Source organism: Denticeps clupeoides, chromosome 6 (genome assembly GCF_900700375.1).
Source record: "Denticeps clupeoides chromosome 6, fDenClu1.1, whole genome shotgun sequence".
Lineage (NCBI taxonomy): Eukaryota > Metazoa > Chordata > Actinopteri > Clupeiformes > Denticipitidae > Denticeps > Denticeps clupeoides.
In genome coordinates, this window is record NC_041712.1 from 18,941,900 (window position 1) to 19,226,015 (window position 284,116).

The window sequence follows — 284,116 nt, forward strand, 5'->3', positions numbered from 1 at the left end:
TTCATCTGTTCATCAGTTCGTTCAGGCCAAGTCCTTTATTTTGTTCTACTCTGTCTTCCACAGGAATGCCGGTTTTGCTTGTGACAATGAGTCTGCTGCCTCTGCTTTCTGTTGTGTTGGTGTTTTGGTATTTTCATAAGAAAAAGAAAAAATCTACAGAATCCACAGAAAATTCAGTTAAGAGTCAGTATCATTCGATGTGTTACAAATACCAGAAAATGTCTTACAGTGGTGTGGGCAATGCACACAATCAATGAACATGACCAGTTCATTGAAAAAATACTGAAGAGCTAGAAACGTTCAACAAAGTACATGAAATACGCATATTTTTTTCCCTTTTCAGGCAACTCCGAGGATTGCCCAGTATACAGAGATGTGATCTTCAATCCCGGCAAGAAACCCGTGAAGCATGAGGAAGACGTGAGATTTGTTGAGTACAGCACACTCCAAGCCTGTGAAGAAGAAGAGAACAGACCCTACTGAAGGGCAGTAGAAGAAGCCAGACCCTATTGAAGGGCCATTAGTGCAGATGTAGCTTGATCTTTTTTCTCTTTTCAGGCACCCAATTTACACCAATGTAACACAGGATCAGCGTTAGTCCTGCCCACTAGACTTACGAATAGAAAGAATTCATGACTTGCCCAATAAAATAAATTATAAATTATGTTTCAATATGACACATTTAATTAATTAAAAATATAACCTGCAGCCCTCATATTTAACACTCAGAGCAACCTGGGCTATCATCCATCTCAAGGCTACAAAACTAGTTTACATCCTGAGAGCAGTGCTCAGTTGTTATTATTCCACAGCTCAACTTAACCTCATATGCTCGAAAAGTGAAAAGTACGGCAGCTGTTGAATGTGAATGTTTCCTTTTAAACGTTTTCTGGAAACAGACTTCTCAGACATCTGACCTCCGTAATTGCTTTCACTTCCTAACTGCTATAAAAGTCTGTCACCTTCTGCCTGACTAAATAAAATGGCCCAGAAAACCACCAGCTGTGTCTCTCTCTCATTCTAGAGCTCCTTGTTTCCCTGTCCTGAACGGTCTAGCACTGTAACTGATAAACGGCAATGACAAGAGGTCATTCATTGATTAATGTTCTGCTTGTTGACATCTTTTCACAGTTGAAAGAAGACATACAAGTAGGACTTTGAGGTTTATGGTTAGATTCTTCACGCTGATGCTTTCAGTTGATCTGTGGTGAGAGTATCTTTGAGTATCTTCTGAAAGCAGGGGTCCCTTCTCCATCCTAATGGGTGACATTGTTTCAGAATCACTGCACACTACACAACAATGTTAATTTGTGCATTTTGTGCACACCTGCATCCGCTCTGACCATTTGTCATGATAAAGATCCTGAAGAAACACCCAATCAATCAATGAAAATTTGCTGACCAAACTTTCACTAATCAGCTAGAGGTTCCAGGCCTTCGCTGGGCCATTGTGTCCAGCATTCATCTTAAAAGCCATAAATGTAATGCATTTAATTTGTATGTTACTCAACGCATTTACATTTGTTTATTTTCTATTTACTTTATATCTTGGGGACCTTTGTTATTTTTTTATGGACATATCAGTCTTTTTTTTCCCTTGCGGATATGCCAAGTGGACATTTTTGAGACAAAGAAATTTAAGATTATTTTATTCAATAGAAAAGTATGAGCGTGGTGTGACTCTATAACTGGAGTAATCTCCAGATAAGCAGTGGTGGCCTAGTGGGTAAGGAAGTGGACTCATAACCAGAAGGCAACTGATGTCCCCTTGACCTTCCATAGCTGCTTACAAAATGGTGATAGGTTACATGCAGACGACACATTTGATTGTGTTTACCATGTGCTGTGCTGTGTGTATCACAATGACAAAACCAATCACTTTCACATTTCACCTTATTAATGGGTTCTGATCCCTCCCAGCTGACTCCAATGAGGCACAAGGACCCATTAAAAGATTGCATGAAGTTACCAGGAGTTGCTGCAGCATTGATGTGGACAACGGGGACACAATGACCCGGAAGAGGAAATGGAAGCAGGTGGCGGCGAGTATAAAAGTGAGGTGACCCACTCGCCCCCTCTTTGAATGAAATTCATCACCAGAAACCTGCCATCTTCCGGTTCTCCTTGGCACACACCGAAATGTTTTATGTTCACCATGCCTGGTTTATTTTGTGTTTAAATAAATACCGCATCTGCTTCTGCGCATCCTTCCACTTCACACCCAGAAGTGTGACACAATTCTTTACATCCTCCACCCCTACAGAGCGATATATGAAATGATTTGGTTTTCCTAAACTGCATAACTGAAGAGGACAAAGGGATTACCATTTACACATACGTTGGCTGAATTTTGGTCTAGTGGGTAACACATAAATCAGAAGACCACAAAGTCAAAGGTTCAAACCCCACTTACTAACATTGTGTACTTGAGCAAGACACTTAATCCTGAGTGTCTCCAGGGGGACTGTCCCTGTTACTATTGATTGTAAACCGCTCAGAACATGTACCCCATATTATTCACCCTGCTGATGGCAACCTGCACGTTAAAAGGTATATTTATACAGTAAAGTTACCGTTACTTTCTTATTAAGGCTTTTGCTATTATTAACATCCCTGCAATGCAGACTGCGGACCCTGGAAATTTTGCAGAAGTAAAATTTATGGAAATCTGGGAAAACCAATTTTTTTAAATCTAACAACAATAGCTGGGAAAGAGTTGACACTGACAAAGGACGACATGGCTGTTTTAAACCTTGTAAATGGAGACGTGAGGGCATTTCTACCTGAACAGAAATGGGAATATCAAAATGGATATTTGCGGCTTGACATTAAAGGCAAAAATGATTCAGGAAAATACACAGTTCAGATATTTGAGGAAGGAGGAAGGGCAAAATGCACAGTCACATTTCATCTGGAAATTCAAGGTAACATTCACCAATTTATGGAATGCATGAAACCACCCATTCTTAGTAAAAATAATAAATAATAATGTCTTTCCATTTGTCCATCACATTAAAATGTAGAATATTGTCCTGCACTGTAATGCATGTGTTGTTCTGTTTTTTTAAACAATTGCCTTTAAGTCTCATTAATAATAATTTCTGTTTCTATTTCTACACTGGCTTCAGTGTCCCGACCACATCTGTCCTACTCATGTCAGTCCAAGCACAGGTTCACATGCCTTTCAGATGAGTGGGTACTTGGCCACCACTGCCCTGTACTTGCTTTCTGTGCATCATAATGACAATAAGTTCTCTTTCACTTTCATTGTGATATGAACCAGCTTCCGTTATTGCCTAACCACTGTAGGTTTATGTTGAGGATATACAAAAAGTGCAGACTTGGGGGATTCAGATGGAAGTGTCCACAATAACACCGTCTTTTCATTCTTTTATCAGTAGACAAAACCCTTTTGCCCCTGTACACTGGCACATATGTGCTTTTTGTGTTAATGTTTTTATTATGGAGTCTCTTCAATGCAGTTCAAGGTGAGTAAAGCTGTATATCAAATAAAAATGAGTGCTTTGCATGTCATGGTCTTGGCCTTCTTCAGATGACATCATTGTGAATTGAATATTTTAGTTTAACCATAAACAAAGAAAATCTACAGGATTTATTAATTCCTGTAGCCTAGCATTTTGCCATAGCGTGAGATTTTGCTAATGTGTCTGAGGAAACATATCTGTGTCTTTTTTTTCTCAGGTGACTCTAGTGAGACGTCTGTTTTTTATGCCAAATTGAAGTTCAAACCCAGATACAAGGCCTCAGAGAAAAAGGACTACATACTCGTCAATTACCACCACTCCTAAATGTTCTGTTCATCATCATCTTCATCTTTACTTCAGCATAAATAAGCATAAAAATGTACAATGTTCACTAAAACTTATCCTGGAGCCAAGAACAATTACGTGTCTTTATTCAGCATCTATTTTTTTAATCAGACTTTAACAGTAAATAAAATTTTGTGATGCGGTACTGAGTGCATTTACAATCTTCCATCTGGTTGTGTCGAAAAGAAAAACATGAAACACCATGAACACACAGCAAGTTTTTTTGGTTGTGGCATACCTGTCATACATCAGACCCCTTACAGGAAGTAAACCAAAAGCAGCTGTGGTCGTTGCGTTCATTTATTTTTCAGAGCAATTAATTGCAGCAATTGAGAACTGTCAATAAAATGGCCAGGTTGTACAAATAAAATACGTAGAATGAAACCACAATGCAATCTGACAGAAACTTTCAATGGATAATGCACTGGCCAAAATGTGATTTGAAGTGGAAGAATTATACAGTCAGCTTCAGAGATTGATGCGGGTGGTAGTGGCCTATTGGATAACACACTCGCCTATGAACCGGAAGAGCCAGGTTCAAATGCCGCTTACTCCATCGTGTCCCTGAGCAAGACACTTAACCCTAAGTTGCTCCAGGGGGGGACTGTCCCTGTAACTACTGATTGTAAGTCGCTCTGGATAAGGGCGTCTGATAAATGCTGTAAATGTAAATGTAAATGATGCATCCTAAAAAATTGGTTCATAGTGATGCAGGAATTTTCCACTTTGTCTTACTGAATGGTGACAGCTACAAGCAAATAAAAATATTTTCTTATGTATGAATACAAATATTTAGGTGCAGTCAATATAGTTAGGCCTATTTTTAAAAAGTTCTTATTCCAATTGTTTCTTTGTCATTTAAAATAACATTGAATTGTTCAGAAATCCTGTTCAGGCTTTTTCGTGTTGTTAATGACTGCCAGCTCAAAATGATAGTAATGATTGTAATGAATCTAATATCTGCATAAATATGCAATAGAATGCTGTGCTGACTAATGCAGAGCTCTCTGTTTAAGAGATTCATTTATTATTAGTAAACGCTTTACAATTATTTTATACAGTTTAAAACAGTTGCACTAATTAAAGAACCAATAAAATGGCAACATGCCGACTACCCGAGTATGTGCTCTACAACATGCTCATAACGTGCACAGCATATCTCATATGAACAATGAAAAGAATGTCAGCTGTCTTTGTGTGAAAGGATTATGATTTAAAAAATATATTTTTCCTTTTACGCCTTGTCTAAAGACAGACACTGACCTCTGTTATTGGTTTCACTTCCTAACTTCTGTCTCTGGTTTTCTTGGTTGTTCTCTCGACCTTCCGTCTGACCAAACAAAATGTTCCAGGAAGTCATCAGCCGTCATCTCACTCTTGTTTAACAGCTACTACCTGCCATGCTCTAAATGATCTGGCACCTTCTCACTTCACCATTTCGCCCAGGGTTGTGTGTAAAGCTAAATAAAAAATAAATAAGCTGAATTGGATAAAAAAAAAAAACTCAACTTGACTCAACCATCACAGTACCTTCTAGGTGCTGACTGTTGAAGGAAGAAATGCAAGTACTACTTTGAGGTGTGTGATTAGTTGTTCACACTCATTCTTGACGATTTCCGTTTTACCACAAAAGTACTACCCTCCACACTAGACAGCAAAGTTCATTTTGCACCAAATGTCGGCGGATGACTGATGCATAGCTGCGTTTTCACTCTAAATGCACTATTTATCCAACTGCCTTGATGGTTAAATGCATCCTAGGGAGTTGGCGTGGGTGTCCTCCAGATTCTCCAAAGGCATGTGCACTAGGTGAATTGCCCGCTCTGATTTGTCCATAGGTGTGAGTGATGTGCCTCTGTTCTGGCAACCTGTTCTGTGTGGCAACCTGTTCTGTGTGACAGAACTAATTACATACCAGGAAAAAGGCTAGTTTCTAGGGACAGATAAGTAGTAAGTTGTTCTTTCTTGCTTGGCCTATTTCAGTAAACTCTGAGGAAGTCATTGACCTTACACTAACAAACAGGCCCTCACCTTGCATGTAGCATTGTACTTAGACTCAGTTTGAAAATAGTTCTCGACCCACCAGCTCATTCTGTCTCTTTATGATGAGGGTCCAGTGGAGACAACCCAAGCAATAAAAAGGTTATAAGTAATTCGGCACTCAGATTGTTGGGTCTACTTAATTCAATAAGCACAGAAATCCTCCAAATGCTACAAAAGACCACACCCTCACCTCAACCAGTACATACTCAGTCATTTCGCTTATCCTGAAAACCTCCTTATCCTGTTCAGAGAAGATGTGTAAACATCCTTTGATGATTTTACGTTATATGAGAATGTATGTCACAAAACAGATATGAAAAATCTAAATCTTTCAGCATCTGCTTAATGATGTGTTCTACTGTAAGACTTGCTCTGATAAACACAACGATAGTTCTAATTGAACTGTGTGTTGCGTGTCTCAAAGAATCATGAAGAAATTGTACGATGCCACGTATCGGAAATGCAGAGGCGTTTGAAGCTCAGGCGGTGTGCAGTTGTCCAGTCCTTGAAGGTGAACAAGAAGGTATAACATTGGGTAAGTAGTTTTATTATTTATTTATTTATATTTCGTATATAATATTAACAACACATAGCAGTAAATTATTGATTAATATGAAACTATAATCAGTCAGCCAGTGTATGCAAAAACACGTATGCATAAAAAAAAGTAAAGATAAAGCTTTAAAGTTTTTAGGAGCTAGCACATGTGGCAACAGTAATTATGTCATATAATTACACTATAATTACAAATGATAACAGACCTGCACATAGTAAGTCTTTTATTTGTGCAACTGCAACATATTATAGCTCATTTCTTCACTTCATAGATCCAAACCCTTTTCTGACACTTAATTGTTCACACTTGTAAATGTGTGTATCTTATCTTATCTTATTTTATACAGACTTCAGCGGAAGGTTGCCGGTACTGGTATAGAATAATTATTGCAATTATTTTTCTGCCTTTTTGAGTTTGAATTGAACAGAAACCAGAAGCATGTATGCCATGTTATTGACTTTGCTGATGGCAACATACACATTAAAAAGTATGTCTTTTACTGGGTTATAGTATTTCATTATTTAAGATTTTGGAATGATATGCTTATAAATCAACACCCCTTCGATTCTCAGGCAGCACAGCAGATTGTGGACCCTGGAAAGTTAATGGAAGCAAAATATATGGAAAGTTGGGAAAACCAATTTTTTTCAGTCTTACAACCATTATAAGAGGGAAAGAGTTGAGACTGACAAAGAATGACACGGCTGTTTTAAACCTTGCAAATGGAGACGTGAGGGCCTTTCTACCGGAACAGGAATGGGAATATGAAAATGGATCTTTATGGCTCTACATTAAAAACAGAAATGATTCTGGATACTACAACGTTCAGTTATTTGAGGAAGGAGTTAGAAAATGCACAGCCACATTTTACCTGGAGATTCAAGGTAACATTTATCAATTTATAGAATGTGTGAGACCAACCATTCTTTGTAAAATGGCCAATGTGTGTCTTGACTATACATTTGACTTCATTTTTGCAAGTATTTAGTAGTTTAGAAGTTAAGTAAGTAATTTGTAGTAATTATTGTTTCCATTTCTACACCAGCTTCAGTGTCCCAACCAAATCTGTCCTACTCATGTCAGTCCAAGCACAGGCCCACCTGCCTCTCAGACGAGGGGAATGTAACCTACAGCTGGTATCTGAATGGCCAGCCTATAGACGAGTACGTGTCCTCTCTGTCTGACCAGACAAACGCAATCCTGCTGCTGCAGGGACATTTGACTGGTAATCTGTCCTGCTGCATCTCCAATGAAGTGAGCAGCAGTTGTGCCACTTCCCAGATCCCCGACTGCTCAGGTGAGGACAAGGACGTTTACGCATCCAGGCAGGGGAAGGAAGCACACCTGTAATCAGAAGGCTGGCAGTTTCAACCGCCAAGGTGCCACTGAGGTGCCACTGAGTAAAGCACCGTCCCCACACACTGGTCCCCCGGAGCCTGCCATGGATGCCCACTGCTCACCAAGGGTGATGGTTAAAAAAAGAGGACACATTTCGTTGTGTCACCATGTAAGTGAGAGTGAAGTGATTGTCATTATGATAAACCGCAGCACAGCACACGGTGCACACAACGAAATGTGTCCTCTGCTTTTAACCATCACCCTTAGTAAGCAGTGTGTGGGGACGGTGCTTTGCTCAGTGGCACCTCAGTGGCACCATGGTGGCTCGTTTGTACTTGCTTGCTGTGCATCATAATGACAATGAATCCTTTCACTTTCATTGTTTCATTGAGTGATATGTTAAACCAGCTTCCGTTATTGCCTAACCACTGTAGGTTTATGTTGAGAATATACAAAAAGTGCAGCCTTGGGGGATTCAGATGGAAGTGTCCACAATAACACTGTCTTTTCATTCTTTTATCAATAGACAAAACCCTTTTGCCCCTGTACACTGGCACATATGTGCTTTTTGTGTTAATGTTTTTATTATGGAGTCTCTTCAATGCAGTTCAAGGTGAGTAAAGCTGTATATCAAATAAAAATGAGTGCTTTGCATGTCATGGTCTTGGCCTTCTTCAGATGACATCATTGTGAATTGAATGTTTTAGTTTAACCATAAACAAAGAAAATCTACAGGATTTATTAATTCCTGTAGCCTAGCATTTTGCCATAGCGTGAGACTTTGCTAATGTGTCTGAGGAAACATATCTGTGTCTTTTTTTTCTCAGGTGACTCTAGTGAGACGTCTGTTTTTTATGCCAAATTGAAGTTCAAACCCAGATACAAGGCCTCAGAGAAAAAGGACTACATACTCGTCAATTACCACCACTCCTAAATGTTCTGTTCATCATCATCTTCATCTTTACTTCAGCATAAATAAGCATAAAAATGTACAATGTTCACTAAAACTTATCCTGAAGCCAAGAACAATTACGTGTCTTTATTCAGCATCTATTTTTTTAATCAGACTTTAACAGTAAATAAAATTTTGTAATGCGGTACTGAGTGCATTTTAATTCTTCCGTCTGGTTGTGTCGGAAAGAAAACCTTTTTTTTTTTGGTTGTGGCATCCCTGTCATACATCAGACCCCGTACAGGAAGTAAACCAAAAGCAGCTGTGGTCGTTGTGTTCATTTATTTTTCAGAGCAATTAATTGCAGCAATTGAGAACTGTCAATAAAATGGCCAGGTTGTACAAATAAAATACGTAGAATGAAACCACAATGCAATCTGACAGAAACTTTCAATGGATAATGCACTGGCCAAAATGTGATTTGAAGTGGAAGAATGATACATTCAGCTTCAGAGATTGATGCGGGTGGTAGTGGCCTAGTAGATAACACACTCGCCTATGAACCAGAAAACCCAGGTTCAAATCCCACTTACTACCATTGTGTCCCTGAGCAAGACACTTAACCCTAAGTGTCTCCAGGGGGGGACTGTCCCTGTAACTACTGATTGTAAGTCGCTCTGGATAAGGGCGTCTGATAAATGCTGTAAATGTAAATGAATCATCCTAAAAATTTGTTCATAGTGATGCAGGAATTTTCCACTTTGTCTTACTGAATGGTGACAGCTACAAGCAAATAAAAATATTTTCTTATGTAAGAATACAAATGTTTAGGTGCAGTCAATATAGTTAAACAAATTTTATTCCTATTGTTTCTTTGTCATTTAAAACAACATTGAATTGGTCAGAAATCCTGTTCAGGCTTTTTCATGTTATTAATGACTGCCAGCTCAAAATGATAGTAATGATTGTAATGAATCTAATATCTGCATAAATATGCTGATTAGTGATGCTGTGCTCACTAATGCAGGGCTGTCTGTTTAAGAGATTCCTTCATTATTAGTAAACGCTTTACAATTATTTTATTCAGTTTTAAACAGTTGCACTAATTAAAGAACCAATAAAACTGGCCACATGCCGACTACTCAAGTATGTGCTGTGCAACATGCTCATAACGTGCACAGCATATCCTCATATGAACAATGAAAAGAATGTCAGCTGTCTTTGTGTGAAAGGATTATGATTTAAAAAATATATTTTTCCTTTTACGCCTTGTCTAAAGACAGACACTGACCTCTGTTATTGGTTTCACTTCCTAACTTCTGTCTCTGGTTTTCTTGGTTGTTCTCTCGAGTTCTATCACCTTCCGTCTGACCAAACAAAATGTTCCAGGAAGTCATCAGCTGTCATCTCACTCTTGTTTAACAGCTACTACCTGCCATGCTCTAAATGATCTGGCACCTTCTCACTTCACCATTTCGCCCAGGGTTGTGTGTAAAGCTAAATAAAGATAAATAAGCTGAATTGGATAAAAAAAAAAAACTCAACTTGACTCAACCATCACAGTACCTTCTAGGTGCTGACTGTTGAAGGAAGAAATGCAAGTACTACTTTGAGGTGTGTGATTAGTTGCTCATGCTTGACGATGGCCGTTTTCCCACAAAAGTACTACCCTCCACACTTTCTTGCTTGGCCTATTTCAGTAAACTCTGAGGAAGTCATTGACCTTACACTAACAAACAGGCCCTCGCCTTGCATGTAGCATTGTACTTAGACTCAGTTTGAAAATAGTTCTCGAACCACCAGCTCATTCTGTCTCTTTATGATGAGGGTCCAGTGGAGACAACCCAAGCAAAAAAAAGTAATTTGGCACTCAGATTGTTGGGTCTACTTAATTCAATAAGCACAGAAATCCTCCAAATGCTACAAAAGACCACACCCTCACCTCAACCAGTACATACTAAGTCATTCGTTTATCCTGAAAACCTCCTTATCCTGTTCAGATAAGATGTGTAAACATCCTTTAAATGATTTTACGTTTTTGCCACAAAACAGATATGAACAATTAAAATCTATCAGCATCTGCTTAATAATGTAAGACTTGCTCTGATAAACATGATAGTCCTAACTGAACTGTGTGTTGCATGTGTCAAAGGATCAAGAAGAAACTGTACGATGCCACGTATCGGAAATGCAGAAGCGTTTGAAGTTCAGGCGGTGTGCAGTTGTCCAGTCCTTGAAGGTGAACAAGAAGGTATAGGAACATTAACATTGAGTAAGTAGTTTTATTATTTATTTATTTATTTATTTATATTTCGTATATAATATTAACAAAGCAGTAAATTATTGATGAATAAGAAATTATAATCAGTCAGCCAGTGTATGCAAAAACATGTATACATAAAAAGAAAAGTAAAGATAAAGATTTAAAGTTTTTAGGAGCTAGCACATGTGACAACAGTAATTATATTATATAATTACACTATAATTACGAATGATAACAGACCTGCAAATAGTAAGTCTTTATTTGTGCAACTGCAACATGTTATAGCTCATTTCTTCACTTCATACAGCCAAACCGTTTGCTGACACTTAATTGTTCACACTTGTAAATGTGTGTATCTTATCTTATCTCATTTTATTCAGACTTCAGCGGAAGGTTGCCGGTACTGGTAAAGAATAATTATTGCAATTATTTTTCTGCCTTTTTGAGTTTGAATTGAACAGAAACCAGAAGCATGTATGCCGTGTTATTGACTTTGCTGATGGCAACATACACATTAAAAAGTATGTCTTTTACTGGGTTATAGTATTTCATTATTTAAGATTTTGGAATGATATGCTTATAAATCAACACCTCTTCAATTCTCAGGCAGCACTGCAGACTGTGGACCCTGGAAAGTTAATGGAAGCAAAATATATGGAAAGTTGGGAAAAACTATTCTTTTCAATCTAACAACCATTATAAGAGGGAAAGAGTTGAGACTGACAAAGAATGACACGGCTGTTTTAAACCTTGCAAATGGAGACGTGAGGGCCTTTCTACCGGAACAGGAATGGGAATATGAAAATGGATCTTTATGGCTCTACATTAAAAACAGAAATGATTCTGGATACTACAACGTTCAGTTGTTTGAGGAAGGAGTTAGAAAATGCACAGCCACATTTTACCTGGAGATTCAAGGTAACATTTATCAATTTATAGAATGTGTGAGACCAACCATTCTTTGTAAAATGGCCAATGTGTGTCTTGACTATACATTTGACTTCATTTTTGCAAGTAATTAGTAGTTTAGAAGTTAAGTAAGTAATTTGTAGTAATTATTGTTTCCATTTCTACACCAGCTTCAGTGTCCCAACCAAATCTGACCTACTCATGTCAGTCCAAGCACAGGCCCACCTGCCTCTCAGACGAGGGGAATGTAACCTACAGCTGGTATCTGAATGGCCAGCCTATAGACGAGGACGTGTCCTCTCTGTCTGACCAGAGAAACGCTGTCCTGCTGCTGCAGGGACATTTGACTGGTAATCTGTCCTGCTGCATCTCCAATGAAGTGAGCAGCAGTTGTGCCACTTCCCAGATCCCCGACTGCTCAGGTGAGGACAAGTGACGTGAGTTGACTCTGGGGAGTATATACAGTATAAGCCGTTTTCACATATAGTCTGCAGTGGCTGCAGGTTTGTTTTATACTTTTATATGTGTATATGATCAATATTGATGTAAAAGTACAGGCTTGGAGGATTCAGACTGAGGTGTGCACAGTAAAGTCTTTTTCATTCAAGGTTTTATTCTTTCTTTTTCCAGTGGGCACAACCCCTTTGGCCCTGACCATTGGACTCTTTGTGCTTTTTGTCCTGTTTTTTGTATTATGCAGCCTCTTTAGCAAAAGCAGAATTAAAAAGCGTAACATGGCAGCTCAAGGTGAGTAAAGCTGCATTGTGAAAGGTGTCATGATGGTGATCATGTTCAGCATCTGAATGTCTTGGTTTTTAACCGTAAAATGTATATTTTTTTTAACTCACATTTATTTATCATTTTACAGGTGATTCTGTATTTTATGCTGATTTGAATATCAAACCCCGAAACAAAAACGTTAATAGAAAGGATTACATTGTTGATTACAGTCAAGTCAAAGAGGCTACGAACGACACTGCAAAAGGGCCTACGGGTCAGTAAATGAAAGACATTTTCATCATCTTCATGAGCAGTTTTACTTAGATTTTTTGTCTTCTTTTTCAGATGTGGTGAGTGAGCCTGTTGTTTATGCCAATGTGAACATTAAGGCCAGAAAGAAAATGAAACTGCTGGAGAAAATGAATAACATGTCAGAGTCCAACAAAAAAATATCCTCCTCTAATGACATGAGTGTTGAAGAGACAGAAGTAGACAGCATGGAGAATGAATGAAAGGATGAATGTGGAAGCATTTGCAATTTTAAAATTTATGTAAGGAAATCCTATTGATGCTTTCAATTTTTTTTGACAATACATATTTTCTGGTAATATACAATATACATGCAGTTTTTATCAGCTGTATGGCTGAAAGTACTGACACTTCTATATTTTCTTTGAATCATAGTTTATCATGAGTCAAGACTCTGGAAGGAGCAGCAAGTCATTAAAATATGGGCTCATTTGTCAATAATTATTGTTTGACATTATTGCAGAAATCTATGCAACTGTCTTTCCTGTTTTGCTTTTTAAATGTTTATTTTACCATTACAAAATTGTGCACTTCTCTTTCAAAGTCAAAGTCCACTTTATTGTCATCTCACTATATACAAATACACAGAGAGACAAGATTGCGAAGCATTGGAGATTCACAGTGTGCCAAAAGATATAGTGCAAATGGAACAACACACAATGGACATTGTGCGCTGACCCATAAAATAGTGCAGGTGGAGACAAAGTAGGCAGACAAGTAGCAGCAATGAGTGTATGTGGTATACTAACCCTATGACAATAATGGTAGTGGTAGTGATACGAAATTATATAACATAGCAGCATAGTGTGAGGTAGTGAGAGAGTAAAGTAAATAGAAATCTCAAGAATGAATCTAGAGAAATGGAAATAGAAATGTTTTGCACATGACCTGAAACAGTGAGAGTTTATCAGAAGAAGTTTTATTCATTCTCTGTTGAATTCCCTGGTGAATTCATGAATTCCAGCTTCAGTTGATGTCTTACTGCACGTTCCTAAATGGTTGTACATTCCCTTCTGGTCCCTCTGAGAATATGAGGAATTGCTCAGGTTATGTTTACATCTGTTTGATGAATAAAACTCGACTTAACTCTATGGTGTGTGGGTGAAATCTGTTCAGGTTCCAGAAGACATGCAAACATTGCTTTGAGGTGTGTGGTTAGTTGTTCACACTGGTGCTTGCAGTCAATCTGTTGTAGGTCTGTTGAGTGTGGTGAGAGTGTCTTCTAGCACCTAGAGAAGATCAGCATTGTCATCGGTGCCCTTTACGCCACCTAACAAATTTAATATGTGCACCGAATCAAGAGGGCAACTCTTATTTAGCATAAAAAAAATACATGGCTGCTTGTTTGCTTGTGTAACATCAAAGGTGCCTTCAGGATTTACTTACAGTACAGCCCAAAAGTTTGGAGACACCTTCTCATTCAATGTGTTTTCTATATTTTCATGACCATTTACGTCGGTAGATTCTCACTGAAGGCATCAAAACTATGAATTAACACACGTGGAGTTATGGACTTAACAAAAAAAAAGTGTTTTATATTCTAGTTTCTTCAAAATATCCACCCTTTGCTCTGATTTCTGCTTTGCACACTCTTGGCATTCTCTCGATGAGCTTCAACAGGCCGTCACCTGAAATGCTTTTCCAACAGTCTTGAAGGATCCCAGAGGTGTTTAGCACTTGTTGGCCCCTTTGCCTTCACTCTGTGGTCCAGCTCACCCCAAACCATCTCGGCTGGGTTCAGGTCCGGTGACTGTGGAGGCCAGGTCTTTTTGTTAAATACATAACTCCACATGTTCATTCATAGTTTTGATGCCTTCAGTGAGAATCTACCAATGTAAATGGTCATGAAAATAAAGAAAACAGATTGAATGAGAAGGTGTGTCCAGACATTTGGCCTGTACTGTATATACACACAACAGGAAAGGAACACCATTTTTAATGATTTCTGCACCTTTGACGTGTTGATGGGCAGTGGGTTGACATCATCCAGGATAAGAAAGTAGTGGCGTCAATGAAAAAAAAAATCGCTAAAAGATCGTTTTCCAAGTTACAGAAATAATTACACACAGACAAAAACAGTAATTCCCTTTTTTTGTCTGGTGCAAAGAACGAATGTTGCAAGACTGGTAAACCCAATCGCAGAGAGCCACAATGAGGCATGTAAAGCTTGCCTTTTGTTCTGTGAACATGAGAAGAAACTTGAGCGGATGAGCTGCGAAGTTGACGAGCTGTATGGGAACTCAATGACCCAGCACTGAAACCGCTTCACTTTCATCTTTTATTGTACTGGTAACCACCTACATCCATGTACTGGTGCTGGCCACTTTGACTTTGGTGAACAAGTCCAGTTTGAAAACAGTGCCCTATCCTTTGCAACCCAAAACTCCAGTGGAGACAACCCAAGAAACAATAAGGTGAACAATTTGGCTCACATGTTGTTGGGTCTACTTGACTGAATAAGAAGGAATATCCTCCAAATGCTGCAAAAGATGCTCACCATTGTTGCTCCGACCAGAGCAAACTGTCACGATGACACTTCAAGCCATTTCACTGCACACACTTACTATTCCTGGCCACATAGTTACTGTCACAACAGCTATAACAAAGATAGATGTTCATCTGAATTAATGCAGTCTTGCCCGGAAGTGGAATGAATGAGTGGACAGGAGAGTAAGAGAAGCTAAAGCTACAAGAGAAAGATGAATCTTGGGGCAACAAAGTACACACAACCGCCATGAGATGCAAGCTCCAGAATATTGTGTCAGCATCTGATCGCTCACCATAAAATCTTTGCAGCGATGTGATGTGGCACCCTATATACTGGAAGGAGCAAGTTTGGCTTGTCCCCACATCTCTTGTGGGAGGAACAGAGACCGTGAGCCTTCATGCCAACCTGAATAAAACCCACTTACCCGTGCACCTTCTCATCCTTCTCGCTGCTCCAGGAGATCCAGGACGTAATCTGTGGGAGGGAATAACGGACAAAGAAAAGAACAACCTTGCTGGTCTAGTCTCTAGCTGCCTTTAGCTCGGACATGACACCCGCTGGTCAACACGAGCGAGTTATATAGAGGCACAGAGGCATTTGAAGCTCAGGTGGTGTGCAGTTGTCCAGTCCTTGAGGGCGAAGAAGAAGGTTTAAGAAGCTGCTGAATTAGGTCAGTTATTTGAAATGTGATTTATTCAAAATCTTAAATTTCTCATAATGAGCACTACTGTTATACTTTATTCAGCGATTTAGAATAGGCAAAAAAAGCTCAAATTGTAGACTATGTAGCAGTCAAAAGTTGATTAATGAGGAATGGCAGTCGACTGTCATACACAAAAAGAAACTATCAAATAACATACACAAATAATGAACAATACATTCAAATGGTGTCTGAGAAGATGTTTACCGACACGTAACTGTGGTGACAGTTCACACTTTGCAGCTTTGTATATGAAGTGAATGTGTTGCAGATGCTTGATTTTCACGTCTGACATCTTCCTGTTATTTTTTTGTATTTGTTTCAGCTTCAGTTCAATAGATTCCAGAAACATGTATGCAACATTATTCGCTCTGCTGATAGCAACTTGCACTTTAAAAGGTCAGTTCTCTTACAGTACTTTATTGTTTAAGAATTTTGAAATATATTCTTATGAACTCCTACTTGTGTGATTCTCAGGCAGCGCTGCAGACTGCGGACCATGGAAAGTTAATGGAAGCAAAATATATGGAATTTTGGGAAAACTACTTCTTGTAAACCTAACAACAATAATTGGGAAAGATTTGTATTTGGCAAAGAATGACACTCCTATTTTTAAACTTAAAAATGGAAAAGGAAAGATTTATCAATCTGAATGGGAATATAAAAATGGATCTTTGCAACTTGACATTAAAAACAGCAATGATTCTGGACACTACAAAGTTCAGATATTTGAGGAAGGAGTTAGAAAATGCACAGTCACATTTTACCTGGAGATTCAAGGTAAAATTTAGCAATTTATGGAATTTCGAGAAACACAGACAAACAAGTTATTTGTCTCATGGCATCATATCAAAAGTTAGAATTTAGCACGTGTGCTCTTATGAATATGGATTTCTTTTGTTTCCATTTCTACACCAGTGTCCCGACCACATCTGTCCTACTCGTGTCAGTCCAAGCACAGGCTCACCTGCCTCTCAGACGAGGGGAACGTAACCTACAGCTGGTATCTGAATGGCCAGCCTATAGACGAGGACGTGTTCTCTCTGTCTGACCAGAGAAGCGCCGTCCTGCTGCTGCAGGGACATTTGACTGGTAATCTGTCCTGCTGTATCTCCAATCAAGTGAGCAGCAGTTGTACCACTTCTCAGCTCCCCGACTGCTCAGGTGAGGACAAGGAAGTTTCCGCACGTAAGTTGACTCTGGGCTTGTTGACTATACAGCGTAGGCCGCTGCAGTGGCTCCAGGTTTGTTTTACATTTACAGCATTTATCAGACACCCTTATCCAGAGTGACTTTGGCAGACGTTCTGCCAGACGTTCCTCTAGGACAAGGGCTGGGAAACACTACACTAGGCTACCACCATCACTAAACTTAGTGTATATGATCAATACAGGCTTGGAGGATTCAGACGAAGGTGTGCACAGTAACATTTTATTCTTTCTTTTTCCAGGGCACACGAGCCCTTTGGCCCTGATCATTGGACTCTCTGTGCTTTTTGTCCTGTTTTTTGTATTATACAACCTCTACAGCAAAAACAAAACCAAAAAGCGTAACATGGCAGCTCAAGGTGAGTAAAGCTACATTGTCAATGAAAGTGGTTTAAACTGTAAAATGACTTTTTGATTTGTTTGTCTTTGGTCAGGTGATTCGTGTGAGGCGTCTGTTTTTTATGCCACTTTACAGATCAAACCCAGAAATAAAGGCCTTACTGAAGAGCTGGATTACACTGTTGATTACAGTCAAGTCAAAGAGGCTATGGACTGCACTGCAGAGGGGCCTACAGGTCAGTAAAATTAAGACATCTTCATCATTTTCATCCACAGCTTGGCTTAGCTTTTGTTTTTTTTTCAGATGTGGTTTGTGACGAGTCTGTTACTTATGCCGATGTGAACATTAAGACTAGAAAGAAAATGAAGCCGCGGGAAAAAAATGTATCAAACGTACGGTCAAATAAAAAAACATTGCTCTAATACCGTGACTGTTGAAGGGACAGCAGGTCAGTAAGAAATTAATATTTTTTTTTTATGCGAAGCACAATCCACATTTATGTGACTTTTCAATTCTAGAGCCAACCTACAGCTCTTTACAAGAATTCAGAGTTAAGCTCACTAAAATTCTGTGTCACCTAGGACAATAATTTAGAAGTAGAAAGCTCAAGCATTATGGGGTTTTAATGTTTTATTATACACTTACCTGCCTAGCACTCTGATTAGGAATGTGGTGAGTAGGATTGTGGCTGATTTACCATGAAGGCCTGTACCATCGTATTCCTGTTTATCTGCTCTGAAAATAATGTCAAAAATGCTAGACTTTGCCTTATGGTAATATGTTCACTTACCATTAGAGCATTTAACATGCTTAAGAAACTGCAACAAAGCCAAACAAATTTAATAAAATTCAACATTTGCATATTTATCCCATGGAACAAGAGATATTGTCAAGGTTCTATACATTGTTTGACTTGTAGGTTACCATTTACATAAAAATGCTGCAATGTTTTTGTTTTTCTCTTAGGTGAGTCTTGTGGTGAGCATATTTATGCTGAAGTTCAAATGCAAAAAGAATCCAGTGGAGAAGACAGAAGATGGCTTTGATGAGAGCAGTCCCATCAAAAGGTTTTTCAGCAAGGACAAGAGTCTGGAATGAGCAGCAAGTCAGTGACATAAGGGCATATTTGTCAAGAATTGGTTTTGGACATTATCACCTATGAAATGTATTTACATTTTACATTTTGTTACAAAATGACATTTTAAATTGCTCAAGGTTGAGAATTGTAAATAAAAATGCTTGCACATAACCTGCAACAGTGGCTGAATTTCACACTGCACAACAGACAAAATGGAAACAGACGTTTTTTTCCCCCTGTGATGTCTCATGCCAGCCATGGTGAATTAGCTCTCTCTGCCTGCCAACCTTAAAGCAAACACCCAGATCTTGAGAGTAATCCTGAGCAATCTCACTCATTTGTTTTCTATGTCCGCTTTATTGTATGTTGAAAAAACAGCAGTTAAAAACACCTAAGATTAAGTTGCTAAGATTATGTGTGCTGTTTGGTCTAATATACATAATTAGGCATTTTGCATTTCAGAGAATGAAAAATAGAAGCGAGTTCATGTCTCTGTGCTGGGGCTTTCCGTAAAGTCGGTCTTTGCACTTTGTGGCAAACCACAGGCTATACACAGAAATAAACTGCGTTAGTGCATGAGTAGAATACAAATGTTTCCACTGGTGCCACTCAAGCAAGTATCGGTGTGAGAGAAGTAGGCTTTTGGATTTTACAACTTAAGGATTATATTTGTAAAGAGCACAAGATGCATTTGTTGCACGTGTTTTTTCTTTAAATAAACAAATCTTGTACGTACAAATGACATTTCTCATAAAAATCTATTGTTAAATGTAATATATAGAAAAAAAATAAAAGTAATAATAACTAATAAACTAAAGAAGATGTGTGTCAGTAAAACTGTCATAAGCAGACAAATGTGGTGGACAGTTTGACATGTCAAGACCACAGTTCCTCTGTGGAAATGAAACACTCTCAGCAAGGCCTGTCTTGGTCAAAAGGTTTCACTGAAACCACGGGGACCACTGAAATAGATGCTGTACACCTTGTGCAACATTTAGATATTTTCGTTATGCGGTGCTTTTAATAAAAACATTAAATTCATACGCAATGGCATTTGTTGATGAGGCATGTCTTGAATCCTCCAGTTCAGAGTCCACAGCATACTGTTTATGAGGACTTCAAGGGACAGTTACACCTTGATTTCATGACTAAAATGCCCAATATGTTGTCAACCAATGGAATTCTGTTTGCTGTCAAACCCTCAGCTTCTCTCTGAGCCATACGTGATCACACGTGGTTTTTGATGTTGGTCAGACCCATTATCCTAATGCCTGTTAGAGGAAATGCAACCTTCAGCTTAAAGTGGCCTGTCACAGCATAGCGTGACACTCAGTGATGCCTTCTCTAAGAACTCTGGGGGTTTTTAAATGTTGGGAATGGCCTCAGACATGGATACTGTGTTCGCTTTTGTGCATGTGTCATGGTATGTGTCTTTTGTTATTCCTTTTTAATGGTTATGCAGATGCAGAAGCTTATCAGTGGCTTTCATATCGTTTTAACTGTTGCAGTCATTGCGGTGAGCATACACTGTAAACCTGGAGACACAGTAGTGCTCAGATCTCAGAAGAACATCACTGTCAGTGAGAAGGATGATGTGCGGTGGATATTTAAGTCAAATAGAAATAATGAGAGCCTGCCACGTAAAGGTCTGTCTAACGGTAGTCTGAAAATACCACCTTTGAGAAATGAAGATATCTCTGGGATCTACGAATTGGAAATATTCTATATGACCGGACAGAGCAAAACAAAGGAGAATTTCTCACTTACAGTAGCTGGTATGTTCCATTTTTTCAAGATCTACTAAAATCAACTAAAAAATGTATGTACCTAAAATTGGATTGAATCCATCAAAAGACCAGATATTTCCATTCAGAGTTATACATGCTGATAATATTGCTTTGTTGATAGATAACAGTGAAAGGAGCCTTGAATGTAAAGAGGAGACCGAATGTCTCCAGTCAAACATCTGCTCATGCTGCATACCTCCAAACCAAAACAGAGGTAACTGCAACAGATTAAAACATTTCAACAGTCTTCAGCACATTTCCATTAAAATTCTGTATTTGTTGCAGGTTACGTCATAACCCTAGTGGCAGTTGCAGCTTTTGTGACATTATCCCTTGTGACTTTCTTTGTTATGGTGGCCAGGCAAAGACAGAAGAAGCCGAATGCAGAGAAAAACGGTGAGAAAAGGGCTTGGCCAAGTGGAAATTTCAGCCCTTGTCTCATAGGATCTCTCTTACAAACATACTTTAGTGATTAACAGATACAGAGATATCAGAGAACCCCTACATGGAAATGCGTGGAGGTCAACTGAAGCAGAATTCTCTAAAGAAGTCCCTGAGCCAAGATTTCAACTCAACTTATGGTAAAAAGTGGCTTCAGTTATCAGTTTATATTTTATAATATTTACAAACTGTAAACAGATTATTATTATTCTTGTGTTCCCCACCCTGTGCAACAAACGATAAACAGTGACTGACATTGTGCTGAAATCCTATTTACTTTTTTCCAACTAGAAATCTTCCAACCTTTGGATGTCCCTAACAAAGTGAAAACTGGAACTATGACAGAACCAGAAGACATATATGTTTGATTTTTTAGATGATTCCCAAAAATGAGACATTCAGAAAATTGAAGAAAATGCTGAACAAATAGTGAATATCCTACACCAATCATGTCAACATGTTAATGTTGATGTTTTACTGTGCATTTCTGAATACTAACAAAGAAGACTGACATATTACTTAGAAGTAAGAAGTATTAGTAGCCTGATGGGTACACATTTGCCCATGAACCAGAAGACTACAAAGTCACAATTTACACTTAATTCTGCAACGACACAGAGTCACAGGTTCTCTCAAGCCACAAAAGGGTGGGACACAGGTGCAGATTAGCTCCACAATGTTTATTGAACGATTCAAAAGGATCAGTAAATGGGGGATTTTGGATACAGGAAGAAGAAAGGTCAGACACACTTTCATAGTGAACATCAAACTTGCAGTGGCACGATGCCAAGGACCTGAGGACAAAACACAACACACACACAACAATAAAAAGTAAACCAGAGTGTTGTCACTCCGACTTGACTATGACTAGGGAATGCAATTCACAGTGCAACACCAGAACCCGGCAACCATAAAAAGTGAGGGGATCTGTTTTTAGGCATTCATTGAATTCATGTCATGTCTGAAGGAGCCAGGAGGGTCTCTGTGATATTGTGACTTCCATTGTGTCCCTGAGCAATGCACTTAAATCTGTGTATTTTAAGTAGTGGTGGGCCGTTATCGGCGTTAACGTGCTGCGTTAACGCGAGACTCTTAACGCGTGATTAAAACGTGCTGCGTTAACGTGAGACTTTTATCGGGAGCTAAAAAAAATATCGCCGTTAATCTATTCACAAAGTTGGGTTGCGAGCTGGGTCTATACTACGCAAGCTATTGTGCCGGAGTTAAATGGTTACACTAGATTTCTAAGTATATTTCTTCTTTCTTGTGTCTTTTAGTTTCTTATTTCCTAAAGACTTTTATTTTGTTTTTGAGAACCGGTTCAGGTCTCTTGGACACATGGCATAAGCTGTGAGAGGTGCGTGGGGTTTGTGTGCAAAAAGTTATTTCTTTCATTTTAATTTATGTACATATTAGGAATATTTTGTATGTGTGTTATTTTGTGAATTTTTTTTATGTTCTTTTAATACTGTATATTGTAGAGAGAGGTGCAGAAAGACGCGATGTGTGATGCGATGTTCTGACGCGACCTTGCTTTTTGTACAGAATACACTTTGCACAGAAAATCTCTTGGGTGTCAGCTCATCATTTGTGGTTCAAGAAACGAAATTAAAAAGTTCCACAACGCAGAAGAAGAACCGCTACACTATGATGACTTGCACATTGATATTTTAGCGCGGATGTATATCTAGCCGAATTGCACTGTAGGGGGCGAGAACGAGTCTTCGAACTGAGAAATTGCAGCTATTTAACTGAATAAACAGTTGGTAAACACAAGTACATCTTATTGAACATAATTTATTTTCATCACCAATTATCATAGTAGAACAGCTATCTCAAGCAGTTTGTGATGCATTTTGGAAACAGGAGATGAGCCCCTGGTCTAATGCGCCACCTGGCTTGAGAAACCCGTTCTCAAAAGACTTACTTTTAGTCATTATTTGGGTAGCACACATATTCTGAATGCCTTCGGCAGAATTCAAACTTGAAACTTGAAAACCAAGAGCTAAATAATGTCGACAGGAACGAACAGATAAAACAACTATTGTCCAGATTTTGTTGTGAGACTGTACAGTATTTAAGTTTTAGTTTTAGTTAGTAGAGTTTAGTTTAGAGTGTATAAACATATACATATGGGGGGGGGGGGGGGGGGGGGGTCTAAGTGAAACATGATTTCAATACTTTTGTGCTGACAATAAACGATTCTTGAATCTTGTGTGTTGTGCAAGCAATACAGATGAATCAGCCAATGTAAGAGCGTCACGACCTTGATGTATGACATAATGGGACATTATATACATAAATGCTAATCTGTTTTAAGATAAATGTCACAATATACAGTACCTGCCAAAGGTTTGGGCACACCTTCTCATTCAATGTGTTTTCTTTATTTTCATGACCATTTACATTGGTAGATTCTCACTGAAGGCATCAAAACTATGAATGAACACATGTGGAGTTATGTACTTAAAATAACTGAAAACATGTTTTATATTCTAGTTTCTTCAAAATATCCACCCTTTGCTCTGATTACTGCTTTGCACACTCTTGGCATTCTCTCGATGAGCTTCAATAGGTCGTCACCTGAAATGGTTTTCACTTCACAGTTTATGAATGGGGTTTGGAACATCAGTTGTGTTGTGCAGAGGTCAGGTTACTAGACAGCCGAAAGCCCTATTGGACAACTGTTAAAATTCATATTATGGCAAGAACCAATCAGCTAACTAAAGAAAAATGAGTGCCCATCATTAATTTAAGAAATGAAGGTCAATCAGTCCGGAAAATTGCAAAAACTTTAATTGTGTCCCCAAGTGGAGTCGCAAAAAAATCAAGCAGTACAATGAAACTGGCACATGAGGACCGACTCAGGAAAGGAATACCAAGAGTAACCTTGCTTCTGAAAACAAGTTAATCCAAGTCACCAGCTTCAGAAATCGCAAGTTATCAGCAGCTCAGATCAGAGACCAGATAAATGGCACACAGATTTCTAGCAGCAGACCCATCTCTAGAACAACTGTTAAGAGGAGACTATGCAAATCAGGCCTTCATGGTCAACCACTGCTAAGGAGAGGCAACAAGCAGAAGAGATTTGTTTGGGCCAAGAGACTCAAAGAATGGACATTAGACCAGTGGAAATCTGTGCTTTGGTCTGATGAGTCCAAATTTGAGATCTTTGGTTCCAATTTCAGTGTCTCTGTGAGATGCAGAAAAGGTGAACGGGTGGATTCTATGTGCCTGGTTCCCACTGTGAAGCATGGAGGAGCAGGTGTGATGGTGTGGGGGGGGGGTTTGCTGGTGACACTGTTGGGGATTTATTCAAAATTGAAGGCACACTGAACCAGATTGGCTACCACAGCATCCTGCAGCGACATGCCATCCTATCTGGTTTGCGTTTAGATCATTTATTTTTCAGCAGGACAATGACCCTAAACACATCTCCAGGCTGTGTAAGGGCTATTTGACCAAGAAGGAAAGTGATGGAGTGCTGTGGCAGATGACCTGGAGTCCACAGTCACCGGACCTGAACCCAATCGAGATGGTTTGGGGTCAGCTGGACCGCAGAGTGAAGGCAAAGGGGTCAACAAGTGCTAAACACCTCTGGGAACTCCTTCAAGACTGTTGGAAAACCATTTCAGGTGACGACCTCTTGAAGCTCATTGAGAGAATGCCAGGAGTGTGCAAAGCAGTAACCAGGGTGGCTATTTTGAAGAAACTAGAATATAAAACATGTTTTCAGTTATTTCACCTTTTTTTAATTATTTCACCTGTATGTAATAAGTTGTATGTGACAGTTACATAAAAATTTCAATACACCGTACAAATGTTAATTAAAACATATAATGAATGTTATACTTCAATAGATCTTCTTTTCACACTAAGAAAATATTTGAACATATTCAAACCTTGTCTGACTAATTCTTTCATGAACATTTCATGTTCTATCTGTATTGTTCTGTCTATATTCCCATTCAGTTTATTTTCAAATGCTCTTTTGCATTTCTCAACTATACCTGGATAGATCACCTTGGTGCAGTGGGTGCCTAGCGGTTAAGGAAGCAGCCTCGTAATCAGAAGGTTGCTGCAAATCCCAGTCTGCCAATGTGCCCCTGAGCAAAGCACAGTCCCCACACACTGCTCCACGGGTGCCTGTCATGGCTGCCGAGGACACATTGTGTTGTGTCACCGTGTGCTGTGCTGTGTATCACAATGACAATCACTTCACTTTCACTTCACTTAAAGCATATGAACCTACAGTGGAGCATCAAGCAGGGAGGAAATCTTACAAACCATCTTGTTGTAAAGCAGCCCCCCCCATAACAGCACCACGCTTCAAGTCAGTGAGTCCTTTCCTATGTGTTTGCATACAGTGACTGCTTGGCTAAGTGCTTACCCCACCTGAATACAGATGGTAAAATGTACCATGACCAGGTGTGACCTACCACTTATTCCCCCTAAAAAAACAGACACTAGGCAAGAAATGCAAAGAGAATATTAATTATATGTTAATTTCATAAAGGAAACAATACAATTCCCCTTCACTTTATTCCTTGCGAACCCAGACCAAGTCGACTACCCTTAACCTTCTGAGAGGGAGCAAGAGGTCGCACACAAAGGGCTTTGAACCACCCCAACAAAGTTACTTATGTAAAAAAAAAAAATCTCAAATAACACTGTCCCTCCCAATACATCTCAAAACCTGGGCTAGACAGACAAAGATTACATAAACCTCCTAACCAGCCAATGTTCCCCCAAGCACATGCGTGGCCACCTCTCCCTATCAGGGGAAAACCCACGGCTGTATTCGGACCGGGGCCATCTAGTGGCCAGTTGGTCCATACCCAACTGCCACAAAAAGATGCCATGTAGTGAATATTGGTTTCTAATATTAACTTGCTATATTATACTGTTTAAATTTAAATATGACAAATAAAAACACATATCGACACAATTGTAGTCAGTGGGGTTTGAAACTGTGACCTTGTTTTCTTCTGGTTCATAAAAAAACTTTTGAAGACGTTTAGCAATCTAATCCTTATATTTTGACATTATTGGTAATAAGTAGTAATAACACCGCATTGATATTAAAATAATCAATATAGTCACAAAACAATGAATGTTACTGAGTTCATCTGTTACTGTGCTTTGTTGCTTGTAACCTCTCGCCTCGCTCTGACCTGAGCGCTGTGTCTGATTCCGAAACCGATTACATTCAGCTTCTCACGCCAGATTATTTGATTGAGGTTTTTCGATCGGAATCTAATCTGAGTTGGGGAAGTGTAAGATAAGGTTTTAACAGTGTTCACTGTAAAGTTCCCTGTCACTGCGCAGAGTGACCCCGCCAGCGATGGCTGCCGTGGAGCGCTGCACCAGGCCTCAGCTGCGGACACCGCGCTCAGTTCGGCACGCCCGTCGCGGTGCGTGCCATTCTTCGTCCTTCAAACAGACTATAAAGCCAGTCACTCTGGTGCTGATCTTATGTGCACATTCGGCCGTGGCGACCGCTGCAGACGACGTCCGCTGTAAAATCCGAGACAGGGTCCAATTCAGAATTCCAATCAGGGTCACCAAGCAGGACGACGTGCGGTGGAACTTGGAAGGGTACGTTGCGATCAGCAACCGAAAAGTGGTGACCGAGGGGCATGAACTCCTCCCTGACGGCAGTCTGGTAATAATGTCCGCGTTAAAAAATGACTCGGGGAACTACACCGTGGACATATTCAACCAAACCGGGTTTTGGAAGAGGACGGAACAATTTCACCTGGAAATAGACGGTAGGTCCGGTTTTAAATCCCCTTACTGCCGACCAGCCGTAGGCCAGTGAGGACTGCAGCTTGTCCTTTTCTCCCCTTTTCAAAAGACGATTTGGTGAGGAAAGGGAACTGCCAGCCTGCAGCCGAAGGAAACCGGTCTGCAGAGCAGTTTGTTCCTCGCGCGAAGGACGGTATATCGAACAGAAGTAGGAAACTTGCTTCAACATTTGGAGTCACGTCGCTCATTAAAAAAAGCTTTCGATAAACGCTTGTCCTGGTTGCAGGTTGTAACATCATCTGTTACGTTGGCATCTCCACCCCCATCATTTTAGTTTTGGTTTTCATGGTCCTGCTTGTGGTGATGGTTAAAAGAAGAGCACGGGAAGTGCAGAAAAATGGTGAGTTTCTAGATGTACTTTTGGGATCATCTGAGCTCCTAAAAAATATTCCTCTTTCAACAGTCACGGGCAACAACACCTACATGGAAATGCACGGCAATCTGCTGAAGAAGTCCCCCAGAAAGTCCTCAACTGTGCATCAAGAGGAATCGTTTTATGGTAAACAGAACTATACAAAAAAATCTGCTGCATTAAAGTGCACAATGGACGTGAGATCAAACCTAAAAACGGTGACTTAGAACTCTAAACTCTGGCACTTAATACTCCTCTCTGGTCATTTGCAGTGTCAGGCATAGAAAATGGTTCCGTTTCGTACAGTTTTTTATTTTGTGAAGAAATTGCCGTACAGCGACTGAGTGCACTCACATCCTGTTCTCTACGTGCATTCTGGGTGTTGACCACAGCTCCAGGGGGCCACTTTCACACACTCGCTCGCTCACTCGCTCTGTTTTTTTTTTTTTTTGGGTAAATTTAATTGAACCTGGTTTTCTCATTAGTTAGCTAAATGAAACATGAGTAAAATATAAATGCAATTAAAATCCATCTGTCGAGCACATTGATGAATGAAACACCTTCTTATGTCTTGTCACTATAGTGGTCTGTTCCCCACCACAGAAGAAAGACCAGGACAACAGAAAAGATGAAAGTGGGAGAGAGATGGAGGATGCTGGTTGAGATGTGTGAGAAGGGCCAACCATACAAGCAAAGACCATATGAGCAGAACAAACAAAAAATAGATCAAGTCATTGAATTGATTTAGAACTGTGTATGGGGGACGCCTTGGGTGCACAGATGGTCCAAGAGTTGGTGACAATTTTCAGTTCAGAGTGACAAATATCTGATATCGTGATTTTATTAATACAAAACTGCTCTGTATTTGTGTGAGCATTTTTTCACTTTCTTTAAGTTCTTCATGTCCCATGCCATTTTGATTAACATAATAGAAGCACTTTTGTACTATATTTCTATCCACAATATACAAAAGGAAGTGTAGTTGCCAAACTGGGCTCCACCCCCTCACCCTTCCTTTTCAAATTAATAAAAGTCCTGAGTTATATAATATACGCAATTAATGCAATTTATGCTATTTTTTATAGAAAACACTTTTTATGACACATTTTATATTTTGTCAAATGCTCAGGAGTACAATCGATAGCAGGTAGATGAAATCATGCATGTAGTAAAGCCATCTCAATCTCGTTTTTGCATATTAATAACACAGTTATTGGAACTGGATTCTTTTGGCCGTGTATTATGATTTTTTCTCTCTCATGTGTACGATGGTGATGTGCATGTTCTGATATTTGCTTCAGTGCACAATGCAGTGGCAGCGCACACAGCCACTAGGTGGCAGAGTTTCCTATAAAACCAACTAAGATTATGAAGACGCAGTGACGTCACAACACCGCAACGAATAGAATCGTCTGCACTGGACACGTTCAACAGATAAAAATATAAAGAATAAAGAAGCGACCAAAACGAACATAGGATATATATATATACATTATTTATACATAAATTCATTTTTATATATTTTTAAAACTTTTTGAGAATGCAATTACATCTGTAGACCTGTTTCAAAATTAATGTTAGAGGGTTAAATAATTTGACAATTATGTCATACTTTTTAACGAAAATAAAAACTAAAAATCTACAAAAAACCTTAATCGTATGAATCGTTATTTAACCATATCATACAAATCTAACAATTTCTGCTGCATTAACAATTTCAGTGCGATTACCAGAAAACCCCGGGCATACATTTATTCGTTTTAAAATGTACGAAATATTACAATTCAACATTAAAAAATATCTGATTATTTTTTTTAATTAACAGACTACAGATCCGCCAGTCCGACTGTGGGATTATTTCATCGGGAGGAAGATGCGAGGGGATCGACTCAGTCTGCTCATTTCTACTGTAACAGCTCTGTCCCTGAAACGACGTTCATACGCAAGCCTGCTCTTCGCGATATTTTATCATAGCGTCTTAATATTTGTAGATTTGTAAATTGCTTTTTATATATTGACAATAAATGAATCTGTGCTTAAGTTTAACCATAATTTTAATTAAATAGTTTAATAATAAAGTACACGCGCATAGGTTTTTAATAGCTCACTGAACGTTATTTGTTCCCCAAATTTCATATTTAATGTGGCCCACTGACATTTACTTTTTTGCTGCTATTTAAAGACTGTTCCTATTTTGTTTAAAGACTGTTCCTACAGTTTTTCAATTTATAGAATAATATTTTGCAATTAAACAAAACTACATAATTTCTTCCCCATAGAGAATATAATATTATGCATAACATACAAATATAATGAACTGTACAGAACCTTTAGGACACATCATCTGAGGTCAGAGGTGAGCTCAGGATCACATGCAAATTGTGTCAAGGTAAGACCATGCAAAGGGCTCCAGGTGCAATAAAAAGGTCCAATCTTTATGACCCACCATGATCAAACTTTCCATAATCTACAGCTTTACGGCCCTGTCTTCGTTAATGATTCATTAGACAGGTGACAAAGATCCACAGAAAGTGCCTGGATGAAGTCTTGTTTTCATCTTTCCAGTGTTCTAACCCGGATCTCACTGGGACCTGTGACTGTTTGATACTGGGATTCATTACAGGGATCTTATGTAGTTTTTTTCCCCAAAATCTCCAAATCCAACACCCATGTTAGCAGGATTTCCATCACTGAGACTTACACGCTGATGCATTTCCTGCTTGGCATTTATTTTTTTTAATATACACTTTTATTTGATACAGGATGCAGCAAAGAATATTCACATTAATTTGTATTATTGTTGTTTGAAACTTTTATAATGAGAAGAATAATTATTTGAATATTCAAATTAATGTGAATATTCTTTGCTGCATCCTGTATCAAATAAAAGTGTATATTAAAAAAAATAAAGGCCAAGCAGGAAATGCATCAGCGTGTAAGTCTCAGTGAAGTCTCAATGAAACCCTCTAGAAACAACTATAGATTTTATATGTATACCTTATTGACTTGTAATACTTAGGCTAATATAATCTGTGCTGCTATTACTGTCAAATTTGAATTGATTGATTATTTGAATATATATATATATATATATAATGTCAGGAACAAGAGATTTTTTTAAAAAGTGTGTGTGTGTGTGTGTGTGTGTGCAGAAGAACTCTGTAATTACATGTGCTGTACTGAGAATTTTTTAATTAATATAGTCTGCAAGGTTTATACAAAAGCACAAACACGGCAAATGGGTTGTTCATTTCGGTTCTAATTGTTTGAATTCAGTTAACATAATCACATTTTGGATTTTGGGGAGATGTCTGCATGTGTGTCTGTTTCATGACCTAGGGGTGGCACTAGAGGGTGTGAGCACCTGTCGTCAGAAGCCCCCCCAAACTGCCCCAAAGAAAGCAGTAGCGGTAAAAAGTACTCTCAGAAAGTCATTTTATTTATTTCTTCATTTACCGTAACTTGATTTCAACAAATGTCTCAAACATGCAGTCTGTAGAACTTATCGGAAATCTGGTTGGTTGGAACAAATGTCAGGACCTTACAGGACAGTGAACTCGAATCTGTGTTTATTTTTTTTTCCATTAATTGTGACATAAAACCAACAGCACTATAGTATTATGTCTTATGTATAGTATTATGGGCAGTGGAGGCCTAGCGGTCCCCATAATCAGAAGGGTGCAGTTTCGAATCCTGATCCGCCAAGGTGCCACTGAGGTGCCACTGAGCAAAGCACCGTCCTAGACACACTGCTCCCTGGGCGCCTGTCATGGCTGCCCACTGCTCACCATGGGTGATGGTTAAAAGTAGAGGACATATTTCATTGTGTCACCGTGTGCTGTGCTGCAATGTTTCTACAATGACAATCACTTCACCTTGACTTTCATGTCTTTGGCATGTACCTGAAAATCAACTAGTGACTAATTACCCTCGGGATTAATTAAGGTTGGTGATGTGGCGATCACAACTGGCCAATGAAAGGGGCGATGAGTTGTGTTCCAGGGCGGTGTTCATTTATTACACTTGATCTGATGCTTCACCAGCCTTCAGGCCACTGCAGCCCCATCTGTGTGGGGAGAACAGGAGGGCGGGGCCCAACTGACGGGGGGGTGGGTGGTTCGTCCTGCTATTGAGGACCAGGAAGCACTTTGATCTCTGCATTTGAAGAGCCACCGAAGCGTTGAGGAAGTAACACAGACACACAAAGGGCTGCGGCCTACGGCGGCGACGGAAATCTGTCCTTCTAGTGTACTTTCTACTGTCGCTGGGGTGGCCGCCTCTGCCTGCTTCTCTGCTTTCATTTCAATTGACAGAAAACTAGTTTTTCTTCATGAACGACCTCATCTAATACTCTTTGCTCAATTGCAACAGGGATGTAGTCATTAACATAACAATCAGCTTCTGACCTTTGTGGTGGTCGATTTACTGGATACTCAGCAATACTAATGATGAGTTTTGAATTTTGGTGGCTGCATTGACGTCCACCCAGCAGCCCCGAAACTGTCATGAGTGAGCGCGTTAAAAAGGATTCCCTCCGCAAAAAAACCCTTTACGCCTCCCACTTCAAGCCGATCAAAGTCAACGTGAAAAATTCTCTCGCGCCTGCCATCCACATGCAGTAAAAATTATTAACTTTTATTGCCCTGCGCCCCCACAGGTATGATTCTTTCACCCCGTCATAAAGCAATCTCTTGATTTGCACCTGACTTTCACATTCATGGAGACCTCCTGCTGCCAGGACTGTAAAAAAACCTGAAAGAGGGCCCTTTAAAATGTGTTTATGGGTGGCCTGTACAAAATACCTCACACTGATATAGACACACACGTAAAAAATCACAAACAAAAAGCACCCGCCAACAGCAACAGAACAATCTATGCATATTTTTACAAGCTTACGCACATATTTTGCATTTCTCGAAGCTTCCATAATCCGTTGGACCAATTGGGTTGCTTTTGCCTGGATGTTGCATACTGATCAATGTCATTTTTTTTTGGTGTTGCGGGTTGGTAAACAGACAGCTGTCAAATGGCCGAACTGGAACTGGCTGTCCATATGATGTCATTCATGCTGCACATTCATTCATTCATGAAATCGTATGAAAATACCTTATTTTTTAAATGGAAAAAAATGTTGTCGCTTCCCAATTTCAGAGGAAACTACCAAAACGCCTCATCTACCAGACTTCAGATCTACAAATTTCTCTGCATTGGACAACCCAATCCCATGAATATTATACACTTCCCCCCGAAATGCACAGATATCCCAGATCAACTGGGATCTGCAGCCCACAGATGTCACTTCCTCTGGGTCAGCCCACTGAGCAGTTTATCCAATTTGCATAGATTTTGACAGTTTGATGGACACGCTCTCACACGTTTACCAGAAGGTCCACAGAATCTTTAGACTTCTGTATCTGCAGCAGGCCACGTCAGCCTTTTTTATGTATGGCACTGATCTCTTTTATGCTGATGATGATGATGGTGATTGTGTTGGCCAGTGATGAAGAAGGGTGGTTCAACCATTCTACGCGGCGGAACTGTCAGGTCCTCCTAACTAGCGTTAGAGGAGCTGGTGATTGGTTTGTAAATGATTAGCACGCCGCAGTTCCTGTTGGTGACGCGGGGAGAGGCTTGAGCTCATGCATGGATTAGCTGCACACTCAGTAACGGAGGCTGGGCCAGGGCCAACAATTAAAGCTGTGTTAATGTGGTTAATTAGCGGACTGCAGGCCATAAAATGCAGCCGACCAAGGGAGCCTCCGCCACCACATCTGCTCAGGTCGGTCCAGCTGCCACCAGGTCGGCAGGTGGGGAAAATGCATGGTGAGCCTGCAAATTTCAGTCAACATTTAGATTAGATTAGGGATTGAGGCAACTGCGCTAAAAACGAAATGACTGTAAATACGTAAAAAATAAATAAATAATTAAATAAAATTACGTACATTTTTTCTTTGACATGAAATGACAAATGCTCTACTTCAAACCCCGAAGCACGGTACAATTATTTACAAAAGCAGATATGACATGTCACATCGATTATGAAAATTGCTCATGCATTTTACGACTGTGTGCTCTGCTTTCTATTTAACTACAACAAAGGTACAACGACTGGCAGGGCCTTGACCTCCAGCTTGTTGGATAGTTTGCTGTAAGGCTCCTTTTTAGTGAAATCAAGAGTGCCATAAACTTGGCAATAAAGTACTTCGGCCTTAAAAGTGACTTATCTTGCGGCTTGTGCTCTGACTAAATACTGCAAATGGCATCAAAAGCAGTTTTTTTTGCCAAATGTGCGGCAGAAGTCATGAGCCTTTCTGGAATAAACATGCTCGGTCCTGGGCATAATATAAAATGAGGCATGTATTTATTTATTATTCAAGCAGTTATCAATCTGAATATGTCACCATGGCATATTACGCAATGGTGGTTATCACAAATGTAAGTGAGGGATGGGCGAGATTTTGCTAATGCCTCTAGCATTTGGCACAGATGGCTTATTTGACGGTTAAATTGTGTTTTTCATCGACACGAGTTTTTAAACCCTATTTCCGAGTTTGCCGTACAGACGGCATGATTTGCTGCGATCTAAGTGATCGGTGATCGGGTAAGGCATGCAGGATATAACAGCGGAGGGTGTTGCTTATGCAGCCTGAAACTGCCATGTTGTGATAGCGGCACACTGGAGGAGCCGATCAACCATCAACCCTCATGTTAGTCAGTATGCGCAGGGTCCCGGGAAAGAGGAAAAGCCCACGGAGGCTCAGCTATGCTAATGCTTCTCCATTCTATTCAAGTCCATTCGCGGGTCCATTCGCAGCTCAGTTCCCTTCCATTGTCTGCTGCGCTGCACCTGTATCCTCCTTCCCGGCAGCCTGGGAAAGGTGCTCTCCTCATCAATGCGGCGTGAAGTTTGACACAAGGCCAGCGGAGGTGTGAGGCTTCGGCAAGAAGGGCCGGAGTAGACGTAACAATGCCGAACGGTGCCGAATCCAACGACGTGAGAGTAACACATCTGTGAAAAATAGCACCGCTGGCGAAATAATGTCCGTACCGCAAGCTCAATTATGTTCAGCGCAAACTATTTCGTAGCTATGTGTTGGCCTCGATGCGCTTTAAGCTAAGCTGTGTCAGGCAGCAGACACTGTCTACCGGACCCCCAATTATCTGTCCAAGCTTCAGCGATGAGCTGAGGGAGCTATCTTTACGGCCCTGCCCCAGGCTTCGCTCAGCAGACCAGAGGTTCCAGCTGTGATGAAAAGAGAAGAAGGGAAATCCTGTGTCTCAGGATCCACTCTTACGTCTTTTGTTATCTGTGATTTATGGTGGGAGGACACTGTAAACGTGTCTCTTCTGATGTCCTCCATGAGGGCCTTCACTAAGGGCATCTACTGTATCTACATCCTCCTCTGTCTCTGTGTCCTTTCACGGTATCTTCGCCTTAGCTCAGCTTATCAAGATCGGGAGCCTTTAATGCTTGTAAACCGCCTGTTTTGGGGGTTTTCTCTAACTGCAAGATGAATATATTACAGCGCCTCAGGTTGCACTACGATGGCGAGGAACAGTCTACAGACCCATCTGAAATGGGTGTCAGACTACACAAGGATTTAAACAATTGCTGGAACTTTAAGCATGATTTCTCAGTGTTTGTATATTAGTTGTGGGTACCAGACTTGCTCCACATGCCATAGAATCAGAAATAAATATTTTTTGGATATAATAATTACAGCCTCACAGACAAGAAGGAGTACAACATACAAAAAGCAACGTTTTAAAAGCTTAAAATTCTAATATATCAACTATTTTATGAGCTAAATGAAACACTAACCACAGGATATAGTAAATCGAATTTAAGTAAATAAAAACAAGTAATGATAGGCTGAGGTATGCTGTACATCCAGTGCGACCGGTTTCAGCTGAATTAACTGCTCAAGAAACCAGCTCTGGAGACCTATGAGGATCACAGGGCTAATTTCAGCTTGGCTCACCTGATCAGGTCGAAAAAGGTATCCAGACTTCTGGTACTGATGTGTGCACATGTGACTTGGGACAATGTGGTGCAGGGAAAGCATGAATTATAGAGTCTGATGGTCATGGGATGAAAAATCTTTCCCCTATATACATCCCCTATACTGTGTAATGAACATTTTGCCATCAGCTACAGTTTCTCTCTTAACAGCTTGAGTCTTTTGGTGACAGCTAAGCTTGGAACAGGTCAAAACAGACCCATGGAACATCCACAACATGACCCCCACAGACCCTAAATGACTGACAGGTTTACATGGCATGTTTGTCCCGTCTTATTGGCTGCAGCCTTATGTATTGTTTCCCTGAGCAAGACACCTAATGCTGAGTTGCTCCTTGGCAATTGTCCCTACAATTAATCATTGTAACTAGTCCCAGGCAACATTTATAGCTCAAATGAAATCCAAGTAATGGGTTGTTATCAGCACGTTGACCTTTCTCAGAGACAGGGGTTTAATTAAAGGAGTGATTGGCCAGTTGTGATGGGAGAAGACTTTCATAAGTCTGATCATTTGCTGTGATTTTCTGATTAAAAGTTAAACAAAAGTGAATGGCATCAAATCAAACCAAGAGTACTGCATTGCACATCAGAAGTTCAAAATGACACATATTGTGTTACAATGTTCATGATTTAAAAAAAAGTGTTTACAATGAAAAATGTTAATATATATTTAATTATGTGCTGCCAATGTATGGAGACCTGGTTGTGGTTCCTGTCGCTGCTGTCTGTCACACTTTTAGAAATAACAATTATGACAATTCATTTAAGTGCAATTAAGCTAGGCATTCCTTTCCCCAAATGTTAGCAATCTCCCAGCATAGGCATAGAATGAAATGATTCATAAGATGCCTCACTGGTTAAACATTTACTGATTTTCTTCCCTGAAGTGAGAGGTAAGACGCCCGTGGGCCTTGGTATCTCTTGTGAGATAGCCAAACATGAACTTGGTTTGTGTTCTGCAATGTCATGTCGAAATGCTCTAAATTATCAACAAGGCAAAGGTTAATGACGGAGGCAAAAGGTAAACCGTTTTCTCGGTCATGTCAGAAAAGGACCACTGAGAAACCAATACACTGGCATTCGTGCTGCGTGGAGCAAGTTCTGCCATCTGTATGCAGCCTTTATGATTTTGTGTGGTCATTGAATTTAGAGATGTTCACAATTTTTTCAAATCCCTTTAAATATTCATGCTGCATGTTTCAACAAATAAAAGCGTGCAGGTTGTACAATACTGCCACCGTCCAGTCCCAAATATACACAACACACTCAGACAAAAGCAGCAATCGGCCTAATCTGAAAAGGATTAGAAATGGCACCACATAACCAGACGGGGAGCTGCACGCTGTGGCTCTATTTACACTGATATGAGGAGGGAACTCGGCGTTATTGATTATAGCCGACTACACGACAGCCTGGGCTGATATGGGCTAATAAGCTTGTGTTTCACATGCTGCTACCCTGTAAAGTGCCAGGCAGTTTTAAAGATGCTCTTGTGATAAGCTGCTTTGGTGGCACTTACAATTAATTACTTTGAACTATTAATTGAATTGCTTGAGCCATCATTCTGTCCCTAATCGTTCTGATTAAGCCACAGAGGAAATAATTAGTTAAGGAAAGAAGGCCACATGTCCTCATTTCATTTTTTTGTCATTGTTCATTTCTGGCTCTCTACCTGCACACTGTCCGATCTAATTACATAATTGGAGGCGGTGCTCAGGTATTTGTGTAAAATCCATGCGGAATACCAGTAGTATCAATTAGCAGGTTTACACTCCATGGGTACTTAAGCATATCTGACCTTTATAGACAGCTACTGCATTGACACCATTTTGTTGGCTATTGCTTTACAACTCCAGTGTTTATTCAGAATAAATCTCACCAATACAGAGGATATTAGTGGGCAGTAAGTATATTGTAAATGAGACTTTATGGTAAAACTGCCCCATAAATGTGTGGCTGTATAATTGAGAAGAAGCAGCGCAGAGAAGCGGAGGCCACTGGCTTTTATTGAAAAATCCACGTTTTGTGGATTCTTTTTTTCTTCATAATATTGGCTATAATATCTGTTTACAAAAAACAACACGTTTATGAAATATTTTCATGCAAGTATGATGGTTAGTGATTGTGGTAGACAAAGGTATTACTTGCTTTCCCCAATCAAATGAGATACACATCATGCAACCTAATGCCATGTGTACATTTTTGAATAACAGTTCTTAATAAAATTTCATAATCTTTTATTTTTTTAAATCAGGAGTGCTTTTTCTTTTTTTTTTTTGCTGGCATGCTATGGTCACACATGTTCCCTGTATGGGTTACAGCTCAAGCCACGTGTTTGCTGGGTACATCGGTACCCCTCTCAGCAAACATATTTCTGTTACTGTGGTGAGGATGTGTTTACAACATTACTGCAGCTTTACCCCTTCAATAAATTTTATGGCCTATGGGCTACCGAGGAGGAGAAAAAAAAACTGTTTAAACATTTTATTCATTTGTTCCCAAGGAACAGAAAACAATGATACAGGAACAGATCAAAGAACATTTCAGTGTCGCTGTGAAAAATATCTAGACCTTCTGCATGCAAATACCTTCATAATACTCCATTATTAAAGAGCCATTTCATTTCATGTGTTATAAATATGTAACCCTAGCCCTAACCCTCAACACGGCATCTCTACACAGCAGAAGTCAATGTGGACTCAATGACACGCTTCAATCCATACACATGACAGGCCTTAGAAATTGAATGCTGTCCCGTGAGATCAAGCCACAGGTACAGAATGAGAAATTATTTACAACCAGTTTACATTAGATCACACTCAAGCATCCTGCACACAATAAATGTTGGGCCAAATGTACACACCATTTGCGATGGCTGTGATGCATCTACAGCGCCATTAAAGTTGTCTATGTAAAGACCTGGTTTGCTTTATTTACACTCTCTCCCAGTGCTGCATATGGAAACTGAGACCAGGGATGAGCCCAGTTCACCTCGTCACTTTATCTGCCCACCTTGCCTAATAGCAATAAAGTAAAACGGATACGCGTACACGAACACACGCAGTGCCGAGAGACCACATCAAAAAGTGGTGCTTTATGGAGGCTTATGGCAAAGTTCAACTTTGGCAGGATTAGATAGCGATAGCTTCGTTGGAGAAAGGGTGAGGCCTAGTTTCGACATATAAATATGGGAACAGTGGACAGGCAGCATAACGAATGGCTATTTATTACTGACAATTAACCGAAATAGAGTTTATTCTGTATACAAACAGTGTAATGACTTCAGTGTATTACACTTCCAAAAAATTCTGTTGTTAAATTTTTAAAAAAGAAATAGATCACATAGTGAATGTTTTGTGCCTGTTCGTCAACACTTTACAAACCATTCCGGCCATTCTTGACTTGATTCCTCATCCACCAGCTACAGATAAATATCCGGCCTGGTCTTTCTAGCTCTTATGCAGTTTTTTCGAAAGCCGACAATGTGGCATTAGCCTCACATGCTAGGCTACGCTTCAATGGCACCAGTCTAGGTTACTGTTATACAGCCCTGAAGTGTACAGGATCTGTGATTGTACGGCACTTAGGGCCGAGTCACGCAAATGTCCAAATGAAGCGCTGACACAGACGAATGCAGACACTCATATTTCTGTTACGATGAACCTGGATTCAACTTCCTGGTTGCGTTAAAAAAAAGGCCACTAAACCAGCCATGATTCTTCGATAGCGCTTGTGGCACTTAGGGGAGAAAAACAGCACACATATCCACCGTACAAAAAGACCGTGGAGCTCCGAACAGGAGATGGTTCATCCCGGAACCCATGTGACCTTCACTTCCTTCACTTAAAGGATTTGCTCCTTGTAGGCAGTCGTTGGCGAGTGTGGTGGTAGACAACCCCCCCCCCCCCATAAGTCATAAGTCATGTTGGAAATGCTACTGACAGCACCGGGCCCCTGAGCAACGCACCTCCCCCTGTAATTAGCGCACGGAGGTTGCTCTGAACGCGCGAAGTGAAAACCCCGGCCGATTTATTGTAGTTCCCACATCAGGCGGTGTGAAGGGTTCCCACACCACCACGGCGCGCTGTCTCTGCGCACGGCCCGCTGCTCTGTGTACTCAGCGCGCGCTTCCCCAATGGCCGCCGCGCCCAGCCCCAGTTCCTCTCTGTGAGAGATGTGGCCTGGCAGATGGATCCTTCTGCTCTGTTTGCTCGCCCCCGCCCTCACCTTGCCCTTTGGACGCCGCACCCCAACTCTGTTAAAAAAAAAAAACAACAGATTGGCAAATAGGTCGTGTGCGTGAGAGACAGCAGCAGAGATACCACGGTCCCCCCCGCGCCAAGTCTCTTCCGAGCAGGCCCCTGATAAGGCTGGCATGGGGCGGGGACGATACTGAAACCTCTCCGCTTCGGAACGGGAGCGCTCCTTTTCCGGCAATTCCGGTGCGATGTGCAAATAGCCGCTGGATGCTCTTGTCTCTCATTCGACGTCTTTTTCTCCCCAAGACACATGGCCACGGCTCCAGTGCCCCCTCTTTTAACTTCGACAATAACCCTCACACCTACACTACAATCCCCGTTTACCCAAAGATTCCTACTCTGATTTCTAAATGCCATATAAATCATTTCCCCACCAATCACACGTCCACCTCTGGAGCTACAATAACCTTCTTCAAATGATGGATCCTCCCTCCGCTGCCTGTTAAACTAACCATGACCTGGGAGTTCAAACAAAGTCGGTTTATGCGAATTCAGTTCCTCGCTGTCACCTTCCGTGGTTGAAGTGGGTGCCGTGTTGCAATGCGGTGAAGGACTGGCTTCGACAGAAAGTGACGTTATTTGTGTTCGTTTCATAAGGATGTTACAGAATAATAAAAGTATTTCCGATCATAAAGGAAATGCATAATATGACCCATTACAGTAGCTCTTAGACAATCTAACATGAGATAAAAGAGATTTCACAATAAAACTTTTTTTAATACAAATTATATTGCAAATATACACTTATTAAATTCACACTTCAAAAATCGAGACATTTACAAGTATATTCCCTTTGTGTACGGTGTCATGTGGTCAACTTAGTGTGGGGTGGTGTGAACAATAAAAACGACATCACATTTAAAAACACAGGTTAATATTTATATATATTTCTATCTTTCTTTATGCTTTGTTGTCCATGTCTGTCTGAGCGCAGCAGCAAGTCTCTTTCCCCGCTTTCTTCAGGGCTCCTCATAAATAGTCCACGCCAGTGTTGAGTCTTTAAGTACCCTGTTAGAGCTCTTGCCATTCTACTGGCTGGATCAGGGTTCTTCAGTATTCTTCTTTGATGGTCATTGGCATGGATGGCGACACCAGGCCTCCACTGCTGCTGGTCACCATAGAAACGTTGCCGGGCATGGCTGACCCGGGCGGGGTGGGCGTGGTCGTGGACGCTTGCTGAGACTGCTGCATCTTCTTCTTGTTCACCTTCCTCTCCTTGGCCCGTCGATTCTGGAACCAGATCTTTACCTGCGAGGGACACGTGTGGATGGGACGTCAGGGATCCGCGTAGTGGCGGTTGTGAGGCGCCCGTGGTAGGGTGGGACTGACCTGTCGTTCTGAGAGGCTGAGTGCGGTGGCGAGCTCCGCTTTCCTCCTGATGGTGATGTACCGGCTGTAGTGGAACTCCTTCTCCAGCTCCAGGCGCTGGTGGTCAGTGTACACCACCCTGTACTTATCTTTGGTTCTCGTCTTTCCCCCTGCATCAAATAAAAGAGGACAGGCCTTTTAAAAAATGATTTTCGCCCACTCCGCCTCCAGCTGAGGTGAGCGGGACACCATTTTTCACGCCAAGTTGGAACTCAGTAGGAGGAGAGCCGCTCTGCGGCGGGCAGGGCCGCTCTGGGCGAGTTAAAGATTAAAATGGAGGAGACGGGAGGAACGCCCGCCGAGGGCGCCAGACGTGTCGGGAGGATATGCAGCCCATTAGGTTTCCAAACCTCACTGGCACCCGCCGCACACTAATTAGTCCCCCTAATCTCCCCGTTCATGATTCATTCGGCCCGGCGTCGGTTTTGAGGACGCCGCTTTACAAAATGTCGTGTTTGTTCAGGCCGGCCACTCCTAAACGCACAGAGCGGCGTCGTGGGCCGACCCGCCAAGGTTCAGCCAGTATTGACCAGGCGCGGCTGCCACGGTGCGTCTCTGAGACGACACATCGATTCGGCCGGACGCTGAAATGGTAACGCTGCCGGTCGCTCTCATTCTTCCACATAAAGCAAACACCGGTGACGTCAGGTGACCGTCGTCCGACTCGCCGATGGATTTGGGACGTCACTGCAGTCTTTTACACGCGCTCGAGCCGCACACAATGGCTGGTGGTGATGTGTTGTGAAATGTCGGGGGTGCCCAGGGGTTCCAGACAGGGATGACGCAGCCACACACACACACACACACACACAGGCACGCAAACGTCTGAGGACGCCTGGTCATGGCACGTCACGACCCTCTGCGCCACGTTGCAGAACATTAACACGTTAAAGCTGCTGTTGGACGGATCGCCTCCAGCATCAGTTTGATAACCTTTGATAACAACAAATCAAAAAAGGACACGGCTGCTTCCCGCCTTGCCGGTGGAGTCCTGTCATTTATTAACAAGTCAAACACTCCAGCGGTGACAGGGCCGCATTAACGTCACCTCTTCACCCCCGACGTGGGGACAGACGGGTGGACTTGAAAGATAATCATTCAAATATTTCATCGTGTTTACATTATATTGGCATTTCAAGGTGCATTTGGCGGCGCCGTGGATGCCACATCCACCATGACACGGGCGGTGTGACAGCTGAGACATCAAAGCCACGGATGCCCAGGTTCCCCGCCTCGGGGACAAGGGACAAAGAGCGACCACATCTGCATGACAAAGTGGCGAAAAAAAAAAAAAAAAGGCGCGCCCGTCTCCTCCTCCGATCCCGCCAAAATAACGATGCGCTTTTATCAAGGTCAATTATTATTTTTTTTTTTGGGGTGGGGGGGGGGCGATTAGCGACTCGATTAATGGTGAGCGACGCGCGCGGTTATTGGACCATAACTGTAAATCCATTAGCCGGTATTACACCCATAAACCAGACAAGATAGCGGCCCGCTCCTTATTTATGGAGGAGCGCGGCGTGACCCCCAGTCAGGAGGTTAAAGGGCAGTGGGTCAATTTGCGCGATTCGCCCCACGTCGCAAGATGAAATATTTTCGCGGCTTCGTGCACGTTCATCGCGCGAGGGAGGAAAACGGTGGCCATTCCATCCTTTTCCCGTGACCCCCCCCACCAGATGCCCTCTGACCTGAACTTGACGCATCCCCGAAATAAACCCCGTCGGGGTGAGTCGGAGGAGGTGGAGGGCGTCCCGCCTCACCTGGGTTGGTCGGGGGCGCGCTGCGCCGCATCCAGTCGTACGGCGTCCTGCGCTGCGAGTTCGGGGACAGCTGGCCCACGCTCGCGTTCACGGACGACGACAGGAGACCCTGCGGCTGCACGGGCGAGAACTCCGGGGGGCTGAAGCCGATCTGGACCGGGTTGGAGGTGGACGGGCCGCTCCCCGGCCCGTACGCCGCCCAGTCGTCGCGCGTCGGCGCGTACGCCGGGCTCCAGGTGCCCGCCTGCGCGTGATGGGGGTCGTTATTAATCCCGGGGACGTGGTGGTATCCCGTAAAATCCGAGTACTGCGGCGGCGCCGGGACGAAGTTCTGGTGGTTGAGGTTGAGGCTGGGGTGTCGGACCGGGTTGGAGTACATGCTGGCGTCCTTCTCCAGGAGATAGCTCACGTACATGTTTCCACCTGGAGGCTCCAGCGCATGCTGCACCTGGAGCACCGAGCTGCTGCGCGTTTAACCAGGAGCCTGTCCTGCTCTGCCCTGTCCCGTCCCGTCCCGTCCCGTCCTGTCCCGTGCGTCTCGGCTCCGCGCCCTCCTGTTTGCCACACTCGCTGCCAGTTAAGAGTCGCGACTCTGACGTCAACTTTATGGCTCTCGCCTCCCCAGCCCCACCCCACCCCTCCCTCCAGCCCCGACCAGCGGGGCCAATTTGCATCGGAGACGCTCCTGCATTTCAAAGGAAGGTCCGAGGTCCGGCATCAAAGCCGCCCCGCGCGCGCGCAACGTCTTTACAAATCGGGCAGGAGAAACTTACATCAGCCCCCGCTGGTCCTCCCAGCGGAGACCCCTTCACACCAGCGGCCGAGGGTCCCATATGGCGCGGGAGGCCCTCTCCAAAAACTCCGTACAAAAAAATGCACACGGGACTGAATCGTGTCCACTCGAAACCTCCCATTCGTTTCGAGATTGTTATTATGGGCGCTGTTGTTCAGAAATGTTTGCACACACGCAGGAATATTTTGAGCCATTTTAATGAAGCGCATTTTAAGAAATTAATTATTCGAAAATCACACAGAACTATGGCTCATTTTTTTTCGTTTAATATTACATTTCGTTTAATTTGGTACACCACTGAACCAAAACGTACTGAAATGCGGATGAGGCTTTAATCACAAATAATTTCTTTAATCCATCGACAAAATCTAACAAAAAATATATATTCGATTTATATGTAATTTATTCTACGATAAAAATGTTACATTTTTAATAAAAAAAAGTAAATGTCGCAACCACGTAATAACTGTGATACACTGGATTAGAGCAGCGACTTCAATTCTGTTCTTGGACAATATCGAAAGCTAAAAAACGAATGACTGACATTTCCCAGGTATGGCGAAATAAAAGTGAAAAATGAGTGTTCTTCAGAACGTTCTGATGTGTGTGTGTGTGTGTGTGTGTGTGTGTGTGTGTCGTTGCTGCTGGCTGGAAGGTGCATCAGACAGCGCGGCTCCAGGGCGCAGATCTCCGGCCCGATATCCGCCCTCCAGCCCGCCTCGACCCTCCTCCTTCACGCCTTTCTTGAAGAGGCGGAGCGCGGCGGAGGGAGGACTTCACCGCGGGTCCCCAACAATGAAGTGTCGCCTGGAAAATTCCCGAAGTCGGGCACCGCGCTGCCCTCTCCGTGGCCCCGTTTTTACATTTCACCAGCACGCGCTCTCTTCCTCCCACACACACACACACACACACCAACATTGTTCTGCTTCATTTACATGTACATTACCTTATTTCATATTTTACCAGCACCTCCGGCGAAACGAATCCCATAAAATGAGTCACAAATAGAAATAATTTACAGATTTAGGGTTATTTTAAATTGTATAACATATTGTAGTTTTAAAATTGCCACCACTTAAATTTCCAAAACTTAAAAAATAAGAATTAATGGTAAATGAATGTTAAATGTAAAGAGTTTAATCGAATTGATTGTTTAATTTATTTTTTAAATAAATGTTGGATTTGCTTGATTTCAGAATAAATAAGTTTTTATTGGACTTAATTTATTTTGTGCATTTTATAAATGTTTCCATTATACAATAGCAAGAACACTAATAAGATTAAGCAACGTCAATACATTAATAATTAATTATGTTCATTTAAAAAGTTTATTAAAGATAATAAAATATTCAGATATGAATTCACGAGTCCGTGTGCTGCCCTGTCTCGGTGATAGTGACTCCAGGTGTGTCCCCCATCTCACAATGCGCTTCCCACCCCACAGTTGATACACCAGCCGGGTCACAGCCCGGGTCACGGCCCGGGTCACGGCTCAGGTCACGGCCCCTCTCACAGACGTCCCGTCTCCAAGCCTCGCAATCCTGTTGCCGGTGTTCCATTTAAAGCGGGAAATGACCAGCAGAGGGTGAATGTAGGTGGGCGAAACGCGTCTGGGTGGGCGAGGTGCTGGGACTGCAGTATTAGTCGCTGGGAAGATGGGAAGAGGGGGAGTTCAAAGTAGCCTGGGAAGACATGAAAGCGTCAGGTCACACTTCACAACCAGGTGTGACTTCCTCATGAATGCGGGGTGCCGAGGAGACAGTGGGTGACCGCTGGAGCCAGAGCCGGGGTCTGGCGGTGGTGGGCTTCTGCTGCATTCTGCATGAAGGCGTGGATTTCATTTAAAACCATCCTGTTACTCAGCTGGTTAATGTCCAGGAGACACACTGAACTCCTTCCTATACATTATAGAGAAGTTCGATGGTTCTCCATTGAAGCTCCTCAGTGATAACTATTCAAATTGCCATTTGCATTTATAATAAGCAAATAGTGAAGGAGAACAAAGGTGTCAGCGAATGGGAACTGGTACGCCGGCCTAGGGAAGGGCGTACAAAATTCCAGTTCGAATTTTTTACAAAACACATTAAATATTGTCTGTAGTAACACATGATCAAAATATTGTCTGTTGAACAAGATGCATCAGCGCTAACATTCACTTTGCACATTTACAACCAGGAAGGGTCATTTTCATTTTTTCCTGTGACAAATTCTTGCTTATTTAATTGATTTATTAAATAATGTAGTGTCCTTTTAACAGATTTTCTTTAAAAGAGGTTGGTCCTTACACAATTCGGACAATTCTGTGTATTTCTTTTAAATATTTAATGTTTTGAGGTTTGTTGGAGAATGAAATATATAAGTAAAAAACAGACGTATTTTGGCCGGTTATTGTCCAGGGCATGTTTTATAAAATTGTTTAGGTTTGCTTTATGGAATTAGTATTTAACCCCGCCTGTAACCCAGCCCTTGCCGAGTGGTGAAGGGATCACATGGTTGCGCCACTTTAGAGTCAGACCAGCTCTTCAGGGAAAACGGTTGAATATTAGTTCAAGTTAAAGTGAGCTTTATTGTCATTTCAGCAACATGCGTGTTAGACAGTACGTAGTCAAATGAAGCAACGTTTCTCGTGAAACCTGGTGCTACATGTAACATTTAAGCGAAGTTACATATTGGCATGAAGTGCACGTGTGCAACAGAGACAAGACGGTCTACATAAGGACATTAACGCACATGTGGACAGCAAAGAAGACAGATCGTGCTAAACCAGGGAAATGAATATTAACAACAGGACCAGGGCGACACAAATAGGTTTGCTAGTGATTTATTTTTTCATTTCATAAGTTGGTGGTAGCCTAGTGAGTAAGATCCTGATGACCACAAAGTCACAGTTTTAAACCCCACTTACTACCATTGTGTCACACACTTAACCCTGAGTGTCTCCAGGGGGGGGACTGTCCCTGTAACTACTGATTGTACGTCGCTCTGGATGAGGGCGTCTGGTAAATGCTGTAAATGTAAATGTTCTGCATGTTTACATGCGGGGACCTTGGTCGGTGTAAAACCCGGTGGACATTACAGGGGTCTCACTGTGAAAAGTGGAGAAAACGCGGCACTCTGTCTCCATCCAGGGGCTAAACCGGGACACGACTCCTGATTTCTGCTGAGAGGTCAAGTTCAGGCTTCTTAGGCCTGTATGAAAAGGGTTTTGAATATAATACACTTTATTCTAATATTCAGACAAACTGCATTTCGTTGGACTTGTACTGGTTCAGTGACAATCAAATCTTTTACATAATATTAAAGATGGAATTAGTTATTTAAATTAAGTAAAAATAATCACCACAATATTTACAGATTTCAATATAATACCAAGAAATTGATTACAAAATGCAATTTTCTTATAAAATTGTGGTGTTGTTATATGATGTAATTTTCATTTGAGATTAGATGGTCTAACATTAACAGTTCATTGGCATCACAAGGATTGCGAATCTTAAAAGGCTGTGAGGCAATTGCATCAACACCTTTTGGGAGATCTAAACATTAAAATGTTTTGTGGATTTGATCCCAAAGACAGTCTCATGTTTAATTTAAGAGGGATTTCAAGTATTTTCACAACGTTTTCACAGGGACGTTTTCTTAAAGCAATGATCAAAAGAACACAAATGCACGAGCCAGCCAGGAGTCGAACCTAGAATCTTCTGATCCGTAGCCGGACGCGTTATCCATTGCGCCACTGGCCCTGCGGCCGCCGCAGTTCATTGGCATCACTAGGATTGCAAATCTTAAAAGGCTGTCAGGCAGTGGCTTCGACACGTTTTGGGAGACCTAAATATCAAAATGTTTTGTGGATTTGGCTCCCAAAGACAATCTCATGTTTTATCTGAGATGGGTTACCAAAAAATATCTATAAAAACACTGCAGAGACCCGGATTTGATCTGGGGTCTCTGCGTCCACAACGCTGAGTGCTAAGCGCTGTTGCACCGTTGCACCACTGCCACCGCAGTGTGAGTGAGAGAGACATCAAACTGATCATGGACTACAAGGGCTTCAGGAAACTAGTTCCTGTGCTGTTCAGGTTTAGAAGGTCCTCATCAGTGTAGTATTGCAACCCACCAATATTCTTCACTTTGGCTGAAATCAGGAAAATTATATATGCTTCATTTTGTCCACGTAAAGAGACACAAATTTAGCTTGTATTTCAATTTCTCAGAAAAAGACCCTGGGTGCTGGAGAAAACAGTGATGTTTTTTTCATGCTTTGCTGACTTTGTGACGTTTCCAGCATTTCTGTGTCCATGCGACAACTGCAAAAACAGATGACCTCGTATCTGGACTTTTCCTGCTCCTTTGATTGTCAAGGAGACAGAGCTGGCATGTGCTTTATATTTTATTCATGTACTGTGAAAGACCTCCAGTCAAATCCGACTACGTACAGTAAACACAGACACACACACACACACACACACACACGCACTGAAAGAGCTCTGTGTATTCCTGGCCTTCTGTAGCTCTTCTATCCCACTTCTGCTGGAGCATATGGCCTCAGCCGGCCACCAGACATGGCTACACACTGCCGAGTCACCCTGAGAGCAGGGCGTCTGTGTGAGCTCATCATCACTTGCTCCAGTTTTTTAAAGAGCCCACAGAAGTAAAATCCAATATTTTAGTAATTGGGTGTAAGTGGGTGTCTGTGGTGCCTTCCAACCCAAAAGCTGAAATGGCACAGCCTGATCAGATGAAGAGTAAGTGAATAGCCATTCAGATGTTGAATATCCGTGTTTGCAGATGGCTACCGTACAACCCAATACTATACTGTGAGCAGAGACGTGAATAAAATGGCATAAATTAAATAAAAAATATAAACAGTACAGGCCAAAAGTTTGGACACACCTTCTCATTCAATGTCTTTATTTTCATGGCCATTTACGTTGGTAGATTCTCACTGAAGTCATCAAAACTATGAATGAACACATGTGGAGTTATGTACTTAACAAAAAAGGTGAAATAACTGAAAACATGTTTTATATTCTAGTTTCTTCAAAATATCCACCCTTTGCTCTGATTACTGCTTAGCACACTCTTGACGGTGTCTTCCAACAGTCTTGAAGGAGTTCCCAGAGGTGTTTAGCACTTGTTGGACCCTTTGCATTCACTCTGCGCACAGTTATAATAGTTTTGGATTTTTCATTAGTTTTAGTTTTTATTTCGTTTAGATTTTTTTTTTCAAATTCAGTTAGTTTTAATTAGTTTTTAGAGGCAGATTTACTAGTTGTTATTAGTTTTGATATTTTGAAATTGCTTAGTTTTAGTTTAGTTTTTATTAGTTACAGTGTTTAGTTTTAGTTTTTTTTTTTTGTAAATTAGGATATTTGTCAGGTGCATGAATCAAAATCACCAGAATAGCCTTATCCATCTTAGCTCCGATAAGGTTATTGACTCTTGCAGCTCCGGGTGTTTTGAATTTTGGTTCGAGTGAAGTGGTGAACTTTTTGAAGGTAATCGAGTCACACAGTCGTGTAGACATTCCAGTCTTAATAAACATATTTACCAATGATTCTTCTCATTTGTGGTGTTCCTGCGTATTTACTAGCCAGCAGCTACTTGGTCCATTATGGATGCTGTAGTATCACGTTCCTTTCCCATGTTACCTGGCCTGGCTACCGCTTCTCTTTCGGGGGAGGGTGGGCGAGAGGCTAGCTTGTTCAGGTACTCTTGGTTCGCCTTTTTGTGTGAGCTTTTCAAATGGACTTTCAGATTCGTGGGGTTTTTCCCCTTGAGAAGTATTCCACATATGGTATCACCTGCTTCTACAACAAGGCACTTACTTTTATTTTTGCCACTGTCATAATCAAAGAAATCCCAAATAGGACTTTCTTCCGCTTTCTTCCGACTTTCGCTGCAGCCATCACGCTAGCCGGCGGCGTCACGGACAGACTATGGACACGTGACGTCACAGACCACGTGTTACCATAATGGTCAAAAACCTGGCTTAAAACTGGCAGCGTGAAGTAAATAGATTTGAATTCAACCCAAAAGGCTTATTACAAAGACGAAAACGAAGGACGTTTTTGCTATAATATTAGTTCGTTTAAGTTCGTTTTGTATACACACAAAACAGTTTCAGTTAGTTTTCGTTTTTTTTTTTAACTCTTTATTTCAGTTAACGAAAATGCTTTTTCAATTCTAGTTTTAGTTTTATCGTTCGTTTTCGTTAACTATAATAACCTTGACTCTGCGGTCCAGCTCACCCCAAACTATCTCGATTGGGTTCAGGTCCGGTGACTGGAGGCCAGGCCTCCACTTTTTGTTAAGTACATAACTCCACATGTGTTCATTCGTAGTTTTGATGCCTTCAGTGAGAATCTACCAACGTAAATGGTCATTGAATGAGAAGGTGTGTCCGTTTTGGCCTGTACTGTGTGTGTGTGTGTGTGTGTATATATATATATATATATATATATATATATATATATAATTTATGCCAGTTTATGCACATCTCTGCTCTCAGCTCTATATATTGACTGTAGGAAGCGTAATCGTAACCAAAGGGTTGCTGATTCAAATCTTGAGCACACAATGCTCCACAGATGCTGCTCACTGCTCATAAGGGGATGGGTTAACTGCAGAAGACACGTTTTGTTAAAGTTTGCTGGTGTGTGCTCTAGTTTTCTTGCAGAAACGTTGCACAGATGCAGAATCTTGCAGGGGCCGCAGCTTTGATCTGTGTCACAAAGAAGACAAATAAATAAGAAGCCGAATTTATCCCAGCGAAACACTGTTTGTTTTAAAGCTGAAATGATGGTATTTTCCCATGATGGGCTCAAAATGTGTGAGGAGAAGCCAACAATGACTTGGCTCTGCTAACACAGTTTAGAGGTAAAAAGAAAGGCGAAAGAGGCATGTGAAAGGATCGCATTCCTGTGGCTCCACCCCCTGCTTTAATTTTATTATCTCATGTAATAAAAGGAACACATTTATTTTGTACTGGGGCATTTTCAGTTTTGTTGGAAACATGCACTGTTTCATTGAATTAAAGATTTTCTAAAATCATGGGCAATTCTAAACTAAATGGCTGATGGCTTCTGGCAGCAAATATTTTAGTTTTTCACCCATATCGACCACTGCTGAAGGGAGGTCAGGAGAGGTTCTTCTGCCACCATTTTTCTGGTTTCAGACAGAGAGACACCCCCATGAAAAGAGTGGAGCATCCAGGTGCTGACATGCAGCCAAACACGACCTCAGTGTTCCTCACACGCTGCTTCTCCATCCATATGGCGCCATTCTGTAGCTGGAGGCTAATTCTGAAGACCTCATAAAGCCAACACATGCACACACACACACACACACACACACACACACACACACTTTCTTTTTGAGGACATATGGTAATAAAAATATAACATGCGAATTTTAAACATCTACCTTCCACTGTGTAATAAAATGAATCCAGCTCTGAACCCAACCTTACCACAAATCTGTTATCTTTTTGTAATTATGTCCTCAAACAATGTCCCCGGTTCTATTGGAATTTTATTTTATTTGTCTTTTTTGTTCGAACATTTAGTCCTCACTAAGATAGGAGTAGTGTCACACTCCCATGAAAACATACACACATGGGTTCAAATATGCTTATACACATACACACACCCACACACACTAAGATAGAGAAATGTTTTTATAGGGTCCATTTTGGTCTATTTTGTCCTCTCTCATCTGTACCAGTTCTTGTTTCTCCTCCTCTCTGTTTCTCCTCCTGGTTCTGCCCCTTTCTTCGCCAGAACAATCCCACAAAAAAAAAATAGAAAGCCCTAACTCAGCTGCTGGCGAGAGGCATGAATTTTCTGGCCATCCACTCACATCCTGAGCCGGGGAAGGAAAAAGAGGGGGGAAAAGCCAAGATTGAAAACAGACGGAGGCAGTCACTGAGCGGGAGAGTTTTTTTTTTTTTTTTTTTACCCTCCTCCTCCTCTCTGCTCAGAGAAGCAACAGATTCTGAGAGAAAGAGACTCGGCCCCAGGTTCCTCCGCGTCCACCCGAACTGAACTCGAGGGCCGGAGCCTTGCGTTTGTCCCCGCAGAGGGACAATAGGCCGTTCCTGCACCCTGCTCCGGCCTCTGCTGCGAGGAATGCGGTGCAGACAGAGCGCCGGACTGTCGCGCGGCTCCAACAGGAATGAAAATGAGTAAAGCAGCGGCCGTCCCCTGAGCACTTTTGCAGGATTCAGGTGTTTTCCTCACTACCGCACAGGACGGGGGTGTACAGGTCCCCTCAGAAGGAGCAGCGGTGACACTGGCGCCCAGGTACTGAAGCCTCCTCTTCATTACTCTGAGGTAAGAGATGCTTTGAGCATGCAAATATTTTACCTGGAATTTTGCCATAAATGCACAAGCTTCGTTACACTGGGGTCAAACAGTGGGGTGAAAAAAATTTTGTGGCACAGCTTGAAAAGCTTTGAACTAAATGCATAAAGCAAAGCAACAAAACGCAACAAGTGAGCAGGTCTCGGACTGAACATGTCCACTGGTCACACATGGAGTGCAGCCCACACGATCCACCAGACTTTTAGCCACTGCAGGGGAGACCAGTTTCCTGTTCTCCAGTTTCAAAACAGCATGCTGAGGGTGGCTGTGTTGGGATGAGATTGCATTGGTCGGCGATTGCAACCTCGGTTCATATCATAAGACAACAGAAATGTGGGGGTGTTTTGGTGATGGATACGTACAGTGTCCTTATTAAATCCTGGGTAAGCCTTAATTGCAATAGCAGGCTGGGAGGGATTCAACTTCAGTTGTTTACCCAGACGTCAGCCATAGAACACAATGAACATGCCCACCGCAGAAATTAATATGGAAAAAGAGTGTTAGCCATTACAGTTCCTCTGGTTTGTGCATTCTTTCTTCATGTAGATGGATGGCTGAGGGAAGTTGGCATTTGTGTCACCTTACATTAGTACCCCCATTTATCAGAAAGTCATGAATACAGCTTAGATGTTGCTAAACACTCCAATCAGCTCAAAAGTGGAAATTGGGAGTCCCAGTTCATTTTGGGGGGGTGAAAAGTTGAATGTTGGATTTTTTTTTCAATTTAAGATGAAGCTACTTCACCAAAAGTACATTTGGGTAATGCTTATGAAATGTATTGACTATTGAATGACACTTAATTTAACTAATGAATTAAAGTGAAATGTTTAATATTGGCTCGAATAAAAAAAATCTCAACACTGGTAGATGGTGCTGAATATGATGGAATACCATTTACTAACTAATTATTAAAGGAATGTGAATCCACGCTAACTTAAAGACAAACTCGTCTGACACCATATTAACTGGAATCCAGCACAAACCTTACACCCTCATTACTGTGAGCTTCTCCAAGAACGCTCCCTCCCAAACCCAATGTTGTCACTCTGTACCATGCAGATTAAAGTTCACTTTCAGAATGTATCGGAAATGGCAATTACATGCAAATATGTATACTGTACAGATATCCTTTTGCCTACTTATCACAACTAAAAATGAAAACAAGAACAGTTTGTAACTAACGGCCTAATAAATATGAAGTAAAACTTACTCAAAGTCTCTATGATTTCTTTATTAGTTCATAGTGCGTAACACTAATTTGTGATGCCTCTGGCTGAGTCATGTTTTAATAAAAAAAAAAAATATATATATATATATATATATATATATCAGTGACAGTGACAATTCCCTCTGTCTATATTCTTATATAATTCCAAAAAAACGTGACCCAGGCAATCGACAAGAATTCAGGACAGGACTGTCTCAGGACACCACAGCATGTGGTGAGAGTTCGGGAAAGTCATTATTGGAAGTATTTTAGTCCTAAAAGAAAGTCCCCTCTGAGTCATCGGGTGGCTGAACATGCCGATGCGGGAGTGAGGGGAGCGAGGCTTGTTCTGCTGACTGTGAGCGGTGATGACAGTGGTCCGAGTCACTCGTTCATTCAGTCCCTCACTCACTCACTCACTCCTCCACACTTTCTGACTCATCGCCGCAGCACAGCCGCCTCCACTGTGACACCACGTCTGCACTGAGCCTTTTCCCATGGAAAACCTAAACATTCCCGATTTACAAACAAATCCGTTGACCCGCTGAGGGTATGGGAACCTCCTCTCCATGCTCAGATGAAGAAACCATGTAGTAGAGTTAAAGAGGACATGACTCTTGTTTTATAAACTCATTTTAAGTATCACTCTTAATGTCTCTCTTTACCCCCCAAAAAGTTTTGGCAAATCACATGTACATAAGTATTCACAGCCTTTGTTCAATACAATACCTTTGGCAACACTGCACACCAATACTTGGCCAGTTTCATCCATTCCTCTTTGCAGCACTTCTCAAGCTCCATCAGGTTGGATGGGAAGTGTCGGTGCACAGCTATTTTAAGATCTCATAGATGTTCAATCTGATTCAAGTGTGGGCCACTTAAGGACATTCCCAGATTGAGTTGTCCTGAAGCCTCCTTTGATATCTTGACTATGTGTTTCGGGTCATTGTCCTGCCAAAAGATGAACTGTAGCCCCAGTCTGAATTCAAGAGCACTCTGGAGCAGGTTTTAACCCTGGATGTCTCTGTATATTGCTGCAGTCATCTTTTCCTTTATCCTGACTAGTGTCCCAGTTCCTGATGATAAAAAACATCTCCACAGCATGATGCTGCCACCGCCATGCTGCACTGTAGGAATGGTATTGACCTGTTGATGAACAATGCCTGGTTTCCTCCACACACAACACCTGGCATTCACACCAAAGAGTTCAATCTTTGTCTCATCAGACCAGAGAATTTTGTTTCTTATGGTCTCAGAGTCCTTCAGGTGCCTTGCTCCTTTGGTGCCATATGCCTTTTACTAAAGAGTCTGGCCACTTAGCCACACAGGCTCAGTTTATGTGGCCAGTCAGCTCCTGGTGGTTTTGCACTTCTTCCACGTCTCGGAGGTCTACAGAGATTTCCATTGAATTGTCTGTCCAATTCCTTCATGTTTGGCTCGTGCTCTAACTGTGGGACTGTGTGTGCCTTTCCAAACCAGGCCCAATCAACTGTTTTTTTCCACAGGTGGACTCCAATTAAGCTGCAGAAACATCTCAAGGATGATGAGTACAGTTTTGAGATCCATGGCAAAGGCTCTGAATCCTTATGTGCTTTCTCAGTAAACATTTTTTTTTATTGTAAGCATGGGGTGTTGCTATTTACATAGATAATATGGTATCTGCGACAACAGACCAAGAACTGAAAATTGCAAGCATTTGATAGGACATCCATTGACCCTATACCTGTCAGGCTTCTTGTTCCTCTCCATGGAGAAAAGGAGCAATGCAGTAGAGACAAATAAATCTCCAGTGAAGCATTAAGATGGGAAGCCAGTGGTAGATTAATAAGCCAGTCACACTGCATTGAAGACGGTGAAAGTTTTGTCTGCTGGAACTCTGGTCCTTCATGCGCTTTCTCGCTTTCATAAACGCTTGGACTGCGTCCCTGACATCTTTGGCTCAGTAACCTGTTGGCTCCTTAGTCTGTGTTTTACTCAGACAAAAAATATGGCAGAAAATTCTGGATTACGTTTACATTTTCCAACTAAAATTGGACCTGGGAGACCGCAGAGTACTAGTTTAAGTCCTATGCTAATTCTGGAAGCAATATTCTGGACACTGGACACCTGTAAAACCTTAATTTTCAGAATTTTTTAAACAAGGCACTAGGCCTGCTAGGCACCTCTTCTCGCATGTGGCCAAAATACCCAGCAACTTAACTGTACTGCAGTACATGTAACAATGATTTTAATAAATTCAGAATTTAATAAATAAAGTACAGCATTACAGCATTACATTCTACAAGATGACATTTGGAATATTGCTACATTTTATATAAAACAAAAAAATACCCTGGCTATAAAAATAAACAGTTTCTCATACTGAAACAACAGTAAACAACAAATAATATTCATATTGATGCTGATATGCAAATAGTTACACAAGATCAAAAAACAGAAGTATAGTTAATGAAAAATAAACAAATACACATGCGTTTCATAATGGTATTTTTAAATGTATTCTAAAAGTATTCTGATTACATAAAAATTATATTTTATATTCTGTTAAATAGAACACATTGCTGAATACATTCATGCAAGTAATCAGCCATCACCACATTTTTGTATTTTTGCTGATTATTGATGATTATTTAAATAATGGGTGAGGCATTAAAAGACAAACCTATGAAAATAAATCTATAATAAATAACCCCTTCTGGGGTCATATGGGAGATTATGGTATATATTTCATCATTGTGTTGCACGTCAGGGTCCTAGCAGCAGGATCATAAGTTTTACTTTTGTTCCAATGTTTTGGGTAGGCCAGACAAAACCAGACTAGCATAATTTGTTAATCGCTCATCTGAATGGACACCACTTTCACAGGGGCTGCCTGGACCTGGTCCAAATCACCACAGCGTCTGTGAGACGTTTACTGTTGTGCTCGGACGGGGATCTCTGGCAGAATGAAGTCAGGCACTAATTGTCGGGACTCTGTGTTAGGAATGCTAAAGGAGACCTCCAGCTGGAACGTGTCTCACTGCTCCAGATGCCTTGCTATTGTTGGACAGTTTGCTTGTGAGATTTTTTTTTTTTCTTTCAAAAGATTCCTCTGAATTCTCTCTTCCCGCCTTTCTCTAGTCAGAATTTGTGTTCTACCCTTTGATCTGAACTTTAATGGCTTCCAGGCCTGGGGTGCTCCATCCCCCACCCCCATTAAAACCTCTTTAAAATCACAGCACACCGTCAATTCATGTAATTCAAAGGGCCCTATCTGGGGAACTTTGCTCTGAATTCCATACAAAGCTTAACTAAGCAACCACAGAGGACCGCAGAATCCTGTTGTTCTGGAATCATTTGGCTTTTTGAGTTTTTGTGCAGGAACTCTTCTTCGCCACACATTCATTATTTTTAGAATGTTAAATTAACTGCAGTTGTTGTGATTTTAGGACGGCATCCATAGATTTCATCAAAAAATGGAGATCTGTAAAAAGACTTCGGCTTTCTTGTTCACCTTTGGAGGTAAAAAACATACAAAACAATCCTTTCATGGCAACAACAACAACTAAATCTTTTTCTCAACAATGTCGTTATCTTATGTCTGCAGTTCTCGTCATATTCTGCCAAGGTGGGCGGAGCCTTGAAATCACCCCTGGCAACACAGAGGTCATTCTGGCTGCTAACTCCTCCTTGACCCTGATGTGTTCTGGCTGGAGCGACGTCACCTGGAAAATACCCCATGACCCCATCCCGGAAGGGATCAGCGTCGACAACCGCAGGGCCACAAGTGTGCTCAGTCTGACCAACGTGACCTGGAAGCACACAGGAAGTTACGTGTGTGAGGAGCCCATTTCATACGAGAGCAAGGCGATCTCTGTATTTGTTCCAGGTGGGTTTACTGCTATGGTCAGGGGTGAGAGCAGATGTATAGAGTGAACGGCATGTGCATTTACAACCGTTGTCAGACACCTTTATCCAGAGTGATTTACAATAAGGAGTTATAGGGACAGTCCTGTCTGGAGACACCCAGGGTTAAGTGTCTTGATTAGGGACACAATGGTAGCAAGTTGAGTTTGAACCTGGGTCGTCTGATGACCATGGTGTAACATTTTTGAACTAGTTCCCACAAAAATTTCAGCCATCATGTTTTTGCTAGATAATAGGTAATACACATAAAAACGAAACAAAACCATGCCCTACTGTGTCCACTACCTTCAGCAGCACCTGGGCACCGCTCTCTTTTCCTTTTCCAGACCCTGAGGTGTGGTTTGTGACTGTGAGTGCCCCACTGGTGATGAAGGAGTCTGAAGAGGACACCATTCCCTGTGTGGCCACCGATCCCCACATCAGCGTGACTCTTTATGAGAAAAGCAGCCAGACAGTCGTGCCAGGGAAGTACCGGCCTGGCGAGGGCTTCAGGGCCATACTAAACGATACCTCCTACGTCTGTAAAGGAACCCTGGGAGGTCAGGAGAAAGAGTCCCAAGTGTTCTATGTTTACAGCGTCATAGGTTAGTATTGCTGTTTGAGGAGTTCATTGTGGCATCATTGCTGGTTCAGTTATTATAAATTATACAGTCAATTCCAGTACAGTTACTACAACATTCTTGAAATTAGCAGCATTTTTTGGATAGAATTATAATAACAAGGCCTGTGCATATTCTCGTCAAGATGGTGCGATAAGGAATTGGAAAGTGCACATGGTAAAACACTGATGATCATTTTAAATGACTTCTTTTAGCTCCACGCAGTATGAAAGTTTATATGACTGTCTCCAAGACAGTTCTGAAGCAGGGTGAATCCCTGGTGGTGAACTGCACAGTCAGAGGGGCAGAGATTGTGTACTTTGACTGGGAATACCCTCGACTAGAGGTGGGTGAGGATATCGGGTTTGCTTGTTTGTATACCACTCTAAGATTAAGAACATGAATTAATAAGAAATGGTTTAATATTTCTCATCAGAAAAACCTGGAGAAATTGACAGATTTTAAAGGAGACAGTGTGCGCTCCTTCCTGAACATCTCCAGCACAACCTTGCTAGACTCGGGGCTCTATGCTTGCCGTGTCAGGGATACTATGGAGGGCCACACTGCTATGGATAATGTCACAATCACTGTACTAGGTTAGTAAAAAAAGGTCATCTTTTCTGCTGTTCCTTAACACAAGAAATGAAGTGGGATCTATGGCCTTCAAAAGAATCTCACTTTGCAGATCTACACTAAATCCTAAACACACAAACCCTAACACTCAGCTCCTCCCAGACTCCATATAATGTTATAATTAACAGTGGATGCAATGGGGCAGTAGATGGCCCAGCGGGTAAGGAAGCGGACCAATCCAGTTTTAGTTTGAATTCGATTCATTTCAAATCCCGAACCACAGGTGCCACTGAGCAAAGTACCGTCCCCACACACTGCTCCCCGGGTGCCTATCATGGCTGCGCACTGCTCACCAAGGGGGAAGGTTAAAAGCAGTGGACACATTTCGTTGTGTCACAGTGTGCTGTGCTGCAGTGTTTCACAATGACAATCACTTCACTTACTTTCTTTCATTTCATTTCAATCAACCAATGATCACATGGTATAATGTACAGTCAAGGCCAAATGTTTTGACACAAATGACACAAATGAGAATGACACAAATACTCTTTTTGCTGCTTATTTTTTTTATTATGGCAATTTACATATACTACATTATATAGTAAAGAGTGATCAGATTAATTGCAAACTCTTTGCCATGAAAATGAACTTTATCCCAAAAACTGCATTTCAGCCCTGCCACAAAAGGAGCTGCTGAGATCAAATCAGTAAGCTTCTTGTTAACACAAATGAGAGTGTTGAGGAGCACAAGACTGGAGATCATTCTGTCATGCTAATTGAGTTAGAATAAAAGGAGGGTAATGCTTGTTCTTCCTCTGTTAACCATGGTTACCTACAAGAAAACATGTGCAGTCATCATTGGGTTGTATAAAAAGGGCTTCACAGGCAAGTATATTGCTGCTACTAAGATTGCACATAAACCAACCATTTATCTGATCATCAAAAACATTCAGGAGAGAAGTGTTGTGAAGAAGGCTTCAGAATGCTCAAGAAAGTCCAGCAAGCGCCATGATTCAGCTGCAGGATTGGGCGTCACCAGTGCAGAGTTGCTCAGGAATGGCAGCAGGAAGGTGTGAGTGCATCTGCATGCACAGTGAGGTGAAGACTTTTGGAGGATGGCCTGGTGCAGAAAAGAAGCCACTTCTCTCCAAGAAAAACATCAAGGACAGGCTGATATTATGCAAAAAGGACTGGGGTAAAGTCCTTTTCTCTGATGAAGCCCTTTACCGACTGTTTGGGGCATCTGGGAAAATGATTGTCCGGAGAAGAAAATCTAATTTTTTCAGTCCTGTCTCATGCCAATAGTAAAGCATCCTGAGAGCATTCATGTGGGGGGCTTCTTCTCATCCAAGGAAGTGGGCTCACTCACAATTTTCCCTAAGAACTCATCCATTAATAAAGAATGGTACAAAAACATCCTGCAACTGCAACTTCTACCAACCATCCAAGAGCAGTTTAGTGAAGAACAATCCCTTTTCCATCATGATGGAGCACTGTGCCAAAAGGTCGAAATCATAAGTGGCTTGGGAAACAAAACATTGAAATTTTGGTTCCATGGCCAGGAATACTCCCTGGACCTTTATCCAATTGAGAACTTGTGGTCAAACCTCAAAAGGTGGGTGGACAAACAATACCCCACAATTTCTGGCAATCTCCAAGAACTGATTATGAAGGAATGGGTTGCCACCAGTCAGGATTTGGCTCACAGGTTGGGCCAACCCTGCAAATATTGACTCTTTGCATAAACTTCATTTAATTGTCAATGAAAGCCTTTGATACGTATAAAATGCTTGTAATTATACTTCAGTACCCCACTGAAACACCTGACAAAAAGATCTAAAAACAATGAAGCAGCAAACTTTGTGAAAACCAGTGTTTTTGGCATTCTCACAACCTTTGGCCACAGCTGTAGATATAGTGTATTAGTATGGGGGCAGTGGTGGCCTAGTGGGTGGGTTTGTAACAGAAAGTTTGTGGATTCCGATCCTGAACCGCCAAGGTGCCCCTGAGGTCCCCTTGATCAAGGTACCATCCCTAGACACTAATATCCATGCTCCTTTCATAGCAGCCCACTGCTCCCAGGTGATGTGAAGTGAAGAGTTAAATGCAGCAGACACATTTTTCACATTACTTTCATTTCATTGCTTAAAATGTAATAGTGAGAAGTTATATTGCTTGAGATGAAAATAATATTTTCATGCTGAATTACTTTGTTAAAATGAAATTCGAGCATACCTGAAGGTTTTGTCTCTGCAGAGAGAGGCTTTGTGGAGCTGGATTCTTATTCTGAAATGAACATTTCTGCACATCTGCATGAAACCGTTGAGCTCCGGGTGCCAATAGAAGCCTATCCTGCTCCAAAGGTGGTCTGGACAAAAGACGGCAACAATCTGACGGGTGACACAGTCACAGTTCAGACGAGAAGAATTCATGAAACCAGGTACTATCACATAATACATATGCTGTGTTCACTAGAGAAATAAATTATGCACACTGAACTGACGCAATCCATCTAAAATCTCTGTGATCTCTTTGCACAGATATTTTAGCGTTTTAACTCTGGTGCGCATCAGAACAGAACAGAAGGGCTTCTATACAGTACAAGTTTATAATGAGGATGATGCCAAGGAAGTGACCTTTAACCTCCAAATCAATGGTGAGTTAAAAATGAATCAAATTACCATCTTGTGCCTTAGGCTTACAGAACAGCCTATTGAACATCTATGGAAAAATGCATTTGGAATTAAAAGGTGAAATTTTCAGGCATAACATCTGCTGGTGTTTCTTGGAATGAACAATTAATTCCTGCTAGTTAAAATGAAACCTTTTGGTCTGCCAGCACCCCCCCCGGATCATAGAACTGACCGACATCCACATGGACAGAGGACATGGAGTGCTGTGTGTGGCAGAAGGAGTCCCATCCCCCAGCGTCCACTGGTACAGCTGTGAGAGTCTGCAGAAGTAAGACGATGGCCATTGGGGACTTTATTAAGGGAAAATTGTATTAAGTACTTTGCGTTTTTGTTCTTTCTGCGGAACAAACTCAACCATAAAATGTCTTTATTTAGTTTACATCACATCCAGCAATAAAAGTAGTTTAAAACATAATGGACGTTTAAATACTGTTTTATGTTGGACCTACCTATAGAACAAGTGGCGTGAAGTCTGTAAGGCTTGTGATTTAGTAAAAGAAATGCTTTGTTAAACCAGAAGAGGGCACTGCAGTATATGGACAACAGCCATGAAAGACTCTTGGAGAGAACAGTTAAGATCAACAAAATCAATATTAATAAAAAGTTTATTTTCCCAAGGTGTGATATCAATTTGGAGACATACTTCATTTTGTTTAAATGTTTATAACAAGAAGAGTCCTTATCTTTTGTTGATGAATTTTACAAATGTCCTGTTTGTCAGGAAACGGAGGACTCAAACACAGACTAAACAGAGTAAAATTTCAACACAAGCTCAACTATGACCCACACTGCTGAAGCACCAAGATAGACCTCTCAACAACAAAAAAAGGCACATGGGTTTTTACGTAGAATGAATAACACGCAGAGATCCGTGTCAGGTGACCTGGAATTTCAAACCAAAAGGCTCTAAAATGCAAGCAAGAAACATTCATACAACAAAGAATACATAGACCCAGAACATGATCAACTCTGAGTTTTCTCACGTCTCGCTGGGTTTAATTTGTCCACAATTATTATTTGAAGGTGCAGTAATAAATCTGTAGCCTGGAAACCTCTGTCTCCTGAGGCCAGAGATGTTGAATTGCAGACCAACGTCAGCAGCGCGGGTCGAGTTCGCAGCCTGCTGATCCTCCAGAGGCTGGGCCGCGTCACATCGGTGCGCTGTGAGGCTCACAACGAGCGAGGCCGGAGAGCATGGGACATCAAACTAGTATCCAACTGTACGTATTTGCGAACTAGTTATGCACTATTACTCACTCAGTTAGGATTAAAATAATATCATTTACTGACACTTCTGACACTCCAGATGCATTATGGTCTGAAGTTGTAGTAAGCAACTGACCGTTTCTGAACTGACCGGTGGAAACTGATGCTGTGTCTTCAGCTTTGTTCTCGCAGGTGGCTGTGTTGGCTGCTGTGTTAGCCCTGGTGGTCATTGCTGTTATTTTCCTCATCATTCTGATTGCTGTGTGGAGAAAGGTGATTACAGGACTTCAGTATGCCTGGCATGATGATTTGAAGTCTAAAAAGTTGGCTTGAACACAGTCAGATACTCAAACTCAATTTTTAAAAGCCGCTTTGTTACGATTCTGCATTCTTTAGTAAAGAAAAAAAGCTGAGGTTTTAACCAAGACGGAAAGAAATTATTTAATAAAAACAAGACACAAGAGACATATGCCAACAAACAGACGCATACAATAAAACAATCAAGGAATAAACATGAAACTCCGGTCTGGAACACAGAACTGTAGCACCCCAAAAAGTCAGTATATGACAATTTCTAATGATTTCCATAAAACTGAACACGTCTCTTATTTACCCAGAAACCTCGGTATGAGATCCGGTGGAAGGTGATTGAGTCAGTAAGCTCTGATGGCCATGAATACACTTATGTGGACCCTATGCATCTGCCCTATGACTCAGTATGGGAGGTCCCCCGTGACAGCTTAGTACTGGGTGAGAAAACCTTTGTTTTTGGAATTAACCATCATGCCAGTTTTTTATGCCTTGAACCTGGAGCCTTCATGTGTTGGGTTATTTCTTCATCCATCACTCACCATTCTAAATGTGATGTATGAAGACCTGGAGGGAATTTAGTGTGAAAGTTCACTTGGACACAAGTTCACTTGAGTGGTAAAAGGCCAAGGTCTTTTTGTCACCTTATGCACATCGAGTTTTTGTGAACATAATAACTCAATTCTTTCAAATCCAGAACAAATCAGAATGGGATTTTTTTTTACCGCAAGGTAATCTCTTCAAATTTGGCACACACACACACTGTCATGGGTTAAGATCAAGTTTATTGTCATACACAGATCACGATGCAACCCAAAATGCAGATAAAATTTTTGGACTCATCATAAATGGATGAACTAATTCAATCTTTGTGGACCAATGTCAAAGTTGCCGATTATCTAGAAACATTTCTTTTTTAATGATGGGAGCAGTAGTAAAAACATGAAAACTGGATTATTCAATTCCTCTTTGTAAATGTGCAAATGTTGTTTCAGGCCACACTCTGGGCTCAGGAGCTTTCGGTAGAGTTGTGGAGGCTACAGCCTATGGCCTGGGCCACTCACAGTCCACCACCAAGGTCGCAGTGAAGATGCTGAAGTGTGGGTGATGTTTACCAGTTGACATGATGTTAATCTATACGTGACATGGTCAGCATACGACAGCGAGTGAACATGTGTGTAATAGGTTGCCTCTTCCTGTTTTTTTTTTTTTTTCCTGTCAAACTTGCAGCCACTGCAAGGAGAAGTGAGACTCAGGCCCTCATCTCCGAGCTGAAGATTATGAGTCACCTGGGGCCCCATCTGAACATAGTAAATCTGCTGGGGGCGTGCACGAAGCGAGGTGGAGCAAAATACACATTTTTATGGAAATTGTTTTAATGAAAGATATTCTTAATTTGTTAAATCTTGTAAGTAACATTTTTTGCATGTTTTTGTTTTATTTTATTTTTGGTTTTATTAAAGGCCCCATATATCTTGTAACTGAGTTCTGTCGCTACGGCGACCTGGTGGACTACCTTCATCGTAACAAACACACATTTCTGCAGTACTACGCTGACAAGAACCGGAGGGAGATGAGCCGGGAAGGCACGGAGAGCACTGGTAATGCTCAAGGAAAAAGGCAAGGCCACATTAGAATTTTTAAAAATATAATTATAAAAATTAAATAAAAAGAAATAAATAAAAAAAATCTGCTTGAAGGAGTCCACCCTAATGTACAATATTCTGTTTGACAGTGAGTCTGACGGTGGATACATGGACATGACCAAAGAGAACTCGCTGGAATACGTCCCAATGCAAGAGCTGAGCGACGACATTAAATACGCAGACATCGAGCCTGCCATGTATGAACCGGCCTACCAGCAGGACAATTATCAATGTTCAGGTAAATGCCAATGTTCTCAGAAACATATTGGGGGAGCAAACCGCAATTTACAAATAGAGAAGAGCAAGCGCTTGGGTACATTTCAACACACATGTTGAACAGATGGCAGGCAGATCCCCCCCGCCTCAGTCTGATTTTGAAATACAACATCGCTGACCCGAGGTGAGAAGCTTAAATCTGCAGTTTTTGCTTCTGACATGCAAGTGGCTGGGTGTCACGCTTTGCAGAACTTGAACATAAACAATGGTCTGTTGTAGCTAAGCCAGCAGGAGACACAGCACAAGGCGATTCAAAAGGACGCGGAATTGTTCATTTGTGTTCTAACCTCAAAGCTCTAGTCTCACCCCTCACAGGTCAAGATAAAGCTCTGACAATCAGCGATTCGCCTATCCTGACTTACATGGACCTGGTGGGCTTCGGATTCCAAGTGGCCATGGGCATGGACTTCCTGGCATCAAAAAATGTACTCCGTATATATCCCTGCACTAGGTCATTGCCCCTCTATCTGCGGTGGTCCTATCTGAGCGACATTTACGTTCTTTACCCGTTCATCTGCAGTGCATTCACCGTGACCTGGCTGCCAGGAATGTGCTGGTCTGTGAGGGAAAGCTCGTGAAAATCTGTGATTTTGGCCTGGCAAGAGATGTTGTGAACGACTCCAACTACATCTCCAAAGGCAGCGTGAGTAGCCAGACCCGGCATGGCGCTTTTATGGCCTTCACTGTCTCCGCTGTTAGCCCAGACTATTCTACAATATAAATATCTAGGCAAATAAGCTTGCAAATGGCGGATGCAAATGAGCTACTGCCTTGGGTAGCACGTCCACATCGCAGTCTCTTCCTCTGTAGAGTCAATTAGTCTGTGAAAGGAGAGTCACTGTTACATTAACAAGGGCTGCGACTTGTTAGGCCTGGTAATGGACATTTATAGCTTTGGGGTGTTTAAATGGCTTCACCTCAGGCTGTTGATGCCAAAAATGTGGTGAGCTATAAGAGGTCTGGCCTGCAGATTCACTTTCCACTGAGGTTTTCATGGTTTTGGTTTTTCTGGTGTTGGATAAGGAGGATGTGAAAACACTGGGCTTCTGTCATTATTGCATACGTGCGGAATCACGCTAGCCAATATGGCTACATCCAAAACAGATGCATTTTTTTCTGTGCACGCCAGGCTACGTCTTTGTCTTTTTCCCTTCGGCTTTACAGACATTCCTGCCCCTCAAATGGATGGCGCCAGAGACAATCTTCCAGAATTTATACACCAGCCTCAGCGATGTGTGGTCTTTTGGGATTCTGCTCTGGGAAATCTTCACATTTGGTACATAATGTAAATTAGTAGTAATATACAAAACTCTCTGTGACACATTTCTACTGTTTCTTAATATGAAAATACTTTACTTTACTTTACTTTACTTTATTTGGCAGACGCTTTTATCCAAAGCGACTTACAATGGGAAGACACCAGCAATTCTCGTTCGATTTCTATAGAATATTGTCATTGAAGAGCATGCTTGGAGAGTGTTGGGTGCTAGACTAAGAAAAATTATAATGTATTTATACATTTTGTATTTGTTTGTTCAATGTGTATGCATGTGTATGTGTTAAATTTGTCTGTAATATTTTTGGAATAAGAGGGTTTTCACCTTCTTCTTAAAAGTGGTGATAGTCTCGGCTAGTCGTGTGGAGGAGGGCAGGTTGTTCCACCAGCCAGGGACAACAACAGAGAACAGACATGATTGGAATCGGAGACCCCGTGAAGGAATTTTTAGTCTCCTTTCGTTTGCCGATCTGAGAGAGCGTGTAGGAGTGTATCTAGGTAGTAGGTAGTATACTTTCTTGTCCTAACAAATGTTATTGCTAGGAATTATATTTCAAAACAACTTTATTGTGGGGTGTTAAAAGGTCAGATGTTCACAAATCTGTTCTACCTGTAGGTGACAGGTAGACAGCTGGTCAATTGTGAAAAATAAATCCAATATTTTGACTTCCGTTTTCCTGTTTGTGTGTGATAAGCTGCATACTCCTAGCTTCTGCTTTATTCTGAGTTTCTGTTCTGTGTTTTCCTATTTTTACACTTAAGGTTTTGTATTTTTTACAAACTCCAGTGTTTTTGTTAGGGTTCTTCGTGGACACAAAGCATGCATGGATGTGTTTAATATTGTGTAGGTAGGCAATTCCTTGTGTGCTTATGTTTTACATTAGGAGGCACACCTTATCCGGACATCCCCATGAACGAGCAGTTCTACAATGCCCTGAAGAGAGGCTACAGGATGAGTAGACCTGCTCACGCTGCAGAAGAAATGTAAGGCCCAGTAAATAGTCACTGAAAGGCCATTAAGTTTATCAAGCACAAAATGCCAACAAAACAGCTTATCGAGCACAAATTGCCAGATGCCTACACTTATGTGCCAATTTGTGAAAAAATCAGAAGGCAACCCTAGATGTCTTAATTTGTTTATATTTAATATTAACCTAATATTAATGCTTAGATTTCTATGTATTATTGTAGTCTTACTTAATTTTTTGAAATAAAGAATTGGTGTTTTAACCTTACCAAATGACCATCTCAGCCCCATCCCCATCTCTTTTCCACACTTGTATTTGTCATAGTTTTGATGATACCATTTAACTTGTTCTGGAGGCAAATTTTTCTCATTTTGAGGGGGTACCATTTCCTATGTTCAAAAGAATCATAATGAATACTGATCATTATAGGTTCAATAAAAGAAAAAGAAAAATACTTTCATCATATTTTAGAAACCTAGTGGCTGCCATACAGTTTCTAATAGAAATTACTTTATTTGGTTGGTTTTCAAAATTGTTTTTTTATAAAATTGATCACAATTAACACTTTTACCTGCCAGATATGAGATCATGTCCAAATGCTGGGATGAGAAGTTCATGAAGAGGCCACCATTCTCCCTTCTAGTGCATTCATTTGGTAACATGCTAACTGACAACTACAAGAAGGTAATGAATCACCCAAATTCTGCTTTACACAACTTCTGTGACCAACAAATACAGTAAATCTGATCTTTTATCAACAATGGCTCAGAAATACAATCAAGTGAACGAAGATTTCCTGAAGATTGATCATCCTACAGTGGGCCGAAATCCCACATTGACTCCACCTGGCAGCAGTGGCTCTGTTGGTGATCAGGTTGGAGGGGAACCTGGTGGGTGCTTCAGTGAATACATTGTTCCGATACCCGATATAAACACAGATGGAGGATGCGAGCTGGACTCCAGGTGGGTGTAACTTCAATGATCCTACAGGTGTAGATTTTGAGTCATTTAGAGATGGCATGAACCGAAAAGTAAACATGGACCATTTGCTTCCTCTTTCCAGCCCTCAGACTCCTGATGATGACACCAGCACAGCTTTTGTGGGTTTACCAGAGATCAGCACTGCAGACAAGGGACCAGAAGATGAACAGACAGAGGATCCTGGAGATGTCCCAGATTCCCCAAAAGATGCAGGGTCATCCCCTAAAGGTGCTAAAGAGCAGACTGAGGACCCCTGCACTGCTGAGGCTCCAGACAGCCTGACAGACACAGGAAAAGAACAACAGACAAAGGCTTCCTGCACACCTGAAGTAGAAGAAAGTTTTCTGTGACATACTGGGGGAAGTGTGAGCTTGGTGAATTCAACAAAAAATTGTGACAACATGCAGTGTGGTGAAGGTCATTATAAATTATATGTGATGCATGATATTATTTTCACACGGGGTACTTTATAAAGTATACTATCCAGTTACACAGCATTACATTAAATAATAACACTACAGCACAAGCTCATATTATGCACACTTATTTTACAGGTTTATATACATTTTTTACACATTTTTTTAAGATGTGGGTTAGTGAGCTAAGTGTGTGTTCATTTACAGCTTGAAATGAATGTAGCAGACATCACTGCTGACCTGAAAACATTACCATACATGAAAAAAGCCTGAAACCCTGGTGGCTTTTGGGTTTCATATCATATCTTTATTTTTTCATTAGCTATACATTCGGTGTATGTACACATTCCATTTTTTGTGTTCCATTGTCATTTAATATCATTAAACAGCATAGGTGATAAATCATAAGCCTTCTCTGTAAATAAGTATTTTGCAAAAATAAATTGTACATTTAGTACTTTGTGGATGTTGAGATAATATGTGCTGATATGTTGTGATATGTAGTTGTTGTGCCTCATTTAAATTTCATAGGCGAGATGTTGCACTGGTATAGACGATGCTTGTAGGATAACAGACAGAACTTTTGTATTTCCAATCATCTTTTGAATGGAAAAATTTCTAATATCTGGGAGTATTTTGGTCTGAATAGGGAGTTTTTACATGTAAAATTTTATACTCTTTTGAAGCTTGGTAAAAGATATGTAAATACACATTCCTATGTGAAATTTGTATTGAAAATAATAGTCTTATCAATTAAGTATTGAACTGCCTTACTAAATGTCTTTGATATGTTATCTTTGTGTATATTATGCATATTTTATATAACAATGGAAACATTTTGTAAGCAATAAATATATTTACTCAGTTGTCCTCATTACAGTTGTCTGGTTAAATGTAAAAAAATTTAGCCGGGTGACCATGTTAGGCTGCAGCCCCAAAGGGGAAGTTGCGATGGCTGAAGCTGTTAAATGCATACTACACCACAATCAACACCCAGTTTGGACTGAGTGACGGACGAGACGATGCTCTATCTGGCTCTTTTCCTGATTGTGCTGCCAAGCACAGCACAAGGTAAGGGCTCATGTACCTACTTTTGCTGACTTTTTACGTGTTCTGCAGGGGAAAATGTCATCTACATTTGCAAATTATAATCTGTGTTTTGTTAAAAACAACATATAATAGTATATAATAGTTGTCCTTTGTCAATTTTTTACAGAATTTAATTTTCTTTATCTTCCAAAATTGTTTCACTTTGTTCATACATATATCACATATGTTGTACCTATTTCATATATGTTATTTATATATGTTTAATTATATGCATGTATATATGTTTAAATTTATTTGAAATATTCATTCCATAATATTCCAATGCAACTGATAATACTGATTAATCAGTAAACTACATTTAGTTGAGGGTTTAAAATATAACCATACAGGTTTCCAGCAATTCAACTAATAAACAGAAATGCACTGTAACAGCAGAAGGGCCTGTGTTGGGCAGCCATGACAGGACATGTGTTAACCGACTCAGCGAGCAGGTGAGGGGGTTTGTGGCTTTTTGGCCGCTTCTCAGAACAGAAGCAGAGACTGCAACAGCCCTGGCCTGACGCTCACGTATCCTGCCTGAGGCGAAGCAGAAGTGAGAGAGGGAATGGGAAACAGACCCCCAGAGTCCTGGCTTGTGCCATACACCCCTTTCACCACCCACAGCCCTCCCTCACCTCCAGCGCAATGTGTTTCCTGGTGCAACGTTTGAGACGTTGACCCCCCCCTGCCATGCCCCAGCCCAATGCATGAAACCCATTTCAAGACCACTCTCATTTCCCCTTTCCTCTAGACAAAAACACTTAGACCAGCAGCACCATCAATGGAAATGCGACTGGAGCTATTCTTGAAAATTCTTAAAATACGTTGTTGTCTTTGTTTAACTTACAGAGTTCAAATCACAATCTCTTCCAGTGTCTCAGCACCATTAATTGGTTCCTTATTTAAATTTACAGCATTTATCAGACGCCCTTATCCAGAGTGACTTACAATCAGTAGTTACAGGGACAGTCCCCCCCTGGAGCAACTTAGGGTTAGGTGTCATGCTCACCATGGTAGTAAGGGGGATTTGAACCTGGGTCTTCTGGTTCATAGGCGAGTGTGTTACCCACTACGCTACTACCACCTTATAGAGGATGAGCACAGTATGGTACCTTATTGTCATCACAAGCAAGACGATCATTTGACTTTGTTAGGACCCGCCTCGATCTCAGATTAACCGTGTGACTTGTGATCATGTTTGTGTTTGCCATTTCATGGCTATTTCAAAACGAGAAGCTCACAGTAAACACTGAGGTTTTTACTCCCTGTAGAGCTAAACGAACATGGTATCGTGACATCAGTGCCTGGAGAGACAGACCCTCAAGGTTTGGTTCAAGAGAAGCCAAATCTGTTGCATGACGCACTCAATCAGCTGGTCCAAGAGCACAGAGAAGTGGCTGCCGGACAGGCAGAGATCATCAAGACCCTACGTGACATGGCAGAAGACGGGAAGCAGCAGCTGAGCGTCCTGAGGAACCTAGCCCGGCACCAAAGCCTCCTGGTGGAGAACCACCAGGCTCTTCTCCTGCAGGTCTCCCGAATAGCCAGCCAGCTCCAGCAGCTGGCCAAGCCCAGCCAATAGTAGTACGCTAGAAGAACACTCAGCCATGGACGCAAGACTTGACCTGGACACCACAAAGCTTCTTACGAACTTATCGGTTTAATCGCTTTGAATAATGTTGTCAATGACCCTATTTACACCAAAAATACAGCAATTGTGCAAAGTTGTCTCGTTAACCCCTGCATCACTGTGTATTGATTAGTACCAGCGTTCCTCTGTATTAAGAGCACTAATGCTACAGCATTTTGATTGCAAGCTAATGTCTGACTGTTTAATTCTGTACTAATTGTTTTATTTGAAAAAAAAAGAAAAACACAAAAAATAAATTTCATTTTTGAATTGCATTGCTTTTTGTGGTTTTGTCATATTTGGGGACTGTTTCATCATGGCATATATTTCAATTTAATCTTAATATAAATCATTTTTAATACTTATTTATCATAAAGGTTCCTTAAAAACAGACTTAAAACAGACATGTTTATATTGAACAATTTTGTTTAGTTATACAATATTCAGAAATCAATAGCTGTGTATATATATGTTTTTATTTGTTTGTTTGATTGAATTAATGTTCACACTTCACATGTGTGTGTGACCTCAATTTTTTTCTTCCTGTTTCCTTGTCCTTTATTTTTAAAGCCAGGAATCTGCCAAGGATCAGGCTGAACTCGCGTGAGGTGACACAGACTGAAGTCATGCTGACAGTTGGCATAAACTTTTCCCTGAGCTGCACTGGAGACCCCCCTATCTCTTGGGCAATGGTCCCGCCACACTGTCGGAAGCAGACATATGAGGATAAGATCATCATTAACTACGCCATCGCCCACTGCACAGGAACATACAGGTGTAAAACACAGCAGGGAATCTACTCAGACGTTTACCTCTATGTTAAAGGTATTTTTCTACTGATGAACATTAAAAGATGTACAATGGAGGAACAGTGTTGACATGCGGAAGATTTGTACAGATTTTTTATTATGAAGGTGCCCTGTTCTTACCCCAACAGACAGGGATGACCTTTTTACCCCCCAGCTCCTACAAAATGAGGTTAAAAAGGAAGGCTCCAGTCACCTATTTGACTGCCGACTGACTGACCCCAGGGCCACAGACTTCTCTCTCCTTCTGGGGAATGGAAGCACAGTGCCGAGAGGGATGCGCTATGTTGCAGATCCCAAAGGTGGAATCATAGTCAAGGACCTCCTCCCACAGCACAGTGGCAATTACAAGTGCAGCGCAAGGATAGATGGAGTCCAGAAGTTCTCCTCACTCTACCACTTAAGCATCATAGAGAGTAAGACTAGCCTTCAAGCGGGTGCTTTTCTATGTGGTTGAGTGAGAAATTATTGTTAGGCAGTCTTGGCACTTTCATGCAAGTACACAAAAAATTAAATGCCATGGCTGTGAATGAATTCAATTGCTGTGATAGTTTAATTTGACATATTGAACGCGTTTACACAGCTATGGCTTGTTTGCTGTACACTCACACATACATATTGTGTAAATGTTTGAGGGTGGGCGTGTCTACCATGTAGGGAGCACATAAGGGGCAACCAATCATTGCTTGTGACAACATAGCCCGTTAACCCGTAAATTGTGTAAATGAATTTGATTGGCTTGATGTCACCCCATTTAAAATGAACAGGAAGCTCGTGTCGCTGTAATAATTTAAAATTTTATAGAAAGCTTTAGTCTTAAGAATTAGTCATGAGGAAATCACAATGAATAATTTGATATGTTATTGATTGATAACCCTTTAAAATGTTCTAAAAGTTACACATGTTAATGCAAAATGTTATTTGTGTAATTTTGTGTAATTAAAGGGTGAGAAGAGAATATCAATCAGTTAGTGCTTGATATGCGCTTCTAGACATACCAGATGCCTGATTTGTAAACTTTATAATAAGGGAGGAAATCATCAATTAATGAAGGGAGGGATCCATTAAATGTATGAAGGACATGTGAACACTGCCAAAAATCATCAGTGAGAAAAAAACAATAGAAAGTAGCTAGAGATTAACTGAAAAGCCGGTTTTCAATGAGAGTGGGGTATATACAGTACAGGTCAAAAGTTTGGACACACTTTCTCATTCAATGTGTTTTCTTTATTTTCATGACCATTTACATTAGTAGATTCTCACTGAAGGCATCAAAACTATGAACACATGTGGAGTTATGTACTTAACAAAAAGTGGAGACCTGACCTCCACAGTCACCGGACCTGAACCCAATCGAGATGGTTTGGGGTGAGCTGGACCGCAGAGTGAAGGCAAAGGGGCCAACAAGTGCTAAACACCTCTGGGAACTCCTTCAAGACTGTTGGAAAATCACCTCAGGTGACGACCTGTTGAAGCTCATCGAGAGAATGCTAAGAGTGTGAAAAGATAAGATAAGATAAGATCAACCTTTATTAGTCCCACAAGTGGGAAATTGCACTTGTCACGGCAGAAAGTGGATAGAAGCAGAAGGAATCAGGCAGTAATCAGAGCAAAGGGCGGCTATTTTGAAGAAACTAGAATATAAAACATGTTTTCAGTTATTTCACCACATGTGTTCATTCATAGTTTTGATGCCTTCAGTGAGAATCTACCAATGTAAATGGTCATGAAAATAAAGAAAACACACTGAATGAGAAGGTGTGTCCAAACTTTTGGCCTGTACTGTACATGTATATGAAGGAGCAGCTTTTCATACTTTTGAGTATTGCATTGTAAGGAGATAGAAGACTGTTCCAGGAAGAGTGGTCCGTCTTTACTAAACACTCGCTCTCTCTTCCAGAGGTGCGAACACCACCAGCGATTTCTGCTGAGCAGGACAGATATGTTCGATGTGTTGGAGAAACACTGGAGATTTCCTGCACATTTACCAACCCAAACTTCGTTTTCACTGTTACTTGGACACATTCTTCAGGCCAAGTAATAAACACATTTCACATAACATTAATCTCCTGTCATGTAATAAAATAAGAAAACTGAAACAAACAATTGGTTTGTAATTGATTTGTGCAGGAAGTGAAATTTCAGACAAAACCAGAGTTCCAGAAAAATAAAGTTAGGATTACGAGCATTGTGAAAATCAAGAATGCGACCTTGTCTGACAGTGGAAATTTCACCTGCACTGCCAGTAACGAGGCCGGTTTTAACTCTTCCACCATCCATCTGCAGGTTATAGGCAAGTAATTTGACTTAAAAAAAAAAAGAAAATGGTTGTTCATGGCTTTTACTAATGAATATCTGTTTCTGTTGTTCTGACAGATGAACCATACATCAGGCTTCGCCCTATTGTACCTGACCAACAAGGCAGAGATATCAAAATAAATGAGGGAGAAAATCTCGAGCTAGATGTGGAAGTCGAATCGTACCCCGAGATTGAAAGCCAGTGGTGGGACACGCCTACACATGAGAACTCCAGAAATGCTTCGTTCCGAGAAGAAGCTTGTCTCAGAACCAAAAATGGGTGAGAGCCTTTAGTTTCATTTACTGAAACATGTGTCACTGTTCATGTTTCAGGCTTGACTTTCCTTCTTGTGGTGTTTCGATACTATTGTTTCATAGGTGCAAAAATACACTTCGGCTGAAGCGGATCCGAGCAGAGGAACGGGGTCAATACACCCTCCACGCCCGAAGCAGCAGGGTCTATACCTCCATAAGCTTCAATGTGTCTGTGCACCGTAGGTGGAACTAAATCCTCGGATTGCATATAGGACAGGAGTCAATCAGAGTTTCCATAGTAGCCACTGATGGTCATTTTATTTTTGCTTGTTTGTCAATGACAGAGAAACCTAGAGTTGTTGGTAGGTGGGAGAACAGATCTTTAACCTGTTCAGCCACTGGATTCCCTCTTCCTTCTATCTACTGGTATCAATGCTCAAACATCCAGACCATGTAAGTGCTCATTTACATTTGACGCAGTTATCAGTAGTTACAGGGACAGTCCCCCTGGAGACACTTAGGGTGAAATGTCTTGCTCAGGGACACAATGGCAGTAAGTGGAATTTGAAACTGGGTTTTCTGGTTAATAGGATACTGTGATACCCACTAGGCTACTTCCGCCCTACACATTACTACCCCAGGAACATGTTGGCTGGAGAATATTGTTTTCCTCCCTGCAGTCACAGAACACTCTCTGATACAGATGCAACGGCTCGGACAGAGTTTCACTTCCTGCGCAGACCGTGCTGGTAATGATGGGGGAACAGGGTCCAGTGAGAGCCAAGAGCACACCTCGATTCAGTCAGACCAACAGCACCATAACCCTCGAGTGCATTGCCACCAACATTGCTGGGGAGGACAGAACCACCTTTGTCATGCCATTTTCTCGTGAGAACCAATTACCTCATCTCATCAAAATCATATTAAATGCTGACTGTACGTGCTTTTCTCACTCACCTTTGTTAAAGAGTCAATGGAAGGGGATTAATAGAATACATCTTCAGTGAAATTTGAATGAAGACCATGAATGTACACAACAAAGATTAACTATATGGATCTTGTGTTATGTAAAAAATGGAGCTGACATTCTTTTGGTGATCAGGGAGTTTTTGCCCTTTTTCAGGTTGAATTTAAAGGTTGGACTCCATCTCCAATTACTCTTAGACCAATTGGCTATTCATCTTTACTTGTAACATTTTTCAAGTTAGTAGTAAATCGATTTATTTGTGATTCACAAATAAGTGAAATGTTGCTATGCTGAAACTCCAGAAATCTCCTCACCTCCTGACTCATAACCGCATAATGAGTCAGTAGGGCCAACTTTCTTTCTTCTGCATATTTCACACATTACTTAACATCTTGTCATTCAAAATTTTCATGTATTGAACAGTAGATTTCTTATTACGTTTCCTATTAATATTATATATAATTTTTTGTGTTTGTGTTACAGCGAACTTCACTTCAGCAAGGGTGATTGAAGTTTGGCATTCACAGGTTTTTACACCATCTCTCATGGGGGCATCTGGTCTGGCTTTGGTCCTGTTGCTGATACTCGTTGTTGTTTTTTACAAATACAAACAGGTATCATTTCAAAACATATTTTATGGAAAGTAACGTTCATACATGGTGCACTCAAAGTTTCTGCAATCATTGTGTGCTTGTCCTCCCTTAGAAACCTAAATTTGAAATCCGGTGGAAGATTATTGAGGCAAATGATGGGAACAACTACACCTTTGTTGACCCCTCCCAGCTTCCATACAATGAAAAGTGGGAGTTCCCTCGAGACAAGCTGAAGTTTGGTAAGACAAACCAGAAATCTGAAATATCTATTTTTAATTGTATTAATAGATACATTTGCATGTTTAATGGAATGCTTTGCACTGTTTCAAATGTCATATTTGTTTAAAGTATAATGCATGCATTTCATGGTAACAGCACATTTGAAAATATATTTTAATGCATGTTTCAGGACACATATTAGGTGCGGGGGCTTTTGGGAAAGTGGTGGAAGCTACTGCTTATGGCCTTGGCACAGATGAAATCATCACCCGTGTAGCAGTGAAGATGCTTAAACGCAAGTTCATCTCTTGCTTTATAAATCTTCACTCATTCATTTCCAGCAAATACCTTTAGCTAAAAAAATGTATGCTTTTTTATTTTCTACCACCCTGCAGCCAGCGCTCATTCTGAGGAAAGAGAAGCACTCATGTCAGAGCTGAAGATCCTGAGTCACCTGGGACCACATGACAACATCGTCAACCTGCTGGGTGCCTGCACCCAAGGAGGTAGGACTGCACTGGAAAATAAAAAATGACATTCGTGTAATAGTGGCTATCATCAGTGAATGACCAACAGTTGTTGTTCCAACCCAGGGCCGATGCTCATGATCACAGAGTACTGTAGTCATGGCGACCTGCTGAACTTCCTACGCAGCAGGGGAGAGATGTTTATTATCTCCATCATAAGCGAGCATGGCTCCTCAGAGGACAGTTGTCTCTACAAGAACATCAGTAAACAAGAAGTTCGTATCAGGAGGTCTGTCAGGTTTCTGGAAGAACAAACACACAAACTAATAAGTAAAGCGTTATCTCTGCAGGGTGGCTTTTAAGTATAATACATATAGTATAAATTAGTGCAATACTGAACTGTAGCTGCAAGGGTAAAAACATCACCTCTACATGGAAAAAATGTGCACTACACCAATGCACTAAAATGATGTATGGTTGGTAAATGATGTATGGTTGCTAAAATGATGTATGGTTCTCCTCTTTCTGCTTCCACATAGTGACAGTGGCATCTCCTGCTCTGCGTCGGACTACCAGGATATGACATTAGGAATGAAGTCAAGACCTCTCTCTGAGGGTAAACAGTCTTTCACTGAAGCTCTGTTTTCCACAGAAGCTCCACAGTGTTCCAGCAACAGCAACCTTTTTTTCACAGAAAAGGCACAAGGCGCTCATTCACGGCGAGTCCTATATACTTTGGCAAAAAACCTACAGGCCAATGTATGAAAACACCCTTTCTGAAAGCTTGTGCATCTTGTGCGGGGTGTTTCTGAAGTAATTTACAGATTTTGCAGAATGTGGAACGCAGTCATGGGACGGATCAACACCTCTGTCTTCTGCGGTCCTTCACTAGGTTGCAGCTATGGGTCAGAAACTGAAATGAATTCACTCGGCCTGGAAGACTTGATCCGATTTTCCTATGAAGTTGCCCAGGGAATGGACTTCCTGGCTTCTCGAAATGTAAAACATATCTAATAATGTAAAAAAACTGTTCTACCACTGTGGCACTAGATATTTGTTTATAAGTTTGTCTTCTTTATAAAAGTGCATTCACAGAGATGTGGCTGCCAGAAATGTTCTGCTGACCGAATGCTGTGTCGCCAAGATCTGCGACTTTGGCCTTGCTCGAGACATCATGAATGACTCTAACTACGTGGTGAAAGGGAATGTGAGTTCACCACATAACTAATAGCATAACTATTTCACGACATCAAAAAGGTTGCATGTTACATTGATGCCCCAAACATACAAAAAGATATGAAGAGCTGTGAAATAATAGCTCAGCTATACAATATATGGAAACATACTGACCATTCTTGTGCCTTCTTGCTTCTCTTGCCTTTTGACTCTATAATTTTGACTCCAAGAAATGCATGAGAAAACAATTACAGAGACAGCATGATATCCAATCTTAAATGTTCTCGGACAATAACAGTAAGGGCCACAGCCCCCAATTTATCTATGAACTGGACTCTTAGTTTGATACAGTTGATTCATTAATTTGAGTCATCATGAATGGAAGGTGTCAGATCAATAGGGGGCGGTATTTCACCAGTAATTCAAATATTACATTTGTAAAACATTTTTAACTTATGGCGGCAAAGCAGTTAAGAAAGTGGACTCGAAAGCCAAAAGGTGGCGGGATCTACTTGGTATCATTATGACAAAATCAATCACTTTCACTCCACAATTGGGGGTACTGTCTTCATAACACTTCTATGACCACTATGGTCAATACACAAGATCTCATTATCCTTGTCCCCATGCACAATAATAACTCTCATGAATTACCCTAGGAGAAGTATACTAGTAAAAGTAATAAGCTTCTACATTTACACAGTATATAGGATACTTCATTAAAAAAATGGTGGTAAGAGTCAAGACTAAACTCCCTGTTTTTCAGATCCCTTCAACTGGTGCTCCAGGATCACCTCAGTGTTACATAATTAAAACCATAATTTCGGTGATAATTTTCTGCATAAGAAAATTATTGTGTAATGCAGAAATCAATACCACTAAAATTAATCTAATAGGCTAGCATTTTTTTATGTTGCCCCTATAGGTTTCAGTGATAGTAATGTTTTTTCAGAGCATAACAATTGCCCTTCTTATGCATTAACACGGAACACTCTTCCTTATCCCAAGCATGAATTTGGAAAGACAGATCTCAGATGTCTTAGTGCAAGCTCGTACAGACCAGTCTGGCTGCGCATGCCTTTACAGCCAATCAAGACACGATGTAATGCATGGTGTCGCACAAAGTTAACAATGAGTGGTTGACAGAAGTGCAGTTACAGAAGATGCAAAGAGTAAGAACTAAAGCTTTCTGTTGCTGTTGCAACATACAAATTACATTCTGGGCTTTTCAGTGCAGCGACTCATATAAACATTTTTACAAATGTTCTGTAGGTAACATTTGCATTATACACTATAATATGCACAGTCTATGATGATATGTGTTATTGAAGCAGATTTTCTGAGCAACGTGTGCAAGATCACTGAGTGAACACTGAGGTGTCCAGAGTTTCACATGGTCAAATCTGGTCTCCCTAACCACTGTTAATTTAGACAGTCCCTGTAGATGTCGGCTCGACAATATGTAGGAAAAACAAGTAGTAATACTAGCACCCACGCACTCTAAACCAGATTTGTTCTCTGTTCCGGTTCATATGAGACATGTAATGACGCACATCTCAAGCCAGTACTGATCAACATACCACCCCTCCTGTGATCCAAGGTTTATATGTATGTGTATTCAAAACCAGACTTTCAGAATAAAATTAGACAACAATAAGACAACAATTAAAAAATAAAAAAGATAAAGTAAAATAACTGCTCACATTATCAAATGTGTTACCATGATAATAACATGATACTTGCCTGGCACTCATTTATATCATTATATTTTTATATGTTTAATTGTTTTAAACCAAAGCCCACTTCACTTTCTGATTTTTATGCACCTGGACCGTCTGTTGTCTCTCATTTACCACTCGTGGGGAAAATGTTACATTTCTTGTGTGATTGAGACTATGAAGAAAAAAGAGCATTCAGTGAAGGTGCTACTTCTCAATTCATATGGCGGATAACAAAGACTGCAGAGGTCATGGTATATGTACAGAATGAGTGCAGCTTTTTCACACTTCTTGTGCAGGCTCGCTTGCCGGTGAAGTGGATGTCCCCAGAGAGCATCTTTGACTGTGTGTACACGGTGCAGAGTGATGTTTGGTCCTATGGAATAATGCTGTGGGAAATCTTCTCCCTTGGTGAGGACAGAAATTGCATATATTATTATAGTCACATTTCACAAATGTGTAACCCTTCATGCCGTTCATGTTCATTCAACTTTATGTTTTATAAGGGAAAAGTCCATATCCTGAAATTATGGTGGATCCCAGATTCTATAAAATGATTAAGGATGGATATCACATGTCCAGTCCTGATTTTGCACCTCCTGAGATGTAAGTATATGAACAAAAAGAAAAAATCAAGTTTTATAAACTTTATAAGTTCATGCATGGATGGCTGGAAAGCCTAATAATAACACACATGTCGTATTTGTGGTCTCTGTCTTAGATATAACATCATGGAAATGTGCTGGAACCTGGAGCCAACATTGCGCCCAACTTTCAGTAAAGTTGGACAGCTTATTGAAAAGCTCCTACCAGGCTCATCATTTCAAGTAAGCAATAAGGCATTAATATATACTATAGTAAATATAAACTATAGTTTCATAGGTGAGAGCTTGGCCAACTGATCATCATGTTCCTCCTCACTGTAAAATTTTGTGTAAGAGAAAAGCTTCTATCTATCTGTCTCGCTACAGGATTCAAAGATATAGTTATTGTTCTGTTTTTTACTGCTCTCATGTGGAGGACCAACAAACAGATCACAAGATCACTATTTACATTCCTCTTTTGCAATCTTTGGGCTCAAATTTTGTTAGGACAGGGTGATTTGTCTTGACATGACATGCTTCCACTGAGATTTGGACAGAATCACAACAAAATGCTCTTAGTTTTCTCTAACTGGTTCTATTTGCCATAATCAGCGTTACACGAACATGCAGCCTTCTCAGGACGACCAGGAGGCATCCAAGCTATGTGACTCACCCTCAGCCTGCGAGGAGTCATGTGACCAGTCACCTGACCATGGAGCTGAACAGCAGCCTCTGATGAAGAACAACTATCAGTTCTGCTGAAAGGCCACTAAACATACACAAGGACAGAAATATTCCAATATGCATTTGCAGAGAGTCCTAAATTGCTCCATTTTGTTGCGTTATCACTTTTTGTATGTCTGAACTATGTAGCTGGCAGATATGATATTAGTCATGTTGACAAACATGCATAGACATTTAGTTGTGTAATTAATATGCATATATATATATATATATGTGTGTGTGTTTTATACTTGTTGAAAAACCACTGCTCTGTTTAGAAGAAACTACTGGAATAATTTACAGATCGTTATGTTTGTTGGTTAAGACAAAATATGTTAATTAAAGCAACATGAACTTTTAAAAGATTTATATCTGTACAATAAAACAGAAAATAAACACTTTAATGACCACATATTGAATAAGAGTCCATCATTACAACACAAAATAAACTTTCTCTACCCAAATCACCTCTGATCTTACAGCTACAAATAGAATTAAAAATCTTACATGAATCTGTGTGGCTCTGCTTGCCTTGACCACACCCTCAAACTGCTGAACACTCAACAAACGAGGGGCAATTGAAATATTAAATACATAAACGTAAATAAACAATGTGTGAAAAGGAAGCCCCATTGTTCACACATTAATACTTGTTTGGCTAAATGAAGGTTGTAGGGTTCAAGCTCTGAATCGCTGTGTCTGCAATTTATAGAGTATGTCAGGAAAATGGCTTATTTTTACGAGCAGGAAGTAACAATTCTGGAGATGTCCTCAGAAAATAAAAAGTCAGACATTGCATCAACAGTTACTTCTCTTCTGAAACCATCTGTTGTGAAATTCTCTGAACGCTTTCTACACAGAAAGAAGGAGGCCGCTCTGGCAAACCACAGGGACCGTTGGAGCGGTTGTTAAATAATCGGACAGTGACAGGGTGTAAAGCTGCTACAGCGACAACAAAGAGCCAGACAACAAAAGCTATGGAAAAAACAAAGACATTTATTATGTGGGGGGGAGCAATTTTTTTTCAAACGTTTCCTTATGTCCTATGTGATAAATCATTAACTCTTGAGCAAATTATTACACTTTGTGCAGAAGAAGTGTAACCTACACACAATACCTGTCTTCCTTATGAGGGGAGATGATGTCCACGAGGTGGCAGTACAGGACACTGAATGAAAAAAATAAAACTTCATTTCATCTTCAGCTTCTCTTTCACCGATGTCAATACAAGTCATTTAAAGAAATCTTTTTATATAAGGACCTGCAGAAACATGTTCAGATATGTGTACATCATATATCATAAAATTACATCAATGATTACACAAATTAAAAATGCATCCATGGTTTGGACCACCACATGTCTCTGATATGAACAATTAGAGCAGATCAACATAAAATTGTAAAACTTTATGCAATGATGACATGTACTTACCTGTGGGAGTCAAATCTTCCAGAATGATGATGCCTCCTTCTACAGGACAAGCATCTCTGAAACATCACTTAGTCTCCAGATCTCATCCCAACTGAGCACCAATGGGCAGAGCTGTCCTGGGCACTATCTCCAACACAGACGTGTCAGAAGATGTTCTGGTTGGTCTAGGTGTCCTAACACCAAACTAAAATTCTTTCTGCATGTTTTACTTTACTTTGTCTGGTATTATTTATATTATCTACATATTCAATTAATTGTCTACTGGTATAATTGTCAACTCTCATCAAAGTTTATAAAAAATAAACTAATTTAAGAAATGCAAGAGGAAAAGACATTTCAGGGCATGTTTATGTAAGTCTTTATGACTGGTTATACTACGAGCATTAATATCAGTCTAATGCTGTAAATTCTAATGTGAGCCTGCAGGGCATGGCCTAGGTGTGGGCGGGAAAAAGCGTTCCTGTCTTGTAGATGCCTGCCTATAAAGCCAGAGATGAGAAGAATCCCAAAGGATTGTCTGAATGTCAGACTGGGTTAGCGTGTCATTGTTTCTTTTCTGTCTGCCTTCTCTGCCTTCAACATGTTATTAGTCTATGTTTCACAGGCCTAGCCAAGGAAAAAGAATGTAGCTGATGGTGCAACATCTACCTTAACATTAATTGTCTATTAAGTGGACTTGTTTGTCCACCACACATCCAAACTTTGCAGTGGGAATTTGCAGGTTTTGCATTTTTCTGGCATAAACAGCCTCCTTCTCTTGTTCCAGTGCTATCTGGGAGGAGAAGTGTAACTCCTCTCCGCTCCATGACATGCTGGAGCACGTCTCCTGCGGTAGACGATTTACTGCATGCGGACAGATATCTCAGTTATGTCAGTGTTATCCTGACAAGAGCCGCTACTGTACACGACAACATGTTTTGGATGAAACACAAGTGCCAAAAATGCATGTTATCAGCAATTTTACATTACAACGCCCCGGTGAAGAGGAAGTCCAGCATGGAGTTCCAATTAACTGGGAGAAAGTGAAGTACTGAATTCACACTGATGGGAAATGTGAACTGATTCCAACTGGTCAGAAAGATTGTCTTCACCTTGCTTACAATCATTTGAATTCTTTGCATTTTTATAAAATGTCCCTGTCTGCGTTCCTTGCTTTTAAATTAATTAAGTTTTCTTTACAAGAAAAATTCTAGGTTCTACATTAAAATATAAATGTAAGCATAAATCCAAATTTAAAATTTAAGCGAAAATTACAATAATTCATTAACATTTTTTAAATGTAAATTAACTAAATTAAATATTGAAGCTTTTCTATGCAGAATTTATTGAATTTATTGAATTTCCACAGAATTCTCTTTATATTACCTTCAACAGATCAGTGTTTCCCTTTCCCAGGTATCGTTTTAAAAAAACACTTAAAAAGCCAAAAAATAACACAGGAAGCAGGAATGACCTTGACTTTTTTGCAGTTCATATTTTACACGGTGCTGCTTTTTTAATATAGTAGTAAATTAGATTTCTGTATTTGTGCAGAAAATAATTCAGCGGTCGGACAGGCCGGTGAGTGAAGCCCGTGGAATTCAAATTACACGTTCCGAACTTCCTCAAAGCAGCTCAGTCATTCCACACGTTCACAAATCAGCCAGGACACCTGAGGAAGTGCGGAAGGAGGTGGACAGGAGGGGAACAGGCGCTGAGAGGGTCAAGGGGAGGTGAGCGAGTGGAAGGCTGCTCCTGCCCTCGGGGAGGTCATTCACTCAGGTATGCGCCTCTTTTTTTTTTATAGTCTTCAGTCACAACAGACCACCCTGGAAGTGCCGGCGCGAGGAGCCGAGGCGATAAGGGGAGAAGTGAGAGCAGAGCACCCCATCGGTGGCCACCGCACTGCACACTGCCCCGGCATGTTCCCCAGGAAATGGGAGAGAGATTCATCTGCCGCCTATTATAAACACACGCAGACACACACCCTTGCACGCACACATATGGCTACACATTCAGCCACCCATTACCTCTGATTACTTCCACCCAACACACACCCAACACACACCTACACACACATACTCAACTATTCCAAAGGAGCGGAGCCAGCTCCTCCCATTAAGAGAGGACGTGAGAGAACAAGAGAGAGAAGGAAGGAGGGAGCTTATTTCGCACTGCCTGCTGTCACACGTGTTTCAGCCTCACAGGAGCCAGACCCGTCTTCTCCTGTCCCTCTCCATGTGGATACTGCGCTGCGTCCATCTGCCAGTCCACCCCCTCGCTCCCAGGCAACAGGACCATCGCAAAGCCCACCGCGACACAAAACCTCCTCGAGAGCTCACGCTGTGGGAATTCCCCTGGAAAACAGAGAGATACAGAGAGGAGAAAGTGGTTCATGGCACCCAGTGAATGAAGAGAGAGAGAGAGAGAGAGAGAGAAAGAGCGAGAGAGCAGATTAAACAGGAAGAATGTGCTTGGAAGCAGCTCTCAGTGGTTTGAACTCCGCTCCAAGGGAAGTCCGCTGCACTTGGAAGAGGTACGAGCCAAACTCCGGGATGAGATAGTTCATGTGCGAGCCGACAGCCGATCCTTCCGATTCCCTCCTCCCCCCTCACTTCATCAGCACACTATGCGGATGCTACCACTTGCCATATGGATTCTCAGTGTTGCATGCCTCTGTCGTGGATATGAATATGAAGATTACTATGCAGCCAAGGATGAATCAGAGGTGAGACCTGACACCATGGAATAATTATTTATTTGTGTGTGTGTGTGTGTGTGTGTGTGTATATCTGTGTTTATATATATATATTTGTGTGTGTGTGTGTGTGTGTGTGTGTATATATATATATATAGAGAGAGAGAGAGAGTGAGAGAGAGAGAGAGAGAGAATGCATTTTACTAATAGTGGTTGCTTTAAGCAACCATTAATAAACATTCTAAGACTGTTTAGTCTATCAAAAGTGACTGTGATTTTAAACAGAGCTGATATCCCTTCAGTGCTTTGTGGGCGTGTCTGACTCTCCCGAAACAAGGTAATTACTCTGCCTTTGAGGTGGCTTAATGAACCAAAACTTAATAAGAGAGAGGATGCGGGATTCCAAGTGTAAAGAAATGCAGTGTTCCCGTGACGGACTGTTTGAAAATGAATTAAATGAATTTCATAGGGGAAGAATTCGATAACATGCCTGAGACACACACACACACACACAGCATGAGAAATTAGTCTCATATTTAAATTTCACACTTCAACAAATATTGGACAGTGAACTGCTTTATTTAATGGTCGAGGCATCAGATAAATTAATAAATAAAAACGTATTGTATTTGCATAGTAGAATGATGATCAAATAACAACACTGAGATTAACAGTATTGTACAATATTCAGTAGCACAATGGAATAACACAACTAAGAGAATTTAAATTAAGGAATCATTTCAGGATTCTTCTTCATTTTAGTCATGTATGTAAAATCAGAAATGTGACCTTCTCATCATAAACCCAAATACAGGATCTTAGACAAAACCCTTTTTTCCATGAGGATACGGGAAAAAAAGTCTCTGTAAATGGGATTAGGAAACACGGATTCCTCAAATTGAACTCGGGCCCTTGGGAATTAGCTGAATCTCTCTGGCACAGACCGTGTTTCTGTTGGATGCACGCCTCTCCCAGACATCCAGTGGCCACAGCAGGTGGTTGCATCAGTGATGGACTCGTTCACATTGGTCAGCCCTTTTCACTCGGTGTCCAGAGTGTGACCTCATGTTATGTGATCTGTGTTGGGATTTAGCAGTTTGAGAGCGCAGTCATATTTTCCAAGTCCAATATCAAAAACTCAGCAAAGCAAAAGTGCATGTTTTGTTATATTTGTGCTATTTGCCATGTGTAAGTTTTTGTATTTATGTTATCATGTGTATTCTAATTGTTTGCTGAATCACTCATACTGTTGTAGGGCTGGGCGATATGTTCTAACACACAATTAATTTATACATTGACCTACTGTATGTAAAGATTAATGTTCGTGAAAACCTTTCGGGAGTTGGAAATAACACTAAAGACTTTACAGCCAGGGGGTAGGATATAACAGGCAGTGAATGTGTTGCATGGACCAAAGTGTTCAGGTGGACTCTTGGGACGCTGTGGCTAGTAATAAAGGAAAAACCTCACTTGGTTTAATTCTGTACATTAAAAAGTAATGTACCCCTGGGAGCAGCTTATGGCTTTCTTTTGCTCATCAGCATCAGCATGAATGAAAAAGCAACATGAATATTATTTGTTACTGGCTGTCATCCATGTGCGTATCTGTCGTTGAACACAAAGCGCAGCAAATATATTCTAAAAGTATTCTCTTAGTTTTTAAAAGTAACTGTAAAATATGACATGGACTTAATACAGACGCAGATATCACTGATACACGTATTCCATTACATACCGTCAACTTGGTCACCGGTGCTCAAGGCTCAAGTTAGCCTGTCTAGCCATGGCCATGATAGAAAGAGCATAACAGTAGACTGGTCAGAACCTAAGATTACCACTGAAACCATTACTGAACCTTGGAGCAATATGAGGTGGCCTGGTTGCAGGAATCATGTTGTCTTTTTAGATTAGCTAGTGGAGAGAGTCTTCTGCTGAGAAACTTTTCTACAACAATGGCTCAGTGCTGTTTTTGTTAAAAGAAAATACCTGAGCAAAGTTGCACCTCCAGTTAGTTATTCACAAGTTGTCATGCATTGTTTTTCTATAGATCCATATGGAGCACATGGCATTGCCCACTGTTAGTTCCATTACAGTCAGCATTATGTTCCTAAACTCAGATGCTTTATTCATTTCCACTATTATTCTTCCTTTACCTCATCAGGCAACTGCGGCTGAAGATGAAACCCTTGCTGTTTCCAACCTGGACGAATTGTTGGAGCTGCTCTACCCAAAGTACAGTGTGGTGCAGCGATGCTTGCAGAAAAGAGAACAAAGCAAAAGTGTCAGTGCTCACAATAAAAATGACCTTTGGCAGACAACCAGGCAACTGGCACTTTTTAAGATGGATGGCACTTTTGAAGGTGAGCTAGAAATTCTGCGTAATGTCACGAAATTTGTCTTCATACCCAGCGATATGATGGAGCAGAATTTGGGCTTGCAACAATTTAGCTACCACTAAGGATCATTAAGGCATCCCAGAACAATAAAATGCTGGGCATGCAATAAAAGGTTACTGGGAGTCAAATCCATATATTGTTGATTTTATGAAGACTTCTAGAGCTCAGAGGTTTGCCAATCTACATTTTCCCCAGTTTTGGCTTGACCGAAAACCCAGGTATTCATATAAACCAGTCTGCAGGCTTCAGTTTCTTTCCCATTCAGGGGAATGGGAAACACTGAAAATTTGATTTTGAATCTTTGAACATGCAAAAAGGGTACATCGATTAATAAAAGACAATGTATTGCTTTTAGGAACAATCTAATTATTGCATTATTTTGCCACAAAACTCTGGCTACATTATATTTATGCCTGAATCCATTTCAAAATGTGAAATCCAGAAAAAAGTTAAAATTAATTTCTCTATCCACCTATCCACCTTCTTATCCACCTTCGAAAATGTGGCCTTTTTAGACAAAAACAGCTTTTGGTAGTTGCAAGATGATAATATGTTGATTGGCCAGTTTTTCAAAGCAAGTAACCCAGAGCCTCACAGTACCCACTTATGTCGCTCCGTGTTAAACTGTGTTATTCCAACTCTGTTTGAGGTAGTTAAACATGGCAGAACGTTCAGGAGATAAGCTGTGTGAACATGTTCGCAATTACCAGCATCTCAGCATGACTCCAGAGAGAGATAATTGCATGTCAGAATAGTTGACATCAAGTAGCACACACACACACACACACACACACAAAAATGCCAGGCAAAGACAGTGGTGCTTGCATTCCTGCAGTTATCCACTCATGAAATTGCTTTTCTTTTGTTTTTCTTTATGCCACAGTTTCAACTGAGTAAATTCACTCTAACACATTTTCCAAGAGTGTTTCATCATTTGACTTTTAGATGAATGTTTGGAAATGGCTAATTTCTTTGCGTCATTTGCTTCCTAGTCATCATGGAGGAGATGCAGCGCACAGCATGCCGTCCTCGGGAGGTGTGTCTGGAGGTGTCAAAAGAATTCCCGGAGAGTGCCAACCACATATACCTGCCTCGATGTGTGTCGGTACATCGCTGTGGCGGCTGCTGCCCAAATGAAGCCTTGCAGTGCACCAACACCAGCTATGCAATCATTAACAAAACCGTAAGACCAAAACTATCCACACCGCTTATTGTTTTCACACTGTGGGTTGCATTTAAATGCACCAATGTTGGCAAACATGGATGATGTTCTTTAGAATTGAAAGCAAGAGAACATGAAAATTTCTGTTAGCTATGTACTGATTGTTTTTTTTCTGAAAGCTTATCTTTTAGATAATATATATAAAGTGTTACCGATAGTGTCTGTCTCTTCTGTCCTTTCATGCAAGCTGGTGGAGCTCTCTCCTCCACGAATGGAGAATTCTGTTGTCATGGTGGCCGTGGTCAACCACACTTCCTGTGAGTGCCAGTCCAAAAGGCCGAGGCATACGATCATCAGGAGGGCAGCGGCGGAGTATCCAACCTTGTACGTACCTTCACCACAAACATTTGGCTACAGAATGAGTGCATCTACAGAAGAAATGTGCCACAGTCTGTGACCTACAACAAATGAAGCATTTTTGTTCGGGACCCTGCATTCCTTTGTGGCTCTGGTGAATGGGTGTGTTATGTAGAATGCTTGTGTTGTTTGGTGGGACTTGGATAGCTGGAAAGTTATGGTTTAGAGCGAGGGTCATCTCTTTGAGGCCCCTGAATCCCGCAGTTCGCTTCCCCCATCTGACCCAGCTCACTTCCTCCAGACTGCTGTGAGTGGGCCACGTAGCAGAGGGGAGCCAGGCCGATCAGATTCTTTCTCACCGAGAGGCACAGCCACCTGTGGTGTCGGACATATACTGAGCGGCCTCCTTTTAAAGACTTTTATGACTTTGTTCGCTCCAGGTGCTCTATACCAGAGGAATCTTGTAGTCCTGGCTTAGTGTGGGACCCCAGCAGCTGCTCATGCTCTCCAGATGATATGCTTTCCTTAGTGGAGCAGGAGCTGGGTAAGTGCATGGTCTATATCTCCTAGCAGAAGAATACAACACAGTTTATTCTTATCAGCAGTGGCATAGCACACAAAACTTTAACAGGTTTGTTTAACGTCCTGTGAAATTGGGAAATTGAAAAAGACACAGCAACATCATTATTCGATCAAATATGCTTTAAATGGAATGTTTCAAATACTGAACATTCTTCTCATGTCATTATTTGGTGATGCAATCACCGCTACGGAACAGAGCTTTGGAAATGTGAATGGAAATAAATGGAAATGTGAATATTTTGATGATTTATGTTAATTATAAATATTTTCTTATACAGTGAAGGTAAGGATGTGTAATTTCTCTGATGAAAATCTTGTCACATCGTGCCTGCTGAGCTGTTTTTTTAAGCTAATGACTAAAGAATTACTCTAGGCACAATGTACTTCTTATACTGCCCTGATGATGTTCAACCATTTCTGAGACTCAAAGGATGAACTTGTTTTTAACAAATCGAGATGCTTGCAAATTTATCCTTATTCTGGACCTTTTTAGGCCACTCCTGTCAATGCGTCATATGCATTTATTCCAAGATTCAAATTGACAAACTAGATCTGTGAACTTTCCCAACATGCTATTTCATTAAGTTGGTCTTCTTCCAAAATTTAAATCAAGGAGACAAAATTTTGATCAATGTGCTTGTTATTTGGAAAAGAAACAGGAGGGTTTCTTCACAGAGCATCCCGTTCTAAATAATGAGTGTACTGTTATTATTGTGTCCATGTGGAGCAGACCCGATGGACTCCGCCCTGCTGGCCATATGTGGACCAAATAAACTTCTGGATGAGGAAAGCTGTGGCTGTGTGTGCCGGAATGGCCTGACTGAGGCCAGCTGTGCACCCGGGTGGCGGCTAGATGAAATGTCGTGCAAGTGTGTGTGCGAGGGGCTTGCAGCTGGGCAAACTTGTCCCCCCAACCAGCACTGGGACCAAGATCTCTGCGGCTGTGTGTGTCAGATCCAGTGTCCGCCAAGTCACCCACTTCACCCAGAAACGTGCACCTGCCAGTGCAGGGAAAATGAACACACCTGCCTACAGCAGGGGAAGAAGTTTAGATCCGAAAACTGCAGGTAAGATTGAGCCTTTGCTGCAAATTGCTTTTTTAAAACTGCTGTCTGAGTATAGGGTGATATCTGCCCTCTCTCATTTACACCCAGCTGTTACCGGCTGCCATGCAAAGACCCACACAAGAAATGCCAGAACGGCCACTTCTACAGTCCTCTTGTCTGCAGCTGCATACCCAACTATCTGAGGTCGTGGAGCTGAAGTTTGAAGTAGGGTGACTTCGATGTCCTTCTGTGCTAAAACTCGGCAGCAGAACTGAAGAATGACAGCTGTCAGGTCTTCCATGGTGTATGGGGAAGCGGATGCACTGGAGGAAAGAGGATTATGCACTTTATGGAGACTGGTCAAACGCCATTTGTCCTCTCACTTTCAGCCCATAAAGATTGTCCCATTCCCTGCTTCTTGCCCTGATGAAAAGTGCGAAACTAGTGTTACTGCGTCTCCTGCCAGCCAGTGAAATATTTAAAGTCGAAAGCCAGTGCTCTGTGATTTATCACTTTTGTAATTAAGTGTTTATTATACCAATGATGTGACTTACTGCCAAACGCTGTTTCTTCAGTCGGTAAATACAAAAAAAAGTTCTGTCTGAAATATTTATCTCTTTATCTGTTGTTTTACTTGAAGGACAGTACAGTGGATGCCAGGAGATTGTATTTTATTGATTTTATTGAAGACTGAACAAATCATGCCATTTGGTAAATTGAAATAGATTGCATTATAAAAATATCTTAGATGAAACTGCAATGCATCGAGAATTTAAAATATAATTTAGCCTTTTGATTTGTTTCTTTGCAAATGTAGACTTTTGAAATCCACTGTACTGAATGCTGCTGTTTTTAAGGACACTAATGGAAAATAATATGCAACTATGTTCACAATAACTGAAAGTTATTTATTAAGAACATACGACTCTAGATATTTTATATTGCCAACAATGTTTCCCTTGGCATAAATTAGGGATGACAGCTCAGTCATAAATATGACTGTACGTAGTGTTTTTATTTAATGAAGATTATTTTGTAATTCTCATCTAGTAATTTATAATCGGGTCAGAGAGCCTGATAGAGGGACTAAATGGAATCAGTCCTAATTGTGGAGCTGCAGTGAAAGTGATTTCCTTTCTCTGTCTTACACCCGCCAGCACAGCTCAGGCATGGCATTGTCATGATGTAATTAGAAAGGAGCCGCCCAGTCAGAGAAAGGGGGAAGGAAGGCGCTGGAAATTTAATAATGCCGCCGCTTAATGCACAAAATGTGTTGTGTTGGTGTGGGTCAGGCTGGGCGTGACTGGAAAGGGGGAGCAGACTAATGGCTTGTGAGCTTCTCTGTCAACTGCATGTTGTTTATAAGGGTCTTCGTTTCTGGCCCTGGCACCGGCTGAATTAGATGGGAGGATCAGAGGGCAGGAAAGGTAGAACAGGATATAAGCAGGGCTGGGGAGCAAAGGAACAAAAAGCAGCCCAACAGGGTGTAAAGGGTTCTTATTTTGGCATGCAATTCAGAGAGCTTGTTCGCTTCATGTTTCACGTTGAATGTGTATTTGGGTCCGATTCCAGACCAGCCTCTGGGGCCACCTTGATGGGTTCATCTGCAGTTGCCTTCCTCTGCCCTGAAACCAAAACCAAGGGCATGTTTATCATCTAACCCCTGTTTCACATGTGATCATTATCTCTATAATAAATTAATGTATTTTTAATTGTGTTTTTATGATGAACGGCCATGTTTTTTGATGCATTCAAACAATTCAAACACACATATGACAGACAAATTACTGAATGATAACTATTGACATAAAGGCCTTGGTGGCATATAGACTATAATTGTGTATTATATTATTAATATCATGGGACTTATGATTTTTGCGATTGAGTGGTTTTCAAAAAAATTTAGCTTTGCACGTCCCAAGAGCTAAAACCCAACATTTTTCTTGTTCAAACGTGTCTTCCCTTCACACTGCATTTTTTATATCCTTTGAAACCCAACAGCGCATATTTTTCTGTCAATCCATCAGCAGGAAAAATTATGGGAAAGTAAAAAAAAAAAACAGCATAGGTGCCCCCACATGAGGACACAATGCGCACACACAGGTCATGACGGATCTTAAAATAAATGTCAGGTTCCTTTAATTATCTCATTCTTGATGTCTTCCAGCCCGTTAATGTGCTCCCTAAAACCTGGGAGGCCGCTGCATTGAGGACATCCTGTTTTATTTCTGCCTGTCATGTGGTAAATCTACGTGTCGCCTTTGACCAAGACCGGCAAGCCTGAATTTGCCTCTCTAGCCTTTAAATAGAATTATTTGTTTTTTCCTACTAGTTACTCAGTCACTTGACAAGCTCGCCACTTCTCATCTGCACCCTGCGTTATTGCAGTAGAGCTCTGTAATGCTATAAAACCCAAACATGAAGAGACTGGAAGAGACTATACGGTATAGTGCAGTAGTGTGATTAGAATAATTAGTAAAAAATTATTCTGAAATATGTAAGTAAAATTCTTTTATGAAACCAGACCTTTATAAATGATGCGTAAACATTATGTTACTTTAAAATGATTGAAACGGAATTGAATTAAGTGCAGAAATTTATATTATTTTTTTTTCCATCACAGAATGGTATATTTGTACGTACAATGTATGTTTTTATGTTTCATCTCACACAGAGACTGGGTGTCTGAGCTCCACACAAACGTTGCAGCTCAGCTCTTCCAGCCAAGCTCAACCTTATGGAAGGATGCAGGAGTAGAGAAACGAGAAGTGTGGTGAACAAAGGTAGCTTTGTCACTTTGCCCGGTATGGCTGGAGGAGAGCGATACATTCCAGTCCAGAGGATTACCCTGATTGAGGGCATGGTTCCCCTTTCAGCCCACCTCATGGCAGCCGCGGTTAGCAGAGATTAGGTCGTTCTGGGCCTGGGGTCGATGTTTCCATGCGCAATCACACGGAGGTTTGGGCAGAGTGGAATTGTAGATATCCTGTCAGCTCTTAGTGCCAATTTCCTTCTCCACCTGTTCAAACAGAGCAGCCGTCATGTAAAGAAGGCCAACAGTGAAAGATTTTGCATGTAATTCTTCACAAAGGACTTGTCTGAGTGCAAGTAGAACATCTGAGAACATTGTTTTGGTCTTCGCAGGACCAATGTGTCTTTTAAAATAAACGGGAATTTCAGGCCATTAACTCACCATTTCCGTGGTATTAACATCTGAACTGTCAAACCTTTACATAATGTAATTATTTCATGATCAGGTTTATACCAATGTATCAAGTCAATATATTTAACCTGATACTCACTTATGCTGCAATGATGCTTGCACAAAAATATTTAAATCATCTGGCCTGTATTTAATCCATTTGTCTATAAAGCTTAATGGCTGTATTATTTATTTCTTAATTTCATACTATAGTTTTTTTTACTTTTCAGCATAAAAATATGTTATGTAATATGTAATAGGTCACATGTAGCTTTACTTCTGAAGTTCCAAAACAAGTCTTCAGGTATAACCTCAGGTACTTGCATTTCAGAGCCACATGACCCTCAGGCAGGTCACAGACAAATCTGATGAGGCATTTGTTCTCCTTCTGGAGACATCTAAACAGCCACAAAGGAAATCCAAGGCCTTGACACACTCAAAATACGCTGCCTTATAAGTGCCAGGCGGTTGGAATCTTTCACGCGGTTGTATTCCGTGGAATGAAAACATACTCCAGATTTTTTTTGTCTGTGGGAGCAGTGCCAAGGAATGAGCTGTTAGAGTTCACTGACCTCCATAACCCAGGAACATGCCACACCACACCATGGTTCAGACATCTCAGCCATTCAGAAATCAGAGCAGGAATCATCACAGCATGGTCAGGAGTGACGTTGGGAGTAAATAATCCAGACGCCCGTTTTTTCCCACCATCTGCAAGTATCTACCTGCTCAGACAGCTACAGGAACACTCAACCAAATTCCTTCCTTTTGCATTTGGGTGCATTTCTTCAGCTTTTAGTTTGTCTTCATAGCCGTCTCTTGAATTATTTTTGTCCTGGTTTAGTAATTGTATTGAGATCCTGTTTGTACAATTACATTTATGGCAATTATCAGACACCCTTATCCAACTTACATTCAGTAGTTACAGGGACAGTCCCCCCTGGAGACACTCGGGGTTGAGGATCTTGCTCAGGGACACAATGGAAGTAAGTGGGACTTGAACCTGAATATTCTGGTTCACAGGCGAGTATGTTACTCACTGGTAGTAGCCTAGTACCTTTTACCACCCTGCTTGACTACTCACAAACATCATAATTCTACATTATGTAGTGATCTTGAACTGATGCTGCCAAACTCAAGGAACATGTTTTGTTTAGTGTTTAGGTAAGTGCTTGCATAAGAACCACCACTTGACCTCTATGGAGATCAGGAGGGGAGAATGGAACTCTTTAGAATTTTAGGGACGGCTGCCAGACAGTGGCTTTGGCGATGTCCAGGCCCAGCAGCCCTCACTGCCAGGTCCCCGCTGTATCCAGCCATGGACAATTTTAATGCTTTATGCAACCAGCGAGCTTTTGGTTACAAGTATCCATGAGAACGACTCTGGATAATGCAATCGTGGGTGAGTTGAGCAACTACTCCTTGACGCACCCCGCTGACAACAGGAAGCCGGCTTTGTGTCAAGTTTCTGTGGAAATCCTCAGTGCGAAATTCAGACCACAGCCTGAACACAACTGGATTAAATTCAACATCATTTCCTCCCCAATTAGACACATAAACACCAACTTTCAGAGAAGGACATGAGAATAAATTATATAAACACACAATGACTGACAAAATAATAGCTTTTGCTGGTGGTTTTGATACAAGTCTTAACCTGTAAAAAGAATCAGAATATCTTTGATGTCATTGTAACAAGTACAACAAAATTAGGTAAAATCGTTCCAATTATGCAGAAATTATGTGACTTTCATTTGTTATCACAGTGATAATAAATGAATTTTAACTGCTTCCACTAGGCACGAGAGATGGCATTCTGGGATCTCCATGGATACTGTTGCATGAATATTCCTCTGTAATGCTCATTAACATGAGTCCTGTCTCACCAACTTAAGGTGGTGGAGAGAAGCCAAGAGTGTGAAATTGTCCCTGCCATTTTGTTTGTTTTGTTTACTAGATAACGTCAGGTGAGGTATTTCATAGTCCTGTGCTTCAGTTTTATCCTATAATCAGAATGGTAGTGTGTAACTGGTAGTGTGTGTGTGTGTGTGACCGCAGACCGCTTCTCAGTTCCTATGCTTTCTGGATGATGTTTTGCTCACTTTTGAATGCTGTTGGTGCTTTCGCTCTATGAGGCGGAGTCTACAACCCACACAAGCGGCTCAGGTAGTGCAGCTCATCCAGGATGGCACATCAATCCGAGCTGTGGCAAGAAGGTTTGATGTGTCTGTCAGCGTAGTGTCCAGAGCATGGAGGTGCTACCAGGAGACAGGCGAGTACATCAGGAGATGCAGAGGAGACCGTAGGAGGTCAACAATCCAGCAGCAGGACCGCTACCTCTGGCTTTGTACAAAGAGGAACAGGAGGAGCACTGCCAGAGCCCTACAAAATGACCTCCAGCAGGCCACAAATGTGCTCAAACGGTCAGAAACAGACTCCATGAGGGTGGTATGAGGGTCCGATGTCCACAGGTGTGGGAATGTGCTTACAACCCAGCACATGCAGCATGTTTGGCATTTGCCAGAGAACATCAAGATTGGCAAATTTGCCACTGGTGCCCTGTGATCTTCACAGATGAAAGCAGGTTCACACTGAGCGCATGTGACAGACATGCCATGGAGAACGTTGTGCTGCCTGCAACAGCATGACCATTTGGACAGTGGATCAGTAATAGTGTGGGGTGGCATTTTTTTGTGGGATCTGGCACAGCCCTCCATGTGCTCGACAGAGGTAGCCTGACTGCCATTAGGTATAGAGATGAGATCCTCAGACCCCTTGTGAGACCAAATGCTGGTGCGGTTGGCCCTGGGTTCCTCCTAATGCAAGACAATACTAGACCTCATGAGGCTGGAGTGTCAGCAGCTGTAAAATGAAGGCCTTGATGCTATGGACTGGCCCGGCCATTCCCCAGACCTGTATCCAGTAGAGCACATCTGGGACATCATGTCTTGCTCCATCCACCAACACCAGGGACTGTCCAGGAGTTGGCAGGTGCTTTAGTCCTGGTCTGGGAGGATATCCCTCAGGAGACCATCCGCCACCTCATCAGGAGCATGCCCAGGCGTTGTAGGGAGGACAAACAGGCACGTGGAGGCCACACACACTACGGAGCCTCATTCTGACTGGTTTTAAGGACATTATAGGTGGATCCAACTTTGATGTACTGTGTTTTTCAAGTTTTATTTTGAGTGTGACTCCAAATCCAGACCTCGATGGGTTGATAAATTTGATTTCCATCTATAAATTTTGTATGTTTTTGTTGTCAGCACGTTTAACTATGTAAAGAACAAGGTATTTTATAGGAATATTTCATTCATTCAGATCTAGGAAGTCTTATATATATATATATATATATATATATATATATATATGGCCGTCATTACCTACTACATAAAACACATTAGGTTAAAATTCCCACCACAGCTTCAGCCTCCCACATACAACTGAAAAGACACAGTCTGGTCCTCCTCTAAATGTTCCCTAACATTGATCAAACACACTTAAACTCAAACACACAAAAAATTGGCTTAACTGGAGGCTTATTAACTAAAACAAGGTATGGTGATTATAGACACAACAGCTCGGACTGTCAGTTGCAGGTTTTTCTCAGGTGGCATTAGGGAAGATTGGACCTGAAGCGCCATCTGCTGGACTAAGTGTGTCAGATCAATAATAAACACAAAGAAAGTGAAAGTGCATTGATTGTCATTGTGATACACTGCAGCACAGCACACGGCGCACATGACAAAATGTGTCCTCTGCTTTTAACCATCGCCATTAATAAGCAGTGTGCAGCCATGACAGGCGCCCGGGGAGCAGTGTGTGGGGACAGTGCTTTGCTCAGTGGCAACCTTCTGATTACGGGGCCGCTTCCTTAATCGCTAGGCCACCACTGCCCTAGTCACAAGAACATTTTGAATTGTTTAAATAAAAATACAAATGTATAGGGTAGTAGTAGCCTAGTGAGTAACACACTCGCCAGAAGACCCAGGTTCAAATCCCAGTTACTACCATTGTGTCCCTGAGCAAGACACTTAACCCTAAGTTGCTCCAGGGGGGACTGTCCCTGTAAATACTGATTCGCTCTGGATAAGGAAGTCCGATAAATGCTGTAAATCTAAATGTAAGTGACTGATTTTAATGTATAATCAACCATCATACAGTCAAGTCTAATTTAAAAAAAAGTCTACATTAAAGACACACTTCTTATGTTTTCATCAACCACAGAGTACAAAAAATATTGAAAATAGTCGGTTAGACTTGTATTTCGAAAGTTTCCTGGACTTTTTTTTTTTTTTTGAGTACATGAAGTCCACTTCACTAGCGATGCCTTCACATCTTTCCAACTGCATGCAAATTGTGCGAGGTGGTCCTGAGGGTAGCGCCATGTTAAAGGTGCAATAAACACACAGACTTCACATTTGTAATGCTTGCTTTAATTGTTCCCAGTACTTCTAAAGAGCTCCCCTCAACGCTCAATACCCTTACATGTAATACAAGTAAATTAATACTGGACTAAGTTCGGAGATGAGAATGTAGAAAATCAATAACCCTTTTTATAAATGCCCGTCATATTGCACCACAGTTATCATGATCAGCCTGAACCTGAATCACTTCTATTAAAACCTATGTACAAAGACGCCTGTCCTTCAGTAAAGACCAGACAGTACGTGATTAAACCAAGCAGATGAAGCTTGTATTACCTCCGGCTCTGGAACTTAACAGTCAAAGTCCAACTAGGTGAAAGGGGAATAGAGCGCAATCAGCATTTAATTGCAAGGTCCCAGAATATCGGGGAAAGGGAGTAAAGTCATCAGAAGGCATTTTAACTTTCTCAACTAAAAAAAAAACCTTGAGAAAGTTTTAAAGCATAGATTTAAGTTTTTGAGACCTCAAAAACGCAATCTTCCATAAATGTTTTCTGATTTGCGTGCAAACACACTAAAAACCAAAAGGCAAATCCAAAAATCCTGAATTATGAAGTCAGTGAGACTCAATCTGATTTAAAAAAAAGACGGAGTAGCAGCTCTGAAATACACCATCAAGCCACCAAAAGTCTGGGGGAAGCATTCAGGATTGTGAGGTACACAGAAGGAGCCCTTCATCCATGTGATGACCACAATGCAATCCGGGCCATTAGTCAAGCTGCCCTACTCTGGGACTGGAAGGCTGGAGTTGTTGCTCTCGATCTTGGCCCCCTCTTCAGCGCTCAGGAGTTCAGGTGGAAGATTTCGGGTCTCTGTGATCAGACGCTTCACTCCCACCATCCACTGGCTGACCTCGTTGACGTGGTCCACCATGAGCGCTCGATGGATCTCGTCGGATGCATCCCAGTTACGATTTTTCATCTCTGTCAACCAAGACCAGACGTGGGTTTTAATAGCTGCCAATTTCATATCACCACTTCATATGAAGATAAAACAAAAACACCTTAAAAAAAAGCTGAGATTGTACCTTGGACCAGCATGTTCATCCTTCTTCTGACAGGAAGTGACAGCTTTCCACTTCTCCACATCTCCTCAAACAGCCTAATACGCTTCTCCATGTCATCACAGATGTGCTTCTACGGGAAACAGGAGAGTTCTTGTTTTTTCTGAACAAATACATAAGAGCAAGCTAACTGGAGCCAACAGAGGGAAGACTGCCACCCACTTTGACAGACTGCCTACATGCAACAAGGGCCCAGTTGAAGAGGGCTACCACATCATCAAGACCTGGCGCCACTTCTGATTGGCCTTCAGGAGGACCTGCTGACTGCAGCACAGCAGCAGGCTGTGGGGGTGTGGCCATTCCAGCTGGGGGAGGGCCTGGAGTCCCACATGGCCTCGGAGGAGGAGCTGGATTGGTGGGAGGAGTGGAGTGGACTGCATGAGGAGTAGGACGAGGAGGTCCTGGGGAGGGACCTACTGACACACGATCAACGATGTCAACTTATCCGAGCACGAAGCCAGGTTTGAACAAGCGAGCCCAGTTGATTATTTCCGGGAATTCGTGGCGTGTATAAAGAGTGCAGAACTCACTGTGAGCCCCTGAGACCTGGGGGTGAGCCACCCGTTTGTTCAGAAGAGTCCGCTTTGGTCCGCCCTGTGCCGTCTGGAGTCCGTAGGAGAACTGCGGAGGGTCGTTCCAGCCGCGCTCCACGTTCCCTGAATCGCCCACAGTTATGTTAAATACACATATAGAAAAATCGCATGGTCGGCACAACAAAGTTTTTCACTAATCTCTCCATCATTTGCCATCGGGTTCCTTTGGACAACTTACGGTGTCCCAGTCCAGCATTTCAGCAAAATTGGTTACATTACGGCAGCCGATATAATCCAAAAGGATAGAGCCATATTTACCCGGTTTCACATATAACTCGTCCATGGCAGCTCCTCAACACCCACCAACACTGAAGCCGCGTACATCCGGGACACGTGGGCAGTTTTGTTACGTCACAGTCTCCCACTTCCGGTCTCTCTCTCTCGGTCGCTCACTCTCTATCGTGACGTCACTCCTCGTTTTCATTCATCGTGATGCACGCAATATATTTTTTTTTAAATCAATAAGATCCTGTCACGCCACGTCACTCTATCTTTTTATTTGGCGCTCCTTGCATGATTCATATTAATTCACACGAATTCCGTTTGCTCAGAAGTACTGCATGTTCAAATAGTGACACAGGACATTTTAATGTGACATTGTTTCACATAAGCAACCAAAATAAAAGACAATCTATTAAAGTTATGTTTAATAATAAAGTCCAGCATAGACCACCAGAGGGTGGAGTTCACCTGGTATGTGATAAGCTAAAAATAAGGCAAATTTACATAGCATTCTACTTTTTTGTGCTAAAGGATTGCAAATATATAGATATGCAGTTTATTAACTGGTAGTATAGATAGCAAAAAGAAGGAGATTAAAACAAGGTGCTACATGGCCATTTTTATGACAGCAGTTCATACACATTCGCCTACACAAATGCTTGTCTTTTGCATGCTAGTGGCATAGTCCTTTCATTCTTTTCCATGAATGTTTTTTTTTACCCTTCCACTAAAGATATAAAACCTGAGTTAGTTTATTGTTACATACATAGTCAGAATTGGGGGAAGTTGCAGTTGCATATATAATGTGTTTTTGGATCAGGCTTCTGCAGCGTCAGTCAGATGGATGCGTGTGTATTTCTGCAGCATCTCAAGTTGGCATGCTTGACGATCGGCATGCTTTCATAAAGAGCAAACAGCATTTCACTAAATTCACACACATGGCACTTTCCAGGATGAGTCAGCCATATGTTAGTTTTTTTGTGTTATGACATCATAATAAAGATATTATATATATTTGTGCGCAGTCTATGTATTTGACCTACAGTAGCCAAGATTCCACATTGTTCAATGTTTAGCAGCTCTGCCAAGGGTTTCCTGCTCAAATTCAATCAAGTGGCATAGCTTGTTGATGGGAATTGAGATGGTTTCATTTTATTTTCCCCACCAATGTTGCAAAGGAACAGCTCAGCAGTTAAGTGTATCATCCAAACCATTGTCCAAAACCATGCAGTGTTGGAATGAAGCTCATCAATCAAAGCAAAATACTAAACGGTGTAATTGTAATATATTGCATTAACTTTTACATTTGACATTTTAAAATTTCTTTCTGTCTTTTTTTCTTTCTTTCTGTAATGCTGCATTAAAGTTTAATTACTCGCTACCTTTTACACGATTCATTTGACTGACTAAGTGCTGGTCGGCCTTCATCTGCACATGCCAGGGCTGATGAGTGTCCAACCTTTTCTGGACATGATGGCTTCTAGGGCAGTTGGATTGTGCCTTAAAAGCATGAAATGATCCAATATCCAACTGAATAAATTTTACTTTGCTAGATATCCAGGTTCTATCTGCACCCACATCCAGAGAGGTTCAGATGCCAACTTCAGCTAAAATACACTCTGTACACATTTGACATCATTTGTAGGTCTCCTGGTGACTTTTGAAAACAAAGGTTGTACTATGTTTGTACTATGTTGATGTTTGCTCTGTCTACATGGGTTGATACTGTGAAGATACTGTGGTTTCTGTACACTTGGCCTTCTGAAAATGTATCATGACAACGTTTATCTGGAAAGACACCTACAGGTCAATCAATACCTTTCAGCTCAGAAATGATGAAACTATGCTCAGAAACTATGAAGTTTACACACTTTTACACAAGTACTAAGCCACTGCTTTACTGTGTATGGTACATCAGGATAGGCTATGGATGAGAAAACTTTGATGGTAGATTGACAGACAATTTATTGCACAACTATCCACTTGTTCCTTGGCTACACTTCTCTAGTTGCAGATGTAGTAAAGCTGTGTGTTGTTGAGATACATTCCTACAGTAGATACTAAAGTGTTTGAGGTCGTGGAATGTGAAAGTACAGCACCGCAGTGTACCACACACCAACTGTTTTAAGATATGTATATCCACAGAAACACGGTAAAGTAGACCAGCCATTTTCACTTTTATGTTTTCAATCAGAAGAGTAAAATCTCCAATGCCAAAGGTTATCCTGCTTGTTCCTTTCTTTTATTAATCCACTCCCTACCCTCATTCTTTGCTCTCTGACTCTTATTTTGCTGTTATAAACATTGCTGCTAGGGCGTGGGCACCACGGATGGTTTGTTTCGGAACGTCTCAAAAAAAGCCAGCATGCCCTTTTTGACCCCAGAGGAGGTGACTTTGGGAGGAGAGTGTCCTTGGTGACGTGGAGGAAATGTAGACCCATCCATGGAGTTTGCACGCTTCACCTTGGAGCTGGAATGCCACATTTTGGATTTCAGTGGAGGCGTCTGAGCCACCAAGCACTTCTGGTACTGGACCTGCCAGGGGCACAGGATCCAAAAATATGAATACACTGATCAAAACCAATGAGCTTTACTGCAACCGAATTAGTATTATTGCAATAATACTAATAATATATTATAAGGAATATATTAGGAACATAATATAGTTTATTAACAGGCTGACTAAAAACTGAATCAATGTATGTGTGACCATGGCACGTTGTAACCACTAGGGGTCACTATTGAATACACAGACACTCCCTACATGGGCTTTCATCATGTTCCTCATTTCCTGATCTCACTGTATACTGTATTTTTTTCACAATCTTCCTTGCTTTCTTCCTCCATGTACGTGAGTGGCAGAATAACTCTGCATAAGTTCTCATAATTCCATGCTTTCCGGTGCCATATTGTTTTAAAATATGACTGAATTAGGTTAACTTGCACTTGTCTTGGCCGCTTTGTGCAGCATGAAAATATACAAATAGATATAATCATATAAGAATCATATAAGAATCATGTCCTTTGAGCTCACCATGCATGCAGCCTGTACGGCCTCAGAGATGATGCCAGCATCGGGTTCACACCAGAAGACATGACACTCAAAGCGCTGTGTCCCTGCATCCACGATCACAGCAAAGGTGTGTGTGTCATGACCCACGCCCAGAAATGTCAGGTACCGCACCTGGCATTCCCAGAAGGGGTCATCTCCATCCTTGAGGAGAAAGTAAAGGCATCCTGCTATAGCAGTTTTATGTCTCAAGCATCCTCTGGGTGGCACCACCCTCACATTCACGTCTCACCTCTCCTTTCCAAAGAGACAGCACTGTGTCAGACACGTGGATGACAACTGGTTCCCACTCATCACGGTCTCTGGAGTGCATGATGCTTTCAATAGCCCTGTTCAGGACCTCCATACCTGTTGGGTAACCACACATATTCACACTTCAGAGGCCTGATGGCTGTAAAACTCCCTCCATTCTTCAAGGTCAGCCTGGAACGTTTTTAAAATAGATGCCTTTTGTTTAGCCAAAATTGCTGAATGGAGGTCAAATAGGATATTCAGTCCTGTGTCCTTGAGTGCGCTCTTTGTGCTAAGGGGTATACTTTTTGTTGCAGACTGAGGTGACACATATTAAGTTACGTACACAAGAGTGCATATTATGCATATGTTGCATCAAATGATGTTATATTCTCGTAATAATTACATCAAAAGATATTTGTGCTGCTGCAGTAAAATAACACCACCATAGGTCATGCCTAAGGGAAATGTGCCTATTTATCGGCTTGCATGAGATATAATGATATTTGTATCTTTAGCAAGACGGTGATGGGGGACAGAGCGATGACACAGTGACCCTGAGAAAGATGGAGAGTACCAGAGGATGTGATGCCTCGGCTGTGGGTCTGTAACACCCAAATTTTACTCACAGGCTCAGACCACACTCACATAATCCTTAAATGCTTTGAGTTCTAAACCCTTTTCCCCCCACTATTGACCTAAATGTAACAGCAAATGTCAGAGAAGCAAAGTTTAATTAAGTAACAATCATACCCTCAAAATGGAGCAAACAGAACAGATCCAAGATCAGAGAGAAAGCATGTGGGTTCGTAATCCTGCAGTCTAACTCACCCATAGCTCTGGAGACAGGGAGGTTGCCGATGTACTGCACCTCAAACTTCTGCACCCTCTGTCTCACAGCATCCAGAAAGCCAACTAAGACACAAACAAGGGAGGACTGTCTCATTTCGTCACACAATAGATGAGGTCAGACTGCCAACCTCAGCACTGCTTCAATACTGCATCTCAATTAGAATAACTGTAGAAAATCCTGCTTTCAATACAACCACTCTTCCATTCATGTAGAAATGACAAACAAAATGCCACTGAATCTACATTAAAATGCATTTTAGATTAGACAAAAGTAAAAGGATGAGGTACAGCAACTCTACCTTGCCGTGGCAGGTCTTCAGGAGAAATGCTCTCCATGGTGAGGGAACGGGCCATAGACGGCTGCATGGCTGCCTTCTCTGCCATGATCTGCAAAACACACAAGCATTTTTAGCTCATTTTATATTTGACGACCGATGTCAAATGTTCTGTAATGACTGAAAGAAAAATAATCAATTTTAATTAAGAATAATTCTCCCAAGGTTACAACCCTTGTGTTTCAAGGGATGTACTGTTATTAACCTTTTTCCATTTGAAATATGCATTAAACTAATAATAAAGTAAAATGAATTATAAAAAGGGAGGTCATGGGAAAAGCCTTTTCTCGTTGTCTAGGAAGCAGAAATGGAACAGTGAGAACAGTGGCAGTGCTAGCTTGTAAAACGAGGCGCTCTGTGGGCGAGGTGGTCACCTTGGAGCACATTTCATGAAGCGCCGTAGCGATGGTCTTGGCTGGAGCGTTGCAGCGGAACACGTGGCACTTGAGCATGCAGGTGTCCTTATCGTTGGCCACGAAGGCAAAGTCCCTGTGGGGAAACAGGATCCCAGAGCAGCCATTAACTGATACACAAACAGGACAGAGCACAGTAACGGTCAGCGCCAAGGCCAGTGTGGGCTGTGCTGCATGAGCACCGGGCACCGGACACTTCATGAAAGAACAACAGCAAAAGCATTAGAATGAATGAGATTAGATGGGTAGAAAAAAGCCATTTAATTTATAGCAACATTTTTTTCCAATTAAGACATATAAGATCAGTTTATCCAGGGAGGTTGTGTAATTAGATTTATATCAAAATGGAGTAAATTCCAAATATTGCATGCCAAAAAGAGCATTATGAAAGCAAGCTTAGTGTTTATTGAAAGAACTTGGTATGTTACCACGTTGGAACATCCAGTTACCTTGTTTGATGTCACGCTAATCATTTGCCTTGAGTAGCACTTTACTAGTTTTTACTTCTAACACTCTTGGGGGTGGAAGTAGCCTAGTGGGTAAAACACTCATGTATGAACCAGAAGACAAACCCCACTTTACCCCCACTGTGTCCCTGAGCAAGACACTTAACCCTGTGCTGGTCCAAGGGGACTGTCCCCACAGTACAAATTCATGTTTTCAGTCTGTCTCATGGACCGTCAGTCAGTCTCTACTGTCTCAGCCTAAAGCATGCAAGACGGACAAAAGGCCACACAAGAAGCTACTAAATCATGATGGGAACTGGATGCAACAAGGACAGTAAGACACCAAAAGACTAGAGACAGACAATCTTCGATGTGTTTTTATTTCAGGCCAGTTCTTGGCTGGTTCTCCTTTATGAAGGGAGATGATGGTCATGCCTGGTATCGAGGAGCTATAAATAACGAAGATGCAGGCAGACAGACAGTCACTGTCAGCATATTGAGCAACAGGGGAGGGAAATATATTTACATATATTCTCTCTTTGTTCTTGTCGTTCCATTTTCACACCCATCTCATTGCTTGTACTGCTTGGGCCACAGAGAGTTCAAAGAGAAACTGGGGCCCAATCTCCTTGAATAGCAGTAAAAAAAAAAAAAACCTTCACTGGGCTCAAATAAATGAATTACCGCTTGCATAAATCATACGAACATATGCATAGTTTCTGTTGTCTTCGTTGAGCAATTGTGAACAATTTGGGCCACAACCCGGGCTGCTTTCAATGTGTTGAAATGTGAGGCGATCCAGCGGCTTTTCAATTATTGAGGGAAAACGCTTGATTCAAAAAGAATTGCAAATGAGTTTCCCTTTTGGAAGCCTCCGCACGTGGAGTAACTAGCTGCCTCGCATGCATCTTAGGCCACGCTCGTGCTGAGAAAGTAAAGTGCTAGTGCCTGCAAGCTTGAGGCTTTTACTTATAAAAGAGAAGCTATCAGCTGCGAGACCCTCCTGAAAGTTCGCTCAGGGAGAATGGTGGGAGGGAGAAAAAAATAGAAAAAAAGAGGCTCCAGATGATCATTTTAAATAATTGTGTTTATTACTATCTGCAGCAACGAGACAAAGAGCCCAGAAAGACATCCTGAATTGACTGCTGTATCTCCAGACCAAAGAAATTATAATAGCAATCTGCTCCACACTCCGGAAGGTAATGCAATTTAGATGAAAAGAGAGTGTATAGAGCCTTGGTTTATCTAACTCTCCGGACTGACCTTGATTGTGCACTTCAGTTTGGTTCCAATCAAACGTTGTTGATCATATAGAACAAAAAGGTCTCCTGACTGATCATATTAAAAAAAAAAAAAGCCAAATGAATTCATTGAACTTCAGGGGTGGCCATTACTTCCTCAAATTTCTAATTAATTTTGCAGCGGATAAAATGTGTCAGTTTAAGGAAGATTTCTGTGGAAAGAACCTGTAACAATACATCCAAACATCATTCATGGGTCCAAAAACGATGCAAACAAAAAGTGTAACAAGTGTGTAACAAAAGGAAAACAGACAATCCCAGGGTGATGCAATTGGAATCTGCGATCTGGAATCTGTTGACGTTCAGACAGTTAGAGAACAGTGACATATACACGCAGTGTGATAACTGACTGTTGTATATGTGTTTAGGACAGAAAGAGAGGCAGGTTTAATGCACACACCACACGAAACCAGCAGATTCCTTGGACATGCACGGGAGTTCGAAACAGCATTCGCATTCATTCATCCCACGATCCATCGCGACAACTTCACCAAGCAAATGTAGGAAAAGAAAAGAATGAAAACTGAAACCATCCCAATAAAACAATGGAAGAGGGCAGCTGCCGGAGCACTGGAGCAGACCGGCCCCGTACGGACCAATCAGTTATGAACATACACAACTCACGCTGGAGGCCATGATGCAAGCTGGCAAAAAATCACAAATGACAGTTGTATTGAACAACGAGTCGATCGGGAAGGAAAAGAAAGTGATTACCTGTCTCTGTTTTTCGTGAGTGGCAGTTAAAAAAAGAAAGAAAGTTATTTGTTAAAAGGACTGGAAAAAAGATATGAAGAACGTACTACGTTTTTACGAAGACGCCAAGCTGTAAAAAGCTTGAAGACTTGCTAATGTTCACCAGAATAGAACTTATTTACCATGATGAAAAAGCTAAAAGTGCAGGGAAAGTTTACAGGATGCTTCCCACTGTTGTGTGTTCATGCTGGTGATGCTTTTTTTTTTTCAGCAATCTCAGTAGAAACGTTACCGCCCTGCTTGCACCAGTTAAAACACACGCTCGTTCTCAGCCGACTGCCACGCGGATTCATGTTGCAGCGTGGTCACCCTGGCCGAGGCCTTGAATGATAGCTCGCTGAAGGCTGTGCGGGCGCCACAAATAAACACGCTCGGGACAATTAAGGACGTGTTCTCCTGGCAAGCGGTCGTGCAGCGTGTTAAATCACCTCTGCTCCGCTTACTGTAATGCCCTTGTTGGAAATGAGATTAGCATTACATGGATTATAAAAATGAATTTCCCATTCGCATGTAACTTATTTAAAAAAACGAACAGACGCTTTCAGAAATCAGAAATGTGGCTAATATAGAGTGATTGGGACAGTGGTGGACTAGGGGGTAAGGAAGTGGACTCGAAGGGTTGCAGGGGACACTGCTCCCCGGGTTAAATGCAGCATGCTGTGATTGCTGTGTATCACAGTGACAAAAAGCCGAACTTTCACTTTAAAGGAAATCAAACAGACTGGCGGCCGCACGGGCTGAGAGAGGAACAGGAAACGGCTCGCTCACCTGCCACTATTGCAGCCCACCCCCCAGACACGGATGTTGACGATGGGCTGACAGTGAATCAGGCTGCGGTCCACGGGGTCCATGAGACTCAGCGTGTCTTTCTTCAGCACCATCATCATGTCCTGCCCCTGAGAGAAGAGATCTGTCATCCTGTCTTCTTTCCGGACTTACTTTTTGCAAGGCATCCAGTGCTCTACGGACAGCATGCGTGACAATGCTGCAAACCCCACGCATGATTCCATCATCACAGCGAAGACGGTAAACAACGCCAGAGCCCTAACAATGAATAGTCACCCTGCAGAGAAGACACCTGGGGTGCTGGAACTGGAACTACACCCTTACAGTAATACATGATATAGAACTCAACCACTCCAACTTTTTCTGTTATTAATTCTAACCCCCATCAATTGCAATAATTATACCTCAACCACTGTGACTATTTTTTTTATTCCCAAACCCCTGCTCAAATGGCATCATCCGTTTGTTTAATATACACCCAAAAGAGAAGGAATACTGGTTCCTCTTATTCTCTGTACATATCTAACCTATTTGTGGTTATTTTTATTATGTTTAAGAACTTGTTGCCATCGACCACATTTATGTCCCAGAGTCCCAAATATCTTGTGGATGAAAGGAGCCACCTCACCTCTCCCCAGGCACCGACAGCGTCTCGGCCCTCTGCCTTGCTGTGGGAGAGCTGTTGGATACAGTTATTTACTGCCAGGCTGCTCTTCCCAGGGGTCAGCTCCTCTTCTGGGATCTCCACCCACCCCAGAGAGCGAACCGCAAAGCACTGCAAGGACAAGCAGGAGATGCAATAAGATACAGTAATTGAGAACATCCAGTTCTATTCACACTGTCTGAAAGGCATTGCAAATAAAATAAAACAAAAAATTTAGTATTAAAATGATTAAATGTAAAAAGATTGATGGATATCTAGTGCTGGTTTCTAATAACAGATTGTGTGTTAGAGGCTTGCCATCTTCTTTTCTTTTCATCCTTTCCTCACTGTCAGCACTGACCTGTATCCTCTTTCACACAGTCAATAGCCTCATCCTTTCAGAGGACGCTGACCATCAAAGCCACTTCACACACCATGACAAACTTGTTCAGTCAGGGCTTTGTGACACAACCTAGGAGGTGTACAACCTTCCTAAGCCTTTAAAAGTTGAGTTAACAGTACTACTCAGAGCCCAGTAAAAAAAAACAAAAAAAAAACACTAGAAATAATGTGATGCTAGATTGGCCTAGTTGTGGGTTTCTGTAGGCTGGTGGTGCCTGATCTCAACACTTTACCTTTGACTCTGGATCATCATTGGTGCAAAAGTATTCCTCCTGCCAGGATATTCTGTGAGGAAAAAGGTGAAATGAAGTGTGAACGTCCTTCATAAAAGCATTGCATTGTGTGGGTCTAAAAACCGCTGAGTGGGCGAATGCCAAAACAGACTGTGGTGTCTGAAACATACTCCTAATGACTTAAATATATAAATACATTATATAATTATTTGGCACAGTCATATTTACAGTGCATATTTTAGTTCCCTTTTGTGGCATTTTGTGGGTGTGCTGTCACTGGCCAAAAATAGTGAGAACACATTGATGCTCCCCTCAAAATCTCTCCTGCTGTCTGCTGATTTTGCAAGAGCACGCCCCCCACTGTCACTTGCCGCTCAATCATGTGCTCAACGACTTTTGCCTTGTCGGCACCGCAAACGAATCTGCGACCCCTTTCATGACAGCAAGTCTAAATTTAGCCCAAACAAAACATACAGAGCATTAATTATACAGTACTAGATCAGGAGTAAGCATGTCATGTCAAGTTTAAATTAAGCAATAAAATAACTAATATTCACAATACTTTCAAGAGATTTCGAAAAGTAAAATCCGCACATCTTTAAATAAAACAGGCAATAAGGATACATTTAGGTCACAATTTTAATTGTGGGCATAATTCAGGGCACTTTAAAAAACATTGTCCATAACTAAAGCATAAATAAAGAATACAGCCAGCTTGTATTGTATTTGCATATGTCTCTAATGTCTGTTATTTTTACGTCAATGTCCAATATTTTGTCGCAGCATCAACCATAATCTGACTGACAGCAGCTGTGGCTCCTTTGAGACGTGTTGTGTTCTATTTTTGTGCCTCAGCTTCATTGTTACCCTGGTCATGTACGCAATAACTGGCACCAAATCTGTTTGGAACACCTGGAAAGACATCCTGGCCAGGCTATATAATCTCTGTTGTTCTCGGCCCTCATCTCTCTCTCTCTCCTTCTCTATCGAGCTCTGGTTGCTTGAAGGTGCAGCCAGGAGAGGTGATGATAATTGCATTTGTCTCTACTGTTACCACCAGGATATCTCTTTAAGAGATAAGCAAGTTGTGCATTAAAGCAATCTTGTTATTGTATTTCTCTGTCTTTAGTCGTCAAGCCAGTCTGACAAAAGACCGATTTGGGTGGATTTCAGCATTCATATTTGGGGTCAGGTCAGAGGATTACTGAGCCAAAATGGCCTGCTCTAGTCTCACTTTTTTAGTGCAGTTTCCAAAGGGTAACAATCACTCTGACACAGAAACAGTGTACCCTTGTGGTCTGATCCGACAGTGCTTGAGGCACGGCAACAGCAAAATGGCCCCGTTTAGCATCTGTCCTCTGGCTTTAGCACCTACATGTGACCACACAAAAAGTAGGTTGAGATACCGCTGGGTTATGTCCCTTGGGGCACATAATAATAAAGACTTGAATATACACAAGTATTACTTTACATATGGTGGCAGAAAAGGTAAGGGTTAACACCAATGTTAACCTCATGTGAAAACCTATTGTTATTGTTATTTTTTGATATAGACATAAAGTATGTGTGTTAGAGAGAGGTCAGGTCCCCACATAAAAATGTGTGTATGTGTGTATGCTGCACTGTATGCCCTGCTGTTTATTTGTCCAAGAGCATGCACATGGCCACATCAGCATGCAGTCGCAAAAAATATAGCTAAATAAAATATCGCAGTAGAAAGTCTTTGTGGGCTTTGGTGAAGGTCACCTGTCACTAATGGACACCCCTGGGCTCTCAGTCAGCCGAGCCATGGACCCTCTGCGTCCATCAGCGCTGAAGCTCTGGAGGAATGAGGGGAAGATGAGAAATTAGATATATGTAGAAAGAAATATATTCTTGGCACAGATGTAATTAAACTATTAATTATGCACGTGTATCTCCATTATACTGGGCCTACAGATCAGTGAGATGGACCCTCCATTTATGGATTATACGGCGCATTAGAGCACTGAAGAACTACATAGAATTGTGGTCAGTAGCTGAGTAGAACAAAAACTCAAAGAACGGGTTTTGAAGGTATTCCCCTCTAGACGCATCAAGCCAAGCTGAAGCACTAACCTTGAGGCCATTGTCACCAGTGCTGTTCTGCTCATCCTCGCCACTACATGATGGATGCTGCCACTGTGTGGTGCCCGTGGGCACGTGCCAGTAGTATGTGCCTGTGCTGTCCCGTATGGTCCGCCATCCGGGAGGGAGGTCTGAGTCCAGCTCCAAATTCTGGTCGGTCCATATGTTATCTAGGCAGCAAATGGTTACACTTGAAAGTGGCTGCATATAATGACAATTATGGAATTCATTAGTGGAGCCATTCTGTCAGCAACAGCGCTGAAATGGCAATACGCTTGACCCAGTTATATTAAATATGTATGTCTATTGGTCTGGTGATGGTCTGGTGCTGTAGCCTGCAATTAACATAAAAGCATATTAGTCCTATACCATGATAGAATAATAACACCAGTCTGTACTTTAAAGTGACAACTGATTCAAATCAAAAAGTGTGATAATGTTCACTGGCCGACATGTGCGAATTAAATGAACATTTCATAAAATAAATGAACATTTCATAAAACAAATTTCCTTGTGAAACACTTTTACCAATCACTAAACTAATTTACAAAAATGAAAACAAATGATTGGTAAACATGTTTTGCATGTTGTAAATTTGGTTTATGAATGTTCATTTGATTTTAGGCCACTGTAATAATGCTACATGTAGGGTGTAGCACACTGTGGCAGGGCAGATAACTAATGTGATGAAAGTGTCACAGCATTCCCCTGCAATAAATCCGAGATGTAACGATCCCGGTACCGGGGCACTGAGTGCAGGTCCCGCCACTTCTCGATTACCCACACCAGTTTTCCCTCCTTTAAAGGAGGACCTGCACCAGTGTTCCGGGTCCAGTATTATTCTTCTGTCCGTCACTGTGTGTGTGCGCGTGCATATGTGCGTATGTCATGGTTGTGGTCAGTGGGATGTTCCCAGAGTGAGTGTAGCCTGTCCTTTCCCCATGTAAACTACAATTTGCCAGAAGTGTGTTTGTCCAGTTTAAAATAAAAAGGTTTTTTTTGTCTAAGCACCTGCGCCGGGGTCCTCCCCTTCTTTGTTTTTTGTAACACAAGGGATGATTCTAATTTTAATTTTAAATGTGACATTAAAAGACATAGCCCCAAAATTGGCTGTATGTGCCGGAGACTGTGCTAAAAGCAGATCAGACAGGATCATCTGTTTATATGCCTCCCAGCCCAATTCCAGGTCAAACAATGCAGAGCGGTGCTTTTAAGAGCACTGTAAGTTCCAATGCATCATTCCAGGACCAGTTTGTGAGACATTTCACATTAATTGTGACATTAATTTGACCTTAATCTCATGGAAAAGCACAATTAATGTGCGCGAAGGCAGTGAAGTGTGTTGTGTATGACTGTGTTTGATGGAGAGAAGAGAGAAAGCGTGCAGGAAGTGGGTCAGTAGTGACACGAGTTGGCCTCTGCACGAGTTGCCTGACAGCAGCGCTCCTGATGGCTATCCTCAATCTGAGCACACTTCTTAAAAAATAAATAAATAAAAGAGATGGAGCAGTGAAATGGAGCAACACGAGCAATGGTTTCGAAAGGCAGTTTTTAGGCCCATGAAGTGTTTTGATAATTCTACCTTTCATTAAAAATTCAAACGTGAGGCTAGTCTAAGTTAATATTTTATCAAACAAGGCGCTGATGTAAAATAATTGAGCTGGACATTCTGATTAGCCTAGTCTAGCTTCAAACTCAATGCTGGCTGCAGTCATGGTGACTATGGTGACACTTTAATAAAGAGCATTGCCCACAAGCTACTATGGAACCCTACAAAGAAGCCAAATCACTGTGAGATGTCTGTTGTATTCATTTATTTAGTTATTTTCCAGCTCCTGTATAAATTCTGTCATTTTATAACCCCCCAGACCCCAAAGCTCAACGGACTGCTCTGCAGAAAAAGACTGTGGCGTATGTATGATTCTTGCCATCTCATCCGATAGGTATTGATGCCCTTGGGAACGTATGACCCTGACAGAGCAGCCCTGCACATGTATTGTCATTGATTAGTCAGTGAGAGAGCAAAATTGGCTCGGAATAACAACCAGTGTTTTATTATAGGGACTGCAGGTTTATTTTGTGTGCGGAGAGCCCGACTTTAGTTATTGAAATGAAAGCTTTAAACCGCAGCATAGTCTTTCTGCATGTTCATGCACCTTATTGGAACCTTTCATATTAGAAAACACTGGTGACGCCACCGTCACATTCTTTGAAGAAATCCAAATTAGTAACAAAACCAAAATATAAGAACAAATAAATTAAATCAATAATACATTTAATGCACTTTATATGCAGCTATCTGTCTTTGAATTTGGAGAGAAAAATGACATATTAAATATATTCCGAACTGGGTACTGAAAGAGCCACAACCTTTAGGCCTCTTGGTAATACCTTCATGTACAAAAAAATATTCAGTTTAAATTCTAGCACTCCAGCAAAACCCCATTATGTAACACCACACCTGGCTTCAGCCAGAAATGTAGGTGTTCTGGCTCCATACTAAGCAACAGCCAGGAATGAGAAACCGTTCATCTTGATCGACTTACCCTAGATTTTCCTTGTAATCTCTTTCCTGCAGCTTCCACACTGTATTGGTCATTATGTTCACCGTGGGGCATCTACACAATGTGAGCTAGTCTTTCCTGGTGATCCAATACCACACTTGTGCTGTCGCCCATCCATCACAGCTCAGGCCAAACACTCCGCCATCTCCTCGGAAGCTCAGCCTCCGCCATCAGCCAACAACATATTTATAAGAACCCTTTCCTTCTTGTCCTGTTGTTACAACACGACTGAGGTGTTACAACAATGCTCAATGGAAAACCTGGGATCTGGCTGGGATGTGTTAGGAATTAAGCTTGGCCATAAAAAAATTTCATTAAGTTACACTGTCAAAAGATAATTAGCTAAATATTCCATATTATACATAAACTAGATATTATTCATAAAACAATCATATTTATTTCACCCTTTGTATTTGAAAAGTAAAAATGACTTTACTCCCCATTCTATAACGTTTGCTTGAACTCCCCATATGAATTGTTAATAAATATTGCATAGACAATGCAGATCATTTAATGGTGCACTTATGCTGCATCATCATATAGGCAAATGCTGCATCATCACATAGGCAAGTCTCATAATTGATATTATGGGCAATATATATTATCATGTATCTATCGCGATGTGTCAGTTCATATGGCAAATATGACTGAAAAGCCATTGTTTAACTTAGGGCAGCCTGGCAGAGAAACTAAGATAAATGAGAGCATGGAACGCAGAACAGGAAACTGGAGGAAGATGTGCGTGAATTATTGATGAATCCCAAAGGGAGCCTGAGATGCGCAATGAGTCCCTAGAACAGCAGCCCCTCGTGTTTAAGTGTACTGATGCAGCATCAGCATGGTCCCTCATTGGTGCACTCTGAATGTGTGTGTCTTAATTCATTCACTCTGTCAATCAAGTTCTTAGTTTAGACAGAACCAACACATGTCTGTCTTCCCAGCAACTGGCATGAGGAGGGAGGAGGGGCAAAAGCGGGGTCATTTAAACTATGACAATAATTTTGCCCAATCGGGGTCCACCGGGTTTCTGATTGCAATTAGCAAAGGACAGAAGAATAGTGACTGAGCTGAGTCCTATGGGCATTATTTGTTATGATGTGCAATTCTGTGCAATGTTCTTACCAGGTGCTAAAACATTATTATGTGCAATATCATATGTTGTTTCTATAAATGGATGCCAAATCACTTAATTCCCTGTAAGAAACTGCAATAGTTTCTATGTGCAATTTTACTCCTTGATCAATACTATGTTTAATTACCTAATAAAACTTCATTACTCCTGATTCCTGTGCAATAATTTATTCTGAATTGCAATTTCTATCATTTTTCATTCAGCTGTGTTACTTTACTTTTATACCAAGTATTTCTTTGAGTGGGCAGTGGTGGCCTAGTGGGCAAAGACTCATAATCGAATTCCTGAACCATCAAGGTGCTGTTCCCCAGGCGCCCTTCATGGCAGCCCACTGGCTGATGGGTTAAATACAGAGGACACATTTCAGTGTGTGCACTGTGTACTGTGCTTGTTGTGCATCACAATGACTTCACTTTCAAGTAGCACAGTCTATTGACACTGCAATTGTTTCTTCCAACAGCTTTCTACAGAAAGAGAGCAAGAGAAAGAGAGTGAACGGCAGCTCTGGCTACATCTGGAAGAGGGTAATCCCAGAGGTGCTGCGTGTGGAAGGTTAGACGATCACAGGCCTGGCAGAGGGATTAGGGTCCAGAGTGGATCAAAACGTCAATCTGGCACATTGCTTCGGTGGGGAATCAGAGCTGCCACGCCATTCTCACCCCGCCCAGTACTGCAGGCATGAGCACATCATACCCTAACACACACACCCAAGGTGACACGGTGCACTGGGGTCAACCGTTTCAAACGTGCGAGCATTCTTTAATCCTAGACTGACGCCACACTGCAATTTACATTTATTATATGAACGGCAGATTGCCAAAATGATTTTTTTATTAAACCCAGTTCTCTGCTCATTATTAAGCACCATAATTCCTTGATGTTTTGGTTTGGAGGTCAGAGACTGTTCCCATCTCTCTCTGCTTTGCTGTGCATGTGTGTGTGTGTGTGTGTGTGTGTGTGTGTGTATGTTAAGAGAAGTTATTTTAGGATCAGTGACGTACACAAGCGTAGCAGATGCTTTGTTTTCAAATAAGTACAGACAAAACTGTAAAGAAATCTGAATTTGTCTTAACAAGTTCTTAAGAAAATAAAAAAAGCGGTACAATTAAGCAAGTTCCTAATTTAACACGGAATTATGACCTACTGAAATTTATTAACAGAATTGGCTGATCTTAAACTGATATTACTGTGTAGTCAAAAATTATTGTCATAAAAGTACAAGATATTGCTGTGCTTATATATACCCCGGACATTAGGATTGAAATAGCGCAGCCAGTTACCAAGACAACAAAAGGAGCAAGCAGGGAGATGTCACGGTGTGTGAATGTGTGTGCACAATGTTCACAATGTTGTGAATCAGTATTATGAAGTCTGTACAACTGCTCTATACAACCTGAACAATGTACATAAAGCCAGTTTTATTACAATGTAATACATTTTTTAATCATTTTATTAAATTTGAAATTTGACCACTGCCTCATATTTAATGAGGCAGTGGTCACCAGAACCACAGCGCACCAGAACCACTTTTAACATCCTTTCAACTTATTTTCCAAACTTTGCAGATCTGTAGCTGAAAGCAAAGCTCAGGCTCTGGTCTGACATCACAATAGGTGCTCGAGTGAAAAGTCACAGTGGAGGTCCCCCACTCTGTTGCTCTCATGCATCAACAGCTCAACGCGCAGGGTGGGGATGGAGGGGTGCGTGGGGAGAGTGAGGGCGCTTACCGTCGTAGTTGACTATGATGATGGCGAGCATGTAATCCTTCCCCAGCATAGTGAGAGGTGTTTCTTCCAGCCCCCCTGGGTTAGCTGAAACACATTCCAGTCCCAAACGTCCCAATGCCACCAAAACAACTGTGCAGCAGACACTCGTAACAACCGCACACAGTGCCAAGCAGCCAGGCACTCACTTGCATGCCAAAAGGATTAAAAGCTGCACTCTTTTTTCTCTCGTTTTTTTTTTAACCCCCCCTTCTCTCCTCTCTCTCCCGTCCTGCTCCCCAGTGCGCCCTTCCTTTCAATTTTAAAATCCAAAGTCCCCCTCCCTCTCTTTGTCCTACTGCTGTCTCTCTCCTGCTCGCTTTCTCCCCGTCTCCCTCCCTCTGACGCTCTGCCTCTGCTGGAGATGCGGAGTGTGGCACTGATGCTCTGCCTCTCCTCTCGTTTTCCTTTGGATTGTGTTCAGTAATGCCTGCAGCTACTCCCCTCTCTATCCTCCCTCCCTCCCTCCCTCTCTCTCCCTCTCTCTCTCTCAGTCTTTCTGTCCTCTGGCAAATGGTGCCTTAAGGATGGCTGGGTGCAGATGAGAGGAACAGTGTTAACATTAAAACAGACAGTTCTATTTGACATATAACCCATAAACCTTAATGACACATGATATTGTATAAGCATACAATATCAAATATTATTCCGTCCACAGTGAAATAAGAAGTTTATAGAATTAATGCTATATTTATAGCATGTCTCATGTCTGGAAACTAACAAGATTTTAATTTCTCTGCAACATAGTATTTTAGCAATGTACTTAAGTGCTTGCTTTGGATAGACATAAATCTTTAATCACTGTGCACATTTGTAATTTGTTTAGTTAATGTGCATAACTGTTGCATGGTCAGCATCCGTGTGCTTTACTGCTGTCCCATGGACATCTCCCTCCGGACATCTGTTTTTAATATTCATGTGTCTCGGTGTGTCACGATCCTCAACGAGAAACTGGGATTTGGCAATATTTCCCAGTGCTCTATGAAAGTAACGGTCCACCTTAACCGAGTGAAACGTCCAAGCGCCATCACCCAGCCTCCGTTTGCATCATCCCTTTCTCACCTCCATCATTCGGTTGCTGTGGCAACCAGAGGCCGACCTCCCACGTCTTTCTGCGCCAGGGTCAGTGGACCTGCGATTAGAGAACAATGTGCGTCATCGCGCTGGGGAGAGACGCGAGCACAAGGAATAAATCTGGGTGGGTAATGTTCATTTCTCATTACAGTTGCGATGTTCAGATTCATTCAGCGTCTACGGTGCCCTGGTTCTACAAAAAACGCTCTCTAACAAATATATAACGACATTTACAACCATGTGCCAGTGATTAAATACCTCTTCAAACCGATTATCACACAAGTTATGATACTATGAAATATTTCGTTTTTATACAGGAACAATCAATCCCACGCTGATAAATCAAGATCGCCCATGTGGTCCAAGGCCGTTTAATCAATCTCAGAGTCATTCTTTGCGTGTTGCCAAATCCGCTAACACTACGCGCTAAAATACTGACGGTCTATCGCGTATTGCTGTTCGTCGAAATGTGGGTCTTGGATTTGGAAGATCTGTTAGTTCTAGCGCTCAAATATCTGAATCACAATCAGATTCGAAGCATTCCATCTCTTTGGATATTTACCAGTTGCTTTCGAGCATCATTTCGATTTTCTTGTGCTGCTTTTTAATTGACATATTTATACTTCCATAAACTAAGAAGGAAGCGCTTGCAAGAAGCTGGCCGCATTTTGGAGAGCCAAGCAGACTTTATCTGGCAACTAGACCTTGGGACCTTGGGAGCTGTTCGGCGGCCATGGCCAATGACAAGGTTGGTGTTACTTTTTTTATGACCAGGCTTGTGTTAATTTTCGTGAATACGCGCTGTAGTTGCGCCTACCAGTGTGTGTTACGATAACATCTCTGTATTCTTTGCGCTGCTGTCTTAGCCTGGCCGGCGTAACGCCTGTTAGCCTAGCCACGTAGCCAGGGTAGCCCGACGTGCCCAGATGATGTAGAAATGCTGTTTTTTTTTGCAGTAAATGTCCTCTTTGTTCCCGACAAGACAAAGGTCGACGTCGCTTTGAGCTGGACTGCTTCGTTTTGCTTTAACTAGCTTCTCTGCTTAGTTTCGTTGTCGGGACGTGTCATAACACGCAGGCTATGAGTTGGTGTGAACTGTAGTTTCAGCTTCAGATTCAGTCCAGGTTTGTTCAACTCTTTGACGATATCGTCCTAAACATGGACTGGTTCTTTATAGGCGTGAACCTGTTTCATTTGGAATTGATAAAAATAACAATATTTTTTTCCCCAACTCCAGGATCCTTTTAGGCAAATAAAGGATTTGGCGTCTTTGAAAGACCAGCTGGAAAACCTTCAGCACCGCCTGGAGAGCGACATCCCTGAGGTGAGGAACCGAGACGCGTGGATTAATACGTGCATTTATAATCACGAGATGTTCTGATTCTCCTGTCCTCCTTCCCCAGGGCGGAGGCGTGGTGACCGCTCCTTTCCTCAAGGGCTTCCTGGCCGGGTACCTGGTGGCGAAGCTGCGTTCCTCTCTTCTGATGGGCGTGTTGGTGGGAACCTGCACAGGCGTTTATGCCGCACAGAATTACAGCGTGCCTAATGTTGAGAGGACGGTGAAAGACTACTTTAAAAAAGGGTCGAAGTAATCGGATTGAGAAATGGTGGACGCCGTTAGCCTTACGTGGGAACACTCTCTGATATTTTCCGGTTTCGTAAAGGTGCTTGGGGGATTTGAAAACCAGCTTTCATTAGTTACGTAATTCCACGACTCTTTTGAGCCTGTTCAGGTTTTTTTTTTTAACATAGTAGGTTGGCATTTAGAGAATAATGACGTAGGGGCAGGTTCCCTGGTAAAGTAGGTCCGTTGCTGTTTTTGCACGATCTCGCCCCGCGTTGGCAGCTACGCGGTCAGCAGATATGATGCTTTTAACCACCTGCGCTGCCTTTCGCCAAGTTCTGTGCTTCTCTTTCTGAGGCGTCACACACATGGAATTGTAGCACAGTGTTCACCATTTTAAACCTGTTGGTACCAAGTTTGTTCCTCTCTCACGTGACCTGCGAGTCACTTCAGAACCAGTCGTCGTTCCTTCAAAGAAAATTACACGCTCTGGGTTGGATTCTGAATTGCGGTAATTTTGGTAAGATCACAGTCGCCCTTATTCCAGTGAAATTGACAGTTGTGGAGTCAAATGAACGATGATAAAGAGGAATCTTTGTGCATGTGAGCACATTAAGAATCAGTGTCTTAACCGGTCCAAATGAGCTTAACCGGTACAACGCCTTCTCTGGAACTCTTCTAAACTTCCTCATCTTAATGCCAATTGCTGTGTAAACTGGAAACATCATGTTCAGCGTTTCAGGATTTGTGTATTTTAAACTAGTAATTATGGCTTGAACATTCCTTGTATAAATTGTAATATGTAAAGATTTAAAGGTTCATTAAAAATTCTATTTTATTGTTAATTTTTCTGCTCATATTTTATTTCCCCATTTCTTCCCATGAGCCCACAGCTGCCCCTGCATGGGGAGGGCACTGCAGTGCCGCATTCCGAGTTGGAAAGACACTGGTATTCCTGCTGTCTTTAACCATTTGTAAGATCCTCCAGAGAGCTCAGGTTAAGTACAGATAAGTGAATAAATATTTAAGTGGAATAAATATTTCTAGGGATGAAGGTTCCAGGCCTGTGTTTCCTCTGCAGTCAGGTAGAATAGGTGTTAATAATTATTCTGGATGAATATATATCAAAGCATTCCTGATAATAATTGAAAAATGAAAGTGAACACACTCATGATCAGGTGGCTCTTTTCTTTATTTAGGAAATCATTCAGGTTGGTTATAAGGCATATTGCTTTCTTGTGAACACATTTCAAGTTCACTTTATTAAAATTCTTAGTATAAAATAGTACAGTAGAATATTCCATAAACATGTAAATAGTCTTGTAACAACAAATAAAGTGCCTGCGACGTGGTTTTAATAATGTGTATCAAAACTTCTACTGGGTGAGATTCCATAACACTTCAAAATGCTTTTGTGATTTTGCTTTGCTCATAAATTTGAATCTGATGTGTTGCCTTTTTAGTAAAACAAACGCCATAGGCACTTTAATGTCCGGTATCGACCTTCAAGCGAAGAGAAAATGTTAAATGAACAGCCACCCATGATCCTCATCTTCTGCCTTTACTGCTCGGGTTCTGCAAACATGGAGACGCGCCGCGGTTATTGAGGGAAAAAGTCATGTTGTACAGGATCTGCTAATTTAACTAAAGCTGGCGTCTGTAGACCGGGACAACTAACCTGCGACGGCGGCATTCACCTGAGCTGGCATCAGCAGTCTAGTGGCTGGCCTGGTGGCTGTGGAGGAATGAACAATATTTTAGTCCAGTCTAACCACGAACGAGGCGAGGGGGTGGGAAAGTGCAGCTCGTACCCCGCTGGTTTTCGCAGGTGGGGTTGTTAATGGTGCTGGGGATCTCCACCCCCTGGTCGTCCACGCACCAGCACACGTCGACAGCGCCCCAGCACTGTTTGGGCATGTAGTTACCCTGACTGTCACACTGGGGCTTGAAGGACGGGAGCCTGGTGTCGCTCAGTCCCAAGTTCTCTTTCTGGCACTGTGTGAGCTCTGTGTATATATTCAAAATGAGATATCTGTGTGTGTAGGTATATAATACAGTTCAACTGGACATATATATATATATATATATATATATATATATATTAAAAGAACTTACCTTTAGCCTCTGGTGCTGCGTCAGGCTGTAACATTAAGAGCAGCATGATCAGCATAAGAGAAGCTTATGAAACACCCACATTTATAAAGAAAAATACACTGACATGAGGTCAGAAGTGAAATCAGATTGACTTTGATGTCTTCTATTGGTTGCAGAAGGCTTCCAACCACACCCAAACACCCCTGTCACAAGTAGCGTAGGGCACTGGGCAAATGCACCAACCGCAATTTGCCAAGAGGTTTATTGTTTACAAATCAGACAGTTCTGCATTGTTACGGTGTGTGTGTGTGTGTGTGTGTGTACATACACACACACACACACAAGTTAATATGAAAACTATATTGAATAAACACAGGTGATTTGTCGGTTAAATGGACATTTTTCAGGCGGATGACAATGACAGTGGTTTTTAGGTGGGGGAAGGTGCCTCCTGGTGGCCAGTAAACACCACTGCAGAAAACACACTTTTTGCCCCTGGACCGATTCACCTTTTTCTCAACCTGATCATCGGTCAGCTTGAGGAGGGGGAGGGAGTTCATGGGGAGGTGCATCTTCATCGGGGCTCCCGGTGCTGATATTCAAGCAAAACAAAAGCGCAACTGTGAAACACCTGCTTTCATAACACACACACACAGACACACACGAGAAGATTACGAGTGCCAACCAAATAAAAAGAAGAAGGAGCCAGGCATCCTACCGAAAGAGCGACTGCTGATCTCCTTCAGGCGATGCATGCGCATGCCCAGGTCGTTCAGCTGCGACTTCTGCCCCACCAGCATGTAGGCGGTCAGGGCCTGTCCAGCCAGGAGCAGGCAGGCCAGCACCGTCAGAGCTGCGCCCTTCAGGGCCTTCTTATTGGACCCTCCGCTGCGAGGAAACAAGCCATCGACACGGCACAGTGATCGTTATGATAAAGACCACAAGTGGGGGGATCTTGGGGTTCACTTTTAAAAGATTTGCTGGGAGTGAGACCGAAAGCTTATTTTGGAATTATGGAACAGGAAACACATCTGTGAGTGGTATGAAATGTCCATAACAAAACAAGGAAGCAAAGCCAATATTAGTACCAATAAAACCAATAAAGTACAATATGCGTCTGAAGAAATAATAAGGCTGATTATTTTAATAATCATGGAGATTTTAGATGATTTCTATAAATACCCAGGTATATAAGTAAATGGTTATTATGTAAACAATCTATCTAACAAGAAATTATCAATTTATTATTATTATTACAAAATAAATATATCCGAAACAGAATAATAAGTTACATTTTTTTATGGATCCGATAAAAAAAAAAAAAAAAAAAAAGATTTTCTCATTTTCTCACCCTGATGGATTCGGGCCGGTGAGGAGAGGAAGCTGCTGAGACTCGGACATGTCGGAAGATTTCGAATCTTTTCGAACGCAGGGTATAAAAAGTGGAGTTTAAGGGCAGCGTGCCGGCGATGTGAGGAGGAATTAAGGCGATTTGCAGTTTTGCTCGGGAAGCCCCGAACTCGCAGCTTCTGCTTTCGATCCCGATTCCGCCTCCTGATTGGCTGCCGCGGCAGCGTCATCAGTTCGCACTGGAAGATTTTTGTGAGACGCTCGCCAGGTTGTTGCTGCTTCATGAAAGAGCACCTTTCTGTTTTTAATAAAAAAAAACGCGTTATTCCATTTTGATGGGGTCTCTGGGTAGAAAAGAATTGGTAATATTTGTGCTTTGTAATATACAAGTACGTTTTCACCAAAACACTCCATTTACAGAATTTATCAGAGGCCCTTATCCAGAGCGACTTACAATCAGTAGTTACAGGGACAGTCCCCCTGGAGCAACTTAGGGTTAAGTGTCTTGTTCAGGGACACAATGGTAGTAAGTGGGATTTGAACCTGGGTCTTCTGGTTCGTAGGCGAGTGTGTTAACCACTAGGCTACTACCACTCCAGTTCCACGTTGTTAAAAACGATGCTTGAACATAGCACACAAGTTGAAAAAGAACGAGTTTTTGAGTGTAAATGATTTTGGAGGATCCAAGAAACCAGTGGAGTTCGGGTCACTGGTGCAGCTTCAGAGAAAAACCTCCTCACCAGCCGAACAAGGATTTTCAGAATTCCCCTAGAAGCCTTCCAGCATCACATGTCCCCAGTACGTTTCAGGTAATTAAGGAAGTGAACTAAAAGAAATCTGGACTGGAATGGCACCCAACGCCGCTCAGTTGCCCATTTCCGCTTGTGTGGCACAATGCATGCAATTTTCTCAAACAAAGACGGCAACCACTATCTGGCCCTGAATTATTGGTGTGTGCACAAGAGATGTGTAATTAAAGTATAAAAAGGGAGATTTTTTGCATTAATATATTTCTTGATCATTGTTGATAACAGAATAATGACATCAGCATAATGAAAAACACTATACACAGGACCGCAGAGTGAAGGCAAAGGGGCCAACAAGTGCTAAACACCTCTGGGAACTCCTTCAAGACTGTTGGAAAACCATTTCAGGTGACGACCTCTTGAAGCTCATCGAGAGAATGCCAAGAGTGTGCAAAGCAGTAATCAGAGCAAAGGGTGGATATTTTGAAGAAACTATAATATAAAACATGTTTTCAGTTATTTCACCTTTTTTTGTTAAGTACATAACTCCACATGTGTTCATAGTTTTGATGCCTTCAGTGAGAATCTACCAACGCAAATGGTCACGAAAATAAAGAAAACACATTGAATGAGAAGGTGTGTCCAAACTTTTGGCCTGTACTGTATAAAGTAACAAAGCAATAACAAAATACAACCAAATTGATTCTAAAAATTGTTTACATGAAACCGAAGAAAAACAAATAACCAATAATAATACAGTAACAAAAAAAATAATAAAGTAAAATAACAAAACGAATGTATAATAATTCAAGTAATAGTATCAATACTGATAGGGAGGGGGGACTCAGAAGAAAGAGAACTGAAGAAGTTTATTTCCATTTGTTGTTATAAAATTTCACTTTCTCTAGCTTTAGAAAGGACACAGTGTCCTCGAGCCACTAGTTGCAGGAGGAGCTTTAGTGTGTTCCCAACAGAAAAGAAGTAAAAGCCAGGGCATCCAGCTGCTTTGAGGTATCTTCTGGGATCTCAAATACGGCAATAAGTTAGGAAATTCTTATCGTATTGGAGATAAAACAGTAAAGTAGCTCTCCCAAAGACTGGAAATGAAAGAACAGGAGAACATATATAACAGAAGCCTTGATAAACGTTCTACAGAAGAGAACCATTTCTTTAGCAGGCCACTCTCACGTCGTGTGGTTAAATACGTTTTGTATATTTGTTTCATTAAAATTAGTCACGTTTGGTTTTCTATGATTAATGTATTTTACCATAGTAACTTTGTACCGTGTTTTTTTTTTTTTTTTTTTTGGTGCTCATATGGATGGTGGTGTTTTTTCCTCCTTCGTCTGTAGACGTTCAAATCTTTTAATATCGGCAATAATTACAAGGAGAGCCATGCCATTTTTCACAACTACCTGCAATGTTGGGATAAATTTGTGCTAAATGTGATTTAGAGTATTGTAATGTAATACATAAACTGTATATGTGTGAGATGAGCACAACATAAAAAATTATGAATTACGCTCAGAGCAGCATCCCACCAATCATCATTTAAGTGTTGAGTGTTGTGCCACTCAGAAAAGGCCTAATGAATTAGTTGTGGTCAAATTAAATTATTCCTCATTAAAGGGGTTAAAATGCATGCTTAAGTAGATTGAAATTTAGTTCTAAACTGATACCAGATTTTAGGAGTGGATTGTACAACCTAGTTAGCTGTAAAAGCAGGTTGGTTATTTTACACCATAACATATTGCATGGTCCAGTAACACAACGGGAAATGTGGGAAGAGGGAGGCATTTGTATGGAAAAATGTATGGATTCTCGGAAAAGAAAAGCAGAGATAGTTTGATCTTTTTGGCAAGAATGAAGGGAGACATTGAAACAGGAACAACAAAGAGAGAGGTAGGCTGCTCCATCTCTGGAAGTTACAATTTGCTGTAGACAGCAAAGGCAAGAAATCAGCAGAGCAAAATGATGTCAGGGTTCTAGTGATATCGATCCCCAAATATCAAAAGCCAGATGGGCTCAACTTGAAGAGGACATCAGCCCGACCAAATCGTTAATAGGGAAGCATCTCAAGGTGGAGATGCTCCCTTTGTAACCCTACAATGATCAAAATCATTGAAAGATGGAGAGAATAAGAGGTATGCAGGTGACTGAGTTTGAAACATACAGTAACAAATCACCAGCATAAAACAAACAGGGTTTTTAAACATTTTTTAAAAAGAATTTCCATGACTTTTGAGACAAATTTTCATAACCATACGTTCTCTGAAATTTCTGTGCAAATTCGGGGAACAAAATATGAAAATAATATATTTACCAAAATATCATTAAACTAAATTTTTGACAACCCCGAAAAGCTTTTTCTTCCTCAAAGTTTGCCCAAGCTCGAGTAAAATGGGGCCCATCAGGTTCAGCTAAGAACCTACTCCTGCAGTGTTAGTTCCGCCTGAAACGTCTAGTTCTCTGTTCAGTTACGGCCATTTGTTACTCATCACAAACTCACTCTTCTCTTTTCTTTGTCCTTCACCCTCCACTCCACTGTGGATGGTATATCCTGCCTGGGGAGTGTCCTGGTTCGGGGTGACATGGCCGACCTCCATGGACTGTCCTGCTTAACTGCAATAACCTTCATATGCCATCATTTTCAGGATGTATTTGATTGTAATCCAGTGCTGACCAGTGAACTGCTTCTCCTGGGTTCCTCTCAAGGTTTTTACTGAACTCTGCACTTTAATCTCTTTACTACTTCACAATGTGCTGCTGGGTTATTATTACCATATACACTAAATATATCTCCATACACCAATATATCATCATATTGCTGGTACTGGTCTGCCTGGTTTGTCCCAACCTGCACTATGTCCATTGTCACGTTTTCTGTTGTGTGTTATTACATTTTCACACCATGAATCCCCAAAGCATCGCGATCTGGATAATCAACTTTTCATGATGAGATGAAAGTTGATTACGAAATCTAAAGGGACGTTTAAACTTCACGCAAAAAGGTTAAAAAAAAAATAAAATAAAAATTTTACAGTGGAAATGAAACACTGTACAGTCGCTTGACAATTACAGTGAAGAGGCAGAAGTTTCCACATTTTAAATGATCATTTCTGCTTTATAATTACCTCACCCACCCTGTCCAGCTACTTTGCAGACAAGACGTCAGAATCCAGACAACCAAAATAAATAAATAAAATCCCACAGAAGGTGTATTTAACTTTTTATTGAGTGAAAAAGCCAGAAGATTTACAGACGACGTCCGCGACGACCTCCCTTTCTGCGGGTGCTGTCTGACGGAATGGGGGTAACATCCTCTGCAAGACAAAAGCCATGAACCATGTCAGTTTCACCAACTTTACCACAAATGGTTTTGATTAAACCAGTTTGGTTGTGACATGCCAGAAATTTCCATATTTTAACATCTTTGTGGTGCTTACCGATGCGGCCAATCTTCATGCCGGAACGAGCCAGGGCCCTGAGTGCAGACTGTGCGCCCGGTCCAGGAGTCTTGGTTCTAAAACACAGACAGAAAATCCTGATCCTCAGCCATTAATCCACAAACTGCAGGAAAGCCCGGTACGACTGCCCACATACACAGTACAAGTAATATTAATATTTTATACACCAGACAAGTATAACAGCTTGTTTTAGATTTTTTTTTATTCCTACAGGAGAAAAAGTGCAAAAGTGAATAATGGGGTTAATCCAATGCAAAGATTGTTAACCTCATTACATTAACAGCGTTTAGCGGACACCAGAGTGACTTCCAGCCAGTAGTGACAGGGACGGTCCCCCTGGAGTATCTCAGCGCCTTGCTCAGGGACATAATGGCAGAAAGCAGGGGTGTGTAATGGCAAGGATCTCATGATACGATTATATCATATTATATTGTGATACCGTACAGACTGTGATATTCTACATATTCTTCACTGAAAAATGTAATAACAGAGCAGAAATACACAACGCAGTGATTTTTTTTTTTTTTTTTGCAATTTCACTGCCTGAAATGCTAAATAATTAAAGTACCCAGAAGCACAGCGCCATCTAGAGTAGTGGAGGTTGTAGTCACACGACGATTCTCATTTCTGAAGACCTCACTAATGAATTCGCTCAACAGCACCACACAGTGGACAGAATTTGTATAGAAAAATATCGATATTTCATGCCCCTGTATTGATACAATATCACCATATAAAATATCACGATATATTGCTGCACCAATATTTGCAAACCCTCTATCTGACACTGACTGTGGTGTTTTGGTTCATAGGAGAGTGTCCAACCCACTTGGAACGCAGATCTTTCTTACCTGTTCCCACCCGTGGCCCTCAGCTTGATGTGCAGGGCAGTGATGCCCAACTCCTTGCACCTCTGAGCAACATCCTGGGCGGCCAACATGGCAGCGTAGGGGGACGACTCATCTCTGTCGGCTTTAACCTTCATCCCACCAGTCACACGGCAGATGGTTTCCCTGTGGGGCACAGGTGACAGGCCAGTTCATCTCAGATACAGGCGCTCATGGACACACACACACTCACAGGCACCACCACTTACTTGCCAGAGAGGTCAGTGACGTGCACGAACGTATCGTTGAAGGATGCGAAGATGTGGCAGACGCCAAAGACATTCTCGCCTTCGGCGACCTGGGGTCCAAGGCTGATGACCTGCTCTTCCTTCTTTTCCTTACCCTTGCGAGGTGCCATTGCTGCACAGAAGACAGTCGCAAGATTAACTCACGGGTGCAGAATCTATGATATCCACCACAAAACTGAAGGCAAGCTAGCCGGTGTTCTATATTTTCATCCTACTAATCTAAACGTCCTACCGAAGGCAACTGCGCATGCGCACGCCCATGCACGCTGCCAGTTTAGTTGGGAGTATTTAAAAGGAAAAACACGGCAAATATAGCACCAAATACTTGTGTTTGAGCTATCAGAACATACCTGTGGCTTAATTAATATTCAACCAGGTAAAACACTGGTGGTAGGACAATCTGATGGGTGTTTCTGAGCAATCACAACATACTACTTGTGGTTTATAGACCGTATAATAGTATAATTATCATACAAACCAGTTGCACATCGCATTTGAACAGCTAGCAGGAACGGTCGCTATAAAAATATGCTGCGGTAGGAAATTCTGACGCAGTAGGACAACCCGACAGAACACCGGTGCGGTACAAAAAGACCGATCGCGGCGTCGGAAACGTGAGCGATCCCAGCACGACTGCTAGCGGCGAAGCAGGCTGCACCGCCGCTTTGAGCTCAACATCTTGACAAACCTACAGACGTAAACAGCGTGGAAGCGCAGCTTCTCCGGCCAACGGAGCCACGCGTTTAAAACCTCGCCGGCTCAGATTCGGGTAATAGTGCACATAATCACACACAATCGCTGCTAAAAAATAAACCTCGGCAGACTCCCCGGCGCCGGTTAACACGATTCGGGCGAGCGAGAGGCGCCTACATCTACCGACGAAGCTAGTCAGCCAAACGACGTTTTAAACGTCGTACTGCCGAAATACCGTCATAATCCGGACGGATGGCGCACAGGAAAGCACACGACGTTCGAGCAGAGTGTTCACCTCACGGCAACATCGCGGATTCCGACAGATACGTTTCCACAAATCCTACCTGTTCGTGCGTCTCCGTGCGAGGCCGAAACGGGAAAGGAAGGAGCAAGCGCTGCCGGGTTCAAAGTTCGCCCCTCTTCACCGGAAGCGCACCTCGACAGGCGCTGTCAAATTAATAGTCCCCGCGTTTTATGAATTAAAAGTCTTCCTTGAATTCTAATTTATGGATGACATTTATTCTTTTGTTTTTGGTAAAACATTGAAGTGTAAATTTTAAAACCAACCAAACCGGAAAGAATGAAAACAATTACCGCAAACTACTAGCTAGGTTGTTAAAATGTCTTTCGTCGGTATAAAGTAAAATGAACGGCAGTTCCGCTGCCAATGACGCGCCTCGTATGGAGCGTCGCGATGATTGAGAGCGCAGTTGCGGCGACCCGCCCGCCGGAACGGGTGGCACATGGTCCCCACGCTCCGGAGGACCGACGCTCATCGGCGCCGTGCTGTCGACTTTGGTGTCTGCATTTTAACCGGGAGACTTTTATAGGAAACACAGGCAACAACGGTCCAAGGTCCACCGGGTTCGCCCAGGGTCGATATTTCATTAGACTTAGTCTAGGACTGTCCAGAATTAAGAGTTTGTTAAAATTAAATGAGCACTTTATTTAATAAATAGTATTTGTCATATTTGCAAAGGTTTCTCATAATTCAAATTTTGAATGAATTGCCCCCTCCTACCTTTAAAGGTACCCAGCTGAACTAATGTACTTTAAACGCACCAGAAATTTAATTTCCCAAAGAATTCCAGACAAAACGAGCAAGGCTCCGTCTCCTTGCTGGCTGTGGGTGCCTTTCATGGCTGCCCGCTGCTCACTAAGGGTGATGCAGGGTTAAATGCAGAGATCACATCTCACTGTGCTGTGCTGCAGTGCATCACAATGACAATCACTTCATTTTCATGAATAATATTGATACTATGTATAAAACCGCATTCTTTTTTTTAACAAAATAAATATGCCTTCAAGACTATTTTAATGGGGAAGCCAAATATTTTCTGAGAATGGAAACCGGCGGTGAGCGTCCTGGCTGCCCAATCCTGTCTGTACATTCGCGAATTATTGGTGCACAGAAGCGGTTTTCATGATAATATGCTGAACCGTCATTCAGAATATTAAAATAAGGGTTTGTGGATCTGACGCCTTTTATTTCCCCATTTGGAAAATGTCTGATCTACATCAATAATCATGCACATTTTCTGAATATCAATGCAGAAAATGCATCAATGAGTAACTTTGTACAAACACTGAAAAAGTACGAGAACGTAACTGGAAACCACAATAGCGGACTGAAAAATTAAATGTGTAGTTCTGTTTTTTTGATAAAGTGCACAAAGAAAAAGAAATAAAGGCCATGAAGTAAAAAGACAGTGGTTTCTTTATTTTGTAAATTAATCACAAAAATATTAGCTACCAACAATAAAAAATATTAACAATTGGTGTGATTGTACAGTCCAGGCGATTATTATATCCTTACAGTTATTTCATTATGAGGACTACCTATTAATACCCTACATTATCATACAGAGAGAACAATGTTGGCAGTGTAAAATTCACTGGAACTTTCCCCCCTCAGGAACGGGGTCAGGAACGAGTCAAACATTGAAGAAGTCAACACAGTTCCTCTACACCGTTTTCTGCAATCGGACCCAAATCCTCCCATAAATACTGAATCGTAGGACTTTGTGCTTTGTGCAGCCGACTCGGGTTTCGCACTCCCCTGTCAAAAATGGCCGTCAACATGAAAGCGTGGAGTGAAATGAAATGAAACCAGTGAAAATAAAGCAAGTGACAACAGAAACGAGAGCAGCATGAGTGTTCAATGTTACGTCCATACAGTGGAAGGTGCACGACTCCGTACCTTAAACATTATAATCATCATCATCATCATCGGTTTATGTTCTACAAAGGACAGAGCGGTTCACAGAGCGCAGATAAGTCCAATTCCTTCTCACAGCTCAAATTAGTGTTTTATGCCTTAACACCTTGGTCAATGAATTAAAGACGAAAATAAATATTGTGCTCTTCAGCAACAATTTCTTAAGATGTTCCGAGGCATACATGAGTAATGAAGAATTATTGGACAGATAAAGCAGTAATCTTTATCTGTCTTTATTTCATTTCCAGGCAAATGTAGCTTTTGCAGTTAGTGTCACTGAAGAAAGAGAAAATGTTGCCAGTTTTACATTTCCACAGTTTTACGTTTCCTCTACTGAAGAAAGTTAGTGGGGGGTGGGGTAAAAAAAAAAAAAAAAAACTATGCAATCATACTGGCCTCCCACACATATCCAACCTCCATTCCATCCAGCCACGATTAATAGCATTTAACTTCATACGAGGAGAAATCCAATTAAAAGCCTTTCCTCTTTCCCTCCCAAAGTCTTCTGTGAACATGCAGGACTGCTTGTAATTGGATGCTTTCAAACACAGTAGGACCACAAGCTATGCTAATGAATAATTCATACGACTGACATGGGACAGAGCTGAGATGCAAAAAAAAAAAAGCCATTCTGTGGAGGGAGATAAGGACTGAATCTTACTGTCAGATGAATAAAATAGGAATCGGGTCTTGTGGGTGCATGTTCAAAGGGCATATCAAATCTGCTTTAGACCCCACTGCTCTCCTGCAGACCTAAAGGCACAAAACTGTGATGCACCTTCGATGAAATATGGACTGGCACCATGAAAACAGGGTGGGTATTTAATAATTCTAATATAAAAAAAAAAAAAAAAAAAAAATGGAATTAGGTCATCCGAACTAGGTCTCCAATTTACTTGTGCTTTGCAGAAAAGGAGGCGCTCATTCTGCACTACTGCTGTATTACAACGGGGCTTCGGCCATTAGCGCACCCACACGCTCGTGCAGGGAACGCGCAGCCAGGCCGCATGCCTTCAAAGCAGCGTGACTATCTTACATTCACAGGTGTGTAGCCAGCGCGGTTCACCAGAGAGCATTTTTACCGAAGAAACAGGGATACAGTACATTAAGCACGGTGGGCCGGACCACCTGACATTCCCATCTGCCACCTCTCCCAGATGCCTCTTTTTTTCGACTGGAAAACTGCCATGGGTGTGAACGCTTAGCAAAAAGAAAGAAAAAAAAAAACTAGACCAATTACAGACAGCAAAGGTTTATAACATTCTTAATAATAATAAAAAAAAGTTAGTGTTGTTTCTTAAGGCGTCCTCATTAAACGTCCCCTCATTTACACTTATGCAATTAAACTCATGAGATGTGGGGTTTGGTTAGTTTAAGGCAGTAACACATTCTAGACCAGCATGAATAAAAAACCCTTCTACGATGCAACATAGTGTTCTTGCTTTTTTTGTTTCACATTTGAAGTGGAAGTAGCTTATCTTATCTTTGCAGTACCGCCATTTATCATTCATTAAAACCTCTCCGGTGGATTATATTTTATGTCCAGACATTAAAAGATTATTTTGTAATCTTGCTCTTAAATGTCAGCCTTGTCTGTGGGTGCAATTAATGGGCTCATAAGGAAAAAGGAAAAGGAAAAAAAAAAAAAAAAAAAAAGACTTAAGAAAAACAAAAGTGTGCAGATGGAAGGGAGGGTGTGTGTGGAAAGAATCATAAAATGAAAAATACATCCTGGCACTTAATCATGTATTATTGGCTAGTGTTTTAAAAAGACTGGCACAAATTAAATCGAATAAAGCTCTCCCTCGTTCCGCTGTGGGGGGAGCGAGTGTGCGTTTCTCTCAAAGAGCATTTTTTTTTTTTATTTTCGTGGGAAGAGAGTTTTGTTAGAGAGTAACTTTCCCACAGAAAGAGGGGAAGACGTCCACTGGGTTCATCCCGTTGCGTCTTCTTTCTGTCGTACCAGTCTGTTCTACTGGAAGAGCTGCTCCGTTTCTCTTCCGCTCCTCCTCCTCCTCTCCGGCTCAGTCCTCTGGACGCTCGCACTGTAGCCTGGTCGCCTCAGGAGGATTCTGGCCCTCCGCCTCAGACTCCGTGCCCCACGGACAGTGGCAGCTCCGGTGTATACGGGTGAGGCAAAGTCACTGCCCTCCTGTGGAGGGGGGTACGATGGGAGTCTGTAGCCCGCTGGGTGGGTGGTGTGGGTGGTCCGGGCGGTGCGGGCCGGAGGGGGTCAGGAGAGGCATTCCATGGTGCTGGGCTTTGCTCCCTGTGGCCGTCTGCGCCCGTCGCTACCTGATGTGCAGCAGCTCCTCTCTGAGCCAGCTGGGTAGCGGCTGGCCCATTTTATAGAGCAGCTTGGACAGCTCGATGTTGGGCTCGCGGTACTGCTCCCTCAGGAAGTTACGTGACTGTCATGGAAGAGGAGAACGGAAAGAGACATTATTTCAAAGTTTTTCTGAATGTGCGATGCATGAAAAAAGAAACTGCAGGGCCGCTGACATTACAGCCATTACCTCATGTTAACATTTTTGGTATTGCTTTAAGCAAGATTGATAAAACAATACAGTATGATTGTAATTGATGCTGACCAGAGCAGCGAACGGCTCCCCTCTGGATTCATTGTCCCGATTCTCTTCAATACACTCAGACTTTCTAGTCGATGAAGTTCAGCCCAGGGACTTAACCAAGAAAAGTGAACCAGAAAAATTGCATATGGAAATAGTCTATAATATTTATTCATATTCTGATGTGTTAAAATTAGGCGCTTTCCTATTTATTCAGGCAGGAGGCAGGATGTCTGTAACACTAGCTTAAGGAGACCACAAGGAGGCGATATAACACCTATGGGCCTTCTACATGTTATCCATGTCACCTGACAACCAAGTCTCCACGTCTGCAGCTCCAAATAATGCTTTTCACTAAATGTTATTAAGCCAACAGAGAGTAATAGTCAATCTAGGGCTAACGTCTTTTTCATTATATAAAAAAGTACAGACATTTATTAATAAATCACTGTAACGTTTACTGTAATTTGCAGTGCGTGAGAAATGAACTGATCCTAAGTTGTGATTATCAATCAAAACCTTTTCAGGTTTTTTGATATTGCATGAGAACGTTTTACACATTTTATTTCTTGCCTGCTCAAAACGTAACACCAAAATATTTCAAACGTTGTTTAATGAAGAAATACATTTATTAGTAGGACTGCAGCCCCAAGAAAATCTCACCAGGGCACCAGCAGTGTATGGGCAATAATGATTTTCTCATTTTATATGAATGAAGTAACAGCTCGGAAACAATAAAAGAGGCTGAAGTTTCAGACACACCTCCTGTCTGGCCCTGCTTCTGGGAAAACCCCCCACTTTTTCATATGAGGCTAGTTGGAGCACTGGTCTCAGGAGGTTCACGGTGCTCCTCACTGCCGGCAGGACATTTCACCCGGCCCTTCCCCACTAATTAACTTTGATGTGTCTGCCAAGAAACCTCAAGGTAACTCCAAGGACTCAGTGGCAGTTTCAGACTCTCTTTATTTTATTTTTTAACCACTCAGCCACTCATTCTCTTCAGCGCTGCCCGCTAAGGACAAGGAGCACAGAGGCCGGCGCTTCAGGCACCGTTGCCATTTCTGAGCTGTCCCGGCTGACAGGGTGCTGTCAGTTCTGTGACGGCAACACTAAATTGGCCCCAGGTTTGTATTGTGAAAGGGTGGAATGAAAGCTGGAGTGTAAAGGGAATAAAGTTCCATCTCTGAAACGAATGAGCCCACATCCCCTCCATACTAATACAAGTCATTAAGCGAGAACATTTCTCATCGTGTCCTTAACACTCACATCAGCATCCATATCCGGGTACCTCCGGCCTTTACTCTTCCCGAGGCATTTGGTCTTCCCCCCATCCAGGAGTTGACACCAGAAGCCTTTCTTGGGATCAAACCTAGCCAATAAGAGATGGACAAAAAAATTAGGGGCAGCGTAATGTGAATAAAGACCCAGCTCCTTCCACGCTGGCCAAACCGGAGCGGAATATTGTGAACAGATGGCGCAGAGCCCTGCCTGTTTAGAGACATGACACGGGACAAAACATTTCCACTGTCCACTGGGGGAAGTGGCAAACAGATGTTACTGTTTATGAGCTCGGGTTCGTGATTATGTAGCACAAGAAAGTGGGGGCGTGGAGAGAGAACAAAAGAAAGTAAAAGCCGAGGAAAATGCAGCTGAGATGAAGATTGTAAGAAAAAAACAGAATGGTCAGGGGAGGGATGGGTAGGGAATGAGATGGAAACGCGACAGTGCTGGTGGGATGGGCAGTGAGGTGAGAGTGATGGTGATGAGGCTAAAATGCATCAGGGCTGTTACAGAAAGCAAACTGGCATGTGGATTTGGCCTCAAACGCCACTCTAAAGCCATTTTAGCATCTCAATTTAGCTGTCAGATGTCGAGGAGGAGGGGGAAGTGGAGGTGGACCAACAGGAGAACGCTTACGCGAGAATCTTGTGGTAGTTCAGGGTGTTTGTGACCGTGAGAAATTTCTGGATCTTGTCCATGATTGATGCAGGCTCAGTTCGAAGCATCTGCCCATCCAACACCAGGATCTGAGAAAACAAAGGAGCCTGAGCAAAAGTAGCATAAAAGTACCGTACAACTTTGTTCTTTGAACACAGCTAAGCTAATCAGCTTCAACATGTCAGCTTTAATATTTAAACCAAAGCACGATGGGACATGCATTCTATTTGGTTGAGACCAGAGGCTCGCACACACACACACACACACACACACACACACACTCCCACACACACTCCCACACACACTTACCTGGCTGGGGTGGTAGTGGCTGAGCCAGCGCTGCAGATGTGTAGCATAGAGACCGGGGACCAAGCAGCGGCTCTGCAGCACCTGCAGCTTCAGGGGTGCGTCGTGCCCGGCTGTGATGACATCATGGAAGGTGTACTTCTGTGCTATCGGGTCATCGTGTGCCCGCTGGTGCTGTGGCACAAAGAGGGCATGAGTGCAGCTCTACAGGAGGCATAATTAGCTCAGTAGTCTAGGGTTGTATAATGGCCTCATTAAGTCTTAATTGGTTAGCGAATATGACTGCTTTATTGTGTGTTGGGGTGGTGTGTATGTGTGTGGGAGAAGGAGCTCAAGTTGAACATGCATATGTCCACGTATTGTGCTTCTGCACAGTGTTGGTTTCAATTAACAAGGTTGAAAAAGGTGGCATAAATATAAAATTACAACGTTCTGATGTGTCATGAACACTCAAACTTAATTTTAAAATGGGGAAAAAACAGCTTGCTATTCAGTTTCAGCCCCCTACCACTTTAAAGAGAAGTTCAGGCCTAAAGATTCCCATCTGGTGTGTTCTTAGGGTAGAGGAAGTGGTTGGATTTACACATGGAACCAGACAGTGATCTGTCTGGTGTTGATAAATTGTGTGTGTGTGAGCGCGTGTATGACATGTATGCATGATGTGCCCAGCTGACTCTGCAGGATTGTAAGGAAGACTTGTGTATTTGTATATTGTACCTTGAATCCTGTCTGTAGGATAAATGACTACACTTTTGTATATGCATGTTGTGCTGTAGGGTTGCAAACTGTTTGGAAAGAGATTTTCAATAATTGATCTCATGTCTCCCTGTGTACATATCATTTTCATTAAATGCCTTAAATCACTTTAGTCTTAAGCTCCCTTCCTTCATGTGTCCTGTGGTCTATCGCCTAACTCTTATGCTTTACATAGACTCATGCAATAAAGTTCGTTCTCTAAAGTGCCTGGAATTAGCTAAAATAACAAAATTAATAGTCAAACAAAATTAAGTAAAAATATCAAATGAAATTTGGCAGAAAAACACCCAATCTGGCAACACTGATCTAGTCACAACTTAAGCAAAAATTTCCAACTAAATCCACAGGAATCAGAAACATCTTGCTTAAAACTGATTTTGAAAGCATGGCTGTCATGTCAGAACCCTGGTGTGTGTGTGTATTGTTGTTATGTGTGTGTGTGAAAATACCTGGTACCAGGAGTAAGCCCGATCTGCAGGATTTATGAGGATGGTGATGATTTTGGCTTTAGGCAGGAGCGCAGCTGCACGCCTCGGCGCCACTTCCGAGTCAAAGTAGTTTGCGCTCTTCTCGAAATAGAAGTCAGAGCTAGTGTTGGAGGGCAGAGGGAAGTATTCCATGTACCTGTCTCACACACACACACACACACACACACACACACACACACACACACACACACATTTACGGTCAGCGGTCACCCAGCCAGAACACAGCTTTAACACATTCACGCCCCGCCTGGCCTCAGGAGCACCCATCAGGACTCTGTGTCCTTTACAATCCTCCCCACACTCATGTGTCAATGTGAAGAATAAGATACATTTTGATGTTTTAATGCACACAGACTCATTTGGGAATGCAGAGTGACTCAGCTAATCTGTTGAGGTGTTTTTTTCACAGCTAAATCACGTTCAGTCTGCAGAGGGAGTGTGACCTTGTCTGATTTCGCCATTAAACTAATGAAAAGCTGCGAGCTGTCTCTCAAGTCGGTGATAAAACATTTTACCCAGGCTTCGAAACGGGCAAATGATTGTAGCCTATGAGCAAGATTTACAGAGATCTGCTCTCTGTTAGTCCATGTTCCAGCACGATGATGAACAACGCTTTGAAACACCATGTAATCATTTCCTCAGAAGGGAAAATTGGCTCCTGATTCCCTCAACGCTCCTGAAGTCAAAAGCATGCCAACGTTGTGCTCTCACATAGAGCTTTTACAGACACTATTTGTCTTCAGTCAACCATGCCTCCCAACAGGGTGTAATGCAACCATGCAGGGATGAGCTCTGGCGCACGGTTCGAGAGTCGAGCCTCACTCACCAGTCGATTCCTTTGTGGTAGTTACGGCCATTGAAGAACTGGATTTCTTCAAAGGTTTCCTTGCTGGGGTAGTTACTGGTCAGGTCAGGGTGCATTCCAAGGAAGAGATAGAGCGCCGTAGTGCCTGAAAGAAAACAAGGCAAGGACCATAAACACCAAAATGTTCATACTGGTAAGCCATCTTTGGTTTGTCAGGTTGGTATATTTCTTAAATATGGTTATATATTTAACAAATTCTAATTATTTGGCAATACATCAATGCAGTTTCGTACACATATACTAATATTTAGTTTAGCCACTGAATATTAAAATAATATCTAATAAAACAAAAAGCTTTATTTTCCAAAGAAAACTTGTAATGATTTTTTAAAAAATAAAGTAATAAATAAATAAATATATTATAGCCGCATAATTATTCTTACAAATGTTATTTTGTGCTTAGTAATGTTAAATTGCTTCCTGTCCTATTCCAATGCTGAGATCCCGGCAACAAAAACATCCCCAAAGCAAATCTACTCTCAGCCAATAAACATGCCAGGAATATGATTTAATCTTTACTGCACCATGCAGTATACTGTGGAATGATCTGTAGGATGATTCTCTATGTGATGCATTGGACATTTTGGTAACACAAGCTACTTTATCCCCATAACTAGTGGTCAGAACTATGACCAAGTGTGACATTTAAGTAGTACTTGTCATACCTTACTATTACTACTTCAATATAAAGTCATACAAGCAGTTTGAAAACTTGCCATGTGATGCACGGGACACAGAAAACTAGTCTTACTTGCAAAAAAACAACGTCCACAATAAAATTCTGAGAACTCAGACAAAACTATTGCACCACATATTTCAATGTATAATGGGAACTGAGCAACACCTCAATAAAATAATGATCTTAAGTTTAACATATGATAGCCAGTAATTAAATGTGGTGCATTGAATGAATATTTTAATTAAGCCACTATTCAATATAACATATATAATTTTGAATATCTGGGTTATGATAATAACTTGCCTTGAATTTGATTGAAATTCAGTTGTTTTTTTTAATAAATTGAAATTAAATTATGCTCAACATTATCTGAATACCCATCTTGAATATAAGGACCAGTAAAAGTGCAAATATTATTTTAAAATAAACATTTTTTTTTTTTCATTTTTGGTTTCATTTTCCAGAGAATTGCGCTGTAACAATATAAAAGGAGGAAGGAACACTGTGGTTAGGCCACTGTGAACCCAGTCTTGGGCTAATTACACAGCATAACAAAAAAAAAAGTGGGTCCGACCTCCTAATCAGTTTTTATTGAAAATATTAACAGGCATTTTACTGCCCACTCTACGCACAGAGTCAGGGAAGGAGAAGAGCTATCGCTCCCTAAAGGCATCTCTCAGAACTTTAATTAGTCGACACTGTAAACCTGGAATTCCCATTTACTGCTCCGCAGCCACGGCTGCAATAAAAGCCCAGAGAATGACTGGGTGTCTTTCTGCGGTGATACAATAAATGAAGTAAAATGTGTGCGACAGCCAGTAAATGGCTGCTCAGCCGCCGCTTAGCCGGCTCTTTCCTCCTTTGCGCGGTAAACAGACTGGAGCTGCAGGCTGTGGGGGGGCTCTGAGGCCATTAGGGGGCTCTGCCCCGCGCACTGATCTCTTTAAACATCACTCTGGGCCGGGCTTTTCATCTGCCGCTGCTCTCTCCCCACTCTGACTGTCTAGGGCAGGCTCAATAAATAGAAACGCACGATAAAAACATAAATAAATAAATATCCAACAGAGTCGCTCAGAGTCCGCAGAGTCTGTGGCCTCAGACGAAAGCCCCATAGCGCTCACCGGTCTTCTGCGGGCCAATGATGAGCAGTTTGGGGAAGCGGTCACATGTCTTCTCTTTGGACCAGATATCTTTGTGCCGTTTGTCCTCACAGGGATCCTGTAGGAGGAGGGAGAGGGTTTTGAGAGCACAGAGCAAAGGCACCGATGCATGGGTCTCAGCCCGAGGGAAAACAGAGTTTAATAAAGTGGCTCATTAAGCCAATATTGAGAATTAGTCACACACGCATGCACGCAGCCTCATACACACACACACACACACACACACACACACAATGCTCAAATAACAGACACACACGCTGTACTTCATGTTTTCAATAACTAATCTGGCAGCCGTTAATCAGTTATGAACCCAAACCAACGAGCTGGCAGACGAGATCGTGACCGGCAAGATGGCATTACAAGAACGCAACCTCCGATTTTACAGCTGCCACAGGAAAACCGCCCACCTCTGGGCTATGCATAAAACTGATGATGCCTGTACTAGGGTGCAAATAATGTGAATGCATGCATGACTCATGAAACAAAACAAAAAAACTGAAGATAAAATAATCCATGAAACCAAAAGAAATGAAATACAAAAAACTTTAAAAGGTCTATTTTCAAAGCATAGCAATGGACTTGGCGTGTGAAGATTGTTAAGTTTGTATAATGTCTTGTGTCTTCAAATCGCTTGCTACTTATCTGTATCTTGAAAAAGAGAAACTAACAACCTTCTTAATGAGGTTTTTCTAAACAGTTTAAAATGGGAGGACTGACAGCTATCAGGGATCTGTCCTCATTTGGTACACCCATCAACACAAGTGCAAAGTAGTCCAAACAGTGTTGGCAGATACCTGATTGTTTCCAAACTGAAAAATCTGATTGCAGGAGTGGATATGACAATTGTAACTATAGTCTTGGGACCATGTACACTACCAAACATGCAGACAGGTTTATCAGTGTTTAATGAAATAATTTGCATTGATGAACTAGTGAATCTGACTGTCCAGAACATATTCAAATATGTACCTGAAAATATACCCCTAAACCTAAAGATTCATTACTCTAAATTTTGAGGAGAGATTTTATATGTATTTCATCCCAATCTATGTAATATGTATGTAACACACACATGGTATAAACAAAAACACTAAACACTACCAACACCACTGTTCCCTCTGTACAACAGAACACCAGCACCATTCAGGGATCTTTTCTCAATCCCGGCCCGAGGTGTGATTAATGTGGATCGTGATCTGTCCGATGCACAGCCTCCGGGTCGGACTGCCGTTCAGCAGGGTGCCGGCTGATCTGCTGGTGCCCACATCGCTCACCTCTACCATCTGCCTCCTCTAATGAGAAGATCAGGTGGTCAGAGGGTGAGTACGCGGACAAACTGCCACAGAGAGACCCTTAGCTGTTCAACTACCTAACTGTAAGACCCTTAGAGTTCAACCTTCAGGGGAGATTTGGGATTGCAATGTGAGATGTGTATTCACGAGGATGCACAAACACACACCCAGCAATTCTGCTGACTGTGAGTGGAAGAGGAAGATACGATTTCCAAATGTGATGGAAAAAAAAAAAAAAAAAACATCTGGCAAGCAAGCTGGAAAGTCATTTTCTTTCTGAATCAGAGAAAATGTGCATGTCAAGGACTGGCAATGTGATCAGTCCCAGGACAGTCACACACAGCTCCTCCACACACTACAGAAGCAGGGTTGCATCGCCTGCTCACAGCTTTGTTCGGCCCTACCGAAACAGCAAGGCAGAGACGCCGAAACCACGCCACCCACAAACAGACTTCCCATTCATTTCCACACGCTGTCCGTCTCAGCACGCAACTACCGCACCATCTTCAAGTGACCACTCACTCCCTCGCACCTGCCAGATTGGGTCCCTCTCTTCCGGAAAGATCTGGAAGTAGCGTTGCGCCAGCTGCACCGGTGGCAGGGTCTGAAGCTTCAGGTTGGTCCATGTTTCCAGGAACTTCACCAGGTTCTTGAAGGTGTAGAGGCCGAGGCGGTCATTGCCATAGTTGGACAGATGGGTCATGAATATGCTGATCTGTGACAGTGCAGAAAAAAAAGTTAAAAACATGGTATACATGAAACATACATGTATATGGGATGGCTTCTCCTCCTGTGGGCCTTACAGGGTTGAGCAGCACTGTGAGGAAGAGTTCTCCTCCATTGATTAGTTTGTCCAGTTCTTTGGGACCTCCAGGGTATTCATTATAAAAGATAGTGTGAGTGAAGAGGCCACAGGTCTGTCTGGGTAACACCTGCAGGAGTACGACACAAAAATGGAAAGGATCATTCAGCCATTTTCTAAAACAGGAACATCTACATCACTGCCCCATAATGAAAAACTGAGCTGGACACAAGAGAGACATGCCAACCACGATGTCCACTCATCCCTCTATGGCTAAGCAAATTTAAAACAGCCAGACAAATCTGCCTTATCGAACAGACTACGTCTCAGATAACTGGAAGCAAATGTGATCCACATTTTGATTGCAAATGAGTTTGTTGTTGGGCTTCCGGAAACCCCCTAGCGAGGCTGGTTACCAGGAGTATTTTAAACAGAGAACAAAGACAATGGAGGGAAGAATTTGGGGCAAATTACAGAAATAAGCAGACAGAGATATGCAAAATCTGAAAACAGAGACATGGTTAATGCACCGTGGCCGACGACCAGAGGTACAGAATGCTGATCAGGAAAGGCGAACGCAGGAGCGGCAGCAAGCGAAAGCTCTGAGCGAGAACGAAATCAATGTTTACACCTCAGAGACGAGGCCGGCAAGTTCTGCCAGAATATTTCACAGAGTTGTGCTAAGGTCGGAATTAATATCATCGTGACAACATCACACTCTATTGCCAGACAAGAGGTAAACAATAATAGGGAAATGACAGCGCAGACAATGGACGCATTATGCCGCAGCCTCAGCTTCACAAACAACGGAATACATTGCAGGGATGATACAAACCACAGTTTAATGAAAATGAATAATAATTCCTTCAAAGGGGAAAAAAAACTTTAGGTAAGTTACACATGTGCAAGTCTAGAAGTTTCTGCAACAGCATTTTTTTCTAGATGGCTATGAGTATTACATAACTTGTAAGGCATAGGAAGGAAGAATGAATAAATATGAAATAAAAGCAGTTCTTTTTTTTTCCTGGGTGAGACTAGAGAGTCTCTGTGTGAGCAGTCAGACTCCATCTTCTTCGTTCCTTTGCTGCGGTGATGAGAGCCATGGCTCGCCAGCAGACACAGCTGATGCTTTGTCATGGATTATTCAATGATGCTCTGCCACATTCTACGTTTTTGATCCCAGGAGCAAAGCAACAATATCTGAACAAACTGAGCAAGCACTGCCGGCGCATGCAGAAAAGCTTCAGACAACATCTCAATCAGACGAAGCTGGATAATAATAATAATAAAATGTTATACAACACAGTCCAGACAGAAAATCTTTAAAAGGTCAAGATTCTGGGGGAACGGGGAGGGTGTCCTCTCGAGGGCGTCTGACGTGTGACTGTGTTTATGAGCAGGAGAGATGAGAGCGGGAGGAGCAAGAAAACGTTTGCTGCATGAAAGGCTAAAACACTCACGCTGATGCCGCTGTGGATGAATCCCCTGCGGAAGCGGGCAGGCTTTAGGTGGGGGTATTCCTCCGTGCTGGTCACCTTGATGCCCCACACCTTCTTCCAGGCCTCGTAAAGCTGCATATGGATGGGATAGACGCCGGAGTGGTGCGGGGCCACAGCATAGCCCATGTTGGTGGGGATGCCGTGTTCCTGAGAGCAAAACACACATTCCACCTGTCTATATTTTTCTGGCGTGTAAATCAGCACAAATCTCTTCCAGAATGTTCTTGCAGAACATGATGGACATAATAGATTGCAAGCATACAGCCTGCAGCTTTCACACAGACAAAAAAAAAATAGATGCATGGAGCTTTTGTTTCTTCATACATTATTCATTTAAATTACAAACGGCAATCATGTTCAATCCTGCACTCTGACTAAACAAGTTGAATCCTCAAAGCATCTCAAACCACTTTAAGCAACAGAGGGACTGAGCCGCAAACAAATGGCCATGCATTGTGGTCACATTTTCACTTGAATTTTTGAACTAAAGCACAAGGAAAGTCCCATTAATTAGTGAATGGAAGTGCATAAAGAGCACTGCTGAATACAAAAAGCAGACATCTCTCACTATGCCCTTGTACCCCACACTGCTTCCCAACGCTTCTTCAGGCTGCTTCTCGCTCACCTCAGCGAAGCGCCTGTTGAGGAGCATCTGCTCGGCCAGCACTGATTGGTTGTGGAAAAGATGGGGCTGCATGTGACTCCACATGTGCGGAAACCACCAGAACTCCTTACTGTAGGAGAGCAGGAGGTCATCGCCAAGATCCTCCTCATCAGTGCCTAAACAAGGAGGACGCATGTACACACACACAGCGCCCAATAATTAAAACCACGGATTTGCTTTTTGGATGAGCCCTGCTTCACATCACCTGACTGTGCGCATATCAGAGAACATAGTTAGTGAAATCTAATTAGTGGTATAAAAAGGAATCATGGCTCAAAAATAGTCAGGGGTCAGGGAATAGGAAGAGAGAAAGAAATGCTTGGTAGTTAACAGATTCTTGAATAGTCTTGAAGAGAAGTTAACTACCCTTTTTGTTGGAGTGTTTTAATAAACCGTATAAAAATGGGAGGAGTTTGATTATATGAGTGGGTCAATGTCACATGGGCAAATATAATTAAACCATAAATGCTTCTTTCGTCTTTTAACTATGTGAATCCTGAGGACGTCTTAGACCTTACAGTAGCAAACAAGTCAAGTATCTAGCATGTATTGATAAGCAGTGCCCAGAGTATAACATGAGCCTGACCTGCTGGGTCTACTCACCAGCATGGAAGAACTTTCCTGAAAAGCCCAGGTTGAAGGTGAAATTAGGCACATGGGCACGAAGCTCATTCTGTGTCTCCAGCAGAGCCTGCACAGGAAGTGACAAAACAAGCAATGCAGACAGAATAGATTACAACCATACAAATGACAAATCAGGAATAAACAAGTGACAAGAAAAAAAAAAATTCTCAGAACATCCAGAACATTACTTTTGCCATTCAGTGGTGCAAACATAGAGTAGGAACATGCTGAGAAGCACACGCACCAATACATGGAAATACACACACACACACACACACACACACACACACACACTAAACACAGCTGGGTTAAAATTCTACGCTGCAGGCAACGTAAACACGACTCTCTCTCGTCTCCCCTCCCAGCGTACTTCATTACCCCGCACATATTCTGTTTGCATCTGCCGCTCATTCTATTTGTTGTCTGCTGCATCCCCGTGTGCCCTCCTCTATCTCTTGTGAGATTCAATCAAAGTTCACTTTGTAATAAACATTGTAGAGGTCTGCCGACACAGAGGCGTGATTTGGTTATGTTTGCATTTTTCATTCTCACTTGCCAGTCAACTTTTTTTTTTCCTCCTTCTTCCCCCTTCCTGATGCTCTGAAGCGAAATCAGAAACGCAGACCTGCTTCACAACCAAATCCCAGACGACGGTGCGCAAAGCCCTGCATGCTCTGAAATATTCATGCCCTCGGGGCTAGGCGGGCTGAGCTGAGGCGTTGGACATGCTTTGAACAGTCGTTTGCGAGGAGCCATGTTTGTGACTAGGTTTAAGACAATACAGAGGCAGGGGTGTGGGACGCGGATCAGACTGAGTGACCGTGACAGACGAAACCAGCCGGTCGGGGCCAGGCGGTGATTGATCCAGACACAGCGGAGAGTCTGACTCGCTTTTATATTTCAGGTCTCAGCTGTTGTTCAGATAGAAAAAGGGGGGGGGAAATCTCAGTCACAGTCTCACCCAATATATGGCACGTCTCTCTCACAATCAATCATCCCCTTCCTCCTTCGCTCGCCCGCCGCCATGCCCCACGGCTGCATGCATGGATGACAGCCAAGACGAGCTGGGACAGTAATGACTGTTTTTTCTCAGGGGCGGCATCACATCTGTCACCTGACAGTCTCCATCTGTCCCTTGTGTCCTCATCACCTCTGGATGTCTGGTTGTAGCTGGTCGTATGCCTTCATCTTAGGGTCACCCTAGTCACCGCTGAGCTGGATATGTCTGCTTTCTGCTTAACACCTTTACCAATCACTGATCATTGATGGCTGGGTGGGTTGGGTTACCTGCATCGCCACATGTCTGCGTGGACAGCTGCATCAGTCGAGCTCGACAAGTTGTTTCAGAACGTTACATGCCTCTGCCAAGCCAAATAGTCTCCGCGTGGACGGTACTCCCACTCTTGGTGCCAAAACAAATACACTCGCCTAACGAGAGTGGTCCAAAAATAAAACTTCCATACACACACACACACACACCCTTCCTAGCAGCACACCAAAAAGACTGCCGTTTTCAGTACCAGTGGCATTAAACACTCAAGACAAATTTAAAGAAAAATGTCATTCTTAACCAAAAAGCATGCATGCATGTAACGAGGAAGCAATGTTTGTGTATTTGGGTTTATTTTTGATCATGAACATGATTGATCGACAACATAGAACAGACATGGTGTGTGTGTGTGTGTGTGTGTGTGTGTGTGCGCGCACACACTAGATAGAACATATTCCTCCTTTTTTGTGGGTCATCTCTACGCTGCCACATAACTAGATATTATTGATAATCACCATATTTTAAATGGCAGCACTTGAACATTCTATTACTGAACATTGCATTATCAGTCCAAGCCTAAGATTAAGAGATGCTTCAACATTATACCGAATTCAGGGCTGCTTGGTATTTAGACATACCTGAATAGGACTGTATGTTTTATATGTATAGGCAAAACTTATAGCACATTTATAAACAGTCCATAATGAATGAATATTGAAGGGATGTTTAGCAATGGGGGTGTGTGTGTGTGTGTGTGTGTGTGTGTGTGTGTACCTTCACATCTGACACTTTCATGCGTGTTCCTTCCTTGCCCACAAAGATGTCATCAATGTCCACCAACAAGTAGCGGTCCAGTGCCAGTGACAGTCGTTTGCCTGTCAGGAAAGACACAGCGTCCACCAGCACCAGCTTGTGCAGCCAAAAGTTGAGGTTGTTGCCAAAGAGCACACGCTGGATACCGTCGTGGAGCCCTAAGTCCTGCACGACTGCCGCATGGAGTGCCCCGCCAGCCCCGGAATCAGTAGCCCGGCTCCGAGCCAGCAGCACAGGCTCGTAAGTGGAGTGGTTAGACTGGAAGACCGTCCAGTCATCACCAGGCAGGGGGCCACGCTCCACTTCGCGTGCCCGGGTGATTAACAAGAGTGGGGACTTGGGGTTGACGCTGCAGTCGCGCAGTCCTAGGTTGGAGTGCAAGAAGAGGGGGAAGCCCTTCAATTGGGCACTTTGAAGACTGTTCTCATTTGCCTGAAAAAACAGAGAGAGAGAGAGAGAGAGTGAACTTCTAAACTTGCTGGGTTATGAAACTCTCAACTGTTTGTCACTTGGCAAAGACAGTGGCGGTGTGGGGGAGTGAGGAGGACTCTGTTGCAGCTCCAGCTCTAATCTAACATACTTGATGGTTCTCAGGACCCAGATTAGCTCAATCAGGCCTATATGCAAGCACTGAACATAGAAATTCTCTTGAGCCAGTGAGAGAGAGAGAATCATATTCCTTATTTCATTGTGGCTCATCAGTATGCTGCGATGGATCTGCATGACCGTAAATCCGAACTGCTGCCTCTGAGTCAGAATCAATAGATGATAAACTGTTCTTTGAACACACACACACACACACACACACACACACACACACACACACACACACACACACACACACAGCAATGCATAAAACATTGTCAGCACTCAATACCAAGCTTATTCTGCATTTTGGGTTATGCACTGGCCTGCCAGCACAGGAGCTTCTCTATGCCTGTCTCTTCAATATTGTGGTTCACAGCTCATACTGGCATATTTGTGCAATAGCCTATGAAATTAGCTTTAAATACTGAATTTAAAAGGACACACTAAAAGGATTCAAAGGATGTGGGGGCAACAGTAACAACACTTTCAATAAGGAAAAAAAATGATATTTAATGGTTTGAACAACTTCATTATGGGCTACAAACAACATGATGTGAGCAGAATACTGGTTAATTAATTTCCTTTTCAATCATATCTCTGTGGTGGCACTCAGTCTGTAAGATCATCAACCAGTCATCCGCAGCTTTCAAGAGGTGTTACCCAGGGTTCTAACTTGGCCTCTCTGCCATATTTTCATTTTCCTAAAGGGTCTTTCTGAAAGCTAGAGAGTATCCAAATGAGGAACCAAGGTAAGACACCATTCTGGTTCTCACTTATGACATTTTTTTACTTTTTACCCACCATATTTTATGACTTTTACCCACTTGAGAACGATGGGCGTTCGCCTCTCTTTTTCTCATTCAATCTTCAGTAAGTTCACCTGCTACACTCATATATTCATATACCCTCATACACTCATATACCCTGTTCTTATTTATATATCATGTCTGTAGCTATTTGTTATAATTAAGCTGGCAGTTTGCTGATTGGTTCATAGTCTTGTAGAATTTTAGATTATTACCAAAAATGTAATTAAATAAAATTGTGCTGTAAACTGTAAAAATTACAAATGTTAACAGTGATGCAAGGTTTTAAACATTGAATTTTAAATGTTTTAAAACACCTCATTCTGGCGAACACTTCATCTCCAAGTCCTTCAGAGTTATATTTCCAGTTAGTGATGCTTATGCCTAAACCATTTAAACTCGAGCCATACCCCTGAACCAGTGACAATAACTGGCCCACCCGATGAAGCCGTTCCTAATATAGCCCTGAGCAATTATGCCTACATAGCCCTGAGCGTCGACTAGGACCTCAAGGGCTTATTCCAATTACACATCAACAACATGGATACAGGATTAAGCTGAAAGGCTAATGGGAGACCGAGAGCGGCTTAATGAGTTTATACTGGCGTGCTGGAGTGGCACCGATAGCCCTTTGTATATATGGGCTTCCCTGAGATGAAGTGTGGGTGTGACAGGTAATGGTCTGAGACTGAAGAGAAAATTAACAAAGGCACGTGGAATGTGGGCTAAGCAGATAAAATGTCTCTATAATGTCAGTCAGGACCTGAGGGGTGGGGCTACGGAACACTGCGGGCTAGTCCACAAGTTGATAGACTCTCAAGCAGAGACCAAAGAAACCACAGAGAAGGGGTCACTGGAGTGGCGGAAGAAAAGCAATCTGAATCATGTCCTAGCTCACAAAGGCATGCTGCTTCGTCATTTAACAGTTTCCGTAAAGTCAATACAAACATAACAAGCATTCGTTTTACACATGCAGTTCCAGACAATCACACACACAAACAAACCCTATCTACTCTAGATGAAACGGTCCAGCATGGTCTCATCAGCTTCTGACATTAAGAGATTACCGTGAGTCACACAGTGCGATTAAGAACATATCTGGAATGACCCCAAGCTACAAATGATGGCAGGAGGAGAGGCTTAGCAGGGGCTCTTCGGGCTGATTACGGCCTGATGGAGAGCATAGCTTGTGGGGTGGAGGGGGAGTACTCAGTGCATGGAAATAGGGAGGGTAGGAAGGGAAGCAGCATGATTAGACTGATTGCTCTTCCTTCTGAAGGGCCAGAGATCACACCGAAAAATGACTTAACACAATGAGATCAGAGGTTTCATACATATTCAACTTGTAACCTCATCATAGCCACAGCGCTTAGCATGAAAATGGTCTAATAGGAAATGTTGTTTTGATGTTCACTCACTCACCAATAGGGTTGTCAAAAATCAATTATCAGATATTAAATCGCTACTAAAATATAGTATAGATTTCAATACTTAAGACTTTTCGGTTTCGGTTTTGCATCTGCTGGTTCAAGAGGCATTGCAGCAGGCAGCACCTCCCCCAAAGCTTACATGAGTTTACACTTTAAACATGATTCTGCAGCCCCAAGCGTGCTAGAAAATGTAACAAGCAAGAGCACCGTATTTCATCATTTTAGTCTGGCTCAGGTCAGGTCAGGTCAGGTCGAGCTTGCACGGTAAATGATCAGTCAGCAAATATTATTATTATTTTTTATTATTATTATTTAAAAGGTTCCTGCGTTTTTACTCTCCCCGTAGTATCGAGTACCATGCTTCGTATTTCAGTTTCCACTGAACCACTGGCTCTACAGATCTTCCACTCACCTTGAAAAAGCCAATGATGCCGACGCCGTACTCCACACAGTATTTATCCAGCAGTTCCCTGTTCCAAGCGTCCAGATTAACGTACTTTAAGATGTTCTCATAGATGACCAGTGTAAACCGGCCCCGGTTTTTGTCCGTCAGGGTGGGCATATCACCCTTGCCGGGAGCGATTTCTGTTTGATACCGAAAGCGGGCAGACTCCAGAGTAGCCACAATCTCCTGGCCTAATTGTGAATAGAGACTCTCCACGAACACCAGTACAACCGGGTCAGTGCGCGACGTGTCTGAGGGCTTCGCAGTCCGAGGGGGCAGGACCCTGGAAGAGGATGAAGGGGTGGTGGCCCGGGGGTTGTCCCAGTCTGAGGTGTCCTCCTCCAAGCTTCCGGGCAGGACCCCGTCCCCCTGCCCCGCTGCTGGCTCCAGCTCCCGCTTCACCCCGTAGAGGAAGTAGGCAGAGATGACAACACTGACCACACAAAAGAGGAAGAGGAGGAGGAGGCTGGTCTGCAGCGTGAGCTGACGGTACAGCCGCCGCACCCGGCTGCACGCCAGCATCATCACCCGTCCGATTTTGTCTGACCAAAGTCCTCCTCAATTTCACGCACTTGCAGTCAAAAGCTCTCCCTGAGAAGAGAAGGACCAAAGAGGTGCTTGCACATCAGGCTCCTCCACGGTACAGAATGTCATGTCACCATTGCCGAGGGTGAGAGGATCGGTGTGGGCAGGGGACACCATCAGCAAGCCAAACCTTTCAGCTCCGTGCTAGAGTGATTTGCAGCTTCCTCGCCGAACTCCAAGTCCCCTGCCCACCCAACCCAAGCCTCCCCCTTTCCAGCTCTCTGCTCCCTAGTACCGCGGCCTCCGACGTGGGCCGGGTAGGGGGCGGAGGTGGAGGCTGGGTGGGGTGAGCTCCTGGAGGTCACAGAGGTCGTCTAGAAGAGCGGTCGTCAAGTTGTTCATAGCCAAATTATCAGAGAATTCTTCATGATGACCTGAGAACAGACAAAAAGAGAGAATGAAGTGTTAATTTGCAATAAAACAACACTTATGGATCACAGACTATAATCCCCAGAAGCAATCACTCTTAATGTGTAAAGCCTCTGCACATTTTTACTGCAAGCATTGTTTTTGTCCCTCTAGGGGTCCATTTTTCTCTGAATGCTTGATTCATCTAGATTTGATCTACAAATCATTTTCTTTCCATCAAATAGGAAGCACCAACAACTGATGGAAAACAGAAAATCCGCCCACACCAATGACACAACTCGAGTTGCTGGCGAGTGCTGCAAGTGGGTGCTGCCCGCCCTCCCTGGGGCTAACACACAGAAACCGAGGAAAGGAGAAAGAAACTGCAAGGTTGTGTTGAGAGCATGGTGTCTGAGCTCGCCTTTCAAACAGGATCTGGAGGAGCATTTACAAAAGGCAGGGCTGGTATTACAGGATAAAGGAGCTGCTTGGATTGATCGCAGGGGGGCAGGGACAGGGTTCTTGCCTCAGATTTTTTTTTTTTAAAGATCCTTTTAAGTTCAAAGGAACAAAGCCCTTTACGTTTCTTTGGTCAGTAGCAAAAATTTGGGATACATGTTAAAGTTGTGCCAGGTGGGAAATGGGGAGGGGACGGGGGTCTAAAATAACCTAAACCTGGCAGAAATGAGAGTGAAACCGCGCTGTGTGCCAAATCTCCCACTCAGAAATGGAAGTGTCCTTCACAGACAGGTCAGTAAACAGCAAGACGCTGCCGCAAGACCTGGAACCGAGGCGAAAAGCCGGCATGTCATGATCCTTGCCAAATTCCAGGACAACTCCCTTAATTCGACATCCCGACCATACCAGTTACCTTTGGTTGCCCTTTGCAGCTGACAGCGTCCCTGAAGCATGAAAGTCATGAAACCACACGACGGAAGCTGCGAACAATGCAAAGCCCAAACAAACCTGTACAACACAGGGGGGGTAGAGGCATCAAACACTCCTGCTATTCAGGCTGTGACAGCGGGGCAAACGGTACAAACAAAATCCGAGCAGACTCCAGCAGACTCTTGCTCTGTTAATGAGCATGCTCGGCTCTTTATCCTTTCGGGAAGGCAGTTTGCCGCTGACTGGGTGTATGCAGCACGGCTTCTTCTTTGCACTGCACACAGCATTCTGTGTTCTGGGAAGTTTGACAACAGGGAGGGAACAATGGCACAAAGGGTTGGCTGAGGACAAGATAAGAGCCATATGACGAGACTCTACATGTCTGTGGTTTTGGTAGGGGTGGCGGCCGCGGTGGTGTCGGGGTGGTGAAACATTCTCCAGCAGCATCACAAAAACTCTTAAAATGTATGGAGATATGTACAAAGAGGGTGGGTGGGGGGTGGGGGGTGGGGGCAATTACAAAGGAGTATGGCAGGGATAAGGGGGAGAAACAGACAAAGAAACAGAACAAAAGCGCATTTCTTTAAAAAAGATGGAGGGAAACAGGATGGAATAAAATAGACAGAGGAGGGCTGGCAGGCAGGTTTATCAGTTCAAAAGAGTGCCAGAGCATGTGAAAGGCAACCCTCTCCCCAACTCCCAGTCGCTCACCACACTCCCCTCCCCAAACACAGCTGTTGGCGCTGCAGTCTTTTTGCGTGATCCAATATCCCCATCAGGAATTTTCAGGCCTAGGGGCGGGTGGGGGGCTGAAGTCAGTTTATGAAGCAAAACAAAAGGCACAGAGAATTCCAGAAAGGGCAGACTTAATAATGACCGGCGCGAATCCCAGTGCTCGACACCGAACTGCCCCTCCACCACAGACACCCTCGCACCCTCAACCCACCACCCGGGGCCTAAGATCCAACCACAATACCTGTCACTTGTCTCCCATTGTGCCATGCAGAGCAATGTGAGAAGCGGCCACAATGCCGTAGTGGGCAGGATTACAGCGAGAAGGCACGGCCATTCAGCCAAAGTAACCGTGTCTTTAACTTGCCGAACGAAGGCTTTTCTGCCTTGCCGTTCCATTTCGACTCCCTCCATTCTGAGAGCAGCATGATCCAGATGACACCATGCATTTACTGTATGTATGGTTTCACTTAAGGGAGGCAGAGACTCACAAAAGACTGGGCAGGGAATACAAGGATTTAGCTTTTAAAACAGCTAAGATTTTTTTGTTTTCTGGAGTCAGAATCCCAAGTGATACACCAGTGAGTCAGAGTACATGTGGCAAATGGCAGACAAAATGGAATTTTTCTTCAGCGCTCAAACACATCGATCCTGTTTTTTTCCCCCTTGATCTCCCCCATAAGCGTTGATGAAAACAGAACGGTACAATCAGATTTGCAAAATTGTGTACTTTAATTCAGAGCCAAAACATAAAAAAAGATGCTGCCAGAAAGTGGCTATTGTCAGAGACGCAGCCTTCACAACTCGATTAAAGAAAGAAAGTAATCTTTGGGTGTTAGCAAGTATTAGTAAAAGTTTTCTTTTTTTGCTCTTATGGTTGGGCTTTCATGTAATTATAGGCCACAGCAGTGCTGGCAAAAAAACCTGCTGAGAAACAGAGATAAGAATGAGGATGGGGGAAGAAATGTTAAAACAGTGTATATATACTGGAGTGGGGAAAAAAAAATCGAGACATTTTAAAATGTCATGGTCCTTATTTTCTTCAGTCACCTAGCTAGACATATGTGAGAAACTGCATTTCTGTCATGGGGAGAGAAACAACACACACAAAAGCCATTTTCAGACACCAGGATTAGAGTCACAACACACCCAGCCCTCAGGGTGCAGCACACCTTCGACACCGTTTCCTGGAAACACCGCAAGATGGCAAACCGCGAATACGGCAAACCTCTTGAATGAAGTCTTATTTTTAATTTTTTTATTTACTTCGACAGACACGTTGATGGAAAACAGGCGGGAGCTAATCAATGGATAATGAGCCATCTTTATAATGGATAAAGCCATTATGTAAACAGATGCACCCTGGGTACTCAAGCAGAGAGTGTTTGTCTAATATAAGACAAATTCATTCTTCTGATCTATTCCCAGTGGTAAGAGTGAGGCCTAATGGCAAAAGCCGGGGAGGGGACTGAAACAACAAAGGAATTGTTTGCCCATTGCCCCTGGAAGTGACAGCGATGAATGGCAACATGAAGATCACAGAGAACAATGGGGACTCGGCCAATCAGAAAGGGTTTCTCTTCGTGTTGTAACAGGAGGAGGTATGAACGTGACAAATCCGTAAGCAGGGTAGCAGGGTGAATGATCGCCCCAGTAATTAGGGGGAGGAAAAGGTTCAAAGATTGAAATTCATTGTGTGCTTTTTATCCTTTCACGGACATAATTTCCTTTCTACTTTCCCAGCCTGCCTTAATTTTGCCATCTTGTTTTCTTTTCATTTGATTAAATGGTGAGGGTGAGTAGAGATGAAGGCTGCTGGAGGGAGGAAAAGAAACTTCAAGACCGGCTCCGCAGGGATGCGCCGTTTGAGGAACAGTGGTAATTATCAGCAGGACCTGCAGTGGGACACCAGTGCTGGGCGAGACACTCTGCTCCGCTGAACCCATTTCTCCCAAGGCTGGAGCAGGGAGGCAGTCAGTCTGTCAGTCACAGAGCGCCGACCCTCTCTGCCAGCCGCCCTCACAATGACGGACATTGTTGGGGCCGCATGGCGGTGGCATGGGAGGCATGGGAGCGCAGCAGACTGAGACTAATGCAGGTTCTCATGAAGCTGCGTTTGGCTTGGGCTCTGTGACAAAAACCTCGGTGAGCATCCGTCCTGGCCAGGCCCAGAGGAGGGGGGAGGGTTTGTCATTAAGCTACCTGTCAATCAATGGAGAGAGGTGTAGACTGGAGCAATTATAGCAAGGTGGTGTGGGACAGAAACATGCCAGGTGTGGATGCACATGTATTCATCAGAGACAAGGTCACTTTTATTCCTGAAATAATAAAAGACAAAGTATTTCATTGGTGTAACTGACTATTGTTTTCTTCATGGTTGAACAATCTCAATTTTAATAAATTATGGTTAGGCACAAGTCTGATCTTGATTTGTTTCACTTGTGAAAATTTGGCTGTCCATCACTGCGTGGAAGGTTTTCAGGTACAAGTACTAAGTCTAGAAAATAGCTTTTAAAAAAAAAAAAAAAAAAAAAAAAAAAAAGACTTACTTGCTACTATTTAAAGCTTGTAAGATTTGTCTAAGATTAAACACATTTTTTTACATTTCTGCCAGTGAACTTGAACAAACAGAAATTTCCAATAAAGTCCTTCATGCACTCCATCCTTCACCACTGCAAAAGTCACAACGGGGTGTAATGTCTGCCTACCATGTCACACGCATTTCTAAAATATCCCCAGGGCTGAGCACGCACACACACAGGTTAAGTTCAAGAGTAACCCAATCCACCAGGAGAGAGCCAAGATTGGTTACAAAGTCACACAAGAATCCACACACAGGAGCCAGAAAGAAAGAGTCGTCACCCTGTGCCTGCGATCCCCTCAGTGTCACACTTGTATTATTTAGATGGCACCGAGGGCCAGGAGCAGCATCTATTATTGGGGGAAAACAGACATAGGCGGCTGTAAATTTCGCACTTAGCGGACCACCTCGTAAACGTTCCATCATCCGCCACGCTAACAGCGGGATGCCTGGACCATGCGAGGCTCATAAAAAAAAAAAAAAAAAAAAAACGTTTGTTTGATACGCATCTAAATGGGGGACAACATGCTGACTGAGTGCTACAGAGCTTTCGAAGGTGTATTTTTAATGAGAAACTCTGTGGAGAATGTGGGACACCAAAAACAGCTTGGGGAGCGAGATGTTGGGTTTTTTTTATAAGTCAAAAGACAACAAATGCAGGGGGGGGGGGGGGTAATCTGCACCACTGGGCATGTAGCTATGACTGTCAAACACTGGCGGCTTTCTCTGCCATTTAGTATTTTAGATTGGTCGCCTTTCTAAAAGTGGTGCGCTCCCCCCCCGCTGTTCATGCCACAACGTATGTTAAATTTCCCTCGACCCCCTCTTAGGCACATAGACAAATGGCACACCAAATGAGGCCACATTATGCCTAAGGATTCAAAATGAATGTGAAGCCATAAAACTTTGGTTTCCATTTCATTTTCATCCGAAGCTCCTCATTCTGCACCAGATCCTCAGGCCATTAGCCGGGTCAATAGCTCACTCGTCCCGGTTGCCATTAACACTGCTTAGCAACAGCATGGCAGCTCTTCTCTCAACCGCCGATGCTTATCTTAAGCTTTAGAGTCGTACGGTCAGAGGCGGGTGAAAAAAGCGGAAGAAATAATAAACAGTAATAATTTTTAGTATCTTGTCAGGTTCACGGTGGGCAATCTAAACTACTGGGACAGCAGCCGGGCAAAAGCCCAGGGGAGATACATGGTGATCCAACCAAACGGCATTAGATTCCCGATAGGCCGAGACGGTGCACAATCTGGGAGAAGGTCAGGCAAGTGTAATCCTTATTCCATAATCCCGTTTTATCGGGACTGGACCAAATGCCCAATTGAGTGGCAGATAAATATATACACAAGCACAGAATGAGCATTTAAGGTTGGATACATACTGAATTCTTAAATAGGGTTTATTTTGCATAATGTATATTGATAAATGGTCAACAGTATGGGTGAAACAATACTCCAAATCTACGGATCAATTCAAACCTTGATTCTTGAGGCACGGTTCAGATTAAAAATCACAGGTTTTCTGTTGTGTGACGCAAGAACCAATTCAGTAGAAAGAGATTTTGGTCTCAGCTTGCATAAACTTAACTGTCTTAGTTAAACTCATAACCATGTTATATACAACTTCACTACAGGATAGAGAGATTCTATAACTGGCTGCCCAAGACATCTTAGAAATTCTTAAGAGGTCCTATCTTTCATTAGATAATCATTCAAATTCCTTTTTATTTGTCGGTTTGATACTATTGTGACGAGCAATATACTGACATGGAAGAATCTCAATAATCTGCACAACCCTAAAAAGTCCAATGAATGAGAAACTTTTTCACTGCAGTCATTCCTGGGAAAATGGTATGGGAAGCCAACGTTACACAAGTGTGGAGGGTGAGGTGTGGGAATAACAGCCGTCCAGCCACTAATAACATTACAGCTGAACTGTAACAGGAAGCAAGCGCCGTCTCCATAAAGCACTTTTTTACTTTAAGGGACCTCTTTGCAAAATATTTACTAGTTTACTCATCGGCTACCAGTCAATCTTGACCGACTGGCCAGTGACTGTTACTACAAATCATATTAATGGCCCCTGCTGCTGGACACGTCCATTTTTCACTGTATGAAGGACACGGGCCGTCCAAAGGAGCTCTCAGAAGAACAAAATAAAACAATAAAAAAAGAACAGGGTGGCTCAGCAGCCAGTCCGCTCCACTTGCAAGAGTTTTTACAACACACACACACACGGCACTCAGAGTTCTGTCACTGCCAATAAGCGCCAGCGCTGCCCGGTCTGTTCAAGCAGTCTGCTCAGTCTGCCAGGCCCAGAGAAAAGGGCTGATTTGGCGTCCGCAGTCCCCCTTCCACCCCCACACACAATATGGACAATGTGGACAGGGCCTGAATGATGCAGCAGCCTGTGTGCTGTTTATCTACTGGCCGGCCTCACCAGCGTGTTAATCTCCTGTCGCTGCGGGACCACGCTCACTCAGGGGGGCTGAGCTGCCCCCACAAGTCTCCTCCAGACCCGCGGCTGGGTCTGGGGCAGCAAGGGGGATTAGGGACAGACTGGAGGCATCCTGTTTGTCTCCTGAAATTATGGGAGAGTGAATGCCGGTACTGTCAGAGAAGGGGGGGGGGAGAAGCACTGAGGAAAAAGAAAAGTGGTGTAAACAAATGACCTCTTGTCTGAAGAGACAGATCATTTCCCCACCAAAACCACAGATATGAGAGAAAGAAGGAAGGAGAAGACAGAAGGAGCGCCTACATTAGCTGGCTGTCGGCCCCGATCCCTCAGCATTACAACTTCGGGGACGTCCCAAAGTGTCTGACAATCAAGATATGGGGCCTAATGAGCAATCATAAGCTTCACGGTGCATCAGTCTACAGGCCTCGAGAAATCAGTCACTCCACCCACCCTCAAACCCTGAGCATCATCCCACCCATCTCCAATCAAAAGCAGTCTATACATGGTGTATCTGACAAAAGGAGAAAAAAATAATCAATGGACCCCTACAAGGCAGAGTGCCACCAACTGCAAAGTCTTAAACCACGCCTGGGAGAGTGGAATGGAATATATTCGAATAGAAGCGCAGTTGTGGAACGTATATATACGTTCCAGAATATATGGGGTGAGGACATTGCTAAATAAGTAAATTTAATTATTTATTTGCCAGGATCTTTTCATTACTTCAGTTTACATAAATGACATGCTTGAGGCCAAGTTCGCCTCTGGTAGGAGATTCCCCTGGGGCTGACACGCTCACTCTGCTGAATGGAATCATTTAACCTCAATGAGCTTTTCTCAAAGAATTTAAGTGACTGAGGAAAATGCAAAGCACGCTACATCAGTGGGGCTGAACAATCTGGTTCAAAAATGAGTATACTGATATGAAATATATTGTATGTATGTGTATGCTAGGGCTGCACAATTTGGGGAAAAAGACATATTGCAATTATTGAGATCAATATTGCGATATGCGATATGATAAATGATACTTGCTTGTATATCAATGAAAAGTCGCATACAAATTACTAATAGTGAAATGTTTAATTTCGAAGAGAAACATACAAACTACTTATAACAACTTGAAATGCCCAGTGCTTTCAAAATACAATTTTCTACTAAATTAAATAATCACAAAAAACTTTACATTACTGTCGAACGACAAACCCTGGTATGGCTAAACAACTGTTTAGATTATATTTGTCCATTATAAAATCCTGTATTATAGTTCTTATGTTTAACCAAAACATTGTTTGGAGGCTGGCTTGAACACAGGGATGCATAGATTCGCTAGCTTAGCCTATCTTAGCTAAGGTTAAGACTAATAAAATGGGATTTTATAATGGCCAAATATATTCAAAACAATTTTCCAGCCTTACCTATGAAATGTAATCCCCCGGGATCTGGTTTGGAGCATACAGCGGTTTGTACAGCCTCAAGCAGCACAAGAGTGAGGCATTTTTATGCTCTCCATAGACATGTATATGCGTCACTACACAGCAGAGCCTATTGCAATATGGCGGCAGCGTTGACGTACAATGCAGCTCGTCATGCGCCGTCTACCCATATGTCTCTGAATCGAAAGTCATGTGACCAAACACGTCATATCCGACTGAAGTGAGACTTCAGTCAGTTCGAAAACTTTGAGAGAATGGATTGGATATGTTGCCGATCCAATCCATGTACTAATCATTTTATATCGCATCTTTTTGCTTTCATGTAATCGCACAGACTGACATCACAATTACGATTAGATTAATCGTGCAGCACTAGTGTATGCATATCATTTTTGTCTACAAATGGACAAAAATGTTCAAAAACCATGCAATTATTTTGGTAATAAATTTGGCAAAACCTCAAGTTAACTTCTTTCATGTTGTAATAATGGGGTGTTTGTCGAATTCTGAGGAACATTTTAATTTAGTCCACTTTGGAATAAGGTTGTAACGTGACAAAATGTGGAATAAAAGTGATGCACTGTTAGTATTTTCCAGATGCACTCTGTGTGTGTGTGTGTGTGTGTGTGTGTGTGTATATGCCATTTAATCACAAACATATATAGATTGAGCAAGTTACTTTAACAACTTGTTTTACCTGAATCTGGTTATTGTCCCACACTTGTTTGTCGCATGATGTTGCGGAATTCTTTAACTGCTACTTTCTGGTCCTCACTCCCTATCGCATCATTGTGAGTTTGCTCTTAATAAAGCACACAGTGTAATAAAGGGTGATGGTTAGTACACTGCTTTTGCGCATTCAACAAAGAGTACAACAAACAAATAAACACTGTTGTCGGCCAGGGTGATAAAGTGCCTTCGGGAACCATCCCGGCAGTTGGAGGGACACATGAGTCACGCCGCACAAGATAATTGGCAGCAGCGTGCATCCACTAGCGGAAAAAGAACAAGGGCAGCCATTACGAGCCTCGCCCAGATGCTCGAGAGCACCTTCGTCCCTCTCCTCTTAATTAGGCTGTGCGACACAGCGAGAGCCTCGGCTATTTATAGCAGATTTAACTACTGAAGGCTCCCCAAAGAAGTGGACTGGTGAGGGAGAAAAGGAGAAAGGAAATGTCACCTTTATTTTAGAGGACGCGGGCATTGTGGTGCACTCCAGAAACTGAAAGTACCAGACAAGGTTCCGCACTTGATATTTTATAATCTGCATTTGAAAGGTTTACCCAACTCCCGTCCTATCCTGTGCATGGTAGCACATTTATCTCATCTACAGTGATAGTGAATACAATTATTTTTTTTTTATTATTACAATACAGCACTTGTCTTGCTTTTCACAACACCCCAAATACAGATGTTAACGCCAGTCAGCTCTGGGCCGAGTGAATAACAGAATTATCCAGGCTATGTCCATCCATTCTCCAGCTTCCATCTGGCCAGTCCTGAGACGTGCCAAAAACACACACACAGTGTCATAAAGAGGGATTTAAAATGCTGCCTAATCCGACCCTGCTCTATCAGTGTGTATTGATCCAGACCAGCTGCACAAATAGCTTAAACATCGTTTTTTACTGTTGCGGGGACGTGAAAGAAAGCCCCGATGAGCTATAGGTTTTATTACCACTGATTAGATTAGGTGTAATGCGATTGGGGTGTAACTGGATTGCTTACTACATAAAGACCAGGGCTGCTGACTGGTGCCGGACAGGACCATAACAAGATGTGTGCATAAAGCCCTATTAAAAGCTGGACAACAGCGTCCTACTGGTGTCCATTATCTCACTGCTCCATAACTGCTCTATGCCCAATATCAGATGAACTACGAGCATTTCAGTTCTCACTGTGCACCGTATGGCCAAGGTTCCTCAAGGCCGAGGTCAGGCTGATTGACCCAGTGAAAGAACATGAACTGTGGGAATATGGAAAAAACCCTCCCTCTTTTTCTCTCAGAAACACAACAAAACAAAGATGAGTGTGTCCATTTCTCTGGGGTCTGGAGACAGATAATCATATCAGTGCACAGTGAAATTATGTGGTATGTGCCAATGATGAGTAAAGTCTCTTACTAAAGAGGAAAACAGCCCTTGGCTCCTGAATCTTTTTTGTCATAGTCTATATATACCCTGCGGTCGTGCGAAATGAGACATGGATTTTCTTTCTTCCCCCGCCTCGGCCGAAAAAAGGAAAAGAGAATCGGGAAATAAGGTACGAGGGAGTACAGGGGAGGACAAATGGCTGTATTATTCCCCCCCCCCCCCTTCCTTCCCCCCACCCGTAGCAAAAGGTAAAAGGAAGCCAGGCGCGATGCATCACCCTGACACCGGCAGAGGGTGGCGGGGACGTATGGGGGAGGGGAAGTTTACTCTATCGGATTTTAAAGGAAACAAACAGGATTGGCTGTCGCAGAGATTTATCGCTACCACCGCCAATTAAGCGGGGAAGAACAGTTACAGTCATTGATCTTTTGTGGGTCGGACCTCATGTTACGGCTTAATTGACACTCATGTGGTCGCTAGCACATGGCATCTGGAGAACCTAATGACAGCAGCATCGGCGTGCGGATGGGAGATAGCGATGACACATGACTTGTGTTTCTGCCGGTCTGTTGACTGACTCTCACTGCACGTTATCAGAGAGACCGCTTCCCTGCTCTGATGAAATCAGATTGTTTCTCCAAATACTATTTACTTATATACTTTTTTTACACAATCGAGTACAGGAAAATATATGGTGAAATATGATATGAAACTCTTCTAGAGCTAGTCATATGATCTCAAAAGCATGTTTCAATACATGCTTCAAAAATGTCAACACTTCTCAACATTTTAGAATGTTGTTTTAAAGGTACTCTTAAAATTGTTGTAAGGTTATCCACTCATCTGTAATTCAACATTAAACTATTTGTTAAATGACACTATTCAATTATACAATGACAGGTGACTTAACATCTATTAACAACATTCTACTCAGACATCTGCAAATCTGCAATTTCCATGCATTTTGTTTGGTTTAATCCACTCTTTTTCCATGCTACAAGTCCCTTCACCACAGGCCGTACTCGGATGGACAGCAAGGATGTTCAGGCTATTCAGCAGCAAATATAGCTGTGTAGCAGTGAATAAAACCCGCCACAGCGACCTGGGGGGCCGAAAGTCCACACTTCCTGCCCGAGTGCCCTTGTGGACACCTGAGGCTATGTTCATACAGCTCACTCTGAGCACCGGCCTTATCGCCTTTAAAAAGGAAGCACTTATCATTGCTACCAAGCAAATCTCGCACAGTTCAGCTGTGTAGACCAGGCAGGAAAGTTGCTTTTTTGTGTCTCCCATCCATTCAACAGCCCACAGGGTGGCTTCAAAAATGTTGCTGAAAGGTATAAAAACACCAAAGACATGGCCTGAAGGAAAAAAGAATGTGTGAGGTTGCACCGGCTGCACAAAACGTTTCACGTCCCAACCAATCAACACAGTCCGGTCACTCTCCGGCCGCTGCAAGTGTGAATCAACTCCCACAGTCCTCGGCGTCTGCTGCCTGTGTGATGACCTCGTACTCCGGAGACACACTACCCACTTAACTTCCCTGGCACCTGTTATATCCTATGTCCTGTTCCTCAAGCCAAGACTGCCTGTGTGGGCCAGCTGGTTCAACAGACTGGTACAGTGTGTACCATGCCAGTCCAAAAATCCTCAAGGGAGAGCTGGGAGAGAGGAAAAAATAAAACTTGTTCTCTGGTATGCACACATGTAATCAGCAAAAATTTACATGAATAATGATATTAAAAACTAAAATTGAGGCATTATAGACACATAAAGAAATTATTTAATTCTGACACCAGAAGATTAACAATATAACAAACCCTAAATCCTCATTCTGATTTATGATTTAATTCCTCTTAATGAATGTCACATGTTAGCCAATAAAATACCAAAACTCATGATAATGATGATGCTCATCATTCCTAGAGTGAACACCCCCCTGCACTACATCTCACACAGCACCATAAAAATATCTTTCCAAAATTCTGCTCTCACCTTCAACACCCACTCCACACATACAACCAAGTGATCATTAACTGCTTATAGCAATGGCAGAAAAAATGTTCAAAAAAGACCAGGCTGTTTATTGTTATGAGGAGAGACTAAACGGACCCAGGTCCGAACAGAAAAACAAAAAAAAACTATAAATGTATAGATTTAAGGCAATGTGCTCTGACAGTCCAGATAGGTTCCAATCCCACTGCCGAGTGTGCATGAAAAACCCACTCTGTAACACCCTGTCGAAACAGCATCAATTCCTTCTGCATGCAGCTACAATACAGTCCATGGTGTGGGTGTGGAAAGGGTTTTTTTTTTTTTTTAAATCTATATTTTACACATGCATGATAGCTCTTGCTACACACCCCACTAACAATTGAATAGCACATTTATTTGAAATGGCAGATAACAAAGACAAAAAAGGAACAAAGATCCATACCGGAGTAGTCTTAATTTTTCCTTTTATTTAAAAAAAAAAAAAAGAAGAAGAAAAGAAGAACATTGTGTGCTTGTGTATGCTGTGGCAGCCTCTTCACCAGACTTAATCAAGTCCAAGCAAGTGTGAGAGAAAGATTCGGCCAATTAAATCACATTAAAAGGCTGCAATAAGCACTGGTTTCCAACAGCAACCATGATGCCACCCTTATCGACAAGCCTCCAGCACACCCACCACTCACAAGTGCTCAGTCTCCCTATAGGAACCAGACTTTCAGAAGAAGTGAGATATTTTCTTCTTCTAATTCCTTTATTTATACAAGGGCTGCGATGCCGAGTGAATCCCACACATCCCTGAAATCACACAGAGGAAAAGGAAATCAAGAGTGTGGTTTCCAGGTGAGCTGCCGCTTCTGAAATGTACTTATTCAGCAGCCACGCTCCCCTTTGGGGTTGAGGGGGTTGTGGTTCCCGCAGAATAGTCAGCGATGTTCTTTAAACTCTGGGGATGCCGTCCACCAGGGGAACACATCGCAAGGCAGACTGAAGCAGCTCCAACCGGTTCTCCCAAACAGCCAATAAAATCAAAGCACTCAACATGCATTACACTTAAACACTTATGAAAATATTGTTGTGCTTCTTTATCTTCTATTCATAGTATTCATTTGTATTTGAATGTCATTTACATTTATGTGACAAAGTTAAGTCTGTATGTATCCATCCACGCATCAGTCCATTCATGGCCAGAACGCAATGAAATATTGTCCACAAATAACAATTCAAACAGACTGCAGTCTACAATAAAGATGTGTATAACTAAAGAACAATTTACTATTTAAAATACAGGAAAAAAGGCTGGATTTTCTAAAACATTTTTAAATGTTCCTGGACATTCTCTTCCACAGAAATATTTAGGTTCACCCTAACATCTAGCCATCTGTTATGAGACCCTACAGCCTGGACAGTCTTGAGCTAATCCGCAGATATTCAATATTAACAGTAAGTGACTCAAGGGCTCATCCAGCCAACAGAACATATGACTGATTTATTCAACTCAGTTGCACTCTTTAAATTATCCAAATGGGGACTTACACAAATAAAAAGTAATATGGGCATTAGTCAGTGGAAATACTTTTGTTCCCCATGAGAAAGACGTACAATTGCGTTCAAATCCTCACAGTGCAGAGAGGGTTAAGCAGGCTTTTTGGTAAATTACATCTATGTAGTAAACCCCATAAGATAAGCCATGCATTTGAGAAGTTGGCGCAACATCACCACTTATCAATCTGATCGCAGTGGGGTATCGAGTTCACCCGCCTGGGGGTCTTTGGAGGTCGAGGTTTTGAGCGTGGAGGGGAGCCAGGGCTCATGAGAGTAATGGCTGCTGCAGAGGCCAGGCTGATCTCAGAAGTTATGTCCTCAAATCCGGCCAGGCCGTTCTGTGAATCATACACTTTTACCAACCTTCAAGATTCTTTTCATCAAATGGCTATCAGTGAAATCAAAACTACTGGATAAACAGTATACTATAAATATAGTGGTGATAGGAATAAATAGTGACCTCCCAATATGAAAACAAAAATTGTCTGCAAATCACCAATATTTTATAAATGTACTTTTTTTTGCTTAAATTAAATAAATAAAGAATTCTGATCTTTGCATTAAATATTCTAAATATTTATATTTTATATACCAGGTAAAAAGTACTGAAATCAATTTTCCTTGCCAAAATGCAAAAAAAAAGTAAAATAATTTGATGTTTAATGGATATATAACCGCATATTATTTCAATACCCCCCCCAACCATAGTACAAAATTGATCAAGTATTAGGCAATTCCATTTATTCTATACTGCATTAAACCTGAATCCTAAAGATCCTGATCTGATGACGGAGCGGAATGATGAAGATGTGCTTAGCTGCTCATCCACCACCTTTCAGCAGGCCCAGAATATAGACAGCTATTAAGAAGAGAGAACGCGCTGCTCAGCAAATCAGATAATGTAGTTGCACAGTGACTGCAGGAGATTGTGAGGGGAGAAATATTTCCACTTCCACGCCCAAGCCTTTACTCAAGTGACCTTAACAGATTATGAATTATCTGATATTCCAAAGAAAATATCCATGTACATACCGACAACGAAGTGACAATGAGATGAAGACAGCAAGTGGGCCAAGCCTATACAGGCCAATTGATAGGATCTAAATGTAAATAAGGGAAAGGGGAATTTTAAATAGGAACCTAAAGCAGTCAATTAAGGAGCAGCTAAGTGGGACAAAATAATGCATTCTCAGACCAATGAAATCAATTAAGAGGGAAGGTAGACCACTGTCTGCACATATCCTGTTTCACACACACACACACACACACACACACACACACACACACACACACAATTCTTCACAGACACAGGTGCTGCAGCGCATACCTGCTGAACAAGTAGGGCAGCCGAGACCGAATCAATCAATCAGCGCAAACAAGGGAGGAAAGAGACGTCATCAGTGCAGTGGCAGCCGAGTAGGGGGTAGAGGGCATGGATGTGCATGCCAGCCACAGCAGCTCCACACGGAGGGCCCATCTGCCAGCTGCAGTTATGAGGGCAGGGATCTCTAAAATACTGATGGATAAAGAAAGCCACTGTGAGCGTTTGTTTTCCCCTCCGATGAGCGTCTCACACAGGGCCACTCGCCAAGTGTCACCGGGCTCTCCGTCAGACAGTCATATCTGTGCAGAAAGCCTATTAAGTTTCGTTTAAGTAATTGCCTGTCAGGCATGGTGTGGCTGCAGTTTGCAGTCTTTGGAAATGGGACATCTGAGATGCCTGTTGTCAGCAGCACTTTTCTCATTTTTTAACACATGGCCCCTGTTTCAAAAGGTTTTACTTATATATGCCACTTCCATTTTTTTGCAGTGCACTGATTGGAAGATAAAAAGGCCCTGCCCTCCTCTCTTCCTGATTAAATAAGAAAAAAAAAGTGCCATAACACATGGCATCACCTACATCACATGGCCTTAGACACTGTAGGCTTTGCTGCTAGAAGGGCTCAGTAATTGAGTTAAACCATCAGCACAATCCACATCATATTGCATGCAGATTGCATGCATATGCCAGATTTCAGAATAATATGAACCTATTTCACCAGAAATACTGGCAGTGCAACAAGTTGACCATTTCATTTCAGAAAAAGATTTGGCAGATGGCTCAAGAGAAAGCCACAATTTAATCTATATCATGTCAAATCACCATAAGCTGCTCTATTTTCATAGGCTATATAGTCGATTATAATACCATATGCAAGATGTATACATTTATACAGACATGCACGGTGATGTTGCTCGTTCGTCGGCTCCTGTCCTGTTGGCTTGACTCATGGGCACTGGCCTCTGTTGCCCACGGCAATCTGCTGCCCCACACGGACTCCGTCTCCAGGCTTTCGGCCCAGCGTCTTTCTTTGGTGCTTTGCAGCAAGTCTCATCTCAGGATATATGAGCGACAAGCTGGAGAGGAACGACACCCCGGAGAGGGAGAAAGGGACAGGTAGCAGCCGTCCAGCCTGATGAATGTGACAGCCCACTGTAGTAAGTCATCCCATCCCATCACCTGCGCTGCCAGTCTCCTGTCGTCTCTGTCGACTCAATGCTATGGTGTGTGGCAATTGCCTCTGGTCCAGGCATTCATTACACACAAGTGGGTGGAAATAAAAATACCACTTAGGGAACAGGAACATAACTACACACAAGCTACAAGAAAAATTAGCTGAAAGAAAAGATCCAAAAAGGAGGTCAAGAAAACGAGAGCAGTGGAAGCTACTGGTATAAATCATGGCTATGCACATCAGACCGTCCCCCAGTGCTGAGCCTGGTCCCAGTGGTTATTAAAACTGCAGCAGCCACACGGTGTCTGCTTGCCTGGTCAGTATCTCGCCCAGCAGTCAACTGTGGTCACTTCACCGATTAGTCTTCGTGGATCGCAACGCAACGCCCCACATCCATTTCTTCTGAAGCAAAGAATGCAGGGCTGATCCATGCCCCGCCCTGAACTTCAATGACCTCAGCGTGCAACACGCACAGAGCAGCCAGCAGACGTGAGTCTGATAGGCCCCTGATCACCCCGTTTACCATCTCTGGATGCAGTTAAAAGTGGAAAAAGAGTGTAATGCTTTAGCCCTTGCTCCCTTCTCACTCTGTGTGCTATATTGATCAGATGGAGGAATGCTGCACCACCCACTCATACACAATAGTTGACATTCAGTCTTCTTTAAACCTCAAAGAAAACGAAACAGCTCAACTCAAATCTCAGTACAGCAAGCAAACCATGTTGGAGGGAAGCGGTTTTCTGTGTAATTAATTATTTAATTCTGTCAATTGACTTCAATAATTCATGGAAGTTCATAATTCATCCTCCACCTAAGACTCACTTCAATCAAGGTGCAAAAAATAAAGCGCAGTCATGGAACAATGCCCAAGATGAGGTGCGAGTACATTCCCTGCTGCATTACTAACAAAACACACACACACACACACACACACACACACACAGCAAAACCCTGATCAATTATTCCATCGACCAAATCACTACACGAGAGAATCAATTGAACAGTCAACAGAGCCCTGTGGCAGAGTGGATTTGGCAACTGAACACACGGTGCTGGGTGGGAGAGAAAATTCAAATGCAGTCCAGTTGCCCTGTTTACCAAGACCAATTTGAAATGTGGAATCCTCTTTTTTAACATGTGTTCTTTAATGCTCAATTGGCCTGTGGCACATGCTGTGGACCTGTTTTCTTTGACTTTTGAGCTGCAGTCCAGCAAATGACTACAAAAGGGAAAGTGTGGTACAGCCTCCCATTCAATAGCTCTAGAGGGAGGTAGAAGTTCGACAATAAAGAATTGTGGGTCTGATGTGGGACCAAAAAAATAACTGAGCAATCAGACTGTAATTTACCTCTTACAAAAAGTCCTTTTATCCAATCCTGTAAAACTGGATTTTTGTGGGCATAGGGTTTTGATTCAGTAGGAGACATCTGTTCTCTTATACATAACCAAAACATTCTGCATATAAGTTGTAGGTAAACAGCGCTTTTAGTCGGGTACAGACTAGTACCAAGTCCTTCAGACATCTGGGACCAGTCCAGCCCAGTCCAATAACAGGAGTATGTGGTGCAGTTCTGCCATAAAGTCGGTTTGGCAATCACCTCCTCTGCGTAGCATGTGCTTCATTTCGCATTAGAGTCTCCCTCTCTGTGCCTTTTGGTGTAATGTTTAACATAGAGAGCTGCCAGACAGCAATTGGTCTCTCCTGCTCTCTCTCCATCTGAATAGAGGCATCAATCTCTCTCCAGCCTTCCCCTGCTCTTTCATTCCTCCCGCTTTGAACTTTACCACTATGGTGCTCTGAGGGGAGGAGCGGTGCTCATTTTTTACCCTCCTCTGTTTGAGAGAGCTTTAGATGGGCTGACGGAATCCGCTCTCTACAAAGCAGCACAGGTGGTTGCCTAGTGAAAGCTTTTTATGGGCAGGCGTCTGGTCCATCACAACTCCAAAAGGGCTGAAAATGCAACCAGGTGAGAGCTTTTCATGGATTAAAGCAAAAAAATAAAAATAATAAAATGCTCTGTGTCACGACCTCAAAATTAGGGGTGGTTAACACCATTACTGAACACCACCTTCACAATTGCACCACATAACGTGCTTTATACCTATACCGCATTATTTCAGTTAGACTGAAAAGTAAAGTGAGGCAAAAAAGTATTTGGCAGCCACCGAAGTTGTCCCACTTCGAAAAAGATGAGAGGTCTGTAATTTTCATCATAAGTACTTCAACTGTGAGAGACAGAAGTATACAAATGAATTATTTTTTACATTTGGTCTCTCACAGTTGAAGTGTACATATGAAAATGACTGATCTCAGTAATCATTTTCAGAGGGACAACTTGCACAATCAGTGGCTGCCAAGTACTTTTTTCCCCCCACTGTAGGTCTAGGTATCACGTGTTATTTCTACACTGCCGGCAACAAGCAATGTTCACCATCAAAACACACCTGGCAGACCTACAGCACCCGATATTTTTCTCCTTCCTCGTGGTGCAGTGGTAAGATGATACGGTTGAAATAAATCGCTATAAATCTTCTATATAAAGGGTAGCAGTTTACAGACAGACCAGCTGAGATTAAAATAAACAGTATTATTGGATGGAAGGAGGCCTAGCTGTTCGAAAATGGTCTCTGACTAATGATGTTTCTAAAGTTCACCAGAATGAGAGTACAGAGAAGAATGTGTAATGAAAAACGTCCCATGTTTTCCCTCAAAGTAGAATTCAAAAACCATCCACTTGACCCACATATCTGAAAGAACTTACCCTTTCTGTGGTGCGTGTGGTGATCAGCTCGGAATCCACAGAGATGAATTCTGATCCTTCAGTAAAATACTAAAAAGCAGCAAAGGCATTCCTGTGTTAAAGAGAAAACATAATTCTGTCATTTAATACTGCCAATTAAGACAAACACTAAAAGTACGGTCCTTTATTGTTATATTGGTACTTGTTCTGGCAGAAACATTCCTAGAAATTTTTGTATTTTATTTTCTAATTACATTTCTGCTCCTCAGTGAATACACTGGTCTAAACCACTTGTCCGTAAAACAACTAGGTCTCATTGTATAGTTCACACAATAATACATATTGATAACAATAATTAGTGAAAGCCCCATAATAATTTTTAATAAAATGAACCAGCTGTAGCCTAAAACTGGACACCAAATGACTACAGATCTACAAAAAAAAAAAAAAAAAAAAAAAGTCAGTGTTAAAACAGTTCTGCCTGAGAGAGGAAAAATCTTTCCATCGTTCAGCAGTAGATTGATAAATGAGATCAACTGTGATCATGCAGAATCAGGTGCTGCAAATACAGATGACAAAAGCAATCTGGGAAGGCAGCAACGTACAACAAGAGCTCTTGGTGAGTTTCCTGGGTGGTTATTTTAACAATAATTCACCCTTACCTCAGGGCAAATATGGAGTGGAGATGATTGTAAATGAAATGATATTGCATTGATTCATACTGTAACACTATGTGAAATCCATGCAAATTTCCTTTTCAGGGAGAAAGGAGAACTGTAGGCTACTGTCACAGTTTCTAATGGCGGTGTGGTTTTACAGCATCTCCAAACCATCACAGGTCAGCTGAATTAGCAGAGCAAAACACACACATTTGCTTTGGCATAGTTTTGTGTATATAAACATATGAAACACATTTGTTATAACACATGCATCCCCAAAACCTAGTTTCTAAACCTAAATCTCCTCATATTTCTAATAATCTCCTTGTTCATAGTGTTTCTCTCTTTGTGAGAACATTCATATAAGATTAATCAAACAAACACACACACACAGAGAACCGTTGATTACAGAAATGATGTAATGATTGCAAAAAGGACACAAAGGCGCGTCAAGATAAGGAGGCATTAATCTAAAAAAAGATTTTGAAAGAAAGGAATGAAAGTGAGCCGCATATGAGCCGTTGGATTTGAGCCCCAGCTCGACTGACAGAGGCGCTGCTGTACTGGTCCGGGTTTGGGAAAGCGCCAACGCCTGCTTCACATAAGACTCGTATCTCAGCAGGGCCCTCACAGGGAATAACTAAGCCTCAGACTCTGCATTCTGAAGATACAGTATACCACAACACAACACAACACGCACACAATCGCGCCTGTGAATACTGAAAAAGATACAGTCTACATGCAATACCTCCTCGGGCATCGGCAGATTGTAATACTACGGCTACGTCCAGCGGCTCTGCCCTCTTTCTCCCAGCATGCCTCGGCCCAACGCTGAGAAGGGGGTTGAGTGACAGCTCCCAGTCGCCCCACCCTGACGTCAGGCGCGCCCAGCGACGACTCCGCGAAGGCACTGAATGGAAGGGGTTATTGCAGCTGTCGGAGGGCAGGACCAGCCCTGTATCTGGCTGGCATGTGTCATTTAAAGAGCGTCAGAAAACGCAGCGTAGGATCGAGGGCCACGAGTGTGGCCAACAATAACGAAGTCTGCTCCCGCCCGTCTGGTGACCAAGCGTCGCCTCAGCTGTTCGACCGGTTCAACCTACAGCAAATAGGCCTACAGACGACATCACCACTTTATACATTATCATAAATAAATCAGCACATCCATTAAAAATCACATGAATAAAATCAGTGTTTCTTTAAGAAAATGTGACAGGATGAGCGCCACTTACAAACAAAATACTATATAAATACTAGAAACCAATTAGTTTTAGGCGATTAATTGAAAACACTCTTCTGCAGCACCAACAAAACATCTCTTTCAGAAAGAAAGAACAGAAAAACGCCACACTGTCTCAGTTATTGTTGGTTATAAAGGAATATCTTGAGGCTGATGACTGTCAAGCACATTGCATTCCTCTGAAATGCTTCAGCATGGGATAAAAAAAAAAAAAAATCTTTTGAATATTCTGAACGCTTCCTCTCCTTCCAGACAGAACCAAGGATTAATTTCCTCTTAGTGCAAGATAAATCAGAAAAAAAAATGACTGAATAAAAAAAGAACCTCTACGTCTCCACATTTATTGAGGGCCACTGTACTGTGGGGGGAAAAAAGGGAGAAAAGGCCTGAGAAAGAGATCTAACTTCTATCGCAGACGGCATGTATGGCAATGTGTTTAACACAGGGACGTCTCAAAATTCAATCCTCTTCCTGCCTCGCTGTCTACGCTGCCCTCAGCACACACGAGTACAATTTATATCTGATACACATCACATTCTGGATTTTTAAACTAATAATCTCGACTGCATGTCATCTTTTTTTATTTTATTTATCGCCCTGAGAATGTTTCGATTTCTTTATCTCAATCAGAGGAGTGTGATTAATAAGTACCAGAGGAGGAGGAGGGGGGGTGAACTGAGCGCTTTCTTTAAAATGACAGCAATACAATACAGCCACAAGGAAAACGGAGTTTAATGATGCTACAGAATTGGAAGCATAAGAAATGCTCAACTCATCTCCTGGTGTTTTTTTTTTTTTTACTTTATTAACAGCGTGGAGGATTTGCCAAAACATTTGCTGGCAAACCAAAGAGCCAGAACGAACATGAAAAAAAACTTTTTTCCCCAGTTTCTAATATTATTAAAGGCTAAATGCTTAACAGGCATGGAAAACACACACACACACACACACACACACACACACACACACCCCGCCGGCTACAACAAAAAACCACCCTAGCAGCACCTTTATTCTGCATGACAACTTACTGAATAAAGAACCAGTTCAGGCCACGCATAGCAACATGCCAAAAACACTCCACTGCTGCATCTTCCGATTCTCAAGTAACACAGAAACTGGACCAGTGCTAATGATTTTCTTCCAAACTCACCCCCCCCCCATCCGACCGGAGAGGAATTCCGCTTGCAGCTGTCTCCTCGCATCACCAGCTGGGATTCCACCCCCCCCGCAACTCGGACCTATTCCCTCAACTGATCCATTTGCAGCCCTGTTGCCATTAGCCAGGACTGGCCAGACACACACATCTCCGTCTCCTCCAGTCCGTTGGCTGCGCTTCCTCTCGGGACGCCACCTCACTCACACAGGTGCTGAAGGGTGGAGGGGAGACGTCATTAGCAGTGGGGTCATCGAGGGGCGCAGAGGAGAGACGAGAACCCTGTTTTTCTCACCCTCTTCATCTGGACATGGTTCTGACCCGTGGACACCTCTTTATTAAATCCGCGGTGCCACAGAGATTCAGCGTGTAATCAGATTCAACTGATATAATTAGAATATGCACATGAATTATTACTGTTAATAAGGGATTAAAAGGCAGACATGTATGACAGGCGATGATGATCTAGGCCATTTTGAGCTTTAATAGCTCAGCCCCCCCCCCCACAGACGGAAAAAAGAAAGCCTGGAGGCGTTTTCCCTTTAACTGAGGTTAAATGCAACTTAACACGCCGGCACCCGCATAACGCGCATACCATCCAACGCAATAATAATTCCATGAAAACGAGAGCTGTACAGATACAGGCGCTTTGCATGCCCTCAACATCTTCATATCTCCAATCGGCGGCGAGATGTTGAACGTTAACTTGGACCCGCCACTGAGAACCTCCCTGATAAGAGGAGGAAAGCGGGAACCGCTCATAAACTCTGAGCTGGATTTGCGACAGAAGTGGGGGAAAAGGGCACAGCACACCAGTAAATGTTTGACGGAGGTCACAGCCAATGAAATCCGACTAATCTTTGGCCATTACATTTATGGCAATCGAGATAAGGAGCATGCAAAAAAGGGTCATCTTCAAGGACACAATCATAACCAGCATGGTTTATAAACCTTATTTCTGCACGTTTTTCCAGCCATCTCCTGAATTGCTCCACTATGAACCTGTAATGTTCAGATACTTATATCCTGTCGTCTAAATCAATATTATCATGCTAGCATCCTTATGATTGCTACATTAGATTTTCTGCAAATCCAAAACTGGACCTAGTGGAGTTTGGTCTTAAAGTCAGAGAATTGCCACTTTTCTTAAATTGAAATTAGAATTTTTATCCGATTAATCACTGAGCCACAGTTCACAGTCCAAAGATTCTCAAATTATTACTCTTCGAAATAAATTTGAATCTAAAACAGCCATTCCGTCGAGATCCCCTCCTCTGAGGAAGCCGCGGAGATAACCTTCGCTGTGCCGCGGCTTTAAACGAGTCTCTCGCCGGCCGCGCTCCCATGGCTTGCGGCGTCATCCCGAATAAAGAGAGAGACTTTCTTTTTCAATCTCTCCATCAAGCGCAAGGCAGCTTGGAGAGGCGCGCGCGCATACATTAATAAATAACTCCGATGTATGGTCATGAATTCATTAGGCTGGGCAGCGTGCGGAGCCGGATCGCGCCTCGCCCACACACCTCGCCCACATGCATGCCTCCTGCAAGGCCTCAGAAAAAAAAAAAAAAAGAGAGAAAATAACCCCGTGGGGAAATGAAAAGAAAAGGGCAAAACAACTACACCTCTAATGATCCCTTTCAAATAGAGAGAACGATAAATTGTGGTGACGCCCAAGGGTTACAGGCACCTTCTTCTGACAGTACGAGCCCTTAAGCAAGCAGCTTCCAAACGATCTTCAGAGCCTCAGCCCTTAATGCCTTGGGCTACAAGAGAAAGGTCCAGTTCAGCGGTTAAGCTGCTTGACAGTAATTATTCTCGCAAAGACAATATTTACTGAAGGGTAAGAAAAGCCGGCTTGTGCAACACCAACCCGTTTTAATGAGTTTAAAAAAATATGCTGCAAGACTACTGGTGCAGGCTTCCCCTGCAGAAGCATTTCATTCCGCTTTATTGCCACAGACCAGCGAAACCAAATTCTCATATAGGCTATATTCACCCTGAAATGAGCGCTGACAAGAAAGGTGGAGGATAAAAACGTGCTCACACCCGCGCACACACAGCCCGTATCGGATGCGCCTACGGCTGCAGGCCAGTGGAAAACAACGCAGACGCTGAGAAATTCAGATGGGGAGAAAGGGAAATGGCCGTCACGTCAGCACTTCTGCGCTGCTAAGAAGAGAAGGTGGTAGGATAAGAGTAAGCGTCGACTCAATCGACTGTGTACAATCTCAGTGTGACAGCTCAAACCTAAATCCCAGGCTCTCCAGCAGGAGGGGGAGGGGGACGGGATTAAGTCCAAATTCTATCGAACAGCATGGAATATGCAAATGAGAGATCCATCCTAGTGAAATGGTATTCAGATCTCATCCTTGGAAAGACTTGGGATAATTCTCAGGCTCTAAAGGATGGGGACTAAGAGGTGGTACTGGTCTAGAGCTGCAGGTTTCGAATAGCAGGCAAAGATCTGGAGTCACGGTTGGACTGTAAAGAGGAAAGAACCAATCTTGTGGACATTAGAAGCAGTTGCAAAGTACAGGATGTCCAAAAAAAAAAAAAAGTGATTCTCAGATTATAACGCAGTATGAATTTTGATACCATTTAGCACTGGTATCAATACTTAAATTCCAGCTTTGCGTCTGCCAGTTCACGAAAACTGCGGGCAGATTACATCGATATTCAACAGGCATGGAGGACCCAATAAGAGACACTTTAAACATGATTCTGCAGCACCAAGCTTGCTAGAAAGTGTAAAAAGCAAGGGCACCGTCTGGAAGAGCACCGTCTATTTCGGTTCTGGTTGGGTTTGGGCTCAATTATTATCATTTTAGTCAAGTCGGGTCTGGTCACAAACTGTTTCAATTGTCACTAGAGAGATACGGAATTGCTGAGCTGCAACAGAGTACAAGCTCTCGTGACACACGTAAGGAAAGACGGGCAATTAAAAAGCTGTGTTTGTTGGGTCGGATTCTGTCGGGCTCGGGCCTAGTCGTTTATTTATTCATTCATGTATTTAATTATTCTTTTGTTTGTTATCTATTTATCACTTATTAATTTATGTAATATGACACATACACAATGTTCTGACTGTTCTTCTTGTTTTAAAGTTCCACACAGTACAATCCTTTGTATCGGTATCGAGTTTGAAATTTCAGTATCATGACAAACCTAGTCCCCACACACTGCTCCCCGGGCACTTTCATGGCTGCTCACTGCTCGCTAAGGCTGATGGGTAAAATTTCAATGTGTGCTGTCCATCACTTTTCATTAAGCAATGTCATGCACATATTGGGAACTTTCCAAAAGAAAAGCGCATATATGTTAATTAAGAATTTAAATGAAAGGCATTACAAAAATCACAGCATTACAAAGACATGCCAATAAACCAGAGAGATCACATTTGGCAAGGTCTACCACCATTTCATTTTCTGTCTGTAACAAGACACCACTTTTCCAGATGCAAATTTTTCCAAAACCAAAATTCAAGCCCCACTGCGCTCAAAGGAGTATCTGTTAAGCGAGCTTGACTAAATCACTGTCAGCTGATTAGCTCAGGTACCGCCTTATGTCTTCAGAAGATGACAGTGTGTTTGTTCAGTTGTGTCAATTTCATCTACGTCACCGGCTCTAGAAAACCCAACTGCCATGCGCAAGGAAAGAAAAAAATAAAATCCCTTCCCATCACCGCAGAGTGCTGGGAGCAAATCCCATAACTGGCTGTAAAACAGTAGTGTGCTGAGCTTTGGCCGTGGAAAGGTGTCACTCTCAATCAGGACGGCAGCTAAACGAACAAATGCAGATCCAGCCCAAAGCCGCGTTTCACTGATCTACTCGCATCCAGCAGGTTACAGCAGAGTAGAAACTGAACCTGTAGACACACCTTACACTGTTGTACCCCTGTTGGTAATTAAAGCATATGTAATGTAATCATACACACATGTACACACACGTACACACACACACACGCACAGCTGTGGTTCTGCCTCCAGAGGCATGATGCGCTCATCAGCCTCCTGTTTGCATCAACATCAGGTCTCATGAGAGAGTGATAATAATAATTAGGTATTGTTAATGAACAAGAGGTGAGTGGGGGGGGTGGAATGACGTTGTTTCTCACATCCTCTGAGACCTACAGACCGAGGTTCAAGGTAAAAGGCAGGACACTGAGAACATTAGCACCTGGTCCAGAACACTGGGGAAGGTGAAGTCACAACATTTAAACATTTAGAAACTAAATGTGTTTTTATTCAAAAACAGTGACTATTGCTAATTATTTTCTTTATAACCATCATAAAATTTGTGGAAACATACTACTGTGTAGGTAAATGACTGCATTGCACAACCATTCCATTTATTAGTGAATTATCAGAAAGTAATAACAGGACTTACATAACTAGGGCCCTATGAAATCAGTTTTATTTTTTTCTAAACTCATATTTTTCCATTTTAATTCTCCTAAATTCCATGTTTTCCATTATAAACGTATTTGTTACCCAAAAGCTTTGTAATCATGGAGTGAGTGGGGGAAAAAATAATATAACAAAAAGAAATTACAAAAGTAATATAATAAATCACATTTCAATCAATCACTGCTCAACAAAGTGCTTGGGCATCTTTTTGTAATCGTAATGTAAATAATGTGCATTTCATGCAAAGAACTATTTCACAATATTACACATTCTTCCTTTTGACAAATAAAAGTGCTTCACATTTGAATAAAATAAATAAACATTGGGCAGACCTGGAATACAAAAAAGTTTGCCCACGTGCACTGTGAACTGAAACTATGATAATAAAACCACTTTTTGAATTATGTGCAATTCCGTGTTTTACAGCAGATTGCATTGTATTTGTTGGATTCTACGATTCAGTCAGTGTTTTCCACATCATGGAAATCATAGGGCCCTGTAACCCTCCTCTTAGCTAACCCCAAAACACCACTCAGTTCCTACTTTACTCTCTACTCTTCCATAAACACTTTCCTGTGTTTGCTTTTTCTCCCCCTGTAGTATCGAAAATAGCTTCATGTATCCAGTAACATCCTTAGTAATGGAAATGAGTTTGAAATTTCAGTAACGCGACAAGCCTACAGCAAACGCGCACGACTCCAGAAACAACGTGGCTCAGAGAAACCGGGGAATGGGCAGGCGGGTGGACTACAGGACCGCTGCCATGGCTGACGTCCCTTCACCATATTTCTGCACAAATATCCGTGGCAACGTGCCCCCCATCCCTCTGATCCCCTCGTACAAAAGCAGCGGTGGGTGGGGAGAAACAAGTCGGTCATTCAGCTGCTGCATTTGACATCCGAACTCAATTCCACTTTCCGCCAAAGTAATCAAACCACTGGGGTTCAGGGTGCACTACGGGTGGCCGCGGGAATGCAAATGGAAATAACTCAAATAAATAAATGCCCTCAACAAAATAACAAAACAACAGAAATGATCAGTAAATCCCAGAGATTTGGGAGGAAATGTCATCAAGGACTCTGGGGTAATAAAAGGCCATAATCCGTGCCTAAGCTACACAAAATTAACAGGAGATGCGCTCCACCGACAGATGAAACTGTAGCGAATGAAGCGGCGGTGTTGGTCTCAGACGCGCTCAGCCGGTGACCTTCACCGTCCCAAGCCGTTGCGCAAACACATCAATGGAACTTGCCGAGGAGGAAAAGGCAGAACTACTGGGGCCGCTGTCAACGCATCTGCATCCATGCATTAAAATCTCCCCAGCAGAGAGCAAACACACGTGTGTGCAATTCAAAACAGACACATGACCCACAGCTCAATTGTCCTTTCATTAAAAAAAAGAAATGCTGCACAGGAAAGGGGGGGGGAGGAGAAAAGGGTTGCTGACCCTTAGGGATGTCACAAAAAAAAAAAAAAAAAAAAAAAAAAAAACATTTTCTCCACCCCACTGGTGGACTTAAGTAGGATTGTGTTGGTGTCCAAGCACTAGCCATGAAAGAGGATTAAGTTTTTTCTCCCTATAACGAGCTACTAGTTGCTCTTAACGCTATTGATTCACATTACACATCCAGTTTCATGGTGGTGGTAGCCTGAACCAGAAGACCACAAAGTCACGTGTTGAAAGTGAAAGCAAGCACAGCACACGGTGACAACCTCTGCTTTCAACCAATCATCCTTAGTGAGCAATGGGCGCCTGGGGAGCAGTGTGCGGGGAGACGGACATTGCAAAGGGTATAAATCCATACCTTTGATAGAATATAAGGAATGTGGTTCAAATTTAGTATTCATTCAGTACTTATTTAACTAGTCAGCCAGTAAGGAATACTCTGACCATCACATATAAAACACTTAAAACACAGCAACTGATATAATCACGTGTGGACATCTTGAGAATTTTGAGAGACTCAAGTGATGATATCCTGGATTCTGGAGATGTAGCTCCTCCACTCAGCTTATAGGGTGTAGTAAGGCAGGCATTTGTTCCACACTCTCAGAAAGTGGGTGACTGTAAGCATCTAATTAAGGGGAGGATGGAGAATGCTGTTTGAGGGTAAATCTCCATAAAGCACCCCTGATTTACTCATGCAGGCAACACTGCGTGTCAATGTGCTGTTGTGCACTAGAGCAGCAACACAAAGTCAGTAGACTCACGTAGTGCCTCACTGATTTACAGTTTGAAGGGGTGTGAGACAGACAAGGGATTTTAAAAAAACATAAATAAATAAAATAACCAGCCACAACATTTAAACCATTCACAGGTGAACTGAAGAACACGGAATATTTGGTTACACGAGCAAGGGGTGGATATTATTGGGCAGCAAATGAACTTACATTGTATTGTACTGGGTTTGAGAGACACCAGTGGCTGGAACCTTGTGTGTGTGCTAACATAATTTTAACAAACAGAGTAAAAAGAATTAAAGCCTGGTAATTTTGCGATTCCTGAAATAAGTATTGAGATATGCCATTTGCTATATGATTAATGGCTTGTCTATCAATAAAAACTCTTAAATCTTTAAATCACTGCTAATGTTTTTGTCTAATCGCAGCTGTGATTAGATTTATCTTGCATACATACATGTTAGAAAATACAGTTAAACAAAACAATGTTTCTCTAGGATCAGGTGCCACTGAAACGTTTAAACTAAGTTATATACTGACAAAATGCATGTGTGACATTGAAAAAACAGGCGACATAAAAGTGCAAAACCATGGGACACAGGCAGTGCAAGTCCAGCAGGAAAAATAGTCAAGAGCAAGGATCTGAAGGCTAAATTGAGATGGAGAGGGCTGGGTCAGATCATCAAAACAAATGTCAGGTTTTGTGGGGTGTCCTCGGTATTCAGTGGTTAGTACTAGGGCTGCAACAATAACCACATGACTGTCACACTGTCATTAGGACACGCACCACTGTGTTGGGGCCGTCACCACCGCACAGCCAGGACACGCGTTTCACTCCACACAGGAAAATGACTCTGAAACATGCAGATGTTCGCTCCGAGTGTACACAGTTGGATTAATGGGAACGTTAACCGAGGCAGGACTTCAACTCCTGCATAGTGAGATGGGAAATGGATATTGTTCTGATGAGTTAAGCGATGGGGACAGACAGCACTGCTGAGTTTGAAGACTAGAGCTGCCATATCAGGACTCGAGATCAGCTGGAAAAACAAGTCCGGTTCATCGAGGCACCACCTCACAACTTAGAGGACTTAAAGGATCTGGTACTAGTTACCACAGGAGGCCTTCAGAGGTCTTGTGGAGTCCATGCCTCGACAGGTCAAAGATGTTTTGGAATGGATAATGGAGCCTGCAGACATTCCATTCATAGTCATTTAACACATGAACAACGTATGACCAGCATCAGGATTTCTGAGAAATTTGATGAGATTTTAATGGGGGGAAGAAATTTGGACATTTCTAAGTAGAATAAAATATATGATAGCTGTGGCATAAAAAATTAAAACCACACAACTAGGGAAAGTATGCAAGACACCAGCCATCCAGGTCAGTGGGCCTGTGTTTTTGGTTCAGTGCTGTTATTGGCCAGCCCTGCAGTGACCACCACGTTCTGGCCGCCCGACCTCTACTGTCAAAAACAGCAGACCCATGCCAGGCTGACCTTCATTCCCATGTGCACCAAAATATTTTCAATTTCTTTTCTCACAACACAGAGGTTTACTTAGCAGGAGGCCAAACCTCTTGCCGAGCTGACGCAGAAAAGCAATGCTTAGGGCGGTACGATATGGCATAAAATTCATATTGCAATATAAATTTAACCATTGACGATAGATGGTATATATAATAAGTCAATTTAAATGTAATCGTTTAGGAAAGTCTAACAAGTCCATAGCAAACGCACTGCAGAGAGAAAATGTTAAACTTTTTACAGACACATCAACATATAGCATAGCATATAGCATACCAGTTAAAACACTTTAGACCAATTCTACTGAAAGTGGACTTTTTGTCACACCCATAAAGCCAGTGATGTATGATGCGAGTGATTATATCATATTTTAGCATTTTCTGTATTCAGAATCAGCCCTAGCAGAGCTAACACAAAATATCGTCCACCCCAGCCCACCCGCAGTGGAGTTGGGTCGTCTGATGGATTACCAGATCACACACAGCATTAAAGTGTTTATCGGCGTGTCTGCTTTTTTTTTTTTTTTTTTTTCCCCTCAGCTAAGCAGCATAAGGTCACACACATGGATAGGTGTGTGCTGGTCTCACTCACGGACGGCGGCAGTGGTGGTTTCTCACTCATCGCTACAAGTTACCCCCCCAAAAACACAGCCAAACGTGGAAGACAAGGTCACAAGACAGACCAGACCAGCTGTCATAAATCGCTGCAGCGTTTTAAGTCGTAACACGGCTACGGGCCAAAAATCTAAGTCCAGGATCAAGTCCCGCAATTGCGACCAAATGTTTAGCTACACATTAGCCTAAATAGTCCAGAGATGGCCGGGATTAGCGCAGATAAGAAAGGGGAGTCCGGCATGTTCTGCTCTGCTCTACATAGTGAGCCTCAGCTTTCTTGATGACTGGAGCATGCCGCTCTTGGCCTTTCGGGCCCCCGACACCACGACCACTACAAGCACAATGACAACAGAAACCGGCCGGCTACAACAACCCGATTATGCCAAATGCTGCCCGTCTGTCAGGGAAATGGGCAGGCGCTCTTAAAGACTAATTCTGCCAATGCCAGACTGGCAAGAGAGGATCTTTATCCCCACCAAATGAAGTCAATATGTAACATTTATAAGTATTTTTTTGTAATAAAAGAACTTGTGGAAAGAATCCAGGGCAAACATGTTCCCATTTTTCACCTAAATTCTATTTATGCAGCATAAGTGATCATATTAAAATTCAGCAGAAGAACACAAGGCTTTTTTTTCCTGGCAAATTCTGAAATTCCCCCTTCAACAGCAATGAGTTCCCACTGAAATTCCTTCTCCAGAATAAAGACTCAAGGTGACAAGGTGCCCGTATAATGATTACAGAACCTGCAGGGATTTGTGAGGAAATAATGTTCATTACTGACGGGGCCGACGCCACCCCCTTCGCTCAAGGCTGTAGTTCGAGGTCAGGGACAACAACATGATGAGAACAAGCGCCTCTTGTGACACTTGTGATTCAGAAACGAACGCAAAGAGAAACAAGGACGTGGCTACACCAGATCCCTGATTAATAAAAACAGTGGACTATCGCCAAACAAGACGTGTTGATCTATACACCCAAGCGCACATTTATATGCTTATTATTCTCTTTTTTTCTTATAGATATTCAGAACCATGTCATTTAGCTAAGAAATTTGCTAAAATCCCTTGTTCGTGAAAAGTCTTGTTTTTGTGACCACATTAACACAGTGACTGGCAATCAAAACTTTTTTTTTTTTTAACAATTACTGCTGTTTAAGTACAACACTTAAAACCATATTTTATAGTTCAAGAATAATAATATTTTATCGAAATATTGTGGTTCGATAAATCATTAAAAAAAGTGACATCTTCTAGGTATCCCCACAAAGGGAGCAGTGCCTGTGATCAATGAAATTGTAGGGTGCGCACATCTCAAACGGCCATAACCACACACACATGTGCCCCATTAATGAAGTAACGCTCCCCGACGTGCCAAAAGATAAGAGCCCAGCTGCTGCCCCGCTGCACCACTGACAAGGAGTTGATACTTGGGCGAGTCGAAGACAAACAGGGCCGTGCTGACGGAGAGGTGAGGTGACAGCTTGCTCAGAGTCCGTTCCAGCAAGGAGGGAGGGGAGGAGAGGAGCGAGGCAATGGGACAGCGCCAGCCAGAACTTGGCAGTGCCCCCCCCTTGCAAAGAAGACAAATTGTTATGCAGTCCCCTGATCTGGCACGGCGTTCCCGGAGATTAATTACTCTTCTCTCCGTGTCTAACAGAATGATAGCTCGCAGGGGGGAAGAGGGAGCGAGGTAACAGGGTGACTGCCAGGGTGCAACGAGGGCCGGGTTCAGGGGCGTTATCGCGGCCCTCGACCCCAGACCTGGCCCAGCCTGGCGCAAACGTTCACCAAACATGCAGGCAGAGAGACGGACAACTACGCAGCTCTGCAGCCGGGTTGGAGGGGACGGGAGTAGGTGGCTTGGCGCACCGCAGTGAAATCGGCCTGGAAATCGAGGACAACGGGAAACAAGCGGAGGGGGAACAATAAGCCGCGACTGTGGAAGACAGAGATAATGACGCCAGGACACACACGGCAGCCGAGCGCCAGCCAAAAAGGGCCACGGGGGCCAGACCCCATGTTCGCTTCAACGTGTCCTTCCCGCACCGGTTCAGCAAGGCGGCGTTTCAATCGAAGCTGTGGACGCGCACGTCATTACTGCCGCCGTGCCGCGCCCGGCCGTGACTTCCCCCTGCACCTGTCTGCCATTGTTTAGTCTGCGAATGAGACCAAACGCTGCGGCTCTCGCGTCAACGCAGTGCCCTGAGCGAGGAGTCTCGGAGCAATCTGGTGCGACTGTTGCATCATAACCTCTGCGCTAATGGTTTCTAAAGTGCGCGCATATCTAATAGATATTTAACGGCTGCGGGGGTTGATTTCAGGCTAACGCGGGCAAGGGTCCCTGCGCCACATTAAGAGATTACTCTGTAAAAACAGCTGTTGCCGTTCTTGCTGATGGTGCATCACACGGATGATACAGCATAAGAGGGTCATACACAGACCTAATTGTTGACATTGGAGAGAGCTCAGTGATGGATTATGGGAGAATCTGCCAGGTCTTCCTCCCACCCCACTCCTCACCATTAACGGGGGCCTGAATTCCATCAACGGCAACATGTGGGTCGGAATGGTACGACTGCGACGGCTCACCAAAACAGTGGCTTCCTTCCCACCGAGTGTTTTGATGGCCCGTTTCCTTGATGTATTAAGGAAAGGCCGAGCGGACGCACCCACCGCACTGATTGACGCAGGAGCAGTTCACCACACTAGGGCCGCGTGGCGGGCAATGTACACCGCTTCACGACAGTTTCATTAAAGACTTCGCAACTTTCATAATCTAGTCCTGAATGTCTTTGTTTTCATGATTAAACATGATTTTGAGCAAAATATTTTCAGCTTTTTGTCATCTTGTGATTGTCTTTGTCCCCCCCAAACTGAAATGGCATACTGTGTACATTCTTCTTCTATGCAGTGTTGACTGTATGCCGTTATATTTAAGCACATGGTGTTTTATTGCACTCTTGTCCACGTCTGTCTTGTCCTATTTGAATAAGTGTAGACTGCGTAATCTGACCCTCAGATTGTGTACGCAAAAAGAACACAAAGTCCACTTCTGACTTTTTGCACACACCATCCGAGAACCCTGAACTGACAAACCCACCCAAAGCACCGAGCCGTTCCTGAATTATTTTGTCGCATTTAAAAAAAATCTTTAATCCTAATAGAAAACCTTAGTGCTATACTTGCTCAGCTTTGTTGACTATTTCAACATTTTAATTACTGTTGATTTATGTAAAAGGAACTTAAATCAATGAAAAAGATTCCTGTTTTTTGTAGTCTTGCAAAGTACCAAGAACAATACAAAATATAATCCTATATACCACAATGGGGAGGTAGAAGGAGAGAGAAATGATTAAAACAGTAATGAGTGGTAAAGACAAAAAAAACAATAGTTATAGCGGGAAGGGGGAAAAAAAAAAATAAATCAATCAATCTGCATTTCCGAGCACACAACATTTTAACAGCCCGAGTTCTTTGTCACAGTCCAAATGCAGCGTCTGGGAGACACTCTCCATACTACTCATTTTAATTACAGACAAGCAATTAACTCGTGTCAGCGTTTTGTGTCAAGTAATCAAAGTGTCTCGCGAAAGGGGAACATTAATCATTTGGAGCGCGTGAAGGGTCCTCCATTGCTCGACAGAGCAGAATAGCAACTGGTCCTGCTTAAGACGGGGACCGAGTCTGGCGCTGATGCTGCAATCGGAGAGCGAGAGAAAACATAGTGCATCAAATTCCCCTCGTTTCTGGTCCAAAATGCTGAAGTTGTACAGAGGGGCAGATGTGCGGCAGGAGAAATATGACACCACGCTCTCGACACTCATCCAGGATAAAGTTACTTTCTGAACAATGTGATAGTGTTTTGGTCCATCATCTTTTTTTCACGCTTTTGAAATCTGTCTGACAGCAGAACAAAGTTTTTTTTTTTTTCCTCCCCTTCTCTCTTTCTCAGAAACGAAGTTGTCGGCCGAAATCTCCCACAGACTGTGTTGATCAGTTGATCACACACTTATCACCCGGACACATCTCCACAGGCTTTAAGGTTGAATTATTGTAATTATTCCTTACTGTTGACTGGTCGGCAACTAAAAGATAATCAGACTGTCGGAAAAAAATGCTAATTACAGTTCTGTTTGTTGTAGATTTCCATATTTTAAAAAAAAATGTGACGTTTGCTTGTAGTTACTGTGGGGAAGATGAAGAACATTTGATTAATTTCACTACTGCCTAAAACTTCTGCACAGTACTGTGCATGTAATATTGCAGAATGTTCCTTAAACGCATACAACTCTGAGGAAATTTGAGATATAAATCTGGTAGTTTAAAAGGTTTGCAAGCCCCCTGTTGTTATTGCTAGAATTGTTATTAATGACAACACAGCCATTGTGAGCACCTATTATTATAATAAAGTCAAGTCAATCAAGTCAAAAATTTTGAGTATGGCACAAATGGCATAGAATTAAATCCTTTTTGTAGATTATATACTCATTTTCCAAATGCATTCAGCATGAGGCGGAAACAAGAATATTTCCTATTAAAGTGATAAGAGAGGAAATCGGGAGAATGGCCAGCTAAAATAAAAAGCCATAAGGACATGCAGGGTTCCATTGTTCTGTTCAATTTGCCTGATTGCCCATGTCAGAATCCTTGCTGCTCTTAACGTTCATGGCGGAGGGGGGGCTGGGGGCGTGGCTCGGCATAGCACAAGCTGAACAGCTTTCAGTAGGGTCTTTGGATAGGAAGGACAGGTCAACTAAGTCTAATCTCATATGGGGGGGGCAGATTAACCTGAGGCAGGGCCACAATATTCCCTCTTCACCGCAAGCATGCAAATAATGCTACTGCTAGAAGAAAAAAAAAAAAAAACGACTCAAGTAAGATTTGAGTAAAACATCTCTTACAGTACGAGTTGGATCTGGGTGTGATGTGAGTTTAAAATGTTCTGGTGATGGCCTAACTTTCTGCTGCATCGTAGCATAACTGCGGTGATATTCAGGAATGATAGAATATGATACTGTTCTCATTGCACGTGATCGAGCCATACTTCTAATTTTTTATCATCATGAACAACCCGTTCCAATTTGAGCTCACATCACCTAAGACCAAAGCTCAGAGACGCCGCCTGTTGCAGAGCAATACTCCAGCGTCTCTCAGATTCTGCTAACATCTTATACAGAAATCTGCCGCTGAGCTCTGCAAAACCAATCTCCATAGGGGGAGCACATTCTGATGAAACTGAGGCAAGACCTGCATACACTCAAGCCTTCCCCAGGATGCCAGGGGAGGGGGTCTTAAACCATAGGCTGCCATCTGCCCATCACAACTTGCAACTCAAACAGGGCTTTCATTCATCATCTCTTACTGTACGTCTCAGCTCCTCAACTTTATTGGGCATTTTAATTTGATATTTATCTTGCTGGCCTGAGGCCTTTTGCAATTTTGTTCCTCGCTTCCTCGCCCTCTCACATCCGTTCTCATCCCTTCCTTGCATTCATAGTGAGCAGAACTGATCCATTATCCAAGATTCTTTAATAACGTGCATTTTAACCCTCCGACAAATGAATGGCTTCAATAAGCCGCTCTCAAAATTGTGCAGAGGGCCACTGAGTACGTGATTTACTATATTTAATCATTTCAACAGGACCGCCACAACACAACTATATTCAAAACAAAAATGCACAATTTTAGGCACAACTTTCTTGATTTTTTACATGGCCTAACGTTATACCGTATTTAAGTCATTAAATGCAGTCCTGCAGTATAGAAGGTCCTTAAAGACAGCAGCGTTGGTTGGGACGGCATGTGCGGATCCTCCAGACTCTTCCAAGCAGATCCTCCAACGAAGGAAACAGACTTGGAGTTTAACGTACCGGTGTCCGGTTAAACCATTACAGAAGGCGAAACGGGTTTCATATGGTGGAGTCGCTGCCAGTGTTCAGTCGATGTTCGTTGATGCTTTTCCTACAAATACGTCTCAACTTGATGTTTAAACTGTACAGGATCGAGGTACCATGCTGTGAATTAGCTGTTGTCTTGTGCAGCGACCATGTGATTAGCGTGATGTTCTTCTCAGGTTATCACAGTTATGACATTTCGCAGAAGGCTAGTCCCTGGTACATGAGACCATAGTCCATTTAAGTCTGATCAGCACTGTACCCGGTGCCTATGCGACAATCAGAGCTTTTCAATCACTTTTCTCGTTTCAGACGAGGATTTCGAAAATAAAAAAAAACCGAAATGTGAATAACCAGAGGACCGTAACGGTGTCCTGTGTTAAATGCTGAACATCGACGACAAAACAGCCCCACGCGATTCCTAAACGCTTCCATTCGAACGCCGAGTTGGGCTATTTGACAGACCCGACACCCGTACAAACACTTGGGAGCTGGCAGGTTTTTAAAAGACACGCCACTCAAGTTTTTTTTCCACCCATTCTCCCTAAAGCCTGCCCGGGCCGCCGGCAACACCCGTTGGTCGCCAGCCGCGAGGCGGAGCATTTCGGCCGCGTTGAGCTAAAATGCGTGCGGGGCGCGAAGCGTACGGGCTCCCGCTACAAAACCCTTTAACTCTGCCCGTTACCACCACGGCGCCCCGTAGCCTGGCGGGCTAACTAACTAGCGCGCTGCACTCGCCTGCACGCCGACCAGCTAGCGGCGTGGGGAGGCTGATGATAACAACGATTTAAAAGAAAGAAAGAAAGAATGAAAGAAAGAAAGAACAACGTTTGTCGCCTCTGTAAAAAAGACCCGCGGTTAGCATGCGAGCTAGCCGAACTTACCTCAGGGTCTCAAGTCCCGGCCAGACACGCAGCTAACTGGCTAGCTACCGTCGGACTAGCTAACGGTGAGATCCCGCTCAGCCCCGCGGCCAACTGGCGCGTCGGCGTTGAGGGGGGTGGGTGGAAGAAAGCGGCCACTCACCTGCCCGGGGTCGTCCCTCACGGCCAGCGGGGCCCCATGTCGACGGCAGCTGTGCGGCCGGCGCGGCGCGGTGGTCGCGGGCTCCTCGCGTTCCCAGGGTCGGTCCCGGCGCGACGCGCGGACTGGACTCGCCTCCGTCGCGCGGGCTGCAGTGCGCGCGGCGCGCCGCTAGAAGGGACGCGGGCTCCGAACTGCGGACGCTCACGGGTCCGGACGAGGCGAGCCGAAAAATGGCAGGTTTTTTTTTTTTTTTTTTTTTTTAAAGATCACAGCCTGACGGCGTGGGGAGAATTGGGGTAAAATAAAAAACCCACAAGGAGCTTTCCATCTCCCGACATGTATCTCTTAACATGTATTTTGATGACGCCTTATGGGACCCTGTCTCATGTTTCTCCTTCGGAGCTGCACCCGCATTCCCGAGCATGCACCGACCCCATAAAACATTTCATCACACTTGATCCCGTGGAGCGGGGATCAGGGCCACCAAGACGCCTCCAGTCGACTGGACGACCGCTCTCGTCCCCCAGGCCACCTTTCTGCACTGGAGAGGGGCACTCCATCATTCAAAGAGGGACCTAAATATTCACATTAAGACCGTGGAAGGCAAACTTCCCAATGCCAAAGCTGGACCAAAGACCAGCCCTGGTTGGCAATACCGAACTTGACTCTGAGCTCTATCCTTTTAGGTTGTAGCGAAGGGATTGTCATTGTGATACACAGCAGCACAGCACATGGTGCACACAGTGAAATGTGTCCTCTGCATTTAACCCATCACACTGAGTGGGCAGCCATAACAGGCAGCTGGGGAGCAGTGTGAGGGGACGGTGCTTTTCTCAGTGGCACCTTGGCGGATCAGGATTCGAACTGGCGACCTTCTGATTACGGGGCCGCTTCCTTAACCGCTAAGCCACCACTGCCCCTGTGTGTACACTGTGAATATTTAAAAACAGAAAATGAAGTAGACGTCTCGTCACACAAAATGCCCATTTCACTCCGGCGATATCTTAAAAAAACTGTGTGAGGCAGTGGTGCCCTAGCGGTTAAGGAAGCGGCCCCATAATCAGAAGGTTGCCGGTTCAAATCCCGATCCGCCAAGGTGCCACTGAGGTGCCACTGAGCAAAGCACCGTCCCCACACACTGCTCCCCGGGCGCCTGTCATGGCTGCCCACTGCTCACTCAGGTTGATGGGTTAAATGCAGAGGACAAATTTCACTGTGTGCACTGTGCTGCTGTGCTGCTGTGAATCACATGTGATATTTACAGCATTTATCAGATGCCCTTATCCAGAGCGACTTTAAAAGCCATTCCTTCACAAATTACACACTACGACCTGGCTGCACTTCAGCATGAATAATACAGCAGGTCGAGTTCAAATTAAAATTTGTGTTAATGTGCCCATTAAATTTGCTAAGTGAGAAATGCAGAAGTACGGCACAAGCCAGTCAGATTTTATTTTTTTGTCACCGAAGCATGATTAAACATTCTTTTGACATGATGTCCATCTGACAAATCCTGTATTGTAACTTTATAGGCAGAATATTCATCTAATGCACTAATAGCCTTCAGTATAATGCCCAGAACAATCTGCCATTCCTCATTTTCTTGATATTAATAAGAACAGCTCCTTTCTGAATCATGTTTTCTACACATTCGGATTCGTATATTTCTGAAGTGGATGATTCTCAATGCCATCTGACATTAATGGGCCAGGTACCTCAAATGGCTTCTTCAGAGCAACAACTCCTGTCATACTCCTGTCAGGACTATATAAATCGGCAAACTAATTCTGCTTCTGAATTAGATTAAATGATGGTGATCGTGAGGACATAAGTCATCTTTTGGAAAAGCAAGATAAACCTCTTTGTTTGTAGATTAGAAATATGCATTTTATTATTTTGATGCAAAAATGGTAGTTGATTACATTCGCTTATCCTGAAAAATATGATGATGATGGCATCCCTATGCCAGTGGACATCAATGTGCTCAGATACTGATTTACCAGGCAGTAAAATATTTTACTATGAATACTTAATGAGTCATTGAAACACATTGTGTTTTGGATTTTTTTTCTCTTATCAGGGGTTCTTTCGAAAAAACAAAACAAAAAAGCTTTTTATAAAAAGTTTGAGGTTGTGAAGAGCCCATAAAATGCAATGTTATACCAAGGATTTATTATGCATAACAGTTCTTTAGACCATTTGTAGCTGCCAGTCGCCTCCTCATTAAACCCTTTTTTATTTTAGCTAAAGATGAATCCACCCATAATTATTTTTATCAGTTTAGAAGACATTAGAATTGAACACGCTTTTATTTCTTTCTGGAGAGTTTTATGTAAAGTAAATAATTCAACATTAAATGGTGCTGCACCACCCTACCTGGCTGAGCTGTTTATCTCATACATACCTTCACATTTACTCTGTTCTTCTGAATAGAAACTGTTGGTAGTCAGAATCAAGCAGGAAATTTAGCTCCCGCAATTTTAGCTCTGAAATTAAGTTGTCACTATCAATTCCAACTTTCAAATCTACACTTAAAATGTGTGTGTGTCAGAAACTCTTGTATGTTTGTCCATTTTAATTACGTTTTAATGTATTTTAATTGCACTGTTGTTGTACAGCACACTGGTCTTTAATTGTGCTCTATAAATAAATTTGGTTTGATTAATAATAACCCAATTCAGTCTCAACTAAAATAGGGTTTTATGCTGTAATTGCTACAGAGTGAATGGCATCATGCTTACAGAAATGTTCCCAAAACATGAAATGAAAATCAAATAATTAAGAAACAACATACAACTGACATTTTTTTACATATGCAGTGCTGTCTATTTGATAAAAATGCAGGAACTATAATATTTGTAAATGATCTAACGTCTGTTGTCGCACATCCTTGTAATTATGGTCATTCTTCAACATTAATATCCGGGTTTTAGCGTCCTCCAGCGGGCGTCCGTAACACATTCACAGGAAGTGGACTGGGAATCAAAAGACGCAATTTCCTGCTCTGCCAGGCTATTCGAAAATGGCGACGTCTTTAGGAGCCAACACGTATAATAGACAAAACTGGGAAGACGCGGTATGTCCGTGACAAATGCAGCCTTTTCTTTTACGCGATGGCGTGATTTGTTGGAGTCTGGCGTGTGATTAAATCATGTGCGAAAAACTACTTCAGCAATCGGATTAGCCTTTAGCCTGTCGGGTTGAGCTAACGGCTATACTGGCTGCTTGGCTGGACAACTGAGCTTGCTAGCTAGCTAGCCGGTCGAAGCAGCGAACTATTTAATTTTATTTCTATTGCTCTCGGAACTAGTATATTTTCTTTAACTAGAAGTCGACATCCCATTGTTTATTGGCTTGTACGAGTGCATTTTGTTGAGCAAGCGTAAAAAAATACGCTTTTAAAGAGGTGCTAGCTATTTCTGCTAGAAACGTGTCTTAACTAAGGATCACAAAGTAACATTAGTGATTTACTTCTATTCATAATTTTACTTTAACTTAAAATACAGTAACTAAAATGTAATAGTTTATATTTAGGGGTTCCAGGTATGACACTACGCGATCCGAGTTGTGATTATATTGAATGAATGTTCTGAATGAGTTGTGGTCACGGCTAATACCTTTCTGTTGCTCGCATGCAGGATTTTCCCATTCTCTGTCAGACATGTCTGGGTGAGAACCCTTACATTCGCATGGTATGTACATTCCATTTGATCCAGAAGCCTAACAAACTTAGATATTGGCTTCTCTAACAGCAAATTGCTCCCGCTCCCCATTTATTTTCACAGACAAAGGAGAAATATGGAAAAGAATGTAAGGTAAAGATGTCAAGTTTATTCTCAACTATTTTTCAGTTACTACACATGCAGGCTCACTGTATAGTAGTAGTTATAAATGTACCATCTTGGTCTTCTGGTCCAACAGATTTGTGCTCGTCCCTTCACGGTCTTCCGCTGGTGCCCTGGAGTCAGGATGCGTTTCAAGAAGACAGAAGTGTGTCAGACATGCAGCAAAATGAAGAATGTCTGTCAGACCTGCCTGTTGGATCTGGAATATGGTGAGTGCACAGCTCAGCTGGTGTCTTTCTTACAAATAAGTTTTTTTTTGGTTTTCATATTGAGAACAGTGATAATCATGTTCTGTGACATTAACTGTTTGTCAACTGTTGGCCTTTGATGCTTCTAGGTTTACCCATCCAAGTCCGCGATACTGGACTTTCAGTTAAAGATGACATGCCAAAGTCAGATGTTAATAAAGAGTATTACACTCAGAACATGGAAAGAGAGGTAATTATTTGCAGAACCAGTTTATCCTTCATTTGGTCTCATTGCAGTTGGCACAAAATGTTTATAAAAAATCAAATGGATGTAAATCTTGATACCACTGATCTCAGTAGTACCACGTGAGTGATCGCAGTACATTACTTTAATACAGATTGCCAATTCTGATGGAACAAGACCAGTGGGTGCTTTGGGCAAAGCACCATCATCCAGTGACATGCTGCTGAAGCTTGCCCGCACCACACCCTACTACAAGAGAAATAGGCCACACATCTGCTCCTTCTGGGTGAAGGGCGAGTGCAAAAGAGGGGAGGAATGTCCATACCGGTGAGCAAATAATTAAGCTTTGCCATGGTAGAAATTGCTCAAAGCACCTTTGTGGATGTTATTAATGATAGTTCTACCAGGTTGCCAGATTTGTGCTATAGCACAATATAAATAAAATCGCTACTTCGCTGCTCATTTCAGGTACAAGTTTGTACCTTAAGTCTTAGTAATTTAATTCTGACACCATGCACTACCATTTCATAGTCATATTTCTCTCTCCGTTTTTGGCTCTTTTGTGTATTAAATTTTTTTGTAAATTTCCCAAATGTGGGACTTAATGGATGATATTATCTTTGCTGCAACTTGTTTTCTTCTTACCAGACATGAAAAGCCCACTGATCCAGATGACCCACTGGCGGACCAAAACATCAAAGACCGTTATTATGGTATAAATGATCCAGTTGCTGATAAGCTGCTGAAAAGGGCCTCTACTATGCCGAGACTGGACCCACCAGAAGACAAAACCATAACTACACTGTATGTGGGTGGCCTGGGCGAGTCAATCACAGATTCTGAACTAAGGTGATTAATATAAATTATAGGTATGCAACAAAAATAACAATACTGTTATATTTGTTGCATATGGGAAGAGTGGAATTATTGTTTTTTTTTTTTTTTAAAAACATTATTCCTATTACTTTGATAACTTTTGTTCCTTTGTGACTATTGTTAATTTCTTCACCTTCAAACCTGCTCTACAGGAACCATTTCTATCAATTTGGGGAGATCCGCACAATCACCATTGTTCAGAGGCAGCAGTGCGCCTTCATCCAGTTTGCTACTCGACAGGCTGCAGAAATGGCTGCTGAGAAGTCTTTCAACAAGCTGATCATTAGTGGCCGCAGACTCAATGTCAAATGGGGCAGGTAGGACTCTAAATAAGCCATGAAAGGTTGTTTTGAGGTCTTCTCATGACGTCACAAATTTTCACCATATAGTTTAACCTGGTATTTAATTTGGGATTTGCTAATGCAGTTTTGTTCCATGGGTATGCCATGTACTCATTATTTGTGTGTGTGACTCAGGTCTCAGGGTGCAAGAGGAAAAGAGCGGGACAAGGATGGTGTGACTGAAAGTGGTATAATGTTAGAACCCGTTCCTGGCCTTCCTGGTGGTGAGTAGTCATATCATATTTGTAATAATGTCATAATCTAATGCTTAATGATCAATGGAACTATTATTTTAGGTAAAGTATATAGTTAAGTTCTCCCTAACCCCTCAGCACTTCCAGCACCACCTGTATCAGAAGAAGATGCCTCAGCGAATTACTTCAACCTGGGTCCCAACAGTGCACCAGCAGTCATGAACATCGGCCTGCCGCCCCCACCTGGAGTGGCGATGCCTCCTCCTCCAGGTGAAGTGCTTTACATGGCATGGAATACTACAAGCTGTGTGCATATTGTTTTGTTCTGTTTGTTTGAAGAATTTTTCTTGAACTCTTTGTTATTCATATTATCCTCAACCTCGTGGCCAGGCTAATTTCTTTTCATTGTATGTTTAATTTAGAAAAAGTACATACAAAATAACAAAAAATAACATTTTAATGTGCTCTTCTTGTAGGATTTGGCCCTCCAATATTCCACCCTATGGATCCAATGGGTCCTCCGATGCCTCCACCGATGCCAATGAGGCCTCCTGGTCAGCTCCATTACCCTTCCCAGGATCCTCAGCGCATGGGTGCACATGCCAGTCGCCATGGAGGACCTTAGATCTGCTGCTACCTCACCTCAGTGAACTCTTTAAATCTAGCTTAACTTGTAAAATAATTGTCATGTTTTTTATTTTCCTTTCCTACATTTATTTCTTTTGTATTAAGTGAATATTGTTTTGCCATATTAGTCATTGCTTCAGAACAGTTTTTCCTAATTGACATGAACATAAACAATTCTGTGTAATGTTTTAGTGCCCCCCCCCAACAAAGCACGACTTCAGTTAATCTGAATGTGTTTTTAATTAGCTAAATGAGTACCCACCATCAACCGTGTATATCAGGAGCAGTGCACCTAACATACGCCATTGTTACTTGGTCTTCTTTTCCTGTCCTACTGTTCTAATTATATTAGGAGTACTGAGTAAACTATATTTAACTTTCTTCTAATTGATGTTTTTCTTGCTTATTGGACGTACATCTTTGTTATGTTACTACACCACTAGGTGGAGGCACCCATTCATTCTCAATATAAGAGGCCAAGAAAAGGGTACACAGGCTAGGGGACATCACTGAATTATGGTCTGGTCCATATCCAGAGTTTATTAAAAGCTGTAGCTGTGAGGGTAGAAAGTTGTCCTATAATGGTTTAATATATGTTTAAAAACTGCCTGTGAGTTCAATATTTCTTTGTGTGCACCATCTTACTGAAAGCTGGTTGTGCTCCAAAAAATTCAGTATTTCATAAATATTGCATGCTTTATACAAGGGCGGAAGGTGCTACAATGTAGTAATATAAAGCTTTCACCGGATACAGTGTGCTAAATTGCTCTGTTTATAGGTTGATTATTTCTTAGTTGCCTATTCTATGACTACTTCTATGACCCAACCATCTTAATTTAGATGATTCATCCAAACAATGGTGCAGAAGTTTCTTGAAAGGTTGTCATTATCCCGTGGGTCCCAGTCTCTGGCCTGTGCTCGTTAAGTTAATGGAAATCTGATCCAATGGGACCAGACATAGAATGAAACTCAGACTCTCTGAAGGTCTTGAAAATCGAAAGCTTGTTCTGCTTTTTACCCCCTTCAATCATGTGTGCTCATTAAAGGTGTTCAATTTGTTATGATGTCTTGCTTCTGCCATTATTGAATCTGACTTTCACTTTTTCACTTATTAATATGCTCATAAGTTTTAAATTTATAACTTCTATTTGAGGGCTTTTCTGTTCTCAAGTTAGATCGCTACATTACAAGAGGTTTTCAAACCATTGATGACATGTCATAGCACTTAAATCCTGTGGCAGCCCTGCCTATCAGGAGTCTCACAATGCCTCTGAGCCTGCAGTGTACTGTGGGCTCCACCCCTGGGGTGTGCGGTTGAAGTTGGGCCGGTCACAGATGTGCTCCCAGGTCATGCTTGGATCCATGTAGGCCTGCTGCAGTTCGAACCATGGGAGGGTTAACATCCTTACACTCCCAGTCGTCCCGCCAAATGGTGTGGGGGCTCTGAAATGGGACAAGAGAGACAACTGATCCTCTTTTATTTCCCTCAGAGAGAACCCATAAGTGATTAGATGTCCTTTCAAATGCCACCAGAGAGGAGTTGTTATCATACGATCATTTGATGGGTCTATAATTGTTCTTGGCGGAACACGCATCTGCTTTGAGCGCTCTTCATAGTGCGAGGGTGTCTTGTTACTGTGCCCATGTTTATTTAGAGCAAAAGCTAGTGCTCAGTCTGTTCCGTGAGTCAAAATGAGACTGGTTTCATAAGCAACAAACATACTTTGCTCTCTTAACACTTACAAGCATGTCCAGGATAATTGAAATGTACTGACCTGTTGAAGCATTTGTAACTGGCTGGCATGAGTTTGAATGGCGGGTCTGGGAGACATGCACTTATGCTTGCCACAAAAGAGTCAAGGTCACGCACATCCGGTTGCCATGGTGAAGAGTAGGACTTGGGGATCACCGTGACATTAAACTTCTCAGGGGGCATCTCCTTCAGTGGCCCAGAGTAACCTCAACGGCGTAGAGGAAAGGTTTTGTATATCATGTAAGCTGGCCTATGCATGTTTACCAGCAATTTCACAGTTGCACAAATTGCATCTTGGAACAGATGCTCTACAGAAATGCTCACCTGGTGCAAGAACACTGGGTTTTCCTTTCCTGGCCACTGTCTGTCTGAGGGTGTTGACCATGCGGCTTTTGCCTGCTGGGTTCTCTTTGTTGCAATGCTGAGCCTCCTGGCCCTCGGTCTTACCGAGTTTTTGCTTCTGCAAGCGCGGGAGGATCCATAACATTTGAAATGTCTGCTGTTCTGCACCCAGATAGGACTCATGTACAGTCCCTGACAAAAGTCTTGTCGCTTGTGTACAAATTGACCTCAAGTGTCGCTGAAATATATTTATCAAGATTTTTCTTTCATTTTATTCTGTCTCGGAATGGTCTCCACGGTTGAATCAGTGCTCAGAGGCCAGCACTAAACAAAAGACAATTAAAAAAACATGTGCCATTTGCAAAGGCCCACAGCCTGCTAAAAGGATGGACACTGGAAAAGTGGCAGAAGGTGGATTTTTCATATGAATATTCTGTTGAATTACACCACAGTCACCGCAAATATTGCAGGAGACCTACTGGAGCCCACATGGATCCGAGATTCACCCGGAAAACAGTGAAGTTTGGTGGCGGAAAAATCATTGTCTGGGGTTACATCCAGTAATGTGCGAGAGATCTGAATATACTGAGTCTGAAATACCAGGAAATCTTAGCTACCTTTTATATTCCCAACCATAAAAGAGGCCAAATTCTGCAGCAGGATGGTGCTCCATCACATACTTCCATCTTCACATCAAAGTTCCTCAAGGCGAAGAATATCATGATGCTCCAGTATCGGCCAGCCCAGTCACCAGACATGAACATCATTGAGCATGTGTGAGGTAGGATGGGAGGCATGCAAGACTGCTTCCTTTGCTATTCCTGATTACTTCATCAATAAATTATATGAATCCTTGGCAAACCACATGGATGCAGTCCTTCAAGCTCATTGAAGTCATACAAAATATTAAATTGGGATCTCACAGCACCACTACTTAATTTTTAAGCACCACTACTTAATTTTTTAAACTGACATATTTGCAATTTTATAAATTTTTTGTTTAGGTGACAAAACTTTTGTCTTTCCAAAATTTGACCTTTCTGTCTTGATTAAATGATAAATCTTTTTTCAGTGAAACTAATTCATTTCAATGCATTAAACATCATTTGTTGGGGTTTTAGCTTTTCATATGAGCTATTTATAACACAAATTGATTAATTAAAAGTCAGGTTAACAGCAGATGTTTCTACAAAATAGATACGTGACAAGACTTTTGTCAGGGACTGTAGAACATTTCATACAATTGCTCTATAAAACAACAATTTAATTTCATAAATGAAAAACACTTGGTTATACACTACTCAGAAAGTCTGCATTCTCCACTGTGAATCTTTCCATTCTCCTTAGTCTTTCCTGGAACATTCTGGAGCCTCTGTTAGACAGCAAGTTTAGCTCTTCCATCATTACATCTTGAGGAATGCTGATCTTCTTTCTCAGGTTCAGAAAGTCTTAGTCACACGTACACAATAAACACACACAAAGGGAGAGATACAAATGCTGCAAATGAACATGCAAATGATCTTTGTTTTGTGTGGGTGTGTGGGTTTATGTTGTGCCCTTAGGCTGTGGAATAAAACCAATTGGGTGATGATACAAATGTCAATCACTGTCTTCACAGGGTTCAAAGAACCACAGGGAATCCACCACCTGCAACAACCTGACATGCAGATACAGTAATTCCCACTGGAATTTTTTTCCTCCATCTTAGAAGATGGCTCTGTCAGAAATGACTAAAAGTCTCTGATTTCACAGTGTCTTCCTGACTTGTGATAATGAAACTATGCCCTTGGATCCAACCAATGGAACCAATTAGATTCCACCCACTCTTTGGCTTAAAGACATTTCTTGATGTTTTTTTGGAAGAAGATGTGTGGAAATAAAGACTAGGTCCTATAAACATAAAACGTATAGGATAATTTGCTATAAAGCTGAATTTTCACTGTGCCAAGGGAATCAAACCTTAGACATGACATATAATACAAGAGCATTTAGGGGCCATAGCTGCTCTCTAGTTATATTAATCATACCTACAGAATTTTCTCTTCTGAAAAATGAAAAATTCATGAGGGTCTGACTCATTATTTGGAACATATTTTAATCACGAAAGGAATGTGAACCCTTCATTATTCTGCCCTTTTGGGTAAATGAAAGCCTTGATTGCCTATTGGAATCATTAAGCTTGGCTACGTGAAACTGTTCAGAGCCTGCTGGGGTCATTCCTGTCAGAGGCCAATCAGTTGCCCGTGAGTCATCCCACAGAAACAGCTCATCTGACCCTGGGCTTGTATTACGTTTTCTCACACTGTCACACTGGCATGCATGCACAATTGAACGAGATCATCGCCAGTCGATATGGTAGAGATAGGTTTGTTACCCTGACAGCATCTTCACAAGTGATGCTCCGATACACACACACAAAAAAAAAATACGTTAATGGCTTAACTCTGAACACTCATTTAAAATGTACTAAACCAAAGTGACGGACACATTTTTTTCTCATGCAGGTTAACAAAATACTTCCTTTCACTTCAACGCATCCACCCAAAAGCTGCTTTTTCCTCTCCAGGTCAGGGTACGGAACGGGCATTGTGATGTATCTGAACTCTTTCATCATAGTCAACAGGAATGCGTGTTATTACTTAAACTTACCAAATGATCACATTTAGAGATAATGTAGTTATATAAAGTTTTGTAATTAAACATTTTGTTCATATTATACAGTAGTTGGTATATTAAAATATAAGGTGGTACATACCTTGTGTCTCAATGACTGATCTCCTCCCCTCCACAACCCAGACTCCTTTGCCCAGTTAAGAGCAAGAGGGAACATACTAGTATGGTTGTCATGATCTTCAGCCTTATTTTAGTGAATGGTGTGCTTTAAGCCTAATGTGCAAAGTTTGGCACAACTGGCCCTGCCGCAACCGTGTTAATAAAAATCTGATCCATGGGCCAGGACACTGATACACTGTAAAGAAGACACATCCCTGAGGCTTGAGTCATGCCTATATCTGGAACCTTCCATGGACAAGAAAGAGTGTGTGGGGGTAGATGGCTGTGTGTGTGAACTGTTCTTTTACAGTACGGAGTACTTCAGAGTGAGTACGCACTAGGTTGATCATTTTTTCTTTATGAAATTAATCCTCCCATTGATGAATCTTATGAACTGTTAATCAAAAACAACAACAACAGGCATTTAGATATGAAGCTTATGTTAAAGACATTACAGGACTACAACATTTAATTTAGCACTGCACTTCTCCTCTGGAACATGAAGCAACTTGGCTACAGTGTATCTGTACTTAACAGTTTGTCCAAACAAAATTCTTTTTCTTTCGCTACTGTCCAAACATTTTGGGCATGCGTTCGGGCTCAAGGTGGACTAGCTTGTCCAGTGTAAACATACACTTGTGAAGAAGTCAAGGAATTTAGTTTAATGTCACAGTTTGACTCACACAATGTCACAAATAACGCACACACAGAGCTACAGACTACATTAGACTTCACAAATAGACACAAACAGACTATCACAGTTAATGTCTGCGTTGGACATGGTCCATTTTTTAGGAATAATTCATTTACTGTGATGTAACATCTAAGCACTTTCTATTCCTTGAGAAAAGACGCTGCACAAAACTTAAAAAAAATTCTGTCATTAACTTGTCAAGAACCTCTTTGAGTGCTCCAGAACCTTCAAGACCGGGATGGTGACCCTTTGAAAGAGCAGAAACAAAGCCAGCAAAGAAAGATTTAAAGTGTTGATGAGACAAAAAGAGCAGAGCAGAACTGCTGGCCATCTCTGCACTATTTTCCCCTCAGTTGCCTTTTTGTAGTCCCACAACATTCAGCCAGCACGCACTTTGACGTCATCATTTTCCTCGCAAGGGTTCCTGTATTTGTAACACTCTGGTAAGAGCAAATCCTGGAGTAACATAAGAGATCATTTCTTCTTGTGCACAATGTAGTTGCTGATCCAGTTCATGCCATCCTTGGGGAAAGAAAGGGAGGAAAGAGATATTTTAATGCCAGTCGAACATGTCTACACAACCTGTGTGTTTGCTAATTCGGTAACTCATTCGGTAACTCAGATGTTTGAAACGCTGAAAGGGTGTCCAGCCTTGAACATCTGACGTGTATGATAATGTTTTTGCGCTACGTTTAAAAGCGTGTGCTAACATTGCAAAATCACATTTAGGATCAGATACATGTTTCCTAACTGTGAATAAAAAGGAAATAATAACACAATACATTACAAAAGTAATGAACATTAGAAAAAACATTGTTAGCAGTGTTGTGAATTTATTTTACTGCTGTTACCATACAGAGGTGCAAACTGTCTCTCTCTCTGGTTATTAATGCTGAATAATGTCAATGCAAACATTCATTTTAGACATAAAAAGTGTGAACCAAACAATAAACCAATTGCATTTTGCAAGTGAATAACAGAAATTAAAAACCAAAGTGCACAATTGTTGGTATTATCCTGTTCCTACCTATGCTGCAATTAAGGATATGCGGATTGATCCAAAATATCAAATTATTGATAAAAAGTTGGTATCAGTAGTTAAGTACCCACTCACTACCGAAGACACACATGCACACACACACACACACACACACCACGGAAAATCCCACACCACTGCAGGACATACATTTAGTTTAACACAGTTTATGCATAAAGTATCAGTATCGGGTCAGTATCGCCGATATCAACCAGAATTTTACTTCGTATAAGCTTTTTACTGGTGAGAACTAGCTCTAATAAACACCATAAAATTAGTTGTTTGTGAGTGCATGCAAGTGAAGTAGACAGGATTGTCTCAGGATGCTACAACAATGAAATCATCTAGAAATTATGAAACAGGTGAGACAATCCCACCTCTCAGATCTTTGCATCACATGATACCATTTAACTTTTAAAACCAACTCAGCTGCATTTATCTGAGTTTAAGATTGTCAAACATATTGATTTATACAAAGATGTTTTTTTTAGTATTGGTAAGTGAGAATCCCCACCTGCACACCCTCTCCAGAAACTGCTGAACAGGCCTGGATTTGCCATTCACGGTCACGGTACGTGTGCAAGTTCAGTCCTTCAGCGATCTCACTGGCAGGGGAAGCTGTGGCCAGGTCCTGCTTGTTGGCAAAGATGAGTACGGGCACACCCTTGAGGTTTTCCTCATCAATCAGTTCAGAGAGCTCCTGCAGGCACAGAAAAGTGATATTGATCGTTTCAGAACTTAGCTGCCTCCCGAAGGGCTACCCTTCTACTTTATTTCCTCTGGCTTGCTGGTATTGGTCTTCTAATGGTCCCTGCTACCTGTGTTTGCAATTCATATTGTGTTATGTCCTTGATTTGTGTTTGAGCTACATGTTCTGTACAAAACAAACTAAAAAATAATAACAAACCCAAACAATAATAATTAAAATATTTCTGTTCCAGCCATAGATTTTTATGAAAAATAATAAAAAAAAAAAACATTTACCATTCCTGTCTCCTCAAATCTCTTCTTGTCAGCACTGTCAATAACATAAATCTAAAAGGAAAAAATAAAAACAAGACTTTAAAAAAAAAAAGAATATATACCATTTTATGTCATTTTGACCCTGACCTAACTTTGTAATAGACCAATGGATGAAGGACTGGATGGATTTAAAGTCAAAGTAGTTAATGATGACAATACTATTATAAACAAGTATATATTTGTTATATAGAAGAATGAGCTGTTAATTGTATAGGATGTATAATAGCATGTATAAGATTAACTTTGGTGTTTTTGTCAGTATAGTTCTAAATACTGATTCAGTGAACTCACGTGCAATAACAAAGCTAACAGCACAAAAGTTTTTGACTCACCAATAAATCTGTGTTTTCAAGGTACTTTTTCCAAAAGGTTCGGATCTTCCTTTGCCCTCCAATATCCCACACATTGAGTTTCATTCCATGGGACGCCACACTTTTAATGTTAAAGCCCTGAGTGAGGAGAAAGACAGAGAAAGCTGTTTTGTGAGAGTGTAACTCCTTCAAAAACGACGAGGTTTCATGTCTTCAAAAATCCTTGTTTCAGTCTAATGCCTAAATGCACCAGGGTAGGAAAAATAAAAGACATGTAACAGACATGTAAACAGACATGTAACTATTTTTAGATGACCGTTAAGTGACCTACTGTTCCCCTGACTTCATGGTTTAGTAATCTTCAACTACAGGATTAAAGTCACAGCCTCATATCTATTCTTAGCCATATTAATTTTTAAATAACACATAGCTGGGTTGCTAAATATATAATTTATTACTAAGAACAGACAGCAACAGATCAGACGGAACATGTGGCAAAATACTAATATTTCAAGACAGCCGTGACAGGGATGGCTTTTCTAGCTCTATAGATTTAAAATCAACACTAAGAATATCAAGTCTTTGGTTCTTACTGTCTTAGTACTGTTACTTAGTTATTTACCATTGAAGAAGTGCTGCTTTTTTCACGCTCATAGGAAGCATAGGTCCTATTACCATTTTTGTATTTTCATCCTCCAGACTAATTCTGAACTGCAATGTCTTATTGCGACAAACGCATATAATAGTTTTTATATTTATACACCAGATGTCATGTCAGTATAATTTTTTTATAATAATTATATTATAATAATTTTTAAAATAATTTTTATAATATTATCTTTTAAATCAGAGGGTGGTAGTAGCCTAGGGGTAACACACTTGCCTATGAACCAGGTTCAAATCCCACTTACTACCATTGTGTCCCTGAGCAAGACAGGGGGACTGTACCTGTAAATACTGATTGTAAGTCACTCTGGATAAGGGCATCTGATAAATGCTGTAAATGTTAATGTCTTTTATGTTCTCTGAGAGAAAATATATATTTTGTGAGAGTTTCAAACAGCCATTTGCGTGCTGCTTAAAAAAAGATTACTGTACTTTTAACAGAATCTGTTTTGTCGCCTGTCCTCAAAGAGAGATTAACCTAAATTAAACCAGTCTGATTCCTCAAACAGAAGCAGTTCAGTTGCATAATAGACAAATAATGTATGAACTTCTTCAAAAAGTGCCATTTTGCTTATGGATTCTTGTGAGGCAAATGTTGGGTATGAGCTATTCAGAACTCTTTGTATTGTTTATATAGTTAAGTTTATCATAAAAACGAATGTTACGACTAAGCCTACATTCCTTCCATTGAATGTGAAGATATCAGAATTTGCATTCAAATTTGTTTAAGTAAAGGTGCACACATGTAGTTGTTGATCAGATCTGGTGACAGACCATGTTGCTTCCATAACCAGGCCTCCAATGTTGGATTTTTGCAGCACACTTGTCGCAGTTTAAATAGTGTCTACATGCAGTAACGTCAGGCCATTACAGTAAACAAGAAAGCAAGAAGTAGTGGTGAGACCTGTGTTTTTTACTCGATCAGAAGTGATACAGACACATAGACAGGATCACGCACACTACCTGTGTTGGTGTGATAGTGTTGACGTCCTCAGAGGCAAGCTGCTTCAGTAAAGTGGTTTTCCCTGCATTGTCCAGGCCGAGCAGTACTATCCTCAGCTCCAGCTCAGCATTGCCCTTCAGTTTCTCAATGACTGAGAACAAACCCTATGAATGCAAGCACATATGAGTGGGAGATGGATGGTGGCCATAATTTGGTGACTTCCTGGAAAAAGTTACCTGCCATGTTGAGAAGTCATCGCATTAGCCATTAAGTAGCCTACCTGGGCACATGGCCATATTTACCATACCGTCTTCCTTCCAAAGACCTATTTTAGCATTTAAACAATAATTTAGCATTTTTAACTAAAATCGGCATGTTATTCATGAAGCAAATCCACATTTGCAGTATAGTACTAAGCAATGTATTTCTCTGACCACATTCTAATGATTTATTCTTGTTCATAATACATCAGGTCTCAAAGTGAAACCATATGTCAGAGACACCCGCGTTTCACAAATGAAATGAAACCACCTAACATTTTGGTCACATACCTTTTGAACTTCCCCCATTGTGAGCTGTAAGAAACTACAGGTGCTGAAGGAAGAAGTCAGAACGAAGCTACATTCTATATCAGTTCCTCAAAAGATGCCCTCTCAGCCTTCGCCAGGTGTCAGAAGACACATTCCTTGAGCAAATCTTTTTTTTTTCGTTCTTCCAAGACTAAAGCCTTGGACAGGGAGGAGTTTCTTTCCTCTATGTCTCGTCTTCCTCCTGTTCCATCTGAGAAAAAGGGAGGTGGGTGCTTGGAGAGGATTAACAGGCCGGAATTAGCCGTGTGTCCGCACACCTCTCCCACCTTCCCCGCCCCGCCCCTGCATTAAGGACTTACCTGGATTATCCTGTCAGCCACCTGCCACAAGAGAAGACACAGGCTGCCTGTCACACAGTCAAAGACAGCAGGCCGTGTTCTCACTGCTTCCAGTGACGTTCTCCTCTCCTCCAATAAAACCCTAATCCTGCGCTGTCTTTTCCACTTTCCCAAAACTGGAATATAAAAAGCCCTTCACACAGAGCAAAATCTATGTGAAATGTTGCTCCTGTGCAGTAGGGGGCACTAGAATATACACATTTTCGTAACTGTCACATCCCCTCAAACATCGAATCAGAATCCACAACAAGGGTAGTTGTAGTGACAGTTTCACTCCCTTGTTTAAAGAAATTGGGTTTTTGGTTTACAGCACTCATAGCCTCATCTCTGCATGTGTGGCATGTCACCAACTCAGCTTTCGTGCCAAGAGGTTGTGGGCCTGAGTGATATTTTGGAGTAGCGAGGAACTGAAGCGCTGGCTGTTCCTTTAGTCTGAAGTGTTTTGGGTGAAATGGAAATATTTTAGGCGGTGACAGTCCAATATCAGGATGTGAGAAAAGTCAGCAAGAAAGCCTCTCCCCAGAGAATGAACTCAGACAGGCCCTCTTTTGTGACTCACTACCAAGTTCCTGCTCTCCTAGTTAATAGGCAACAGCGGGGAGCTTTTTTTTTCTTTCCCACAGGCTTTTGTTGGTCGGTTGGGATGCAATAAAGTCTGTGATGCTCTGTTTCTGCATATGTCACTCATCCACTCCGACTGACATCAGGCTCCGATCTAATAGCAGATGAGTTCTTTCAGCCAAACTCACAATGACCCAATTAGAACAAGCTGCAAATATGTGTTGGATTTAGGGAAGGAATGACTATTGAAATTAAGATCTGTTACAAACAAAAATGAAGGGTGACAAATATGACAAACTTTGTCTTATGGTGACAATACCCTTTGAATGCAGTGCAGACTCTGCTACAATGGACAGGGGACTTCAAGATTTGCATCCGCACTAAGTTAAAATTATAATTCATGTTAATTTATAATGTTTCTAGCAAATAAATCAAATTCAAATTCAATTTGAATTGGACACTTGGAAGGGAAATTATGTTAAAATGCTCTTCATTAACTAAAGTTGACATGGCGAAAATAAATAAATAAATAAATGTGCATTGGCAATGGTGAGTTTGGAAATGGCACAAACATGTATATAAAGTGCATTTCTCTATTCACCAGCAGCTGTGGCAACCCCCCCCCCCCATTAAGCACACCATTTCCGCCTGCACAAATTAGCCATAATGCAGATTCTTGGGTTTCCATCAGCAATTGTCCGTCCAACCATGTGGGATTTGGACGGTCCGTGCTGGATGGATGATGTCATTTGTGTCGAACAGATGCTGGCAGCCACATAACGCATTAGCCTCGGTTATGCAAATCTGCCCATCCCTGTTTGGGCCTGTTGTGGTCGGTTCAAAGCTGTGCTGAGGCAAACACTCTGGCCACAATAAAAGCATGTCAGCTAGACCCCCTTTTTTTCACAAAGCCCTACAATAAAATCTCTGGAAGTCAGGTGACCACAGACCTGAATTTGGGAATTGCTAATTTAGATAAAGCTTGGATAATTATCTTGCTACTGTTGATTGCCAGGGACTCCAGAGAGACCATTTCAAATTTGTGTGTGACGTCTCTCTCCATCCCTTAATAAGGGATTGTACTTTTTGTGCTTTTGAAAGACGTGATTGCAATCTGGAACATATTAGCCTGCTCTTTATATAGTTTATCATCTACCACTTCCTGGTCCTACCAAATTCCTCTGACATCTTCCAGAGTAGCAGCATGCCGAGGGGGCTGGAGTGCTCGCTCTCCCTCTCTCCCCCTCCCTGGTCTCCCCCTTCTTTGCATGGGTTGTGTGCTTTCTTATGCACTGACTTTTATGCAGAGCGGAGCAGTGTGTTTTATGGCCCGGCACGATGTTTGTTCAGTGATAGACCATCCCTATGGGTGTCCCAGCGCCTCTTGCTGCCACTGCCTCCTCTTTAGCAGCCCAGACGCAACGCAGTCCCCGGCCCGGGCAGGCAGTCCACCGCCATGGAGACCCCTGCTTCTCACCAGAATGGCCGACCAGTGCAGAAAACAACCACCCAGTCCCGGGAGAAGGTAAAGAAGCTCAGTTTAATGCTGCTGGCTACACTGATGTAGTTTGTAGCAGCCATTTTTTAATATGGGATTCATGAGAAACAAGGAATGGCCTGATTAATGGGGGGGAGCAGGACAATCTGAAGGTTTTTAATGTTCATTGTGAGAAAGCGTGAAAGTTGTGAAGAGTGATTCTGTCAGTAATTAACTACATTAATAGCAATTGATGCAATGAATTGTGTTTATCCAGATAGTAACATGCCATCTTGGCTCTATCTTTGTGTGTACGGTGTTTGCACCCTGTTGTGGGCTGGCACCCCGCCCTGGGTGTATCCCCACCTGATTGTCCTGGGTGGGCTCTAGCAGTTGCAACCCTGCTTAGGACTGATTGACTGATTATCATGACCGTCCTCTGGAGGTTGCCTTGGTTCATAGATTAAGAGTTGAGTTTCTTACGCACCAGGACTCTACCGTTCACAGTTGACGTGTCTGTTTTCTGTGTTGTCCATTCACAGAAGACCATGAGCTTCCAAGAGTTCACCAGGGGATTTTCTCATTTTGCCCGACGGGCATCGCTCCGAAGGAAGTCTGGGGAAGAGGAGTCATTCAAAAACAGTCGCCCCCTTAACCATATGAAGGTGAACTCATTTTCTGTGTTCTGGTGAAACCTCAGGGCAAAGCTATGCCAACAGGGCCACATGGAAAAGGCCAAACCCCTGTTTTTCAAACTAAATAGCATTGCACTGTGAAAATGTTGAAAAACGTCTCTGGTTTCACATTTATTCATAAACCCCACTTTCAACTGTTTGGCTTCACATTCACATCCGGACACTGCCAAAAATAAACCATGTCATATTCACCGCAATTTTATTCAACGTCACTATTAATGAAGCCTATTGTTGCACAAATTGCACATCAAGCAGACCTTTTGATTGAAATGTCCTCTTGTTTGGAACGGCCCATCAGTGACATGTGTGTCTTTTTCTCTGGGAGAGAGAGATTATAGAGTACGCAAAGGGTGCCCACGCATCCGGCATGTTGCGGCATGTTGCTATAGCAAGACTTCCTGTTCAAGCAGGAAGTAACTCTGAGCTTAAAGCACGGAGGTACTGAGCAGTTTTTATTTTTTCTGAGACTTGCCAGGTCTCTGTGGGAGTTTGACTGATGGTGTAGGTACTATGTCTCTCAAACTAAACAGCTCAGGAATTACCAATGGGATCAAGGTATGTCGACCATGATTTGTTGAACTGAGGGGTGTGTGTGGGTGTGTAGGTGTGTCAAATCTGCAGGGTGCTTTACTTGCAACATCAAATTTGCCTCCAAAAGAGCTTTTACGGTGAAAATAGGTGTCGAGTGGATTTAGGTTGTTGTTGGATCACATTTTACGATGTGATGGCGCTCTTCTTGTGGTATGTTTCTCTTTACACTGACACTGCAGCAGCATGTAAAGGCACATAAGCTCTGCAGGTTCCTGCTTACTTTGCATATTTTACAGCATTCTTCACATTCATTTGGCCTTGGATGTAGAATTTGTACATGTATTTGCCTCATAAAAAGTATGTATATGTCAGTTTAAGCATTTCTTTCTTTTGTCGATTATAACTCCCTAATTTTACCTGTAGCCAGTAAAAATGCAATTGTCACAATGAGTAAGTAGCATTTGAAGCTGATGTGAGGAATTTGTCCAGTGGGTTTAAAGAATTAATTTTTGGACTTGCAAAATAATCATTCCTAAGCGACAAATGATGCCGCAGACAAAGCCATACATCATTACTTCTAAGCACTTCTAGTCATTCTTCATCAACTAAACCCCACAAACAGTCTGGTGTGTAGCACCACTGCAATTACAGTGCAAAAAAATGTTCTGTTTTTTTTTTTTGTATCTTGGTTCCTTCATTTTCAAACATGTCTTTCAGTGTTTTTCCCCTGTCATGTCTGCCTATCTGCCCTCCAGGGCTTCAGAAATAAGATAAGATTTAGGGGGTGGTGGAGGATTTGATAGGCGGGTGGGGGGGGGGGGGGGGGTGGTTGCTGTGACCATTTCTATTTTTGACTCTTGCTATTGTCAACATCAGAAACAGACCTTAGGGAGCGGGAGGATAGCTGCGGTCTCATTTATTTCCCTCCATCCCTGTCTGTTTCTCACAGACTGCCTGCTATATTAAGAGCAAAGTATTTAGCGTTTAGTGACTCAGGGCTTTTTGGACACAGAGATGGCTGTCATTTCTGGGCCATTTAGCACGCTTTCAAAAAGAGCCTCGCTGCAATAACGGTGTGCAGAGACTGACATTTCAAGCGCCTGTCTTGTTATAAACAGCGAGCTGTGAAGATGCACTCATTCTTTTCTCTTCTCCTTTTCTCCTCCTCTCTCTACCTTTTCTGTGCTTTTACAGACCCTGGCAGTATCAGATGGAGGTGAGTTGAGAATAGTTTTGGGATGAATGTGGCACTAATTCGCGAATTCATGGCTTACAGTCTGAATTTTAGGTGGCAATGAACCGTAAGGAGTCAACGCCAAGATTATTTAAATAAATAAGGCCTTCAGAGAGACACAAATGCACAAATAACAAAATAAATCATTACAAGTGAGTGTATTTTATTAACACATATTATTACTATATGATTGCTAATGAAATTGTCAAACTATTGCAAATTTGCATTACAAGAATTCAAATGTGTTTTTAATAACTTAAAAAATAAATAGAAGCCGCAACGAGGCTTACAAAATAGAGGAAAATTTGACTGAAAATGCCCCTAATGGGGCAAAGAGGACAGCTGGCATCACGAACATCACGAAGTGGTGCCGGTTGCCCTTGTAAACTCTTGTCACACAACAGGTGTAGCTGTGACAGTAATTGGCACATAAATTGCTCTTAAGAGTTAACTAAATGTGATAGGTATAACTAAAATTGCACAAACTCTGCAACTACTGTACTTGTTAAAAAAAGTATGGCCATTCACATCAGGAACTAGCTCTGGGGTTCAATGACAGTGGCCATACATTTATCCTTTCTGAACATCCCTTGTGCCAAGATTTGATCAGGAACCTTGGCGGTCCTCACCAATTCAGGTTCAAAGTGTGAAGAGTAGCCGGCAACAGCAAAATGTGCCACACCCACACCCCAGCCGTGCCAGTTAAAGGCACCTTGTGTGCAGCAGTGCCCTGTCACACAGTTTGGCATTTTTCCTGCAGCAAGGGACTAAACCCCAACTCGCTGTGAGCTTTCTGCACCATGGTACCATTTTGCTCAGCACCAGCACACACCAAATAAAAAGGTTTTCGTTGCACTGCTCCAGCTTCTAAAGCGTCAGTGCTTTTGTTTGATGATGCTCGACCCAGTGATCTCACGGGTTCATTGACCTTTTTGAGGTTAACACAACAGCTTCCCCTGTGCTCACTTCAGGCGGCAGCTGAACGAACGAAAAGCAAGTCTGTTTTTATGATCTAGCTTTTTCGTCTGTATTGCAGGTAGTTTTCTTTCCAACGGGTAAAATATTCTAAATTAGTATTTCTCAAACTGCTCATTTGAATTTGCACATCTATTTAGCACCGCAGAGCAAACACAGATGAAAACAACAGACAGGTTCCACAAAACCGAATACTGTCCATTAGATGTGGGTCAGTTGGGGTCATGACTGACAAAGCATAATTAGTGAAGTACGCGCAATAATTACTAGTTAGCTTTAGTGATCTTTTAAAGTGTATAATTCCTAACAATAAAGAACAACAAAGCCTGCTGAGGAGTTTTGATTTGTTACGTAATCCAGCTAACTAAATAATACAGAATTGGAGGAATGTCGCAATCTAATATCAAGCATTGGCAGTGATGGCATTTGTTCATAGCTGTGGAATTTATCAGGACATACTGGGTTAAACTGCAACAACAGAGTCCAAAAGTTAGGTTGCGGGTTCTAGTCAATTAGGTCTAAAAAGCATTTTAAAAACCATGATATTTTGTGACTGCATTAATTCCATGCATCACATGTAGCATCAAATCGGGTCCAATTATATGATCTGCTGGTTATCTGCTATATATACCTGCTGGTTAACCTAAGGGATTCTTTTTGAGGCATTGCAAAAAATGTCATTATGCCATGATTAGAAGAAATTCCAAATAGATTAGACACCTAAACAACACTTTTGGAGTATATTTGTGGCATGGATTATGATGGTATTCTTATATTGATTTTTCTGACCGCAGAGCTGTTACTTGTTGTTGCTTCTCATTGCACTGCTCTAACATTTTTAGCTTTCGTTTGTCATTCCCATTCTGTCTTGCGCAGCTCTTCTGACGTGCTCCACTAAAAATCCATTGTGTTCCTATGCATGCACCAGTTTTTCTGTGTCAGAATTTGTACCATTTTTGGTCTGTCTGTTTGCACATCAATGCTAAATGTGGTTTAAGATCTCAGAGAAAGTAATTATTGTTTGTTTCGGGTGCTGTATGTGTTCAGAGCTGAATGCAATGGAGCCGGACGACCGCAGCAGTAGTCACTGTTCTAGCAGCAACACAAGTCTTCCCAGCGTGCCCAGTGACAGGGCTAGTGGAGTGGGTCAGGTTGCCAGCTGGGCTGTGAGCTTCGAGAGGCTGCTGGAGGATCCCATGGGAGTTCGCTACTTCACTGTAAGCCTAATATTCCTTTCCAGTTCATCCACTGACATTGCTGAAAAAGAGCACTTTTGGCCAGCGTGCGCTTGCAATAGCACAGGTCATCTCAGATGCCACCCATGCTGAGCAAATAATTGGATTCTGGATATGCATGGCAAAAAGATTTGGTGGTAGCTTAAATTTGGTTGGTTTGAATTATAACCAGTGAGAGTAATGTGACATTAAAGCTGCTCCTAATGTAAAGTGATCAATGACTTATGAATACTTGTGTGTTATGCAAACTTGTGTGTTATGCATAGACCCCACTGTTAATACATTGATAGAACAAAGGCTACATAGACTGTGAGGCTCATTTTCAGGTAAAATCAAAAATCCAGACAGATCAATTTTATTTATTTTTTTTTATATTCTAACTAGCACAAAATGGGGACAAAATGACATCCTGGACAAAAAAGGTGCTATATTCAATACAATGAGGAAAAACAGCATCAAAAACAGCAGAAAGAGATCAATATGGGCATCAATAATTATAATATATGTATTAACTCTAAGTTAAGACGTGTATTTGATTATTCAGTGAACCGCGAATGAATGTTTTGTGTCACACTGAGCAACGGTAGCTGACACACGTGGTAATCGCTCTCACATTTACAGCATATTTACATGGCGGTTTTGAGCCCTGGACAACGCAGTCCGCAAAATCACTGGTCAATTTAGGTGGAGAAATTAGTGTGGGGGCGGCCCACGCATGAGTCAGTGGTGCGGCGGGGAGCCATGCAGGGGCTGAAATGACTTTCGGGGCTCCTCCTCTGGGTGCGTGGCTGTGGGAAATCACGCTCAGGTGTTTTGAGTAGGAGGCCTCTGGCAACAGAACAGAAAACAGGCAGCAGAGTCAGCGTGAGATAAAATTGTATTTTTTTTCTCATTAATAGAAACGACAGGGGATGACAGCTGTTGTAATGATTTAATTGACAGGAAAAACGATGTTTAAGGAGACAGGCGATCTCTGAAACATTGATGTAGAGTGGATATTTGTTCTGTGAAAGTTTGCTTGTTGTCTCTCAGAAGGATGCGTGTAAAAAATAATTATTAAAAAAAAGAGGAATAGACTGTTTGTTTTATGCATTTTACCAACAGGCTTTCCTGAAGTCTGAGGTTAGTGCAGAGAACATATTATTCTGGCAGGCATGTGAGAAGTTCCGGAAGATTCCAGCAACTCAGACAGAACAGGTACCAAAATCCTGTCTCCTTCGGTTGCTTATGTTTCATTTACAGAATTTTCTTGGCAGACATAATCTAATTTATCACTTAACACCACGGAAATGAGCTTAATATGTTAATTATATTAATGATATATTAATTAATAAATCACTTCACTTTCGCAATGCAATCTGTCTTCTTAATATAGCTTGTGAATATAAAACAGACCATTTCAATAGCATCTCATATGAGGAACTGCAGGGAAGATGCAGTACACTGCTGAATTTCTCCCTCAGTTGAAGGTGGATGCTCTGGCCATCTACAAAAACTACATCTCTGACAGTGCTCCCAGTCCTGTGAACATAGATGACACGGCTCGCACAGAGGAGAGTACCCTCCAAAAGCCTCACCCTGACATGTTTCAGAAGGCCCAACAGCAGGTAATGGGAAAGTACGGGCTTACTTGTTTGTATGAATACACTGGTATAAAGTGCTGTACTGAACACCAGTCAGGATATTAACTAACCTTAATTATTTTTTACCAAAAACAAATTTGACAGGAGTAACACCTCTCATTTTTTGCAGAGCCTCTTTTCTCCCAGTAATTTGAATATCATAAACTGTCCTCACTTTGTACTGATAACTTTGACCACTGAGCCAAACTTTCTTTTTATATATATCCTCTGTCTGAATGAATCCCTGGCTTTGTTGAAATCGATGCAGGGGCATTAATGGCTCTCTGGCTAAATCTTTCTAGGTTTAAGTCCACAGCAGCATGTGATTATTCCAGTAAGCCACAAATAAACATGGATTTGAGCATTGCAGATGGGACGGTGCCTTTTGATTTATATGTTTTCATTTTAGCTCCCATTCGTCCATTTTCCCTAAAAGCATCTTATCTGTTAATGATGTATGTTACTGTTAAGTATTTTTGTTGACTCAAGACTGCAATGCAGCTCAGGAAAGCTAATTTTAGACTGAAGCTCAGCATTTCCTGTCCGTTCTTTTTCACAGATTTTTAAGCTCATGAAGTTTGACAGCTACTCGCGCTTCGTACGCTCACAGCTCTACCAGAACTGCATGCTGGCTGATGTGGAGGGGAAGCCTCTCCCCGAGATTGGCCCTCGCTCCAAGAACCCAGGGGCCAAAAACAGCCCCTCTCAGCAGAAACCTGACCCTAAACAGAAAGAGGTACAGTACGCAGGAAAACGTCCAGTCAACAAGGGCTTTGTCCGTCAAGCCTGTGGAGGCTCATGCCCCCTTTTTTAATTAAGGCCTTGATCTAAGCAGTCATCAGAATTGCTCTCTAGTAATGAAACACAGTGGAATAGATCTGAGGGGACGTTTCCGCTGAATCGGTATTTCAGACTTTTGTTACTGTCTCGCATGAAATGATGCTGCTTGTACTGCTGTCGTTGCACAACCTCCGAGCAGCCGAATACAACTTGATCTACACGTTGCCGTGAGAGTACTCCAGAGTAGAGCAAGAGCAACTGGAAAGCAAACCATTAGGAAAGGGCAAACTGGCACTGAGTGCAACTCTACAAGTTAAGTTTAAAAATAGTGCCCTAAGTTGTTGTCTCCCTTTGGCTGTGCCCGTTAGGGGTTGCCACAGTGGATCAACCAGTCTTCTGGTTGTTTTACGCCAGATGCCCTTCCTGAAACAACCCGCCCCATTTACTCAGGCTTGGGCTGCATACTCAAGTAGTGCTTGAAACCAGTTTATATAATTTGTAGATTTTTTTTATTACTCACGCTGTACATGAAAAACCTAAACACACTCAGAATAACTCACAAAGCAAACACACCCCACACTGTACAGTATTGAGAACATGAACATTTTGGTGAAGCTAATGTTGACTTTTTCATGAACTGCCAACAACAGCACAATGGAGTAATATTCAGTGTCATGGTATGTTTTTGTGTTTTATAAGGTTAAAACTAAAGCTAAGGTAGTGAAACCTGTTGGTGCGGAAGCAGAGGATGGAACAGACAAGAGGAAAGTGTTGAGATGGGACAAAAGTCAAGAGAAGAGGGAATCATGGGGAGGTAGGATAAAAAAGACAGGGCCCATGAATTCCCCAGGCTTACATGTCCTGTAAGGTACAATGAGACTATTCACAGGCACATGATGTTGCTTTATTCTATTTGACAACGTAATAAAAGCACAGTGGCAGGTTAACTGTGCCATGACATTTGGAAACATCCTGTGTTTGATTTTCTGCATGTTCTGTATGTTCAGGTCTCCATGTTCTGTACTATTTAAATCTGATTTCTGTTCTGCACCGCAGGATGAAACACCTTTGCGTCATTTTGTTTTATAACAATTATTATTGTAATTATGCTGCTGTGGCTGTCCGAGTTAGGTCTACTGATTTTGTTAAAGCTTTTTTTTGCCACTGAGTAGAAGGAACAATCATTGCAATAAAATGTTATTAATATTCTCAATATTCTCTGATGTGTACTGAAAATCTTCATCATGTTTTAGTTTGGCATCTATTTGATCAACAATTATTTGCTTCTAAATTGACAGATCCACAGAAGATGGGAGCAGCTCTTCTTGCTGAGGTGAGTAAGAATGACATTAATACAATGTATACATGTTTACAGAGAGATATCTAGGGTTTCATAGCATTGCATTTCTCTCACTTTTTCCAACGAAATATCCTTAAACATTAACACAAATTATGTAAACTAAAGTGCTGAACATGATTTGTGTAATATTTCTACACATGAAATGTGTATGAAATTTTAAACAATAATGGTATTGTTCTCATATTCTTGTCCTGTAGTGATTCATGCTTTCAATTACTTTCCCCTCCTATTCCAGCCATTGGTAGCTTTTTATTTAGTTGTTAATTATCAACTGGGTATATTGAGAATAAGATAGTGACAGAAATAAACTTTGACCCCCTCCACTGACCTCAAATTAAAAAAAAAAAAAAAAAACTATTGTGGCGTAGGCAGGCTCTATGCAGCAAGAGAGTGAGCATCCACCAGTGCGCAGTGGGCGGAGCCACGTGGACAAATACTGCTGTGTGTTCCTGCCCGACGGGACGGCATCCCTCACGCCCGCGCGACACGGTGTCAGTGTTCGCAGTATGCTCACTGGCCTCTGTGAGAAGAGAGGACTGCCTCTTACTGACATCATCATCTACCTGCAGGGCAAGGACAAGGTCAGCCCCGCCCCCACTAGCACGGGCACACACATGCAGGGCTACGCAACTATTTCAGGTGAATTGGAGACACACAAGTGCTACGTCTACGGCTGTGAAATTTCAAAGAAGAGCATGCCAATGAATAAAGTTAAAGCAAGTACAGACTTGAGCTATATAAGACTAGAACAGCCTACAGTGGGATTGCCATTCCGTGGCGGAATATAGTTGCTGCAAGGGTTGCCCTATTCAAAGATTTGTTTGATTAAAAAATTAAATAGAAAATACACTTAAACCTAACGTGATGTAAAAAATTACACAAGTACAACACAAAGTGGGGCTTAGAAGAACTAGAACAAAGAATCCCTCCAGAACAATTACCTGGACCTCCCACAAGCCTCCGCAGCATTTTGTGCATGGTTTATTGAGGCTGTTTTTGCTGATCATGGTGAATAGTTACATACAAACTACTGTGGTGACTCATGGGGTATTCTTTGCAAATGAATCCCCTACCGCATGAGCTGTTTCATGACCATAAGGAATAAACAGAATTTAGAGAGCTTGGTGGCTCGAAAATATTGCACCTTATGAAAGCTTGTTTTGTACTTCAACCTTCTATTATAGATTCCTCTCCCTCTTTTACAGAAACCCCTGTCTCTGGACCAGGACAGCTCCGTGCTGAAGGACCAGCAGGTGTTTCTGGAGCTGCGGATCACACTGGCGTGAGTTCGGCCTCATCACATCTACTGTCATGTCCACTGAAACAAGGTCCACTGAAGTAGCTTTCTGAGTAATTTAATACTGGGGAACTGCTGCCCTATCCGGGTTTTAAATGTGTGCCATTTATATATTGCACTTTGGTATACTAGTGTGGACTGTTTTAAAAATTCTAATGTTATATATTTTCAGGGTGAGGATAGTATTCACCGGGAAAACTGTCACAATCGTAGCAAAGTCTAACAAGACTCTGCAAGAAGCTCTGACCACAATTCTGCAGAAGCATAACCTACGACCTCAGGAGGCCCTGGTCACCCTGGTAAGCAAAACCTGCAGCCTGATCGAACCTACTCCAGAAACGGCATAGCTGGCCTGACTTTGCACCCCTTTTTCTGGTAATTTATTTATTTATTTATTTTGACTGTCTAAAGCAGCACATAACAGTTTGCTTGAATGTGTGCATTGTGTGGCCTTGCCAAAGTAATGGACTGTAACAGTCTGCCATTATTGGCAATGATTGCCTTAAAAATACATCTAAAATCTGCTGTCAACTTCTCCCTTTGTCACAGTTTGAGAGCAGAGAGCCATTAAATATGAGCATGGTGGTCACTCCCCTGGCCAACAAGACCATCTTACTGGACAGAGCAAGAAGTCAGTGTTTTTTCACCTCTTTCTGAAATCTATGCACCCGTATAGAATGCTGCCTTTAAATAACCATTTAAATATGTGAAATAATTTTTTTCCTATTTTGATTAGACAGATAAACAATAATATATATTATTATTCCTTCCTTATATATAAGTATTCCTGTTTTGGGACAATTAGTATGTCCAGCACTTCCATAAAGACATACATACGTCCACCCAAAAGAACATATGCATTAACTTTCAATATAAATGCATTTTTAAAAACATTTTTATACCAGTATTATTGATTGTATCTGTTATGTACTAGCTGTGAAATAAATGAACAATTAGACTTTAACATTATCGCTACCAACCAAACCGCATCTTATGCACATAAACCAGGCGTGTGTGACCTCGTTGCCTTGTATCTTCTTTTTGTCTTTCGCTTGAGTGGATGAATGAGCAAACCAGCTCATTACTATGGTATGGAGGACCCAGGAGCCAGAGCACCTCCTCAGAACATGTCATAGCAAATTTATGTTGTTTAGGGCCCTGTCACACTACCCTACCCTACACTGTAGCAAGTACACAGTTCTGTCTGTGGAATCATCATGCTTTGGATGATTGCATTTGTACACTTATATTATATTACACAAATACTTGTGTAATTGTGCAACTGTATACTTATGTGTCTGACCTCTGAATTAACCCATTGTTAAACAGGCGCTGACACGGTGCCAGGTTCTGCCCATGGTCCTCATGTAAGTACAAGCCCTTGCTGTTGAATGAGGGGGCCTGGATTCGTTTTGACCACAGTTTTAACTGAGTTGTGTTTTATTCCTGCCAGGTGCGGAGAGGGGGCGTTGGCGATTTAGACGTCTCTCTGTCGAGCGGCCAGATCAGAACAAATATCAAACAGAGGAACCCTGTGCTACGAAGAGCTTACGACATGGATGGTAAGAGACACCCGAGGATGCAAAAATTCATGGTTATGCCCACGTCTCTTTCACTGTCATAAAATACCTAAAGTTTTATTAACATCTTCAAAACAGTCAAAAATATATCCTTCAACTTTTCCACAATTGTTTTAGAAGTATAACAGCATGTTTCCGGAAGGAGATTACTGATGTCAGGAAACAGGGTGTGGGCATGCAGGGTGAAGTTAACAAAGTGTAAATCCTTATGTTAGTAGCAGTAAAGTGAAAGTGAAGTGATTGTCATTGTGATACACATCACAGCACATGGTGCACACAACGAAATGTGTCCTCTGCTTTAAACCCATCACGCTTAGTGAGCAGTGGGCAGCCATGACACCACTTCCCCAGCATATACAGTAATACTGCAGTACATTTACAGCAGTTATCAGAAGCCCTTATCCAGAGCGGCTTACAATCAGTAGTAACAGGGACAGTCCCCTCTGGAGACACTCAGGGTTAAGTGTCTTGCTCAGGGACAGTATGGTAGTAAGTGGGATTTGAACCTGGGTCTTCTGGTTCATAGGCGAGTGTGTTACTCACTAGGCTACTAACACAGTAGTGTTGCTGTTAGAGCATCACCTTTAGTCACTATGATGAATGGTTATTTGTTCCTCTTTTGTCTAATTTCTTCCTTTTTTGCTCTCCTCTCATTACTGAGTCTGTGTTTTTGTTTCAGTTCACCCCCAAAAACCTTTATAACGACAACAAAAAAACTGAATCAAGTTTCCTACTCATTAACAGCTCACTAGACAGCTCAGAACTGAGGCCGAAACAGTAAGAATTTCTGTTCACGCAATTTGAATCCCATCTGTGCTGTAGGGCTGGTGGAGCTGCTGAACAGAGCTCAGTGCTGCAGTGCTGAGGACCAGCGAGGCCTGCTGAGAAAGGAGCACCTGATGCTGCCCGCCTTCCTGCAGCTGCCGCTCGGGGAGGTGGGCGAGGAGGAGGTGGAGAAGGACAGGCCGATGGAGGAGAGCAAGGAGACTTCATTCCAGCCTCGGCAGGAGTCAGCGGCCACGCCCAGTTCAGACACCACGCCCTCACCCACCCCTGGCGATCGGGGGGTTCTCGCGAAAGATGTCGCGGCTGATGCTGCGAGCACAGGTCAGGGGTCAGACCCTGGTCGGGAGACTGTGGTTTGATTGTGAAGTGGACTTGTTTATACCCTGACCCTCGCGCCATTTATCAGTGGTAAAGCCGAATGTATTTATTTACAAACATGTTTTCAAGGATTTTTCCTTTTTTTAATTACTTTTATTTAATGATAATGTCTGTCAATTTCATACTAATTCCTTCACTTTGTACCCTTTAATTTCTGATGTTGTGAAATGTGAACTCTATTAAATACCTTAGGAATTAAAACATTTCATGGAGAATTTCTGACTCAGACTATGGTTGCCTGTGGCGCTCTGAAAGTTCACACACACCGAGCTACAGAGACCCTATTGATTTCTTTCCCCCCTATTCCAGTTTGTTTTGTGCCTGTTGGATTGAACTGATTTCTGTGTGCCTCTCTGCACTTACATCTTTTTTATTTTTTTGATGTGTTGGATCTCATCGGGTGTCCTTGTGACCGCTGGGACTCTTTTGTTCCATCCTGCTTGTTCTGTCCTTTTGGTATTCAGCGAAGCTCAACAAAACCGGGTTACAGAGGGAGTGACGCTGAGGTGAAAGCGGGAGAGAAATGGAGAGGGGGAGAGACTGTGTTACTGTCAGAGCCGACACTGGGTAAAAGGTAATGTATCGCTATGACAGAGTTTCTAGCCAGCGGCGCTGTGGCTAATGGCTGCCAATGGCTTTTTATTCACTCAAGAATCTGCACTCCTCCATCATTCCCTTCTCTCCCTCTGTCTATCTCTCTCTTTCTCCCAACCACGATTCTTCATCTCTCTGCTTCACTCTTTCCACTTTGACAAATCTGACTGGCATGCCATTGGTCACGTTGCGTGACTTATGACCCCTGGGCAGGGGGCAACAGCGCGGTCTCCCTTTGTTTTTATATGAATGAGTGATTCAGCCACAATGCAAACCTGCAAGAAAATGAAAGTGATTGAGAGAGGTGGGGCGGCGAAAGAGGGTGGGAGGGGGAGGTGGGAGCGAATGGAGCCTCCTGTAGAGAGAGAGAGCGAGAGTGAAGGAAAGAGAGGGAGAGACAGGGAGGGAGAGAGGAAAATCCTGTACCAAGGGGCAGAGAGACAGGCAGCAAGACAGAGGAAGGGAGGGTAGGAAAAGGGAGAGAGAGAGAGAGAGAGAGAGAGAGACTTGTCTATGACTGGAGATATAGAGTAAAGGACTATTACATAATTGACCTTTTCTGCTCATACCTTGATTGTCACGTGCCCTCCCTGCTAAAATTGCAATCGTGCTGTTACTCTTAGGAGGAAGGGGCATCTTCAGTCACCTGGACCCGACTGGCACGCCACGGAGGAAACAAAGGTAAGGCGCCACGTCACGCTGCCTACAGCAGCAGGCTGTGCTCGAGAAGCGTGCATCTGCAGCACGTCTTTATCAGCATCTGGACGCCGGGCACAGTGGCCAGTGTGGTCGGTTATCTGAAACCACAGCTCTGTCACTCGGCGCTTTCAGCCAAGTGACAGAGCCGGTAGCCTCAGACTGGTGCATTAATTTTATTTTTTTTACATGGGTGTGTTCTGTAGTTCTGTATTCTAATGGATGTGTATGCACTAGATATGCAGATCTAGAAATATGTGCGTTATCAAAGCCGAGGCCCATTTAAACATTACATTACATTATGGGAATTGACTGCAAAATCAAAAGATGATTTTTAAAAGATTATATTATTTTGCATGATCTTTTAAGAAAAAAACTGCTAAAATCTAGTATCAAAAGGAACTTCTTTCAGTCATTAGCACACACAGAGTTTTAACATGGTGTTGCTCATAGAATTCCTCATTGTGAGTTGAACCACATATTGATGGCCAAGGACTTAACAAAATTTTCTAGTCTCAGAAACTACTGTAATCATAAAGATCTAGTCTACTTGCTGAATCATATTCATCAGGCCTTAAAGGATGTGAGGGTGCTAAATTAGGAAGGGACAGATTAAATTGAAATCCATTTGAGGGGTTTTAAATATTTAAAATCTGCTTACTATGTGGTGATTGGAACATGGAGGCTCCTGAGGAGCTGAAGTAAAACTACAAAAAAGTTTTGCTCCTTTTGGATGTTATCGAGGGGGGAAACCCCAAAAACTCTGTTGGCTTTAATGAGAATAAATAGATCAGTCTAAAAAGGAGGTGCTTAGGTCCATTTTTCATGTTCATTCAAAGGCTCATCTAGAGGGGTATCAGCCCCAAAAGCAGACAGACTCCAAATGGCTAATAGTTGCCATGGTGATGTCAGCCATACAGTCTGGTGCCGGTGCCTTGGATAAACCGTGTTGGCATAGAAATCACAATTCTGAATTCATACCCTGATGGGAACATTGCTGATGTCACACAGAGGGCATTATTTTAAGTTAATGTGTTTTAGCGACTTTATTTTTAATGGTACTTGATCATTTGGGGATGCACACACAGAAACACGCATGTGATGTGTGTGTGATTCTGCACATGCAGGTGAAGAGTCAATGCTCACTGTTGAAACACCGTCTGCAACAGGCTTCCTCCTGTCCGACTCACGTTGAACGTGAAAGAGGGACTGATGTACCTTTGACCAAATATTCGCAAAAGGCAGACCAAGTACGCCGTCTCCAGAGGGCTTAGCTGTTGTTCCTGTGCACCCGAAAGTTCAGGCCACAGCTGGTGGGCAGTACAGGACTCATCTGTCTGAGGCACTTAAAGCTTCATTTAACCTGACCTTACATTACCTCTCACATACACTTTCACCCCCTGTCTCTCTCTAACGCAGGCACACACACTTTGCATCCTTGGCAGGACCTAACATAATACATAATGTAACACGTACATATCCCAGCAAAAAACATCCAATAATCTCAATTTCAATAGTCAAAAGGCAGATGCATGCCCACTATTTATTAATATTAAATATTTTTTGACTTGTAAAGTCATCTCATAAATGCTATAGCCCACACTCACCATTGTTGTAAAAGAGTCATACATATTTACTGTATAAAACAACAGTTATATAATCAGGATTTAAGTTTCCTATTCTGACAGCTAACTTTGTCAAATTAAAATGGAACAATGAAATACACAAAAACATACTGACACACACACATACAATTAAGGGCATTTCATGTGTTTATCATTCATTTCCTGTATGAGCAGTAAGTCAGATTTCACATCCCCTTTCGCACACAGTTTGCCCTCCTTTCTTTATATATATCAGACTGCCGACATATAACAGCAGACTGCAGATTACCGACATTTTGTCTGGTGCATTGTATTGACCGAAACCACTTTGAAGTTCGATGCAGATGGCGAACATTCATTCAGAGCTCTTTCTTCCCCTCGTGTTACTTTAAGTCATCAGATTCTTTGCTTTCAGCGGCAAGGGGGAGGAGGTCATGGTTGAGGGCCACACATTCTGTTTACATTCATTCTGAGCAGTAGGAAAAGTAGCGCAGTGTCACAGTGATCTGAAAGAACTTTAGGCCAGTTTCTCCTGAATTTTCTTATATTGTTTCAGGTCAGTTTTATGTGTGATTTTTGCTGAGATCACTGTACATATTGTTTTGCCTTCTTAGCTGCATGCAGAAATTTCAGACATTCAGTATCAGTGATGCATGCATGTACAAAACAAGTAGAATGAATAAAAATGTTATGATAAAACATCTAATCCTATTGAAATAAAAGACTATCTGATAAAAAAAAGGCAAATAAAAACATACCTGTCTGTCATACATATGGTAAGTGTGGTATATTTAGAAAAAAACTATGTTGAATGATATGTTGCTGCTCCAACGTCTCAAGGTAGGCATAAAGGTCATTATATATTTTTTCCACATGTTCTCTTTACAGCCAGAGAGCAGTCCGGTGTGTAATCATCATAAGAACTGATTTCGGGACCTAAAGATCAACCTTGCTCTGTCATCATGGAGCAGGCAGAGAATAAAGTGAGTAGTACTGAGACTTGGACATTTTTTTCTCCCACTACGGCCAATTTAACTGGAAAATGTGTGATGTAGAAAATAAATGAATCCCACTAGACATTCTGCGTGCAGAGGTGGATGCAGCTCACTTTTAATCGCAGTCATTTTGGACCGCTCAAATGGAAATATTCCCATAACGAACTTGACCCTCGACCCTGCATAATTCCAATTTAATTAGCAGAAGTGAAATGGACTTGACAAGGATTTTTTAATGGGCGACAGTTACGCTGTCATTTATTTGTCTCCAGTCCTCCTCTCCTCAGAAGTATACAGTGAAGAACAGATCCAAGTCCACAGAAGAGGTACAGCAAGCCAAGAAGGTAAAGAAAAATATATATAAACATATATATAATAATTCATAATCAAAATCCAACCAACAATATTACACATTGACTGTCTGTTAGTGAATGGAACCTCCATTAGCAGCCCAGCGTCTTCCTTTGACTCAAACAGAAATGGCGGTAAATGAGCGCCACCTGCTGATGCAGTCAGACATGGCATGAGTGTGCAGAAACTGGTGAACTGTTGATGGACAGTGTTCTGGACACCATGAATCTTTTGTGCCTTTCCAGGCCTTCCAAACCCCGCAGAAGTCCCTGCCAGGAAAGCCTGAATTGGAGGATCTAAAGGTGGATACAGCGCCACTCTCTGTGCCAGTGCACACATGATTTATTCAGAAGAATACATCTTGCTCTGTGGACACACAGAACAAGCGATCTGCATGAAAAACACCTTAATATGCATCAATTTTAACTGAATGTGCTGAATGTGTAATGTTGAAAATGGCACCATAAAAGGTTAAGGGTTTCTGTTTATGCCATGTTTATCTTTTTTTGTTTTTTTTGCTTCCCTTCCAGGAGACACCGTCGCCCTCGACAGAGGAGTTGAAATGATGTCAGGGTGGAGCCGATTCCCTGAGGAATCAGCGACTGAAATTAGATGCACTAATGCATTTGGACCATTTGGGTTGTTGTTATTTTTCCAATTTCATTGTAGCTTGAGCCATTCCCAATAAACATTTATAAATCATAAGTCAATTTCAACCAAAGCCACAGAGGATCATGACAGAGTTGCACAGAGGAACATGGAGACGGTACACAGAATACCAATCACCTAAAATGCATCCATTTGTTCTACAAAAAAACAAAAGGCCATCTTGCTAATTTGAAAACACAATAAATAATGTATGTTTTATAATATTTATTTGTATGTATTTAAACTATTTATTTATGATTTCATATATATATATGCACAAATATCCTTAAATATACTAATTACATATGTGCATTATGCACATATTAAATACAATACATGGGCTCACATGAAAGACAGAACATCCTACATGACTAACATTAAGATTAATGATGTAATTTAATAAAAGCAGTAAGGAAAACATTGCAAGCTCCCAGGGGTTTTGGGATCCTGAAGTGAGAAAATTATTATTTTTAACAGTGTTATCTGCTATAGTTATCAACATAAGTACGCATACAGAAAACCCAGAGGCAGTGGTGGCGGCCCCATAATCAGAAAGTTGCCGGTTTAATCCCGATTCACTGAGGTGCCACTGAGCAAAGTACTGTGACCACACACTGCTCTCCACGCGCCTGTCATAGCTGCCCACTGTTCACCAATGGAGATGTTTAAAAGCAGAGGACACATTTCATTGTGTACATCATGTCCTGTGCTGTCAATCACTTCACTTTCATATGAATATTTATGAACCTTAGAAATATTGACTGCTGTTGGAATGAGCTGGACTTGTATTGTTTTCCATTCATGTGGTGTACTGTAAAAGTGTTCTTCAGTTAAGGACAGCCAAGGTCCATGTGGTTGTCCAGGCAATGGGAAAAAAAAGATTCTTCTGGTTTCTTCTGAACACAAACCTTTACGACACCACACCCAAAGGAGATTGTTCTTGGTTGGTCTTAAAGGTGATTGTATTTGTGAAAGGTTTTACAATGTTTCAGAAATGTTTTTTTGTTCCTCATACATGTGAATTAAATAATTTAATGACATTGCATAACTGTACTTTTAACAAAGAACAGTAAATTGCTATTTTATTTTAAATGTGACTCAACCTTGTACTACTGTCTATTTCTATAAATAATACTATAAATAATTATAATTTCTATAAATAATAATTTATTTTATTCAATTAAATGGTGGCTTTGCCCTCATATTTAATATTAAATATTATTTATGCTGTTAAATATTTTATATGCTGCAGTTTAGGTGCAGTTTGTGATTAGACCACATAGAACATGACAGGACACTTCAAATACTGCTTGTTGAGTTCCTCCATATAACGGAAGAAGCGCAATCACAACAAGGTTAAAGCAACGTTATGCATTATGAATATCGCTTACCATGCCTACCAAATCAAGTTACAGTATCCAAACTGTAATGTTCATGTTATTTCAGTGGGTAAACATCCATACAAGACGGGCACTGAGGTTCAAGCCTCTTTCAGAAGGTCTGTTAGTGTTACCCTGCACCCACCATGGCAGCACTGGTGTATTAAACCATTATGAGCTCAATTTCTGCTGCAGGAGCTATTTATGTGTTTGCGCTGAGGGGAGAATAACAGCAAGGGTCTTTCCGTCAAGGGACAGGCTAATATACAAATGAATGGTAGACGGCGGCTTAATGCTAAAGACTGTCACAATCTGGCATCCAGTGGCTTTCGCCATGATGCAATATGTCTATAGTAAGTATCGTTCTAATGTTTCAGCTGAAAAGATTCCTATTATTATGTATTTATCTGATTTAGTAAAAGGTGAGTTGAGGCACACATAACCCATTATAAAACTCATTATTGATGTTGCAGTAAAACATGAGTGCAGGCGAGTGTCTGTGTCGCATGACTGAAGCTCGAAAGACTCGGTAGGGTGCTTTCTGTTTAATTATTAAACCAAAAGTTTAAAAATCATTTGACTAAACCTGGCAACAAAACTCAAATTCCAGCACTAAAACATCACACATACCTGAGTAATAACCTCATATAGGTGACGAAACTCCTAAAATATGTGAATAAAGTTTTATTTTAAACTTTCATATCTGATCAAGAACACCCCCATTTAATCTCTCTTTTTTTTCCTCCACAGTGCAGAGTTAAGTATGTCATTAAATTGAGATGTAACCGAGATTTGCCAGAGAGGTGGGAGCCAGTTTAATCAAAAGAGATACCCCCCTGGCTCTCTCCAGAGCTTTCCACAGGGTGTCATGCTTTCCATATAAGGAAAAGGCCCTAGCCAAATCTTCCAAGGCGGAATGTTTCCTGCAACTGCCCGGCGTTTGTTTGGTTGTGATTAGTGTAATGTGTACCTCTCGTGTGCGCCTCGAATCGGCAAATATCCCCCCTTTCAACTTAATTATTTGCACTTTAACCCTTCGTCACAAGTGACACGGTTGAGAGCTGTCACTGTTAAACATTGCCCCTTATCTCAGTAGAAGGATATAAAGTTTAAGCCAGTGCCCCTCCATCACTGCCGATCGAATCCTGGGGATGAAGTCTCGAGCCCAGCAGCCGGTAAGAGACACCGTTCCACTTTCCCTCTCATTTGGGGGCTTCAGTGCAATTCGCTTCTCTCCGGTGGCCTTCGAAAATGATTTTTTTCCTTCTGTTGTGAGAGGGCGGCAGGAATTACCGAGCGTCTTGATTCAGGGCTGGGCTACGTCTGCCGTTTCCTTTAATCAGAAAGATGCATTTGACGGGCATGGCAGGGCCCTTTCCCTGCACACATTCAGGAATTGCTGAGCTGCTGTGGAAATGAGGTGATGAGCCTCTTAGCTGCGGGATAATCAGCACTTTTTGATGAAGCGCATTTTTACAAAGCTCTCGGGCTCCTTCCAAAAAGCAAAAGGAAAACAAGTTTGATCTGCATCACAAAATACACGTGGCTCCCCCCACAAAATAAAAAACAGCACTATTACGGTGCGACCAGGAGGTAAATTTGCCCGAAAAAAGAGGATGAGCCCATTTGGATTAAATTCCCAATCTGTGTGACTTCCATATATTAGATGCATTCTTCAGAGCATAACATCCCCTGCGGTTTATCACATGGTATCACACAGTTCTGAAAAAGAAGGTCTCCTAGTCACTCCTCATCACCTCTTTGGGGTAAAATGTTCAAACTGAAAATAATTCCAGGAAAATGTTGATCAGCCAGGGTATGTGCTCCTCTCATCTTGCTAATATTAAAGAAAGGGGTGGAAATGCGCAGAGTGATAACCGAATCAAAGGATTGCCAGGATGTGGCATCAGAACGAAACATTCTCCTACTTTGTTTCTGGTATGGTAGCCTCTAAGAGAGATAATGAAGCTGCCCCCTCCCCACAGAAGTAGGTATCCATGGCAACATGCCTTTCCAGGACTCATGCATTCCAGTGGAAAGGGGGTGCCTGGGTGTTGAGTTGCCCCAGGAGCGATGTTGCGAAGGGGATTTGTCTGCCCATAAAACCTGGGATGACCGTGTTCAGCCTAAAGCACAAGGTGTGTTAACAACCCCCCCAAAAATCATTAGCCCATTAGCATAAGGATTTTCAATAATTATAAGAATATAATTCTTGGGATGGTAGTAGCCTAGTGGGTAACACACCCGCCTGTGAACCAGAAGACCCGGGTTCAAATCCCGCTTACTACCATTGTGTCTCTGAGCAAGACACTTAACCCTAAATTGCTCCAGGGTGACTGTCCCTGTAAAAAAAAAAAAAAAAAATGTCCCTGATTGTAAGTCGCTCTGGTTAAGGGCATCTGATAAATGCTGTAAATGTAAATGTAAATGATGTAATTCTTTGTGTCAGCAAAAATGCAGGTTCAACAAATGTTCTCCATCTTCCAGGGCTGTGCCAAAATGAAAGAAGGCGACTGAGTTCCGTGCTCATCAATGTTGCAAAAGTTCTCCTCCTGCTCTACATGTTCATCTGTTCTCTGGACATCCTCAGCTCTGCCTTTCAGCTCGCCGGAGGTATGTCCGAAACTAGCCTCGCAGCTACTTTAAACAACAAAACCTCAAGCTGCATCACGGTTACTGTGTGACAGGGGTTCCGCGTGAACTTTGTAACAGTTCTACTCGTACGGGCCTTCATCACCCCCAGTCTCTTGCAGCTACACACATTGCAGGGTCCGCACAAGCAAGAGGTCTCTGAGAAGTCAAACCTCCTTGTGATATCTCGATCAATCCAAGAGGGCCGTATTAAAAAAAAATGTTTCCAAATAGATTGCTTTCACTCCTAATCAATTTCCATTAACAGATTTAAACAGGCTTTCTCAAATGCCAGTGTTTTTTTTTGTCAATACTATGATATGGTGACAGCATAAGTTACGGCTTCAGTTTCAGCTGTAAGGTTTATTGAGTTGTATATATATATATATACACACACACACACACACACACACACACATACATATATACATATACATATAAATATATATATACATTGACATTTTGTTTATATTGACCAAGTTCAACTTCAGATTTGATTTAGATTTTCTTTTCTGCCTTGTTTTGCATTTTTGATGAAAAATTCCCTGACTACAGCAATTTAGCCAATACCGTATCATATCCACGCAGCTACAGAAGCAATTCAGTCCAAAAGAAAAGAGGTATTCCCTTACATTCTAATGCCGCCAGGCTCTTTCCCAACATAAAAGCCCAGAAAGCTCATTCAGACCTCATCAGAGCTCAAGACCTTCATCCACACAGCCTGGCAACCTCAAAGAAGAAATTTGATTTCTTCCAGCCAACAATGGCTTCTTTTTTCTGGCACCCTCCCTTAAAACCAAGATTTCTGAAGGGCTTTGGCCTTTTGTTGCCAAACATAATTTCTGTCTTCTCAGGCTGTAGCTGCCATGCCCTCAAAGTTCCTTAGAAAGACTTAGATAAAGTAGCACTACAATCACCCCTTGACAGGAAAGCATTGTAGTCACCTCAGATTTTGCACCTAGAGCTCCAAGAGATCAACTGTTCTCAAAGCGCTGAGAAGAGATGATGCTCTTCATAACAGGAATCACCGTGGTCAAGATGGCTTAGAACTTTTTACTTTATAAAACTTTGAAAGTTATGGTTTTGGTACACCCAAGTATTAATGCAACCGTCCATTTCAGACTTTACATAATATACATTTTTAATTTTTTCCAGTCTCCCCCCTTCTGATTTGAGGATTCTCGACCTTGTACTAATCAACATGGAATATGTTGAGAATATTCTGTTTATAGTTAAGCATTTTTCTCTTTTTCTTCATCATGGGCACGGTTTTCTGCTGAAATCGTCTTTTTTTTCTGTCTTTTTTTCTGTGGGCAGGTAAAGTGGCAGGGGACATTTTTAGAGACAGTGCCATTCTGTCCAATCCCGTAGCAGGACTGGTAGTAGGCATCTTGGTAACTGTGCTGGTCCAGAGTTCCAGCACCTCCACGTCAATCATTGTTAGCCTAGTCTCCTCTGGGTGTAAGTCATGCCAGTTCATTACTTATTTTATTTTAAACATCTATGAGCCTTTTTGTTAAAATCTTAAGCTTAACTTTGAGGTCGCCGAGTTCATATGCAAGATGTGTCACTCTGAAGCAGGTGTCTTTCTTTTGAGAACTGCAATTTTCTTCCAAGTGCTAGAGGTTAGGTCAGCCACTCCAATCATCATGGGCTCTAACATCGGAACTTCAGTCACCAACACAATCGTCGCGCTGATGCAAGCTGGGGAAAGAGACGAGTTCAAACGGTGAGGCATCATGACAATAATCTGCATTAACGTTCATCTGCGTATCCACGTCCGTCTTCCGTTGCAGGGCATTTGCAGGAGCCACGGTGCACGACTGCTTTAACTGGCTGTCAGTGCTGGTTCTGCTCCCTCTTGAGGCCTCGAGCGGGCTGCTCAGATGGCTGTCCCATGCTGTTGTGTCCAGCTTTCATCTCAAGGGCGGACAGGATGCCCCGGAGCTGCTGAAGATCATCACTGAGCCCTTCACCAAGCTCATCATCCAGGTGATAGAGGCATCTCCCTAAGCTCCTGTGTCACTGACGTGCAATGCGGACAAGTTAAATCCCATTAGAGTTTAACAAACTCACTCCAGGTGTCATCCATTTAAACCTCTGCATCGGTACATTCAATAAGTCTGGTGCACAATTCTTTAATCCATGCATAATATATTTTTCATGTTTCTGCACCCAGCTGGATAAGTCTGTGATCACAGGTATTGCAACTGGGAATGAGCACATGAGGAATAGGAGCCTGGTGAAAATCTGGTGTCGGAGCGGTCCCCAGACTGTAAGGGGGATGAACAGAAATCTAGGCAATAAGTCTGTAATGCGCCAATTCATATTGCTGATTTTATCCCCAACAGCATGCTGAGAACCTGTCTGTCAGCAGTTCTGCTGGCTGGACTGCTCTAAATGCAACACTCTCTGCAGCAAAAATGCAAAAGTGTAAGCATGACGTTAATGCACAGAACACGAAGCCTTACCGTACACTAAAGCACACTAAATGTTAGTTGTAGAGATTGGTTTGTGAACAAATGAGTGGTCAGGGATGAACTCATATTATTATGCAGGTTTGCATACAAACACAGTCCTTGATACTGCCAACTAGCCATTAAAATTGTATTGTATTAATCTTTTTGAATTTGTGGGGGGGCAAAATTGAGTTGTTAATCTGAGTTATAATACAGTGAAACATTTCCTTTGAAATATTTTGCATATGATACATTTCAAGAAAACACCTACTGTTCGTTCTTCCCCTTAGGCAGGCACCTCTTTGTGGACTCCTCCATGTCCGACTTGGCCGTTGGACTTATTCTCTTAGCTGCATCTCTGCTGGTTCTTTGTAGCTGCCTGGTGCTTCTGGTCAAGCTACTTAACTCTTTGCTTAAAGGACAAGTCACTAAAGTAATCCACCAACTAATTAATACAGGTAAGGTTGAAACACAAATTCCTAACCTTGGTGTTGGGCAGGAATATATTGAGTTTACGAATGAATTCATTTGTTTCTGAAACTGTGAACTCCTTAAAAAATGTAACCAAATAATCTTGTGAACTGTATAAACACACGTTTCTGTTGTACTGCATTAAATATCGGTGCTCATATGGTGATATTAGTTCAGCAGCACGGTGCTGCTATTGCCTGACCAAATGAAAAGAATATTAAATTGGGGGCTTAGCATGTTTCCATATTTGTGTAGCACAGCATGCATAGTTTCTAGGGGGGGCCAGATGTCCTCTTTTCGAGACCTGGAAAGTGCGTCCAGCTGGGGTCTTAGCATTGTTTAGGATTTTGGGCTGCATAAATATTCGTCACATCATCTATTTTTGTTTTCTCACCTTGCTGCCAGCCATTCATGTGGACGAGCCATTTTGATGGACACATTTTGTTGTGTGCACTGTCTGCTGTGCTGTGTAACACAATCGCTTCACTTTCACTTTTTCACTTTTTCACTTGAAGTCAGAGGAGCAGACGGCTCTGGCTGAGAAAGCATATGTCATTAACTAATCACCTTTTTTTTGTGACGTGAAAGTGATTGTGAAACCATCACCCTTGGTGAGTAGTGGGCAGCCATGACAGGCGCCCGGGGAACAGTGTGTGGGGACGGTGCTTTGCTCAGTGGCACTTGGCGGTTCGGGATTCAAACCGGCAACCTTCTGATTACTGACCCTAGTTCAGTTTCAACATCAACATTTCCTCCCTCACACCATGTTAAGACTTGATTTTTGTTTTTTAATGAATTGTCTTTATTACAAACTGAGTGAAGTGGAATACAACATAATAAATGTTTTTTTTTTTCTTTTGCTCAGCGCATGTTATTCCAGTCTTGCAGAGAGTGCAAAGGGTTCCATCTTTGGGTTGGGTGCTGTTGAGTGATATTTCAAACCAGCACACTATCATTAACTCTATCCTCTTTTCAGACTTTCCCTACCCATTTCAGTGGCTCACTGGATACCTGGCCATCCTGGTGGGTGCTGGAATGACCTTTGTAGTACAGAGCAGTTCAGTTTTCACTTCCGCCATCACTCCTTTAATTGGTGAGTATCACAACAAACAGTCAGAAATGGTAGTCCCTGAGTGTCCCTGACTAAGACACTTAACCCTGAGTGTCTCCAGGGGGACTTTCTCTGTAACTACTGATTGTAAGTCGCTCTGGATAAATGCCATAAATGTAAATAAAAAAATGCAAGCGCAAAGTAGAGGCTCACAGGATGCAACATGAAGCATGCAATCATCTGTATGGTCACATGACAGTTTTTAAAAAACATTACTGTGACACATGTGGAGATGGCTCTTTGTTCCTTTGCATCGTTTAATGCCACTGTGTTGACACCCTAACGATTTCTCATTCAGAGTTTTAGCCACGTGAACCAGTGCACACAATGCGCCTTTTATTCATGGGGTCTCAGTCTTAATCTATTTGCCATTCTTTATGTGTGCTGTTTTAATAAACCAACTGTCTGGTTTAGCAAGATAAAGAGAACCTTTTCAGTAAACCATTGACTGTTCAGCTGATGATAGAGAGGCTGACCCCAGAGACACTCACCATCCGTTTGGTTTTTAGTTCGCTCTAATCCTCGTAAATATATTAGCCATCCTTTAATATCCCGTGATCGACAGTAATTAACCGCGCAACTACTGTCCAGTGAAGCCTGGCTCTTACGGAGCCGTAATTGCCGAGGCAGGGGGAGATGGCTAATCCCTTTTGCTTGCATCGAAATGGTCCCGCGGCCCGATATAACTCGATGTTAGTTTGGAACCACGTTTCACAGTCGGCAATTTATTTACGAAATTGCATCAGCGGCGTAAACAGAAGCACGCTATAACACGCTCAATCCAAACCAAATGGCGACCGGTCAAAGCGCAGAGCGCAAGCCTCAGTCTGCGCAGTAACTTTTCATTTTAGTAACCGAGGCGACACCCGCTGACTGTTTTGCAGGCATTGGCGTGATCAGTCTGGAGCGGGCGTACCCATTAACACTCGGCTCCAACATTGGCACCACCACCACTGCCATTCTGGCCGCCCTCGCTAGCCCGAGTGACAAGCTGGCAGCCGCTTTTCAGGTGAACGCCCCCCCCCCCTCGCCTGTTCCTTTATATACCGCACATAACGTTGTAGAATTTTCTCATGAAAGAACAGATTTCATCCTTGGCACTTTTTTATTTGTGTCTCAGTCTTAATGCTAATCAAAGGACTTTTTTTTTTTTTTCTCCGTTAGAACATTATCTCCTGCCAGCCTTTGTTTTCAACTCATTTCATGTTTTTTTTTTTTGTTTTTCTGTGCACACTACAGTGCGTTTTAAATGCCTGCTTTTCATACTAATCCCCCAGGTAGCGTTGTGCCACTTTTTCTTCAACGTTCTGGGCATCCTGCTGTGGTACCCGGTGCCCCTCACACGTCTGCCCATTGGCATGGCGAGGTTCCTGGGGGAGCGGACTGCGAAGTACCGCTGGTTTGCTGTCCTCTACCTACTGCTGTGCTTCCTGCTGCTGCCATCAGTCGTGCTTGTCCTCTCCATGGCGGGGTGGCAGGTCATGGTGTCAGTCGGTGCTCCATTTGTCTCAGTTCTCGTCTTCATCTGTGTCATTAACATGCTGCAGGCTTGCAGACCCCACTGCTTGCCCAGAAAACTGAGGAGCTGGGACTTCCTCCCAATGTGGATGCGCTCTCTTAAGCCAGCTGACACGGTTATCACCAGAGTTACGCTAAGCTGCACCAAGCGATTAGGCCACGGCAAAAACAGGGCCATGCAGAGAAAGCACCAGTTAGCAGCAAAGAGCACAACATCTCAAAGAAATGTGCAACTGGCTGGTGAAAATCCTGCTCCTAGTAAACTTCATGACCTCCATAGGCTTCAAGACAGCATGAGCACTCGCCTTTAGCGAACAAAACCAACAACAAAATGAAGCACACATGTGTAATTATGTCTATTTCATATTTAGCCTCTGGATGAACACTGGAAGTTTGAACAGAGGTGATAAATGTTAAGATAAAGGTTTATCATGTTCTGTGTTGTAAGAAATTACAGTCCCTATAAGTTTATAGATGTAAAGCAGATATATTTTCATTAACAGTAACCTTGGAACAACAGAATGCACCAAAAGACAAGAGTTTCTGGTCAAGGGATCATTTTCATTTTCCCCCATTACGCAATGTCAGTTTTTAAATCTTTTATATATAAATTAGTTGGAAGCCTTAACTGCAATATGAATGTAATGCCACGTGCTGCTGCTGGAAATATTTATTAGACCAGAAAAGCCTGCTACTAAAGTGGCGAGGTGTGCCAAAAGGCGGTGTGAAAACAACTTAACCTATTCTGGGCGCTGCGTGGCTTGGTGCGACTGCATGGAAGCCAAAATAGACTCCGGATTGTGTGCGGACACGGTGCCAAGTGCAATATGCTCCATCATAAAAAGGACAAATGATGCGTGCTGCTTTTATGAAAGATTCTCAAAATGTTGTGTAAAGTAATTAAAAGCTGTATGGGCTTTACAGCACTTAAAAGCAGTGTGTATGTGTGTATGCGAGGGGAACATTACTTTTTAATCTTGGTGCAAATTATATGCATTGGCTTACACATGTGTTTTGAAAGTCTTTTGATTATTATAATTAAGTAGATTAAAACTTGCAGCACTATTGATATGTACATATCACCATATAGTTTTTGAATGAAAAAACGTGATTTTTAGCAAAATATATTTTCTTTGAGTTTGAAACATTCACAGTCTAGACATTCATTGTCATTTCAGGAACAAACCATGTTATTTAAATGATCAGTTTGCAAATAATTGCCAACAGATTTAAGAAACGCTAATAGCTTTGGCCTTTGGCGATGAACCTTAAATTCATTCTGTCTACAGGAAACATTAAATTAATGTCGTTCAAGCATGTTAATGGCTTCTTAAATAAGCACTGTGGTGCATAAACCTGGACAGGCATTTTGCCAGTAATGTTATGGCAGCAGGGATTTCCTAAGACTTCATCAAAAATGTTTCTCTGTTCATTTTACAGCATTTCATCCTAATGTGTCATTAGTGCTTTCTTCTGGGAACCGTACATGGGAGCTCACCTTGTTTTCTAATGAACATCTTACTGAACGTGATTGAAATAATGAATCTGATGAAAAATACAAACTGTCCGAAGGGAGAGGGAAAAGAGATAAACTTATTTTTTGGATTGCACCTTGAATAGGAAAAGATTAGAAGTAATGATTTAAAATTTACCTTGTAGAACATACGGCATATCATATTACATTTAAACTATGGTATTGTCAGGATTCTTACACATTTTTGCACAGAAAAGAATTTCAATGACTTTTCAATTACTCTAAGGCAAAGTTTCATGACCATATGAATACAAAATTTTATTTTGTATTCGAAAAATTTTTCAATGCCTGGACAATTCTCTTTTTAATTTCCATGACTTTTCCAGGTTTTTAATGACTGTAGGAACCCTGTACCCTGTAATACTGAGAGTATTTAATCTACAATGTATTCACCATCAAACTATTACAGAGAAGGTTCATCTCAAGTTAAATACAGTCACGAGGGGTGGCTGCTTGTTCAGAAAAACTTGTTCTTTTTTTATATTCTCTTCTTACACTTCATGTTTGGTGCAGACATCAGACTTATATATCTGATATTTGTGAATGAGGCAGTGCTCTTTCCTGGAGATGCACTAGCTTCATCTTCACCCTCAGTCCGATCACAAGCCACGCCCTTCTCCACGCACCTGCACCTGGATCCTCTCATCTCCACACTGATTGCTTGATTTATTTCCTTTCTTTATCTTTTTCTACTTTTAGCACTTCGCCACTCTACGTTTCTGTGGAGGGACTTTTTCTTTTGTTATTGTAAATTTCAGAGTTTATTCTCACTTAGGTTCTCTGGTCCATTGACTGCAAGTGCATTTAGCTGAAGCAGAAGTAGGGGACCTCAGATAACTGTCACCACTGAACTGAGTTATCATGTACTTGCTCAGCTCAGTAGTCCGTTTATAGTTAAGGTTTTGTGTAAAAGGAGCTTTGCTATGAAATTAGAAATGTTTCCTCTCTGTTTTCAACTGAGATCTTTGGCTTGGCTTCCACTAGTGGATGTTTCACATTAACATTCTCATTAATTCTCATTTCTGAACCCACAATGGGCATGCTGGCTCAGCTTTCTTACACCATGCTGTTACATTACACCTCTTTACACGTCTCTCAAAGTGTATCATCAAAATTTGACCCCAAAAACTCAGAATCCTTATAGAGATCACATATAATATTTATTCTGACCTGGTATTTCAGAAAGGTTTTTCCCATTTTCAATCCAAATGCCAATACTATCTTCAACTCATCTATCTCTTTAAAATGTTGTGAGTGAGCCCATGATTTCCACTATTTTATAGACACCCTGCTACCACATGGTATTTGGGAGTTTGCCCCCCCCCAAAAAAAAACAACACTGCAGAAGGAGGATTAGAGCGTTAAGCGCTGGATTATAGAGTTTGAGCTTTTAGAATCTGCACCACAGTCTAGATTCTCATTCTCCAAAGAGATTCTCCCGGTGTCACAGCACTGTCATTGTCCTGACTTAGCCACACTCCTTTGCTTTAATCGACTGTGTAGGAACTGCCCGAGGCGGCTGAAAGTTTCACGGCAGCTTTTATCTGAAGGACTTTCTGGAAGTTTCCTTGGTGGAGATTTAAATTGATTTAAATATTTACAGGCACGCTGTTAATGTGATTTCTGTGTTGTTAAAATTAGTATGCAACTCTGAGTCACCATCTCTTCGATATAAATGAACAGGCCTTTGGCGAGAACTGATTTTCCCTTGTAATTTTCATATCTCTGTTGACTCATTTCCATCTCTGTTGACACTTTCTAAAATTTAACAATAAAGTCTACTGACATCCTATGCCATGTGTATAGGCATTACTTTACTTTACTTTACTTTACTTTATTTGGCAGACGCTTTTATCCAAAGCGACTTACAATGGGAAGACACCAGCAATTCTCGTTCGATTTCTATAGAATATCAAGTATACAAACTAAGAGCCCTGATAAGGCTGATAAGGCATTAGATGTTTGAGGTTCACATTGTTATTAGTAAAACCTTTCAGGCTTCGATCCTCTTGACATTCTGAGCTCAGCAACCCCCGCATGGACTTCACAGTCTAGGCACAAAATAAAATCCAGAATGAAGCTGTGTGCCGATCTGCCAAATTTTGCACACTCCATGACACTCCTTTTTCTGTTTTTAGTCCCAGTTGTTATGCCCATCAAAATGCTGTTTTTTTTTTTTTACCCAATCATTTGAGGCAACTGGAGAAAACATCTGGTCCACCTGCTCATCTCTACAGAGAGGTTGTCAGGCAACACTGAACAAATGCCAGATAAAACAAAACACTGAATAAGTTCACATCAAGCAAGTTGCAGTGAGATAAAGAAATCAATTAAAGAGCTAATTAAAGAGGACGCGGTCACGACTTCGGGATGAAGGGAGAATGAGGCGAAGAAATGGGACAAGAAAGAATCATGTTGACAGGAAAGGATTTTTTTTTATAAACAGGCACAAAGGGCCATAAAACACAGATAAACACAAAGGAACTTAAAAAAACACATAAGTCATGGATCCAAAAATGACTGGAACCCAGCAAACACAAAGTCTCTTTTGTGGAGCCCTGGTCAGACAGGCCAGATTGGTCTAAGCTGTGATTGGTCAGGGTGACGACTACTCACAGTGTGCTAAGCACAGTCACTGGATGCAGCGTACTACCATTATATCTTAAAACAGAACAAAAAAAACAAAAAAAATTTCATCTTGTAGCAATTTTTTAAAAGTTCATTCACCAGCTTACATAAATTGAATCACTAGGGGAAGCGTCATGAGGCGAAGTAGCCACAACTATAGGGCCACTGTTACCCTTTATATTTCTGTTAATCTTCTGTGACTGTAAAATATTTATATATGCATTTTTAGATTTTGTAACATAATCTTTAATAATAAACAGTCGATCTGCAGAATGTGCACGCCGTACATGATTGTCCCAAATAGTCCCCGCTTATTCCTTTGATTTTTCGTTCCAGAAGATCCCCCACAGGATTTCATTTGTTCTTCGCTGCAGTAGCTCTCCTCCCATGGGCACCCCTACTCGGTCTTCACGTCATGCGTTTCAGCCTCCCACACGCACACACACAAAGGCGCACAAACACACAACGTCGCCGCCACCACCTAGCCTTAAGCCCAGAACGCCACAATGCCAAGATAACAGTGCATCACCCCGCTGCTTTGATGTGTGATCCAGTTCGCTTTGTAGGGGGGTTAATCCAATGCAGTGAAAATCCTTACATAGTTTAGCACACATTTTGCACTACCAAAGAAAGAAAGAAAGAAGCCCCGCTCCGCGTATGTGTTGACAAGACTGTTTGCATATCACAAATTAGAACACAAGTGCATTAGGTTACTTTAATTAGTTCGTGCTGGCTGACTGCAGCACAGTGTTAACTACACGCTTCCTTTTGTGTTTCCAGGTTCCTCATGTAGGTGGATCTGATATGGCATCTGTGCCTTATTTGTATATAACGGTTGGCAATGGAGACGCGGCATCCATGATTTAATAATGTAGGTGGTGATTTCAGCACTTATTTTCAAACCGCCACTAAATAAAAAAATGAAATAAAACCAGAAAGAAACAAGATCATTAATCATGTGTATGGGCCACAGGTCGCACTGTGCAGAATGAGGAATATTGTAAATTTTGTGACAGAAGTAATTACACACCAACTTACTTGGGTACTTAGTGTCCCTTCTTCATGATACAGATAACTACCATGCATTTCTTTCTCGTTTTATCTACTTTGCAGTGCATCCAGAAAGTATTCACAGCACGTGACTTTTTTCACATTTTGTTACAGCCTTTTTCCAACATGGGTTCATTTTTTGCCCTCAGAACTGTACATGCAACACTCCATAATGACAACAGCTTCAGGAGATGGCAAATGTATTATAAAACAAATAAATTGAGTATTCACAGCCTCCGCTCGAAATTGAGCTCAGGGGCCTCCTGCTTCCCATGATCACCCTTGAGATGTTTCTGCAGCATAATTGAAGTCCACCAGTGGGAAAAAGAACAGTTGATTGGACATGATCTGGAAAGAAAGACGCATGTCTATATAAGGTCCCACAGTTGACAGTTTGTGTCAGAACACAAACCAAGCATGAAGACAAAAGAATTGTCTTGAGGCACAAATCTGGGGAAGGTTTACAGAAAACTTTCTGCTGCTTTGAAGGTCCCAATAAGCACAGTGGCCTCCATCATTCATAAGAGGAAGAAATTCAAAACCACCAGGACTCTTCCTAGAGCTCTTCCCAGCCACCTAAACTGAGCGAAGGGCCTTAGTCATGGAGATGACCAAGAACATGATGGTCAATCTGTCAGAACTCCAGAGGTCCTCTGTGGACAGAGGGAAACCTTCTAGATGGACAGCCATCTCTGCAGTCCACCATAAGGCCTGTATGGTAGAGTGGCCAGATGGAAAGCACATGGCAGCTCGCCTGGAGTTTGCCAAAGATGCTCCTGGATTCTCTGCTCTGATGAGACAAAAATGTAACTGTTTGGTGTGAATGCATGGCCGTGGAGATGTTTTTCAGCTGCAGGAACTGGGAGACTAGTCAGGGTAGTGGGAAAGATGACTGCAGCAATGTACAGAGACACTTCATCACCAAGCGATTCATCACCAAGATACCAAAGGAGTAGCTTCAGGACAAGTCTCTGAATGTCCTTAAGTGTCCCAGCCAGAGCATAGACTTGAATCCTATTAAACGTCTCTGGAGAGATCTTACAATGGCTGTGCACCATCCTGATCTAGGTGCTGCAAAGAGGAATGGGCCAAAATTGCCAAGGATAGATGTGCCACATTTGTGGCATCATATTCAAAAACACTTGAGGCTGTAATTGCTGCCTAAGGTGCATCAACAAAGTATTGAGCAAAGGCTGTGAATACTTATGTACATGTGATTTTTTTTAATTTGTGGATCAAGCAAACTTACTTCACGTTGACATTATGGGGTGTTGTGTGTAGAATTCTGAGGACAAAAAAAAGCATTTAATCCATTTTGGAATAAGGCTGTAACATAACAAAATGTGGAAAAAGGGATGTGAATACTTTCCGAATGCACTGGATGTAAATTATGTGGACAACTTTGACCTTGCACTCGCGAATATACCCTTTGCTTTAGGATGTAACGCTTGCTCCAACAGCAGATGTCCTTTATCTGTAAACTGTAATCTGAACCCAGGTTTCTGCAATTGCCCTGCATCACCATGCCATGGTTACAGGGGTTGTACCAACGTATAGTGTGAGTGCTAATATGCAGTATTTTTGCTCGTATTTTTTTTTTTATGTCTGCTGTACAATCCGATTTTCAAAAGTCAAAGCAAATTAAAAAAATCCCTCCTCCAACCAAGGAGCAGTGTGCCACGTGAATGATACGGGCTTGAATCACAGCACCAAGGCTGCCTCCCCAGCCGAATTTGACGGGATAGACACGCCGGCGAAGGCATGGCACTTTCCCAGTTGCATGAGGAACTGATCCCTTGGATTAAAGGGGACGTCAGGATTGCACACAGCTGTACAAGTCTTGCAATCATTTGCCTGAAGTAAACAGTGCTGTCAGTCATCTCCTCTTCTGGCGGGGGAATCGTGTTTGCTAAGTGGCGTCGATCTGCACCTGCTTCGCTTGAGGAGTCGGGCCTGTATGTGTCTTTATTGCTTTCCGCTTTGATGTTTCTTTTACCGAGCCTCACGGAGCTTATCTGAAGGGCTACGAGGTACAGATAGTCTTGGGGTGCTCATGAATAATGAAAGTAGCCAATGTTATCTGAATAATCTCCACCCTGCCCTTTAACGATAAGATTAGTCCCTGTGAAGAGCCATAGTCACTGCCGAGGCTGCAGCAGCTTCAAAATGCCATAAAACTCACTACCAACATGAAATGTGTCACTTTTGTTTAATGATGCTCTTGGTTAATACCGTAATTTTTTTTAAAAAGCACCCATTGTCTAAGCTTTTTTTTGTGTTCATTTCAGAGCATGAGAAACAGTCTCGGGTTTAGATCTCCTGATAGCCATTCCGTTCTCAAAGTTCAGGAACTGCGGGTTGCAGACCCATGTGTGGTGACCTCCTCTGGGAGTCATCTGGCAGCACAAGAGGGACCAATTTTGAAGGTTTCCAGGCCTTTCATTTGTGCCGGGTCATTCGTTTGCCATTAGTGACAGACTGAGCGTGGCCTCTGCAGCCGAAAAGTCCCACTCACAGAACCATGGATGGTTGGAGAAGTTAATTCGCATTCTTCTTTCCGGTCCTCAACAGTCAGGTACCAAGGGGGATTCTTTTTCTTTCTTTCTTTTGGCTGAGATTAAAAGACTTTTCGCTGAGCTCTGCTGCACAGATTTTAGTGCACAGACAGAATATATGATTATTAAATAAAAAATTCTCATAACTTAATACCTAGCACTTGTTGCATTTTATATTGATATCCTGAGGTGGAAATTAAATTTCATTGTAAATATATATATTAAGTAAAGGAATAAAAAAAGTTTGACTTTAATGATTTTTTTTTCTTTTGTTCTGCACATTCTTACCCTGGAGTCTGACTTTGAGCCCCCATCATTGATTTGCCCATCATTGATTTGCTCCGGGGTGAATTTTCACTCCACCAGCTTGAATTGCTTGAGATTTTTTGCTTGACATTTTTGCGTCCGCCTCACACTTTAATTTACACCAGTTAGTGTTTTTTTTATTCAGTCTAACATAGACTTGCATTTAATTAAAAAAAATCTATAAAAAAAAAAAATAGAGAAAATTTTTAAAAATCATCCCAGAAGCTTAAATAATACGTGGCAAATGCTGCAAGTCCTTGAATCATGCAGTTGGGGTCGTGGTTCACATCGTGGCCATGCGCATCTAGCCGTCTCTGTCTTGGCATCCCTGGGGTGTGCAGGAGGAAGAAGAAGCCGTGCCATCAGTGTAGCAGCTGCACAGGGGAAACACAAGCTGTGTTTGTTTGTCAGTTTAAAAAAAGAACTGGCCAGCCAACGTCAGCTTGTCTTGTATACCCCCGAGATAATCAATAAGTGTCATGATTTAATAGTAACTTCATGGAGATTTTATAATAGTAACTACTTTGTCCTAGGAACTATTGCAAAGATCTTTTGTGATCGGCTGGACCATATTGTGCAAAAGCAAGTTTATGGATGTCTGCCTGGGTCCAGCTTCAAACTAGAATTGATCATCACTGCTCTACATTCTACAAGACTAGAGGCAATGACAGAGAGCAATTCACCGTCAAAGATCACAAATCCAATCTAAAGCAGATGAACACTAGAACTAGAAGTGGCGTTGCCCTCATGCTAGTTAGTATTCCACGTCTGAGATCCGTTTACGATGCAAGCGATTCTTACTGCTGACTCCAATCAATTTGTGCAGGAGCCTTTGAAGCCCCGGTCCCTGCGCTCCTTGCGCTGCTTCCACGCGAGAGCAGTGAGCTGAACTGTGAAGCCGTACGGCATGGCACCATGATGGCTGCCAACCCAAGCGTGTATGTGTTCTTCCTCTTCCATTTCTCGTTTTTACCTTGATCATCTGACAGGCTCTGCTGACATGTAATGACTTTCCTAGTTCCTAATTACGGCCACGTTACATTAGATAAATAATGAGGCCATTAATACCACATCAAAGACCTCAAAGGTACATTAGAGCCGAGATGATGAGCTCATATCTGGGGCAATTAGGCAGACTTGCTGGAATGTAATGTAATGCATTACCTGCAGTTTTCTGTTCGTTTGCCACCTAATTTTATTCATCTTAAAAAAATCTGTTCCAAATGGAATTAGAACAGAAAAACAGGATCTCCTGGTTTTGGGAGGAAAAGTGCACTTTCAGCTCGGCACCAAACTCAGTCAACAGAAGCAGAACGACAATTTCCCCATGAAAATGAAATTGTAGTGTGTCATTTAGCAGAGAATTAATTCAGTTTTTGGTTTGCATCTTGACACAAGCTATTCAGCATCAGCCTTGTTGACTCTCGGTTCCTCTCAAGGTTCTTCCCATCACTGCTTCTGATGTGTTGGTCCGTGTGCTGTACCTTCTTCATGTTGAATCCTTTGTTCCAACTTACATTGCCAAAAAATCTTTACAAACAACGATTCATTGATTTGAAATGATATGATGTCCCATTTTTTTTTTGAGTGGTCACATGATCCTCCTGCTCACTTCCTAGCCACTTGTTTCCAAAAGGAGGCACGCAGCTGAAAAGCTCCCTTTCCCTTGAAATAATGAGCTTTTCATGTGGCGTCAGTCCTCTGGAGGATTTGTCAGCGTGGGTGTAATGATGTCAGGCGAGCGCGCTGCACTCTTCGGTCATGGATCCTTCCTCATGTGAGCTCGCTCGCATCTCCTCATCAGGCCCCCTAGATGTTTCAAATTCTTGGGTATGCACTTTAGTCATGCGCCGCACTGTAATTAGACCCCAGGACTCAGACTTTGCTTTCATGGTCATTATTGATCTTACAGTCAATTATGGCTGTCAATTGCAAGCATAATTATAATCAGGAACCTGTCACTTTTTCAGCAGTAAAGGTACAAGTGGCGCTGAGTGCGTTCAGAGTAAAGATAATTTGTCCAAAAAAAAGCCACTAGGGGCATCATTTTCTCTGACGACATCAGTGGTTGTGTATGTTAAGTGAAAATGCCATTTTGGGGTGTCTGTCTGCATGTTTATCCGTCTTGTTAATGTAAAATTCAGGATTCACATGAACGCTGGCATCATTCAAAGCAACCGAGGTCACATGTGTTCTCATGAAAACCCCGATTGGCTTCTACAAAGGGCTGCATCTGCATGAAAACATTTCAGCTTCTCAGCAATGAAAGGAAAGAAAGCAAAGACTGGCTTTGAAATTAAGTGTAGATTAGAGTCAAGGAATGAAAAGCTTGTCAAATGTTAATAACACGCAGTCTAAATCAGAAATACAGCATCTACACAAATCCATGAGCATGTCCTTCAGGTGCTTGCGAAGATCAAAGTGTGGCCGTGACCGTCTTTCTGTAGTTTCTTCCTAATGTTTGTGTCCCCCACGATCGTTTCCTCTGTCTTTCGGGTCCTCTGGGAAGACAAGTCGTGCCTCAGCTTTGTGTGCAGGCGCTAGAACCACGTTTTTCCATGACGCTGGTGGTCACAGACGCGCTTCTCCGTGGACTTAGCTTAACACAGTAGACTGTTGGGGATTTGCTCTCCTGAGCTGCAGTGTTGACTCACTGCTGGTGTGTTCACAAGGGGGAGAAGACCAGAAGGAGGCAAATCGTCTTCCCGTACCTAGACAAACTGTCTACTCTGGCATCGAATTTTTGTCAAAGGGAGAGTCAAGTCAGACAGATAATTCTCTGAAAGCATGGTACTGGAAATTACTTGTGTTAAAAGCCTGATGCTCGTGATGATCAGTGAACATCATGTTCCTTGACTTCAAAAGACCCTGGGCCTTGAGCTTCATTTATCCCTCAGTCACGTGAAAAGGCAAGACGGCAGGGAAAACATGCTGAGGAAATCTACGTACACCGCGAGAAGAAAACGTCCCCCATTTTCTTAATTTTGTATGACTCGTTGGAGGATCTGTACAATGCAGATCCCTCTTCACATCTGGGGGAAACATCCATTACCTTTGGAATGTTTGGTGAATGTTACTGAGGGTCCCCGCTGTCACCGGTTTTGTTTGGCAAGCACCAGGCACCCATCATGTTCCTAGCTGTTCTTGTTCATCCTCATGTTGATCCTCATAGTCTTCTTCTCCTTCTTTTGGAAAAATCGAACCATTGGCAACACCTGGAACCAGGTGTTTCAAAATTTGGAAAATTTTGTACAATTACAGGGGGACAGATAGGGAATAGATTTTGGTGAAAATCCCATACATTTTCGGAGGCTTTCGACTGAGACACCCTGCCGAATCTGAGCGGAAGTGGACGTGAGCAGCGCTCTTATATAGAAATAATTGCCCTGTTTTACTACTTTTTCAGGCCTTTCATTGATTTCTCATTGAAGTAATTCCCCTGTTAATCCTAAAGTCTGGACGCCTTCTCATTTTCTGTTCTGAGACTGGACCGGTGGTGAAGCCACTAAACAGTTATGAAACTGCGAGCGGTGAATGAAATCCAATTTGCCTGGCAACTCTGGCTTTGCAGCTTGGACCAGTTTTTTTTTATTGTGATCATTATATGGCTCCTTGGCTATTATGTACTCATACAATAAGGAACAATGTGAACAGTCATCAACAAAGCAAATTCCATACCCTGTACAATAATGGCATCTTGGAAAACATTAAAAAAAAGAAAAAAATGGGTTGATGTATTGGACTGTTTGTCACCTCTGACTTCATGAGAATGAAAGATGGAGCCGTAGCTCACAGTGCCTCGGGGCCATGGACTGTTTCCACACAAGCTTCAGGACTTCAGGACTTATCTCCAGCATGAATTTTGCAGGTTGGGTTCGCTGTTTCACTGTGAAGATTGATGGGGCTCGTGGTCCCCTCTCAGCTGCGATATCAATCAGAAAAGCACAAAAGATTGATTTCCTTGCATTGCGACTTATTAGAATCCATCTTACTGTCAGCTCATAGATAATGCTCTGCACTTATAAATTACCGCCTACTATGACATCCTACCGCCGGTGAGATCCGAGGAGGAACATTACCTCGCCGTAGAATTTTAATGCCTCTGGTGACTGCAACACAGACATTATTTTGGAGCACCTTTGTTTTTTTTGTTCGAGGAGCATGAAAAGCTTCTACGGACTGGAGCAAAGAAATGCATTCTCAAATCAGCTTAAATGTTTTTATGAAACGCTCATTGTGTTCCTTCCATTGGAAAATTGAAAACTTCAAAAGGAACTCATTTAACCTCAGACCTTTTCTTGAGAGGCCATATTCTTTACCGCATTACGAAGATAAAGTGAATTAATGTCGATTAATTATGAATTACTTCCTTTTGAAAGCTGGCCATGAGTCAATGATTTCATATCCTGAATGGTTAATGTACTTCTTCAGTGGGAGCAAGGGCACATATTTTAATATAGACCAGTCCCACTCAACATTCTCTTCACACTAAGAAAGAGCGACAAAGAGAGCGAGGAAGAGAGAGGGAGCAACTGAATTGTGTTTAATGTCTATTGTGTGGTGGTGTTTTCCAGTGACAGAGGAGGAGACGTGATGCTTATGGATTTTGGGGAAAATCCCTAAAGGCTGTGGAGAGTTATAAATACCCAATTATGCAGAAAGCATGGTGCAAATACAAGATGCACACAGCACGTGACTGTGCATTCCTTCACAGTCTGGACTGAATGGACCTGTGACTGACATACCCACACGTATGCGCACATTCGGGGATAACATGCCAACTTTAAATTGCCTTTTGTTTTTTCGTATTAGATCTGGGACTCAGGGGCGGTATTAGCGTGACACAGCTGAGAGGAATTCATGTGCATGCTTTTTCAAAAGAAAGCCAGCGTCAGAGTTGTATCATATAATCATCGAGTTTGCAGTATTAATCTCAACAGTAAAACTGTATATTTAAATATGTAGTATTATTAGATCGACAAATGGCACTTTGATGGTTCCTTAATTAGCCACAAATTCTTTTTACCAGACAAGGTGAATCATATTAAAGCTCTTGCAGACATATTTTTCTTAGCATTTGACAAACCGGATTCCAAAAAAGTTGGGACAAATTGTGAATAAAAACTGAATGCACTGATGTGGAGATGTCAAATGTCAATATTTGATTTGTAATAGAACGTAGGTGACAGATCAAACATTTAATCCGAGTAAATGTATAATTTTAATGGAAAAATATGTTGATTCAAAATTTCACAGTGTCAACAAATCCCAAAAAAGTTGGCACAAGTAGCAATAAGAGGCTGGAAAAAGTCAATTTGAGCATAACGAAGAGCTGGAAGACCAATTAACACTAATTAGGTCAATTGGCAACATGATTGGGTATAAAAAGAGCTTCTCAGAGTGGCAGTGTCTCTCAGAAGCCAAGATGAGTAGAGGATCACCAATTCCCACAATGTTGCACAGAAAGATAGTGGAGCAACATCAGAAAGGTGTTACCCAGTGAAAAATTGCAAAGACTTTGCATCTATCATCATCAACTGTGCATAACATCATCCGAAGATTCAGAGAATCTGGAACAATCTCTGTGCATAAGGGTCAAGGCCGTAAAACCATACTGGATGCCTGTATTCAGGAATACTTCCAGAAACCATTGTCAGTGAACACAATCCACCGTGCCATCCGCCGTTGCCTGCTGAAACTCTACAGTGCAAAGAAGAAGCCATTTCTAAGCAAGATCCACAAGCTCAGGCGTTTTCACTGGGCCAGGGATCATTTAAAATGCAGTGTGGCAAAATGGAAGACTGTTCTGTGGTCAGACGAGACACGATTCTGAGTTCTTTTTGGAAATCTGTGACGCCATGTCATCCGGACCAAAGAGGACAAGGACAACCCAAGTTGTATTCAACGCTCAGTTCAGAAGCCTGCATCTCTGGTGGTATGGGGTTGCATGAGTGTGTGTGGCATGGGCAGCTTGCATGTCTGGAAAGGCACCATCGATGCACAAAAATATATTCAGGTTCTAGAACAACATATGCTCGCATTCAGACGTCATCTCTTTCAGGGAAGACCCGGCATTTTTCAACAAGATAATGCCAGAACGCATTCTGCATCAATTACAACATCATGGCTGCATAGGAGAAGGATCCGGGAACTGAAATGGCCAGTCTGCAGTCCAGATCTTTCACCTATAGAGAACATTTGCCGCATCATAAAAAGGAAGGTGCGACCAAGAAGGCCCAAGACGATTGAACAGTTAGAGGCCTGTATTAGACAAGAATGGGAGAGCATTCCTATTTCTAAACTTGAGAAACTGGTCTCCTCAATCCCCAAACGTCTGTTGAGTGTTGTAAGAAGAAGGGGAGATGCCACACAGTGGTGAAAATGGCCTTGTCCCAACTTTTTTGGAATCCGGTTTGTATATGATAACTTTTGAAATTTTGAGTCTCATGTCTTTGCACTTTGCAACACGTTGTAATTAATTTTGGCCTAGCATTTCAATACATGAAAATCTACTGGGTGGCAAATGTAGGTTGTAACTCTTAGCTTACATTGACCTTCTATTTCATCGCCTCTAAGATTTAATGTTATTTCGTGTAATATTTTCATCAAACACACCTTTCCAGTGGTTCCACCAGTGCCTTGACATGGTACTTCCCAACACAGTGTGGTTCCTCTCCCACTTTTATTGCTGCAGCATTTCTCTTGAAATTCTCTGTGACGTTCACAGTTTTATCCTGGAATGCAATGAAAGAAGTTGCAACAGCAAAAAAAGCAGAGGACACATTTCATTGTGTCACCATTTGCTGTGCTGTGTTTCACAATGGCAATCTCTTCACTTTAATATTTATTGCTAATTGCTAAGTATAAAAATATTTAGTATCAATGTTTTTTCTACATGCCTGATCTGAAACAATGTCATTTTTTAGCTAGTTTTTACTATTTACAGTTTTTCTTCTTTTGTACAGAGTGGCTGAATTGAAGGGAAAAAAATCCACACTCTCTCAGAACGGATAAGAGAACAATCCGAGTGTGAACCCATCGGGCATAAACTGCCTGCATAGCTGCCTCTGCATTAAAGGAAGCCCCATCTTTCACAATGCCAAATGGCAAATTGTGGCATGAGGGGACCTCTTTCAAGTTTAATAACCAGTGTCACAATCTTATCTAAAAGTGACTGTCAGATTGCCTATGCCCTCATACATACTGAGTGGATATCAAGCAATGAATACTAAAAGGAGATGCATCTTATTTCCAGCCACCAGCCATGTACGTTATCACCAGTACTTATCATTGTTATCAACTGCATTGTTCATTAGACTAAAAAGTCACATATGTTTACTTTCCATTATGAAGGAACCGGACAAGAAGAAATGTGTTGAAAGGGAAAAACCAAAGGATCTGTACAGGCGAAGCTGAGATTGCTGCATGTTATGTGACTCCCTGACATGACATAAATAACTTCTTGTCAGAAATCTAGTCTTGGTTCCACCAGTGCCTTGATATAGTACTTCACCCAGCGTGGTTCCTCTTCCACTTTCATTGCTCTCATCTCTGCAGCTTTTCTGCAGCATGTCTTCTGAAATTCGCTTTGACGTTAAGGTTTTATCTTCTTCCTGGAAAGCAATGAAAAAAGTTGCCCTTATTTCCTCAAAATTGCACGTGCACGCGCACGCGCACACACACACACACACACACACACACACACACATACACTTCATTTCAGCTGGCACGGTGCTGTAAAGTATTTTGGTCCTACTAATTTGGAAGTGTTGAAAACAACACTGGGTGATTAAAATATGTTAAGCAAATTGCTTGAGATGAAAAAAATCATAAGAGCTCCAAGGTAAAACAAGAAAGAGACCTAGAAACTCACTATCCATTTTCTTGGTGTGTAATTGTTTCGCACGGAACATGATCTTTAATGATTTTTAAAAAAATGGTGATTAATTTAAAATGGAGGAGCCTGATGACTGACATCTCTCATGCACACAACTTTCTCATGCTGGATCACTTAAACCCACGTCTGTCAGTATGTTACATAAGAAAACATCAGGAAAGTTATTTCTTCTTTTGTCGATTTATTTATAGAAACCCATGAGGATGGCCACTTAGACAATGAAAACCTATGTGTTTGTAATACAGAATGTTCCCATTTGACTGGAATGGGATTTTTGGTTTTTGATAGCCATTAAACAGGAACACCAGTTTCAAATCTTCAAGGACATCAGCCCTTAACGGCACAGCCAACTTTGCAATTAGCCAACAAAATGAACCTGTGTGCTCACTAAAGGGAAACCTTGTACTGTGCAGGACAGACAATCAAGTCCCATCACGCTCCCCTTCATGATGATGGTCCATTCCAATCATGCATTCATGGCACAACAAACAAAGAATCTGAGAACAGGGTCATTGGCATTCCTATGAGTGTCTTAGAAACAAAAATCGCTACTGTTATTTCATCTGGCGCGACCTCATTGCTCAAGTATACAAAGGGCAAAGGCTCCATTCCTGTGCTTGGAAATCGAGATAGAGTGATTGTCTCCTGAATAGAAATGAGCATATTTAGTAACTCTTCGCAGTAGATCCTACCATTTGGGGAACCAGTAATAAACGGGATCTAACAATCCCCGGTGTCTGACACCAACTCCGTGTCTGGCATTAAGTACGATATTCACACATTGGCGAAGAGCAATCTGCTTTCATCGCAACTCAAGCGAAATCAGTGAACCAGTGGCTGAAACCCTCCAGAGGTTCAGAGGTTGAGAGAATGAGAACCGGCACTTCCATTTAACTTTACCTGAGTTTCGATTGGGCAAAAGGTCATATAAGTGCAGTCAGGATAGTGTCTTTTTATTGTCTTTTCCTGTTAGAAAGAATTAGTTATGTGAGCAAGGTGTGATGGATAAAGCAAATTCCATACGGAATGGCAAATAAAAGTGCCATTGTACTGTGCACGCAGCAAACGTGACACACTTTGGAATATTACCATCACACAGCTTCTGGTAATGCAGCACCTGACTGCAATCCTTACATGAGTCCTTACATGTGTTGGACCGCGATCGAAATTCTGAAATTATTTCTTGGCATTATTTCTTTATTAAAGTAAATGACATATTTAATTTTCACATTCAGTAAAAAAAAAACACCCTGTAATTCACAGCACCATTTTCCCACTCTTTAAATTTTCAAGGGGTTTAAATGAGGTGGAACAATCATAGGGCTATGCCTACATAACATGTGGGTTCTTGTGGAGAGGTCTACCAGTTATGGATAATCACTTCAAATTTCTAACAAGTTCTTATCCCAGAGGCATTGCGAGTCTTTTACGATGTTTCATAAAATTAATAGGCTACGACACTTTTGCAGATCAGTGCCTACTAAAAATCTGCAGATTCTAATTATATTTGGAGTTGTTATTGCTGAAAAGCCATGTATATTATTGATTTACTACAATGTAAAAAGTGAACAATGGCTAAAATAAAAAAAATAAAAGTAATTTGTCACACCTAATATTTTATCATTGACACAATGTAAATAAACCAGGTTTCAGCAGGTTTGATTAATTTATTTAAATTATGTCAATGCTAAAATATTAGGTGTGATTCACGTTTAGCCAACCTTCAATTTTTTCAGTGTACCCGGTAAATAATTTTCATCTTCAGCCAACTCCTAGATCCTTAAGATCAAGCAGCAATGCCTTCGTCCACGTCCCCCGATCTCACCTGTGTGTCCTTTTATGCCTGTACAGCACCTTGGTGCAGTGGAACTGCTGTTAAAGTGCTCTAGAAATAAAGTTGACTTGACCTGACTTGACTCCCGTTAGGGGTCGCCACAGCATATCAACCGGTCTGGGTGTCCTCACAGTTTTATGCCAAATGCCCTTCCTGATGCAACCCTCGCCGTTTACTCAGGCTTGGAACCCACACCAAGAAATGCACTGTCATGTCTGTCAACAATGGCTGGGTTGTATTATTGACTTGGGATCATGACCCGTATTCTAGACTGCTTATATCCAGTATTCTAGACAGATACAAACTTTTCTGACTTTTTTTGGTTTCTTGTAATGCCTGATTGAATAAAAAAAATTATTAAAAAGACATATAATGTATCGTGATTGATTATATAATACATCACATTATATATTATAGAATGCACAAAATGAGCGTCTTCAAGCCATCCATCTGTTCAGAGGCGTCGCAATCATGTTGAAATATTTATTTTTCTTCAGTGGAGTTGAAAGCCAGCTGATACCCGTGAACAGCAAGACACTCAGCCTGGTCCTAAATAAAGGGGAGGAAATGATTAGATAAAGTTTTTGGATAATGGCAGCATCTATAAATGGAACCGTTCGCCTTGGTGAAGCCGAGGGAATGTCATAAAGATGAAAGGCAGAGCACTGAGAGGATTAGGGTGAAACGAGTCGAGCAAAGACATCAGACAAGTAAATCACTTGACGTCTCATTTCATTTCGCTTGTTACTTTAAATTAATGAGCCTTATTAATTCATAGTGAATAAAAAAAAAAAAAAAAACATGAACTAATGCCGACATCTGCTTAAAAAAACAGTATAGTTAACTTTATTTCTCCAAAAACTTTCTACACCATGTGTTCTGGGTACACTTGACTGTGTGCTGCACCATTATTTGAGTCATAGATAACCTAGCCAGATGTCACTCCCCCTGGACGTGAGATTTGTCACTTTCCATGGCCTTTCACGAGTTTCATTTTGTCAGATGTGGCTTGAATCGCTGATTCGCAGGCGCTCCTGGTGTTATGGAGGACCAGATGCCCCCCTGCCATCAGCCAACACATATGATTCAGAGCAGCCGAAAAATTGCTTTTGTTCCTTATCTGTTCCATACTTTTACTCATGGCAACATGGCATTGAATTTATGTTTTTTTAATGTGGCTGAAGCTGCCATGGATGTGCAGCAGCAGTGAGAGGCATTAGAGCCCAGGTTTCTCTATTTTTTACAAGTAAAATGATTTTGCTGTCTCAACTAGTACAGTTCTGAACATGATAATAAACCTTGTTTTTCCATATTCAACATACACAATGCACAGATTATTTTTACATTTTTATGATACAGAAGTAAAGCGCACTGTCTGAAAACCCAGATAAAATCTTGAATTCACTTCAAAGTTATCAGATGGCTTTAAAATATGCAATACTAGAGCATGGTACAGAATATTGTACAATCACTCAGCCAACAAGGCCAGGGAGTCTGTGAAACCCCTCTTTTATAGGCGACCTCTTCAACCAGCTATCAAAACCTGATGCTGCTTTGTGGTCTTTATTTAGACCACCAATAGCATTTCAAGTTGTGTCATCACAGCTGAGGTGTGTTTGGGTCCTGGATCCTTTTAAAACTTCCGTCTTGACCAAAACCCAAGAGAATTAGATTAATATATCAGTATAGGGGTGGAAGTAGCCCAGCAGGTAAAACACTTGCTTATGAACCAGAAGACAAGAAACACCCACCAGGAGCTAAATGCTGCATTTGAAATAACTCTGAAGTGGATGATCAAAACAGACACTTTTGCGTATTTCATGTATGTACATATAGTACAGGCCAAAAGTTTGGACACACTTTCTTATTCAATGTGTTTTCTTTATTTTCATGACCATTTACATTGGTAGTTTCTCACTGAAGGCATCAAAACTATGAATGAACACGTGGAGTTATGTACTTAACAAAAAGTGCAGACCCTGCCTCCACAGTCACCGGACCTGAACCCAGTCGAGATGGTTTGGGGTGAGCTGGACCGCAGAGTGAAGGCAAAGGGGCCAACAAGTGCTAAACACCTCTGGGAACTCCTTCAAGACTGTTGGAAAACCATTTCAGGCGATGACCTCTTGAAGCTCATCGAGAGAATGCCAAGAGTGTGCAAAGCAGTAATCAGAGCAAAGGGCGGCTATTTTGAAGAAACTAGAATATAAAACATGTTTTCAGTTATTTCACCATTTTTGTTAAGTACATAACTCCACATGTGTTCATTCATAGTTTTGATGCCTTCAGTGAGAATCTACCAATGGAAATGGTCATGAAAATAAAGAAAACACATTGAATGAGAAGGTGTGTCCAAACTTTTGGCTGTTAATGTACATTAATATTTTATATACAGTACATGCATGTTTCCATGGCTATTTCCTCAACTGCATCCAAATGCAAAAATCAAACACAGAATGGACTTGAAGTAAGATGTTGTAACAGGTAGTTGGAGTGAATACCATTAATCCATTTTCAAGCAGTTCAGTAGGAATTTTTACTTTTTTTCTGTCAATGCTTTTGACTGAATCACATCTTACAGTATACAAGTGTCCTCCCTGACATGGGCTTTTTGGCCACCCAGTAGTGCTCTGACCATTTGACCATTTTTTTCGCCTGAGCTGAGAGAAATGATGAGTCACGTTCATCAAAAAAAACTATAAAATTATCCTCCGCATGGAGTAGGCTAGGGCAGCAGCTCCTAGTTTTGAAAGGAAAAAAGTAAAATCCATTTTCAGGCAGGCTGTGTTGCAAAGTCCTACTAAAAATATTCATCTCTGCATCTCTCTGACTTCTGACTCCATGAAACAGTGGTGTAGGTGTATGAGTTGTCAGGCTGACTGTCACCACTATTTTTTATGTATTTCCTAAAAGCCGTTATAACAGGGGCTTGAAACAAAACAGGCCTCATAAGAACATTAATTCTCAGCTGCAGTCTTGTTCTCTACTTATACTGATAATAACAACAATGATGCTGCATTTTATTTCTTATCTCCTTTGTGGATACTCGAGGTCACTGTACAGCATGGCAGAAGTGGCATAACTCCTGTATAAAGATGGCTGGAATATGAAAATGATTGTATTATGCACACATCTCTGGTCATTCAGACAGTAAGCCACAGGGCTGCTGGAGTACACGAAATGCTGCAAACCCTCAGGAAAGGTCATAGGTCAGCGATCTATTTGCTGAAAAAAGAATGCTGAGAGTGTTGATGATTGCAAAGCCAGACAGTGTGTCCGAACACCCTGACCTCTCCCACTTTTCACTGTGGAGCCCTATTGACCTGAGTGGCTTGTTGTGTTTGGTTCTGCTGGGTATTTCTCAGTGGAGCCTCACACCTTGAAGACTGACAAGATTCTCATCTTCCTCCACATCAATCATTAATGCTCTGGTAGCAAGTCAGCCTGGAGGGTTTTGGCGGACATTACGAGTATGAAGCATGTAGAAAAAATTATGTTCTAAAGGTACCCCAAGCATAACTCTGGTTAAAGCTCAAACATCTGTTTTCTCACTCAAAACCACACAGATGTGTATCCACATGACATCGACAATTAAACTTTCACGTGTGACTTTAATGCCTCTGAACCTTTCTTACTCTTACAAATTTATTTACCAGCTCCCATTATTTCCTCCATGTGAAGGACTCCAAGTGAAAGTGTTTCTATCATTGTGATGCAGAGCACAGTACATGGTGGACACAATGAAATGTGTCCTCTGAACAGTGGGCAGTCATGGAAGTCACCCGGGGATAAATGTGTGTGGATGGTACCTTTCACGAAATGGACCACAGTGGCACCTTTGTGGCTTGGGGTTTGAACCTGCAACCCTTGGGTTACGAGTCAGTTTTCTTTACCCGCTAGGGTAAACTGCCGCTTTGTGTCAGGAGCATGCAAATCCTCCATAGTAGAAGTATTCTTGTGCTCACGCTGATGGTATAAAACCCCTACAAATGCATATCATCTCATCACAGCTAATTACATTCTTATTATATTTGTTCTGCCGCTGTGACTGGGGTTGAAAACGTCTCATTTTAAATCAAACCCGAAATTAAATTAAGTCCTCACACAATTAAACACAGTTCAACCTAATGGGAAATCGCATATTGAAGATTCCTTTTTTCTTTGCATGTGTAATGAGAATGTGCCACAGATGATTAAAAAACAATTTATTTCAACTTTTATTTCATTGTGTTCCTGCTTGACAGGTAGCAAGCGGAATAAAGGAGAACCCCCCCTCCCAACATGGCAGAGGGGCGGTCTGACTGCATATTTCTCTTTTTAATGAAAGCAGAGCCTCCAATGTTCACTTTTACTCAGTGTGCAGGGCAGGAGTGAAGTATGTGGCTGGTTCAGTGCGCAGCTTGAGGGGATAGCTCGCTGTGAAAAGTGCCTGGTTGGGCTTTTTTTTTTGCCCGAAAGCTGCACACTCTGTACTTTTACTGCATATTAATACTGCCATGATTACGCAATTATCTCGTTCTACTGTTATTATCCTGTAAATCTAGACAAATGCTGAACATGTAGCCGCACAAGCCATTATACGTTTTTACAAATTATACATCGTCACACTGTTCTGACATATTATTAATGCCTGTTAATGCAGAATGTATTAAGTTGAGTCATACCCAAATTACAGGCCATACTGACCCAAAAGGCTTTTAAATTCATGGTTTCATGAAATGTATTGATCACATGACATTTGGGTTATATTCAGCATTATAGTACAAGAAGATCAACATCACAGGTTCAGTTTATTTGAAGATGGTTCTGTGTTCAGTTTGATATGGTATAATGTGCAAAGATTTGAAATATTCTTATTTTAGTTCCACCTTTAGAGAATTACTGGTTATAACTGGCTAATCCACCATTGGTAATGGTCTTTAAAGTAGCCCAAGATAAATATGATGCATTTTGCCACCTGAGTGAGACATTTTTACATTCACACCGCCCATGCCAGGGATAAATATTTAATCGTCATTATGGTTTGCACTTCCCTCTCGCCAATTCTTACCTTGTACAATATCCTGTGAGCCTTAAGGCTATTTTACAATTTGACAGGATTTGTTAGAATGTGTTCCCAACTCAACGGAGCAACCTGTCAAATTAAAACACTACAACTCGCCTCATTTACATATTCAGAATGTTCTCAGTTGTGCTACAAAAGCTCTATGGATATAAACAAAATGGGCCTTTGACAACGCATTAGTTTAAGGGTGTGAACACTTATGCAACAAGCTTATTGCACTTTTTTTATTGTTGGTATTTTTCCCTCTAACCTTTTTATTTACTATTCGATTTATTTGTATAGGTTATGTTTGGGTAAAGTTTTGCAATAATTTATTATGGTCACATTTCTTCCCATTACAAAAACCTGGCATTTAAACAGGGGAGTGTACACATGCAGCTATAATTCAAGTTGGCTGGAAGCATGTTTATTTTTATTAAAGCTCACTACCTTTGCAGAGGAACAAAAAGTCAAATGAAAGCCTGCACTCCGACTGTGGGAGCTGAGTAAAGAAACCTGACATGAAGTTTCCCTCCAGCTCTGAGACGGAGAGACTATACACAGTGCTCCCTTCCACGCAGCAGGGCTTTACCCGGGAGGGGATCGGTGCAGCTCTGCATCTCAGATCAGTCTGTTCTGTGGCGGCTTCCCCTTTCACACTCATTCCTCTGTTCAAACACAACACCTCACTTCCCTTCTCACTTCATCTGACTCCTCTCCTGGGTACCCGTCTAATGACTCATCATCAAGTCCCGGCCCTCTGCTCCCCACCTTCCCGTCCGTCGTCCTCCAACTCCTGTTGGCATTTGCACATCAGTTGGTTTGCATCCGTTCACTTCTGTTTCCTGTTTTGTTTAATTTGGTCGTGTATTGCATTTGATTTGTGCCCTTGGGATGAACAAGACACCCTTAAGATGCAGGGAATGTGTGAAACTTCATATGATGAAACTGTGATTGGGAAGATGAGTGATGATTTGCCTGTAGTCTGACAATAGCAGACAAAGCACAAAATTTCAAAGGAAGAGTAAGATCCGTTATGAGAGGCTATAAATTGATGAGCTCACATCCGAAACTGCCATTACTTTTAAATGCAGGTTGTAGGTTGTAGATGGAACACTTGCATACATGAACACATGCATGAGTTTAATGAACACAATGTGTAATACACCCTGTTTTTTAGGCAATGAGCCCGGTCTATTAATGCAACCCTTTTATGAAATTATGTGCATATGATGTAAGATTTTAATACGAGCGAGGTCCTTATTTTGCCGACACGAAAAAAAATATAGTGTAAGGGACATATTCACTAATGTCACAGCCATGCCCATAGCTACCATATTTTTTTATGTATTCATGAAAATATAATTATCTGTGCATTAATGACACTGGCTGGTCATTGCTGATCCTGGCTGTGGCCCTGACTCCTCCCACTCCTCCCGGCTAGCGGCCTTCTTTCCCAATACCTGCATTTCTCATTATGCCCACTGCAAATGAGGACCAATGGTCACACTTGGACCTTCTTACTATAATCCAGAGTATGGTTGATGGTCCCTGTTGTCACGGTCCATGGAAGGAGGAGACGCAAGGAGCCAGGTAAGTTCCTACCGAATTACCAAATTATGTGAACGCGAACCGGTGCGAGCCGCAACACAACACGGATGTTGTCGTTCACATTTCAAGTACAATTTAGGACTGGGCAGGATGAGAGAAAGGAGTTGAGAAGAGATGAGAGGAGAAGAATAGGAACGGTCTTACTTTGAGACGAAGGATAGGAGCCGAGTCTAGTTGACGGGTGTCAATCAATGACTGAGCGGCTGCCAGTGGTCAATTTATAGGAGTCACGTTACCTCGTTTCCGTGTTGCTCCCAGTCACATGAATGGAATCATGTGACAACTGTATTGTTGCCGTATTTTTTTGTCTTGCTCCTGTCCCCAAGTGGCAACTTTTGTCCTTTGGATATGTATAAATATAAAGACGAACACAAGACATTATTACTTGCTTTTTATTTGTAGCTTGGAGAGTTGAAATTAACAAATTATCTCTGAAACCCCAATGCGAAACTTGAATAGATCAAAGCTAAAAAAAAACAGGAGGCTGTAGGCGTTTGACACTTCTCATGCAACCTGCTTCCTCATTCTGTTTTTTTCTTAACCTGTTCCTGTCAATGTATCACACACTCGGGTGTAGCGCAGCATCGGTCTCCTCCCTTCCTCCTCTGTTCCCCTCTGTTCTCTGAGCGTGCACAGGGGAGGTGAGAAAGCATCACAAACAGACACTACCAAGCCATGCATGCACATCATGGCCTGTATTTTCACAGAAAATCAGTCAGAGCCAGTAAAAGTGGGGAAAACCCCACGTTCATGAATGCCAGGATGGTTTGTTCCAACTGTTTCATGTTTCGTGTTAAATTACCGGAGACGATAGTCGATGATAGTGGACTTGTCCCTGTGCTAAATCCCATTCTTTTTTCATCAAGCAAATATTGACCGATGCATGAGTGAATAGGATGTGTCATTATCTTGCTACGCAGCCTACATACGTAAATTTATTGTCATGGCAACTGAGAAGTCGGATATATACATGAATTTTGAACCAATTTTTTTGCTGTTTGGCAGGAACTCACAGGTGAACACGGTCAAATTAAAATATTATGGTTTAAGGAGCAAGTGCCTTGGTCATCAGCGCTGCAGGAGCCATTTCTGGGTGAAATGTGTTTTCCTACTTTGGCTGGGTGGGGTGGGGGGAAATGCACGTAAGGAATGCATTTTGAAATACCCGGTTCCCCTTTGTAACATGAAATTGAGACCAGGAAGGGTAAAAAAAAAAAAAAAAAAAAGGGCTAATTATACAGCTCTCTCCGCTCTGCTGCCACTCCTTTGTCAAGGTCTTTGTAATTTCTTGTTGTAATCCTCCTGCGACGACTCCACAACAACAAGACGCCGTCAGCTTTTGTAAGCTCCTTGGGCTCACCAACTCGAGAGACGAAAGAGAATAGAAAATGCAAGCAAGCCGCCAGTCATCAAGCAAGCAGCAGCAGCAGCAGCAGCGAGGGTGCAGTGGTGGGATTCAGAGGCTGCAGATAAATCTGCGGCTGAACTTTGCCTTGTGCAGGAGCGTTTGAAGATAATTAATTTGCGCATTGCGTAATCCAGAAATCCTCGATTGTTCTCCGATGTACTGTCCACTGATTATCATTTAGCATCTCTCAAATCTCCTTCTTCAGGATGCCCCAAATCCCGTGATCACATTTGATAAATGTAGCCTGTAGCATTGTCATTTACATGTAATTATTTCCCTATAAAATCTTGTTTGAACAAATTTATGGTGTTTTTTCAAATGTACATTGCAGAGTTCAGCATGATGATGACTTTGTGACTTTTTTAGTCACATAAAGGCCTCTTTTTACATCCCAGCAGACATCACAACAAACATGGCCAGTAAGTAGAAATTATTGGTCCTAGAGCCAAAATGGAGAAACAATTTTTTTCACTCCAGCAAACTCAATCACCCCAACCCACCAACTTAATCAGCCATTCAACTTTTGCCTCTCTCGCGGTGCACTGACTCCGTGGCCATTCATTTGCAATAAATGTCCAATTAACAGGTGATTAGAAGGAACATACCAGCTCCAGGGTCAGGCCTGAAAGCAAAGAGGTGTGTGGGGGGCATAGTGTTATAAGCCTGGAAATGAGGTGACCCGAGAAGTGTCACACACTGGCGAAGCTTTACAGGATTTAACCGGCTCCTTCCCCCCCGCTTGTATAACAAGTGAGAATTGAGAGGCTCCATAAAGATAAATGGATACTGAGATAAAGCTCAAATGATTCAGGGGGATTAAAGAATTTGTAATTGCTTCTCCCTCGGCATCGGAATGAAACTTATCTAACTTGTTTACTCCCCCCAAACGCAGTTTTAATTTTTTGACATTTCAGGGATCAGAAAATATGAAAAGATCCCCCCAGTGAGCGATGTCCAATTACCTATGTGTGTTAGACGTCCCTAGCAGGTGGCCAGATGGGTAGTGGTGGGAGCCCAGCGCATGTCAGGTCACATCTTTTGACATGTTTCTATGAATTCTGATTTGGAGATAGCTTGGAAAAAATAAAGCCGATGAAGAGAGACATCAGCATGAATATGAAATGCCAACGTCCACTCACTTGTCGGTCATTTTTCAGCACCCTACTGCATCTGGAATAGAAATAAGCCGCTGTGGCTGTTTTCCTCAGCAGGGCTCACAGTACAGAGTACAGAGCCCTCCATGCAGGACTCACAACCAACTCCTTGCTGGGATATTAAAACACCAAAAATACATCCCTGTAGCTGCAGAGCAGACAATTGTCCTCTTCAGATTAGTGGGGTACACCCCCATCCTGACCTCGTTCCGTCTTTCACCGGGAAAAAAGCAGGGCATCAGTGCCGCGTGACAACAATTTAGCACACGCACCATGGGCCTTGCGACCTCACATGTAAACCAGTTGCCCTGTGCCAAGTAACCGTGCAACTGCACAAACAGTGAGTCGGCTTCTTCAGTGTCTATTAGCACTGGCCTGTACAAGGCATTAATCTACGGTTTCCCTGGTTCAGTTAGATACTATTAAAAAAAACCCACTAATAAATAGGCCGATCAAAAAAAACATCAAAAACCTAATTATTTAGCCATTTAGGGATTAATTGAATGTGATTTATCAGGATTAATCAAGGTTTCATTCCTAAGACTAAAGCCTAAAGCATATTCAAAACTATCACAGTCATAAACGTTGGAAAGGGGGGAGTGATGAAGAGATGATCTGACCCTCGCAAAAGATGAGCCATCTGACCCACACAGGAAGTAAACAAAATGCAGCCTGGTTTATTTTTAACGCGTTAATATCGCTGCAATCAACATGTTCATTTTGGCCGCCCTAGTAATCAAAAGATGACCTTTTTGCTTATATGAGCAAAGCTGAACAGATATGCCATTATTTAGCGAGTTAAATTACCCAGCAAGATGCCTTGTTTCCAGAAGTAGGACTTCCTAGTTCGGAGGTTCAAAACAATCTGTTCCGTGGAATATCAGCAGATGCGTGTTGCAGTGACACAATGACCCTTTGTGCGATGTCTGTATCTCATCCCAGTATTTTGTGCAGCGTTTCCATTCCACTTTATCGTGAAATCGTTATGCACTTGATGAGTCTCAGGAAGGAACATCAGCCACTGATTAAAGCCACACAAACCCTTGTGTTCAACCAAAAATCACTCACCGGTCTTATAATTCACAAAGAGTTTATTTTAGGACAAAACACAAATTATCCATAAAGAGGAATAAATTCACATCATTAGGGAGATTAGGAAGATGCATTAGAGAGTATGCCTGTTCCAGGTGAGATATTTGCCCTCATTAAATAAGGACACCATTTCTCTATCTCTCCCTAAATACAGTAAATGGATTAGTGTACATATTAAACATGTACAATGCACCTGCACCAATGTCTCATATAAACATTAGTCATATTAAATATGCACACCGATGCTGCAGAATAGGCATGGACTTTTTTTTTTCAAGTGACTTGCTGAATGTGTGAATATGAACACATTTACATATACACTGTCAACTCAGAAGTTCATCAGGAAAACACTCTGACCGCGAACGTGTTTATGCGTATGTGTGTGTGCACCTAGTTTCAGTTTTTATATACAGCCGTGTGTAATAATTACAGGAGGCTTATTATCCTTAATAAACAGGTCGTTAAAATCTGGCTTGCAGTTTAAATCCAAACGCCCCCCCTTGTCTCTCCCAGCCGGTTAATTACTGTTGTCTGTCATCTGACTAGCAGATAAAGGGAGGGTGGAACCCTTCCTTCTACTTACACCAGTCTGAAGAGTCCTCTCCATCTCTGGTATTCTTGTATGTGTCTCTATGTGTAGACAACATTTAGAGGAAGTGTTAAAATCCTTTTTTTTTTATTAAAATCCTTCCAATTAAAATGCTCAGGTGCCGGCATTACATCAGCGGAGGCCACCTGTGTGCAGTTAGTCGGATTATAGGATTCCAGAGGCAGGATCTCTGGGATCTTCATGGTTTGTTTACGTGCCACAGCCACCAAGGGAGAATTCTTTTTCGTTTGCTCGGTTACCTCGCTTCTATTTAACCAGGGCCATGAGTTCTCAGAACATGCTCTGATGCAAAATGACAGCTCGGCCCGAGGTCGCATTGGACACACGCTGACCATTAGCCACGTTTCTGTGTGTGAACGGCGCCAGTAATTGTGGTGGCCAAGAGGCGCAAGGCAACTGTGCATGGGAATAATAGATCCAGGCTTTACGGGTGGGCGGTAAAAAGACAGCTATTGTTTAAGAAAGGGAGAGAAAGAGAAGAAACGTCACATTTTGACCATCGATGCCAGAAGGTATGTGGGAGACTATAAGACCAAGTGAAAAAATGACAGTGAAGCAATAACTGCTTTTCTTATTCTGAGGAGCATGGTATTTTGTTCACAGCGAGAAAAATTATGGAATTTGTGTCGAACTCTTCGAGAACAGTCCACAGCTTACGGTCACATAAGGGTAGCTGGTGGATTGTGGATTGATTTTATTTATTTATTTATTGCCTGGCTGTTTTGTTGGCCAGGTTATGCAATTCACGCATATTGCCAAAAAATATTGTTAAAAAAAAAAATCCATTGATTGTCTGGTAGATTCATTGTCCTCCGATCCCGAATCAAGTTCCGACTTGAGCGGCCGTACCGGCCAGGCTATTGGAGCATCCATTTTTCAGGCTGAGAAAGAGGCGTGGCTTCTGCACCTTCAGCAGACACGCCCCAAGAGTTTAATGCTTTATTGTTTTTGACTGATAATTTTAGACACGGTGTGATTTTTTTTTTTTTTAGAATTTGCACAATTATATTACTGCTTTCCACTTGAGTGACCCTGACTCTATAAAAGCTGCTGTGATTTTTAGATATCTTGCATTTTTAGGAATAAAAATATGTCCCTGCACCACAGCTCCAGAAATCGGAGAAAAAAAGACCTTACATTTTTTTGTAGGACTTTATCTCTCATTTGTCTGAAGGACAGCAGCAGTAAAAAAAAACACGTTTGTGTATTTGTTTCAGCACGGCGGACAGCGACATGACGGGGCGGCGTGACAAGGTGTACGGTGACAGCCCTTATTTTCCCCAAAGGCACCAGGATACTGCTGCTCACACCAACAACCTAGAAAACGTGGAGGGTCATTACAGAATCGTCAGATTTGTAACACTTATTCGGCCTGTATAATATATGTGTTTATATATGTGTATGTGAACAATTGTAAAAAAACGGACGTAATCGGTATTACATTTCTAATTGTTAATGGACAATCATATAGTAATCCCCAGAATACATGTAATTACATCATTCAAATTAGAACTGGACGTCACAGGACCCACTGATTGCATTAAAAAAAATGACCATGGCTAACTGAGAAAAAGAAAACTAACATGGGTACTAACATACCGTACCTCCTTTCCCATGCTGAGATTCTTTTTGTTTCCACGCTTTCCCCGAACACACAGAGGAGACTTTAAAGCTTTTAAAGTAAGGACAGCCGTTTCCAATTCCAGTTATGTCACATGCACGGTTATAGGACTGGCCAGTCAACACGCGGCGTGACCGTTAATCTGGCCAATCAACACGCGGCGTTACCGTTACACTGACTAATCAGCACGCGGCGTTACTGTTAATCTGGCCAATCAACACGCGCCGTGGCCGTTAATCTGGCCAATCAACACGCGGCGTTACCGTTACACTGATTAATCAGCACGCGGCGTTACTGTTAATCTTGCCAATCAACACGCGCCGTGGCCGTTAATCTGGCCAATCAACACGCGGCGTTACCGTTACGATGATTAATCAGCACGCGACGTTACCCGTTACACTGACCAATCAGCACGCGGCGTTACCGTTACACTGACCAATCAGCACACGCCCCTGCCCGTTTTTATTCATGCAAATATTCCGCGCCAGTTCAGGCTTCTGGCCGACGCTTTATGTCCTTTTCGCGGTATAGCACATGATTTTCTTGAAGGCTTTCCGGAAGTCGCGGTTGAAGATGGTGTAAATGATGGGGTTCACCGAACTGTTACAGTAGCCGATCCAGAAGAAGAGGTTAAACAGAGCGTCCGGTATCTTGCAACTTTTCCTGCAGACCGCGTGCAAGCTGTAGGTGAAAAAGAAGGGGAACCAGCAGAGCACGAACACCCCCATGACCACGGCGAGCACGAAGGTGAAGCGCTTCTCCCGCATCTGCGCCAGCTTGGTCTTGGAGACCGACGCGTGGCCGGTCCTCCGCTCCGCCAGCTGCTGCGACCGGCGGTTGGACGCCCACGACAGTCCGTTCTGTTTGGGACACGCGTCGGACCCTTCCACTTTCCTCCTCTTGGAGAAGCGCGACGCCCTCGGCCTGCTGCCGCTGCTGCTGTCGGGGACGCAGTTCTCCTCCAGGTCGATGTCGTCCAGCTCGCCTTTGCGCTGGCTGCTGCCGTCGCTGTGGCTGCTGGGACTGTCCTCCGTCGCCCTGTGCTTGCGCACGAAGCCCGTCTCGGACTGGGACGGCTGCCTCTCCATGCCGTTCTTGGCCACGAACACGGTGGCGGCGCGCTGCTTGGCCACCCGGTAGATCTTGCAGTAGACCAGGATCATGATGAGTCCCGGGGCGAAGAAGGACACGACGCACGAGGACAGGATGTACCACGTCTCGTTGTTCAGCAGGCACTCCGACTCGCCGTGCTTGGTCATGAGCAGGGGGGGGAAGGAGATGACCGCGGAGATCACCCACACGACCGCGATCATGGACTTGATGCGCTTCGGGGTCCGTTTCAGGTTGTAGCTCACCGCCTTGGTGACGGACCAGTACCTGTCCAAACTTATGGCGCAGAGGTGCACGATGGAGGAGGTGCAGAAGAGCACGTCCAGCGCGAGGTACAGCGCGCACCAGGTGCTGCCGAAGTACCAGTAGCCCATCACCTCGTTGGCGAGCGAGAAGGGGATGACCAGAGCGGCCACCAGGATGTCCGCGGACGCCAGGGAGACCAGGAAGAGGTTCTGCGGCGCGCGCAGCGCCCGGCTGGTGAACACGGCCACCACGACCAGCGCATTGCCCACGATGGTCACGAGGATGATGACCGTGACGACCACCACGATGGCTACGGCCGCGTACTGCGAGTGCGGAGGGGGTCTCGGCGCGCTCGTCCTGTTCGCGTCCCCGGATGCGTTCTGCGCGGTGGAAGTTAGCGGCGCTACATCCATCCTGTCTCCGTCGGGCTGGCGTCCCCCATCGCTGTGCGCGCGTTCCCGGTTTTTAAAAAAGACGCAAAAACTGTGGCGCGCGACTCGACCGGCTCTTTTCTTTTCGGCGCAGATCGATTTAGAGGCCGTTCGTGGGTGGACCCCGTTTTTTTTTTCCGCTTGTACTCCCACTTTTGTGGAGGCTCCCGTGGAAGTTCCCACTTCGCTCTGCGCGCGTTCCCGGCTGAAAGGCAGTGGGAGTGGAGAGGGAGGGAGGACAGAGTTGCGCGCGCGCTCCCGCGCCCAGGGAGAGAGGGATGGAGGGAGAAGTGTGCGGCAGCGTGGAGGATGGAGGTTGCGTGCGTTTTCGTCATCGTGATACATAATATGTGTTTGTTTTTTTTTGCCTTTATATTTACCTCTCCAAAATGGTCAGATGGATAACACACGATGTCATGAGCGAGAAGCACAACTGCAATGATAATCTTCCTTTGTTTTACGGTACGAGAGCCAAAACCAGAACTACACACACAGCCAAACGAACTCAAAACACCCATGTTACCTAAATCAAGATTTTTTAAAGTTCTTGTGATCCACTTGTCTGGCTGGACTGGCCACCATGCAAGACAAATGCAAGTTGCTGCCCACCCCAAAAGGCGTGCAATTTAATGGGATTCATTAAATGAACCCTCAGTATGTAATTAGTATGTGATTAGTAGGGGATTAACGTGCATTTCCTGGGCAGTCATTATGCAGCAATACCAGTACAGCAACTCTGACTAAACCTCAGCAAAAACTGGGCTGGGGTGAAATTCACAGTTATCTTTGCAGCGTTGCAAATCTGGGCTCTTATCGGGAATAAAATGCATGAAATACAAAATCTTATGCCGTTCTGGCATGCTTCTTATCGTCACATTGAAACTATGAAAGGGCTGCAGGGAAATATACATACATAATCCATATCATTATGACCACGTGGAATTCAAAAGGTCACCCTTCTGCTGGCGAATCAAACCGGAACAAGCAAGTTTTGTTCCGAACATGCATCAGTGAGCCTTGGCCTCCCATGACCCTGTCACCAGTCCATCAGTTCTCCTTCCAGTGGCCACTTTGGCAACTGCAGACTGGAAACGTCCCGCAAGAGCTGCATCAACTTCAAGGACAAAGTGTTGTCTAATATATCCCACCCACTGAAATGAGAAAATCGATGTTGTTCACGTCACGTCAGTGGTCATAAGTCTCTTACATTCTCCTCCGCCACTGTTTTTGTTGGTTTCTGGGACTCCCGCAGCATTCTGTGCATCGTGAACCCATGCACACACACACACACACACACACGTGCACGCAGACTGACACAGATGCTGCGCTCTTGCTTCCTAAAGAGGGGACTCCTACCTACGAACCATTCAGAGTAAGCAGATTGACCCAGTGTGCATCCCTTTGGAGGCAGAGCAAACTCCTCACACACAAGGTCCAAGACCGGACTCGAACCTTGGAGGTGTGGGGCCACAACTGCCATATTTTTTTACACACACCTATCACATTTAACCAGCTGTATTTTTAGTTCTCTCCCAGCATCACGTAACAGTGAGACCCGTCTGCATGTATAAATTACTGTTATTTGCTGGGCTAATGTTGGATTCCATCACCGTCTTCATTAGCAACAGTGTAACAGCCAGAGCTGTGAATTGTAATTCCTCATGTGGATTGTAATGCTTCGTCACATGAAAAGATGGTAATTGAAGAAAGGCGTGGATGCTAATGACTTTTTGTGTGTGTGAGAGAGAGGCGAGCGGTTGGGGGAAAAGCTGGCACACTTGCCAGACTTGTGTGCGGCAGTAATTGCTCCGTTAATGTGTATGATCAGCCAGCAGCTGTGAGCGAGTGAAAGTGAGACATTTATGGCAGTGGGACTGGGGGCTGAGAGGCTTAATCTTCAGCGTTCCCTCATCCTTCACTCACTCCACTAATGCCGGCCGTGTGTCACATGCTGATTCATGGCGAGCCTGAACAGCACGTGGTAACCTAAACATAATGCATACATTATATAATTGATAAGGATCATTAATCAATCAACCTTTTTGCAAACAATTAATTGTGATTCATTCTTAAGACCTAACCTAAAGTAATACACAGCAGCACAGCACATGGTGAACACAGTGAAATTTCTCCTCTGCATTTAACCCATCACCCTTGGTGAGCAGTGGGCAGCCATGACAGGCGCCCGGGGACGGTGCTTTGCTCAGTTGCACCTTTGCGGATCGGGATTCGAACCGGCAACCTTCTGATTACGGGGCCGCTTCCTTAACCGCTGAGCCACCACTGCCCCAAACCTCAATATAAAATTATAAACTTTCACAAAGACTTTTAACCATCACCCTTGGTGAGCAGTGAGTATCCATGACAGGCGCCCAGGGAGCAGTGTGTGGGGATGGTGCCTTGCTCAGTGGCACCTCAGTGGCACCTTGGCGGACCGGGATTCAGCAACGTTCTGATTACGGGGCCGCTTCCTTAACCGCTAGGCCACCACCATGAGTGGGAACGTAGCTCAGGACATAACCGTATGCAGGTCCATAAGCAGTGATGGAGTCAATGGAGGCAATTCCCGTGCACTGTCTGGCAGCAGAAATAAAAAAATTTATAAAAACAAGCACCAGCGATTCAAGCCCATTAATTTATATTTACAGCATATAGCAGTTAACGGGACAGTTCCCCGGGGACCACTCAGGGTTAAGTGTCTTGCTCAGTGATGCAATGGTAGTAAGTGGAGTTTGAACCTTGACTTTGTGGTCTTCCGGTTCATAGGCGGGTTCTCCCTGCAGGTAAGATGTGCCCACCCTCAATTTTAAATACAATACATGTTAAATATTCTAATATACATATTTAACATATTAATATTAACATATTAATATTGACAGCCTTATAGTTATGTGAAATGAAAGTGATCGGGATTCGAACCGGCAACCTTCTGATTAGGCCATCACATAAGATAACCAATTAAACCCTTTAGCATCTCTAGAACTCTAGAACCTCTGTTGCATGTTACAGTATGCATCAAGGCAGTAGTGGATTGGATGTAGTACTAATAATAAAGTATAGTTGCCGATTCCTGCAGTTTTGAAGGGGTTAAATTCCAGTTCGCGATAATCAGAAACAGCAGTGATGTCACCTTTGATGTCATGGTCTTAATCAACCTCAAGAACATTTCAGCTGATTTACGCAAGGTGTCTTTATCAATCACAATTTATAAAAATGACAGTTTGAGCAGTCTCAGTTGCACGTCGGTCAGCAAGGTCAGCATGAACGCGATGGGTTCCTGGCGGTCAGCGTTGCAGTGATTGGGCGCTTGAAGCCTGTCAGAGGTCAATTAACTGTGAAGGACAGGCTAAAGTGGTTAGTGACTGAGAAGGCATGTGACATACATGACATGCATTATGCTGATTAAAGATTTTCTTTTCCGAGTATGCAGAACAACATGACTACATTGCAGTGGCTCCACAGACACAAAAAGAAGATTTATCCCTTTTCAGGTGAAAGACATTCCCTAAATACCCACAAAAGCACAATGGCCATTTGTGTTACTGTAAATAGAAAAATGCCAATAATCACGCAGTGACAGATTTTGTCATCTGATCTTTTATTTGTTTCCTCTTTATTTGGTTAAACCGGGGCAGGAATTTTTGTGCTGAGCAGAACAGTGAAACAATTCATGGCTGTTTAAACGCATAGAAGAGTTGAGGGTTCTCTGCACACAGTTCCAGTTGTGTGCACGCTTGCCTCAAGGCTTTTTGAGGTCGTCTAGTCATGTTTTTTTCCTTTGGATGTTCTCCTCAGTTTAATCATTTGTCATTAAGTAAATGAATTAATTCTTATGGCTGGTAGTAGTCTGGGTGAACCAGAAGACAACAAAGTCACAGGTTCAAACCAGATTGTGACCATGAGTGTCTCCAGGGGGGCTGTCCCTGTAACTATCGATTGTAAGTCGCTCTGAATAAAGTCGTCCGCTAAATGCCGTAAATGTAAACGTGAATGTAACTCAACTCATGGCCTGAACTGAGTAGGCGAAGGGCTGCGACGTGTAAATGAGAGTCAATAAGAGTGTGAAAGACACATACGGAAGGAAATAAAGCCGCTCCTCTCCCGCTGGGCCACACGTTAGGAGAACCTCGGCATTGTTTCGCCACGCCTGTCATCTATTTACCTGCTGTGAGGAGCCCAAAGCAACAAGATGTCCCTCTGTACGGGTCTTGCAGTGCCTCCGTCCTCTTTATCTGGCTCCTCACATTCAAACTGATTTCCTTTCACAGCAGTCGGACCGGACACCTCTGTTCTTCCTGACTGACACAAGCGTAGGACACAGACAGATGGTGGCTTCAAGGAAAAGAGGAAGCATGTTCAGGCTATTTCCAACATGTTAAACATAATAAAATGTATATTTTGTTCGGATCTTGGGATGTTTCCGGAATTAATGTTTTTTTTGAAGGCTATTTACGAGAGGGCCATGAAGTCTTTCATTTCATTTTCATTTATTTTAATCCCACGTGAAGATGACAAAGGATGGCTGTGTCATCAGGTAATCGTGGCACACATATTATCATGTCTGAATAACACTTCATCGGATGAAATCTTAAAGTGGATGTCAATGCACATCCATCATTCTCTGAGCGATTTGTCATCAATCAGAAGAACAGAGCACAAAAAAAAAAACAAAAAAAAAACGGTCACATAAATATACATCAAGGCCAAAAGAAGAAATCTTTATGCGGAATGATTTAGAAATGTCTTCAGCATAAAAGAATAGACATTTTAAACTTCATCATCAATCTCCGGATGTCAGTGGACTGTCAAGCGGGACAGTTGGTGCGGAATACAAACTATCTCCTTCTTTTTCTGACCGTATAATCCACCCCCAGTGGTTGGAAGAACAGTGGTATTTTTGTCTGATTCCGGTGTAACTCTGTGGTTAGCTACGAAAGGAGGCTGATGAAACTTTTTTTAAAGCACCAGCGTCTCACTTGGAAACATTTATTTTGCCGTCAGCATCGCATGCTCTCGACAGGCGCAACGCTAATTGCCGCAGGAATAACTTGCTATAATTAACGTACCGCACCATTGCCGTGCCAGAAACACGTTGCCTGCGCTCTGCCCGATGAAGCCAAAACAGCTTGTCGGGAGAGGGACATGCCTTTCAGGTTACTAATCACCTTGGCTCATTTTCAGATTGGAGTGAATCTTTTCTTCTCTTGTCTTCTTTTCTTGAGGTCAAGGAAGCGGCCCCGTAATCAGAAGGTTGCCGGGTCAAATCCCGAGCCGCCATGGTGCCACTGAGGTGCCACTGAGCAAAGTACCGTCCCCACACACTGCTCACCAAGGGTGATGGTTAAAAGCAGAGGACACATTTCGTTGTGTCACCGTGTGCTGTGCTGTTGTGTATCACAATGACAATCACTTCACTTTCTTTTTCACTTTCTAATAAACGTCACGAGGTCTGTGGGTTTGACGTGGAACGAGCGTAGTCCGGAAATTCTACACAGTGTACCACGGGCACAATATGAAATGTGAAACAGACTGTGGTGGTGACAGGTTCAGGCAATATTTAGGACAGTACACCCTGTGTTACTTCCTAGAGTGTGCATCTATTCCGAGGTGGAATTGTCTGGAACACCTCCAGGAGAAGGTGCTGAGTTACCTTATATGACTCCTCACAATAAAGAGGACCAGACCCACCCAAGATGCTGAGTTCATTAACATGCTGCAGAAGCGGAGCATCAAAGAATCGTCATTTACAGCAACATATAATCTTAGGCTCTGCATGCTGCGTTCTTGTGAGGGACAATACAGAACATCTTGAAAAAAAACTCGCAACCTGAACATAGAACTGCAGTCCAATTTCCAGCAAGCTACACACGGAATTGCAATATGACGACAGGTGCGGTATCGTGGTACTGAGTCCGTCACCCCATGATCTACACCCAGGGGCCACCATTGTGGGCTGTTTCTGTGAGCCTAAAAAGGATTGGCAAACTTCAGAGTTTTCTCTTCTACCTGAAGTATGACTCTCATCTGGAGCCTTTGTCCAGCCCTGAGGACTGTCACTCTGGTGGGGAACACTTCACTTTTCCAGCTGTCACGTCACAGCATTCACGATACCCTGATCGGGGAGGTAGTCGTTCCAAGAGATACCACCTTCATCCCAACAGGGAGTCTCAGCCTGCCATGAACTAATGTATACATGTCAACGTCAATTACTACTTGAGCAATGCAATATCATCGGTTTATTGGTCAGTAAATAGAAATGTATAGTGATCTCTCAAGGAATCACTTAGATTACATTCATCAAATATACAGACTATTGAAATCAGGATAATTATGACCATGATCAAGAGAAGGAAAGAACAGGGATCAAGGATGTGGACATGACTGTCCTGTGCTGATTGAGTCTGATAGAGCCAGGAATAGACAAGCATCAAGCCATTTAAATTATGCTTTGTGCAATGGGGATTTGTTTTTCCTTTAATAAGAGAGAAGAACTTTTATGAATGTTTCTACTGCACAACAACGAGTAACTATCCCATTGCAGTAGGAGGTAAATAATAAGTAATGTAATTTGGGCATAAAAATAAATATGTTCGGGAGCACTTTTGGGCCATTATCACAGGCAGATACGCTTTCAAAGGCAATGTTTCAGTATCAGACTTGGCGTCTACACATGATTTTTTTGTTTATCACAACAAGCACACCAGCAGAATGATGATGACACCCATATTTTTCCAAGGCCTGTAGACTGCCCATCTTGACTCACTGGACACATGAATAGATAGAAGGAATATAGAAATCAATTTAAAGACCTAAAACTTCATACATGCTCCACAAAGAATGGACAGTTTGCATCCTATTTGTCCAGTCTCTAACTCAAACGTTTTTCAGGCCAGAGACCCCTGCAAAGGTCATAAACAGACTGCACTCGGTGTCGAATTGATCAGCAGCAGAACAGGACATTTTCATCCACACAGCAAAATCATCCCCATGTCCGCTGGACTTGCCCCCCCTATGATTGCTGTGCAGGTCTTAAAGCATCAACTGAAAAGTGGTCAAGTTACACAGGCAATCTCATTCGGCGTTATCGCACAAATCGCTCCATTACAATACTTTCTCTGTCTTTGGCTGGCCGGTCAGACACATTCACCCACCACTACACTAAATCAACACATTCAGAGGGACCTTCATGAAGTTTTACAGATGCATTCTAAATTCATAAGCATTCTATTTTCTGATCAAGGCCATTAAATAAAAAATCAGGAAGAAGATGAAAATGCATGTAGCAGCCAGGAGGTTTGGCTCTTTAAAATGCTAAAGGTGATGTTTTCTGCCTTTCTGCCTGGGTCTCGGTAAAGAGTCCCTCAGAGATGAGAGGCTTAACAGAGATGAATGTGAGGCAAGATCAGTGCCAGGGCCTCAGTGCAAATCCTCTCCAAACAGACACTCCAGCGGTTCATATGATGCCACACCGGTGGTGCAAGGCACTTGAGGGCAGTGCTGGAAATAAAACAACATCTTGAGTCAAGCCTGATTTAAAGTTGCTTGTAGGCTGTACACGAGGGTCCCACGTCGTTCATAGCATCGTGTGTTTGCAGCAATCTGCAATTCCTGCCAAAACCGGAAGTAAGAGGCGGTACTAAGGAGACCAGTTGTGTTCTGCATAGCAGTGACGTGCAGGATTTTTCAGTGGCAGAGTGTCAGAGTCTTTGTACAATTAGAGTGTTGTCTGCACAAGTGCCATCTTGCATTGTGAACATTTAATCTTGTCCACTGGTGTGTGTGTGAAAATTTGCAGGAGAAAATGTGTTATTGCCACATTACATTCTGCATCAAAGTGAGTGCTAGTAGCCTAGTTGGTAACACACCTTCCAATGAACAGGTTCAAACCCCATTGTGTCCGTGAGAACTTAAACCTGAGGGTCTCCAGGAGGACTGTCCCTGTAACTACAGATTGATATGGGCGTCTGATGAATGTTGTAAATCATTTGTCTCTATGTGAAATTCATGGGGTGTTTTTTGGTCAACCCTTACACCTAAAATGTAACAATATCCAGCAATATAAAATTACCCTTAACACTGTTCAGCCAATGATGGGGGGAATACATACATACATACCACACAAAAACATTTCTATATTAGCTGGGATTTAAATTATTCAATTCGACCTTTTGTGCCCCACTTGTAGTGCTCTCACGGTTTACCAGGGGAGGCATGGTACATCATTTTGAAAACCCAAACCAGAGTATCAGTCTGATGGCATTAGGCTTGTAAAGTGTTTTTTAAAAAAAGTTCAATAGACTGAACATTTGTAGATCATAAAAGTGTTATGATCTACACTTGTGCATTGGTTGTCTGATGGCTGTTGTATATTGTATACAGTACAGAACAAAAGTTTGGGCACACCTTCTCATTCAATGTGTTTTCTTTATTTTCATGACCATTTACATTGGTAGATTCTCACTGAAGGCATCAAAACTATGAATGAACACATGTGGAGTTATGTACTTAACAAAAAAGGTGAAATAACTGAAAACATGTTTTATATTGTAGTTTCTTCAAAATAGCCACCCTTTGCTTTGGCATTCTCTCGATGAGCTTCAAGAGGTCGTAACCTGTAATGGTTTTCTAACAGTCTTGAAGGAGTTCCCAGAGGTGTTTAGCACTTGTTGGCACCTTTGCCTTTAAAACTTTTTAAAACTTTAAACTCTGCGGTCCAGCTCTCCCCATGTCCGGAGACTGTGGAGGCCAGGTCTCCACTTTTTGTTATGTACATAACTCCACATGTGTTCATTCATAGTTTTGATGCCTTGGTCATGAAAATAAAGAAAACACATTGAATGAGAAGGTGTGTCCAAACTTCTGGCCTGTGCTGTATATGTATATTTCATTAAGCGGTTCTGCACTGCCCTCTGTCGGTCAGAACCAAAGCTGCGCCGAAGCGGTGGAACTGAACTGAGAGAAGAACGTATTTTTTAATAATTTCCCTCACAAACCAGGCCGAAATTAATTACACTGAAATTAAACAAACTCATTAGCAAAAGCTATATTTTTGACGGGAGACTAAAACACGCAGTCTGTTGATGAGTTGATGCGCGTTTAAAGTGGCTTTAAAGTGAATGGTCATGTTATCGCACGTAATTGTGCGTACTTTAAGAAACACCAAAGCTCGGCGTAAAACCAAGCTGCACTTAATAAGACGTCGTTTTCTGGAACGACCCGCGTCGACGCCTCGGAACGCGACGTTCGCCCAATTCTCCAGCGTTAAACCGCGGAAGCGTTGTGTGCCGCAGCGGACCAATGGGGCGCCTTGTTTCTTGGCGAGCCAATGGGCGCCCGCGTTGTTATCACGGACCGAAAAATCCCACCGCCGCCATGACGCTTGTTTGCTTTCAGTGAGGAGCAGCGGATACAAAGTGAATCAGAAACAAAGGAAGCGCGCAGTCGCCGTCGAGAATTTGGTAATGGTCCTGCAGGTAAACGGCTGCGTGCGGCGATTGAATCGGAACGCGTTGGCGAGTTGTTTCGCGGAGCTCGGCGCTCGTCGGACGAAGCCAGTTTGCGCGCTGACGCCGCGCCACCAGTGCGCGAGCCCCCCGTTAGCTCGCCTGCTAACAATGGGAATTTGGCTCCTGCGTTAATCGCGTTGGCCGCGTTTCCGCCGCGGGCTCTGGGTCTCGAGGCCTTTCTCGGGCCGCCGGCGTCGGCCGATCGTTCCGGCGTTCCCCGCTCCGCGTCCGCCGTGAACCGTTTCGGGCCGCTCGTTATATAATTTTTTTTCGACGGCTAATAAGCTGGCGGCGGACTAGCCAGCTAACGCTAGCCTCCCAGCATCAACACACGTTTGTCGTCTGACAACTGCTGGTGTTTTTCTTTCTCCCCCCTCGATGCGTCGTAGAAACCGATAAGGCAGCGGAACCTACTATTCCGTCACCCCCCCTTTTAAAATAATTTCCTCGAAGTTAAGGAGGCTTCGTAACAGTAGTGTTTGTAAAGCGCACCCCAAGGTCTGGCACGATGTGTGTGTGAACAACGCCTGACCCTTTCCGAATCAGCACCGCGCACATTATTATTTTTGTATTATTACATCGATTTTGAAGGAACCCAGCAGCTCATCCGGCCGCCACGTTGAGCCATTTTCGCTTGTTGTGTTTAATTGCGCGCTTTGTTTCCTTTTGTAGTTCCGATTAGGTTTTTTTATATTCCGATAAGAACCGTGTGCTCCGGCACAGATTATCTGCTGGTTTTCGGCAGCAGCTCGGGAGAGTAAATCCCGTTCTCCTTTTTGTCTTATCCAGCTCTCGGTGCGCAGCCAGCAGAAGTTGCTCTGCGTGCGGAGAGCCAGTTCAGGGAGTTAAAAGGACACGTTCGCGGCGCGTCTGAAAAGACCCCAAACAGGCAGCGCCTGTTCGCTTTCAGGTGACATCTTGGCATCTTTCTTTGTATTTTTATTTCTATTTTGCGTCGTTCTCTGTTGTAACCTCGCCGCGTCCGAGTCGTGGTTACGTCACGAATTTAAATATAGTGTCTCACGGAGGCTGTTGATGCTCGCCAGCTAGCATTAGCATTAGCTCACCTCATGTCTTAAAAAAACAGCGTTAGATTCCACTTCGGCTTTTTTTTTTTTTTTTTGGCTGCTATTACTGCTAGCCATGCGGCGACACGTAGCCTCGTAATTTTCGCGAGTAGCTCCTGTGTCGTACATGTGGTTTTGAACGCCTGTTCGGCAACGCAACGTCAGCCTGTACCCCATAATTGAGACGTTATCCGGTTATTTTTAGTCTTCACCCAGCTCGAGTTATAACGATCCAGTCGTATTGCTAATTGCTAGCGGAATGGAGGTATCCCGTTGCCTTTGTCCGTGCCTGTGGCGTGCTTGTGTTCCCGTGGAAAGTTGTAACACTTTTCTTTTTTTTTTTTTTTTTCTGCCCTGACAGTATCACAGGGATGCCCAAGGAGAAATATGAACCGCCTGACCCTAGGCGGATGTACACGATAATGTCCAGTGAGGAGGCAGCCAACGGGAAGAAGTCGCATTGGGCCGAGTTGGAGATAAGCGGTGAGGGACTGGGTTTGTCAGTATTTGGACTGGGGCGGAGGGGGGTTGCTTTAGCCCTTCACTGAGAAATGGTTTATTCTCAGCGTGAATCCATGCCTTCCGTTTATTTTGTTGCACTTTTAAGCCATGTGCTTGTCTGTAGCCAAGATTTTAATGAACGACCTTCTGTGAAATAGCTTCAAAGTATTGGTATCAGTGTTTTATTTGTCTTTTGCCACAGGTAAAGTGAAAAGTCTGAGTACAGCTCTATGGTCCTTGACTCATCTCACTGCTCTGCATATCAGCGACAATTCCCTGTCACGCATTCCGCCTGACATTGCCAAACTTCATAACCTGGTCTACCTGGACCTCTCGTCCAATAAAATCAGGAGCCTGCCGGCCGAGCTAGGCAACATGGTGAATCTCAGGTAATGATCTTGTCATACATTTTCAAGGTAGTACAACAGGCCATGTGATATGCTTAACGCAGCCGATGCACCGAAATGCACTCAAAACCAGAACCCTCAAGTGACCCTGAACTGAGAACCAACTGAGAACTGGACATGAGCTCCATGAAAGCCGCATGATAATGAGTCACATGTCACGTCCGCTGAGCAGAAATCCCAGCGCCGAATCCATTACATCGTAAATAATCTTTTGGTCTTCCACTGCTGCCACTTGTACATTCAATGTGTTTTCTTTATTTTCATGACCATTTCCATTGGTAGATTCTCACTGAAGGCATCAAAACTATGAATGAACACATGTGGAGTTATGTACTTAACAAAAAAAAAGGTGAAATAACTGAAAACACGTTTTATATTCTAGTTTCTTCAAAATAGCCGCCCATTGCTCTGATTACTGCTTTGGCATTCTCTCGACGAGCTTCAAGAGGTCGTCACCTGAAATGGTTTTCTAACAGTCTTGAAGGAGTTCCCAGCGCTGTTTAGCACTTGTTGGCACCTTTGCCTTTAACTTTTTTTTTTTAGAATTTTAAACTGCGGTCCAGCTCTCCCCACGTTCGGTGACTTCCACTTTTTTTTTTTTTTTTTTCTATTTACATGTGTTTTTTTTTCTATCTGTGCGACTGTAAGTTCTTCACTTATTTTTCTTCTAGTGCGCTTGAATTTCTGTGGACATCCGTATGGGATCTGTACCGGATTCTGGCTTTCTGCCATTTTCTTTTCGAAAGCTACTGATCACGCCAGCTAATGCTCATGACATAATGAGTTCTTGCTACTAGACCAGCAACGTTTAGGGCACCGGCACCAATTTTTTTTTTTTCTGTGAAAAAGCATGGCACTGGTTCCAAAATTGGGAAATGGCACGGGAGCCAGAGCGGTGGAAAAGGGACAAAGGTGCAACTGAGGTACTCTGTAGCGAGGTACCGTCCTCACAAACTGCTTTAGTGGCTGCCCACTACACCCTGTTCTGTGCTGTGCATCACAATGACTAAAACCAATCACACGCACACACAGTTAATCCATTGGAAATGTTGTCATTATCAGTTCTGGGTTAATTGGACCTCAGGGAGCGGTTCAGTGGATCACTCTGAAATGTGACCTGTGATTCGTCAGCACTGCGTAACGTGTGCAAATACTACATTATTAATGGTGACTGCATATGCGCTGATTTAGCTGCTCCCACCCCCATGCTGGCACGGAACGTCTTCTGGCACCTTATCATATTCCATCAAAGGAGTTCTGCTAGTCAGTTATCAGCTTTAAATGATGCCAGGTTTCTGCGTGTTTGTTGACTGTGCCCTCAGGAAAGTTTCTCATGGTATGCAACATCTAAATTGTGAGAATGAAGGACCAGTGGATGCACCTGCCTTAATATATATTACCCCTGTGCTTCTGTCCTGCAGGGAACTGCTTTTAAATAACAACCAGTTGCGGGTTCTGCCTTTCGAGCTTGGAAAACTGTTTCAGTTACAAACACTGGGCCTAAAAGGTGCGCGTCTCAACAATCTAAAATCGAATTATGAATTTTTTTTTTATATTAAAAAAGTGAAGCATGCTTCACTTTGTTGCATTTTTGAGCTTTTAAGCATGTCAGTGCTTTGATTCCCTTTTGTTTTTCAAAACTCGCTCAGGAAACCCACTTGCACAAGAAATTTTAAACCTCTACCAGGAACCAGATGGAACACGCCGGCTTTTGAAATACCTGCTGGACAACCTTTCAGGCTCAAAACGCGGTCAGTCCTCCTTCCATCACTGACTCATTGCCTTTCTTCCCACTTTGGGGCTCATGCTTGCCCTGTTTTGGTGTTTAACTGTTGGGTGTAATATGAGGCGACTCTTTTGTGCGTTGTTTGTATGGGCTGGTAATGTGATCAGTTTGCTCATTATTTTCTTTAATAAAGTCCAGCTGCCCTGTTGAGTGGTTGAATGACCCAGTCAGCATGAGGCTGTCTGTGGGCTGCATCATCTGTTCAGTGCTGCAGTGTGATGTGTGTGTGTGTTCATTTTGTTCAGTCTCCACTGAGCAGCCCCCCCCACGCTCCTGGATACCTCTGCAGGACTCGGATCGGACCAGACCAGCAGGTAGAGCACCCCGTGCTCTTTAATATTCACCTTTTAAAGCATGATTTTAAACTTTTTTTCTCACACACGTTGTGTGGTGTATGTGCTCACTTATGTTATAATTAGACATAAAGTGGTGCACTTGCCTGCATGATTTATTTACAGTTTGGATAAGGCTGGGCAACCCACAGTGCAAAGATCTATTAATATTTCCTATTCACTTTGACACAAGCTGCTGCAGTTGTAGACCCTTTTGACTGGCCTTTTTTTAAACAAATAACATACCTTTTTAATATAATGTAATATAAATCTAAAAGTGAATTTCCCAATTTGCTGCCAAATGAGCCAAACAAGATGGTTGCCATTGCTGAGATCATTTGCTTTCCTTCCCTCCTTAGATGAGCTGTAGTCCCAAACACAAGGGACCACTGAGATTTGAGGTTTTAAAACCAATACATTGATTTAGAATTCTATAGTCTCTGAACCAAGTCTGTATTGGTATAGTTCACATTGAAAGGGCGAACAGTCACCCTGCATTGGGTTAAAGTATTTCAGTAAACACCGTATATAATAGGCTCTGATGCGTTGTCTCATGTTTAGCTCCCTTAATTATGAACCTGTAATCCTGTTTTCCTGGTCTAGCCCTGTTCTCCGTGATGTGCTACAACGTTCTGTGTGACAAGTATGCCACTCGTCAGCTCTATGGCTACTGCCCCTCGTGGGCTTTGAACTGGGAGTACAGGAAGAAGTCAATCATGCAAGAGATCCTAAGCTGCAGTGCTGACATCATCAGCTTACAGGTTTGTGTACTGGATAAAATGTATGACTGGTGCATGTAATGTAATTATGTTTCCATAATTCTTGAGAGAGACAACTGAACGCTGAAACTATAAATGTTGTTAACAAAAGGAAGTGGAAACAGAGCAGTACTACAACTACTTCCTGGTGGAACTGAAAGAGCAGGGATATGAGGGCTTCTTTAGTCCAAAGTCCCGAGCCAGGACCATGTCTGAGTCGGACCGTAAACATGTGGATGGCTGTGCAATCTTTTACAAAACCGAAAAGTGAGTTATTCCAAAACCACGTGTAACTGTGGTGCAGACATGCGTTGCCCAGTCATTGTTAGTCCGAGCCTGAATTTGTTCCTGCTTTTTCAGATTCAGTTTGGTGCAGAAGCACACAGTAGAGTTTAACCAGCTGGCTATGGCGAATTCAGAGGGGTCAGAGGCCATGCTTAATAGGGTTATGACCAAGGACAACATTGGTGTGGCAGTGCTTCTTGAACTGCGCAAGGAAGTGATGGAGCAGTGTGGTGAGTACTTGTTTCAGATTGCTACTCTTGTTAACCACCCAGGTTCAGATTCAGGAAGTAAAACATTGTCTGCTGCGAACTGACTGAATTCTTCTCTCAGCTGGAAAGCCCCTGCATGGCATGGAGAAACAGCTCCTCCTGGTGGCCAATGCACACATGCACTGGGACCCAGAGTACTCAGACGTGAAGCTGGTGCAGACCATGATGTTCCTGTCCGAGGTGAAGAACATCGTGGACAAGGCCACGCGCAGCCTCAAGCTCTCCTCAGTCTCTGGGGAGACCAACGCCATTCCACTTGTCCTGTGTGCTGATCTCAACTCCCTGCCTGATTCTGGTGAGGCTCAGAAAAGGGTGAACAATTCATGAATTTGTATGTTTGAGTATTAATTTAGTGGCCAGTTCAATCTCTAATCCCCAGGAAAGATATTTCTTAGAAGATTAGCTCATGTCTAATTCAGTAATGCTGAATTAAATAGTATTATAGGTACAGGAGTGGTTTTCAAAATTCTTTGGTTATTTCTTTGATCATTTAATCAGCAGATCACAGTGATTTTATTACTTCAAATCATTAGCTCAGTGCTCTTCAAGTTAGCAGAAAGAAACAAATGGCTTCCTCGTCCTTGTTCTAAGGTTTTTTGTTTTCCCCCTCTACTCCTTCATTCAACCAATAATGGGCATGGAATGGCCATTTTGTTCCCTGACACACATAGCTGAAAAGCAAGTCTTCAACGTTGTTCTAATACTTGCCTGAACTGGGGCTGCATTCACTGTATTGTTTGTGTGTGTGTTTTCAGGTGTTGTGGAGTACTTGAGCACAGGTGGGGTAGACAGCACACACAAGGACTTCAAGGAGCTGCGCTACATCGACAGCCTGACCAACTTCAACTGTAACGGCAAAAACGGCACGTCCAATGGCAGAATCACCCACGGCTTCAAGCTGAAGAGTGCCTATGAGAATGGACTGATGCCTCACACCAACTACACGTTTGACTTCAAGGTGAGACCCATGTCAAGTGGCTTAGATCTTGTACATGTGAATCGTGTGTTTTGATGTGAACATATCTGGATGTGAATAACTTCATGAGTATTGCAGCAGCCTTATACTATAACCAACCTATATACTATACATCTATTTGGTAATCACCTAATCCCATTTTGTTTCCTTCAGGGCGTCATTGACTACATCTTCTACTCTCAGCCTCTGCTCAATGTTTTGGGTGTTTTGGGCCCTCTGGATCCCCACTGGCTCCACGAGAACAATGTCATTGGCTGCCCCCACCCTCACATCCCCTCCGATCATTTCTCCCTGTTTGCACAGTTGGAGCTGGTCCTTCCCTACCCGCCCACAGTCAACGGAATCCACCTGCCTGGACGCAGGTAGTTCTCCGAGCCACTAGGGGGAGCTGCTGCCTCTCCTCTTCCTTTTTTTCTGTTTTTTGGCAGAGTCAAGAAGAAAGGAGTTGTATAAATCTGAATCCAATAAGAGGAGTGGGTTATAGCTAACTCTTTATTCCCAAATGGATTTTAACTGAAAACAGACGCTAATGTCAATCTTATCTCTACCACCTTTTTTCTGGGGCACAATTTGAAAATGTTCTGTACTTTTCACACTGTATCCAGCATAGAGGTCCTGAGTATATTCCATTTGAATTTTACCTGAAGTCAGAGCTTTTATAAGTAATATGGCAATACCTTAAGACACATGCAGGGCTTTAACATAACCACACAGTTTAGACCCACCCAGTAACATGAGTGATTTTAGGACCATGCCATCCCAAGGCCAGTGAAGAGCGGGCAGCTAATTATCCAGCCACTAGCCAGTCCACGTAATTGAATTGCCCAGGTGCACCAGCTTTACCCTGTGAATTAGTCGGTCAGTTGTGCCTCCACGCGGTGCTCCGCTAGTGATGGACCAGCGGGCAGCGTGGGGCTGGTGGAGGTGCTGAAGCGCGCAGACCCGAACACCTCCTCCTGCGCGCACTGGTGCTGAACCCACCTGCACAGGTGCTACCGGCAGCACGCCGACTATCGGCTCCCTCAGTGTGGCGGTTGGCGCTGCCGAGCAGTTACTTGGAAGTATCTGACCAGACTTGTTACTTCAGTTGACCCTCATTGTTGTGTTTTTTTTTTTTTTTTTTTTTTTAGAAAAGTTCAACTTTGTTTTAAAGAATAAAAGTCGTAACTCTCACCTAGCCCCCATTTTAGCAGATGTAAGGACCCGCATTCGTGTTTTTTTTTTTTTCTTTTTTTTTTTTCTTTAGGAGTGAATGCAAAAAGGGATAAGCCCCCGGACCCACACACCCATCTTGGTTAAACTGGACCTAAAGGGGCAGCCGCATGCCAGTTAACGTGTCTCCAGAAGTACCACACCGCTGGCGCGAGGCTGGTTTTGTGTGTTTTTTTTTTTTTTTTTTTTTAAATGCAGCGCTCCCCATGCTGCAAGATCCCTTCTTTCACTCACCCACAGACCGCCAGATCATTTAAACACATTCCTTAGCCAGCAGTCTCCACTCGTTCATGCTGAGGGTCAGGCCCCACCCCCCGTTACGGATCGTTAGTTTGATACAGACGTTTTTCCTCCACACGATTGTATACAAACCACAGTTCTGCATTTTTGTACTGAAACCGAGGAAAAAATATCTAATTTGGAGAGAAATGATTGTATTGTAAATTTAAAGCTAAATTTGTATCTGTTACACATGTGTTTCAATGTTGAGGAAATATGTAGACGACCAGCTTGTGCAAAAGATGAAAAGGAAAGAGGTTTTTCAGGTTTTTGCTGTGTAAATTTGCACTCGTCCAGGTTCCATTTGATCTCCAGTGTACCACCTTTTTTTCCCCTTTCTTTCTTTTGAGGACATTGCAGAGGAGGCACATGTCTGGCAGGAGATTTCATATTGCTTCTTGGGTTAGAAGCAGTAAAACATGTAACATTTGTGCCTCACTGTTTTCTGTTCTCAATGTGCACTGCCAGTGCTCTCAGTGAACACCTGAACAGCCTCGAATCTTTCTGAACTATTTTAGCATCTTTGACG

At 42.3% G+C, this 284,116-nt stretch overlaps 18 protein-coding genes and 3 long non-coding RNA genes across 32 annotated transcripts; 11 read left to right on the top strand and 10 right to left on the bottom strand.

The window, feature by feature from the left end:
* The first annotated feature begins 15,966 nt into the window (after positions 1-15,966).
* LOC114791830 (uncharacterized) lies at positions 15,967-16,699 on the top strand. The gene is made up of 3 exons (XR_003750048.1): positions 15,967-16,018; positions 16,374-16,447; positions 16,526-16,699. It is a non-coding gene; the product is annotated as an uncharacterized LOC114791830 (long non-coding RNA).
* A 3,280-nt stretch (positions 16,700-19,979) lies between these two features.
* LOC114792947 (uncharacterized) lies at positions 19,980-22,072 on the top strand. Of its 2 annotated transcripts, XM_028984494.1 has the most exons (6): positions 19,980-20,097; positions 20,183-20,449; positions 20,583-20,675; positions 20,747-20,857; positions 20,931-21,042; positions 21,194-22,072. In XM_028984494.1, coding segments are annotated over exons 1-6 (672 nt in total). In that variant the 5' UTR covers positions 19,980-20,009; the 3' UTR covers positions 21,195-22,072. The 2 variants fall into 2 exon arrangements, 1 of the variants encoding a protein (XP_028840327.1); XR_003750175.1 differs by having other exon boundaries at positions 20,823-21,042.
* An 18,319-nt stretch (positions 22,073-40,391) lies between these two features.
* cdx1b (caudal type homeobox 1 b) lies at positions 40,392-42,884 on the bottom strand. The gene is made up of 3 exons (XM_028984540.1): positions 42,470-42,884; positions 40,671-40,819; positions 40,392-40,589 (listed from the first exon to the last, which is right to left on the bottom strand). Exons 1-3 carry the CDS (start codon positions 42,882-42,884, stop codon positions 40,392-40,394), a joined length of 762 nt encoding a protein of 253 aa, XP_028840373.1.
* Positions 42,885-51,218: 8,334 nt separating this feature from the next.
* LOC114791883 (platelet-derived growth factor receptor beta-like) lies at positions 51,219-68,558 on the top strand. Its single transcript, XM_028982407.1, has 23 exons — positions 51,219-51,595; positions 56,261-56,333; positions 56,419-56,700; positions 57,065-57,322; positions 57,553-57,683; positions 57,774-57,933; positions 60,167-60,350; positions 60,451-60,563; positions 60,748-60,871; positions 61,627-61,823; positions 61,988-62,082; positions 62,427-62,559; positions 63,114-63,218; positions 63,349-63,459; positions 63,582-63,715; positions 63,804-64,008; positions 64,356-64,465; positions 64,561-64,683; positions 65,205-65,316; positions 66,201-66,300; positions 66,863-66,968; positions 67,054-67,247; positions 67,348-68,558. The coding sequence occupies exons 2-23, from the start codon at positions 56,288-56,290 to the stop codon at positions 67,613-67,615; spliced, it is 3,291 nt and encodes a 1,096-aa protein (XP_028838240.1). The 5' UTR covers positions 51,219-51,595; positions 56,261-56,287; the 3' UTR covers positions 67,616-68,558.
* A 96-nt stretch (positions 68,559-68,654) lies between these two features.
* On the top strand, positions 68,655-80,618 carry csf1rb (colony stimulating factor 1 receptor, b). The gene is made up of 21 exons (XM_028982406.1): positions 68,655-68,752; positions 70,971-71,225; positions 71,338-71,622; positions 73,107-73,243; positions 73,337-73,499; positions 73,583-73,784; positions 73,883-73,998; positions 74,104-74,212; positions 74,463-74,647; positions 75,210-75,340; positions 75,432-75,558; positions 75,729-75,833; positions 75,934-76,044; positions 76,132-76,294; positions 76,545-76,621; positions 76,898-77,004; positions 77,090-77,212; positions 79,199-79,310; positions 79,406-79,505; positions 79,621-79,726; positions 80,096-80,618. The coding sequence occupies exons 1-21, from the start codon at positions 68,704-68,706 to the stop codon at positions 80,243-80,245; spliced, it is 2,913 nt and encodes a 970-aa protein (XP_028838239.1). The 5' UTR covers positions 68,655-68,703; the 3' UTR covers positions 80,246-80,618.
* Positions 80,619-83,752: 3,134 nt separating this feature from the next.
* On the top strand, positions 83,753-91,618 carry LOC114792574 (vascular endothelial growth factor C-like). The gene is made up of 7 exons (XM_028983852.1): positions 83,753-84,345; positions 86,477-86,675; positions 87,704-87,894; positions 88,121-88,257; positions 88,671-88,774; positions 89,543-89,879; positions 89,967-91,618. Exons 1-7 carry the CDS (start codon positions 84,247-84,249, stop codon positions 90,073-90,075), a joined length of 1,176 nt encoding a protein of 391 aa, XP_028839685.1. The 5' UTR covers positions 83,753-84,246; the 3' UTR covers positions 90,076-91,618.
* Positions 90,837-93,707, bottom strand: LOC114792575 (uncharacterized). The gene is made up of 3 exons (XR_003750135.1): positions 93,633-93,707; positions 92,740-92,877; positions 90,837-91,483 (listed from the first exon to the last, which is right to left on the bottom strand). It is a non-coding gene; the product is annotated as an uncharacterized LOC114792575 (long non-coding RNA).
* Positions 93,708-97,474: 3,767 nt separating this feature from the next.
* sra1 (steroid receptor RNA activator 1) lies at positions 97,475-99,500 on the bottom strand. Of its 2 annotated transcripts, none has more exons than XM_028984284.1 (5): positions 99,402-99,500; positions 99,081-99,206; positions 98,713-98,963; positions 98,515-98,623; positions 97,475-98,410 (listed from the first exon to the last, which is right to left on the bottom strand). In XM_028984284.1, the coding sequence occupies exons 1-5, from the start codon at positions 99,424-99,426 to the stop codon at positions 98,211-98,213; spliced, it is 711 nt and encodes a 236-aa protein (XP_028840117.1). In that variant the 5' UTR covers positions 99,427-99,500; the 3' UTR covers positions 97,475-98,210. The 2 variants fall into 2 exon arrangements, with proteins under 2 accessions (XP_028840117.1, XP_028840116.1); XM_028984283.1 differs by having other exon boundaries at positions 98,713-98,966.
* A 125-nt stretch (positions 99,501-99,625) lies between these two features.
* apbb3 (amyloid beta (A4) precursor protein-binding, family B, member 3) lies at positions 99,626-116,816 on the bottom strand. Of its 2 annotated transcripts, XM_028984798.1 has the most exons (13): positions 116,360-116,816; positions 110,928-111,106; positions 110,577-110,650; positions 108,831-108,882; positions 108,181-108,327; positions 107,535-107,662; positions 106,728-106,733; positions 104,228-104,342; positions 103,818-103,905; positions 103,498-103,581; positions 102,668-102,783; positions 102,400-102,579; positions 99,626-101,900 (listed from the first exon to the last, which is right to left on the bottom strand). In XM_028984798.1, exons 1-13 carry the CDS (start codon positions 116,406-116,408, stop codon positions 101,676-101,678), a joined length of 1,443 nt encoding a protein of 480 aa, XP_028840631.1. In that variant the 5' UTR covers positions 116,409-116,816; the 3' UTR covers positions 99,626-101,675. The 2 variants fall into 2 exon arrangements, with proteins under 2 accessions (XP_028840631.1, XP_028840632.1); XM_028984799.1 differs by lacking the exon at positions 106,728-106,733.
* A 1,248-nt stretch (positions 116,817-118,064) lies between these two features.
* LOC114792880 (SLC35A4 upstream open reading frame protein) lies at positions 118,065-119,878 on the top strand. Its single transcript, XM_028984380.1, has 3 exons — positions 118,065-118,217; positions 118,707-118,793; positions 118,873-119,878. Exons 1-3 carry the CDS (start codon positions 118,203-118,205, stop codon positions 119,059-119,061), a joined length of 291 nt encoding a protein of 96 aa, XP_028840213.1. The 5' UTR covers positions 118,065-118,202; the 3' UTR covers positions 119,062-119,878.
* Positions 119,879-120,206: 328 nt separating this feature from the next.
* cd74b (CD74 molecule, major histocompatibility complex, class II invariant chain b) lies at positions 120,207-122,636 on the bottom strand. Its single transcript, XM_028983996.1, has 7 exons — positions 122,479-122,636; positions 121,846-122,015; positions 121,637-121,719; positions 121,149-121,173; positions 120,845-121,039; positions 120,712-120,768; positions 120,207-120,608 (listed from the first exon to the last, which is right to left on the bottom strand). Exons 1-7 carry the CDS (start codon positions 122,526-122,528, stop codon positions 120,595-120,597), a joined length of 594 nt encoding a protein of 197 aa, XP_028839829.1. The 5' UTR covers positions 122,529-122,636; the 3' UTR covers positions 120,207-120,594.
* Positions 122,637-126,440: 3,804 nt separating this feature from the next.
* On the bottom strand, positions 126,441-128,950 carry rps14 (ribosomal protein S14). The gene is made up of 5 exons (XM_028984162.1): positions 128,863-128,950; positions 127,787-127,937; positions 127,542-127,703; positions 126,670-126,746; positions 126,441-126,546 (listed from the first exon to the last, which is right to left on the bottom strand). Exons 2-5 carry the CDS (start codon positions 127,933-127,935, stop codon positions 126,479-126,481), a joined length of 456 nt encoding a protein of 151 aa, XP_028839995.1. The 5' UTR covers positions 127,936-127,937; positions 128,863-128,950; the 3' UTR covers positions 126,441-126,478.
* Positions 128,951-130,217: 1,267 nt separating this feature from the next.
* ndst1b (N-deacetylase/N-sulfotransferase (heparan glucosaminyl) 1b) lies at positions 130,218-188,539 on the bottom strand. 2 transcript variants are annotated; one of them, XM_028983969.1, is made up of 16 exons: positions 188,328-188,539; positions 169,646-169,736; positions 149,696-150,687; positions 146,421-146,891; positions 144,356-144,443; positions 143,714-143,868; positions 143,050-143,235; positions 141,591-141,719; positions 141,320-141,502; positions 139,457-139,553; positions 137,618-137,741; positions 136,753-136,927; positions 135,551-135,721; positions 135,221-135,330; positions 134,570-134,672; positions 130,218-133,147 (listed from the first exon to the last, which is right to left on the bottom strand). In XM_028983969.1, exons 3-16 carry the CDS (start codon positions 150,251-150,253, stop codon positions 133,028-133,030), a joined length of 2,670 nt encoding a protein of 889 aa, XP_028839802.1. In that variant the 5' UTR covers positions 150,254-150,687; positions 169,646-169,736; positions 188,328-188,539; the 3' UTR covers positions 130,218-133,027. The 2 variants fall into 2 exon arrangements, with proteins under 2 accessions (XP_028839802.1, XP_028839803.1); XM_028983970.1 differs by lacking the exon at positions 188,328-188,539 and adding an exon at positions 188,186-188,274.
* Positions 188,540-191,305: 2,766 nt separating this feature from the next.
* On the top strand, positions 191,306-195,029 carry rbm22 (RNA binding motif protein 22). The gene is made up of 11 exons (XM_028983824.1): positions 191,306-191,403; positions 191,966-192,019; positions 192,113-192,142; positions 192,249-192,381; positions 192,510-192,610; positions 192,759-192,931; positions 193,253-193,453; positions 193,633-193,797; positions 193,957-194,045; positions 194,154-194,285; positions 194,492-195,029. The coding sequence occupies exons 1-11, from the start codon at positions 191,350-191,352 to the stop codon at positions 194,638-194,640; spliced, it is 1,281 nt and encodes a 426-aa protein (XP_028839657.1). The 5' UTR covers positions 191,306-191,349; the 3' UTR covers positions 194,641-195,029.
* A 148-nt stretch (positions 195,030-195,177) lies between these two features.
* LOC114792560 (myozenin-2) lies at positions 195,178-200,013 on the bottom strand. 3 transcript variants are annotated; one of them, XM_028983825.1, is made up of 5 exons: positions 199,493-200,013; positions 198,034-198,185; positions 196,720-196,855; positions 196,418-196,601; positions 195,178-196,085 (listed from the first exon to the last, which is right to left on the bottom strand). In XM_028983825.1, the coding sequence occupies exons 2-5, from the start codon at positions 198,139-198,141 to the stop codon at positions 195,902-195,904; spliced, it is 612 nt and encodes a 203-aa protein (XP_028839658.1). In that variant the 5' UTR covers positions 198,142-198,185; positions 199,493-200,013; the 3' UTR covers positions 195,178-195,901. The 3 variants fall into 3 exon arrangements, with proteins under 3 accessions (XP_028839658.1, XP_028839659.1, XP_028839660.1); XM_028983826.1 differs by lacking the exon at positions 198,034-198,185 and having other exon boundaries at positions 196,720-196,899; XM_028983827.1 differs by lacking the exon at positions 199,493-200,013 and having other exon boundaries at positions 198,039-198,076.
* A 143-nt stretch (positions 200,014-200,156) lies between these two features.
* Positions 200,157-204,984, bottom strand: arl3l1 (ADP ribosylation factor like GTPase 3, like 1). The gene is made up of 6 exons (XM_028983828.1): positions 204,734-204,984; positions 204,203-204,346; positions 202,595-202,711; positions 202,224-202,274; positions 201,754-201,939; positions 200,157-200,725 (listed from the first exon to the last, which is right to left on the bottom strand). The coding sequence occupies exons 1-6, from the start codon at positions 204,749-204,751 to the stop codon at positions 200,678-200,680; spliced, it is 564 nt and encodes a 187-aa protein (XP_028839661.1). The 5' UTR covers positions 204,752-204,984; the 3' UTR covers positions 200,157-200,677.
* A 3,278-nt stretch (positions 204,985-208,262) lies between these two features.
* On the top strand, positions 208,263-219,824 carry rgs14b (regulator of G protein signaling 14b). Of its 3 annotated transcripts, XM_028983670.1 has the most exons (15): positions 208,263-208,398; positions 209,569-209,590; positions 211,631-211,800; positions 212,923-213,015; positions 213,282-213,425; positions 214,000-214,176; positions 214,920-215,034; positions 215,519-215,553; positions 215,949-216,161; positions 216,786-216,862; positions 217,050-217,176; positions 217,427-217,508; positions 218,207-218,244; positions 218,331-218,439; positions 219,280-219,824. In XM_028983670.1, the coding sequence occupies exons 1-15, from the start codon at positions 208,354-208,356 to the stop codon at positions 219,600-219,602; spliced, it is 1,770 nt and encodes a 589-aa protein (XP_028839503.1). In that variant the 5' UTR covers positions 208,263-208,353; the 3' UTR covers positions 219,603-219,824. The 3 variants fall into 3 exon arrangements, with proteins under 3 accessions (XP_028839503.1, XP_028839505.1, XP_028839504.1); XM_028983672.1 differs by lacking the exon at positions 215,949-216,161; XM_028983671.1 differs by lacking the exon at positions 209,569-209,590.
* Positions 219,825-220,042: 218 nt separating this feature from the next.
* Positions 220,043-225,606, top strand: LOC114792885 (uncharacterized). Of its 2 annotated transcripts, XR_003750164.1 has the most exons (6): positions 220,043-220,195; positions 220,839-220,896; positions 223,404-223,498; positions 223,783-223,854; positions 224,107-224,163; positions 224,392-225,606. It is a non-coding gene; the product is annotated as an uncharacterized LOC114792885 (long non-coding RNA). The 2 variants fall into 2 exon arrangements; XR_003750163.1 differs by lacking the exon at positions 220,043-220,195 and having other exon boundaries at positions 220,599-220,896.
* Positions 225,607-226,815: 1,209 nt separating this feature from the next.
* Positions 226,816-235,392, top strand: slc34a1b (solute carrier family 34 member 1b). Of its 2 annotated transcripts, none has more exons than XM_028984210.1 (12): positions 226,816-227,063; positions 227,877-228,026; positions 228,376-228,501; positions 229,837-229,980; positions 230,137-230,248; positions 230,316-230,511; positions 230,699-230,794; positions 230,871-230,952; positions 231,269-231,436; positions 232,426-232,542; positions 233,445-233,569; positions 233,838-235,392. In XM_028984210.1, exons 2-12 carry the CDS (start codon positions 227,894-227,896, stop codon positions 234,387-234,389), a joined length of 1,851 nt encoding a protein of 616 aa, XP_028840043.1. In that variant the 5' UTR covers positions 226,816-227,063; positions 227,877-227,893; the 3' UTR covers positions 234,390-235,392. The 2 variants fall into 2 exon arrangements, with proteins under 2 accessions (XP_028840043.1, XP_028840042.1); XM_028984209.1 differs by having other exon boundaries at positions 227,008-227,063; positions 227,874-228,026.
* A 26,948-nt stretch (positions 235,393-262,340) lies between these two features.
* Positions 262,341-266,400, bottom strand: adra2db (adrenergic, alpha-2D-, receptor b). The gene has a single exon (XM_028983485.1). It carries the CDS (start codon positions 266,189-266,191, stop codon positions 264,932-264,934), a length of 1,260 nt encoding a protein of 419 aa, XP_028839318.1. The 5' UTR covers positions 266,192-266,400; the 3' UTR covers positions 262,341-264,931.
* A 9,183-nt stretch (positions 266,401-275,583) lies between these two features.
* cnot6a (CCR4-NOT transcription complex, subunit 6a) lies at positions 275,584-283,186 on the top strand. Of its 2 annotated transcripts, none has more exons than XM_028983965.1 (12): positions 275,584-275,682; positions 277,144-277,265; positions 277,486-277,672; positions 279,112-279,197; positions 279,340-279,441; positions 279,722-279,790; positions 280,412-280,569; positions 280,679-280,833; positions 280,927-281,081; positions 281,182-281,415; positions 281,876-282,078; positions 282,250-283,186. In XM_028983965.1, exons 2-12 carry the CDS (start codon positions 277,154-277,156, stop codon positions 282,460-282,462), a joined length of 1,674 nt encoding a protein of 557 aa, XP_028839798.1. In that variant the 5' UTR covers positions 275,584-275,682; positions 277,144-277,153; the 3' UTR covers positions 282,463-283,186. The 2 variants fall into 2 exon arrangements, with proteins under 2 accessions (XP_028839798.1, XP_028839799.1); XM_028983966.1 differs by lacking the exon at positions 275,584-275,682 and adding an exon at positions 276,604-276,625 and having other exon boundaries at positions 282,250-282,462.
* The last annotated feature ends 930 nt before the right edge of the window (positions 283,187-284,116 follow it).

Excerpts from the sequence above, each read along its gene's own strand:
- cdx1b (XM_028984540.1), bottom strand. The coding sequence starts at position 42,884 with ATGTACGTGAGCTATCTCCTGGAGAAGGACGCCAGCATGTACTCCAAC. Across the intron at positions 40,820-42,469 it reads CGCGCCCCCGACCAACCCAG|GGGGAAAGACGAGAACCAAA; the intron begins GTGAGGCGGGAC and ends TATTTGATGCAG. Across the intron at positions 40,590-40,670 it reads TCAGCCTCTCAGAACGACAG|GTAAAGATCTGGTTCCAGAA; the intron begins GTCAGTCCCACC and ends TGTCCCTCGCAG.
- cd74b (XM_028983996.1), bottom strand. The coding sequence starts at position 122,528 with ATGTCCGAGTCTCAGCAGCTTCCTCTCCTCACCGGCCCGAATCCATCA. Across the intron at positions 121,720-121,845 it reads GATCAGCAGTCGCTCTTTCG|CACCGGGAGCCCCGATGAAG; the intron begins GTAGGATGCCTG and ends CTTGAATATCAG. Across the intron at positions 121,040-121,148 it reads CGCAGCACCAGAGGCTAAAG|AGCTCACACAGTGCCAGAAA; the intron begins GTAAGTTCTTTT and ends ATATATACACAG.
- arl3l1 (XM_028983828.1), bottom strand. Across the intron at positions 202,275-202,594 it reads TTGAAAACACAGATTTATTG|ATTTATGTTATTGACAGTGC; the intron begins GTGAGTCAAAAA and ends TTTTCCTTTTAG. Across the intron at positions 201,940-202,223 it reads GATTTGAGGAGACAGGAATG|GAGCTCTCTGAACTGATTGA; the intron begins GTAAATGTTTTT and ends CTGTGCCTGCAG.
- cnot6a (XM_028983965.1), top strand. The coding sequence starts at position 277,154 with ATGCCCAAGGAGAAATATGAACCGCCTGACCCTAGGCGGATGTACACG. Across the intron at positions 279,198-279,339 it reads ACAAACACTGGGCCTAAAAG|GAAACCCACTTGCACAAGAA; the intron begins GTGCGCGTCTCA and ends AAACTCGCTCAG. Across the intron at positions 279,442-279,721 it reads CCTTTCAGGCTCAAAACGCG|TCTCCACTGAGCAGCCCCCC; the intron begins GTCAGTCCTCCT and ends CATTTTGTTCAG.
- LOC114791883 (XM_028982407.1), top strand. The coding sequence starts at position 56,288 with ATGGAGATCTGTAAAAAGACTTCGGCTTTCTTGTTCACCTTTGGAG. Across the intron at positions 62,560-63,113 it reads CCGTGACAGCTTAGTACTGG|GCCACACTCTGGGCTCAGGA; the intron begins GTGAGAAAACCT and ends ATGTTGTTTCAG. Across the intron at positions 63,460-63,581 it reads GGGGGCGTGCACGAAGCGAG|GCCCCATATATCTTGTAACT; the intron begins GTGGAGCAAAAT and ends GTTTTATTAAAG.
- rbm22 (XM_028983824.1), top strand. The coding sequence starts at position 191,350 with ATGGCGACGTCTTTAGGAGCCAACACGTATAATAGACAAAACTGGGAA. Across the intron at positions 192,382-192,509 it reads CCTGTTGGATCTGGAATATG|GTTTACCCATCCAAGTCCGC; the intron begins GTGAGTGCACAG and ends TGATGCTTCTAG. Across the intron at positions 193,454-193,632 it reads ATCACAGATTCTGAACTAAG|GAACCATTTCTATCAATTTG; the intron begins GTGATTAATATA and ends CCTGCTCTACAG.
- adra2db (XM_028983485.1), bottom strand. The coding sequence starts at position 266,191 with ATGGATGTAGCGCCGCTAACTTCCACCGCGCAGAACGCATCCGGGGAC.
- rps14 (XM_028984162.1), bottom strand. The coding sequence starts at position 127,935 with ATGGCACCTCGCAAGGGTAAGGAAAAGAAGGAAGAGCAGGTCATCAGC. Across the intron at positions 127,704-127,786 it reads GTCACTGACCTCTCTGGCAA|GGAAACCATCTGCCGTGTGA; the intron begins GTAAGTGGTGGT and ends TGTGCCCCACAG. Across the intron at positions 126,747-127,541 it reads AGGGCCACGGGTGGGAACAG|AACCAAGACTCCTGGACCGG; the intron begins GTAAGAAAGATC and ends TCTGTGTTTTAG.
- LOC114792880 (XM_028984380.1), top strand. Across the intron at positions 118,794-118,872 it reads TGGAGAGCGACATCCCTGAG|GGCGGAGGCGTGGTGACCGC; the intron begins GTGAGGAACCGA and ends CTCCTTCCCCAG.
- rgs14b (XM_028983670.1), top strand. The coding sequence starts at position 208,354 with ATGTCTCTCAAACTAAACAGCTCAGGAATTACCAATGGGATCAAG. Across the intron at positions 208,399-209,568 it reads GAATTACCAATGGGATCAAG|ACCCTGGCAGTATCAGATGG; the intron begins GTATGTCGACCA and ends GTGCTTTTACAG. Across the intron at positions 218,245-218,330 it reads GTTCTGCCCATGGTCCTCAT|GTGCGGAGAGGGGGCGTTGG; the intron begins GTAAGTACAAGC and ends TATTCCTGCCAG.
- ndst1b (XM_028983969.1), bottom strand. The coding sequence starts at position 150,253 with ATGATGCTGGCGTGCAGCCGGGTGCGGCGGCTGTACCGTCAGCTCACG. Across the intron at positions 137,742-139,456 it reads CATTGGCCCGCAGAAGACCG|GCACTACGGCGCTCTATCTC; the intron begins GTGAGCGCTATG and ends GTTTTCTTTCAG. Across the intron at positions 135,331-135,550 it reads GCCACTACCACCCCAGCCAG|ATCCTGGTGTTGGATGGGCA; the intron begins GTAAGTGTGTGT and ends TTGTTTTCTCAG.
- slc34a1b (XM_028984210.1), top strand. The coding sequence starts at position 227,894 with ATGCCTTTCCAGGACTCATGCATTCCAGTGGAAAGGGGGTGCCTGGGT. Across the intron at positions 230,512-230,698 it reads TCACCAAGCTCATCATCCAG|CTGGATAAGTCTGTGATCAC; the intron begins GTGATAGAGGCA and ends TTCTGCACCCAG. Across the intron at positions 233,570-233,837 it reads AGCTGGCAGCCGCTTTTCAG|GTAGCGTTGTGCCACTTTTT; the intron begins GTGAACGCCCCC and ends CTAATCCCCCAG.
- csf1rb (XM_028982406.1), top strand. The coding sequence starts at position 68,704 with ATGCTCTATCTGGCTCTTTTCCTGATTGTGCTGCCAAGCACAGCACAA. Across the intron at positions 73,244-73,336 it reads GGACACATTCTTCAGGCCAA|GAAGTGAAATTTCAGACAAA; the intron begins GTAATAAACACA and ends TGATTTGTGCAG. Across the intron at positions 79,727-80,095 it reads TACCAGGCTCATCATTTCAA|CGTTACACGAACATGCAGCC; the intron begins GTAAGCAATAAG and ends TGCCATAATCAG.
- sra1 (XM_028984283.1), bottom strand. The coding sequence starts at position 99,426 with ATGGACGAGTTATATGTGAAACCGG. Across the intron at positions 99,207-99,401 it reads CGAGTTATATGTGAAACCGG|GGAACGTGGAGCGCGGCTGG; the intron begins GTAAATATGGCT and ends TGGGCGATTCAG. Across the intron at positions 98,411-98,514 it reads GATGAACATGCTGGTCCAAG|AGATGAAAAATCGTAACTGG; the intron begins GTACAATCTCAG and ends CTTGGTTGACAG.
- LOC114792574 (XM_028983852.1), top strand. The coding sequence starts at position 84,247 with ATGCGGATGCTACCACTTGCCATATGGATTCTCAGTGTTGCATGCCTC. Across the intron at positions 86,676-87,703 it reads GATGGATGGCACTTTTGAAG|TCATCATGGAGGAGATGCAG; the intron begins GTGAGCTAGAAA and ends TTTGCTTCCTAG. Across the intron at positions 88,775-89,542 it reads CTTAGTGGAGCAGGAGCTGG|ACCCGATGGACTCCGCCCTG; the intron begins GTAAGTGCATGG and ends CATGTGGAGCAG.
- LOC114792947 (XM_028984494.1), top strand. The coding sequence starts at position 20,010 with ATGCCTTCTCTAAGAACTCTGGGGGTTTTTAAATGTTGGGAATGGCCT. Across the intron at positions 20,098-20,182 it reads GCTTTTGTGCATGTGTCATG|TCATTGCGGTGAGCATACAC; the intron begins GTATGTGTCTTT and ends TAACTGTTGCAG. Across the intron at positions 20,450-20,582 it reads TTTCTCACTTACAGTAGCTG|ATAACAGTGAAAGGAGCCTT; the intron begins GTATGTTCCATT and ends CTTTGTTGATAG.
- apbb3 (XM_028984798.1), bottom strand. The coding sequence starts at position 116,408 with ATGCTGGGGAAGGATTACATGCTCGCCATCATCATAGTCAACTACGAC. Across the intron at positions 111,107-116,359 it reads CATCATAGTCAACTACGACG|ATAACATATGGACCGACCAG; the intron begins GTAAGCGCCCTC and ends TTTGCTGCCTAG. Across the intron at positions 110,651-110,927 it reads CTGGTGACAATGGCCTCAAG|AGCTTCAGCGCTGATGGACG; the intron begins GTTAGTGCTTCA and ends TCATTCCTCCAG.
- LOC114792560 (XM_028983825.1), bottom strand. The coding sequence starts at position 198,141 with ATGATGGAAGAGCTAAACTTGCTGTCTAACAGAGGCTCCAGAATGTTC. Across the intron at positions 196,602-196,719 it reads ACCCAGTGTTCTTGCACCAG|GTTACTCTGGGCCACTGAAG; the intron begins GTGAGCATTTCT and ends TACGCCGTTGAG. Across the intron at positions 196,086-196,417 it reads AGTTACAAATGCTTCAACAG|AGCCCCCACACCATTTGGCG; the intron begins GTCAGTACATTT and ends GTCCCATTTCAG.